Source organism: Mastacembelus armatus, chromosome 19 (genome assembly GCF_900324485.2).
Source record: "Mastacembelus armatus chromosome 19, fMasArm1.2, whole genome shotgun sequence".
NCBI classification, from domain to species: Eukaryota; Metazoa; Chordata; class Actinopteri; order Synbranchiformes; family Mastacembelidae; genus Mastacembelus; species Mastacembelus armatus.
In genome coordinates this window covers 10644936-10882912 of record NC_046651.1, presented here as the reverse complement: position 1 = coordinate 10882912, position 237977 = coordinate 10644936, and the positions used below count along the sequence as shown (strand labels likewise).

Here is a 237977-nt window from a genome sequence, read left to right as displayed (position 1 = left end):
GTGTATTGTATTTATAGGCTACAATGGTGGTTATGGCAGTGCTGCACTGGGTCTGAGACCTTGGTATGGAAATGGAGGAACGAAGGGACTAAAGCAAGGTAGGACAATCCTTACTGGTCAAATGATCTCTCACCTTTGGTTGTTTTCATGTTTCTAGATTACATCTTCCTTTATATAATTTAGCCCAGTTCAGTGAACTCACTTGATGTTCAAATTTCAGGCTATGGAGGTGTGCCCAGTGGAAAAGGTGCAAAACCCACTGATAAACATATTCAGAATACAGTACAACAAATCACATACAGTAAAATATTGGAAATCTATTAAAAATTTTGTAATCCTTGTGTTATGAAATTTAAAGGTTATGCCGGAGCCAAGTCTGCTAATGGGAACGGAGCGTTGCCAAATGGTGGGTCAACATGCAAGGAATTTATTATTCTTATTACATTTACAGTGTAAGATTAATATTATTCTTGCTGTGAATCAATATTAAAGTTTATGCTGATTTTGACAGTCTTCCAAATGGATATGGTGCCATAATCTTAATTAGATTATACATTTTCTTTCACAAATGTGTTGCAGGATATGGAGCTGTCAGAGGAGGTGCAGTGAGACCACAGCCAGGTTCTACCTGCATTTTAAATATGTCCCAAAACATCCGTTGTAGTTCTAAAGGTAACGATAAAGTTCAGATATGGCATGGATGCTTTTATAATGATATGTTTCATCTCAAGGCTATGGAAATGGAGCTGTTCCCAATGGATATGGCATGAAAGGCAATGGTAACTGATTATTGATATTTACTGTTAGAAATGTTCCTCATTTTAAATCTTACAAAATTTTAAATTTACAAAATTGTTTATTTCTTGTTATATTTTCTCTTAAGGTTATGGAGTCAGTAATGGTGCTGCGCTCGGTGGATACGGAGGTAAGTGCCATTTTCACAGTCAAATGTTTTTGAAATGTATTTTATTAAATGTTTATTATTTTATTAAACATTTAATGTTGTAATTTATCTCTACCATGACTATATTGTCATATTTCTAACCCACTGTCTGCAGGATATGGAGCAGGCAAAGTCTCCAAACCTCAAGCTACTAAAGGAGTTGGAGCAGTGTCACCCAGCGAAGGTGCTAAAACACATCTGTTGTTTGGGATGATTGTAAGATGCATAAATGCTTTGGGCATTATTTTGTCAGTTTACTTTTGTCAGTTTTTCTTTCTGCATTGTTCTGCCAAACACGAGTTTACATTATCTGCAGTGATCATAGGATTCAAGGTTTTGTTTATGAATATGTTGTTTATTTATTTTAAATGTTTCACAGCCTATGGTGGTCCCAGTGGTGTGCCTAATGGACACCTGGCTAAAGCAGCCAATTCTGGTAAATGCTCCAATGAATGCATGAGTTTTGTTTCAGGATTTTTTTTTTTCTGTCAAAACAAATCTGCAGTTACATTTTACTGTTAGATACCATTGTTGTGCAAAGTGTACTCTTTTTGGTCCTCAGGTTATGGCGTGGAGCCTAATGCGAAGGCTACAAAGGGTGCAGGACCATCCAGTGCAAAGGGTTTTAAAGGATTTCTCTCTGCCAACCAGCCAAACACAGCAGTGGGGAAGGGTTCTGTGCCACAACAAGCAATAACTCAAGGTGTATCACTTACTGCCCCTGAGCCAACGAGGGGCGTCCCTGTTATGCCGACACATAAGAAATACCATAAGCTGCCGTCACACGTGCTGCAAGGAAAAAGTTTCAAGCATATACCGATAATCCCTCAGGTTACACCACAACCAGCACAAGCGCTTCCCCAAGGCATAGACCTGAAGCCTGTACGTGAACCCACACCTGAATCTGCACTAATGGGTCCACAGGGCAGGGGTCCAAGGCCAGCCACATCTGGACCTGCACCACTGGTTCCCCAGAATAACCCAATACAGGTCGTTCCTCAAGGCAAGTGCCCTAAACCTGAAACTGTACACTCCTTCTGTAGCAGACAACAAACCTAAAAAGACCAGCGGTTCCACAGTTTGTGAAATCACTGGTTCAGCAGTTTTACATTTAAAGCACAGCGGAGTTTCTGTTTGAGCTACTGGAAGTGTTTTCTACAAAAAACTTGTTTTCGATTTATGTCACTTTTTTTCCTGAAGATTCCCAGAACAGAAGCGCATACATTGAAATAGAAAGCATGTCACTGTAGTTATACATGTCTAACTTTGTGCTCCCCCACAAACAAATCATTCTCAGCTGCCATTATATCTAATATATTATGCAAGACAAAAAGAGCCAGTCTAGACACTGTGGACACTGTGGTTTGCCACTCATAAAACTGAATATATCAAAGTAAATCACACCTTTGGAATAGTTATGAAAATACAAAAAGTACATTTTGAGTTTTTTTTCTACAGATGAGCAGGTTCAGTTTGTTGGTGTACAGTATGTACAGTAATGATTTCCAAAGCAAAATAATGCTAAAGGTTGATGAAATGTAGGGCCTCTAGGTTATGTGACTGGAAGTGCTGTGCCTGAGCAGAAAGGTGCAGAGGCAGACGCTCTGTTTGTGGTAGCTCAAACCAGTGAGGGGGACGCTGCCCCTGAAAGAACCAAACCCCTGAAAGGCAAAGCTGTTCCTGGACTAGTGGCCAATAAAAGTACAGGAGGCATCACCCCTGAAGAGACTGTGGGTGTGTCTGAGGTTACACCAGGAGAAGCAAACGTCAAGAGTGAGCCTGAGGCAGAACCCAACAGGCTTGGGGTCAAAGGGGAAATTGGGGCGACTGGTAAATGAAATCTTGTGGGTGTGTGCACTAACTAGTGTTGGATTGCATGTGTGTTAACTTGATTCTGTGTTGATCCCTCTAATCCTTTACAGGATTCATCACTACAGGATTCAGGTAGCGAGGATTCAGTCTGACTTTTTATAATCGTTGAGAGGGTATCTAGGCTCAGGTGAATTTTATGGAAAAAGCAAAATGAGAAGAGCTGAGACTGAGTCCTAGCCAGTGGTCATGGTTGTCATTGTTCATTTGTTTTTTGTACAGTGTTTATAAGTTGTATGCTACATTCATGGAACGATAACTTGTTTATGTCTTTCTGTTTTTCTTGTTGAAAACCCTCACCAAACTTTGTCACACGTTTTATTTTGAAAATAATGGTTTGGAAAATATACTTCTTTCTGGTTAAGAGTTGGATGATTGCACCCATTTTTTTGTCTTTTTTAAAATATTCATCAATTTTCATTTTAATCCTTATAATTGTCAGGTGCATGAGTTGAAGTTTAATTTTAACCCACTGACTCAAGATTGTTGACTACTGATGTAAAAATACTTAAAGGAGAGCTTGTACATGGATCATTTCCCTTATCTGTCCATCTGCCTTTTTTAGAGCACACCGGAGCAGCATCGATATCCAGGGAACAGGGAGCTAAATCTGCCAAACCTGGTAAACATTTGTCTCCTTTCTTGAAATAATGTGCAGCAGAGAACTGAAGTCAGGCCCCACTTCAAGACTAGACTTTGCTGCACAGGATAATACTGTTGTGGTACATGTTGGTGCATGTTGAGACTCTGGTCATTTTAATAAAATAAGACTAAATTTAACAGCTTCCAGGTAGGTGCTGGTGGTTTCACTTTTCCAAACCCAAAATTAGACTAACATTGCCATAACATTGTCTGCTTGTTTTGGTGATTGATTATGACTATGTATGTATTTGTTTTTTTCCTTGAAATCTTTTTGTGTGTTTAATACATATTTTACTTTTTTTTTTATTCTAGACTGTGGACCCTCAGGAATACCAAATGGACAATGGATGAAAATACCTAGACCTGGTAAACTGACTACTTTCATAGCTGGTGATTTTTGTATAGTCTTCAGCAGATTTACCAAATAGATCATCATATTCTAGCACTGTAGTATGTTCACTCTAGAGTAAAATACTTATTTATACATAAGCAATGTACTTTAAAGTAGTTCAGTGAAATACTCTGAGCTAAAACTTAACATTAACCCACTGATTGTTGCTTATTATTTAGAATATAATGGAGGTGCTGAAGCAGCTGCTGGGCCAACAACAAAAGGTACTTGTTCACCAGTGACTGAATCCATGATGCAACGGTATATTTTGTACAATACAATATTTATTGTGTTATTAATAATTGGTTCATTTGTTTTAGGTTATGGAGCAGGTGCTGGTGTTTTGAATGGACATGTTGCTAACCCCAATGGTAAATCTGCTTAATTCTTTATTTTCCGTGTGTATTAAGTGTTTACAGTGGAAAACTAAGACACATCAGCAAAATCCACAAAAGATAATGTCATGCTTTAGGTTATGAGACTGCCCTGATGGGCACCAGCACTGTTAATGGCCCGTGAAGTGAGGGAAGGGTCTAAGGCTTGAAATCTATAGAGATTTTTTTTTATAGAACAGTTTATTATTTTTGCCATGCTACTTAGCTTTTCTCTAGTATAGAGTGTACTGTATGTGATAGTGAAAAACTTTAGTCTTAAGTTTTGTTTATCCAACAGGGGGCTACAGTGTCCCAGGACTTAGCACTGGATATGGACCTGGTAATATTTACTGTTAATCTAAATGTGCATTTTATTAAATCTCACTGTGATTCTCATTGTACCAATTGTTGTCTCTGCTCTCAGGTTTTGGGCAAGGAGCGTACCTTGGAGCCGGATATGGAAATGGAAATTTATATAAAGGTGCCGTTTAAAAGCAGAAGCTTTAACTCAGCTGTTAAACTGATGGTAGTTAGGCCTTTAATTTTGTTCTTGTAGTGTGTTAGTTTTACTGAAATCTTTTCTTTTCTCAGGACATGCTGGTGTGGGTAAATCAGGGAAGTCTAAATCTTTCAATTAAAATTACTAATCCAAAAACTGGACTCCACACTCCACAAGCCTACAAATTGGTGAAGTAGGTAATATTTCCTTTCTGCTGCGGTAGGGTGATGTCTTTTTTTTTTTTTTTTCCTCCAGGATATGAAAATGGCTTTGGGACTGGTGTACAGCCTGACTATGCACGTAAGCAGCACTACATACAGTTTAGTGCAGCACCATTTCATGTGAATGCCAGTGAGAATCAGTATTTCTCAATTTTCAGGTCTTGGCCCAGCTGTACCCACAGCTGATGGCAAATCAGGTAAGGAAGTAAAGATGCAGTTGGATAAAAGTCAAGTAATTCAGATCTGTATTGCCTGTAATGACAATTATGACTCATTGTTGTACAATTTATTACTGATACTACAGGTGGTGCCAGACAGATTCCTTACAGTGGAGCTCCAGTGGTTCCTGCTGGACTAGATGGTAAGACCTTGTTGTCACATAAACCTCTGATTGAAGGGTTTTAACAGTGGGCTGAATATCTCAGATTATGATTATGATTATCTCAGATTGATTTATTAATTGTGTTTGCATGCACTATAGTAATCTGATTATGCAATATTTTCTGCAGTGAGGTGATTTCTTGGTCTGAATTTGCAGCATATTCAGCTCAGTCAACAGATATTATATAGTACATATACATTTCCTGTGTACTTATGCAGGAATGGGTCAGTTTGAGCCTCAGTCAGCTGGTCTTGGTCCAACTGGAAAACTGGGAAACATGCATGGTGGTATGTGCAACTTCAAACCTTTAGTAACAGTAGGTAAAACTCAGTAATAAAGGGATCTTGTTTTCAAAGAAGCCTGAGTACAAAGTCATCAAAAACAGAAATGATGAACATGGCATCATCTGTAGAAATATTTTTTAATGCAACACAGTGGAGTCAAAGGTTTTTCTGTTGTTACAGTAATGGGAGGTCTGCCTTTTGGTGGCCAGACACTGGGTGCAGAGAAACCAAACAGCAAATACGGTGAGTCCTTGTTGAAGGGTCATATTTATGGATTTATAGCTATGAATATTCTGCTTCATTTTGATGCACAGACCTTTTACATGAATTATAAATTGTGAGTTTGTCTTATTTTACATGTCAACAATATCCTCTGCTCATGGTGTGTCAGGCATTGGTGGATTTCAGCTTGGTGGGCAGCCCCTCAGTATGGGAAAGTACGGTATGTCTGTTATTTCATTGTGTGTGTGTGTGTGTGTGTGTGTGTGTGTGTGTGTGTGTGTGTGTGTGTGTGTGTGTGTGTGTGTGTGTGTGTGTGTGTGTGTGTGTGTGTGTGTGTGTGTGTGTGTGTGTTTGTTTGTCCAAAATGGGAACCTGGCATGTTGATAATCTATATATTGATCTATGAAGCTCATGTATAACTCTATAATACTTACAGGTGGTCTTGGTGCTGCCATGGGATGGGACCCTGTTCCTGGAAAATATGGTCAGTGTGTCAGGATCAAAACTTTTTATAGCAACCAAATATATTCCCTTCAATGTAGTAGCCATTTAAGAAATGTAACTGAGAGGCTGATGAAATTAAATATGCAGTCAATTGTGGAAAGGCTCATTATGAGCAGCACTGGGATCATTATATATTAACCTCTCATTTCTTTTGTTCCTCTCTTACTCTACAGGTTATGGAAGAACACCTTATGAAGCTCAGCCAGCTGGACTGAACCCTGAAACTAAATCTACTAGCAAATATGGTAAAAACTTTGAAAGGAACAGTTTGACATTTGGGGCTTCTATAGTAAATACGAAGCAGGCAAGCAGCTGGATTTAGTTGGTTTTTGTTTAGACTAAACAAACTGTGTTAATTAGAAGCTGTTGAGGTACTTGCATGTGGATTCTGTCATGTTTTAACAGCCTTTTATTATATTAAGCTAACAGGGTGTGGGCTGTAGCTCCATTTATACTGGACAGATATGAGATTGGTGTCAATCATCTAATATTTAAATGTAATTCCCGAAATGTTGAAGGCTTCCTTTAATGATTACTTCATGAAGATATAGACACATGCACAAACCAGTGTGTACAACATATGTTATTTCATTTTCTTTTTTAACCCTTCATTTTCCTGCAGCTCTGCCAGGGTCGTCATATCAGTCTGGATATCTTGGACCTGGACATGCCGGAAAATTCACAGGCAAGGATGCTGTGAATCAGAAAACATGTCAGCTGCTTTCTGTTTGTATTTTTAGTTTAACATATCTCTGTGTGCTTGCCAAATGCTAAGGTGGTGTTGAAGTTCCCTATACACCACAGGCTCTTGGTTTTGGGGCTGAAGCAAAATCTTCCTTAAAATATGGTAGAGTAATCTTTGTTTCTGTTGTTTTTCTGTTCTTTTTCTCTACATGGTTAAAGCGTTTTACTAAATTGCTTCACATCAATCTCTCAGGCAACCAGGGAGCGTACCAGTCGCAGCCGCTTGAATCTGCATCTGAAGGGAGATCTGATGGAGAATATGGTATTGTGTCATTATTGCTGCTGATTAATCTGGTTCGATGTCAGATGTACAAACACACTACAGATTTTTTTTTTTTGCCTTGAACAGATACAACTGGTTCACCATATGAGCACGATTCAGCTGGAAAATCCGACGGTGTGTCGGGGAAAGACATGTCTTTCTGTAGATCCTAATCTCCTCTTGTGTTTTTCCTCCTCATCTCTTAGTGAACGGAGAGGTTCCGACTCCTGCAGTTGCAGCTGAAGTCAACGGGATGTCTGCGGATAGATATGGTAATCATAGCGTGTATTTTTGCATCCTTGTCTTTTAAAGGTCAACTGCTGTCAGTTAAATGTTTGTTGCTCACTTTCAGAAAACGTGGGCTACATAAATGGACAAGTTCAGCCAGAAGGTAGAGCTACAGCAACATTAGTTTCATCTGAGAATTCTTATTACTTGCATGGTGCACTGACAATAAAGACATATATATGAAATATTTGACACTGTTCACTTATTGTTTCCCTCTCTTACATCTCTGCTCTCCTCCCTAGTTGTTGCATTATCTGCAGCACCCACTCCCAGCCCTGGAGAGGGTGTTGAAGACCTGCCCAGGCCTGCGGGCACCACCAGGCTCACCCTTGATTCTGCACCTGTTACAGAAATGCAGGGTGTGGCTCAGGTGCCTGAGGAGCCTGATGACCTGCTACAACAGCAGCTGCCACGTCAGATACACATCCAGCAGCATCTGAAACTGCATTTTCACCCACAAGACAAGGCCTCGTCAGGTAAAAACTAAATCTATAATCAAATAAATTAAACAAGTAAACAACATACTGGATAGATGTAAATTAGTGATCTTTAGAGGACACCTGTATATGGCCAATACCCTTTCAGCTGATTTTGCATTAATATGTAATTAATGAAAGTAATCTTTGGTAGAAGTCCTCCAAATCGAACAGGTTTGCATTGTTTTTGTCTTCAGGAGGAAAAAATGGAAAATATGATTTGAATGGATTTTGGGGAAATGGTGGCTATCAAGGTAAGAGACTGATTCAATCTTCAACATTTTTCTCTGTGCTAACAGTTATATTTTCCCCAAGCATCACAATCATCTTTAAATCATGTTCTGTTTTTCCCACACAGGTTGACCGTCTCGACGACGAGCATAAGTCCCTTTGCCACTTCCTGTCACTGTAATTTTATTTTTGTCTTCTTAATGTATATTATTTTTATTTAATCCTCTCTGTCGAATATTCCTGGTAGTCATTTTTGTTTGTTCTGTGAGGTGCGAGACATTTAGGTTTTGTGAATTGTTAGATTTTAGTGTATATTATTTTTTTGTCCTGCACTTACTGTACATGCAAAGAAGTTATTGGAGAAATGTGGTTTGTCTGCTACTTATGGTCAGTGTCATAACTGTGATGGTTTGGCTAAACTCAAGATATTTTTACAAAACCTAATTCTGTTTTTTTTTTTTTACTACTTGTGGCAAGTATATGTTTATGTACAGTATTTGAATAAAACTAAAGAATCCCAACAGTGAAATACATATTCCTTTGTTCATGTTTTATGCATTTATGTTACAAAAACCAAATCTCATTTAATGTGTAAATGCACAGTACATGATAGGAAACTATCAGCATCATTAAAAAAATACCACTTTAAAGGTGTTGCAGCCCCTGATCCTCCAGTCTCAGCACAGGTGTAGAGAAGCATAACAGTTTAAATATGCGCAGTCTGCAGTGATGGAAGTTCAGAGTACATCTGTGCTTGACATGAAGTTGAGGTGTGAGCCTGTTTTGAGCCACGACAAGGAGCAGCTGCATTAGTGCACATGGCTTTTTGTGCGGATTAGCCCAGCTTAAGAATATGAGCCGTGTGCCGATTGGTCCAACTGAAAGCATGCCACTTGGCCAGCTCAACAGGTTGCTTGCTTGGAATTACACCTGCCCAATGATGGCTTTCGAGGACTAGAATTTCTAACTTGGTTGTGATCATGACTGTGCAGCTGAGTTCTGAGCGCGGCCTGTTATTAGCATGTAAATGGTGAGGAACTTGTAATGTCAACTGAATGGAAGGACACTGATTGCAGGAAGTCGTGATGGTGCTTTACAAAGGGCCACGGCTGTTGGACTTTGCAAAGACCCCTCCACACCTTCAGTTCAACAAATATGTCCTGACAGGTTACCGGCCAGTGTCCACGGCTCAGGAGTGCCTCAGAAGCCTCTTCTACATGCACAATGAACTGGGGAACATTTACACCCATGGTAAGTCGAAAAATAAACTTTCCTTTTGTGCCTTTACTTAAAATGGTAATCTTTCTTTTCCTTCTTAAACTTTTGCTGCACCTGAATTGCCACTAAACACACCTGTATAACAGAACACACAGAGCTGGTTTTTCCTCACCTTGCATGTGTTTGACACGTGCAGCGGGTGTACAAACAAAACGGGTCACAGAGGTCCACTACTCTCACTTATGGCCCCTTACACGCATACTTGATAAGGATGTGTAATGAGGATATGGGGTATTAGCTGTAATCTGCTCTGGAAGTCCTCAACCTGGAAATATCCTCCTGTTAACAGGGACTTTAAAAGTGTGTGGCTGGTTGACACTTTTCAGCTACAAATGCCCACAAGTATTTTAAGCAAAGCATCCTGGAAACAGCTTGTGTAGATTAAGGGTTACAGTACATTAGTGTATTTTTTAGTTTTGTACTCGACATGAGCAAGTTGAAATCTGACTTATATTGTGCCAACAAAAGCAAAGCTGAAACATCAACTGTGCATGAGCTAAAATCTGTGCACTCTTGAACTTTTCAAATCCATCTTCTTCCTGCTCCAGTTTCTCCTCGGCTATCCCTTAAGTTCATTAAGACTAAGGAGAAGTGGAGGGTATTAGCATTAGCCATTAGCTAAGGTTTTTATATGCATGTAGCCAACAGCAAAGTCTTTCACCTTGTGCCTGGAAACAAATAGAGGAACCACTTTCAAACCGGTAAATCATCATATTGTTCTGCAAAAGTTACTACTGAAACAGAGCAGTTGTGGTTATAATGTCGGGCTTATAATTTCACTATAAACCAAAAAGCTTTTATCCAAGAAAACGTCAACATCCAACCTATAAACTTACTTTTTTTTTTTTTGTGAAGCCAAGATGCAGAAAATAATTTTGTGCAACTGTCTCTATAATAACATGGCACATTTCAAACTATTTCTTCCTTGACCTTTCTCCTCTATCTGCTTTATCCTCTCACCTTCTCAATCTCCCATTACCTCAGGCATACCTTTTTTCCTTTTCTTGGTGCTGCTGCCGTTTAGTATTCCCTGGATGGAAGTGGACAGCATATGGATCTGTGTGGTCCACTACTTGGCCTGCCTCAGCCCCACCATAGGCTCAGTGGTCTACCATTTGTTCATGAACCATGTGGGAGGACAACATGTGTATGACACCCTGCTCTCTCTGGACATGTTCGGCGTCTGCCTAGTTAACACCCTGGGTAGGTAAATGTGGTTGAAGACTTTGATGCTCATATATTACTTTTTTTTTGTTTCATACTTTCTACGTTAAAACCTAGCAAAATAAATGTGAGGCTTTTGCATTTGAATATTTACTTGTGTCTCATTTCTATACCTCTGCTCACAATAACCAGGTCAGTAATGTTTGGGTCTGTTCATTGGTATACCATGTCTTTTTCTCTAGGGGCACTTCCCATCATCCATATCACTCTTCTCTGCTACCCGACCATGCAACAGGCTGTCTTGCTGGCCTATATTTTTCTGTCAGCCTATGGGATCTACTGTGCCACCACAGCCCGCACTAACATCAAGCGCCTGAGAGCTTTTGTCTGGCAAGCTTTGTTCCGCTTCAGCCTCTTCCTATTCCGTGTTTATGGCAGCGGGGTGGGCAGCCCAAACTCCCTGCGCCTCTTTTTCATCATGGACTCTCTGGCTGTGCTGGGAGGGTTGGTCAACATCATCCAGATCCCAGAGCGCTTCATCCCAGGCCTGTTTGACAACTGGGGCAACAGCCACCAGATAATGCACGTCATGGTTATTTGCTCGATTATCTACCTGCACTGGGGAACACTAGAGGATTTAGCCTGGATTAAGACCTACCAGTGTCCTACCGAGTGATGCCAAGCGTATCAAGTACACATACATTCACACACGCCTACGATAAGAGAAATGAGCTTTAGAAATCAGGAGTGAAGTATGAAGAGAGGAATTGTAAGTTGTTTCAAAATGCACTTTAATCCTAGTTGCTACAATTCTTCACAAAAGAAGTTCATAATTTGACATTTTGCTATAGATGAGGAACTTGCACTGTTGTAACTGTGGAACGTCAATATCAATGTATCAAATCCTGAGTATACTTGACTTTTAGCTTGTTGAAATGCAGTAGAAAACAAAATTATTGAATGTAATAAATTATATTTTATATCTTACTCCAACTTGTAGTTCATTCATGAATTACAGAAATGTGACAAAGTGAAACAACACAAAGTTAAATGCTTCTGTTGTTTAATTGCAAGAAAGATACACTTTATATACACTTAGAGGAAAAAAATAGTTTTTTTGCTAAATGTCAATCAATGTTATAATTGTTTCCATGTGGACTTGGCAAAATGTGGTAGATTCCTTTTCATTGGCATTCTTATGAGCTGAAAGCTTTCGGCTATTAACTTAACCAGCACCTTTTAGACACTGTCACCTTTAAACCAAAAGCTCAGATTATTCAGAAAAAAAAAAACAGGTGCATTGGACTTGAAAGAGGTATAGATGTTGCAGCGTAAGAATCCATGGATCATAACACAGCAGCTTTATTGTTTTATAAGTCCATGTATTCTTGTGTTATCTGCAACAACGGACGAACTTATTCTTTTCTCCCTATAAGATTTTTGCAGATCAGTCTTCCTCTGAGCTGCTGTCCTCCTCAGCCTCTGATAGGTCGGCGATGGGAAACCGCAAGATTGCAGCCACTCCACTCAACTGGGTCAGTTCTGAGGAGACAGTCAAGGAAAAAACAATCAGTAGGTGACAATGCACAGCAGGGGCCACAGGTTAATTTATGTCTTCAATAACACAGTTGTAGGTGAGCAAGTTATTCTGTCCTTTCTTCACTTCCAACGATAACGATAAAGTCAAGGTCTCGCTGAATGCGTGATTGGCCTCATCAATTCAGTGTGTTGAAATGATGCCAGTTGCAATCATCTAACCTTTACAGCACATTTTCAAAGTGTCAAATTAAGAGAAAGAATGGAAAAGAATGAATAAAAATCAGATTGGTTTTATAGCTTACGTTCGCCAGAGACATGGAGGCTTGAAAATATTCTGTAGAAAAAAATAGATACACTCATTGGCTGGATGATTCACAAAGAATATTCTGCCAGTTCTTGAACAGTAACATTGTCAGTCTTTCAAAAGATAATTGGTACCTGACATTGCCGCCATTGTCTCTCACACTGTCCACCAATCGAACGTAACGACTTCTCGTGGGGACATCCTGGTGTCTGGATGTAAACATGGAGAGACACAAACGATGCACTGACAGACAGAGTGGACTTGATTGTTCCTGATTGTGTGTTTACTTCAGTAACATGCCCTTGTCTAATGGCATAAAATGTTTGATTGTATAAAAAAAAAAACCAATGAAAATGTTGGCTGGCAGTTGCTAAACACATTTCAGCAGCAACCAGTTTATCCATAAATTCTGTCTGTGTGTGACATAGATAATTTACAGATTTGGAACGTGCACATATCTCTCAGTACGTACCGGAACAGTTTATCACTTATCAACAAGGTGTCGATGGCCAAGGCATCAGCGGCTTTTTCCACATGAGCCAATCTGTGGGGAAGCAAAGATACAAAGGCTGTTGATTATCAGCGTGAACGAGTGACGCCTCTGTGGTCTGTTGACTTTTCTACTCCACCATCACTGACCCGTAGAAAGCTCTGTCAGGCTCATGCTGGAGCATCTTATAGAAATCTTCCAGGGCTTTCACCTCTCCTGCTGCCTGAGAGGTAAACATTAAAACCATTTAACACAGTGATTTATACTGGTAAGTCACTTTCTCCAAGTTGAGAGCACCTGTTTCCAAGATATGTCTAAAGCGAGCTCACAAATCACACCATGTCATACTCACCTTGGTATCAGAGAGGCGACTTGTCACAGTGGGATCACAGAGGATTTCTGTACAAAAAAAAAAAAAAAAAAAAGAATTTCACTGTGTCTTGATCCTGTGATAAGATTTTAGTTTTACTTTCAGCATTGTCCAGTTCCTACCTTTGAGTGAGTACTTATGACCTGATGATGAGTGGACCAGCATGAATTTGGGACGATTCTCCAGCAGGACCTTGTTGTCCTGTCGCACAGCCTCTTTAAAAAGGTAGGTGATGAACTGGTCCTTCACAAACCCTGGACTGGCAACCAGGATGCACTTCACCACTAGCAGAAGGCAAGAAAGACAAATCAAAATCAGAGCTGTTATTTACTTACTTTACATTGACTGAAACAGAGAACAAGCAAATATTTTGTGGCAATAACAAAAAAAGCAAAGGTGCAGTATAAATGTCATAAAGTACAGCAAAACAACAAATGTTACAGCAACACTCAAATAGTAAATGAGAAGTATGTGACACAAAACAGGAACTAAGCTTGTATGCATTCTGAGTGTCTACACAGCAGACCTACCATCAAAATTGATGTGGCGAAGAATAGCCTGCATCACAGCCTCGTAGAATCTCTCCAGCGCCTGCAGAGATGGAGTGTCATCAAACAGAATACATGACAGGTCCCATTACTGAGGGACTGTGACATCCACTGACTATATTTGCTTGAGTATGACATTTTTTCTTTCCAAAAATCACACTTTCAAAAGTGGAACTGGCTTGCTCTCATGACTACACATAAATGTGATTATGCATCCAACACACTCTCGTCTTTACGCCTCGTCTTAATGCTGATTCTCTCTGTGATGGTAACATGGAATCAAAAATACATGAGCTTTAAATTGATGTCTCTGCTATATATATTTTATAAATGATTATTAAATTTTAAGATGTTACTCTTGTAGATTCATTTGACTTTATATTTAACATATTTAATTAACTTCACATGTAAGAATACATTTAAAAGTGATAATTATTGTATACAGTAAGTATGTATATCTGCCTGTTCTGTTCAGAGTGCAGTTAACTACCTTCTCGTGCTGCGTGCAGCTTCCCTTTCTCTTGCGGGGAATGGTGACCTCCACCTTTGCACGGAGAAGAGTCATGGCCGGGGTCACCAGCACCACGTTGGCCAGACCCTCCTGCATTACCACAGCTGCCACATCTGCCTTCTGTGCTGGATCACAGGCTTGATCTGAACGTAAGACAGCAATAAATGCATCATATGAGTTAGTGGGTACTTCATAAAGTTACCAACAAATGTGTTAAATATAAATAAATATTCATTGTATTTTACTGGTAATTGAATTTAATGTCATTTTCTACAGAAATTTATAGTTTAGTAATGTGGTTAAATAAACAGCAGCAGTGACTCAAGTCCTGCACTTCTTCAAATACATGAACCCCATCTGTCAGCTATGAACTTTCTGCCTGTTTCTTCCCTTTCCGTTACCATGGCAACACTGCCTTTGTTGGTTATTTAAATACATTAACAAGAGGACTGTGTGTTTTCTGTAAAAGAAAACCAGCTAAAATGTCACACTGTCAGTCAGAGAATGAAGTCAGAATAAGCTCTGATATATTTACTCATGATTATTGCTATCTAGACCTGTGGTTAAAATTGAATTTTTAAGGGAATTCTTTAAATAACTGAGTATAAATCATTTACAGAAAAACAAAACTGTAACCTTTTCTTTATGTAGCTGATTCTCGTCATTCAACACCTTCAACATGACCCTTACTCTTCAACATCTGTAAGAATTTGTTGACTCTCTGTGTTGTTTTAATCATATTTGTATACTTCACGACACTGGGAAGCTAGAAGCAAATGTCTGTGTTTTATCAGTGAAACCATGAATATATTTGGCAGAATGCTACAAATAAAACACAAAAATGAGCCTACATGCATTTGGTAAAGCCCATGAAACTGGTAAACAAAACACTTGTGAGTCTGTGCGATTACTGTTTACAGCTCCTGGTTAATGTGGAGATTGTGAGCATAAATGAACCAAACACAAGAATGAGACAAACTGAAACTTTTTTGCTGTGATTGCTCAGATCGAACAAAACAAATTGCATTTATGATGGCAGTCAAAGCTAAACAGCAGCACCTGCTTACCGATTCTATCCAGCACCACACTGTCCCAGCTCTTCTTAGCTAGAGTGAACTTTCTGTTGAGCTCAAGTTCAATAGTGTGGTAAGCCCCCATCTGAAGAGTGAAAAACACAACATGATCACAATGACTTTTTCCTTACAAACAGGATTTAGCCTGGATGATTATTGGAAAAAAAAAACATATCTCAAACACAAGTAGCAAACACATCAGTATGTTAATAATCTTCAGATCATCATAAAGTTTTTCTTACAAGCATGATTTAGGTAAATATACATAAAACATATACTGACAGCCCATAACACCCAGCCCTTAGAAAAAGTCTCATATTTAAAAACACTTCTTATCTGCAAGCAATCAACAAGTGTAATGATCTCTAATGATTCCAAACTCTTATTCTGAATATATTTCAATCACTGCTTTTATAATTTTATTACTCTACTACCTCTGCCCCACTGTAAAGCATCTACAGATGTGATAAGGCTGCTGTTTAAAATTTTCAGACCTTGACATACTGGTTCTCCTCGATGTTAGTGCCCTTTACTCTGAGCTGGCAGGCCTGGGAGTCAAAGTCGATTGTTTCCACACACAAGGTGAGAGTGGTGCGTACTCTGGAGCTGCCCACACTTCCAGTAGGGGACTCTGTTTGCACTTTCCTGAACAGAGCACAAGAACTTTAGTTGAAATTTAGACAAATTGTGTGTTTGTTTTCAAGACCAAAACACTGAGTGATACAAGCGTAAGAGGGAAATGTTGGAAACCTGAAAGAACAATGACAATAATTCACCAACATGTTTGACTAAATAAAGCAATTTAACAAAGTTTTAAGTTACACCGGACAGTTAGTTAGATAGATAGATAGATAGATAGATAGATAGATAGATAGATAGATAGATAGATAGATAGATAGATAGATAGATAGATTATTCATGTCCTGCAGCTCTTATATTAACTTTAACATAGAAATTTCACTATAAAATCTAAAACATGAAATATAATTAACAGATAAAGGCAGTCAGTTAATAACATAAATAGCATAACTAACATATCAACAATTACTATTAAACAGTCTAATGGCTGTGGGGACAAAGGATCTCCTCAACCTCTCAGTTCTGCAGCGCAGTGAAATGAGCCTCCCACTGCAGCTGCTACTCTGTTTAGTCAGTATATCGTAGAGAGGGTGTTTATTATTGTTCAACATAGAAAGCAGCTTCCTCCACATCTGTGGCTCCACCATAGTTCTGAGAGGGTCCAGCCCCCTGCCCTGCCTAGCACAGAACTGGCCTTTTTCACCAGTTCGTCCAGGCGCCTACAGTCTCTGTCCATAATGCCACTCCCCCAACAGACAGCAGCATAGAACAGTGTACATGCCATGACAGTGTGGTAGAACATGCACAGCATGTCACTGCAGACACTGTACGAACTGAGTCTTCTCAAGAAGAAGAGGCAGCTCTGCCCTTTTCTGTACACTGCATCCACATTGGCAGACTACTCCAGTTTTTCGTCCAGTACCACCCCCAGATACTTGAAGGTCTGTACAGTCTGTCTCCTGTCCATCAATGCAGACTGACTGGCATGGTGCTTTTGATCTACTAAAATTCACCACCAGCTCCTTAGTCTTGGTGGTGTTAAGGAGAAGATAGTTCTTTTTGTTCCAGTCAGTGAAGGCCTCCAGTAGGTCCCTGTACTCCCCTTCCCCTCCACCACACACACATGCCACAACAGCTGTATCAGAATACTTCTGAAGGTGGCAAGACACTGAGTTATACCTATAGTCTGATGTGTAGACCATGAACAGAAAAGGAGCAAGAACAATCCCCTGTGGAGCCCCAATGCTGCATTCCAGTGTCCCAGAAACACATCTCCCCAGCCTGACATACTGCGGTCTGGATGTCAAATAGTCCATAATCCATGACGTCAGAGGGGGCCACCCCCATACATAGAAGCTTGTCTCTCAGTATGAGAGGCCGTATAGTATTGAAAGCACTGAAGACGTCAAAGAACATAATCCTCACATATGAACCAGGCACATCCAGATAGGTGCAGCATGTAAAGCTTTATGGGGATTTGAAACATTAAATCTACAGCAAAAATGTCTCAGTGCTAGTTTTAAACAACATGGTGTGTTTGGCTGAACGTTAGATTATGAATGAAATAGTAAATCTATACAGTCATTGCCCCTGTCTGTCCTTGATGTCATGTCTACAGAAATGGCACAAATTACAAAACATGCAATAATGAAGCACTGATAAACGAAAAGGGTGCGGAAAGATGCCACCACTTCTGCATGGCTACAAAAATCACAAAGCCAACGTTATTCCCCACATGACAGTGGGCACTACAACTTTAGGTTAGTAGTTACCTGATAGTGGAGGCTCTAAGGCTGTCCCCCACTTGCAGCAGGTTGTAGGTGTGCCACATATCCTCTGCCTCCTCTGGCACCAGAGTCACCTGACTGAAAGAGTGACAGTCTATAAGCCAGTTTCTAGCTCGGGTGTGAAATGATACAGGAGCATCCATGTTGTTCCAGTAACTATAGACTGTACATCAATTATATCAATCGTAACTTGTTTTGTTTACTCACTAAAGCTAAATCTATATTCAGAGTGGGACAGTCTCAAATGGTACTAGCTATTAAATGCTATTAAATTATACTTAAAGGGACTATTTCTGAACTAATCCAAACTGTCCAAACCTGTTTTTGTACAAATTCGTTTAAACCACATAGACATTTACTAAAGCTGACACATGTACAGACAGCTGCAAAGTAGCATACTACTAGCATACTACATAGGTTAGCCTGCTAACATTAGCCAGTCACTCACCCGGCATTATCTTTTTCAATGTCTTTATGAAGCAGCTTCATGGTCGGATGGATATTTTTCTAAACAAACGTACTATTGGCGTGAAAGAGTCAGGTTATCGTTTATAGGAATTAACGTCATGTTTATCTTACATTAAATTCGCTGACTAGCTAAACCATCTCTCAATGAATCACTCTGTACGTGTCGTCAGACGCTACGATGTTGCGTCATGACAAAATACGTCAGTTCTTCCTATCTCGGTCACTTCCGTGGGTGTCGTGTAAATTTGCACATATGTGGTTTCAATTTTTCATTTGTGACCGGCGAAATATGAGAAATATCAGAAAATCATCGTTCTTTTTGTATTTTGGTGTGACAAAAGTTAACCTTCATAGACACTTAAAACAGCCAATCAGTTACAGCCGTTACCTCCTGAAAGCCCGCCTATTCACAAAAGCGACCAATGGGAGCGCGTAAACTGTCCGACCACTTCCGTTCAGCCTCTCTTTGAGCTAACGATCGTCTCGCCTTTTTTCGTCGGTGGCATGGTGCTGGTGTCGGCGTCGTAAGGAGAAAATCCGAACATTTAAAGATAATTCAGATATCTAATGGGAAATATTTGATCACAGCGAATTTTTGAAGTACATGCCAACCACCACATTTGTAACAATACAACACCCAGCCTCAAATTTTGAGGTTGCCGATTCTGCCCCGGGGTTGGAGAGCTAGCGGGATAACGACAGCCGATTAACGCTAAGCTAAGCTAACAGTAACTCGGTAGCCATTTAACAGCTTCTAGCTACATTTATAATTCGTGGAGTTTATTTGAAGCCGACCGGGATAGAAGACTAGCATGGCAGAAGCCGATAAGTTGAACATCGACTCCATTATACAGCGTCTCCTGGAAGGTAAGACTCGGTATTTCACACAATGTATATTAACCGAGTAATCAATTTGGCCATCAGGCTAACAACGATAGCCACCTATGCTATTTTAGCAGGATAAGTTCATCTATTGCTTCTTGATAAAGGATAACAGGTTTTAATTGTGCAGGCTCCAGTAGTGTTTGGCCAGTAGCATCATTTTGGCAGAAAGTTAAGCTGTGTTGTCCCTACTTGTTTTTGCGGGGTTTTTTTGTAGCCGAATACAATTAAATGCATTCTAAACTTTATATTTGAAGATAGCTTAATGTTAGCTCCACTTAGATGTATTACTGCGATTCATCAGGTGGTATTTTTAGAGTGTAGTATTGTTGCTATATGCGAGAAATAATTTTAAAATGCCCAATACCCCAGTACAACCACCCCGGGTTCAGTCAGTGTTATTTATGTGATATCCTCAGGTCGTGTCTCCTGATTCACTTTTGGGACCTGGTAAAAGAAATTCTCACTATGAAAAACCTAAGCATAGTGAATTTGTCTTTCAGCACATCAGATCAGCAGATCAGCACATAGAAACATATTTTAGATTATCTTGATGGATGTAGTGATGGAGGAGAGTTCATAGCTGAATATTCAACAGCATGCACACCACATTATGTGCCAACTGTTCTGTGGGTTTTTTACTTTAGGATATCTTATATTGTAAAAAATGTAATATTTCACTTGACTAGTCTTTGAACAACATTGTTACATTTGCAAACTATATTTTTGAATTGCATTGTGTTTTGAATAGCCTGATACCTATCTATTCTAAGTATGTATACCAAAGTGTTTATAATATGTTTGTTTTAAGTGCATTATTTGTCATTCTTGTTCTGTTTCGCTCACAGTAAAAGGGTCCAGACCTGGAAAAAACGTTCAGCTGACAGAGAATGAAATCCGTGGTCTCTGCCTCAAATCTCGGGAGATCTTTCTCAGCCAGCCAATCCTGCTTGAACTCGAGGCGCCCCTCAAGATTTGTGGTGAGGCTTAGTTGTGTTCTTTAGAGTCAAGGGAGTTCTTGAGTGTGGTCACTTGGCATTTACACACACTCTTAGCTGTTGTAGTTTAGTGTTGTGTTATGTGAGGGCTTAAATTTACATTACGCTGTACATTCTTCTTACCTTCTTACGATGCTGAAGGTTTTCAAATGCGGTAAATGGTAAAAGAAAACTGAATTGCATAGAAATATACAGTGAATTTCTGTGACCTTGCCACATAATCACAGAACTGAAGGGATAATATTGACTTGCTAGTACAGTGCTGCTTTTGCACTTCAGGCCTCCCTGGAGTTTCCCCCTTGTGTGATACTGCTGATGCCACATAAGAAGGAATGCAACTTTAAAGGAACCGCTTGCAAATTTCAAGAACTGACGAAGTTTGCATTGCTGTGAGAATCACAAGCCATTGTCACACTAAATGCAAGCTTGCACATTTGTCTCATTATCAAGTAGCATTGGAGTAACAGGTTAATTTAAAATAGTGCGTGGATAATCATGGTATCAAGTGTTACTCATTTTGTGCACTGCCAAGTGTTGTTCTACTTCTATCCAAGTCCTGTACCTTCAGTTCTGCAAGTGCACCCTGCATGATATTTACACATTTGACCAGCATCACTGTTTGCATTCCAATACCACTTGTCTCACCAGGTGATGTTCATGGGCAGTACTATGATCTGCTGAGGCTGTTTGAATATGGGGGCTTTCCACCAGAGAGCAACTACCTGTTCTTGGGGGACTACGTAGACAGAGGCAAGCAGTCCCTGGAGACCATCTGCTTGTTGTTGGCTTACAAGATCAAATACCCAGAAAACTTCTTTCTGCTGAGAGGGAACCACGAGTGCGCCTCCATTAACAGAATATATGGCTTCTACGATGAGTGTAAGTCATGTAGCATGCAACCACATACAGACATTAAAATCTTAAATCACCGGCTGTTTGTGTTACTAGTTTGTATTGTATTACCATGACATTATTGCCATTGTATTGCTATTACATAACAAAAAATAAAACTGATGGGGAAAGTGCCACAGCTTCTCAGTACAGCAGGCTTCAGGCTAAGGAGCATGATCAAGCACTATGTGCAGTTAATAATCACAAGCCTCTTTCTGTGAATCACAGTTGTGGCATTATGTAAAACATGTTTCAGATGTGATGTAATCGGTGCAGCTGTTAAGATTTTATAGGTCTCCAGATAAGATTGTCACCAAGTGGTTGCGGTTTCCTCCCACAGGTAAGAGGCGATACAACATAAAGCTGTGGAAGACCTTCACCGACTGCTTCAACTGTTTGCCTGTTGCAGCCATTGTTGATGAGAAGATATTCTGTTGCCATGGAGGTATCCTCATCAAACAGTTCATTTGGCTTCTATCCTGAGCATGCACACACATCACCTCTATGGGATCTTAATTTGTTGTTGTAGCATATTTAAATTTCTTTATATGTTGCTATATCATTAGACTTCGACCATTTTATTTCGTAGTCCTAATACTACCAGCTGTTAACAGGTAGAGCATGAACATGTCGCTCTGTGACAGATTGTGCCTGTGATATTGCAGGACAGTATAAGTGTATATGAGCTTATAGGTAGCATCTTTTATCCAGTACATTTTGTGGTTTCTAATTATGTAGGCTCTAGCACAGTTAATGGCTCACAGATGAATATACTGTGTGTGTGAACTGACAATGGTCTTAAATAAGTCAACAAAGACCAAAATTAAAGGGTCTGTCTGTGTCATGCTCTTGACAAAATGAAGACAGGATTCATTAAAGAATCAGCTGGGGAAAGTAAATAGAATAGAAAATCAATGAAAGACAATAATTGAACATGTATTTATTTTTATTTTCCCTTTTGAATATTTTTGTTGTAATATAGACATGAGTATAATAAAATGGGGTTCAGATAATGTAGCAGCAACAGCCAGTAACAGCTATCACATCTGAGACAGATACAAACACCCCCCTCCCCCCTCAGACATATAGTTACATAAGACAGAACAAATATCTTTGAGTTATTCATTTGTTGAGCATGTTGCCATTGCAGCTCTCCCTCATCCATTTTTTAAAAAATCATAAATATACAATTGAAGGTTTGTTTTATAGATGGAAAACACACATCTCCTCAGATCAAAAGTTACAATCCATGCCTGATTTCCTGTAGAGTTTTAGTGTTTGTCTTGGTTTTATGAGACCAAGTATAAATCATGTGTCAATATCATGTGTCATTTCTGTTGACACATGATACTGGTTTTGATTGTTTGTTCAATCCTTGTTATGCCCAAGAAGAACTTTGGTTGACGTGTGTCTCAATTCTGTAATTACTGATACTCATTTTGTTGCACTTCAGAACCACCCAGGTTTGTTAGTTTCTCCCAAAATAAAAGCAAGAAAGCATCCCAAAACTGGGCATTGAAAAATACTGTATGTGTAGCATCGAATACAGAGTTCCAGTTTTTCATTGAACTGTTTCCTTTTTCAGGCCTTTCCCCAGACCTCCAGTCTATGGAGCAGGTGCGAAGGGTCATGCGTCCCACTGATGTGCCTGATCAGGGCCTCCTCTGTGACCTGCTGTGGGCCGACCCGGACAAGGATGTGCTGGGCTGGGGCGAGAACGACCGTGGCGTCTCCTTCACGTTTGGCGCCGACGTGGTCACAAAGTTTCTCCACAAGCACGACATGGACCTCATTTGTCGGGCCCATCAGGTCAGCACAAGACTTTGATTCTTAAGGTTAAATGTGTTGTGGGAATACAAATTAGTAAAGATAGATGAAACTAGTAAATTAATGAAGAGGCAGAACGCTCCTCTTCTGTAAATCTTGTTAAACTGGCAGGATTTGGATGTGAAGTTCAGTTTATGTACCTTCCCACTTGATTCACACAAGCTTCTTGAAGTTAAAACAAGGTTACCACTTTATTCTAACAACCCATGTCCACATGACATATTCACGAAGAGTGAGATTGACCTGCTAAAGTACTCAGGCTCTTTAGTGCAGTGAGACCAGATAAAAACCTGATATTCATCTCAGTAAGATTCCATCCAGTTTACTGACAACAGGTAGGCAGCGTCAGCAATCGAGACATATTTCATAAGTGCTGTCATGAATTAATTACAAGCATATAGTGTTTTTTAGCCTGTTTATTTTATTTTTTTTTGTAAAGATGGAAAAAAATAATGAAAATTCCCCCAAAACCACATATCATGTATTTTTTTTTCAGGTGGTTGAGGACGGATATGAGTTCTTTGCAAAGAGGCAGCTGGTGACTCTGTTCTCAGCCCCAAACTACTGCGGCGAGTTTGACAATGCAGGCGCCATGATGAGCGTAGATGAGACCCTCATGTGCTCCTTCCAGGTAAGTAACCAGGCCCCTTAGACAACTTGATGAAACAAGCCAAATATGTGCAGACATTAGTGATTGGAATTTCTCCTGGAAATATTTCGTTGTTGCTTTTTCTTCCTCACTTTTTTTTTCCCCGTGTTTTGCATTTACAGATTCTCAAACCTGCGGACAAGAAACTGTTCTATGGTGGTGGAGGGGGCATGGGCACTGGTCGCCCAGTCACTCCCCCAAGGAAAGCTAAGAAATGACACCAGTAGTCTGCCCTTGACCTCCACCCCATCCCTCCTGCCCTCTCTACCTCTCTTCTCCTTTCTTTCACCAAACAGCCAGAAATCAAACCTATACCCAGGGCTTTTTTTTTCCTTTTTTATCTGTACTTCTTAAAACATTTAATGTTACAAATTGTCTGAGTGTGTTTGTGTGCGTGCGCAGACGAAAACCGCGTCCCGTCTGCCGGTGAGCATTAAAATCATGTGTGCGCGTGTACATTTTGTGCGAGAGTATTAGAGATTTATACTTTCCCCTCTCTCTTCCCGCTCTTTCCATGGAAAGGTTGAAACCACAGTGTCTGTCTGTGCAGTAACTTTGACTGAAAAAGCAAGGTCTGGGAGATAGTGGGTGATTGCTGACATGATGAATTTAGCAACAAACCCCTGCCAGCAGGTGGTGTGTATGTGTGTGTGCGCATATATGTATGTGTGTGTGTGTGTATACTTATAGAGGAGGGAAGTATTTTGTTTTCCCTGCCCTCTGTACTGTAAACCCTCACAGGTGTGTGTGTGTGTGTGTGTATGTGTTTGTTTGTGTGCATGCGTGCATTGACTTGCTCTTGTTTTGGTATCTATGAACAAATGTCACCTGGTCTAACAAAAGCAAGCACATGCTAACACACACACACACACACGCATATGACTTCAGATTCATATGAGCCAGAGCTGTAAAAACCCCATACAGTTTAGGTTTGTACAGATTTGATTACTTGAAAGAGATTTTTTGTGAATTCGTTTTGTAGTCTTTCATCAAGTTGACCAATAAAGCAAGAATCTGAGCTACACTGTCTGCATGTCATATTTACAGTAATCATTCACAGTGACTGTAGAGTTGTCATTATTTGATTATGAAAAAGTTAACGGTGAGAAGAAGCAGAATGAAATATTGTATACGATACTGGACACTTTAGATCCCAACACAGGAACAAATACATTTTTATGTTTACAAAGAGAAAACATATTGGCCAGTATAACCAAACACATCAATATTACCCAAAAGGATTTTTTTTTTTTTTTTCCTGTTGCTCCTTGGCCAGATGTTGAAATTGTCATTTGAAAATAGGTTTTAACATGTTGTCTTCTGTTTAAATACTGTTTCTTAAATGGTCTGGAGTTTGTAATTGGTTAGTTCATTTAGAAATTGTCATTTCTTTTAGGTTTTACATATTCAGTACTCACTAAAAACATATGGCCCATTTTTTAACGACTAAATCTCAAGGCCAGTTAATTGAGGCTGCTCTGTTGTACACACCAGAAATGTAAGTTATTTATACTTGATATTCCCCTTCTATACCAACAGAAATAACATGCTTTCAAAACAATGTAAACAGATATTCTGTTACAGTAATCACTATCATTCATTTTAATGTTCAACCTGTCTGGAGATGTTCTGGTGTTATCCACAGGGAGGCGCTGTTGAGCTCTTTAAACTTCTCAGAGCAGTGTGAAAGAAAGTTCCTGTAAGTACTCCATGTAATAATGGTTTCTGTTATAGCTGTAATGTTCTGTGAGATCCAATTTTTATCATTTCTATATAAATTGTAATACTTTTAAATACAAGTGATATTCACCTTCTGTTCCTATGTGAGCTGTGTTGAAAACTCATTCTTTTACATTCCTTATTCTATATTTATCAAAAAAGGATCCCATTTCTTTCTTCTGCATTTCTCAGGCTCTTTTTCATTCATTCATTCATCTTCCTGTCATCAGCACCCGTCTTCAAGGCACTCTATCTTTTTTACTTCCTTTTACAGGACCAATAAGGTGAAAGTTATAGCCACCGTGGCCAGGATTAGACTTAAAAAGAATATTAAAAAAAAATAGACTGATTTCCAGAAAACTAATTTCTTAATTATGATAAAATTATTATAAAATTTGTATTCATTTATTTTATTATATCCTTATTCAGGAATAGTTGTTTTTAGATACCCCTGTGTGCAAAATAATGTGTTTAAGACTAATAGATGTTTATGCGGCAAACCTATGCAGGCAGCTCTAACTACACTTCTGACAGAAACCACATTCTTACTGCAAAACCTCTTTATTACTCGTGTCATTGGATGCCCTAACTTTTCCTGGTCTCCATGTACAGACTGCACATTTTTAGCAGCACAACGGAGACTCGCCCTTTACCGTCACAGTTTGTCACTGGTCATGTGATCTCACATTCTTAATACTGTGTTTCTACAGGAAATTTTGTATTGGTCTGTGATCCTGTGATCTGGTTCCTGATATAATTAGGCTCACTATCTACAATAGTTAGAAAATCTAACTATCTAAATCTAAAAATCTAACTTTGATTAAATGACGGGGTCTGGTCCAATTCTGCGACTGTGACATTTCTACCAGTTGTTGTAATGAAGCAAAAATAGAGTCTTGGTTTAGTGTACTTAAAATAGACAAGACACTGAAGATGCAGCATAGGATGTCTCAGATGATAACAAATACTGAACATACTAGTTCAGACAGCTATGCTGGCCTGAAACACTAAACTGTCACATTTATGACTGCTATTATGAAACTCCAGAAGGATTTTGTTGATGCAGAGGCATCCAAAAAAAAAAACGGTCAACTCTGTCCAAACTGCTCTTGTGTTCATTAGTAGTTTAAAGCCCCGGTAGTAGAATACCAGGAAACAGTTTAGTTTAAAGCAGAAGTTTAGTTTTTGTCATTGATGGTGAATCTTTCTTCATCACCTGAGTCATGTGCATTTAATTTATTTTTTTTTTATGGTTAATGATGTGTCAAACATTTTTATTTAGTGTTTTGACTTTTGTATTTCTTCGGTGAGTACATGTGTGCAAATCCTTGTCCTTTAAGCATGATCACAGACATCTGAGGTTATATTAGTATTGCACCCAGAATATGTCAATAAATTATAAATGAAGAATGGGATGTATATGAAAATGCAACTAACCACAGATTATTTTCCTTCAAATGTACTTGAGTAGGATTAAGACAATTTATTCAAAAAGTACATGTAGTGAACCTCTGTAGTACATCCTATAGTGGATCAATCTGCAGTTTGGACATACAGTTCTCTGTTATGTTAATAATGAATTTTACGCTGATTTTCTAACATTCTACAGCAACATCTGTGCTGTGAATTCCTCTTAACTATTATTATTAGTGATTCAGGACAGCTAGGTGAAGTTTAAATTTTAAGTTGTGCTCAATCTCTAACAGCACCTGTCACTAAAAATACAGAACCAGCCACAAAAATGACACTCCGTCAGTAAAATGAAACCTATTTTTAATCAATAGGCTCAATTTACTGTCGGCTCCCCTGTGGCTTTTATAGTGCAGCCCGAAGTGTGAGGAATGGTGTGAACAACCAGGAACTCTCCAGCCCAATATACTGCATGAAAACCGATGACACTGTGGGGTGAAATGTGTCTTCCAACATCCATCCCATTTGATTTTCTCTCATTGGATGAAAGTTACACTAACGAGCACGGACTAAAGGTCCATCGTTTTGAGATACAAAGCTGCAAAGCTGTGATGGGGCCATACCCAACAGCGCTGTGTCACCTGCACTATTTATATCTCACGAGGAATTCTGGATTCAGAGACTCAGCTGCCACTTCTATTATTACTATTAGCTAATGCTGTAACAGCGATGCTGTGTCTCCTTTATCCATAGCTTTATTGCTTAGTACTAATTATGTCCTCACTGTCGGTATCTCATGTTATTAAGTTGTATGTTGTGGCTCAGAGGATCTTGTTCTGGTTTCATAATTTATTTTGAACATACATGAACATACAAAATAGGAAGATCACAAGCAGCCTAGAGATGCATACTAGGCTGCAGTTGAGATGATGATGCTGCAGCATGTTGGAGAGTGTTGGAAAAAGCAGAGGTTGAGTGTTAGTCATAATTACAAGATGTTACTAAAGCATAAGAATTAACCTAGTAAAGTACAGTTCCTTCCCTTCATTATTTGCCCTCAGATTAATAATGTCGATCAGCTGGACAGCGTACAACGTGCTGCTCGCAGAATGTATCATTGATGACAATAACCTTTTTTTTTAGGAAACGTGTCAGCCTTTCCTGGCTCCACATCCTTTAGTGCTAAATGCCGGCTTGCCCGTCTCACTTTGCATGTACCATGCAGGTCAGTAGAGACAGGCTTGGTTGCATAAGATGACTGTACGTACAGCTGCATCACCACAGTGCTTAACACTTGTGCAGACAGGGAACATTTATAGAGTTCACAAGTGGAGGAGGGAAGGCTTGATCCCTCAGGCTGGCATGAGGGCGTGGCATGATAGTGCCACAGTGGGAGTTGTAGGTGATGGGTGTCCGAACTTGCCTGGGTTTACTCTGTCGTAGTCCCTGCACACGCAGGCTCCTGACACTTCAGTGATAGACAGAGGCGGAGGATGGAAGAGAGCGAGAGAGAAACCTTATCCTTCTGGGATATTGAGTTAAATGTCACTGCTCTGCCCTGAGGGAGACACTGACAGGCCGACCCCTATTACAGCCCCCAAATCTCAGAGGTCAGAACGGCTGTACAACAGCTGAGGCCTGGAGAACGACTGGGTGAAACAGAAACGGGAACAGCGGCGGAACAAAATGTGTACAAGATGTTTTACTTGTAGATGTTTATTAAATTGATTAAGCCCTTGAATTGAACATACTCACAGTTCATCTCACCTACACACGCGGATCTGGTGTTGATATGTTGTTAAATATATCCTGGCACTCATCCTCACACTCATTAATCTCAGACCATTTGAAATACCAGTGAAATTAATTGCAATTAATATTATACATAATAGTTCTTAATGAAATCCAAATGAAAATGTGAATCCTAAATATATTTGCAACATCGCTATTCATTTCTTAATATCAATGCACATCTGTACAACTTTGTACACATTTTTTCTTATAAGACAAAGACTGTTTAGTGCTTCACCTACTGTAATTCTCCCACCACTTAAAATAAACTAAGTGGGTGCTGCTCTTCTGGTTGTCACTCTCTAATTTACTGTACGTTTTGGGACTTCACCAGCAGCGGGTCAGAGGGCAGGGTCAGTGGGTCATCAGCAGCTGCCTGGACACTTGAAAGCTGCTACAAAAAAACTCAAAAAATGTTAGAAATCTTCTGTGGAGAGGAATATTTTGAAAAAGTAAACTTTGGCAGATTAAACTTGTCATGAAGTAATCGCTAGCAAGCCGTGCTGTTGCATTGCACAACAACATCCAGCAGTAATAGCTGGATTGCAACATAGATGGGTCCTGTAGCTGTCAGATGTAGTGAGCAGCGACCACTGCTGTTCTTACACCTGTCAGTTTATTGATTAGCTTCAGCAACTTGAATTCCTGTTTTAAAAATGACTGGGCCCCACTTGACAGTCTGTTTACTGCTGTTTACTTTAGATTATTCATTTTTACACTGAACTGTCAAGGTTCTGTCTACGTTTTAACTAAATGAAAACCTATTCCTGGCAGAGACAAGACACTTTCAACCCTAATATACAGAATGAAACATTATTCCCAATAAAACCATATGCATTCCTAATTTCAATGCTCTAAATCCACCACAAGAGGCCATTGTGCCTCGCTGAATAGAAGTTTGTACCCAGATCATCTGCCATACATCTATTTAAGCCACTCCATATCTCCTCTGCTGCCTTCCCTTTCTCATAAAAAAGAGAAATAAAACTTGATCCTCCTGTATCTGCAGAAGAGGCTTCTCCTCTGTTGTATGATAGTATGACGTGCTGGCTGTCCCCTTGGCATTCCTGTCCCCAAGTAATTACTCCTCTACTACACACTAACTGTCGTCTTCCCTCTATCATTCCTATGTTGCTTAACTAGGTTTGCTAAGTTATTATCAGGTCTGGTGTCTGTTGTGAGTAAAACATAAAAAAAAAAAAAATGTACACAACTTGATGACTGGAGATGATACAGCACAAAGTAGTTATTTCTGCTCTCAGCGCTGTTCCCACTGATGTTAACACGTCCATCTCACGTTCTCCATGTAAAAATATCTAGCTACTTTTTGTACTAAATAACTGGTCTACCAGCACCTTCCTTCGGTGTCTCACTCTGTGTGTAGCTCACTTTTCTCTCTCTGGCTAAGCCACCTTCCTCAGCAGAAACCAGTTGGGCCGTCACTCAATGCACACCCCCCCCTCTCTCTTCTGGATGATCTCCTGTCTCACTCTCTCACCTTCTCCCTTCGTCTTATTCCACTGACCATGCATGTTCCAAAAACAGATCTCATTTTCATTCACGGTGTGACCCCCCCACCCCAGCCCCTGTACCACTGCTCTCCTGCATTACCTCCTTTCCAAATCCAAACCTTTTCTGCAGTTCCTGTCCACCAGTCTCACCTCTCCATCGCTCTACCTCGAGCCCCACCCTCACCCCTTCGCCATGTCTACCGATGCTGGAATTTGGGGGTGTGTGTCTGTGGGGTGTCCACCAATCCCGAGTCCTTTGCAAGTATAAAACCCTGAGCATGTATGTGGTTATTCGCTCTTTCTGTCAGTCCAGCACTCCTGAATTGGAGGGTGCCACACTTTTAGGTTAGGGTGGTGGACCAAGGGTGAAAACTGCAGAGAACAAAAAAGAAGTAAAAGAGCGCGGATAGGCCAGTCCATTGTCTATCCAGAAAGGATGGAGAACGCACACACAAAGACGCCGGCAGAATGCCTGGCTCACTTCGGGGTGAATGAGAACATTGGTCTCACTCCAGACCAGTTCAAGAAGAACCTGGAGAAGTATGGCTACAATGGTGAGAGTGCGGGCATTAGGGATGGGGTGGGAGGCCTAATCAAAGAAGAAAGGCTCACATAGACAATCTTCTCAGTTTAATATTGCACAAAGTAGAATGACTTTTGTTTAATATGAGATTTTTCTGGGAGTGTTTTCTTGAATCACCACCAGTGGCTTCCACTGATACATGTTGAGTTGAGATTTTGCATGCAACGCTTTTTAGAGATGAATCACAACAGCTGGTAGAAATGCAGAGACACTGAGAAGCAGAGACTTTAAGGGCTTTGAAGAGCTATTTAAAGATAGCCAAAGAAGATGGCTGGAGAGCGAGAGAGACAGGTGATGGCTCAAGAAGCTTCCTGGTGAAATATGGGGCGGGCACTAACAGGAGAGGTGGATAATTTTAGACTTGGTTAAAAGGGGAGGTCCTTAGATGGCTTGCAGTTAAATGAGCCATGATATTATTGCTAATCAATAAGCTGTAGAAAGACAAACTAGACTGACGAGACTCTGTAATATGGTTCAGAAGCAGCAGGTTTATGTTTTTCACACTGTGTTTCTGTTGTCTTTTCCATGTGACATTAAAACACAATGTTTTGTTTAGAAATCAAAGAATTTATGAATGCAGCTACTTTGGAAAGTTTCCACTAGGTCTAACGTGGAAATCAAATGAAGCAACTTTAACATTATTATGGAAACATAGAGTGTTTAAAGTCTGAAGCTCTGAAAAGATGAAAGTTGGGGAGAAATCACTGAGCTTATGGTCACTTTCATATTCTTACACCAAGAAGTTAATCATTCTCCCAAAGCTTTACAAAATAAACAAAAATAATTTCGACCAACTATTTGTTTTTCCTCTTTCTGTCTTCATGCCAATGACTCTCTCTTTCTTTTCTGTGTCCCCCTTCCAGAGCTGCCCGCTGAGGAGGGTAAGTTTTCTTCCAGTCACAAAGAAAACAAAAAACACGCAGGCAACATCTTGACTGTGTAATGTCCACGCTCCAATGTCAGCCCAGTGACACTGAACATCACCACTCTGAACAGCATCTTTTGCAACACTAGATAATAGAGCCTTACTCTTGATTCACATTTTTTTATTTTATTTTATTTATTTATTATTTTTTTATTATCTATTTATTTTCATCTGTATTCTTTGTGTCACTCAGGTAAGAGCATCTGGGAGCTGGTCATTGAGCAGTTTGAGGACTTGCTTGTCAGGATCCTGCTGCTGGCTGCCTGCATCTCCTTTGTGAGTGAACCAGAGTCACGTTTTAATAATGACAGCACTTTTCAACACATTTTAAACCCTAATAGTAAGAGGAGGATGATTTGTTGTAGACATAATAGCAGCAACAAATTGAAAAGACCCTGACAGCACACGGGATCACATGCATCACTTTTTCTTTCCAGAAAAAACAGGTTTTACGTACTTTTATTAAATCACATTAACATAAATACAGTCTTTGGTCCCTCTTCTATTTTTTTCCAGCTTGAAAAAGGTAATTAATTGCATTTAACTTTAAAAGTCATCATACAATCCGATATAATAAACAAGCATAGTGTTGTTGATCATTCCTGTCAGGCTACTTTGTCAAGACAACTTCTTATTCCCCCCAAGTCCCTCCACCCCTCCATGTATTTTTGAGGACAACAACTTGAGAGGAGGGAGACAGATTGCGAAGACTTGTAGGAGGTGTATTAATTCCTATGCCCAGCTTTCACCCCTTCAAGCAGCTGTCATGATGGCCTTAGAAGGCGAATATTGAGAAGCCAGTAAGAGACGGGGGTCAGGAAAGTATAGGGGGCCCGAGGGTAAGAGTTTATTTTAAGAAAGCCCCAAGCTGAGGAGAGAAACTGAATCCTTCGGGAAAGGTCAGGCCTGAAGGAAGGAACGAAGGGCCTCCATAGAAAGAGGGCTGAAGTCAGAAGGAACACGGTGTTATGGGATACAGATATCAAATTAGTAATAATTATGTAATCATATTATGACATACAAAAATCAAAATAGCAGGGTTATTGGCCTGTATAATTTATCTTATAAAGTTATAGTTCATTTTTAATTTGATAATCATTCATTTATTATAGTTTTTGCATGTAAAACACTGAATGCACACAAAACCCCAAATCCCTTCTGAATGCTTACATTATATAGGTTAATAAACCTGTGAAAAATCCCTTCATTCAGTGAATGAAAATATTCAAACCAAAATAATCTGTTTAGGACCAAACTACAAAAATTTCTGTTTGTATAGAAGCACATATATATTCTGTAACTGTTGTCTCCACTACACTAACTCACTCTTGGCTGCTTTGACCTCAGGTGCTGGCCTGGTTTGAGGAAGGTGAGGAGACCGTCACTGCCTTTGTGGAACCCTTCGTCATCCTTCTTATCCTCATCGCTAACGCTGTTGTTGGAGTGTGGCAGGTCAGTGACAAGGCCCAGCACATTGAGCAATAAGACATATCTATTGCAGTGATGACGGAAAGTACACGAGTTTCAATTACTGCCAAAGTTTCATACCTAGAAGTGATTGCTCAACTGGGATCCTTTCACTTTTACAGCTTTGACGCTCAGAATAGTGTGTAGCTCTGATAACACTGAGCAAATCTCAAACTTATATGCAAATATATCAGAAGCTTTTGTTCCATTATTATGACCAGAACCTTCAGTTTTTGCAAATAGTACATCCAGGTTATGTTTTAACAGCAGGAAACAAATGATTCACTTTTTGCAAGTCATGCATAAAGTGAATGGCATGCTTGTCTTCTACATGTATGCCATTAAGCAATTAGCCCTGCTGTCAGGCTTCAGTCACTGGGGGGGACATTGCTGTTATTGCAAGTGTCGAAAATCAACTGCTTCATCCTGTTTCTCTCATTAAAAGCGGAGCTGACTTTAGCATCCTGGTATTAGATTTGTGTTGTGTGTGAGTTGGATCAAATTTTATCACTCCAAATATTATCTCTAGAAACAGCATGCATCTTCTTGTTGCAGGTCCCTTGGTCCAATGATGACCATATGGTAGCCTAGATTGAAATAGTACATTTGACCTACTCATGTGTCATCAGTAGGTTTGGATCAGTGTGTAACTGCATGTAATGACCCAGAACCTGCAAGGACAAAATAAACCTAGTTGACATCCAAGTGGAGATAAATGTGTGCACTAACATCCCCATAGAGCTAGGTGATCTCCACATGCCCACTATTTCACAATTAATACTGACACCATATAAGTGTTTTTATTTGTGTTTAGTGGACCCCTGTTACTTATTTTTCTTTTTATATCTTGTGTGTGCCACAGGAGCGTAATGCTGAAAGTGCCATCGAGGCTCTCAAGGAGTATGAGCCTGAGATGGGCAAGGTTTACCGTGCTGACAGAAAGAGTGTGCAGAGGATCAAGGCCAGAGAAATTGTCCCTGGAGATATTGTGGAGGTGTCTGGTACGAAATCTCAAAACTCTTCATTTGTTAAATCTGTTTACTAATTATTTTTAAAGGTAGTACTAAATCTGTGCACCTTAATACCCCAGTTAGTTACAGCGGGTTGTGTCAAATAGTCTTCACTGTCCAATTGCCCCGAAGCTGTGAAAAGCTACAACACACATCCAGTGTCAATAGCTACATCTGACATCCAGTGTCAGTGAATTTCTTGTGTTTTTGCTAAAGGAAATGAAGACAAACACACACACAAAGTCAGGATATATATGTCTGGTAAAGGCCGATGGCAAAGCCCTGTGTCTTTTTAAGGCAATGTGACTGAGGCAGGCTGGAGTAGCGCTGCTGTGAAAACATGCTGACTGAAGGAAAACAAAATCACGAGTATAAATACCCTCACTAGCACCTGCCGCACCTCTTCTCCCCTCCCTGCCATTGCCTACTTCCGTTCATTTGTCAGTGTACACTTGTTGCCCCTATGGTTGGATGTCCCCCCCACCCCTGCAGCTCACTGGGCAATGCATGTGTGCTTTAAGTTCTGCCCCATTATTGAATCCATGGATTAAGTATTGAAATTTTAAAAATATTCAGAGGATTTGGCTCTTATTGTAGTATTAAGGTTTTTCATAGTGTAGAATTATACTTCACATACTGTAAATAGGAGAAATATCCTGTCCACACAGTAGTTCATACTTATTTACCTGGACCATTGCTGGTGATTGTACAGACTGTGGATTGTAGAATTAAATTCTTTCATTCATTTATCCAAGAGGAAAAATGTTTATGCCTTGTGTGATAATTCAATAGAAATACCAAGAATTTATTTTAGTCATGACCTCTCTGTGGTTCCCACAGTTGGTGACAAAGTGCCCGCTGACATCAGGATTGTTTCCATCAAGTCCACCACCCTGCGTGTTGATCAGTCCATCCTTACTGGTAGGGTCTCAAGAAACTTCAAATCTGCCAACATGTGCTTTTCTGTCCTATCTCCACTGGCAGCTTTGAGTTAATATTCTGTTTTCTCTCTCAGGTGAGTCTGTCAGTGTGATCAAGCACACTGAGTCCGTTCCTGACCCCAGAGCTGTCAACCAGGACAAGAAGAACATGCTTTTCTCTGTAAATGTCCTACCTACATCAATAATTTGTCCTCAGTGTTAATGCAGTGTTTCAAGCTTTTTCTTTACCTCTTTACTTCTCTTCCCAACCTGTTTTCTTACTGCCCTCATCTTTTCTCCTACTCAGGGCACCAACATTGCTGCTGGTAAGGCCATTGGTGTGGCTGTGGCCACCGGTGTCTCCACTGAGATTGGCAAGATCCGTGACCAAATGGCTGCCACTGAGCAGGAGAAGACTCCTCTGCAGGCCAAGCTGGACGAATTTGGCGAGCAGCTGTCCAAGGTTATCTCCCTGATCTGCGTTGCTGTCTGGGCCATCAACATTGGCCACTTCAATGACCCCGTCCACGGAGGTTCATGGATCCGCGGTGCTGTCTACTATTTCAAGATCGCTGTCGCTCTAGCTGTGGCTGCCATCCCTGAGGGTGAGAGAGGGAAAGCGGGCTGCTTAGGACAGTGAAGGAACAATGCTCCTCTGAATGGGTTTCTCCAGCACCACTTGTTAATCCTACTCACAGTTTTCACTAATGTCTTTCAGGTCTGCCCGCCGTCATCACCACCTGCCTGGCCCTGGGTACTCGCCGTATGGCTAAGAAGAACGCCATTGTCAGAAGTCTGCCCTCTGTGGAGACCCTGGGCTGCACCTCTGTCATCTGCTCTGACAAGACTGGCACCCTCACTACCAACCAGATGTGTGTGACCAAGGTGGGGAATAAGTATTTATTTTAAAAGAAACTTGTGCTGTAGTCAGCTTACTCACAAAACTGCTTAGGACCCAGTGAAAACTGTCTATTTCCTCTTTCACAGATGTTCGTTGTCAAAGACGTTGACGGTGACCATGTTGAACTTGATGCCTTTGACATCTCTGGCTCCAAGTACACCCCCGAGGGCGAAGTGTAAGTTGGTTTTCAGTGCCATGGATCATCACTGAAGTGCACATGAATCATCTCTAATTTATTTGTAAATCTCTCTTTGTTCATCAGTACCCAGGGAGGTGCCAAGACCAACTGCAGCGCATATGACGGCCTTGTTGAGCTGGCTACAATCTGTGCCCTGTGCAACGACTCCTCTCTTGACTTCAATGAGGTAAAATCATAAAGCTGTGCAGTCTGTTTGCTACACAGACATCTCATGCCTTTCCACAGTTTAACCACTTCTCTCCATCTCTCTCTTTCCTCTAGTCCAAGAAGATCTATGAGAAGGTTGGTGAGGCTACTGAGACTGCCCTGTGCTGCCTTGTTGAGAAGATGAACGTGTTCAACAGCAATGTGAAGAACCTGTCCAGAATTGAGAGAGCCAATGCCTGCTGTTCCGTAAGTTTCCTCTTGCCTTTTGCTACACTGAGGATATACATTGACCCCACATAGGTTAACTGCATTCAGTGTGATTCTCAGATTTCCAGAGAACTGGGTGATTGTGGAGCTACAAAAACAAACTCTCTTGCCTCTTTGTGTTCTCTAACAGGTGATCAAGCAGCTCATGAAGAAGAAATTCACTCTGGAGTTCTCCCGTGACAGGAAGTCCATGTCCGTGTACTGCACCCCTGCTAAAGGTGATGGTGGTGCCAAGATGTTTGTGAAGGTCAGTTGCTTGTCCTTCTCTCACAGCCTTTGCTCAAACGTCTGCAGTGAGTGTGCTGCACACAACGTACAGAAACATCATCAATTTGTTCTCTCCCTAGGGTGCCCCTGAGGGTGTCATTGACAGGTGCTCATATGTGCGTGTTGGCACCACCCGCGTCCCCCTGACCAATGCCATCAAGGATAAGATCATGGCTGTTATCAGAGACTGGGGTACCGGCCGTGACACCCTTCGTTGCCTGGCCCTGGCCACCCGTGACTCCCCAATGAAGCCGGAGGAGATGAACCTCGAGGACTCAACCAAGTTTGTTGATTATGAGGTGAGAACCAAACAACCTGATGGACTTGATATTAGGACTGTATGAATGCAACTGTAATTACATGTAAAAAACTCTTTCCTCAGACTGACCTGACCTTTGTTGGCTGCGTGGGTATGCTGGATCCCCCTCGTAAGGAGGTCACTGGCTCCATTGAGCTGTGCAGAGCTGCTGGAATCCGTGTCATCATGATCACTGGTTAGGATTACCTTAATACGGAAATGTGCAGTGATTTTACACTAATATACTTTAACCAATATTGAGTTATGTTCTCCCATATTATCAATACAACTGCACCAAGTAGCCTATCACAGTTCTATTAGGCTGGTTTGTGTGTTTTACATAGTATTTTGTTATTTTTTGCAATAATTGCAAACATTCATTTCAACCTTTTGCATCTAGACATATAGTATTTGAGACCGCTGTGTTTGTGTCTTTGTTTTTTACCCCCTTGATTGAGTCATTTTGTTTTACCCCCCAGATATTGTCATGTCACCAAACGCTCTTTTTTGTTCTCCATGTCTTCAGGTGACAACAAGGGAACTGCTATCGCCATCTGCCGTCGTATTGGCATCTTCGGTGAGGATGAGGATGTTTCTGGCAGGGCCTACACTGGACGCGAGTTTGACGATCTGCCCATCCATGAACAGTCTGATGCTGTGCGCAGGGCTTGCTGCTTCGCCCGTGTGGAGCCATCCCACAAGTCCAAGATTGTGGAGTACCTGCAGAGTTATGATGACATTACTGCTATGGTAAAAGCAGCAGCATAGGCTATAAACAAAATTTGCCTCAGACTCAGCTGTTGTCTTGTTGAAGGATGTAGCTGTGTTGTACTAGTCATTCAATTTGTGCTTCCTCTCCTCCTGTCCCAGACTGGTGATGGTGTGAACGATGCCCCTGCCCTGAAAAAGGCGGAGATTGGCATCGCCATGGGCTCTGGCACTGCCGTTGCCAAGTCTGCCTCTGAGATGGTCCTGGCTGACGACAACTTCTCTTCCATTGTGGCTGCTGTTGAGGAGGGCAGAGCTATCTACAACAACATGAAGCAGTTTATCCGCTACCTCATCTCCTCCAACGTCGGTGAGGTCGTCTGGTGAGTGGCCTGTGTAACACACAATGATCCTAAACTCCATACAATAGGCATATTTCAGCTATAATTCACTTTGTCTCTAGGATTGTTTTTGCCATTGTTATATTATTTCCTTTGTCACTCTGTCAGTATCTTCCTGACTGCTGCTCTGGGCCTGCCCGAGGCTCTGATCCCTGTCCAGCTGCTGTGGGTCAACCTGGTGACTGACGGTCTGCCCGCCACTGCACTGGGTTTCAACCCCCCCGATCTGGACATCATGGGCAAGCCCCCACGTTCCCCCAAGGAGCCCCTGATCTCTGGCTGGCTGTTCTTCAGATACATGGCCATTGGTGGTAAGTAAGAGGGTGGTCACTGTGTTTGGACTTTGTTTCAATGCAGGAAAAACACTGACCTACACTGACAGCTATCTTTGCCTAACAGGATACGTCGGTGCTGCCACTGTTGGTGGTGCTGCCTGGTGGTTCCTCTATGATTCCACTGGCCCCGGTGTCACCTACCACCAACTGGTTAGTAAATGTCTCTATTTCATGTTGTCCTCTACAAACACGCTGATAAAGAAATGAAATAAACAGATCTCCTCTGTGCGCAGTCCCACTTCATGCAGTGCCATGATGAGAATGAGGACTTCACCGGTGTTGAATGTGAGATCTTTGAGGCTTCTCCTCCTATGACCATGGCCCTGTCTGTGCTGGTCACCATTGAGATGTGCAATGCTCTCAATAGGTAATACTTCAAATGGGTTGGAACTCGGTTTTTACAGCCAGTACATACAAACACATTTTGTTAAAATTTCATTTCATTATGAAATGACAGTACAACACTTGATAATGAATCCATTTGTTTCTTCAGGCAACACAGACATTTTAATCTCATGATTCCTTTTCTTTTCTTTTTCAAGCTTGTCTGAGAACCAGTCTCTGTTGCGCATGCCCCCATGGAGCAACTTCTGGCTGCTTTCTGCTATGACCCTCTCCATGTCCCTGCACTTCATGATCATCTATGTTGATCCCCTGCCTGTAAGTCACACATGGAGTTGAAGAAGTGTGTGTGTGTGTGTGTATGTAAATTAGGAAGTACATTGAACTGTTTTGTATGTAGTTTTTGTTGTATTTGCTTTCCATTGTGGCTTCCCACCAAGTCTGACTCCCGCTACTTTGTCTCTCAGATGATCTTCAAGTTGACCCATTTGAGTTTTGAGCAGTGGATGATGGTCCTGAAACTTTCCTTCCCTGTCATTGCCATTGATGAGGTGCTGAAGTTCGTGGCCCGTAACTACGTTGAGAGTAAGTAGCCTTTCATTTTTGCACATTCAATCTAACATCTATATTTTTTTAAATATATCTTTCAATACCTAAATTAGCAGAAATTACTTTGACTTAATCAATTTTTATTACTTATTAATATTTTAACAATGATTAATCCATCTACATCTCATTCTGTCATTTATTATTTCATTTTCATATCATCTTTCCATCTGTCTATCCAGTCTATCATAATTCTGATTAGGTGCCTGATCTTTCTCATTACTCTCTTCTCTCCATCCATCACTAACTCATTTACCCCTTTTTTGTTGATTTCCAGCATAAGTTCAGTCAACCCATCACCATTAGCCTGTAACTAAAGCAAGGTATTCCACAGTTCACACTACCGGTGTCACTGTTGTGTGTAGTTTTTGTTGCGTCACATATGTTCCTGTAGATTTGTCTTCAGTGGTGTCATGATGATGTGGAAAGCTGGGGTCTCCCTACTACTTAGTGTATTTTAAGTGGTCTGTCACAAACTGCCAGGGTAGCATGATGACATTTGTGTGGGGAGATCCCTGTGTGCTGCTATTTATATCCGACGTCCTCCTCTAAGTCCTCTGTTTATTGTTATTTCTGATGTCATATGGGCTTGTGAGATGGCCTCTGGAGGTGAGTTCATCACTGTTGAGTTGCTGCTGTCAGTGTCAGCATTGCACCATGTTTGTATGGTTGTTTCTGCTTGTAGTAGGCATGTAACCAATGCCAGTTCTGGTGTCCCTAAAATGCTCTGTATTATTCCATTTAGCATTTCTAAGCTGTATAATGTATGTAAAATAATGGCACTGACTTAGTTTGCTAGGAGCTTTTTTTATGTCAAATCCAGTTAATCTTAAGGGAGAAATTATCATAGAGATTATGCTTTTTTTTTTTTTTAGTGAGATTAGCTCCATTTTGCTGGAGATCATATTTTTTTTTGCAAATATAATTCACGTTACTCTATTTAATTGGTCAAAATGCTTGTGTCTGTATCCAGTGTTGAGCAAACCATTTGTCCAAACACCCTTCCACTCTCTAACTTTATCTATTTTCTCTACAGCAGGTACAGAAATTAAATAGAGATGTAGAAGAAGAAGAGGAAGATCTTAACGGTTGGAGAGAAAGAGGCAGAGAAGACAGAGAGGAAGATCACAACCAAAGAGGGGAGCCATAGTGAGCCAACCAATAGAAGAGAGAGGAGAAAACACAGGAAAAGTTAAAAAAAATTTAAATAAAACTTGTCAGAAAACATATAAAAAATAGCATCTATATAAAGAAGGAGATGGAATTCAAATGAAGGGAAGTATCCCTGCAGATAAAGTAAAATATTTAAGATTTTATTCTAAGAAATAAAGTATGTATTAAAAGTGATTTTTTTTGTTAAACTTGGATATTCTCAGCTGTTGTGTTTTTGTGTCCTCTGTCCATTTTCATATGATTGACTTTCCAGCTCATTACTTCTATTCTAGTCTTTGTTGCTCGTGTCTCGTGCAGCCTCCCTGCTTTGGCTGGGCTCTGTACAGTGTGGTGTAGCATTGCAAAATGACTTCATATGGGCAGAAAAACCACGTGCCCCCAGCTGCCAGTGCTCTCTCTAGGCTCCATGCAGTCAGCGGACTCTGTAGAAGGTCTCATGACATAAAATGGGCATGTTCACTCAGCCACAACACTTTTGGTCTTATATATTGTTTACGTGATAAGCTGCAATAAAGTGATGATTATAAATTCATGCATTTTTATTGATCCTTCACATATATATTGGGATTATTTTCTCTGTACAGAAACATAAGGAGCATTGAGTTAAGGCAAAAAAGTATTTAAATTTCTTAATGTCCTTTACTTAATTGTTTATTTTGGTTTTTAGCTTGTGAAAAAAAAATCTGCACTTTCTGCAGAATGTCAGTGCATTGATCTTTGGAGATGAATCAATGTGGGAAAACTCAAATCAATCAATTAGATGAGGGTCCTGAATGGTATGTTGACGTCCTTCATTTGCCTTTCATAATCTTCATCGAACATCTTTGATTGCTCAGGGGTGAAATGATTTGTCCAATCACCTACTTCACCTGCGTATGAAAATGCAGAAGAGAATGCAAATGTGTTAGGTGTATAAATCAATAGCCAAGTAACAGGAAACTTAAATTTTATATTCATTTCAATCAAAGCGTCAACATTAGAGCTGCAAACTATGGTTATTTTCTTTATCAGCTGATGTGACAGTTATTTTCTTGACTAAATGATGAATTGTTTGCTTTCACAAAAAACACACTTCCAAGAGTGATATGTTCAATTTGCTTGTCCTTTAAGACATTTCAGAAGCAGCAACAAGCCAATTTTAAAATGAAGCAATTATAAAAATAATCACTGATCAACTTTCTGGCCAAAAGCAGGTAGTTACTCTAAGTGTTTCAGCATTGAACTTATAGTGTTTGCAGTCAACAAATAAAAAAAGGTAAAGGCAAGAAATCCATAAACCTCTAAGGGGCGCCATGGTACCATGCAGGGCTATAGTCATAGTCTCAGGATATCATCTGAGTCCTGTATTTGTGAAGCTTAACATGTTGGGTTTATGCGTATTTAACTATAAAACATTCATGATATTATGTCTTTCGTCCCTCTATGTTTATAAGAGTGAGCTGAGGTGTTCATCATATTGTACCAACACACTACAAATCACTCATCCTAACTTTGGAATCTGTGGCCCTGGGACTGGGACAAGTCCTGCCCTTCAGACTGATTCACCTTTTCTCATGAAGGCAGAGATGGACTGATCGAACACAACTGGTGGAACACAGGAATAGTTGGCCATCGGGTTCTCCTTCATCTTCTTAAAGGATGTGAGCTCTACAATTCGGTTGATGACCTCGTCAGAGACAGACAAGTCCAGGTACCTCATGATGCGCTCCACTTCACGCCGAGGATTCTGGGAGAATAAATATAATGGTAGGCTTATGTATGTTTTTTTTTTTTTTTATTGAATACAAAAGTTTAGAGAGTCATATGTGTAAAACATAAAACTGCCATAAATATTGATAAAAGCTAAAAAATCATTTTAATTACCACATAATAAAAATATATGGGGGAAGAACTTTTGGTTAAGGAATTCATTATATGGATTTGATCTTAATTTTGACTTGCATCAGTTTAGGAGTATATACAATATGGTCTACTAATGCAGGCTCCACATATAAAAGGCTCCTGGTGTCCTCCTCACCTCTTTCATATCCTCATAGAAGATGTAGAGGATATTCCTCTTCTCTCTCTCCATCCAGTAACCTTTTACATGGTCATACCAGGAGCCCCATGGCACTGCAGAGAGACAACAGAAGCAGTTTTCATTAAAATGTTGCTTCCACTCCTAACAAAATACCACTACTGTATGTAACTCTAAATTCAGTTGTGTTAAGCTTTGTAGGTTGTTTTGAGTATTTTGTTACCACTTATTAATGTTAATGAATCATTCATTTATCTTTATAGATCAGTTGCAAGTCATTAGGGGGCAGTCGCGGCTAGGGAGTCGGACTTGTAACCTGAAAATTGCAGGTTCGAGTCTCAGGTCTGGCAGGAATTGTCAGTGGCACAGAGTGAATAGCCAGTGCCCTGTCCACCCTCAATACCACGACTGAGGTGAGACCCTTGAGCAAGGCACCGGACCCCCAACTGCTCCCCGGGCGCCGCAGCATTGGCTGCCCACTGCCCCGGGTGTGTTTGCACGGTGTGAGTGTGTGTTCACTGCTGTGTGTGTGCACTTGGGTGGGTTAAATGCAGATTCCAAATTCCAAGTATGGGTCACCATACTTGGCCATGTAAAGTCACTTTCACTGTCACTTTTTAACTTCTGCAGTTGCCAGGTAATGAAAAGTCCCTTTGGCTAATGTTTATCCTTTCAGGATCTTTGTTTTTAGGGATTTGTCTGTTTTGATTGTCTGATTTGTCCCTGTGGTAAACTAATGTGTAACAGTGAAGAATGTAATCTAGTCTACTCACACGTCCCTTGCATGAACTTGTGGATGTAACCCTCCCAGGGCCCTGGCTCAGGCTGGGTCAGATTCATACAGTCAAAGTAGAAGTAGCTCACCAGGTTGTCTTTGGCGTTGCGTGCCACGTAGATGGTCTTTACATGTGATCAGGAAGGACAAATAAAAAAGGATTTACAAGACACAGAATTGGAAATTTGATGAGGCAGTTATCGTGGAGCACTGAAGTGTTAACCTCCTATCCCTTTTATATGCATCGTATCATTAACCTTCACATCCCATTAGCGTTTTTTTTGTTCAGACCAAAGCAATAAAACTGAAGGATTTTTACTCTCAGGTGAAAATGATGCATTGAGTCTTACTTTGCATTTGTTTTCCCAAAATCCAGGAGGAACCAATTGAAAAGGAAGATGTGTCTTTATCATTCTGGGAGGATCCATTTTCTTCAGAAGATCAAGCCCTGCAACAGGAATTTGAGGAAACAGATGTGGTCAAACTTTCTAAGATTACATTACATGTGTTTTCATGACCTTAAACTGACCTTAAACCTTTGTTATTTGTGTTGAAGTGCAGTATGGAAAGCAGTCAGTATTTCAAGACATTCATTTACATTTTTATAACTTTAGAATAACTAAGGAATTGAAAACCAAAATAATGCAAATGTTGCTCCATTTTTGTCAGCCACTCCTAAATTTAACTCTTGTTTTTCTGTATGTTGCTGCCTTGTAGCCAAAAGATCTACTGTAAAATTTACTGACACGGTTTAAAATTTTTAAAGACCAGAAGAACAAATAAATAATTCAAAGCAGGTGGCTTTGAGACACAGAAAATAAAATGTGAGGAGTTTTAGTGAAAGCTATTGGACATGAAGTGCGATTGAAGAGAAAATAATACACACCTGAGGGGACGGGTGGTGGGGAGCAGATCTCTAGGAAAGGACTTCGGACAGGTGTGGGTGCCCGTTTGCAGGCCTCAGAGTCTCCATTGTGATGAAGCAAGTCAATTATCTCCTGGGTCCATGTGGTCCCTTATGTCCCAAGGAACACAAATTAACTCCAGAGTGTATAAATTGGATTTCTATCTACTGACTCACCAGTTTGAGGAAAAAGCCCATCTTATTTCCACACCAAACTCCAGTGCTAGAACTATGTCTTTTTCACTTACAGAAATGAGCTAATCCTGTGCAAAACTGACCATTTTGACGGATTATTCCTTTCTGACCTGTGTCACTTTTTATGAGCCAGGTATAACATTATACTTAATCTTTTTACACTAGAAAACAACAAATGGGCTGACTTGAAGGGCATGCTTAGAGAGTTTAGTAAAATTTGGTCCCCCTTTTTTGTCTAATCCTCACTTTTCATTACGTAGCTCACATACAAAATAAATGTCCTGTCTAAAACTGATTACCCACATAGATATGTGTGAGTTCAGCAGCAGCTGTCTGAGTACCTGCTTTGGGGTAGGTGGCGATGAGGATGTCTGAAGGATCAGGGCAGAAAGCCCAGATGGAGTCCCAGTTGTTGGCAATGTGGTTCATAAGAGGAATTCCTTTAACTGGAATGAGAGGGAAGCGTGTGATGGAGGCACCGGCTTTCTCAATCGCCTCCCTGTAAGTCAGCTTTTCTTCTTCCGACATGGCTGACACCGTCAAATGTTTTACAGAAAACAAGATCCAAAAACCAAAATTCTGCAAAATGTAGAACGACTCAAGCAAAGTTAGTGCAGTGGTTCTTCAGGCGGTTCCTCTCTCAGCAGGCTGTTAGTCAAACATTCACAGCTGACCTCCTTTTGTATACCATAAAGACCAACCTTCTGTCCAGACCTCTTCCTGTTTAAGCTATATACTTATCGCTCTTTCATTATTTCTAAAGTATGCTATTATCTGCAAGTCACGAGCTTTTCGTATTCTTTGGATTTCCTCTTTTTTTTCAGTCAAATTCCTCTCCGGTTTCTGAACACACAGCCAAGGCAATCTCAGTAGTCTCTCCCACGTAGTGCCTATCGTGAGTCCCCCCGGCCCTCTAAAATATGTTTCTCTTTGCTCTCTTTGTGTCTCTGTAACCTGACTCTCTGAGCACCTCTACAAGATTTATTATCTGACTGTGATTTTTGGAACCTGCATGGGCAGAACCTGCATGGGCAGAACCTGCACGGGCAGACCTACAATAAAGGGTTATGTAACTTTCCTAATTATGTATGTATTCCACTTTTGCTCAAATATCATCGGAAATGCTTCCTCTGTAATTAGAGAAGGGGAAAAGTAGAGTCTGAAAGAGCTCTACACACCACAGAGAGGCAAACTTTAATACAAAGAGGACAAGAGTTGGATTGAACATTTTAGCTGATGGCCCAAAAAAATGTTATCTTCCCTCTGTGTTATTTCTGTCGCTTGTAATTTCTTGTTCTTTTAGCAAAGAAAACAACATTTATATTTGTTTTATATATATATTTATAACCCCCCCCACATCCCCCACAAAAAAAAAACAAAACAAAATGTGGAGGCATCTGAAACCTTTGGACTCTAACTTTTACAGTAAACAAAATGATTATGCAATTGCAGTAAAGCGTTTGGCTTTACTGCAATTGGAAATGTTTTATATGTAGACATGCAGCTGGATAGTTTGCTGGTTAGAATATTTTTGTATTCTCTCTTTGCTCAGTTCAAAAAGAAGCAGTTGTTCAGATTTTCACATTCCAGGATTTCCTCACTCCACATCCTGCCAAAGGCAGACACAATATTTCTATTGAAAAAAAGCTATGGTCTGGGAGTTGCTTGAAACATGTAACAAAGAATAGAGTCCAGTATATGGAAAATAACACTTTTGATCAGCTCTGCTGATAAAGTGCACAGACTCATTGAAAATGTAAAGTTTAAAGTATCCTGATGTTTGAAATATATTATTATTGCTTATTATTAGAATCCTTCAAAAACCGGTCTTTTTTTAAATGTACAAACTTATTAAGTAATTCGATTAGCGCTCAGTGTCACCTTTTACTTTAAAACATTTGATACAAAATGGGTCCAGTTCAGTACATTTACATGGATTTTGATAGAAGAAAATGAGCACAAAAATGCCAGAGAATGCATCATTCTCTGTTGTGTGCTGCTGAAGGAACATTTGGTTCAGTCCTGATTGGAAATACCTGCAGTGAGCTTCTAATCTCATTATGCCCATCGAGGCATAGGAAGTCTGTCATGAGGAAAAATAAGGGAAAGAAATCCTATTTAACCACAGTGTCATACAGTGGGTACGGAAAGTATTCAGACCCCTTTAAAATTTTTCACTCTTTGTGTCATTGCAGCCATTTGCCAAAATCAAAAAAGTTCATGTTATTTCTCATTAATGTACACTCAGCACCCCATCTTGACAGAAAAAAACAGAAATGTAGACATTTTTGCAAATTTATTAAAAAAGAAAAACTGAAATATCACATGGTCATAAGTATTCAGACCCTTTGCAGTGACACTCATATTTAACTCACATGCTGTCCATTTCTTCTGATCCTCCTTGAGATGGTTCTGCTCCTTCATTGGAGTCCAGCTGTGTTTCATTAAACTGATTGGACTTGATTAGGAAAGGCACACACCTGTCTATATAAGACCTTACAGCTCACAGTGCATGTCAGAGCAAATGAGAATCATGAGGTCAAAGGAACTGCCCAAGGAGCTCAGAGACAGAATTGTGGCAAGGCACAGATCTGGCCAAGGTTGCAAAAGAATTTCTACAGCACTCAAGGTTCCTAAGAGCACAGTGGCCTCCATAATCCTCAAATGGAAAAAGTTTGGGACGACCAGAACTCTTCCTAGACCTGACCGTCCAGCCAAACTGAGCAATCGTGGGAGAAGAGCCTTGGTGAGAGAGGTAAAGAAGAACCCAAAGGTCACTGTGACTGAGCTCCAGAGATGCAGTAGGGAGATGGGAGAAAGTTCCACAAAGTCAACTATCACTGCAGCCCTCCACCAGTCGGGGCTTTATGGCAGAGTGGCCCAACGGAAGCCTCTCCTCAGTGCAAGACACATGAAAGCCTGCACAGAGTTTGCCAAAAAACACATGAAGGACTCCCAGACTATGAGAAATAAGATTCTCTGGTCTGATGAGACCAAGATTGAACTTTTTGGCGTTAATTCTAAGCGGTATGTGTGGAGAAAACCAGGCACTGCTCATCACCTGCCCAATACAATCCCTACAGTGTAACATGGTGGTGGGAGCATCATGTTGTGGGGGTGTTTTTCAGCTGCAGGGACAGGACGACTGGTTGTAATTGAAGGAAAGATGAATGCGGCCAAGTACAGAGATATCCTGGAAGAAAACCTCTTCCAGAGTGCTCAGGACCTCAGACTGGGCTGAAGGTTCACCTTTCAACAGGACAACGACCCTAAGCACACAGCTAAAATAACAAAGGAGTGGCTTCGGAACAACTCTGTGACCGTTCTTGACTGGCCCAGCCAGAGTCCTGACCTAAACCCAATTGAGCATCTCTGGAGAGACCTAAAAATGGCTGTCCACCAACGTTCACCATCCAACCTGACAGAACTGGAGAGGATCTGCAAGGAAGAATGGCAGAGGATCCCCAAATCCAGGTGTGAAAAACTTGTTGCATCATTCCCAAGAAGACTCATGGCTGTACTAGCTCAAAAGGGTGCTTCTACTCAATACTGAGCACAGGGTCTGAATACTTATGACCATGTGATATTTCAGTTTTTCTTTTTTAATAACTTTGCAAAAATTTCTACATTTCTGTGTTTTTCTGTCAAGATGGGGTGCTGAGTGTACATTAATGAGAAATAAAATGAACTTTTTTGGCTGCAATGACACAGAGTGAAAAATTTAAAGGGGTCTGAATACTTTCCGTACCCACTGTATATGTGAAAAGTTATCTACTATTTTTTGTTATTATTAAAATTTCACAATACAGGAGAAGCTCCAGGCTGGTGGAGCAGGTAAAAGAATCTTAGCTTGGTTTGCCTGGTGTTTCTACTACAAATGGTTAAACCTGGTTGATTCAAGGTAAGAGGATATCGAGGAATGTGATTTAATCTGTTTACACTCCTTACATGAACCTACATAGACCGCTCAGGGCAGTATCTCAGGCTTGGTCATAGTCAGACAATTAAAATAGTAGCTCACTAGGCTTTGTTTGGTATTGCGTGCCATGTAATTAACCGTCACACGCGAGAATTACGCAAACAAAACAAAGAACCAGTAATCTGATGAAACATTAAATGTTGGGGAACAGGATTTAGCCTATTCCTTCCGTACTGAAACGGCTGAAACACACCTTTGTCCATGACAAAACAATGAGAACAATGAACTGATAACCACTACGCAGAGTGTAGAAACAATAAACCATATTTTTTATTTGTATATCCAGTAATAAATCTCTTTGAGCTTTTCAGTGCATAAATAAACTCTCTTTAGAATTGTATCAAAAATATCAGGGTGAAAGGTCCAGCCCTATTTCTGGTTGTTTTTCTCTGTTGCATATACATAATGTTTCTCCTAATCCCTTCACCAATTTGAAAAATATTCTATAAATTATTCCCGTTATGATCCCTCTTCAGCTCCTACTTGAAGCTTTAGTCTCCCTCCACTTAAAAGTTGTTCTGCTTGTCATTCGTTTTCATACTTGGTTGTTTTACTTGGATGTGTGACCAACACTGCACAAAATGTTGTGCACAGTTTGACATGATTAGTTTGTCACTTTCCTCACTCACTTTAAAATATAAATCTGAAACTTGACAGGACACACTGGCTTTTCATCGATTATGAAGCCATGATGGCAAATGTTTACAAACTGTTATCAGATTTTCCTTGAACTCTTCGATGGTGGCTCTGGCCATTATGTCTTTCTTGTCTTTCACAAGTTTTACGGTAGTATTGTCGTAGAAACGGAAGTTTCCATGACAACTTCCCTAGTAACAGGAACTTTGGCGTATTAGCTACTTTATTAGCATGAATATTTAAATCTTTCATTGGAAAACATTATTGCTGTATGAGTTGATAAATTAAGCTAAATTTAAAAAGATTTATTTTCCTAGATGCTTCCGTGGGTCTGAAGGTGTGACGAGCGACCTAGAAGATGTTTTTTTCCAGCTAATGTTGTAGTCGACATTAGCTATCCATGGACATGGATTTCCTCCGGTGGTGCCGTCCAGGTCACATAATCATCGTCCTGTGTGCACATTTGGTAAACGCAGCCACAGAATCGCCGTTTACTGCAACGACCAATGCCGGCACAACAAACAGGGAACCCTTAGTCTCAGCGACCCCCGCTCCGGGCACAGTGGACTTCACCAGTGTCGGGACCACTGAGGCGGGCACCGCCATGGACACCACCAGGGTCGGGACCACTGAGGCGGGCACCGTGGATTCCACTCCGGACTCCACTCCAGCTACGGCTGCGTCTGAAGCTCCCACTGCAGTCACCGTCCGACCTGTCGTGGCTCCAGAAGGTAAAGACTGTGTTTTCATTGAACTTTTCCTCCTAAGGCAGCTTAGGTCCTTATACGTCTGCAGGAAGATGCTGCACTTGTTTTACCAAACTATGGACGCAAGTGTGCAGCTTTATGCTGCAGTCTGGGAAGGATGCAAGGCATCTGGACAAACTGGTAGAGACCATCCTGGAATGCACTGATCATCCCCATCACAACATCCTGATAGAGCAAGGAAGCAGCTGCAGTGGACGACTCACCTCACTGAGCTGCAGGACTGGACCATAGAGGAGATCCTTCATCCACACTGCCATGAATAAAGTTTATCCTATCTTATTCTGCAGCACTCTTTTGTTTGTTACACTATCACCTCTTGTTTTGATGGTATGTTAAATGTTTCTGATCTACTCTATGACCTATCAAAACTATTTATGCAAGTCAGACTGCAGGACTTGTCTTCCCAGTTTGTGGATCAATGGCTGATCACATATTTATTGTTGAAAGTGTGGGATGTTTCAATTCAGGCGCACCAAAGACATCAGAAATGAAGTCTTAGCTGAATTAAAAGCAGAAAGTAAACACTCGTATATTAAACGTTATTGTTGTTGTGACTAACACAAGTCTTTTCTGTTGTTATCCAGGTTGTCTCTGTGATTTAACCCCTGATTTCTGTGACATTGGCTGCTGTTGTGACACAGTTGATTGTGGTGTTGCCAACTTGAGTACTGTGTTCACTGGATGTCCACAGAAGTCGGTGTAAGTATTCTGGACAGGCTCTGAAGTTGTAGCGCATAAGGTGACATTTTCTTTAGCATTTAAAACACTGAACTTTTTATTTGCAGGTCGGGAGTTTGCATTGAGAAATGGCTGATGTTCAGAGCCAACGTGAATTCATCTCTCGTCACTGAGACTGACTCTTTGTTTTGCGTCCGTTCTCAAGGTAAATATCTTTAGTAAGGACATTTAAATTCAAAAATATAGTTTAACAATTGCCAATTCTATCACAGGAGAATTTGTGATACAGTTATATGGAAAATGCTGTTAAAAGTCAGTATTTTTTTAATCTCTCCCTGCAGATGATGCACCCCAGCTTCTCTCAGTGGTTTCTCAGTATCCAGCTTTAGGAGACTCTTACCACTTCTCACCACCAACACCTGCAAGCATCGTCCACAGCAGAGCTTTCTACAGGGTAAGATAGATTTTTGCTCACAGTATTGTATCCATAGAAACAAAATGTTAAACTTCTGAGATTTGAATGTGCTAATGTAATTTAATGGTGAATTGGTGTATGCATCTATGCATTTATTTCTTCCAGGCTGATGATGTCATCCAAACCTACCTCTCGAGCTCATCTGTGCGGGGTTTTCTTCGCCAGCCGGGTCCAGGGATAGCTACTGCATTCTGCATGAACCACAACCCTGCAAGTAAGGACTTATCACATAAAAAGTATGTTAAACTCCATCCATAAGAGGCAATCTGCAGGCATATATACGAATGATATTACAATCTGTATAAACAGTCAACACACTGATTCTGTTATGCTTTGCTTGCAGGGTTCTTGCGGTCTGTGTCTCTGTCTTGTACTCGCATGTTGACCCCTCAGTCGTGCACCACAGACCCAAATCTCAGTGCCCGCTCCTACTTCTTTGACCTGAGGCTGATTAAGGTGGAGATCCAGCTGAAATTTCATTGTAAATAAGTACTGGTGAGAATCTCACAGCAGAAAGGATAACAATGCCGCTTTTTTTATTATAGACTCCAAAAGTCGAGACAGAACCTGTGTCAACGTTTCTGGTAAGTCACGTGGAGAGAAACTATGACCTAGCCAACAATGGAATGTAGAGTTTTTGTAATACTTAGCAGAAAAAAATACTTAGGCTGCATTTACAGTATTATTTAATATGTGTTTTTTTTAAAGAGATAGATCCTGACCTATTTTCTCAATGTGTGTCCATGTCTAAACAATACGTAACAAGTATGACCATGTGTTGCTTAATGCTGATTTTGTTTACATTTGAAGGTTATGAGGGTCAACACTAGAGATTAACCATTAACTAGTGTTTAGAGAAGAACAGTATATACATCAAACTATTTTGTATGAAGACTGGAAACAGGAGAAACACCCAACCTTGCTCTGTTAAAATGTATTAAAATTTAAAAATGAATGTTTTGTACTAGTAGGTGATGCAATTTGAGGTACTGTCTTTTGTCTTCTGAATTAAAGAAGCTGTGCTAACTCTGGTTTCAGATCCCAGTTACTCCCCTGTCAGACTGGCCCGCACCAAGTCAACAAAACAACTCCTGTATTAATGTAGTGAAAAAGGTGAGCATATGATATTACTATTGGTTGTTGTTAAAATTCAGATCTAATTTAACAAATATACTCAGTTCTGCTGTTCCTCATTCTGTCACAGGTGGAGTTTGTCATAGGATACACAAGCAGAGGAGAACTCAAGTACGCCACAGTGAATGTAATCTTAGGTGATGTGGATCCAAATCAGTTACTGTCGCAGACACACTCTGTGCTGTTCAAGGTAGCCTGTTTAAACCCAAGATGTTGTCAAACACTGAATGAATAATGGATTCAATCTCTAATGCTAATGCCATTTGTTTATTGCAGTTGGCCACACCCAACCCCACTCCAAGAGAACCAATCCCATCAACCGGACTCAGAGTGGGTTCTCCTGTCATCGGTCGTTTCATTAGAGAAATGACACCTGTATCCTTCACATCATGAATTTATCCTTAGCTTATATTTGCATTTAACCAGCTAGGTTTGGTATGCATCATGATTCCTTGACAGAGTAAGCTGACCACGGTGGGGGTCTCCCCAAGCGGGGAGTGTTCGTCTGACCCCAGCAGACGAGCACCCATCCTCTTCACACACAACACTATAACTGGTTGCGCATTCAGGTGAGACCACACTCTTTTACATCACCACCATTATGGAAAGGAGTGGCGGTGGTGTTGAAAATCATTCGCAGTATTTAAAATACAATGTTAAGTTTTAACCTGTCACGTATGTAACTCTCATCCATTTCTTTCTCCTCATTTGCTGCCTAGTTCCCCATCTAATGACTGTTCAGTGCTGCACTCCCAGATTTATGAGATCTTGCAAGGAACTGCTATTCCTGACGAGATAGCCATGAACTCAGGCTCCCAACTGAACTGGACAAGAGTCATTGCCCAGGAGTGTCCCATCAGCATGAAGGTACAGATGAATGGGTTAACAAAATAAAGTTTAATAACTCAGTATTATGGTTTTGGATTATCTGAAGCATTGTGGGCCCTGACCTTAAAAATCTGCTGCTGTGTGCCCAAGTACAGTGGGACTTGAAGACTGTTAGACTTGACTGCTCTGTGGCTTTAATCTGTACACTTGTGTTTCTTCCATTTACAAAAATGTATTTATTCCCTTACTCAGGAAACATGTGAAACAGGCTGCGTCCTCCCCAAGTCTCTTTCAATTAGAGTGCTGTGGGCTCGCCAGGGTTCTTTAGACCTTTTCCAGAACTATATCCTGGGGGCCAAATACCTTTTCCAATGTCAAAATATCAAGGTAAGCACATGTACACTCTCTCACCACCAAAAATTCTTCTTTTGTGTGCAAGACACATTACACTTCCACAAAAATGTCCATACACTCTCCTCCTGTCTCTTTTGCAGTGTCCTGTGTCATCCCCTCTGTCTCTAACCACTGAAGTAACATTTGTTGACACTACAGTTTACCCAGAACCCCCCAGGGGTTCACCTCAGCCCAACTGGAAGTTTCCATTTGGTTTCTTCACTAGAGGCACTGCGGAGCTGGACGGGCACATTGTTTTGAACAGCAGTGTCACTGTAAAGGTCACATGGAGTTTTATGCTGTTCACAGTCATTTTGATAACAGGATTAGAATTTTTCACTAGGTAGCTGGACACTGAAGGTAACAGTGGAGTCAGAGAACTTTTGACATTTCTAGGTAATGTTAAATTATAGGAAATGAATTTAATGTGTTAGATGTATTTTGCTTTTTTACAATATAAAGGCTTATCCACTTTAAGTGAGACATGAAAAAGGCACATATTCCTAAATACCTTAATTTATTGTTCTGTACATTTTCAGCAATAACAGAGTTTTAAAAGACAGTTAATGAGTCGTCGTGTCACTGGGGTAGAGAGGCGTTTCTTGCACACAGCTCCTCTTCACTATCCTCCTTTTGGTCTGTTTGTTTTCCTTGTGTTCTCTCCATTTGCCCTATGTGGCGCACATAGTTGAGGAGATGGACTATTGCAGCAGGAGTTATGCCTTGCAAACGTGTAGCAGCACCCAGCTGGAGAATATAACAGTACAAAATGTACAGTAATTTAGAATTACTTTTAAAATATAAAAATGAACAAAGGGACAATAAATACTCCACTAATTTAATATGAATGTGCAGACTCACAGTGCTGGGTCGAACTCTGTTCAGAATGTCTCTCACTTCCTGGGACATAGACACTGGCAGGGACAAATAGTCGATGTCCTGAGGGAGAGACATGTTCTCTTCCTTCTGAATTCTCTCAATCTCTTTCTTCTGGAGGTCACAGTGAGGCCTGTACACAGCTACATGACAGACAGTACGGTTTCACAGAATGAATTATGTTTTGGCAGCCTAAAGAGCATAATACTAACATTTAAAGGCAATGTAGAAGAATAACAGTTATTCCGGATGTTGATTCATATGACTTGAGGCAAGATTCTCCTTCCACATTATCCTGACATTGCAAAAATGAGTTTTTACCCTCTATCTTGAGTCTTTGTGAGAATTCTGAATAAGCTGAAAGATACTCCGGGAAGACAGATGCCAACATTTCAAAGGACACGTCGCTGTACTGCAGCAGATTCATACCACTGAAAAAGGAACCACACAGTGACTACATATGTGCTTCAACTGCATCTAAAGCTGATATTTTTAACACTGCATATTCGGTACATTACACTGGTGATTTCACATTATTTGACACTCACGTCAAACTCGTGTTCTTGTTCTCACTTATATGAATGTTTGGCAGCTTTTTTCTCCAGGTGGTGGTGGACAGAGCAAGAGTCTCAAGGGCTTCCATTGCATCCTGGAGATTATCCCTCACTCTTATAGCTTCTGTATAGCGCAGTGAAGACACACATCCCACCTCCTCAAACCCTGACAAAGTTAATGAAAGAGAGAAGAGAAAAACTAATAGAAGGTAACACAAAGAACCTGTGGGACCTTTTACACACCATGTGTTTTAAAAAAAAAAAAAAAAAAAAAAAAAAAAAAAAAAAAAATCGAAGACATATCTGTACACAGCAGCCAAAGGAGAGGTCGAAACCATTTTATATTTCTCTAGGCTAGCACAGTTTGCCTGAAATCCCAGACACTATACCTACCTTTCAGAGTGAGGCGAAGGTCAGCATTGTCTGGTCTTAGAGAGGTTCGAAACTCAGCCCGGCTGGTGAACATGCGGTAGGGCTCTGTAACACCTCGACTCACCAGATCATCAATGAGAACACCGATGTAGCTCTCGGTCCGAGACAGTGCCACTGGAGGCATGGAGAGTGCCCAGCGAGCAGCGTTCACCCCTGCCCACAGGCCCTGCACAGACAGAAAGAAAAAGTTTCCCTCACATTCATATGGTAAGTAATGCTTGTTGATCTTTTGATCCTACTTAGTACAAACAAGATCACCAACATTTGCCTGAACATGAGTAAGAGGTAGTGAGGGGTGGAATACAAACCAGAATTTGCACCCACATTTAAGATAACTGCTGTTATTTTATGCAATTAGGAAAGCAGCTACCTGTGCAGCAGCCTCCTCGTACCCTGTTGTTCCGTTGATCTGCCCAGCTAGAAAAAGACCTTGGGTGCTTTTCACCTGTAGGGCAGGGCTCAGCTGAGTGGGGCATACAAAGTCATACTGGACACCATAACCTAGGAAACCCCACAAACAGTATAATGTCTGACTGTCAGATCGATCAAGTGCAGAAAAGCAGCAAATTATTTAACATATTTCTGTCATTTAAAAACTCTTAAGATCATGAAATGAATAAATGAGCTGTGGCCTGTAATTTCAGGGAAACAGTAGGTGTGCTGTATCATTTTAAATAACTGATACTGAGGCAGGTCAAAGGGGATTCAGCCCATGTACCTGGTGTGTGGATCTCAGCTCTGTGCATGGCAGGGATTTCTCTGATGAGACAGAGCTGCTTGTCAGGGGGCATGGTCATGGACAGACCCTGAGGGTACAAGAGGTCAGAGGTCACACCCTCAGGTTCCAGCCACACCTGGTGCTTCCGGCCTGGAAAGCGTAGCACCCGCGACTCGATGGAAGGACAATATCTGTGAGCAATGAGGACCTGACTTATTCCTTTTAACAATCAGCACCCATGGAGAACAACATCTAACATTTCCATTGTGTATTTGTGTCTTAGTGTATTTACCTGGGACCCTTAGTGTCTTGCTGTATGTGACAGTTGAGATGAAGACTCTCCCTCACCACTCTTTCCACACCAGGGGTAGTATAGGTCAGGTAGCAAGGTAGCTGCTCTTCAGGCTGTAGCATGTTTATTTCAAAATAAAGCATTCATAAATAAGAAAGAGCACTTGGAACAACTAAGGACATATTGTAGATGTCAGTGACGTTTTTGGAAGTGACAAATTTTGATACTTGAATAGTGCTTTATTTTGGTTTCAGCTTCTCAAATGTAAGGATTTCCTTCTTTTATATCACAGCCATTTAAAAACCTCTTGTGACTGTTAAATCACAATGATCTGCACTTAGTTGCATTGAATGAATTTATAAATTTTAAAAAATGACCTGGAAATGGTACTTCATGTGAATTTTACCTTGCAACGTGTGTGTGTATTCAAGAAGCTGAATGGAGTCGGATGCCCGTCAGGAGGATGAAGCTCAGCCAGGGATAGGTCTACTGAGTCCTTCACAATCCTGGGAGGGGTACCTGTCTTCAGTCTGCCTATCCTGAGCCCCAGCCTCTCCTTCAGCGTATGGGACAGTCCAGCACTTGATGGAGCATCACCAATGCGACCCCCAGGAGAAGTGGTTTGGCCCACGAAAAGGGAGCCAGACAAGAAAGTACCGGTAGTAAGGACAACAGAGCTGGCTGAGATCGCATGGGTTTCATTTGCTGAGAAGATGTTGAGAGAAGTGCAAAAGAATCATAAACTGATTAACAGACCACTTTTCTGTGTCACTACCAACTGATCATTTGAAATATATGTGCCAACCATTAAATGGCACATCTTTCCAGAGTACAGATTAACAAAACAAGTAATATTTGTCACAGATTAGAATCCTACTGCAGTGACTAATTAACAAGTAAAGGCAAACTAACCATGATTTAGCAAAATATCATGTAAAGCCTAATTGTAATAGTGGGATAAAAATAGCTAGCGTGACGTTTCAAAGAGAGCTGTCACTGTCTTCCTACCCAGACGTATCCCTGCGACTCTGTGCCGTCCGGTCTTCTCTGGGTTTGGTTCTGTCACCAGTAGCTCCTCCACCGAGCTCTCCAACACAGTCAGCCTCGGAGTGCCCAGCAGCTCAGACTAAATGAGAATATCAGTTTATTCACAGACAAACTTCTCTTATACTAAACATACAAAAACAAAACCTTGTCTTACGTCTGTGTATGTGATACCTGAATGAATTCTCGGTAGCGTTGACGGTCCAGCTGGGCTCTTGGGCCCCACACAGCAGGGCCTTTTCTACGATTCAGGATGGTAAAGTGAATTCCTGCCCAGTCGCCTGCTCGACCACACAGCCCATCCAGAGCATCTACCTCCTTCACAAGCTGACCCTTCCCTACTCCTCCCAGAGACGGGTTACAGGACAGTGCACCTGAGGAACAGAAGGACCGCACTGTTTTTAAACCATGAAGCCAGAAGAGGCAAGAATCTGTATATTTTCATTCTTAACACAGCTCACGCCAAACCTCGATAAATAACCTCAAAAGTATCTTAATGGGGGGATTTCACTGAGAAGTAAAAGAACTGTCTTTTTAATTAACAAAACCCTTTTTCTCTCACCAATGGTTTGTATTTTTTGTGTGACCAGGAGAGTCTCAGCTCCCACTCTGGCTGCTGCTGCCGCCGCCTCCGTGCCTGCATGGCCCCCACCCACAACAATGACATCATACTGCTGTCTGGTAAGGTGACTGGCACGTCTGGAAACCAGTAACAGGAAACTGGGCAGGGAGGGAAGCTTCTTTGTCAACATGTGAGATACACACCTGTCAAAATGAAGGTTAGATTTAAAGAAAGAGAGGAAAAACTAAGTTAGGGCAGAACTGGTTTAATCCTACAGTATGTTATTCAGGATTTACATAATGATCTGTTGCAATAACTTTTATTTAGCATAAAAGTACTTTTGCTAGGATGTACAAAAGTATCAAAGGTTAACATATCAAATCCAGTGCAACTAAAGATCAGTTATAGAAAATTAAAGTTAATCAACTGTACTTAGAAATTAGGTTTCCTCCAATGGCACTATTGAAATCCAGAAATTTAAATCAGCTGCATCCAAGTCCTCAGTGACCAAACTACTAATCTTTCAAACAGGTAGTCTACCAAACAGCTTTAGGCCAAACTATAATATATAAGATCTCTCAGGTGGTTTTCTTTTACATGGGATCAAAAGAATACTGAGATGTAATTTCAGATGTACATTACACCTAACATTTATATGTAATTTGGAGAGGTCCAACGCAACTAACAAATGAACTCAACTTCCATGTACTTACGGTTTCTTCAGCGGGAGGGAGGTCGAAAACTAAGGTTCGTGGGTTTTCGTAGAAAAGTCAAGAAAACCTCAAGATCCCTGTGAAAAATGCAAAGGTCCTGCTAGATAAGACAAGGCTCCTCATGGAGGCTGCCATGCTGTTTGCAGCTTACAGTCGTAATAGCTGGTGTATATGCGCACTGACAACACTGTTCTGCTAGGTCAGATCATTTCCCTTATTTGTCTTACTTATATTCCAAATTATTGATGACTTGAACGAAATGGGGAAAAAGTGAAGCAAGCAACATCAACACGCAAACAAAATAGTGAATCAATAAATATAAAAGTGAGACTTTGTAAACAAAACAATATTGGTATTTTGCGTGATGACTGCCACGTGTACAGCAGAAACCATCCTTTCCTGTTCATATCAGAGATTAATCATGACAGATCAGATGTCGATTCACTGAACACGTTATTCCACGTATGCGCGCTCACTTGTAAGGTCAAAAGCGCGCGCGCGAACGTTAACGCCCCTTCCCCCGTTCACCCGGTTTCCAGTCAGCCGCGCGCGGATTGAGTCAAGTGAACCTACCGAGAGGTGGTGTTGACCGACCGCGGCAGGTTTTCAGTAAGAAACCTGAAAAACTTAAACGTCCCAAGGCAACTGACAGTAACGCTAAGACCTTATTTTTAACGGAAGGGTCAGCGGTGCCGGAGTGAAGGCGACAGGACCGAGAGAAGAAAGTAAAACCCGGAGGGAAGGCGCTAGAAGTGAGCTAATGCTAATGCTAACCTAGCCAGCCCTTGCTAAACAATTACACGGAAACTCGTGTCCTTTTATTATCGCTCGCTTTCACAAAACTACTGTGGTTCTAAAGTATATAACCGGGGAAAATCTGATAACTTGTATGACACATTTACTTTAAATAAAGGGGTGTTTAAGCTTTTGTATTGTAGGCCACAAGCGACTGGTATTGGCTTAGCAAGATTAGCTACAACCGCCGGCTCTATTGAGGTGACACGGGCTCTGAGCTCCTCAGGACAGGTGATATTGCTAAAGATAGTTGGCCTCTAAAGCAGCTTCACTTTGGGAGGTATCGGTGTTTATAAGTTAGCGAACACTTGGTACTGTCTAAGCCTTGTGCTTCGAAATGCTGAAACAACAGCAGCAGCCCGGCTCAGGGGGGAGAAAGGCGTCTAACGGAACCTCGGGCTCCACCGGTATGTCATCCCCAGTCAGCGGCAGCAGGACACCGGCCGGGAGGTAAGCGAGTTAGGGGTATATTCTCAGGATAGTCCGGGGATTGTTCTTTGACTTGGAGGCCTACCGGTTAAAGCGCTGGGCTAAGTGGGCGTGTCTCGAAAGGAAAGCTCTTCTCAAGGCCAATGATATTATACTTTGTTAGATTGTCAGTGCTGCTGAACCAATCAGAATCCTAAATTGAACCGTGACCCAATATGTGAGGTGGGTCCAAGTTCAAGCACTAAGTAGCAAAAAAAAAAAAAAGTCGCATATAACCAATACTAACTTTATTTGGCCTTTCATATTCTAGAAAATGTTATATTTGCCACCATATCTCTGGGTAGCTAAGCAAATCCCGACATAACGCCCCAATAATTAACATTAATATGTAGTCTAAATGTCTAAGATAAGTATTTGTTCACTGAAATGCTGTTAGGTTTCTCTCATTCATGATTTTGTAATCGTGTATGTGATTCAATGTATGCAGTTTCCCTTTTTAAATGCACGTAGCTGAAATTGCTCTTCCTGTAAAGTGCTGCCATTATTTATGATTTTCCTTTTACTTTCTCTAAGAAGTCAGTTTTCATAAAGTTGTGGTCTGTTTTGAAGGGATAGGCTAAGTACATTTTTACCATTGTGTTTAAGATGTTCTGATATAGAAAGTGCCTTTATTGATATATCAGTGTTTTTGCTCTGCCATAAAAGTGGAAGGTGGCAGGTAGCAGGAAGCCTTGCATTAAAACAAGAAAGGTGGACAGCATCTGTAAAGTAATAATTCACCATAGGTGATACTCAAGGACCCACTGTACACTGTATATAGATTTTCATTATAGTAGAAATTTGGATTTTTCTCATGTTGTAAAAGTGGAACATGACACTGCCTTGACATGCTTTGGAAACAAGTTGTTCTCCTTTGGCTTCAAAGCAGACAAACATGTTTGAACTGTGCTTTTTCTCCACAGAAATCGAACTTCTGCAAAGCCTTTCCAGTCGTCTCCGGTAAGTATTGTGGTATAGAAAAGTAGGGCAACAAAACATGTTGTGTGCAGTGCTTATTATGCCTGCCTTTACAAACATCACATTTAAATTGCACTTTACAGGAATAAAAAAATGTGTATATTAAAGTACCGTCACGTCACATCTCTAAATAATAATGATCTTAAATAATCAGTCCATGAAAGTTGCTCTAATGGGAGTTAAACTTCTGTTCATTGTATCATAAGTGGGCTTCTTGTACTACAGGGACGATTGGAAGTAATTCAGCTCATCACCTTAGTGTTTCCTTGCACTTGGAATGAGTTTGTCTATCCTATCTTTTTGTAGTGTTAACACGTGATCACAAAGTTTTTTAGCATTGGATGATGTTCCTTCAAATATTTCAGTGTCGCAATTGTCAATATGTCATCTCCATGTGGAATCATTGTTTTCCCCATCGGCAGGTGTTTGATGGTGTGTACAACAATGCTAGAATGCTTCATTTCCTCACAGCTGTTGTGGTGAGTCATTTAAATTATTGTCAGTGTCCTTCCAGGACAAAATGAAAATATCTAAAAACATGATTGTTGGTTAAAGTCCTTTGACCATTTGACAGGGAAAATCAGCATATGATTTCCTGCACATCATGTGTGACAGGGTTGATGTACAGTTATGAAATATGTCTAGACAATATAGTCTAGACAATATGTACAGTATATCTGCAGCTTTGTCTGTATTACTAATTTAAATTTAAATTTGTTTTTGACTGATTTCATGATTAAAACGATTTTATCAAATTCATTCTCTTTTAGGGTTCCACTTGTGACATTAGAGTGAAGAATGGAAGTGTATTTGAAGGCATATTCAAGACTCTAAGTTCTCGGGTAAGAAGCTCATGATGAGCAAACAGCACACTTGTCCCTCTGCAAATTTAAGGGAGCACAACAAATAATCCTGTCGGTCTAATGGTAAACTCCTGTCAAGGGAAAATATGGCCTTTACTTTTGTTCAAACAGACCTCATTTCTTCTGCTTTTCTAATGTTTGATTTGTAGTGTGAGTTGGCTGTGGATGCTGTACACAAACGCAGCGGGGAGGACAGCTCAACATCATCTCCACCACGGAGGGAGGACATCACTGACACAATGATATTCAGCCCTTCGGACTTGGTTACAATGATCTGCAGAGACGTTGACCTCAACTTTGCCACCAGAGGTACAAACACACATGCTGGAGAGTGCTGGGGCATGAAAATAATGAATACAAACCTACGGTTTATTAGTATTAGATATGTATGGTTTCTTCTTTTAAAAAAAAAAAAAAAGTTAAATACGTTTAGGACTGCATTTGTGCTAAAAGGAACATTGTTTCAATGTAAATGTGTTTTTTAGGTGCTGTAAACGATAACTTTTAAAAGGCATAGATCATTTGACCCTCAACCCTATCAAGCCTGACCATTTGTCAAGATGGACAGGCATAAATTTACCTTTGTGAAGAGGAGAAAAAAATGCTGCAGTATGATTAAAGATAATCAGTGACATACTTTCATACTTTGAATTGAAAGCAAATACTGAGTCTTGCCAAAAGTGTTTCATCTTGTCTAATATTGTCTTTGATATCAGATTCTTTCACAGACACAGCCATCAGCTCCAGTCGCATCAATGGAGAGCACAAGGAGAAAGTATTACAGAGATGGGAGGGAGGAGACAGCAATGGAGAAAATTATGACCTAGACAATGATGCAGTGAGTCACCTGTATCTTTGAAATGTAATACAAACCAGCTATTAAATGGGACAAATTATTCGAACCTCAGTCTTTTGACACAAACTTTCTATTAGATTTTGAATTTATGTCTCTAAAGATTTATATTATTTTACTTCCCCATTAATTTGTGCATTGTTTTCCCCTTTAGTCCAATGGATGGGATGCCAATGAGATGTTCCGTTTCAATGAAGTGAAATATGGAGTCACGTCAACGTATGATTCCAGCCTCTCTATGTATACGTAAGTTTCCATGGGGATAGGGAAACATTTATTTTGATCAGATGTCTGAGTCCAGTGCAATCACCTTAATGAATCAATAATTTTAACAATATGATGCGCTTAACATGATCATTTGGTTCTGTCAAGGTTTTTATGTCATCTTTACAGTCGACTTTTTTTCTTTTTTGTGCTCTGCTGCTAAGTGTACCGTTGGAAAAAGGCAACTCTGAGGTCTATCGGCAGAGGGAGGCACGTGCCGCTCGCCTGGCAAGTGAAATTGAGTCCAGCCCTCAGTATCGCCATCGTGTCAATCTGGAAAATGAAGAGGGTAAAAGTGAGGAGGACAAATATAGCGCTGTGGCACGGGATGGCAGCGATCGAGAGAAAGGCCGTGAGAGCCCTCGTGACAGAGAACGTGAAAGGGGCCGTGACAGCCCTGGAGCCAGCAGCAGGTGAGAGGGTTTGTCAGATAGATGGACGGTATCTTGCTATAGGTATTATTTTACATTCCACTTTCATAAACTACAGCAGCATGAACGATTCAGTTATATTCTCACAGCCATTGTTTTTCATTATTTTCAGAATAATGAAAAGTGCTTGAAGAGAGAGAGCCAGATAGATGGAGAGATAAACAAAAAGCTGTAACCAGTATCCAAATTAAAATTACCCCAATTTACCCGTTAGATAAAACAATACTGCCTCAGTCTACTAAATAGCTCTTCTGGAGCTTTTAATTGAGTCATGTGACCTTCCTCAGCAAATGGAAAAGGCTCAACTCGAAACACCAGTTAACCAAACAATTTTTCTTTAACGGGGCATTTAGTTTTGTAGGTTTTAGTGCTATCCCACAATATTTCAACTGGGTAAACTCAATCTACTGAGGACGATTGTGTGAATGATGAAAAGCCCCAGAACAACTACTGGGTAAACCTTCAGTCTTATTTTTGATCTTGGAAACAGCTGCTAACAAAACAGTCTCACCCAATCTAACTTCATCATGTTCCTATGCAAAAGTTAACTTAGATTTCTTGTCACTAATGTTCATTTTCACTGTGTGGAATGCATTTTCTGGTTCTTTCTTTCAGAGAGGGCAAGTACATTCCATTACCTCAGCGTCAGAGAGAGATGAACCGGGAGCGAGGTGATAGGGGTCCTGGTGGCTCTCAAACTCACAGTCGCCTAAGCGGGGGTTACCGCTCGGTCCCTCCATCTTCCTCTTCCCCCAGACCTGCACTGCCCTCTGCTTCAGGGCCCCAGCCTGGTGTTCCCCCATCAGAGAGAAGCAGCCCCCTGTCAGGCAGAGGCACAGCCTATGCTCCTCAACACCCCCAGGGAAGCCCTAGCCCAGGCCCAGGCTCTGGTCCTGTGAGCCCATACACACCTGCTTCTCCTGGTGGAATATCATGTACACCAACCTCTGGCTCTGCTGCCCCTTCCCCAGCCAGTCCACCTGCCCCACATGGACACACAGTCCCTCATTCCCACTCACTCCCACACTCACTATCTGATACTGGCAGGCCTGTTAATGGAGGTAAGTGTGTGAACAAGTATCATGTGTTGTTTTAAAAGCAACTGGGCATGTTGCTAGGGCAGAATGGGATGTGCAAAACTTCAAGATTTTTCATGTATTTCAGTCTCTGCCAGAACATCTCCTAAAGTCCAAAGACCTCCACAGTCGAGCAGAACAGGTCGCACTCCAAACTCACACTCTCAGTCCACAGGTAAGTTACTGCCCTTTAATTAAACACTGTTGTGCAATCCTCTCCTGTATTATCAAGCTGTCAATAACTTAACCTTATTATTCCTTCTCATGTCCTTCCAGCTACTCGCTCTCCTAAATCAGGCGCTTCCCAGGACACGCCTTATTTGGACACATCGTCCGTCCCCCTGCCTGCCCAGAAGACGTCTGGCCCCACCCCTCTGTTCAATGTAGATGGTACAGTCTCACCTCTATCTCCTGTTGTTGTACTTAGTTTAAAATCAAAGTCAAAACCTTTTCTGTAATGGCATGAGCTTCAATGAGAGAGTCAGTCCATAGCAGTAAGCAACAGATACTGAAAGTCCAATTTAATGAAACACTGTAACTAATTAGCTTGGTGTTTGTCTTGTCTCTACAGTGAATGAGATCCTTGGTGTAGCTGCAAAAGAACGCTCAGCAGAGAGCCCTAGCAGCACAGAGGAAAGCAAGACTAATAAAGGTCTGTGTACGAGACTAGAATATCATATCAGCTAAACAGTGGGAATATATTGTATTGTATATTGTGAATATATTGATCAGGACACACAAACCTTGTTTAAAAGCATAAACAGATTTTGTTGTTTAATGAAATTTCGGCTCCTCTCTCCTCCACCAGCTCCCTCGGTTCAGCAAAGGTCACAGATTGAGGAGCTGCGGAAATTTGGCAAGGAATTCAGGGTAAGATTTCAGCTGCCTTACCATGAAGCTTGAAATGAGGAAAAATGGCAACCACATTAAAAAGTCATGTACTCAGACTGTACTTAACTTAAAAAAAATCACTGATCATATTTGTTTGGTTGTGACCATTAACACAAATCCCATGGAATTTAATAGTAGTTGGTTTACTCAGTCTTTACTTGGTGTTGTGGGGAGCAGAGTGGTAAGATACCCTTATGTTATAACATTTCTTAGTTTCAAACATTTGAATTTGATTTGAATGCAAACTTTTACAGTTGTTTTATCTTGATAGAGAAGATGATATCCAGAACATTATGTAACATTCTGATTCAAGATACTCTTAAGACAAATATTTGTACATACTGTATTTGATGAAATGTTAGTTTCTCTGGCATAATTGCCCTTTTTTTGCAGGACTTACCCTGCATTTTTGTAGGACATTTGCCTAGTTTTATTTGGTAATAAGACATTTAGAGTGAAATTAAGTATTTTCCAAGTCCAAAGATGTTGAATTAATGTGCCAGTACTGAAGTATTTATGGTTCTGTTCTATGATTTAAAGGTTGAAGCAAGTTAATTGACAAGGAAATAGGTCCGGTAATCACTGATGTCATTTTTCAAAGAAAATTGTAAATATTTAAGTTCCAGCTCCTGCTTCCATTTCTTTCCAGCTCCAGCCAAGTGGAGGTAGTTCGAGCTCTGCCAGTTCTCCGGCAGCAGCAACTCCTCCTGCCGTTAGCGAGGTCGTCCAGCCCAGCACAGCTAAACCCTCCCAGTCAGACCCTCACCCAGAGCCCAAACCACAGCCTCCAGCTCCCAGCCCCTGTCAGCTCCAACCTCAGCCATCACCAGGCCCTGCTGAGGACTCCACCAAGGAGAACACAGTCCCACCTGGGGCCTCAACAGCTGCCACTCCAGCACCTGTTTCAGACAGGCAGTCACCAGCCACCCCACAACCAGCCAGGACCCCAGGAAGTGAGGACGTCAGGTCTGAGACTACGGAGCGGACAGAGGGTGTGGCAGAGTGAGTTTTGAAAAGTATTTGATTTCTTATAGTTAACTTAGCAAGTTTGCTTATTTTGGTTTAAACACTTTTCTCTTTTTCTTTTTTTTAAAAAACCTTTAGCCAAGTTAAGAAATCAACTTTAAACCCCAACGCTAAAGAGTTCAACCCTATCAAACCTCAGATGGCTATGGTAAGCCAAATCTTTCTTGTTAAATTGTGATTGTATTGGTTAGAGTATATTATGTTGTTTGGTCCCAGTGACATGTCTTATAGTAAAAGTGTAATATATGTAGAAAATTGCAGTGTTGTGTAGAAAATGTGTTAGCTTAGTGACATGCAGATTTATTTGCCTCCGGTTATTTTGCAGTCAAAGCCCAACACTGCCCCAACACCCCCTCGCCCAACTCCTCCAAGCCCAGTGGTCCTACAGAACCCAGGTGGACAAGGGCCACTCTACAACACACAGTACTTCTCATATGTATCGCAGCTCCACTCTGTGCAGGTATATAAATGAAAAAACAGCTGTGTTTCTTACCAAAGACATTTAAGCTTTTCTACAAAAGGTTTAGAAGTAACAGCCATACAATGCACCTAACCTTTTTTTTTTTAGACTTGACACATTACTGCTGGATACATCATTTTAACAGCAAGTGTATTTTCTACAAAGACATCTGACTAAACACAGGTGTTGTAAAACTGCTGGATTGACTGACCAGTACAAATATTCAGTTCCTGTTGAGAATGCATTCAGTCATTCATTATTATTGTTACTCTAAATTGTGACTATAAGTGACTTGATTTTATACTGAATCTGAAACTTGTATAAAGATGCCTATTTTTTACTCTGAGCCCAAAGTTGTGTCTGCAGTAGCAGTTTAAAATCCAAAGACGATCATTTTACTATCACAGAATACCAAAAGTAAATGTTAATATTTGAGAAACTAATCTGAGATGTTCTTGGCATTTTACTTAACAGAATGACTGAAAAGATTAACTGCTCATCAATAGAATTGCTGTTTAACCTTTTAATTTGATTTCTCTCAATGCAACTTATTGTCTCATAGCCACCAGTGTATCAGTACACCATGTCTGCTGTCAGCCAGGGAAAATACAGTAGGCCCAAAGGTAACATTTAGCACCTTTCTTTCCAGTGCTTTGTCTGTCATTTTGATTTGTTGCTTCTGTTTAAATATAAAGTTTTTAATTTGCTATTGTAATTTAAAGGGTTGGAATTCACTTCCCAAAACATAGTGGTGAGACTGGAGCCTTTTTGTTAAACCTTTAAATTATCAGAGCTCCTCCACCAAAAGGTGTAAAATTATAGAAATGTCATGATTGCTGTAACATCCAGTGGTAAAGTGCAATGACATATATTGTACAGATGTTTTACATTCTTAAGTATGTATGTTTATCTGTTAATTCAAGATGCAGTGTTTCAACCTCTTTCTGTTTTAATAATTCTTTGCTTCCATCAGGTTCAATAGTTGCTCAACGCTCTGACCATGGTACTTCAGCACCCCCCATGCTGCAAGCTGCAGCCTCAGCAGCTGGAGCCCCACTGGTAGCATCCCCCTACCCTCTGTCCTACCCTCCTTACAACCCACAGCAGTATGGCCAGCAGCAGGTCATCCAGGCCATGACACCATACCCTGGACAGGTAGGACAGCTACCCTCTGATCCCTTTTATAATTCAGGATCTAAATGGTTGGCAGAGCACTTGCAGTATGATTCAATTAAACCCATTTATCATTATCATCATTGTTATTTATAAGAGCTGCTTATTTAATTTTCTCCTTTCCTCCTTGTCTACAGCCAATGTACTCCATGCTGCAGGGTGGAGCCAGGATGATAGGTCAAGGTGCAGGTCCACACCCACAAGCCCTGGGACCCCCAGGAGGCCCCCAGTTTGCTGCACAGGGAGATGGGCCTCAGGGACCACAACAGGCCATCTATGGTGAGTCGAACAAATCCTTGTAGCATGATGGATCAGAAACACAAAATAATTGTACACAAGGTTAAAATATTAAATTTTAGATCACATTGCCTGTTCTTGACTATTGGTTAACTCAATCCTTCCATCTTAAAATATCCACAGTAAAATGAGGCCTTTCCATTGAAAGTATTATCCTGACACAAATGATCTCTTTTCTGTGCAGCCGCACAGTCCTTCTCCCACCACTCAGGTGCAGTGCATCAGCCTCAGCCCTCCAGCACCCCAACAGGCAACCAGCCCCCACCCCAGCATGCTGCACCTAGCCCTGGACAGGTAAGATGCTTGCTTCAGGACTGGGTGGATATCCAAACATATTCCTAGACAGATTTGCTGTGTTGTTCAAGGACATGATCTCCCAACGTGGATTAGCTTATTCGTCTGCATAGATCTCATCATGGTTGTTCAAAAATGAAAACACACCAGCTTTAGTCTGTATGGAGACTTGAAAATACTACAACTATACTAAATGACCAGGCTTTTCTTTTAATGTCATGATTTTTCTTTTCAGAATACCCAGTCAGGCCCACAGCCCCAGTCTTTGTACCCCTCAGGACCTTTGTCAGCACCCACCCCACCCAACATGCCGCCAGGCCACACGTCTCCACAGGGCTCTTACCCCATTCAGGGCTACAGTATCCACAGTCATCAGGGTATCCCACCCACATACCCCCTGGGACAAATAGCACAGGTATGGATCCTTGGCTCTCCCTCTTCATAGCATGAAAATGTTTAACTTGTAGCTTGGTCATACTTTGAAGCCTAAGTTTGAAGCCTTTATTCTTACCTAACTACCATCTCCTGGTATTTAAGGCTCATGTACAAGGAGCCATGTCAGGTCCCCACCACTCAGGGAGCCCTGGTCAGCACCAGTTAGTGATGTTACAGCCCCCTCCTCAACAGGGCCCTGGCTCAGTTCCCCAGCATGGACCTCAGCAAGGAGCACACCAACCTTTCTACATAACACATCCACAAGGTACGAGACATAATTCTAAGAAAAGCCCCTCCCTTGACTAGTCAAATAAGTGATTCTACTTCAACTCTCTGTTGAAATGTAAGTTTCACAGTTGTTTCCTCTTTCCCTCCCACAGCAATGCAGGTACAAACGCACCCTGCTCCCTTCCATCCACCTGGAAACTAAACCCCTCTAACTCCCGCACCATCCCAGACTGTTCGAAGGCATGAGCCTCAACATCCTCACTGCTGCTGGAGGTGTGGACCGGACTGAACAGAGAAGACAAAAACTCTCACAGCACCTTATTCTTCTGCTACAAAGTTCTTCATCAGTACGAACCTCAGTGGCAGCCCCAGAAGAGGAGGACCATTTTTAAAATTCTAATGATGAAGGCAGCAGAGGACAGCAGCAGTGTTGTATCCCTGCTGCTACCGGGCTCTTCTCTCCAACCTCTTCCCTTTTCAGACTAAGGAAGCACCTTGCTTGGTGGACAAGTCAGGATAAACAGCAGCAGACACTTAATCTTCCAGAAAAATGTGTTTTTAGCCTTGTGGGATTTTGTAAGTACCATGGCACGAATGGAAATACAGACTGCCATGGGATTCTCATGAATACAGCATGAAAAGGAGGAATTTGAAGAGGAGAGAGGGTTTTTTTAGCAAATCATTTTTCTTTTTTTAACTCAATCTCGTAGTTAAAACCACCCTGTGTCCTTCTTCTCTCCTGTAGGAAAAAATAATTAATAAAAAAATGGACAAGACAAAAAAAATATTAAAACAACAATGACCAAAAAATAAAGTTTTCAACTCAACTAAAAAGCTTTCTTTAATTTCTTAATAACTGTGTATGTCTGGAGTAATGCATTGAGATATAATTTTTCATTAGTCACTAACAAGAGCATATTTAGCATTTACTTTTCTGTCAGCCTAACAAAATGAAGTAATTACCACCTAGGGACTTCATTTATTCTCTTTACATTCTCATTAGCTTGAATTTGTTCTACTCAGTGGTATACCTTCATTTAAAATGAGCACTAGGGGGACCACTGTTTATACAGTCGCCTTGTGGCAGGAATTACTCTTATTTAGGTTAGTGGGACACACTGCTTCCCCTTTAGCCAAGTATGACACTAACCTTTGTGGCACAGTGTCAGCACTCTTAAGTTGACATACTACTGAGTGCATGCAACCAGCTCTGCATCAGTGTATCAAGTGAGCCCCACCAATCTGTTGGGACACACAGCTGGCTGTGGTGGTCTTCTCAGTGTGACAGGGCATAAAGCTGTTCAGCACTTTTCTCCAGACGGTCCCGGTACTCCAGGTTTGAGTAGTTGCCTTCAGGGACACCGTGGATGCCATAGAGGAGACCCCAGCAGCAGCAGGCAATCACTGCTGTGCTGTCACTGTCGCCTAGACAAGAAGAAAAAACAAGTGCCTTAATAAAGTGGTAACTGGTTCTACTTTTAATTAGATTTTTTTTTCCCTTTTGAGCAGTTAAGTAGATCAACAAGTAAAAGCTGTAAATGTTCTCAACACATGGACAGATGAGAACAAATTAGACCATCAGACTACATGGGTTGCCTGAAAGAAGTGCTTGGCACTACATAAGCTATATGTCTGAGAAAATGCAAAAAGATGACAAAATACCACCAGTAATGTTGAAAGAGCTTAGTTCCCCTCAGAGATATTAAATAAATGGTATTACAGTCAGAGCAAGACTATAAAAGCGTATAAAAAAATAGCAGAGGAGCGATATTTGGATCTCTTACCTCCATGGAAGGCCGCTCTGCTCATTAGCTCCTCCCAGTCTGAACCCGCCCCCAGCAGAGCATCGAGGGCTATCATTGGCGCGTCATGGCCACTGCGTCCCGCCCAGCCCGACAGGCTGAAGCTCTTGTAGGTTTCATCTCTCTCAGCTGGACCATAAGAGGAGGGCCAAGTCACAGGACCAACCCCGTTGGAGATGCCCCTTAAATCCAGGTACCTGTAGACACAGATAGGAGATTGTCCTGAAGTTTACCCTGTCCTCAGATATAATGTGAAAGAAGCAGTGAGTTCGTTCTCACATCATACATCAGTTTTACTGAGAGAGAAAAGCTGTTAAGGTGAACAGAAATTATTGCTGGTATTTTGATATCATTTAGGATTTCATAGCTACTTCTGCCCACAATAGTACACCAGCAGAAATACATTGATATTTCTTTATATTGTAGCAGTTCTAACCTTATCTATTGCGTAATGCAGAGCATCCTGTTTTTAACCAAATATACATGTGTCAAATCAAGGAAATAAGAATTAAGTTTTTTCATTAAGGTTAAAGAAGAGACCTTAGTAGAATCAAAAATCAGTTCTTTGTCTTTTTGTGGCATTTAATTATGAATAACATATTAAACATATATTCTTAAACAAGTCATTTGTATTTTTTTTTTTTAATCGAAACAGTCGAAGAAAATAAAGTCACTGCTGTATTGAACCTGAGCAGTGGCATTTTAGTGACCTTTTAGTACAAATCTCATGCCATAATCTCTGAACCTTGAGACTGAAATAGGTTAATGGAAGTAGCTAATGTCAGAGACCTGGATTTGGATTCAACATGATGCCACATACCACTGCCACTTTTCACAGAAGTAGCCCCAGTCTCTCTCCGTCTCCTCCACAGCGAAACCTCGATCCTGAACAAAGCTCTTTGCTATTGGACAGGCCTCGTTGATCAAACCGAGACCCCAAGTCGTGATTGGTCTGCGCTGGATGGCGTACGCAGTGAAAAGGGCAGATGCCACAGCTCCCAGGAAACCAGTGGGGTGAGGATGGGTCATCCTGCCTGTCTCCACAGCAACTGTCACCAACGACAGCAACTGTTCAGGCATAGGATATCTGTCGAGGACAAATTCTCACATTTGTTATGCAGCATATGTAGCTGAAGTTCTTAAAAGAAGGGTTAGACAGGTTATTACGTGTTTGTTCTTAGGACAAGTGCGATACCTCAGGCCAATGCACATGGACCTCATAGCCGCCCCACAGCCCGTACCCTCAGGGTTATAAGCTACTCTATAGCCCCCTTCCTCTCCAGGTTTCAGCTGGGACACTCCTATAAGGGAAATAGAAAATGTAGGATTTCTGCCATTACTATATTTTGTATGCTATGTAACATGATATGGCTGGGAAATAAATGCTTTCTCTCACCCAGTATGCTTGATGGCCCTGGTTTTCTTCCGTCCATGTCCTTCATGCCCTCCACATATCGAGCAGCCACCTCATGCAAAAGTTCCTCTCCTGTCTTTCCTGGAAAGGAGAAAACAGAATTATCTTGTTCCAACTGCACACCCTATCCATATTAACATTTTTAAAGACATAATGGGTCTGTTAACAAGCTTGGCTGTTTGTTTGTCTTATCACAGTAAAGGTCAAATTGAATTTCTACCATCTTCTTTCCACTTGTGCAGGGCTGTAATAGAGCAGCAAATCAAGGCAAGACTGGAAATTAGATTTAACCTTTAGGCGGAGCTTTTGGGGAGGGGTGTGTGGTGTGTGTCCTGATGAAGCCTCATCAGAATGACACTGACTATCAATTCAATCAACTTCTCAACTGTGCACAGGAGGGGCAGAAACTGGACAGAGCAAATAGCTTCAGTGTGATTTTGGCCTCACCGGTTGCCAGTCCTTCAGCTGTAGCCAGGTGCAGAACTGTGTCATCGCTCACTGGCCAGTCAGGAAGTTCAACCTTGATGTTCTTCAGACCACCAAGTTCTTTAAGCTCCTGCCAGGACAGGAAGGGTGAGGATATACATTGTGGGTACACCTTTAGCAGTATTTTTCCAGACTTTGAAATCTGCAGTATGGCTCTTTCTTTTGGGTGGCATTTTCACTTGTGTTACAGTAGGAGTTGCAGTTTGGAGTGAACGTAAGCGTTTCAGTTTTTTGGCACTACATTATCTTCATTTGAGTCAAAGTACATTCTAACGCTAGTGACTGCTTGACAAAATGAACATATATAAGTCGCTTTACAAAATGAGTCGCATAAGAGTGAAAAAAAAAAAAAAAAAAAAAACCCCCCCAAAACTGTGACATAGTCCAGAAAATACAGTAATGAAAAAAAGTACTATAAATTACACCATGAAAATAAAATCACAGTTATAAAACTTTTGAAGCTTGTATTGGCTCAATTTGCTGCAGGGTGACTTCTTTCTCCATGTGTGTCCTGTACCGACCTGGTGAATAACTGGGCCAGACTCATTGTACTCCCACAGCTGGTTCCTGTATCCGAGAGCATCGCCAACACCACTGAGCAACATGGCAGCCTTATAATGCTCCAGTGTAGCAGGTCTGTTGGTACAAAGGACTCAGGAAGATAATTTCTACAAGATACTGCACAAATACATGTTGTATGTACATCTACATAATATAATTTTTATACCATACTATGCACAGACCTATTTTTCACCATGTACTATTATAGGATATAAATCTTGCAGTATTAAATTTTAGCATCATTTTGAATACATACTATAGTAAGACATACTTTAAACACACTCAAATCATTATTTAAAACCTACATTTTATATTTACTCAGGTTATCTTTGTGTCATTTTAAAATTAGCTTGATAAACTGAATAATTTAGGTGAGATAAATAATTATAATCATTATAAACTAATGTTTTTCCAGAAATGTAACCTGAGTATGGATACAAATGGACTTACACTTCCTTGTAAAAATAAAAACTGGACATCTCATATTTGCTGTCTACTCTTAAGGTTATTTTCAACTATTATTAACTAACTCATATATTTAACTTACTGTTAATATTGGTCTTATTTCTGACTTGGTACTATATTTTCCCATGTGCCACCCCATAAACATCATTGGCCACCCCATTCTGAATTTTCTTTTGACGCCCCTGTATATACTCAAACACAGGCCAACTATGTAAGAGAGTCCGCCTAAACAAAAAGTTACTCTGTGGCTTCATTTGAGAATCATTTCTGCAAAAATTTCAGCACTTTCTGCTGAAAAACCTTCCTCCCTGCAGCCGCAGCCTCACCGATCCATCGCGCCGAGTCTCTCCCGAAATCAGACGTCGCGAGACGGTCACACACACACAAATGGACACCGAGGTCGCGAACCGAAGTGCTGCTTGTTCTCGGTTTGTTGGTCTCCAGGTCTCAGCTCACTGCAGCCTTAGATGGGCTCTTAGCAAACACCAGAGTCCATTTACCAGAGTTGCTGCACTCGGTTTACCAAAAGCGAACCACCGAGCTGGAAACGTGCGGACTATAAAAAGCAGCTGCAAGTCAAGTTTCGCGTTGTAGCTGCCAATATGGAGACAAAAGGCAACAAACACACGCTGACACACAGCTGCGCTGTTCGTTCATTCTGTTAAGAGAAAACAACTTGTTTGCTATTTGCTGCATCAGGTTAGACTGCATGAATGTATCTATGCAGTTTTATATCTGCACTACAGCATAAAACTGCAAAACCAAGACAAATTTTGTAGATGCATCTATGAATGTGGCAACCTCCAATACATCAGTATGAATCTAGCACAATATTAAAGACTATTTTGAAGACAGGATTTCTTTCACACTGGTTTTATTTTTCTCTGTTGCAGGATTTTATGTAATTTTTATGACGCTTTACTATGTAGTTTTAGTTTCATTTGGATTAAAGCCCATAGCAACTGTTTTTGAAAAGTCGTTTATAATTAAGTTTAGCTGAATTCCCTGTATAGTACTGTAATACAGTTCTCACCCAAGTTGATCTTACAGGCCAAAATATTCACCTGGGACCACTTCACGATGAAGTCAGAGGATGGAGGATGAGGTCAGGAGAAGAGGAAGAACAAGTCGGATGGAGAGAAGATTCTGACAGTGGCACCGACTGGCAGCTTGACAACACTGACAAGGACACTGGAAAAAGTCCAACCACACATGTTGGTACTGCTGCTGAAACTGATAAAGATGATGCTATACCCGGTCCATCCAGGAAAAGAGTTAGAGAGGATGACAACGCAGAAGATGAAAGAAAGAACAAAAAATCCAGACAGTGCCATGAGTTTTCTGACAACAGCTGTGACAGTGAAAATGAAGGTGCTGCAGAAGAGCCAGATGATGAAAACTCACAGGATCATCCAGGAAAAGATGAAGAGAGGATGATCACGCAGAAGATGACAGGCAGCACAAAAAATCCAGACAATGCTGAGGATGCCAGGACCATCAAGGAAGAGGCCAAGGAGACACAGAGATGGAGGAAGGTTGATATAAAAATTTGTTATCAGGCAACTTCTGGCAGCCATTACCTGATCGTCATGGAGAGGCATCCTCCTTTGAGTGGACCCTCCCAAGGTTTCTTCCCAAGGAGTTTTCCTTGCTCTCATTGAGGGTCCAAGGTCTGGATGGGTGCAAGAATGATTTTTGATTAGTTTTTTTTTTTTTTTTTTTTTTATAACTGTAGAAGTAATAATATAATAATAATAATAATAATATAATAATGATCACCATTATTGATCATGCCACTCTGGCACATTGGCACTACTGTTAGAATCCAAACTGCCACATGAAGCACATATAAAGAGTCATCATAGAGTAACTACACATAGTCAACAAATATTGATATGACACAATCATACTATCTAATAGGAGTCTCACATTGGAACTGCTGTCAGAATTCAAAATGCCAGTATATGCAGTCATTATAAAGTAAATACAAATATATATATGACACAAGTACAATATCTAAGAGTCTTATCAATACTGTAAATACTATTGAATAAAAAACATTATAAACATGGTTTAGAGTCGTTTGTGCATTATTTTCCATATATTTGTCTGAGAATTTACAATCCTGGTATCTATCTTTAGGAATGACATGAGCTGTAGAAGGAATTTGACCTGAACCTCAAACCAGATCAGCGTGCATGCATGTTAAGAAGGATTAAGCCTTATTTGTTTTAAAAGTTTATCTGCATTTGTAAGCTGACATAAAACTTGATGAAAGTTTCCTATTGTACTAACAAAGTGTGTCATGGATTTCCATGACACACTTTGTTAGTAAAATAGAAAACCTGAGACGTCCATCTTGCTAACGTGTCCTTGTTTTGTATCTAACCTGGTAACCTAAAGGTGGAGGCAGAAAAGTGAAAAGCGAATTCTCCTCCAGGGATCAGTAAAACATTACATCACATTAAAAGCTGATATTTGTTCCTAAATCCACCTTCAGGTGTAGACTGGGCTTGCAAAACCTGTGGTTTGCTTATCAGTCTAATGTGCTCTGAAACTCTTCCCTCCACTGGGTGGCATGGTTTCCCTACATCACACAAAAAGACGCTTTGAAACAGTCTTGATGATTGATGCTGGCAGCTGATTGTTCCTGATGCCAGACAGTGATTCCCTACAGCTGATGCACACGGTCAGTCTCCACTAGCAGACGATTATCATCAAAGGAAAGTGTATATTGTGGAGAGAGCTGAGTTATCAGGAGAGAGGGGGCCTGGGGACTATATGTCACATGACTTGTCAGGGGCCACAGAGGCCAATGGTGAGAGAGCCACAGTGGTGAAGTAAGGACAAATGGTGCATGTGCAGATATGCCTGTCTGGACTTTAGTGATGCTCTGAGGTTTTGAGACTGTCACGACTTGACTATTGTTATGGGGGAATGAGCTTTTATAAACATTGGTGACTGAAGGGACAATAAGAAACTGTTTAATGTCAGACAGACCTCACACCAGGACCACTGGCTACTCATGACTTCTATTAGTTAAGTGACAAAATGTATCCGAAAACTCAAACTGATCTCTGAACAAAAAACCTCAAATCCACATCAGTCATCACACCAGTGCCAAATTCACTACATGTATCTCCCTGACCCGATTCAAAGCCTTATTTTATAGTTAACTATTATTAAAAACAATTGTAAATATTAACAATTCGAAAAAAAGGCACCCTTGTTATTAAAATAATTAATAATTATTGTAGTTTGGGCTACTTAACACAACCAACAACAGACAATTATGATGGACTACTTATGTGTCTGATGGCCACAACTTGTGTCACAATTCAGCCAAATGTGAACACAGAGACATGGTCATTTTAGTTTTAGAGAAACACCTCTGATGTCCTCGGCAAATAAATGTCCACAAATCCAACTAGCAATCATAGAAAGACGACCCTCACTCCAGAATTTGTCGGAGGATTATTACATTTGTACCAAATTAATTCGTTGATAGTTCACAGTTTATCCAGTGGTTCCAAACAAAAACTAGCAATACCATTTGTTGTGGAAACATGGAAAACATGGCCGGCCACAGTGTGACTCACCACTATCAGCCTGTTTGATGATGTAAACCTTTATATATCTTATATTCATTATAGCAGTTTTTAAAAAGTAATGCAACAAAAAGTCACTGACATCACTGTACAGTACGACTGACGTATTGAAACGCGACAGCTCCGTAACTCATTTAATTGACAGGTAATTGGCAAATAATAATTTGGTGTCTGAGGGGGGCGGGACATCCGTGTATATAAATGAACTGTAATAGTGGGTTCACTGAGTGAAGTTGTGTTTATTGTTTGTACCACTATACAGTCAGTGTGTGTACTAACTATATATCTGAAGTGAAGAGTAAAATAGGAAAGAGCCCCGTGTACAACCTTAATTTTAGACCTTTATTTATAATTAAATAAGATAACGATCTAATTAGTAACATTAACAGTGCTGTTAGGTGACCCTTCTGGCTGTTCGTCATCCTGTTTCCAGTGTTTTTGCTAAGCTTAAATGAATATATACCCACAGACTGTCAACTGGTTAAAAAAAAAATGTATTTACCACAATATAACTCTTTGCCTTTAATGTTACTATAATGCCTACATGAATTATGAATGTGTACATTTCCTTGCTCCTGAATATGCTGTTGTACTGCAGACAAACTAAACAACATTACATATATCCCACAAGCCTGTGCTAATTATCAAGCCAGAGACATTTCACGTGATTATAATGTTTTTTAAATTGGCCCCTTTGGCACAGTTGAGCTCCAGTAAGCAGAAGCTGCTTCCCCACAGTGGCGGTTAGTTTCGTTCTGCTTGGCGACAGGCAGAAGGTACAGTAAGCTTGACTGAGTCTGACAAACTTGCTCCCAGGTTGCCTGTTAGGAATGAGGGATGGAGTGGTGGAAGTATCACATTGGTGTTGGGGTGATGTGTTGGCAGCCTCAGTTGCCTCAAAGAAGGATGGGCAATGCAGCTTTGCAACCAAATCTCTTCTTCCACTTGTATATGACACTATTCATTATTCTACACCCTACACTAAGACATCGTCATCATTTTATTATTTATCAATTTATCATAAATATTTTGATATTTAACCTTTTAGTAATTGATGCAGCACAGCTAAAGGTAGGATTGCGTGGATTTATTATTTACTAGAGCTAAAAAGATGAATTAATTAATTTCACACTGCTGCACTATTTTAATCAGAAATCTTAAAGATGCTCTTGTTCCAACTAGTCCAAAGTGAGGATTTGATGATTTTCTGATAGTAAGCATAGTATTTTGGGGGTTTGGCCTGTTAAAGATAAAGTGTGGTTACAACATTAAGATTTTTTTAGTTTCAAGTTTTTTTTTCTTCGACCCTTATATATTTCTATCAAAATATACAGAAAGTGGGACTGGAAGAGATGATCCTAAAATCTCTGTCTGCTTGCACACAGCCCGCTCATGTCAGAAATGGCGTTAGTGTTGATGTTTGGGTCCCACTTTAGCTAAAGACATCATTAGATTGGTGCAGGAGGAGCTAATACTCTCCATCAGTCTCCTCCCCAGATGTCCTCATCCAGCACCCTCATCCAGACCCTCACCCCAACCCCGCCCGCGACGGGCCATGATACTCAAGTGCCATTACACGTTCCTGTGTTGCCTAGCAACTGGCTGGCGGATTGCAGTTGGGGCTGTGCATGGTGGAGAGTTAACACTGTTTATGGGGGTGTCAGCATGTGCATATGTGTGTGAGAATCACTGACTGTGTGTGGGTCACCTCGTTTCACCTGCAGCTTTCAGGAAATATACTGTACAGTGGTCTAACAATGGAGTTTAGAACTAAAAGGGTTAACCTGATGTCTGCCTTGTAAATCTTTGGACATATTCAGTTGCAGTTACTACTTTGCAATTGCAGGTGAATTTCATGATTGCATACTTTCTGGGCAATACATTCATTTGATTTTTTTTTTTATTGCTGAGAGTTCCAATGTGAAGATTGAAACCACTGTCATTTCTCTATGCAAAATGTGACACACAGACACTACAACTTAGCATAAAGCCCAGAGTGACACATCGACCACAGCTCTGATCAAAAGTAACAAAATCCATCTAGCAGCCATTCATAGTTTTTATGCTGATTGCTGACTGTAGCCTTAGATTTAATGGGCAGATACTGAAGCTGTGATGTGAGTGTGGCTATGTCTCTGTCTCAATGTCCCAGCCCTGGGACACACTGGTGTCCTGTCCAGGGTGCATCCTGCCTCTTGCCCAGTGTCAGCTGGGACTAGGGTCCAGCCCCCCGTGACCCTCTGAGGGATAAGGCATTTAGATAATGGATGCATGGGTGGATATTAGAGTCTCAGCTAATCTCTTCAGAAGTCAAATAATTGTGACATAAATCTTAATTTTTTGGAGTCCAGCCCTTTATGTCAGCCTGCCTCAGAGACTTGCCCTGTGAGCTTTTCTATGAAAGTGTAAGTGCACTGCCGGATAATGAAAGGTCACGCTTGAAGTTCCAGGAATCATTTTGCTTGCTTGTCATCTGACAGACCTAATTTAGTTGTTTGAACTGATTTCGGTCTGTCCTCGCACTGGACAATTCAGAATTTAAAAATTGGCCTTCACTAGATAATAATTTCCTTCATTCCTCTCTTTTGTGTGTAAAGCCCAATGCTATTATCTTTGGGAAGTAAAGTATCTCACAGCACAGTACACGTCATAGCTCTGGCACGACACTGGCCATTTTTCCCATAAATCATGAATACCTGAGTAATTACAAATTGATGTGAGACGTAGATGTCCCTGCTATATAGAATCAATACCTCAACAGAGTTGGAATAACTCCAGTCTCTTCACTGATGCATTTCCCAGATTTGATTTGATTGTTTTCTGGGGAAGGCCAATTTAAATTTGATTAATGACCACAATAAATTTCACATTTGGAAGCATTTATCTGACAGCTAATCTCTTCTTCTCCTTTCCGTCCCACCATGCTCATCCTTCTTCCATGTCTATGTCTCTTTCACTCTCTTCCCTCTACTGCCTGTTTTATATTGTGCATTTAGTCAAATTTATAATTAATTAACACTGCACTTTCAAAAAGACTTGCTGATTACAGCCCCTAGATTATGTCAGGTAATAAAGCAGATAAATGATTCTGAAAAACACACCCTCTCATGTCACAACACCATTTTGTTAATGTTTATTAATCATGTTTTCTCGTGCGTGTTACACACCCGGTCGCTGCCACAGTCTAATTTTAGTACGTGTCTGACATTTCCATGTGAAACTCATCTCATCAAACGTCACCGTGATTAGAACTTCAAACAGAAATCTGTCCAAATCTTAAATCTCTGCTTATCTCAAATCAAACACATGAACTTAGATGTTTTTTAATCTAGAGATAAAAAAATTAGAAAAAGTTGGGCAGACAACATACAATCTGTATTGCTGTTGGAATTAAACCGCAGCCTTGAAACCTGCCATGTGAATATTTTTTTAAATGAGAACCTACACTGTCATTGGCTTAGTGCATTTGCCTAGTGGTGAACAGTGGAACAGTTTATAAAATCGGGGACAGAGAGTCAGACTTGTAACCCGAAAGTTGCAGGTTTGAGTCTCAGGACCGGCAGGAATTGTCGGTGGGGCGGAGTGAAAAGCCAGTGCCCTCTCCACCTTCAATACCACGACTGAGGTTAGACCCTTGAGCAAGGCACTCCCTGGGCGCTGCAGCACAGTGTGTGTGTTCACTGCTGTGTGTGTGCACTTTGGGTGGGTAATGCAATTTCCCCATATAATAAGGGTAAATAACTTAACATAAAGCCTGTGTTTATCCATGGCCACTTCATTACAAGTTTTGAATCAATTTTCACTTTTCAGTTTCAGGTTGATGTACAGACTGTGTTTGAGAGGCTTATTGGCCAAGGCAGAGGGCAGCTTTTTGTACAAAATATTCAATACAACAGTTAAAAAAAAAAAAAAAAAAAAAGTTTTTTAGCCAAACACTAGACTGCAAACCAACGGAAGATAAAAATCTTCGTTTTTCAAATGCCCTTTCAAGCCCTTTGCATATCAATGTACTTTTAATAGAATTCAGTTTTGAATATGGCTGGCTGCACATCACCTCAGGCTTTACATATGCACTTTTCAGAGCAACAAGAAGGTTGATGTCATGCTCCCAATTTAAGGAAACATTTTCACTTCAGCTCAGATTTAGACATAACATCTTATCAGCTTGTATTTTGTAAGTTAAATGTATGTTGAAAAGTAAGTTTTATTTTTGTGACGTCATCGCAACCTAAAGTCATTACAGATCTGCATGAAATTACTTTTTGCAATATTTTATCTAATAAGTCCATAAATCATGGGGAGGTGTTAAGGTTAGCGCACAAGATATTGCTGCACATGATTAGATCAGCTGTCTGCTCCACTGTCATCACAGAGTTTTTGGGGCACATGATTATACACGCGCGTGCGCCACACACTTCACACACTCACGTCCTTTTATCGTGAGCAAATGTTTGTGTGGATATCAGGCTGGAGGGCTCATAAGCTGCTGCACTCTCATCCGCGCACGTTACAGCCTCTCGCGTAAAGTTGTTCTCTGCTTTCCATGACTGTTTCAGCAGCACGTCTCCATATGGCAACCAACGCCGCTCGCTTAATGACTCTGTCAAACGTCTCTTCAGCGGTCTGTTTATCACCACACAAAAACACTCCTCATGGAAGAGAAAACACCTTCACAAACCACTTTAAATTAAATAGCTTTAAGACATGTTTTATGTTCCTTCCATTTGATTTGTTGAGAGTTAAGGCAGTTCCATACAGTAATGTGATAAAAAACTCATTTAGATGTGCTGTTCAGAGAACCACATGCTTGAGGGTAAAACTTTGTACTGTTTCCATTTATCCTTTCACACTTTCTTGGCTTATCAAGTTTAGTAAAGTGTCTATATCTTATTGCCACAAGCATGTGCTTCCACTGGATCTTCATGGATTATCTAGTCATCAGTAGAAAATAACAAACCCTTCAAAGAAAGCTCCTTAAAGATTCTCCCATCTTTACGTTAAATATTACATGTACATACTACATATGGATTAGATTGTATAAAGGGATAAAAACTGTGAACCGTTTGTATCGGATGAATCTCTTTCCCGCATTCTCTCACTTCATTTTTAACATTTAAGCAAAACGCCTACAGTCCCCTTTTATGAGGCGTATTACTTTACAATTATGGACTCAGTGAAACAGACTGAATAAACACCACAGGGCTAAAGTCAAGATTTTAACCAGTAACCGTGTGTGTTTACATTCTCGCTTCCTTTTTCAAACATCTGTTCTTCCTAAGAGTGCTAGCATTTCCATTACACACATTTATGAACCAGTGAATCCTGAAATGTTTCAAGGCTGTTGTTCTCAATTAGTACTGAAGCAGTACACTACTGTGCACAAAGCGTGAGCCCTTTTCTTTTCTGTCGGTACACAACAACCTTGCAATCATGGCTGAGGGTCAAAGAGAAGAGGACCTTGGAGTTTTCCATGGAGTATGGATGACCAGTAACTTTCTACTTTTAAACTCGGAGAAAACAGAAGTCATTATATTTGGGCCAAAAAATCTCAGAAAAAACTTTTCTCAAATTATAGCTACTCTAGATGGCATAACCCTGGCCTCTAGCACTACTGTAAAAAACCTTGGAGTTATTTTTGACCAGGACATGTCCTTTAACTCACACATAAAACAAATCTCTAGAACTGCATTCTTTCACCTGCGCAACATTTCCAAAATTAGGAACATCCTGTCTCAAAATGATGCAGAAAAACTAGTCCATGCATTTGTTACCTCAAGGCTACATTACTGTAACTCATTACTATCTGGATGTCCCAATATCTCCATAAAAAGCCTCCAATTAATCCAGAATGCCGCAGCCAGAGTCCTGACAGGAACTAGCAAGAGAGATCATATTTCTCCTATATTGGCTTCTCTTCATTGGCTCCCTGTAAAATATAGAATAGAATTTAAAATCCTTCTTCTCACATACAAATCCCTTCATAATCAAGCTCCTTCATACCTTAAAGACCTCATAGTACCATATTATCCCAATAGACCACTTCGCTCTCAGAGTGCAGGTCTACTTGTGGTTCCCAGAGTTTCCAAAAGCAGAATGGGAGGCAGAGCCTTTAGTTATCAAGCTCCTCTCCTATGGAACCAGCTCCCAGTCTGGGTTCAGGAGGCAGACAATCTCTGTACTTTTAAGGCTAGACTTAAAACCTTCCTCTTTGACAAAGCATATAGTTAGGGCTGGCTTCAGGCAACCCTGAACCATCCCTTAGTTATGCTGCTATAGGCCTAGACTGCCCGAGGACCATCGGTGCACTGAGCTCCCCTACCCTAACCCCCCCCCCCCCCCCCCTTCTCTCTTCTCTCCTCCCACCTCATGTATATTCCACCATTGAATGTCACTAACCTTGTGCTCTCTTTCTCCCCTAGTTTGTGCTCTCTCCCTCTCTCTCTGTTCTCTCTGTACCTTCTGCAGGTGTCCCTGGTCCTGCAGCTGTATATCGCTGATGTGCAGTTACTGGTCCCACCAACCTGCAGTGTCTAGTTGTTGTTTATTGTTGCTGTTCTTTTCTCTCTGCTCTATCCACTCACCCCAACGGGTCGAGGCAGATGGCCGCCCAAACTGAGCCCGGTTCTGCTGGAGGTTTTTTCTTCCATTAAAGGGAGTTTTTCCTCTCCACTGTCGCCAAGTGCTTGCTCATAAGGGAATTGTTGGGTTTTAGTTTTAGTTTTTGTAAAGTGCCTTGAGATGATTTGTATTGTGATTTGGCGCTATACAAATAAAATTGAATTGAATTGAATTGAATTATAAAATTATATGTGTGTGTGTGTGTAAGGTCTTCCTAAACCTAATCCATGCTGTAGTCTTCACTATGCATGAAATTGGTTATAATGATGGAATATAACACCATATTGTTATTGTTCATACAGAATCTATTTTTACAGTTAAATTGACTAATTTTAATTTTACAGTAATTATAGAAACTATTCCTGTTGATATTTGTGTGTATCAAGGGCCGAATGGTTTGCTGATGCCATTTCTTCTTCTCAGAGCCCTTGTTGGCTCTGTTGTGGTCAGCTGCTTTCACTGAAGCTCTGGCACCTATCCCCGACATAATTGGTGAGGAGAGAGCACGTAATGACTATGCATTTATAATGAGGGGATTTTCAGTTCTCATAAACAGGACACAGGAGAGCAGAGATATGAGTAGGAGGAAAGATGGAAAAAAGGGATGGAAGTGGAATAAAGCCCAAAAAAGGTGATATACAGCTTGAAGGGTCTTTTGACAGAGTTGGCAAAGTGGTGGCTCTAAATTGTAGTGTGTATGTGTGTATGTGTGTGTGTAAATCTATGAGGCATGACATGTTTTCGTGAAGGAGTGGGAGTCTGGAGGCTTGTGTGAGTTATGTTGTCGTATTAATTCAGTTGTGTATGTATATTTGTGCCATGGCATCAATTTAACAGAACCAGAACATACTGTAGTGTGTGTGTGTGTGTGTGTGTGTGTGTGTGTGTGTGTGTGTGTGTGTGTGTGTGTGTGTGTGTGTGTGTGTGTGTGTGTGTGAGAGAGAGACAGAGAGGGAACTGGAGAAGGGCCATGAGATAAGAAAAGAGAGACATGAAGAACACCATTGAACAAAGACATCAAGCAAGTTTTGAAGATAACACAAAAAAAAAAGCACCAGTGGGTCTATTCAGCAGCCTGTGCTGTGTGACAGCTTCTTGGCTCTGCTTTTTGATAGACAGAGAGTTTCAGTGAGTGGGGACTTGAAACTGAGAAAAAGAAGCAAAAAAAAAAAAAAAAAAAAGTAGAGAGGGACAAGTGAGATAGAAAGAGACAGAGAGAACACCAATTTTGTCCCTTCAATAGACACAAAGGGGAAATAACATGTTTCCCCTTGTCTATCACTGACTCAAGAGCCATTAGCTTAATTATATGGAGGAACTGAGACTGAGGAGACTGTGTGTGTGTGTGTGTGTGTGTTTGAGACAGATTTATACATATTGTATTAGTTTTCAACTAACATGAGCACAAAAATGGAGAAATTTAATTAGATATCGTATTTCCCATCAACATTAGCACAAAGCCTGCAGTTAATAAGACATACTGCTTGTGTGTGCACTTATATCACTAACAATTCATGAAGTAATCACATATATAATTATATTCTGGGGCCTTATATTTTAGCTAGGGTAAACCTTAAAATTTTAGAGCTCAATCTAGTTTGGGGTGAAGATTAAGAGTTATAGTTAGGCATGGGGACTATTTTGTTTTGCTTTCTTTATAAGAGCCATGAGTCAGACTGAAAAAGAGACACTATACCTCAACGGTTTACTCCACACATTAAGATAAATGTAAAAACAACTTTCTGAGGAGCTGCTCTGCTGCTGGAGAAGAATGTCAATATTTGACAGCTCTGCTAAACCCTGCATTATATTCAAGGCCAGAATTATTCACATTCTTGTGTACTACAAATCCTGCACATGGCTTCTAAGGCAATTAAAACACGCTTCATGGTTGGAGGAAGATAGTGGCTATGATTAATAAACAGTTCAACATTATTTGCGGAGCTGGGGTGCTAATTTAAATCTCCTGCACCCAAGTCTAACATCAACTCACACATCCGCGATGGATGGGTGACCTTCACACTTGTTTTCCACCTTGCTATCTACAGGAACAAGGTGCTCCCACCAGCGCTACTACACATTATCACTAGACATACATTGGGTGGTGAGAGCTTGTCAAACAGGGAGCTGTGGACTGGAACTATTTCTTGTGTCTGCCACAGTCTAGGTTTCCATGGAAGTTTGGGTTTTTGGTCCTTCAAGCACAGTATTATCAAACCTGGTGACCTTGCACTGATGACAAAACTTATGAAAGCTCTGGAACTCACAATAGCCCTGCTGCTGTTTGCCAAGTAAAAGCTCAACCTCTTACTGCTGAAAACATGGAGGAAATGGTGCATTCATGTATTTTTTATAGATTTTAGGCAGAAACTGGCGCATTCACACAATATCACTAAAATGGCAGAAAAGCCTCTTTACTGTATTAAAAATATACCAAATATCGCCAGGGTTTTTAGATTAGCTTGTTTGGGGAATAAATGCAAATCAAGGCAATGTGACAAAAACAAATGTGTGTGTATGTGTGTGATGGTAGGGGGACGCTGGAGGGAGGGAGGGAGGCAAAACAGTCACATGCACACGAAACTGTAAAGGAATAACTCCCTGCTTCCTCTCTCTCTATCTCTCTCCCTCTCCTTCTTTCACCTCCTCTTGACTCCCTCCATCCTCCTCCTCCTCTACATCCAGCATGCTTCTCTCTCCCCTTTCTTCTCTGCTTCCCATTTTCATCTTAACTTGAACTATTCGTGCATTTAATTTTTAATGATACACGTAGAGCTCACTCAGTCCCTCTCTCCCTCTCCCTTTCTGTTTTTTCTCCACCCCCCCACCACCTCCCCTCTACACTCTACTCCCTTCTTCTCCACCTGTTAGTCTCCCTCTCCTCTTCGTACTGGAAACCTCTCTTTTTTTATGTGGAGTTTCACCTTTGCTGTATCGCTGAGGTAAGCCAACATTTTTATTCTTTTTATTCTCAATATGTAGGCAGGTTGAATCTGTTATCAAGTTTGGAAACACTCATTTTGTGTTTCGTATGCATCGTTCCTCTTCATATCCCTGAACAAAATATAATTTCTCCTTCAAAAAAAAAAATACTGTTTTGCTCTTTCCACATACTTTCTATTTTTACTATACATTCACTTCACTTGTCCATCTGTCTGGTTCATGTATGTGTGTATTTTTTCTTACGTCCGCATAAGAGAATTAAAAAATGGTTGCAGTACAAGCCAGACATGGATGCATTTATTTAGCATTATTCTCACCTAAGCAGACAGGTGCAACATGTGGCAGCCTGTTTTCGTATCATTTCACCTGCTCCCTCGCTCTTCTTTCACACCTTCCACCACACACAGACTAACTGAAGTTTACTCATCCCTGGCTGCTTGAAAATAACTTGGCTCTAATTGACAAGTGCTCACTGTAACTGTGGTTAGCTATAAATGATATGACGACTATCGAGCTCTAATGAATAGCTACTGGTTTGCGGCACTGTACTATACCATCTGCCTGTCAGCCAGCAGCAGCTTGTTATTTAAAGGTGAACAGAGCCCACCGCAGGGGCCCATTATATGTAGGACACAGTAGAAGAAGAAGAAAACCAGCCAAGACAGCGAGACACTTAGAAAAGAGTGAGAGAGAGGGAGAGAGATCCTCGCATACCTACAGGTGGAAGAGTGGTGTCAGAGACTGACAGAGAGATAATGAGAGAGATAAAAAGAGGAGAAGAAGACAAGGTGGAGATGAGAAGGTAGATGAGGGGGCTTTAGGGAGACAGTGTCCATGCCTGTGATATGACTCTAATTTAAAGTGAAGGAGCTAAAAGAGGAGGAGGGGAGGACGCATGTTGTCCTGACTGTCGGCTACTGGCAGTTTCATTCCTCCCTCTCTTAGCTGGAAACCTATGTAGCCTCACAAATTAATACAAGGGGGGCATTCATACTGCGTTGTATGTGGCTGCATATCTAACGGCCACAAGGCTACTGGATCTACCTGTGTATAGCTTCTAGAAATTATATACAGGAATTTAATTACAGAAATCATGCCAGGTGCTCTATGTTATGTTAGCACATAACCTGTAAAGTATCACTGTCAGATCTATACTGTATTATTTTGAGTGTGCACTGCCACACTTCTCAGCAACAACATGATGATGAAAAGGGAAGAGAGAGAGCTTCCAGCTGGCAGCATGAGAGCGATCAATCATGAGCTCCCCCTGAGCGTCTGCTTCCCCCGCGAGCCACCAGGCCTCCCGGTCTGTACATGTGCTGCTGCTGCTGCTGCTGGTGGTGGTGGTGCTCGGGCTGCTCCAACTTATGGTCACATCTGCCAGGACTGGGAGGCGACTGACTGTGCACATTATATCAACAGACAAGCGCTCACCAGCCTGCAACTGTATATCGGCATGTATGTTTGCTGGCAAGCTTGTGTAAATCACGTATATTTTGTGTGTGTGTGTTTTGTTTTGAGGGATTATGCATTACTCACAAGGACAATTATTTGCTCATCCATGTTAATTGTTCATCATCATCACGAGGAGTTTCATTAACTTGCAATCTTCCAGTTAAAATTACTTCCTCGCTGGGTGGCTTCGCTGTCATTTTATTGTTGGGTCAGACTGAAATGACGTGTGTCAAGCACAGGTTTATCTTCCCCTACATTCATCCATCTCACATTTCACAGTGTCCTGGAGTGAGGGAGTCTGAGGGTACTGTTTGTGCTACTTAATTGAGCAGTGATAAACTCTGACCAGCTGCTTGGTGCTTCAGAAGTTATTAATTGTGTTCCTGTGGTCCTTAGTGGCACCAAAATGGCCGTTGCTGGTTTTCAAAAGGCACTGTCCATCATTTTCCATTCCACAGCCAGTGGTCTGTCAAAATCCTTTCAGTCCAGTGAGCTGATGAAGTTTATCGTCTGGCACGCTGCTGTGTGTTTCAGAAGTTTGTCTCATCTTCAGCCAAGGAAAAGCTGGATGAGCAGCAGTGTGCTTCACCTACTGTTGTGCATCACAGCAGAGGCTGGACCATACACGACAAATGACCGGCACTGCCTGTAATTCTGCTGAAGGTCAACAGTCAGAGGCAAGAATTTCAGAGTCATGCTCTGCCAGGGTGCCACTGGTCTTACTGACTTTATTGTGACGACTGAAACGTCTGAAGATTATTTATCAGTTTTGACCCCTTACTTAAACGTTCATTAGAGGCACTTATCATCTACAACCTGTCGTCATATCATATACTTATTGGCTCTCTGCCCAAGAGTTAGATGTGAAAATCCATACCACTCTCATGTCTGTACCTAAGTATAAAACTATAGCCAGCTGCCAGGAACCTTAGCTTACCATCATGAATGAAAACGGGGAAACAGCTAAGCTAGCTCTGGCCAAAGACAACAAAATATACCTACAGCACCACTAAATCTTAATAATTAACATGCAGCTGTTTCCTAAAATAATTAGCTATTTCTTCAATACTGAAAGATATTTCAGATTACCATTATATGATCATCTGCCTGCCTCTAATGACAGCATAACAATCATCAAACAAAAATCTGTGGGGTAAACTTCAGACCCTTCACTCACCAGAATAAAGTAAATATAAACACTCTTCTTCAACTGTCCGACTCCTGAGAGTCTCCTCCTCAGAATATTTCAAAATGTCACAAATGTCCATCTTTTCAGAAGAAGTGCAAATAGTCACTCCCAGTTTCTATCGATTAATGCAGAGAGAGCAGAAGGTAGTCCAAGGAGGGATGGTTGCTCAGTATTGAGGACAGAACACCCCCTCAAGGCCTGCTGTCTTCTGACAACAAAAGCTCTGAGATATTTGTAATCCAGCCCCCACTTATTTATTTTGGGAAAGCAGCAGCCAACAGCAGTGGTCAACTCCACTCCCTGCTACCACAATTTTATGTAATCATCAGGACTCTTCTCTTGAAGTCTTTACAGCTTTCCACACTGTAAAGACTTCATCTCGTAATTACCTGTCTGTCTGTGGAGGATTGTTAAGCACTTTAGATAACACGTGTGCCTCCGCTGCTCTCACACACTCACACACACACACACTGCAGTTTCTGCAAAGATGATTAGGATTTGGGGGAGACCCTATTGTCCATTATCCTTTATCCTCCCCGATAGGCTTGAGTTTATTCAGATGTATTCAATTGAAATGCAAATTTGTGCACATCCTCTGCTGTATTTTGTCATCTTATGAATAATGTCTTTCGGTTAATTATATTGAAAGGGAATTCAGTATGAGAGCAATTTGAGATAATGGCTTCCTATTGAAGTTCCCCTTTTGACTATAGGTGGGATAATATCTCAGAGATGGCCAGTTGCAGGAAAACATCTCATTTATCACTATCCATCTAACTAATCCCACCTTGTTTCACTTGGCACTGCAGAACCGAATTTGAGAACAGCAGCTCATATTGGTGGATCAATGTCTTTGCTCTTAATTCAGCTGAATGCATGCGTGAACTTGTCTGCCCTGTCTCTTTCCCTCTAGCTCTATGACTGTGCGAAAGGGAAAAAGTTTAGCCATCTCCATCCAGGAGCACATGGCTATTGATGTGTGTCCAGGCCCCATACGCCCCATCCGTCAAATCTCTGCCTACTTCCCTCGCCTTTCTCCCACTTCTTCTTTTGCTGAGCCACTTTCACCCAATCAAGTCGCAAATCCAACCGTGCTCAGCCCTGGCAGCACAGGTCAAGGTGGAGGGGTCGTCGGAGGGGGAGGAGGAAGTGGTGGAGGAGGGAGCAGTGGGTTGTTGTCACCGTTGCTGCCTGGGGCGGCTGGTGGAGGGGGCTCACTGTCAGCCATGAGCAGCATGGACACCTCCATCGAGATCGACAGCTGTGACAGCGACGATAACAGTGAGTCACCTGAAACTGATGGATGCGGTCGTTGCTCAAACCAAAGATTAAAATTCACTCACACACTCAACACTGATGTGAATTTAGAATAAAAAAAGTCTAGAATACTTAGAAGGCATCCAAATTAGCTACTGTTGTGACATCTTTCTGTCCTCACACAGCCCACATGCAACTGACAATAATAACAGTGCTAGACAACACTTGAGATTTTTTTTTAATTTCAGCCAGAAATTAGCAAAACCAGGCTTCTCATGTATAGCCATTAACTTGGTCACCTGGAAGATTTGATCAGATGCAAAAAGCTTGTGTAAGCTACTGTTAACACTTTCAAATACTTTAATCTCAACAGCAGAACAGAGACAGAGCAGTTACTGAAAAGACCAAGCAACCAAAACCAGACAGGGAAGCAAAGTTAGGGAAACATGAGGAACTCCAGAAACTGCACAAGCAGCAGTCCAGGGAAACAAACAAAAGACAATGGCCAATAATTCCAGGCAGAAGCCAACAGGATGAAAACACACAGTCTAAAACAGGTAAATAAATGCTACAGCTGAGTAAACATGGTAGACAATCTGGCAGCTATCTCAGTATAAAACAGCTGATGTATATACTCTGAGGGGAAAGTGAGGGAATGAAGAGCAGGTGTGGAGGGCAGTGTCATGTGATTGGAAGCAGGGGGAACGTCCAGAAACCTTTGGTGGCTGCAGGGAAGAACAGCCAAAACAAAATCTGTCTCCCAGAATCTCCTAACATTTTACATCTTGTTTGTTAAATCTGTAAAGCGTAAAAATGATCTAGTGAAGTCACAACCTGGAGTCTTACAATTCCATTAATAAGCTGTAATGTGTTTAGATAAGCTGTTTTTGCTACCTTCAGATAGAACCAGACTAGCTAATTTCCCCAGTTTCTAGCAAATAGCCGTGACTCAGTTTAGAGGCTGCAGCCTTTGTAGTAAGATGGGTCAGGTTCACGTCAAACTATAGGCTGAACAGAAATGAGACAGACTAGTCTACAGAGGACTACTCGTTTGCATCGCCAACTCTTGCCACCCCCACCACCTTGCAGGTGGACCAGAATTGGACAATGGCATATTCGTTTTCGTCACTGGTGCGCAAAGAATGTTGGGATATGTTGGACCACGAAGAATACAACAGATAAAGCCTTTGTTTCCTAGAAAAAGAAGGCTGCATTTGTCAGTCGCATTTTAAGGAGCCTTTAAAATGGGACCGCTTTGTCGCCTCACTGTGACGCAATCCACCTTCAAATGCAGCCCCTGAATTAGGACACAGCCTTTACAGCTAAGCTAAACAACTGTTGGCTCTAGCAGATAGCTGAACAAGTGGTGTCAATCTTATCTTACTTCTTAATCATAATTCCCATTACAATGAACAACTTCTTCATTGAGACAAGACTAGACAATTTTTGCTGGTCCGTACTTAGTATTTCTCCCTGCCCTCATTTTCCATCTCTTTTCTATGTAATCGGCACAAAAGCTGTTACCCGACTGGCACATATTTGTTGTGCATGACTTTTTATTAACTGCCTTCCAGCCTCCTTGGGGACGTTAGAGTTTGACCTACTGTATGAGAGAGCCACCAGCTCCTTACACTGCACAGTCTTGAGAGCAAAGGTAAATACAATCATGTTACTTGCTCTTAGTGCTGTTTGTTTTTACTTTTTACTTGACAAGAATTAATAGCTGACTGAAAGTTTTGTAACTGGGTACCACTGATTACGACAGACATGCATCAGGAATCAGGATGACAACATCAAAATATATTAATTATCCTTGTCATGCATGTTTTTATATCATAGGTTAACTTTACATAAAAATGCATTCCTGCCTGAAGGTACTTTTTGCTGGATATTAAATCTGCTACTCAACAATTTATCATCAGCGTTCACTGCTCAACTGAAACTATCTGTCAAATTAAAACTCCCCCACCGCCCTCTGCCTCTGTGCTTTAAATTCACTTTGTAAATGAACCCTTAACCTCAGTCTGATGGTTGCTTAATTCTCCACTAGTTATTTTATATCTCTGTATCTTTTCTCTGTCCCTGTAAGGGTCTGAAGCCCATGGATTTCAACGGTTTGGCTGATCCTTACGTAAAGCTTCACCTGTTGCCAGGAGCCTGCAAGGTCTGATTGTATTACCAGAAGTAGAGTTTAGTCACTATTTTTCTACAATTGAAAAAGATTTTAGGTAAATTGTTACCCAAGACCTTTGAGTGCACTTACTTCATACTATAATTTCAAAGCTGCAGATTGAAAATGTGAGTGCACACCAATAAATCAAATGACCTTGTTGCTTGTAAGAACTTGTTTTCCTGTTGACGTGGTTTGCAGTTTGCAGCTCAGAAAACAAAATGTGAATTCTTACTATTTTTTTCTCATCTTTGCTGTACAGGCAAATAAACTGAAAACCAAGACTGTCCGCAACACTCTGAACCCTGTGTGGAACGAGACACTCACTTACTGTGGAATCACAGAGGAAGACATGTACCGCAAAACACTCCGGTGAATGTGCTGGAGGATTTTTTGCTATTTCTGTCCTCTTCTTCCTGCTTCTGTGCTCTTTCTTTCCCATGTGATAGCTGACTCCTGCTTACAAAAGATTTCTTATCACCTATATCAATCGAGTGTTTTCTCGGTTTATAGGCCTTTATCCTTTCTCCGTTTCATTTCTCTACTGATCCTTTGATCCTCCTGTCACCTCACCTTCGTTTCTCCCTGTTCTCACTTTGCTCTTGTCCACTTGAATCAGAAAAGATCTCCCCACACGCCTTCTAACCCATTCATTTCACTTTGTCTTTCTTTCCATCTGTCTCCCTACTGTTTTCTCTTCCCAAGCTGCATTGACAGATTGAGGTCAGACTAAACACCACAGGGTGTTTTAATTTCATTGACCCCCACCAGAGGTGACGAAAGCAGAGAATTGTTTTTGCCCGTGACTAAAACTTTGCCGTGTAACACGTGGAAGTGGGATTTAAATAGGATAGACGGTTGGTCTCTCAGGGGAAATTAGAGAAACTGGCCTTGCTACCGGTACAGGGAGACAAGAACTTTAACCCAACATGTAAGCATGTTGATCTTTACACTGCATTGCAGTGAGGTTTAAAATTGTTTCAAAAGTTATATTTAATCAGGTGCTGACAGTGACTATCTTATAAAATTTTGATGACGCAACAGATGCAATTAAACTACTGGACAGGTGAAATTTTATGTGATATATATGTGATAAGCGCGCACACCCCCCCCCCACTACATTGTATGCATTGTGATTGTGTATTTTATAACTCCTTATAATGACAAAAACAGCGATTGCAAATTAAAATGTTTTTATTGAACTTTTTTAAAGTGTAGGCTTTTGGCTTATAAGCTTGAGCATCATGAGAACCTACAATGGAAATTCATTTACACCAAATAAGAATTAACTAACTCTTAAAAAATAATACAAAAACTTAAAATTATAAGTGAAATGGGTGTCCAAATGATCCACCTCTAAAGGTGCTCTTGCAGCATTTATCTAATATTTTACTAATAGTGGCTGTGGGGCTTTATGTGCCTACCCTGCAGCAGCCTTTGAATGGACTCTTGAGCTACTTACAATAGCAGGAGACATTTTTCTTTACACCTGACACTGACATTTTAGTTGGAGACAGTGTGCGGGGATTAGATTTCCAACTGTTTTACTGACATCATTAAATCTTTTTAATGCAGTTCGGTTTTACTGTCATAGTGACAGTAAAATTTATATAATACTTCATACGGTGCACAATAATAGCCCCCTTACACCTGTGTCATATTATCATGCGTTATTTTCTTTACATTTGATTGACCTGTCGTACTCTCACTCGACACTCCATCTTCAAGCCCTTTTTATCACAGACATCCTTACAGCTAGTACACCATCTATCACCTCTCAGCTCTGGCAGACTTCATCTCTCTCCAGTCTCCTCTAGCTTTGTATCACAGCCTTTCATATCTTATTCTTTCTTGACATTTTCATTCTTATTTATTCTTATTTTTGCTGAATTTCTGAGGGGTTCAGGTCTCTTTTAGGCTAATAAGCTACTACAGTACAAATTACCTCTGGGGATGCCAATACATACCTGGTGTTCCCAGGCAGCTGGCCCTTGACACCTTTCACATTTTTGCAGTATTGTGTTTTATTACCGGAAATGGAAGTCAGCAGGGGTCTGCAATGCTTCATTCCTTTGGTTATCAATTTAGTTAGGAGCATTAAAAAAAAAAAAAAAAAAAGACTCCCCAAGCCAGCACATTCCTCCTCTGTCAGATTGTATTCTTCATTTTCATCTTCTCATTGACATTTAAGTAAAGGACAGATTTCAATTAGCCTGTAGCACTACTTGATATTTAAATCGTATTCTGCATATGTTCCCTTCTGCCTATAGATATGTGATAAGATATATCTCTCTTCACACACACACAGATTTAAATAAATTCTTCCGTTTTTATTTCTCGCTCTCACCCACATTACTCCATTCACATTTCACATACGCAGCCTCCTACGAATTTATGCATTTCAGGTGTCATTATGTCAGTTGTAAAAGTTTGCAACAGCTATAAATATGGACCGACTTTACCTTCACTTTCACACTATCTGAATTCCCACAAGAAGGGAAGTGGCAATTATATGTACAGAGTACATATACAGATGCTGAATTTAGACAGTTAATTTTTCCGACTGTGCTTTTTAATTTAGGTCTGCAATTTCTTTCCCTCATTATAAGTTTTGTTGCCACAAAATTAAGAATAATTAAATGAGTCATAATATGTAATGTTGTTTGACTACCACCCTCTCAGAGGGAGGGTGGTAGTAGCACACTTCATCTGTCTACTTTAAATTTTCTGTCTATCTCATTAATAAGCTCATTTGTATTCATGTTTTCCACTCTAACCATCTTTGTCTCTCACTATCTCCTATTTTTACCCCCCGTCCCCCTCCACCTCCCTTCTGTCTCTCTCACCCAGGGTGTCCGTGTGCGACGAAGACAAGCTGACACATAATGAGTTCATCGGGGAATCACGGGTGGCCCTGCGCCGTGTGAAGCCTGACCAGACCAAACACTTTAACATCTGTCTGGAGCATCCACCTCCGGTGAGAAGAAGTGTGTGGGGGAGAAATGAAAGAAATGATAGGAAAGGAAAATAAAAGTGCATTAGAGATAGAAATGACTTGACGATACAGGAATATTCAATATATTAAGGCTTCTTGCATGATACACAGCCTCATTTTTCAAAATAGAAAAACAATCTGAGGAAAAACACAGAGGGAGGGCAGGAATTTGTTTACATGTCAACAGGGAGGCATTCGACTGTTGATATTTGGTAGGCATACCAACACACTCCGATAATGACAACACACTTGGGTCTCGTAATACATAAAACACCAACATGTCTGTACAGTCTCTGTTGTATCGTTTGCAAAAAAAAAAGAGCTGAGCAAGTGTTTCTGACAAAACTGTTCTGTTACTAACAACTTCTAATCACTTTCTAGAAGAAAGTGGGACTGAAAAATCACAGTCAAACATGCATTAAAATGCAATCTATGCAGCTATATGACAGGGTCAAGAAAAGTACATAGACACCCAAACATTACACCGATATATATGAGTCTAGAATCACGGGCATTATTGTGCTGTTATAACAACCTCCACTTGCTGGATTAGATTTTAGGACCTGGCTGCAGGGATTTGCTGTCACTTAGCCCCAGGAGCATTAGTTACTGTCTATGGGTGATAAAACCTTCCTCACAGCTGCCATTAAAATGAATCCAAAAGGTGTCACTTGCTGAGGCTGGGGTGCTGTGTAAGCCACTATCACACATTAGAAGCACCAGACCAAAAACACACAAAGACTGAAATGTTCACATGCTTTTGGCCATACAGTGTATCATGTATTAACGCAATATCAGCTTAGTGACATAGAGGATTCTTGCCTTCCCAGAATTACAAATATAAACAGGGGGCTGAAAATCATATCTATTCTTACAGCCCACAAATAGCTTTTTGTGCAGGCTAAATGTCAGACAGGTCACGCATGGGAAAAGGCTACACAGAGATGGGAAGAATAAAAGGTGACGGGAAAGAGCGAGAGGAGGGGGGGGCCAGTGGAGCGTCAATAAACAGTAAGAGAGATGAGAAACAAATGGATTAAAAAATAAAAGTGGTGTAGAGCAGGGGGCATGTGTGTGAAAAGAGGGAGGGTAGCGCTGGGTTTTTGTTCTTTATGTGTTGGAAAGGGCTATTGGTATTAGATTGGCCCTCTGAGGCCAGTGGCCACTCTGCGATCAAACACTAAAGCCCTTCTCTCATCTGGCGAGCCAGATGCTATGTCAGGCCTGCAATTTTCAAAGTGGTTTCACCCTTGGCACAACACATCCATCCCTTTCTCTTTATCCTTTGCTCATCTAACCTGCACCTACAGCTATTCTGTCAGCCATATTTCTGATTATTTATCTCTCTTCTTTTTGCTCCCTCCACATCCAGCTGGCTTCGCCCACTGCGATGAGCACAGCCCTGAGAGGAATCTCCTGCTACCTGAGAGAGGTGAACCCATTTCTCCTCGGTTTTGATCTGCATGACCCTCTTTCTGTTTTTCTATTCTATTTTCTATTATTGTTTTCAATCAACAGCCTTTATATTAATCTGAAAACAAAGTCTGTTTTCATCAGTCTTCATTACAAAAAAAAAAAAAAAAAAAAAAAATCACCTGCACAACAGATTTTCCTGTTTACATCTAACTATTAGGAGAATAATGACTAAAGTAATTAATAAAAATTTGATTATTTGGTTTATTACTTAAGTAGTTTGTCAAACAAAAATGAGAAACAGTCACTCACTTGTTACAGGAGGATTTCCTGCTTTGCTTTTTTTTGTTGTGGATGACAACCTGGAAAACAAAAGACAATTTTAGAGCCAATCCTCTCATCACATGTTGCCTTAATTAAGGAAGGGGCCAAAGCGAAGGATCACTGTAGTCCTTTAATTTCATTGATACAACTGGGGTGAAACAGCTTGCTCTATGTCTATCGCTATATTCACAGTTGCTTAATATGCCTGCTGATTTGTACTCGCGCCATTGCTATCCCACCCACACATGTATCTCTTTCCTATTCATTTTTCACTCTGTATGTTTGTGTGTGTGTAGCTGTTATTTCCACCTTCCTAATGAGTTGCTCTCTATCGATCTGTGAAGGTCTGAGCAGTTTTACTCCCAGGTACCTGGTACAAATCATCCTCACTAATTGCACATTTTAAAGTATCCGGCTTATTGACGACAGATGGCGAACTGGCTGTTGGCAGTAATGATAATTCCCAAGGAAAAACAGAGATAAGGCGAAGTGAAGGATAGGAAAAAGAGAATTAGGAAGAAGACAAGACCAAGCTGTTGAGACAATCAGAAAAATAAAAGGAGGAGCATAGAGGACTGTGGGCCATGTGGCATATTGATCATCTTGACTGCGTCCACTTCATGCCTGAAGATAAGACTTAATGAGAGATGGACTGATATAAAAGAGCACAGCCATCAAAAATATGGAAATAGAACCCATTTTAGATTAAAGTTACATAATATGAATAAAACAAAGCCTCTTCCTTTTTTGCCATGAAAGAACAAAGATAACTCAGTTAAAAATCATGCACCTGCAGTGATGAAAATCCTGAAATAGCAAATGTGCGTCTTTCCTATAAATAACATACATGTATTGCTGCTGTTGGCCATGAGGGTGAGTCACAGTCCCGTTAGAACATCAGCTTCCTCTTCTTCACCCTCTGCTGCTTTCTTTCATCTGTCATTTTGAATCTACTCTGTTGTTCCGCTTGTTGTCAAATGCTTTGGTAACAGTTTGATGTTGTCCGTGGAAAATACTCAAGCCAGGAGCAACAACCGGCATTAATATGAACTAAAAGCTGGTGCTGCAGTTTGTTCAAGACAGGTAGTTACCACCGGACCTACACCCCTGTTGTGTTTTAAATGACAGTGATAGTAGGGTGGTTTTTTTTCTGAGCCGTGGCAGATGGGCACAAAATTTAGATGAAAGTCAATGTGCTTGTTAGGTGAGTCTGCTCATGAGAGAAAGATGTGCGTCACATCACGATGCAAAGTACATTTCACAGCAATTTAAAACACATTTGAAAGAAAACGACATATTTTTCTTCTCAGAAACAAATGCTGAATTTCTCAACAATCAAATTCCATCTCGACTTGGTTTAATACACTCAGAGATAATGCAGCTACAGCCCGATTTGGTTTGTTTTGACCAGGACCATATGGTGCCTAATGCACCCTATAAATGATCCGTCTATTGTTCAGTCTGTTTGGGTCCAATAGGTGACATGAGCAGCGCCAGCAAAAAGAACATTAAAGTTAGTAAAGTCTAAAACAGTGAGTTGAATGACACTAAGCCTGAGAGGAACAGTCTGTAAGTTCATCACCATAGACTATAAGTTCATAATTAATATAAAAATAGTGAGAACTAGCTCAAAAAACAACTTCAATATTGTTGCCTATCACACGACTTTCATAATTCACTTTAAATGTAAGAGATTTCTTTTTAACTCTGAACTCAAAGTCACTGATTTACCAGTGAAATGCAGCTCACACATTCCTGTTTTTTTCTGTTCTCTCCCCTTCAGTGGGAGTCAGAGCAGCAGAGAAGCCTAGAAGAGAGGGGACGCTTGCTGCTCTGCCTGCAGTACCTCCCTCCAGCCAGTGATGGCGATGTGAAGGGCGAGGGAAAGGAGAGAGCCCGCGGCGGGCTTTGTGTGGGCGTCAAACGCTGCGCCCACCTGGCAGCCATGGACGTCAATGGCTACTCAGACCCCTACGTTAAAACGTAAAACTGACCTCAAACGTCACACCTGCTACCTGGAAGCTATAAAATGAAATCCCTGTACCTGAATGAGTAACAAATCATTATTTCAGCAGCACACAATTGGATGCATTTAAAATTATCCATGCACCATACACAGTTTAGACTTTTCATAACAATTTCCATGTGACCTATCCAGCCTCACCCTTCCCCTCCACATCAATACCTGGGTTCAGTCTTAACTGGCCCATGAATCTCTTTTTGTTGCTAATCATGAGTGATATATAGCTTTAGTTAACCCTGCAGAAGATAATGGTAACAGATGGGGCTAGTTTTTACACTACAGGAAGCCACTTTGAAATACATCACTCATTCATCAAGATAACAATAACAGTGAGTGTGTACTGACAGCTTTCAAAATAGATTGAACTGATCTAATGTTATGGGCATGCTGTAGGTGAGATTAAGAACGAGTGAGCTGGGTGTTGGAGTTTCATTGCTCAGTGATGGAAGAAAAGCAGTGTTGTATGCGTGACTGTGCATGTGTTTGCATTTGTGCTAAAGGAGACAGGAAGGTCCCTGGGTTGAATTATGCACCCTGACAGAAACTGGACAAATGAGCTTTAAAATCCACCTACTCTTCATTCTGCGTTTGCCTGGTGCTGATTCTGGTTCTGGCGTTGGGGTTGTTTCTGAAATGAATAAACTACTAAACCTCCCATCGCCCACGCACACACACGCACACACACACAGGCATGCTACCATGCTTGCTCCACCAAACACACTCACAATAATCCTTCTCCTTTACCATCATTCCTCAAACTCCAGTTTTCTCCTTCTTTACATCCACCAAACCTACACATACATCCCTCACACATCCACAGTAGCACATCATGCATCTTTCGTTTTGGATGCGTGCTCACATCTTTGCCCTTTGGCTGGAGCTTCTTTCCAGATGCTTTGTTGTGTCTGAGAGTGTGTGGGAACATACGCTCACCAAGCTGTGGGTGGTGGGTGGAAAACAAATGTGAATAGAGATTTTGCCACGCTCCTTCCAGCTGGCTTAAAAATATCCTGAGAATTCAATGACAGCCCGTGAAGAGATGCTGAGCTTTTTCAATCTGTGCTGTGTTGGTGCAGGAATTACTGATCAGTACTCATGCTCACATGGGCTTGGTTTCACAAATAATGCATTAAATCTTTCAGGGAGCAGTCTGACACTATGGGAAATACACTTATTTGCTTTCCTGCTAGGACTTAGATGAGAAGATTGATCCCACTGCTGGTTTAATATGAATCTACAGCTGCAGTGGTGGAAAATCTAGTAATAAAAATTATAAAAATGTGAAATGTGCCATTGTGCATAATGAGTACTTCTTATGCTAATATTTTATACTTAATAAAAATTTAGTAAAATTTTCTATGCCATATTATTTCTACTTAAGCAAAGGATCTGAGTATTTTTCCACCACTGGCTGGCTGTGGCATGATTTTCAGTATACAGAGAAAACTAAACCACTTTTCCATGAAGTAATTACTTTGTCTGAATCACCCATCAGTGAAGGGGTCATTAAGAATGAAGAGTGGCATGACAGGACAAATCACTGACAGTAATTCCTGCATAAGCACAATAATTTTCTACATGCATAAACTTACTCTGACCTTTAAGCAGTAGCTAGTATATGCAGTCCTTACTGCTGTTCCATTACTTTTCATGTGAATGATAATGACCAGACTAAAATATGATGGCGTCACATTCCTCTGTCTCAGGTACCTCAAGCCAGACGTTCACAAGAAATCCAAGCACAAAACAGCGGTCATAAAAAAGACTCTCAACCCGGAGTTCAATGAGGTAGACATCCATGCTGGTGTACTGCCATATGTGTAACTGTGAGCATGAGAAGCACATTTGCAGCGATTCAAGAGAGCTCATTTAGGCTCATACAGTCCTCTGGGACACTATGCTGCATTCAAATTACTGCAAACTTTTTGTAAGACACCTAATTACATTATTATCTGTAGTCCCATTGTGAGCATTTCAGAGATTTATTGAAGTATAAAGTGTGTGTTTGTTGTCATATTCTGACTTTGGCCTCACCCACTGCTCTCACTCTTTTCTTTCTTTGCTTTTAACCAGGAGTTCTTCTATGAAATCTCCTTCTCAGAGTTGGCCACCAAGACGCTGGAGGTCACAGTGTGGGACTATGACCTGGGAAAGTCCAATGACTTCATAGGTGAGTTGACACACAAGCACAGTGGCAACTAATAATTTCCTGCTGGAGATTGTTGGACCATGGCAGTCTAAAAATGTCTGACCCATGGCAGATGTTACCAAAGATATTTTAAGATGTACTCTATTATCTGCTACCGTCCAAATGCAGCACTGCATATAATTTGCAGGGTTTGGTTGCCAAAAGGGTGCCAGTGACATTTTGCCTGGAAATTAGTTTCAGCAATATTTCCTCTATGAGTGGGAATGAGTATCCTTGTTCCTCTGTTTGAAATAATGTTGCAGGACTACTACAGGTTAAGTCTGTTTCTCTATGCTCCCAATTTTCAACAAAAGGATGAAAACAGTGTATCTGTCCCGCAATACTCAGAACTTCGCCTTCCTGTCCTATCAGTAGCTGTTAAGGCCCAAATATAATTTTTAGCTTTTTACTTCTCAGCCCTCAGTTTTTTTTGTAAAAAAGAACATTAACTTCTGTCTGTAATAACACAAATAGGGGAAACAATCAAATTAACAATTACTGCTGATAAACAAAATACAATTACACAGTGTAGATTTCCTATAAACAAAGAAAGTTGAAATGAAAATTACAGCTACTTAAACCTTCTCTCCTTACAACATACAAACTATGTAGCATCAAAAGTTATATTAATGCCATCTGATTATAATGTTTACCATTTGCTCATTTCAAAGTATCTCACACTTTCCACTTTGACTATAATGATGGATATGATTTTCTGTCTCTGCACTGGGAAGGCGGTGTATCCTTAGGGTGTCATTCACAGGGAGAGACTCTGCAGCACTGGATAGACTGTCTGAAGAACAAGGGCAAGAAGGTGGAGCGCTGGCACACACTGACCAACGAGCTGCCTGGATCCACCCTGCAGGAATGAACTGAGCTCCCTCCACTGTACCGACATTGGAGGAACTGTCCGAAGACCCAGGGCGCACTTTAACGCATGCTCTGAGGACTTTCTGCATGACTATGATGGATTCATATCCTACTTACTTTGTGTCATAAATGAGTTCATAATACATAAAGGGGTCACATTCAGAGATCAAAACTTAAATCTTGGATTTAGATAGACCTGATGCAAATATGGAGAACCGTCCCAAGCACAAAGCTATGAGTGATAATTTGCTCATAATATTCATAATCATATTCATAGGTTCCCAATACCTTTTGTAGATTTTATGTCAATTTAACTGGTTAATTCTACAATCGTGAAAAAACTATAATGGAAAGATTAATTCTGGATTTTGACTCTCGCCCCTCATGTCAGGTTTGCTTGCTCTTGTTAATCTGGCCTGTTATTTTCATTAACTGCTGACATTAAAAGCACCATCGGTCTCACAGCGCACATGCCTCTCCCCTGCAATAATGTTTTGCCTAATGCTTCCGAAGATATCCAAGTGGTCTTAATAGATGTCGGATGTTTTGTATCTGTTGATCTGATTGCCACTGGACTGCCTGCAGAGAGCACAACCTAATAATGTAATTGGTTCTTCCATGTTGATCATCTGTGTTTGTTTTTTGCATGTTTGGTGTTGATGGAGCAAACTAAAAGTCAAATGTGCCACACCCTGATGCAAGACAAAATGTTCATCACTGTGTTGTTCCCAGTTCTGCTGGAGTGTGTTGGAAGTTAAATGTTTTTGTTTCCTGCTGACGGCACACTGATGTTAACCTAATTTTGCATCATAAACCCTAATTTGTACAGAAGGGGACAGAGACATAATCAAAAGAAAAGTTTCAGAGCAGAGTTTTGGGGACAGCTGTGCATTAAATAAAATCATTAGCCCTTGTTTAATATCTAAATTACAAATACGAATAGTACACAGTGTTTTCTGATAACTCTCCATGGCTACTGATTTACTATGGACTTTAACCAAGCTACAGGAGGCATGCTCAAAATACCAGTGGCATTTCTATGTAAATATATATGTCATTTCACTTGCTTTAATTGCTTGTCTTTTGGGAAAAGAACTGCATAAGTGTTCATTTTTTTATATTTATATTGATTTATTGTGCGCAGCCCTTGAATTTCTATTCTATTTTCTCCGTAGTTCCTCAGTGGTCTCTTTGTTTACGTACAGCTCAGAGTTAACACAATAAAGCCAACACTGCCACCTGGTCTTCAAGATCAACAACAGCAGCCTTTACTCTGACAGTGACATGAGCAGAAGGGATCAGCAGATGTGCAACAGCAGCATCAACAGTCTAACTCCTGTGCAAAGACACACCACGCCATGATTCTGGTATTACCAATGACTGGTCAGCTTAAAGTAAATGCAGTGAAGACATACATGCAGATATATGGAAGCTGATTATTGTACGGCAAAGTTAAAGGCCACCTCCACACAAAAATCTGTTTTCTTATCTTATTTTTAAACCCCATAAATATCAGTTCTCAACAATACTGGCTGGTATATGGCCATAGATAGTCACTAACAGGTTGTTTTCACATTCTGCTGCTGAAGGGTGTGGACGTCCTGATATCTGAGGTTCAGAAATACAGAAGAAAGTAAAAGTTATGACACCACAAATCTTCATGATTATTCATCTGGTAACATTAATATCTGCTGATAGCAAATTTTCCAAATTTGTGTAGTGTTTGGATATAAATCCCCTGCAAATGTGTGTGTTTTAAAAGCAAACGTCAGAGTGTAATCGTACAAATTATTTAACTTTTTGGCTACGCAATTTATTTACTGCTTAACATTGGATTATATGAGACATGTCCCTCACTAGTAGTAACCTGAGTGCTAATGCTTATTTTGCTGCTAATAACCTCAGCTGGTTCTGTGTTAGTGGATTACAGAGTCATGAATGAGGCTTAAACATTTACAGCTGACCCTTCCCAAGTAAAATCCAAACAGAGTTAAAAACAATCAAGACAGAAGATTACACAGAAAATACAGTGTGATTACTGCTGCCACTGCTACCAGGAGAATTGTGTGCAAATGTGTCCATACCTCACACAATAATGACTTTTAAAGGTACAAAATAATATAAAATAATCAATAACACATTTACCTTCACAATATGTTGAAATGAGGGGCTGTGATTCTGGTGTCATTTGTAAAGTGTAAAATAAGAGAAAGCACTAATTATCACAGTAAAATAAAATAGTATAAGCTTTACTGATAAATGAGATGTTCAACCACTCAGCAATTTGAACTGCCAACAACACAGTGTCCAAGCCCATTAAAACAAATATCGTGCTCTGGGTTGTCACTGAAGCACAAAACAATGACCAACCGCACTGCACTCTGTTAAAATAAGTGAGTACCATGAAATCAGGATTTTCTCTAAAACTACTCAACCGCAATTTCTATAAAAATATGTGCAAAAGTAAACCTGACTAGGCCAGATTTGATTAATGAGCCTTACAACTTTACATTAGCTCACTTTTTTCATCCATGTTGACAGAGAAATTTTCCCTTTCGCTGCACAGGTGAAGTGTCTATACTAGAGGCGTTCAGGGACCACAGGTAGCGTAGTTCACCCATGTTTCTGAAACAAGACCAATACAGGACACCAGGGGACGGGTACTTCATTCCCAATAACGAACAAAGACTAGATGTTTGTTTGTTTTTTTTCATGCCCTTTTTAGGTCTTTGAACCTTTTCTGTGTTTCATAGCAGAGTATTGATATAGGTCTTTGAACGTCTCTCAAAACAGTAACATTTTGAACATTTCGTCTTTAAATTTAATCACCACACTTAATACTGAAACACAGCACGGCACTGAAATATTTTATTTCAAAAAAATCTTCTTTCTCAATTAATGTGGTTTGAATTTACACTCCCTCTTTCCCTTCCTTTTTGACTGATCAGCATGAGTGTCAAGTGAAGGGTGTTTCTGGTAAACATACTCCACTCTTCAGCATTATGCATGAACAGCGTCAGGCTGAAAGGCTCACCATGAGCTGACCAAGTGTCTGAGTCAGACATTTCACCAGAGGCTCAGTTTTGGTTTTTAAATAGAAAAGACGATCCACATTTAAAGCTGATGTGCAATTTTTGGTTATTGTGCATTTTTCATGCACCCAGAGTGGAAAGAATAAGTGCTTTGCAAAATCAGATATGGCCTCTATTGTTTCACCTTAGTCGGGATTTGTTCTTTACTGGGATCAAACGCACCAATACGACTCTGGATGTCTGCCCTATATAGATCCACAAAAACACTGTCTCTTAATGAAAAAACTGCAAAGTGCTCTGCAAAGTAGACTCTATTAAACATGTAGTGTAAATTAAACTACCGTTATTAAATTAAAATAATTGAAAAACAGTTTAAAGGAGTACCCATTTCATCATTGCATAGAAAAATAGTTGTATTTATAATTTCAGAAACATTTTTCTAAAAATTTTCATCCATGAATTATGACGTAACCGCTTAGCGCCATTTTCTGACAGAGCTAAATGTTGGGACAGCTAACGTTAGCCAAACACGATGTTACAGCTAATGTGCTAATAGGACATAAAGTAGGACTAACTAAAGTTATTCCAATCATTGCTCTGACTCATTAGAAAGTTAGCTAATACAAGAACACAGTACTTACCAAGAACAGCAACACTTTCCAACTGCAAGTTACGATCCCATCTCCAACTCCTTTACGTCGCTTGAAACGTCAAGTTAGTTTGTCCTCTTCGCTAATATTCTCCACAAATGACCGAGGTTTTGGTCACAGTTAATGCCGAGAAACAACTATATGTGCAGCCTGCACAGACACAGAAAGTTATCGAAAAAAAACGACCGAGAAACACAAGAAATTTCCATAAAGTAAAAACGCGACCAATTCCAGCAACAATTAGCCAAGTTCAACTTCCCCCTCCGCCTACGTCATATCACGTGGTGCAGATTTGAGAAATACTTTCTTCATCATTTCTGTAAAACTAAGATTTCTCCTTTAGAAGGGTATTTTAAAGGCAGATTAATTATGAATTTAGAAAAATAAAAAGCTGTCATATGCTCTATAATATATTTTTTTGGATGGAGCAATAGCAACAATATCTCAAATACAAGTAAAACACCACTTCACAAAACAGTATATCTCGCTACCAACCATCTGGCAGTCTGATGCATTGAAAGGGTTAGGATTTTAAAAGCAAAGCACATTGCTGTTTGCTTTGTGAGGATAAAAGATCTCTTTGTAGCAGCCTGTGTTGCTGAGCTATTGTTGATACCTCCATTAAAACCATGCAAACATTCATGCAAGCTGAAGACATTTCTGCACGTTTGTCTCAAATCAATACACAGGGGGCAACATAATAGATATTTCACTGTAAGAAAAATCAGGTGCAGTGGTGCTACTGAAAAGTAAACATAAAAAGAGTAATAAAGACACCACAGTATAAAGTCCCTCTTGAATACCGCAGGCAAAATAAGACCCTTGAAAGAAATATTACAGTGATATTTCAGTGAGAAGGTACAGAGCTGCTCTGACTCCACTGAGGTTTTTATTACATAGCCAGTAATGAGCACATTACTGCCACCTAGCAAGTATAGTTATGAAGTATGGTTATTAAGGTTGCAGCTAGAAGAGGATGCTGAAGTGTGGCAGCAGTGCTGTACAGTAATAAGGGGTCATTATTGTGAGTTTATAAGTAGATTTGCATGAATTTTAAAAGCCTCTGCTCCTCTCATCTTATCATGCTCATTACCGCCAGCTGTTCAAATAGTCAATCTATTCTTCATGCCCACTGTGCTGTGTCCATCCATCCATTAACTGTACCACTAATCCTATGTAGGGTCACAGGGCGGGGGGATTGATCCCAGCTGACATTGGATGAAAGGCAGGATGCACCAGGTCACCAGTCTATGACGACTATGTTTTTTAATTTGACTTTAACGCTCACTACTACACACTGCTGCTGTTGCCAGGCATTCATTAAATAACAGATAATGGATCTCAAGAGACTTCCAGGTTTAATAAAGGTTAAATTAATTTTTTTTTAACTGTTTTAAAAAACTAAATGTGCCATTTACCTTTACACAGTCGTCAGTGGGTATACAGACAAACCTAACTATTCCTTAACATTACATAGACATAAGTATGAAAAACATTGGCTCATTAACACCTCACTAACTCACATAATTTTATGCAGCTTTCTACTTGAAGAAAGTCACGCAGAGCAAAATGAGGTTGTGTTGCCTTCTGTTTAATATTCAGGTGCACACTGATATGTTTTTCCTTTTTGAGAGTTTTTAATGGTAGGTTACATCTGCACATAATGAAATAAATATCCATCCATTATCTATACCTGCTTAGTCCTTAACCAGCATCACAGGGATCTGTTGGAGCCTATCCCAGCTCTCTTTGGGTGAAAGGCAGGGGTACACCCTGGACAGGTCACCAGTCCATCACAGGGCCACATAGAGACCAACAACCTCACACACTCACACTCACTCCTATGGGCAATTTAGAGTCACCAATCAACCTGACATACATGTTTTTGGACTGTGGGAGGAAACCAGAGTACCTGGAGAAAACCCACACAAGCACAGGGAGAACATGCAAACTCCACACAGAAAGGTCCCTGCTGGGTTTCAAACCAGGAACCTTCTTGCTGTGAGGCAAACAGTGCTAACCACTAATGCACCGGGCTGCTTATGAAATAAAGTTATATTTTATTTGCAAAAAAATGTAAATTATGTTGAGCCAAACTAGTTTGACAATAACTTACCTTATATTATGCACCTGAGGTAATTTCACTGTGTGCAGAAATGAACAGTCAACAACAAGTGTTTTTGTTTTTCACAGTTTGACTTGTCACAGTAGAAAAACCACAGATGTAAATAATAAAATGAATGGTGGCTAAAATCCATTTAGCTGCTTCAGATTCAGGGTCCTGGTGCAATCTGGCTCACTGTCATCACTTACTGGGACACTTCAATATAACAGAGCTCTTAATGTTATTGCCAAAGTCTGTCCCTTTTTTACTCTGACAAGTGAACGTGTATGGTAGCTCATGGCAGACATGTTGACAGACTATATTAATGAAGGCCTCGTTTCATTTAAATTTATAAGAAATCCATGCCAGGCTAAGCCAAAGTACATAATAAAAGAGGCCTGGAACTGAAATGAGCACAATCACAATGTCTGCCATGTATACACAGCTTTGACAGTTTGGATAACAACCATCGGGAGGTTTCTTCAGTCAATGTTGAATATTTGTTGTGACAGCAAATGAAAAAATGATACAAGAAGAGCATGGGTGAGACATAATGGCTCTTTCCAAAGAGAAAATCAACAACAATCCATTTATACATTAATTCATGCTCAGAATGATAATTTTTTCAGCTGGAGCCCCCTCTATAAACGAAGCAGGCACTAACAGAGCAGCATCGGCACAGGTCAATACTTCTCGTTAGGCTGTTTCTTTCCGTGTAGACTGACGGGATGATCATGATGCATCCAAACGCTGCCAAGTTGACTCACAGCCTCAGTGTTTATGTGACCCAGCTAGATTATCCCTGACCCACTTACTGCATCTGGATGTGACTCTGTCTGGTATACTGATCCCTTTTCGAGCCACACTGTACATCTACTGTTAAATTAGCTGAGTCCAAAGAAAAATACCTTTAGCTGTCTCATTCTTGGTGAGGGGGAATCTGCTGTTGTCAGTGCTGTTATATTTCTGCTAATGTGATTGTTTTGTCTCTGTCTGCTGCCTCGTAAACATTTTTTCAAATTTTGACAGCAATTTATTTTTATACAAGATATAGCCATATTTTATATATACAATGTTATTTCACCAGTGCACTCGCTTAACTAGGAGCTATGCATCTCATTATTTAAGCCAATGGCTTCCATTCATTTGATGTATTTTCATATAACTTATTTAAACATAGCCAATGTCAAAGCAAATATCACTACTGCACCTGTAATAACTGTGAAGTTAAATTAGTTATTATAAGTAAATATCTCCTGCTAATCTGCTTATTTCCTGTACTGATTCAATATATCAGGTACTGTGTTCTGACGGCCATTGCAGTACAGGACGTGCTACACTATTATTGTTCTTTAGTCAGGAACAATTTACTATAAACAACACTTTTCTTTTTCCTTATGATGTTCAAACTCCTTTTGCCCATTCAATGTTTTTGCCGCAGTCATCAGAGGCTCTAGTTCTCATTACAGCCCACCACACACTGTATCTCCCTGGCTCAGGGCCTCTCCCCTCAGCATTTTGTTCTTCCTGCTGTCTCCACTCCAGAGCCTGACAGCAGCAGGCGCTTTCCACCCCTGCAGCTTACACAGTCACAATACAAAGAATTACATTAATTATTTAATGTATGTTTTTTTTCCCCCCTTTTACTCTCATCTGCTAAATTACAAAACACAAGCTCTGCTCAAAAGCTAAGCTCCCTGGATATTGGTCACTTTTGACAGTCACCCTCTCTCACAGAAACAAAATCTCTTTAGTCTCCACTGCTCCCGCTGTCAAAACAACACTGAAAACATGCTACATGCATTGTGTCTTTATTATGAACTTGCTGCAGAAGTATAATATTCTAGGCGCCAGCTTGTCTTTGTTTTCTTTTTCAATTTCCGTCATCATACATTAATAAAAATCCACAACATGCCTATAACCACAAAGATTTTAGAAGCCTGGTGATAATGTAAGGTCAGAAGACAAGCTGACAGTTTCAGTGCCTATGTTAGATCATAACTACTTAATGCTAACTCATGTGAACTAGAGGATTATCACAATATTCAGATTTATATCTGCAGAATACACCAAAATGTTGATTATAATTAAATGCACATATTAAGAACTAACAGAGGAAAAAAAAATACCATATGAATCATTTCAGAAGCTTTTCTGCAGGTGAGACTTTCTGAAAAGTTGTGGCATTTCTGTACATGATTCAAAATCCCGAATACAGTAAATAAGCAGAGTTCTTGATGAATCTGTTGTTTCAGATCACAGTGAGAATCACAGGTAGGCAAAAGTTAGAGGTTAGTTAATGATATACAGGACATAATAGGAATAGTAAAGCAGATTCAAAAAGTAGTTCTCTACAGTACTGCATTCACACTGCTATTAGTATCTCACAGCCACAAACCATGTCTGAACTGGTTCTATACTAATCTATCAAAAGATCAACCCCCTATGTTTGACAACAAAGTGTGCACACATTACGCTGATATATTCGGGTGAAAACGACCTGTTTTTGGATTTTTTTCAAGGGTCAAAAAAAAAAAAGGAACCTGCCACAATCTGTCTGGTTTAAAAGTACAGGTGATCTGTGGATGAAGACCGAGGCTACAGCCACAACTTTGACTGTAATCACAAGCTATTTTGTTTTGTTAACCAAATCACGATGCCCCATACGCATAAAAATACTACCACCATCTGCCAGCTGTAACAGAGCACTTCAAGAGTTCTTACCTTAGGAAATCTTTTTCTTTTCAAAACGACCTTTTACAAACATTATCAAAAGATAGGAGGTTATAGATGACACAGTATAATTAGACTCAGTGTAAAACCAACATTGTAAGTATCTTGCTACAGTGTTTTGTTTTTTTTTTTGCATCCTTTCCCTGGCTCACAGTGGTCAGTGGTGTTGAGCAGATATACAGTAAAGTTGCAGCAGCATGACAGAATTTTCAGTGTTTCTCTCTACAACAACATTTCTATGATCAGAGTTGAAGAAACTTTCCCTCTAAATTCATTTTTTTGGCACATATTTTTCCTTGCAGTAATGACTGTGCCTTCTGTATGAGACTTTCCATAATCCCTTAGCACCCTTGATAAGCCTCTTTTTCAACCACTATTTTGCCACCCACTTCTCAAACACATGATGCACAGTGAGAGAACGTACTGTGATTGAAAGTGTTTATTCTCTGTGAGGGGAAATGGAAGAACTTCCGCTCTGTGATTCCATTGCATCATAAATCCCACAGCCTCTCCGTGTATCCAAGGGGATTTAACGGCAAGCTGAAGCTCTGATGCTTCCTGTCAGCGGTGTAGTGAAGGGTAGACTCGGCGGGACATTTTGTTGGGGCTTGCATGTGGCGCTGAAGCTGGGAGGCGATCGTTCCTGTTTCACATTCTGAAAACCACCCTGCACTGGTCTCCTCAGTTTCCCGTCACACTTGGAGCCAGTTCTGCAGGTGGTGATATGATTCTTGAAGATTTTGTGTCTTTCTCAAGAATCGCTCTGAATGTGTTGACCAGAATACAGAGGGACAGATTAGTCTGTCTACTCCCTTCTCCATCTTACATCAGATGGACAAAACCTCCCTCCCTGAATCAGAGCAGCAGTATTTGCATATTTTAAATTTTTTCCATTAGCAAAAGGGATTTATATAGATTACAGGAATATAAATAAGCACTGTATATCAGGTGCATATTTGTCACACATCCAGGTAATGACTAGGTGGTAAAGACGGTGGTGCAGGTGCGGGCCAGATGGTCAGTTGCCTTTTCCGGTTTCATCCTGGGATGAAACTCAGGTTTTCACATTTACTAAAAAAAGAAAAGGAAGCATATTAGTTGAAGGGCTATATATTCTGCAACTTAATATGGATGTATACACTTTCACAGACCACAGAGGACAGATATATAATAATAAAAAAGAGTTGTTGAGTTCCAGACCCCTTAACCTCATGTTTAGTGTGTTGCATTGCTCCCTTTTGCAGTCATTAGGTTAATTTGGACCTCTCTTGCTTTAGTGAGGCCCAGGCTGCAACTGTGTGCATTCAAGTATAGGACTATAGAACTAATGGGAAAAGGCAAATAATCATTTAACTAACTGACCCTTTGTGATATACAGTACTGCAAAAGACAAATACTAGTTTCTTTCTTAAGAAAGTCACTAATAAGTAATAATCACTGATCTGGTCTCAGAATCCCTTTATTTGCCAGGTACAGTAAACATTTATTTGTCTTGTGAGCTTATCAACAACTCACACACTGACATACAGTTTTTTTTTTACGTATACATGTGGTACAGGGACAAGAAGACTAAACATATAGTACAAGCAAATAGTGCAAGGCGTACAACAGATGGCAGACTACACATGTCACTCTACGGATACACACACAGCAATTCGAGGCGTGCACTCTGTTACAGCTGGAGGCTGGAAGCCACACATGCAAACACAGAAAAGTATGTCATAAAATGTAGATCTGGGACTGGTGCTAATGTGATTAATATGTTCTGATGTTTGTGTAGCGCTGACATAGTTTCTAAAGGCTAAAGTGCCACCGTGTACAAAGGCTCGTGCAGGCATTGTAAGTAGAGCAACGTTGTGCTAACGTCAGTGATTACAGTCAGATTGTGCTAACACAGCTAAATATTATATTGTAATAGGAAAAACAGTGAGAGTTGCAGATTTTTCTTTTTTTTTTGGCTATTGCTACAAATTAGGTGAACTGTCAGTTCGAAACGCACAAGAAGAAATGAGTTCAGGGGAAGGAATCAGCTGTGCAAAACTACACAGAGGGTAAAAGAAGGGAGGTTAAGGTTTAAAGGTCAGATTTGGGACACTCACTGGCCAGGTTGACAATGCAGGCGATGATAATGACCGTCCCTCCCACTAGTGACACCATGGAGAGCATCTTGGCCACACGTCCCAGACGCACAGCACCATCCAGGTTCCCCTGCTCAAGACTGTTCTTGGACTGTAAAAGATGATTTTCTTTAGCTTCATACAGATGTTTTAAAAAGTCATCATCAGTAAGCCCTTTGGCTAAAGCTAGAAAACAGATCTCATTCTTACCATTATGGAATAGACAAATCCCACAATGTTGATGGGCCAAACGGGGCAGAAACAAGCCAGGACGGACAGGAGGAGGTAGTCTTTAACCTTCGTCCGGTCCAAGGGTGGGTTGGTGGCGATGCTGGAGTGGCGAGAAAGCGATGGTCTGGGTGAGAAGGCAGTGTAGCCGATGGAGCCCGCCCTGCTCCCCTTCCTTGTCTTGCCATGATGGGGGTAAGAGATGGAGTGCTGTCTCCTGGGAGGAGAGGAGATGACCGGAGAGGTGCTCTCTGCAGGCGCTGAGTGGATCCCATTACCTACACAGGGGACAACAAGGACAGGCAAATGACTGAAAAACTGGAAGAGGTAAATGTGTGTGTGTTGTCCTTTTCATGTACCGGAATTTGATTTTGCCTGAGACAGCTGAGTGAGCAGCTGTGTGAGCCCCCCGCCCCTCACCTTAACTCAGTCACTTACTGTTCTTTAGCTTCTCGTTGATGACTATGACTAGCTCTCCTTTGGATTTGCTGCGGGATGGCCGCGTGTTGGCCGGGCTGCTGTTGCTGTGGATGAGATGTTCACCTCTGTTCACGGCGAGAGGAGCTTGGCTCGACAGAGAGCCCTCCTCGTCCAGCAGTGACGGCTGTTCCTCCCCGGGCCAACTGCCAGGAACGGGCATCATGTTCACAGCCATGCCAACAGCAAAATGAAGCCTGTGTTTGTGGTCAGTCCTGCGTGCGCTGCCGGTTCGTCACACCTGAAGGCCAGAAAATGGTTTTAACCATATTTACACACAGGTACCTCACATCTGCAGTGACTGGGATGGAGAAGGGAAACAGACAAGGGTGAGGCTGATGCTATTTTCTTAGTTCTTATTATATTTCCCATAATTTGATCAACAGCTAATGGCACTTGGGTGCTATGTCAAAATATTAATTCCAATAAAGGGGAGTATCATAAATTCTACACATCAGTGTCTGTTTGCAGGTCTTGTTGCATTACCTTCAAAAGCTGCAAAAAGCTGTGTGGAATCTGCATTAGCCCATATGAGCATAATAGAGAAGAAAACCAAATAGTCAAACCACATGGGAAAAAAAACAAGAGCATGTATAGCAACACCCACACAAACAGTACCTTACACTATTTGTGAGCAGTCACATGTGTACTTGTCCTCTGTAGTTTTGGAAAAAGAGGCCCCTGTGGCCATAACACTGCAAACATTTGCAGGTTTATCAGAGCTCACTAGGACACACTTAATGTGGACATGCCAATAAATACAAAGTGCTCAAGATGTTCTGTTGATTCATCTCCAAATAATGAATTAAGAAGTTCAACTCTTTGAAACATGGAAAAGACAGAGATGTTAAGCAGCTTAAGATTTTAATAATGATAAAGGCATTAAATGAAGTTGTTTACAAACATTTTGGTCTAATAACTAATGTGGATCACATTTTTTATTTCTCAAATTTCCTGATGAACCTGCAGCCTTTAACATTTGCTGCTTTATATTATTACAGTGTATGAAAATACTGTACAATAAATTGTGTCATCACATTAGATGTCCCCCCCCCCCCCATCTAGGTTGAGGAAAACATTAAGTGTGGGCTGGTTCTTGTTTATTCCAGTGAGGTTCAGCCCCATTTCCTTGCCAGTCATTTTCCTTCCGTCCCCAAATGTATTCAGCTTTAGCCGGTTTAGTTTGGAATCAGGCTCAGTATCACGATAAGCCTCTTTATTATCCACTTTGACTTCAGATAATAGAGCCTCATTTTTTTCAGCCCACGCTGAACGGTAAGTAAATGTGCTCAGATCTCACATGCAAACAGCAGATAACGAAAAAAAAAGCAGGTCACTATGACACGAGGAGTACAAAGGCATGGCAGATGGAGGCAGGGGATGGTAGCAGTCATGGTCTGTGTGCAGGTGTGTGCATATCATTATTTCATCATGTGTGTACACACACACACACACACACACACACACACGTAGTCCGGTTGTTGTGCACAGAACAAAGGCTTAGAGCACAGCAGGGAAACGATGGGGACAAAGGGAAACACTGTCAGTGAAGGAGGGGCTGGGCTGCTCGTTAATTAGCCTGATGCTGCTGTTTTCATGTGCACATTAAAAACACATCTTATGTTGGATTCTTTTAAATCACACTAGATCATTATGAAGCGAATAAACACCAGCTCCTGGGTAACATAAAGACAATCGACCATGAAGATAAATCAAACTGACCTTTTTAATCCAGCGCCTGTCTCAGCACAGCGGGAGCGTCCCTGCCTTTGGCATCGTGGCAACGTAAATCTACATCAGACGCGACTGGATTCCTCCTCCACAGCCGCGGTATGTTCGCAGACGCGTTTTGTCCACAAATCCCCGACAATGTCCTCGTTTATTTTTATTGTATGTGAAAGCTGAACGTGAGCGCAGCGGGGCTGGAGTAGCAGCGCAGTGTGCGGGGGATGGATGGGGAGTCTCCAGGATGCCGGGGTGGATCACAGAGGAGGGGAGGGGGTGAAATGGAAAGTGAAATCCACCAGACTACGTGGTGTAAGAGGAGGAGGAGAGGGGAGGTGGATTATAGCCTGGTCCTGTGCTTCGCCCCCAACAAAACACTGAATATGTATCTACTGCTGCATCCTCCCCTCCTGTCTGCTTAATAGAACTGACCTAGCAGGTCTTCAAAAACCGCACCAGGCCCTAAGTATTTACCGCAGGCTTGAATTGATGACCCGAGACTCAGCTTAGAGCAATGACTTTTGACACTCAGGTGAAGGTGACCATTAGATTTATTTATCAACATGACATAAACGCTCAAACATTCAATATCATGCCAGACGTTTGCAAAAAAGCTCTACTGCGCCATCATTTGGCCCAAAGTGGCTCCTACAAAAATATAATAAATGACAAAAGTTTCCATTCGTCGTCCACCATTTACAAGATAAACAGTGTAGACAACAAACAAAAGTGGTTAAGATTTAAAAAAAAAAAAAAAGAAAAAAAAAAAGTATGTACATTAGGCTTAGCTTTAGTTTAAAAATACAATAAAAATCATTTTCCCATGGCACTCAGGATGTTCGCCTGAAAAACAAGGAGGAAAAGGACATAAGCAAACCGAAAGAGAGACCATATCAGCATATTTAGAAATTGATTATGAGCTTAAATCTACAGGGAAGCTTTAGGCTAACATGCTGTTGTTTAGCCGTTATTACTGTGTTCACCATCTTTACATATTAATATGCTAATCTTTGTAAATTAGCTGTACCAGTGTTTATTCATAAATAAAAATTGGACGTTATGATGGCACTAGATGAAAAGTCAGGGCATCATTAAAGATATTACAATTTATTCTGTGGAGGACACTGACATCTGTACCCCAACCTTCAGTAATTCGACTTGTTTAATAAGTCGCCAGAGAAAGCGATTATTAAAATCAGTGCATTTATGCAATTCTTTCATGGAAATGTATTCAGTGTCTGTCAATATATTTCAGTCTGGACCAAAGTGTTGGAACAGCTAATGGGTTAACATGGAGCTTTAAAGAACCAGGAAAACAAACAAAACAAAATATCATTGGCTTACCTTCATGAAAGAGGAAAATCTCTTTCCTGTCATACCCTCAACCTTTAACAGATCTTCCAACTGGAAAACAACAAATAGTATAGAATCACTACAGGTAAAATCAAACTTTCACTCATCCAAGAGAGAAAAATGCTAAAGACGAGGTACTGCTGTGAGTTGAGTTGGATTAAAAACAAAATCTAAGAAGAGCCAACATTTTCTCCGCCTACCTTTGTGAAATGACCGTGGAGCTCCCTCCAGCCCAGGATGAGCTTTGCCTTCTTGTCACCAATCTGCTGCAGACCTTTTAGTTCTTTGAGGGACCCGGTGTTGAGAACCTGCAGGATTTTCTGCCTGGATTGCTCCAGCACTGATGTGTCGAGTTGGGACTCCCAGCAATTCTCCATTATGTTCTCCTTACCATCTGGAGGCTGATAGAGAAAAGATAAATACAGCACAAAATAAGTGAAACCAGACTACAACTGGCATTTTAAACAGTTATACAAAATGTGCAGTGCAATCAATGTGGTGTGATCTTTTAAATGTTAACACCGGTCTGGAAATTAAGTTGATTTTGAATTGATAGATTTGAGATATTACAGCATCGGTCAGGTCAAAATAAATAAATTCCTAGATTTAAAAAAAAAAAAAAAAAAAAAAAAAAACTGAAGCTAGAGCACTGCGTCAGCTTGTATCTAATGCTTGCAATTCTGCAGAAGTGCCAAGCTAAGCTCAGTGCAGCCAAGGCTCAGATGCTGACCTCAACCTGGTCTGAAAGCTTCTTCTTGACGCAGACGGACTGTTTGACGATCGCAAGCTGCTCAAGAGGCTGTAGCTGGGACACTGAGAGGGAGGAAACCACACACAAGTTCACGTTATACTCAGAATACAATCAAATATGATCAAATATTTGGTTTAGGGGGGGAAAAAAAAAAAAACAAACAAAAAAACAAAAGTTATTTCAAAGCCACAGCAGGTACTAAGGACAACTATCCTGCTCACTCTGAGCTGCTGAGGCGTGTTAAAAATAATTCATCATCATCATCTGATATCCTTTCAGGCTCCTGTATCATACTGCAGCTGATCATTAGCTCTAGTGATTCAATGTGACAGAATTAGTGAGCAACTACTCTTTAGGGAATCATGAACAGAGGAATACATGATTGGAAAGAGATTTCCCAGGGTCATGTTTTCTTACAGCACTTAAATGATTAACTTCCCTGTTAGATCCATCACTACTATACCTTCTAACTGACCTTGTAGGGGTTGGACCACAGCCTGCTGTTTATTGGGTTTAGTGGCATTTAACTGCTTTCTTTGCAGAGGAGCTGCGCTGTTCTTGAAGAGAGGCTCCTGTTTAGACTTTTCTCCAGCCAACTGACTCAAAAGCAGGGCCTTACTCTCAAACTCCCTTTGCTTCTCCTTCAGCTCCTGCAAAAACAAACAGCAACGTTGGCCATTGAAGCTATTTTGATTGATCAGTAAAGATCTGATTATCATGAGTATCAGCATCTGGTAAATTACATACAGGCAGAGATGAAGGCACAGAAAAGTCAAAAGGAAGGACAAGGCGTAGATGTAAATGATTACAACTTATTAGGTATGGTTACATATATAGTACAGTTTTAATGTGTGTTTGTGTTGTTACCTGAATCTCCTTGCGAGACTGAGCCACGTCTTTCAGCATGCCAAGTCTGTCTTTGTCCTGGCAGCTCATCATCAGTTTCTCCAGAGCTATTAGTCTGTCCATCACCGACTGCTCAGACAAACTGAAACGGCCACAAAAACCACAAATGAGAAGGAGCAGGTAGGCGCTGCTGGAATGGGAGCAGTATGATCAGAAACCAAAAGGTTAGCGAGGCTCAGGCCCAGACAGACTTGAAAACCTAATGATGTGGGGAGAAAGCAGTGCTCATCTCTCCCAGATGCTCCAGCATTCAGAGCAGCTGTAGCCTTTGGGAGCACAGCGGCTTGCTATAAAATCTTAGCCCAAAGCTTTGAGGCTGAAGTTTTTTTTGGATTGGACATAGACACGGAAATTGAATTTGAGGTAGGAGCTTTGAACACATGCAAATGCATTTCCTTCACACTCAAACATTACAGTCTGAGCAGCTACACAAATAATCAGTAGGTCACACTGTGCATGTGGTCTTCAACCTGTGAAAATGTGCTGAGGGCGCTGAAGAGTCCTGCTCAGGTTTCTTGTCCTCTTTCTTTTTCTTATGTGGCTCGACGCCAGACCCTCCCGCCCCATGGTCCTCTCTGGCTCGCTTCACTGGAGATGAAAGCACAGGGGAAATTAGCAGTTTAGTATTCAGCACACTCACAAGAGTCTAGGGTGGTAAACCTACCTTAGTTCAACTAATCTATATGTGAACATCATAAGACACAGATGTGGAATTCATTTGCTTAAAAATAAATAAACAGTGAATAGCTTGACACATAACAGCAATTACTAAAAGGTGAAAAAAACCCTGACCTAGCTTGAACAGAGAAAGCTGGCTAATTACTCTTAGTGAGTTCCCTTGGATCAAACTGTGTCAGAGCTTATTCTGGTTGTTCGCCCCTTTAATTTTCTTCTATACATCCAAGCCCCCTAAACAAGAAAAGCATTTCTCACTGTTTCACTCACCTGGCACAACAGGCACAGCCACAGTTTCTCGTGTGAAGGGCTTATTGACAATGAGCTTGGATTTGGCTGCAAAGTTGAGTGCACTAAATGTATCAAAATAGTATATGTACTCTGGCGCAATATTGGTGATCATGACGGAGTGCGCTGAGCCACCCAGAGAGTCTTGTAGCAGCCGTGTTAGTTTACTGTCTCTGTACGGCACACGAATAGCAGTGCCAGAGTTAAGAGAGTCTACGACTTTGCTAAGGGTGAAGAGAGACAGGTTGATGGCACCGCTCTCCTTCAGACGGATCCCCTGATTGCCGGTGCGACGGTTGTCCTCAGACCCAGCCAAGTCCACCAAGTACAGCTTCCCTGTCTGCTGTCGATGGGAGATGGCACGCTGAGTCCGTACAACCTATTTAATCAAAAAGATAAAAATAAAAACTTAGCTACAGTATTGGAAAAAATAATGACAGACTTAGAAAAGACAGCAAACTGTTTGTTTCTCTCCCATATTAATCCCAGAAAGCCCAGAGTTGGCTTGTGGGAATGTTGCAAGAGAGAACTGATCTTAGCACCAGCTACCAAATCCTGGCCTACTGCGCAGAGGCCATGACCTGTTAAGATGCTGTTCAATTGTCCACAAGATATCCATGCACAGACCACTTCAAACAAATAAAACTAGAGGACTCCCAAAGAGGACATTAAATGACCAAATCTTTTCCCCGTGCAGATGACATCACATATCAAACCTTGATGAGGAGAATAGCATGGCTGCGGCTGGAGCGCTGGTTTAGTTTGGTAGAGGCTGTGGTACGATTAAGGCTGGCAGGCACGAAATGTTTGTCAAAATCTGAGAAGGAGGAGATCGTTGTGTGGGTGAGGCCAGGGATTAAAATATTCTTGTCCTTGTCCTCCCGGATTGGCAGATCCTGGGAACTTGGTGATAGAAGATCTAGTACCTGGGAACAGGAGAGAGGGACAGATTGTACCAAGTCTCTCAAACATGATACAGCTTAATACTCAAAAATTATGTGCACAGAAAAGACACTGAAAAAGCACAATAGCTATAATTACAATCTATCACACGCCACCAAATAATTAAATGCGTATGCACAAGACCTTCACCTTCTCATTGTAAATTTCTAAATAAGACATGCCAATGCTGTAGTCCCATCCTTCGCCCTCCTCCTTGGCTTTAACCAGATTGAAGACTTCACGGACAGCACGAGGAATCACACCGGGCTGCTGTGGGTTGCCCAACATGGTGTGGGTCTTACCTGAGGGAGAAGACACAGTTAAATTAAAATGCATTTAGGAAGTCCATTTGTACAGCACATTTCTGTACACAGACAACTCAAAGCCCTTTAGATAATATGAGAGAAAAAAAAAAAAAAAAAAAAAAACACAGCATAGAAGCAAATTCCATTTTAAAACAAATAAAAACAGCACTTAAACAACTTTTACAAGATCCTGACATGACAAGTGTGACAAAATATGCACAATTTTTGAAAATGTATATAATAAGGATTTAAGGACAACAGTCAAACCTGTTTATAAATTTAAAAAAAAGAACTTTGGGGCCATGAAAAATATCTACATTAAACATATGAAACATTTAAATATTTGGATTGCTGCATTCAAAATATTAACTTGTAATCGTTTATACCACCTCTGGCTAAATTTCTTTGTAATACTTTTATATAAATCAGGAGAAAATCAGCAAAACCTGAGCTAAGAGACACAATACTGTGATAACATACCAGCTCCCGTTGGGCCATAGGCGAACACACTAGCATTTTGTCCGTTCAGTATGTGTGGTAGAATTGGCTTCACTGATGACAGAAAAACCTCTTGCTGTGTTGTTTGCTCGCCATGAAAAACGTCAAAACTGAAAACACACACGACGACACTATTAGAAATGATATCATTATTTAGAAATCATCACAGTCGGCTTATGCTGAAGACACGGACTGGTATTTCACTGTCTCCATAGCGTTCCTCCAGTTGATGATTTCCAGGTTCTGGGAGTCGAGGCCTCTTACACACGGTCCCTCATCTTTCTCGTCTTGCTTGCTCATGTAAGGTCGCAGCCGGACCGCAACCCGAACCCTGGACGTCTTCTTGTTTCCCCCATCTGCTGCGGACACACGCTGAGCCATGTTTGAGCTCACAAAAACCAAAGGCCTGGACAATAACAAGCCGAGTTAGCCATAATACAACGTTAGCGTTAAATTAAGACGGTGTAACAATATTAACAGGTGTGTCTGGCTTTAAATGTCATACAAACAAAGAATCACAATGATGAGCTAATTTAGTAATACTGGGAGTAATCAGATAAACAAGTTAACGTTAACTAGAGGCCAGGTTAGCGTTAGCGGCTTCTCAACTCTAACAAATGATATTAAACAAGAAAAATCGCCACTGTACCAAGTGTTTTCCCCTCTGACTTTAAACTTACCGATGTTTGTTGCAGATTCCTAGTACATTCCTCTTGTTATTCACTAAATCTAACTCTTAACAACATTGCAGACGCCGTCTTTTAACAATGGCGACCAGGAGCCTTAACGTTTAACCGAGCAGTTTTCAAATCAGGAGCGCCCACACCGGAAACAGCCACTAACCAATCAGAGGCCGCTTAAAAAACTCGCGCCTATTTGACGTCGAGTACTCTCGTTTGTATGTATAGATTTGGTAGATGCGTCATGCCATGTACACGTACACGCATGACTCTTCAAATATGATATTAACGTAAATAGTAAAGTAAAACATGTTTATTAAAAATTCATCCCGTATTCCTGTAATGCTATATGATTGCGCTCCTCACAGGAAGTCGTTCCAATCGTAGATCTCTAAAACAAACACGTTTCCTGCTGTCGGACACTCACGGCGTTTAAGGACAATCCACATGGTTTTAAATCAGTGGGACTGCGCAGCTTCGCAGAAGCAGCTAGAACGTCACCATTGTTTGCAGTCCAAAATGGCGCTTTGTTTACGTCTCTATATAGTCGTCTGTTATTCCTAGCAAGTCTCATGGAGAGCTTTGGCGATTTTATCCACCGGGCAGGATAATTTAACCTAACATTTCACCACAACAACACTGACCCGGCACAAATCGGACATTCGGTAATGACATACGTTGCCTAATTGTATTTACTAACCGCTATTTAGAAATAGCTAGTTAGCGGTTAGGATTGGCGCTAGCCAAGTTAGCTGGTTAAGTCAAATAACATACGTTTTAATTGTGGCTCTGGTGGTTGTTTATCATTCGGAAAATTTAGCAATTATCGCCAGGCTATATTTTATTGTAAGCCTGTCAACGCTATAGTTACTTCCGGCTGTAACATTGGTGCGTCTTTTTAGCAGATCAGTGGCTGTAAATTTGGGAGGATGCAGGCTGAAGCCACAGAATCGTCGCTGAGTGAGAGGATAGAGGCTCTGGGTGTGAAGGACACAGAAAAACCCGCAGCAGGCAAAGATGAAGACGAGAGCAAGTCAGAGCAACAGGACACGGAGATGACAGCTGCCGCAGAGGAAGACGAGGAGGAGGAGACTACAACCAAGGATGAAAAAGGTAATTCAGTTAGTATCTGCGGCTGCACATCTCAAAAATACACAATGTGTTTTTAACCACTGAGGAAAAACTGTGTACAAAACCTGGGGCACACACTGGCAAAGTACATCGTGTTGATTTTTCACATATACAATACAACACATGCAGCAAAAAAGAGCCTTTCCTCAAATATTACTGCTGTCTCACCAATGTGTGTAAGCCTGTGTCAAAGTGACTTTCTACTCCCTTTTTTTTTTTACTGGTTTCTCAGATGGAGATGCAGATGTAGCAGAAGGGGAGGCTAACAAGGATGAAGCCCAGCCAGACACAGGGGTGGATAGTGAAGAAGGAAAGCCGGCTGCAAAAGTGGATGATGAATGGGAGCTTGCATACAGTGACGAAGAAATTGAGGACCCGAAAAACTGGATGCCCCCTCCTGCTGAGATCAAAAGACTCTATGAGATCCTTGCTAAAGGGGAGATGCTGGAACTGAACTTTGTGCCCCTTTCTAGAAGGCCCCCTACACCTGAACGTACCCCCTCCCCTGAAAGAGATGATGATGAAGAGGCGGCGAAGGATAGAGAGAGGGAAGAAAAAGAACGCAAGTCAGTATCAGTATTATTTTTCCTTACAATCATTTCATCTCTACTTTGGTTTTTGTACTGATGCTGGGTGAGAAAACTCATGACTATATTTTTCCAGGCCACCAACCCCAACTGAGTTTGACTTTGATGAGGAGCAAATGCAAAGCACTCCAAAAAACGCTTTCATTAACAGGCGTAGAACACCAGGTACGACAAACCACTGAAAATCTCTTAAACTTGAAAAGCTGAATTAATGTTCCTCACTGTTGGATTTAACAGCTGTCTGAAAAAGTAAATTTGATTATTTTGTTTGGGCCTTCTTTCTCTCCCAGGGTCTTCAGCCCGCTCCTCTGTGAAAAGGGAAGCCCGGCTGGACAAAGTATTGTTAGACATGAAGCGCCATCGCAAGATCGAGGAGGACATCAGGCGTACAGGGCGAGATCTCTTCAAGATGGACAAGAAGCTAGAGGAGGCCCTGTCTCCAAACAGCCAGAAGGAGCGTGAGAAGGAGAGGGAACGAGACAGCAACCCCAACACGATCTTTTCCCCAAGACAGAGAAGATACTAAACAGATGAGGACTTGGCTAGAAGCAAATAAGCCCAAGAATTTATCAAGACTTTCTTAAAACTTTAATCTTTTTTTTTATGTAACAAGTTTTGTATGTTTTTTATGTGTGTTTTGTATGATAGAAATAAACATTTTAATCCTGGGGAACATTAACTTATCTGCTGTTGCAGGCAGCATGCAGTAAGGGGTGGCTTATTACTCCATTAGAACTAGTTTATAACAATGTGCTTTTACCGTTTGACCACATAAGTGTTTATAGTTACAGCTATATTGGAAGGTGGGGTAAAAAGCTGGACAATAGAGAGTGGGCATGGAAGCATTTCATTCAAAGAAAAAAAAAAAAAGATTTCAAAATTATTAAAAGATCTTTTCATTACAAGACACACTTGTGCTGTAATTGCATGAAAAGATCTTGTAATTACAAGTTAATGTAAATTATGGCAACATGACACCTCCTGCAGTGAAAGTGTTGACACAAATTAAGACTTTTTGAGTCTAGAGCAGGACAGCATGACATTTATGCGAAGATCAGTCCACTTCCTAAAAGGCAAAATGTGATAGATGATAAAATTATTGGGTAAATTCACAGATCCTGATACCCTGTGGTGGTTCACTGTTACCTTATAACAAACCAGGTATATGACTTGAAAAATGGCATTTGATAAAATATTAACACTGACAAAACTAAAACAAAAAAAGACTCAAGGCAGGCTCAGGACAGAGAAGTATATTTTAGCTAGGTTTGAGTAACAATACAGCCTTCACATAAGGCTCAGTAGCATAGAGTATAATACGTATGCATAAATATGCATTCAAATCCACAAACCAAATAAATAAATAAATACTTACAAATAAATAACAAGCATTTTGTGAAATATACAGTACATCAGTTGAAATGTTTTAGTATTGTCAAGAAGCAGTACCTTATGAACTCATGGAACAGGGGAATGGATATTCTGTGTTCAACATGCTCACAGTTGTCCAGATGTTTTGGTGCATGTGGTCCTATCTTGAGGATTTCTGAACTTCAATTTTTTTTTCTTGACCCATATCCAGGGCAGTGTAGCTGCATACGTAAAATAAAATACAAGCCAGTTTGTTCATAGTAGGTTCATGGAACCAGTGGCTCAAATAAACAGCTCAATGGTCGGAGCAATTCATACAATGTTAAAACAATAAGTGGACATCATTGACGTTTAAATCAAATGAGCGACATCAAAATAAGTTGCCATAGACAAATGTGCTGCATGTCAATCACAAGAAAGTGCTTCCCTCCATTAATTTTCACTTTTCTTTCTCTTCACACTGTAGCTTTACAAGTTCCCATATCAAATGTAGTCCACAGTACTTAAATCTCAGTGATCCCTTGGTTTAATATTCAGTCAATCGGATGGAAACTGAGCTTTGCATGAGCAGCAAAATAAAATAGTGTCTAAATTCAGTTTAAAGTGACTGCTACTGTGCATCACTACCTTATATAACTAAAAAACACTGTGATATCAGTAAATGGAATGAAGTAATAACACTGAAACAAGAAGCACTGACAAAACATTTTAGGGGAGCCTGTGTACACTACGCTGGAAAACTGTGAAATGTTTTGTTTTAATGCTGAAATGGTGTTATTAAAAAACATCTGTAGAAACAACAGATGTGGAAATGAGACAAAGGTTAAAAAAAAAAAAAAAAAAAAAGATCAACATTGACCCTAATACGGAAATAAGGACAATTTTACATTGGCTATGTACAGCGGTCACATTTTTCTGAGGAAAACCTCTTCCTTCTCTTAAAAGGATAAAAAATAAATAACATAAATAAATTGCAAAGAATGGGGGAAAAGGGATAAGGCAGCAGAATACAGTCTTATAAGAGTATCTCCCTTCTAAAGATGAGTCAGTCTGTAGGTTGGTTACATTTGTTAGAATGACAGTGACTACATAGAGGATACAGATAATAAACACTAACAAGTCAAAATACTGCTTAGCCGGGAATTTCTTCTTTTTTGAAGGTCCTCTTCGTTACTAAACTGAAACAGGCCTTCGATCTACAGCAAATGTACTAACATACAATATAATACATTCCTATTTTCCTGCTCTTCCTGTGCTGTGAGGCAGAGAGGACTGATTTTGATCTACACGAGGGAAACAGCCACCTATGCTTGCTATACATCCAGGCAAATTCCTCTCAGGTCAGTGCATGTTCCTATCTGTCACAGTGCCTGATGACATCTTTAAAATCTAAGTGCACCAACACTCTGTTTATTTCCTACAAACTGAAGCTGAAGTGCTTAAAGGCCAGCAATCAAATCACTGAGCTGTAGAAGTTTGACTGCTGGCCACAAAGACTTCGGCGCTTTTTGAGGCCGTTGTCTGTAGCTTTCTTCATATTGCTACTTGTTTCAAGTCTCACCTTTTTCCTCACAGCTTTCTTTCCTTTACCTTTATCATTGGTACATTAGCCTTCCTTCCCTCCCCAACCTCCCCTCCACCTTTCTCAGTGAGTGGTTAGCTCAGGCTCTGTGAAACGCGTGCTGTAGCCGTTGGCGGGCTGGGGCAGGGTGTTACCATCCGTCTGGTGCTCCTTTGGTGCGGCTGTGGTCACGCACGGTCGCTGAGAGCGGGAGGAGCCCGTGAATAACCGCAGGGCTCCCCTGCAAATTAGGGAGAACCAATAGAGCTGGGGGGCCATGAGCAGAGCAGCACCGAGGTTACAGTGCCAGGGCACCGAGAAGGGAACCATGTGGAAGGGAATGGACGCGTACCTGGATACATAAAGGATTGTGTGCTTGTAAACACATGTTCGGAATCTTTTTTACATAATCCATAGCACAGAGATTGTATGGCTGTGCAAACATCTGACCCCAGCTCAGCGAGATAGCAGAACATGAGAAAACAGACGGAAAGAAAGACATACCTTCCATAGATGTAGTAGAGGTAAGGGAAGAGGAGGACTCGACAGACGAAAAAAGTGATCAGCATAAGAGCCCCATTCACTTTGTGCAGCAGAGTGTGTTGCTGTTTGTACTGAGTGGAAAAAACAGAGAAAGGTCGAGAGACAGGTAGAAAGAAAAGCAAGCAGTACAGTTTGGTGAAAGTTGACTGTGTTAATCCCATTTGCCATGGTTAACATTAACTCTAATATTGTTATTTGTTATATCTGCACAGAGAGAACAGTATGCCATGCTGCTAGAAGGACGGTGGCAGAGGGACAGTGTGTGTCAGAGAAGCAGTACTTTATTCTCTATTTGTCTACAGCAATGACTAAAATGTTATCTTGAACCGTCAACCTGCTTCAGTGAGATAACACTGCGAACAAGCTTGCTCGCATTTACCTAAAAGTGTTCCTCTTACCCGTTCCTAGAATTACTTGGCAGCTCATCAATAAATAGCCTTTTGTTTTTTGTTATTCATTGTTTTTTTAATGCTATAGGTATAAGAGGGCCACAGCTTTTAGACCGCTGCTGTTTATCAAACAGCCACACGCTTGGTTGTCAGGGATGGGAGCGGCAGGGTGCTGAGTGACAAAGGACGGAAGAACAAGCTGAATATTCAGTTGAAATACTATGGACTATATTCAGAGGCTAACAGCTGTGGGAGCTTTAGGTGAGGGCCTAGCAGAAGGCATTGGAGACACAAACGTCACCCGGCTACTAGAACAATGTACACACACCCACACAAAACAAATACAGACGGGATGCAGCTCCTACAATGTGTATTCAAGCAAACTGTGTACCCAATTAATGACTGATGTTTCTGACAGTTCTGTTCATGTGAGACAGAGCCAACCGGAGCTGGCAGTCATAAACAAGCTGCATGCTGAGACCGGAAACATATTCTTCATTGAATGAAAGGGAGAAAAAGAAGTAGAGAGCGCAGAAAAGCCTTAGTGTGACACATGCAGATGCAACAACATTTAAATCATCTTTAAGGCTGAGCAGGGACACTTACCTGGATGAGTATTTTTCCTAAGCAGACAGATGGAGTACTGAGCTCAGCCATGAACATTACACCTTGGAAATAATCTCCCTTTCCTTGTCGCCAAAACTGCAAACAGAAGAGGAGGGTGATTATTTGTCTAGAACGTAATTACAGCTTTATTGCTTTGTGTACCTTTTGGTTGATTTGCAATAAACACCCCTGTGTAAATTAATACCTAGCTCAAGTCATTTTTAAGACATCATTTCTACTAGAAACTTGTGGATGGCATTTGTGTCCCAGTTATGTTTAATGTAGTTTTTAGACTGCTTTCAGTCTAAATGCACCGTGAGTACTGAGCTTTGCATAACTTTTCTTGTTTTATATCTTTTTAAATTGTAAAGATTCAATAAAGGTTTCATCTTTTCAAAAGAGATTGTTTTTATACTGCTCCTTATCTTAATATTATAGTGAATATCTGAGTTTTCTGATGTTTTGTAAACTACTTATTAAAAATGATTAGTTGGAGCCATAGTAAGAATTATTTTGTACTAGGTAACACCAACTACAATGTACTTTACTTCACATGTACTTACAAAATATATTTACAGCAAACTGTAAGAACTAGTCTAATATGTTTAGTGTTGAAAAGCTAGTACTCAAGTTCATCTCCCTTATTAAAACCTTGTTTTAGTTAGTATAAGGTTAATCACACCCCTCAGCTACTACACACACACATTTAGATTGTCTCACTTTGGCTAAGAATATTAAACACACATCTCTTTAAACATGAGGAAGAACTACCTAGGAGTCGATAGCTGCATATAGATATTGCAGTACTATACTTTCCCCAAAATAACAGCCTGACAGAAAGAGCAATGTGTGACAGTTACCACAGAGACAGGGAAACAGACGGTGACCATGACAACATGGTGCAGCACCATGAGGAACTCGCGACGCAGATAGCTGGTCAGTGCTGAGCTCATGTGCTGGGGTGCAGCTGAGGCTTCCTCGTGCCCTTTGACCCGTAGCTTGTACCAATAGCACATGAACATGGCGTAGATGTCATACACGAAGTACGGAACGGCAAACAGGATGTAAGAGCAAGTCAGCCAGTGCCTGTGTAGAGTGGAAAAGAAGCTGGCTTTTAAAACAGAAAGTTAAGAAGAGATATTAAACACTGAGCAAAGAATTCACTCAAACAGAGCTTGGCTGTAGGCAAGAACACTATTTTTCTAACATATTTCCCTGCTGGTAACAAACACAACTTGAGAGAGCTATTAAAAACACAGTGCAGTCAGAGACGACCTGCAATAAAGAGCAGCTGTCCCCTCTTTAAGCCACTAAATCTCAATGGAACCCATCCCACCTGAATTTACAACCATCTAAAAAAAAGTGATAAAGTGCTCGGGGCAGTTGTGAGAAGAAAAAAAAAATTCAGGTATAGCTGAACTAAAAATGGATTTACACTCTTACACATGACCTGACATTTATGTCTAGAATGCATCAATAAATGATGTAGATTTCGTAACTTACTGGTCCTCGATGATGTCCTCGCAGGAGGAAGCAATGATGTATCCAGCTGAAGAAGCCATGACTGCTTGAATTGATGACACCAACCTAGGAACAGAGGATGGAAGTGAAGAACAATTAGTGTATTTCTCATTAGCAAGATGGTGAAAAAGTAGTTTTATGCAAAAACAACAGTGCTGAAAGCAAATGGTAAAAATGACATACTGCAGCTCTCAGTTGAAGTCATGCAACAAACTGCACAAGTTTACTTTAAAAATATGTTGGACAACACTGCAGTAAAAGCACCACTTAAAGACTTGAATCCTTGTGGGGACAATTTTGTCATAAAAGCATACGTGAGGAAGCATGAGTATTAAGGACCCACCTGACATGATTGCATTCATACAAAAAAAAAAAAAAAAATCAAGTAGAAGGTCTCACCTGGCAGACACAATGACTGCATCTCCTTCGCTCCATCTCAGTGCTGGGATGTTCTTCAAGCATTGTTTGGACAGTAAGAAAAGACCCGGAAAGAACACGGATCCAGCAGCTAGGATGGTCAGCATGGTCATAAACGCAGGCAAAAAGTTCAGCAGGCAATCTGGTCCTTGAGATCCGTCTCTCTTTGCCCTCTCTGAAAAACACAAAACAAACAGTAAAGCATCTGTTCACCTTTATCTCTCTGGAGGCAACTCCCATGCACATGCATTTTGCTGCACTTTCTAAGATAACAGAGCACATTATCAAAGTCCAATATATGAGGCAATATATCGTTTAAGTTTTACTGAAGGCCTAGCCATGTGTACACCAATGATGAAGTGGGATAAAGAGTGTAAACACCACTGGCGCATATTTTCAATACTGATCCCGTGAGATCAATTCCTGTGTAACAACTGGGCTTCTACAAATTCTAGGGATGCTTGTTTCATTTTCCACTCAGACATTTCATCCCAATGTCAGTATCATTATATCATGTTAGACAGGTATAAATCTACCATCCACTTATGTTACACTAGACTGATATGCAAACTTCATGCTGAAGTTAGCAGGCAGACAGTAAACACTTCAGGAGCTGCTTGGTAGTTGAGTTTTTAAAGCAGGTTTAAGCCTAAACTTTACACCATTACAAAAACGATAGTTAAATTCAAAGTAGCATTGCCTCCACAGCATACATCTCTTCCAACCACTGTAATAAAACTCAACTACTGTAATTAATACTTTAAGTCTGTGAAGTAGATGCAGTCAGATTTATTTAAAAACAGGTGTTTAATATATTCAGACTGAATAAAAGAAGAAGAAAAAGAGGACAGGACAGAGAAAACAGAAAACAGTGACAGAAAACACAGAAGGTAATTGGGTAAATGATTCAACAAAAAGCTGAAGGAAGAAAACTGACAGAAGCAGACAGCTGATGGACACAAATATTACAAAGTCTAAAAGGCAGAAAAAAAAAAAAAAAAAAACTGAACATATCCAACAGACTTTTTTTTCAAAGAAATAAAATCCAAAAAACTTCAACATGAAAAATTGGAAACTTCCATAACATCACTGTCAGCACTACTGACACAGGGACTACCACTTCAAAATGACCAAGCCTATATTAGTTTTCATATGCTGTTTGTAAGCTTCGTGGTTTCAGCTATGAGCAAAACTAAATTCTGATTTTATAAGTCAAACTTTATTTCATTCAGTTTTATTATTCAGTCATAGTCCAAACTAAATCCACAATAAAGACGAAAGATGACAAAGTTGTGTTTGACCTGCTGAGCATAGGCCTACTGGTCCAGCACAGAGCAGCTGAAGTCAGGTAGGGCCCATCCCTTATTATAAAACTACACTCCTAAAAACATGGTGGTTAAAAAAATGCCTCAAATAGTAATATATTGAGACACGACCTATTAATAATCATTCCAGCTCAAACATGACATTTATCTTCCTTTATTTATTTCCTTACATGAGAAATTTGGAGGACAAGCATACAGGACCGGGCATGGGACAAAACGCAGGGATACATTACAGCGTTCAGGAGCATAATATCATACATAAAACATTTTTGTGTCTGTGCATCTGATGACTGAAATCGTCATTCGTGTCCCCATTTATTCCTACTGCAACCATGTTGTGCGTCCATGCGGTTTTGCAGTTTGCTTACACTAGACTAGCTGACTCATTAGAAAGTTGAAGTCCATTAGCAAAATACGCAATGCGCTATTTTAAAATCGTGAAATCGAAAATATCGACATAGTCATGGGCTGCAGGTGCTCATAGTTCCTGGCAACATCATCAGCTCATGTCACCTGTCTGGAAAGGGAATCAGTTTCCTGGCCAAGGTTTGGCACAAAGAGGGCTAGCCGAATAAGCGCAATGAGCCTGACTGCAGGTTGACATAACTGACCTACAAAAACTGTTAATGTCACGTTAGCTCAAGCAGCTCTGGCTAATTTGTTCAACACCGAGTCCGAGAGCACACGTGTCCAATTAACGCTAACTTAGCTATTGTGCACGCTTTCCGTCAAACACACCAGCTAGTTAAGCAGCCGATACCAGCAGATAGCTACAGGTAATGCAAATTCACCGGTTTGTCAAGTTGGCAGAAGGAAAAACTGGGTCAAGCAGCATGCGTGTTTGCTGAACATGCACGATATTGCTGACAATAAATAGCACCCCTCGCCTCGGTGAGCATGAATCACCTGCTAACAATGACCGTTAGCATCTCCCCGAAACGTAGCGTTAGCTAGCTAGCTTTAGCTTAGCAACATTTTCGTTTTGACCAAATTCACATAACATTTAACAAGATGGTGGCACACAAAAAACGACACCCAATAACCTTAGGTGTCACTCTCCGGGTTTTGCCACACATGCACGACAACCCCACACCGACGTCAAACTGTTTTGTTAGCTTGTTATTTGTTTGTAGCAGTAGTTAGCCGCTAAGCTAACAGCCCCGTGAATGCCACAGACGGCTCACTGAGTTTGCACATGTTTGAAATAAATGGAAAAACGTTCATTTACACAGAAACTCTGCAGAGTCCAGTCAGCGGCCGGTCGACACTCGTGTCCTGCAGAAAGCGTTTAACATTAGAGATGTCCCGGGGGTCTCCGCCTCGATGATCCGCATGTTTATGTGGCCGCTTCAATGTCTGGAGGGCAGCGAACTAACGCGACTTGGACTGAGACCAGTGAGGGGGCAGCTCACTAAGAGCATCGGCGACTAGCTTTAGCAGGCGGCTAATTAAATCACGAAAAAACGATGACACGATATGATCCAGGTAACGATAGCTGGGCGCTATGTCATCTCCGTCTCGCAGATGCAACGTTGACTCAACACTGTGGACTGACTGCTGCGCCAGCTCGGTCCTACAGGTCCAGGCAGCAGCTCATGTCATGACGAGAAATATGCACGTCACTGCACTGCATTTTGTAAATTGGGTTTTCTTGTTTCCCATGCTGGGAAACGCTGAATGCAGTTTGCACGATCCACTCTGTCACCTTAAAGATCCAGTAGTGCACATGCAAATCAAAGGACTGAGCCTTTAAAAATCCGAAAATCATTGTAAATCTGCCTGAAATCTGCTTAGCCATTAATGCAGTTTGTGCTTGTATTGATCTCTGACAGGTTACTCAGCATGTGCAAATAAAGTAATCATCTGTCATTCCTTAGCAGCACATTGTCAGAGATGATTATTATGTTTTGGTGGCTCATCATGGTTCTGATATTTTGCCCCATTACAAATCCTGGCATGTTTGGAAGCTTGTAGATTAAAATCAGTGCAGCTTCTTAACCTGAACTGGACAAATCTGTAAAAGAAAATAAAAACATGAGGTGGTTAGAATGAACTTGCCTAGTTTACCTAAAATGGTTTTCTTTTTCTTTCCCACAACAATCTATGGATAAATGTGCATGACCATGAGCAAGATAACAACTTTGTGAATAAACAGTGAGAGAATTGAATCCCTTATATTAAGTTTCCTCTATCATACATTTCTTGAATGAGTGTGTGATTAATACATTTACAATATGCATTGACAAGAGCTTTTTTTTATATCTACAAAAAAGCCTGTTCCCTCATAATTTAAGGCTGATATCTATTAAACTTTGCTGAGCTGTGTAGAAATAATCACTAAATCCCCCACGAGTAACACATTAAGACATGATCACATTACTGCGAGTTTATGTGATGTGTTATCATTTAATATGCAATTAATAAACAACTTACAGTCACTCTATACAATCATTTTTAGTTTCATGGCGCCTTAGAGAAAAAATGGTGTTTGAAATCCATGTACGTGATAAACGTCCTTAAAAAGCTGATAGTGATATTTGTTATCTAAAATATTGTTATCTGCTATCAAACTGCAAATATTGACGCAACAGTCTGTGTCCCATTCCCAGATTAGGGTGTGGCTCGAGTTTTATTTTTTAAGTCTTAGTTAAACACACAAAGCCCCAGACCAAATTAATTTTGCAGGTGCGAGCTGACCAATCAGGGTTTAAGGCACACATCAAGAGTTTATCCAGCCATGTAATTGTGGCTTTGCGACCTAACTTGACACTGTAGATATTTCCATCTTAATACTAGTTTCATATGAACTACTTCCTACTTCTATGTGCATCAGCTTTCTCTGTCTGATAAATTGCACAAATGCTCTTTTCTATATAACTTTATTCCAGCTGGTTTGGTGGCACAGGCTATAAATGAATGCATGAAATAACTGAGTTAATCATTAAATATTAATCACATTAACCCCTAGTGACTTGGTAATTTCTTAATAATGAGCTAAAGTAATTCATGATGCATCCTGCATTAATACATGTAACAAATCCTGACTCGCTCAAAAGAATCATAACACGCAGCCTGAGCATGTGACTGGTCAACACTACATACAGCGTGAACTGAGGCCCATACCAGTCACTGGAGTCACAGAAGTGCATTTAAGAAGCTGTATGAAAGTGATGAACAGACCAGCACACAAATAAATGCCTCTTTACTCTTTTTACTTTAAATTGTCCAAATTACAAAATAATAACATGATCTCTACTTCATCTACAAAATAACATAAGATTTATGACTGTAGTAAGCATCATTGATTTTTTTTCTTTTGCTCTAACAACCTTTTAGACATGCATACTGTTGAGAAATATAAAAATATAAATATAAATACATCCCATTAATATTCTTAATGAATCCATGACTAAGATTTGAAATATTTCATCATAAAAGAATTAAAATGCAGTTGAGTACGATAAGGCATTAAGATGTATCACAAGAGCTGTACAGAATTCTAGAGTAGAGGTATTATTTTTTTTTCTTAGTGTAATGGAGAAAACCTAAAATTAAATTTTTTTTGTTGATAAATCACTATTTTTCTCAACAGGAAGAACACGTTGCCAAACAAAGAAAAGAAGAGAAAAAGAATCAGCTACAAATTTCAAGGTAACATATTAACACAAAACTAAAAACATACAAAACCAAGATTTGTTTACAGCATACCAAGTGGTGTTGTCAAACTCCCATTGAACTTCTTTGCTCGACTTATAACTTTATAAGCCTTTTCTCACACATTACTCACAATATAACTCAACCAAAAATTACCAACAGATGAGATACGATTCTTTACATGATTAGTGTAAAAATGATGACAACCGGTGTTCGTTATGTGCTATACAGTTAAATGACTAAATCTAATGCATAAGTTTCACTCATTACATAGAGAAAACATAGGACTATGGCAATGACAGTTACAATCAAATGGATGGCAAACAATGGTAAAAATTTCTGAATGAAATCAACACTTTTATAAATATTGTTTACAGCCAACTAATTTTAGTGGAACTGCTAAAAGTTTCTTTTGTCGTGACAGCTCCCTAATAATAAGCATGACTGAGAAAGTTTGTTTTCATGCAAAAGGTAGTTCTCTGGTGCAAGAATCGCCATGTCAGAAGCGAGTGCTGATTAGCATTTATGGTTGTGTGTGTGTGTGTGTGTGTGTGTTTCATGTCAAAAACCCAGAGGAAAACTCAGAGCAAGAAAATCCAAGAAATCTCAAACCCACATTGATCCTCGCTGAATCAAACAACAATTTAAGGTGCTTGACACTCCTGAACACAACTCTATTCTTACCTGTGTACCTTTAACAAACGAATGAACAAGTACATCCCACAGTTACACATTGGCCACAACAATGTACGGTCTTGTGTCCTGATCTTTAAACGACTCTCTAGAGACTTAACTAACTAGCATTACCAGCATCTTAGTTATGTGAACAAATATGCCGGAAGAGCTCGGACCTGCACACACCCAAACACACAACTTCCCTTCTAATGTGTTTGTTATATTTTCTGCTTTTCTTTTTTTTAATGCAAGCCATTTGGATTCTTAGTGAGCTGCAAAATGGAGGTAAGATCAGAGCTGGTGTGAGATTTACAGTACGTGGTGCACTTGCAGAGAGCAGCCAATGCCAGGGTTGAAGAAGGGGGAGGGAGGGACAGGGAGAGAGAGTAAAAAGAGCGGGGGGGGGGGGGGGGGGGGGGGGTAATACAGTAGATGCTCACAGTACCACATTTTCACTGGAGTCTTAAATGCATGGGAGGATGCATCAGGATTATTTGTACGACATATCCATGTTTGTCGTTAGTGTCAATGTATCCTTCCTGGTGATAATCTCCTCCACCCTTAATCTTAGCTTTGCCTTGGAGACGTGATAAAACCGAAACTGGATCAGCATCTATGAGTAACTCCAGCTTTCTCTAGTGTCCTCTGCCCTCTGCTAAGTTACCGAGGTTACTATTGCTGAGCTCTCGACTGCTAACTGTGGGGCTGCGGTGCTGCAATGCTAGAGCAGTCTGTGACGAGCAGGTCCACCACCGTGTTACCAGTGACATACACAGTGGGCGCTGTCACCATGTTGCTAAGGGAGACAGAGCTGCTGGCAGCCACATTGGAGGTGACGGGGCTTGGGGCACCCTGGTTGTTGCTGTGGGTGCCCATGTGCCCCTGGAGTTGTGTGGGGGTCTTGCAGTGGACGCCACACAAGTGACAGACAAGTACTCCACCAGAGGATGTGCCGCCAAATCCACCTGGACTGTCTTTCCACTCCTGGCCGTGGTGCTTCTGGGCATGAACGCGAAGGTATGTGAGTGTGGTGAAGCCTGATAAAGGACAGGAGAGCCAGGGGTTATTTCAGCGAGAGATATAGATTTCATTGCCAGAGCCTTTTCTCTGAGATCAGGCTGAAAAAAAAAAACCCAAATCATTCAGCTGACAAACACATGCAATGTCTCATAGAGCTAAAGAGAACAGCTCTATGCTTTGCTGTGGGTTTAAAAAATATTGACGATCAAAGCATCATAACTTACTGCGGTTACAGAGATGGCAGGCATGGTGCTGCGACTGGTTGTGTACCCTCATGTGATCTGTGATGTAAGCAGCAGAGAGGAGCTTCCCACAGATATGGCATGGGACCTTCTCCTCATGGCGAATCATATGCGCACGCAAACGATCCTTCGTGGCAAAGCTGGACTCACAGGTCTGAAAAAAAGAATCTATGAGCGACGGAGAAACTGGAAATGTGCTACATAAATAAAGTGAGTTGAGTTGATCCTGTGCACATGTTTGTCCTTTTAACCCTTAACTTTTACAGTTTGGAAAGCCTGCATGTGTTAAAGGGCAAGTCCAACCATTATGTGACAGATTTCCATAATTTTCAGTTTTGCATCATACAGCCATTAAATCTATTAAAACCCAATTCTTTGTGGAAAACAACCTCATATATGTACGTTTGTCATGTAAATATCAGGCTTTGACCTGCTGTAAGGAAACATGACAAACAGTGCAATTACAGTAATATATCTGCTGCATATTCTCTTCCTAAAAAAGACATGCACTTTATCCAAATCTGTTTCCATGGTAATATCCTCAGTGTTCATTTTCCCATGTCAGTGGGTTTTGTATGAAGCAGGTGAAGAGAGACAAGTACTCTAGTGCTTTAATGTACAAGCCATTAACTTTGAGCCGTCTGGTACATTGCATGCACATAAACATAGCTATTGTTACCTTAAATGGACTAAAAAAAAAAAACAGATGTCAACGGCTTCTAGGTGAGCATATAACACAAGGCAAACAAGACATACTGGGCATTTGAAGGGTCGTTCCGAGGAGTGCACCTGTCTGACGTGACTGTTGAGATGGTCAGGCCTTGGGAAAGAAGAAGGAGTTTGTTACCTTTGGACAGAGATGCTCACAAGTCATGTTTTGTAAGTCCAATTCAAGTCTCGAGTCTCTGAGTTACAATACAAGCCAAGTCTCAGGTCTCTTATGGTTTAAATGGGCCCCTTTATCAACTACTATCTGCTGTTCAGACTCCTCAGAAAACTGCTCTGACATATCTATGGAATTTAACGCATGTACTGCATTATCATCACTCCTTTATCTATTAGTATATACTATCAGCAATCACTAGTTGTTTTGTATATGATCACTTTAAACTGACTATTTCCATGCAACATGAAGAAACACACTCCCCCATGATGTAATGTTGTCCTTGTCAGCCATCAGACACAGAGAATACATGCTTGTTTTGCAGAATTGATGCATAACCTCTCCTCGTCCAGCATATAATATTTACACCTATAGTCTCATGCACCATTAGCTTTAGCACCCTAATTGTGCAACATTTCTGTAATTATGCTTTGTATCTTTGAGATGTTTAGGATCTAGAGTTCTCAGACAGTGTTGGAGCACATATTGATACTTGACAAGATATTTTGATAGCTTAAACCTTTCCGTAGTATCACCTGGAGAAAGCTTTGCCACAGTGGGGGCAGACGTAGGGTTTTTCCACACCCCCCTGGTGGGAACGCACGTGGTGGCTCATGCGGTCCTTCCTCTTGAAGCGCTGCTGGCAGATGGGACAGGAGAACGGCTTCTCATCAGAGTGAGACAGGCGGTGGCGGTTGAGATGGTAAACGTCACGGAAAGCCTTGCCGCACGTCTCGCAGGCATGGTTCTTCCTCACCGGGTTTGGGTTGGGATTTGTGGGTCTCTGAGGTGAAACCGACAAGCAGATAAACAGACTACAGAGTTTAGATGGGAAGTATTTTCTGCAGAGAATCACTGTTAAATACACAAAAATATACATTCAGTTTTACATTTTTATATTTTTTGTTAAAGCCATGCAAACATTTCCAATAGCTAATTTCCATTTTGCTGAACTTTTAAGTCTTTGTCTGTTTTCGTACTGTTTGTGTTACAGAGAACATGCAGGGGAGCGTAAGGGGCTTCTAGCACAGTGTTTCTCAAACTGGGGACCAATGCCAAACGCTGGGGTAGAATTTACTGGTCCCAGAGGTGATTACTGTACATGGACATTTAGCAACACACAGGAGAGTTGAATTAAAAATAGTATGCCTAGCAGGTGACACAGACACCGAAACAGTAGAAGAAGATGGCTTAACTATCCATGTGGCCAGGCAGCTTAAGAAACAACATGCTTGAAGGTCTGGGGTCGATGACGGCCATCTCCATAAGGCCCTGACCCACCTGTACTGTCGCCCCTGTGGCCATGACGACAGCAGCAGGAGGCGGAGCATGGGGGTTAACACTGGCCATTACGTTTGGCATGGCAACCCCTTCACCATCCTGACTACCCAGGGGAGGCTGCTGAGCACCCGCTAGCACGCCGGGAGGGGCGAGAGGAGGAGGCGCGGAGAGGTGTAGCAGGGAGAGGGGAACAGTGGGCCTCTCCGCCCTCCCTCCGGCCCCAACCGCCATCACCGACGGGGCCACCACCGCCACCTGGCCGGCTGCTCCCTCCTTTGCCCCCTCCGCCTGCTCTCTGGCCCTGTCCTTCATGCGTACCCCAGTGTGGACCGACTGGTGCCGCCGTAGGTTGTAGTTGTTCTTAAACTGCTTGTTGCAGATGGCACAGATGTGGGGCACACGGGCCGGCCGAGACACTGGCTTCACTGGACCAGAGGGAGGCGGAGAGGAAAGAGAGAAAGACATCTGTTAACATGTAAAGGGCTGATTTTGTATTTTTAAACCAGTTATAAGTCGCAGTGTCCAGGGATTATAATGTGTAAATAAATGTTGACTGACATATGCAACAATTAGGTGAGTGAATGTCTGTAAAACATCTGCTTTTCAGTCCAACTTGTCATAGTAATTTAAAGTTGAAAGCTCCATATACACTGTAGTGAAATAGACAACAACCTTGATTCACTTCAGTTGATGTAAAATCAATCAATCAAAATCAGGATATTCAGATAACACTAAAAATAAAAATAATAATAATAATAATAATAATATTATTAGCATATTCTGTTTACTCTTCATTGGAAGTTGTAAAATAAAGGACTGATAATTTGATGACTTCTTAAACATTTAGAAACACTATGTGTTTGAATAATGTGTCCTGGGTGTTTATTTGCTCATTGATTTTGAACAATACAATCTGAGAAAGCAGATTTTCTCAGATTCAATGAAAGAAATGTGAACATGGTTTTTGAATACTGGCCACCTAAAGGAAACTACTGAACATTACCAAAGAAGGAAATTCACAGCTCAGACAGATGGTTGTCAAAGTAAAATATTTCAGAATTATAAAATCAGTACTGATTATATTTGTATATTAAATATTCAGCAGTGATTAAAAGTCACACTTAGGTATTCATCATCTGCTTATATGATTTAAAGCATTGCTGGCCTCTGCTTTGCCTGAATGTGCCCTTTCATCTGCAAATCACCACAATAAAGTTCACTGGATATTTATCACCTGGATCATGCAGGTTAGACTGAGCTGCTATATTTCTTTACTCATTGCTCCACAGGTGCAGAGTGCAGTGTCCCTCACCAGGCAGGGGCTCCTCACTGAGAGCGGTAGTGTCCACAGTAGAAGGAGGCTGTGCTATTTGCTCTGTGGGTGGGGTTTGGGGAGAACTCGTATGCACTGGCATGAGCTCTGATTGGAGGCTCCCCTCCACTTGGTTTTGGGTGGGAGTATTCTGGAGAAGCAAGTAGAAGGCCATCACCAAATGTAAACACAAGTCACAGCATTATCTTGAGGTGCCACAAGAAGTAACACAAGATGTGTGGGCAGCCGGACACGCATTTTGTGAGGCTGCGTGAGAGAGAGAGAAAAAAAAAATGCGCGCAGTAAAGTAAGAAACAGAAAAGGAGGCCAGTGATGCCTGCTCAACAAGCCTACCTGGAAGAGAAAATTGCTCCAAGAAGCATCCATTTTGCGCCACAGCGATGGAGATAATAAAGTCAGCTCCTGGTTGAGATGGGTGAGAGCAGCCTTTGCATGGCCAAGAGTCGTCTGTGCTGCAGCGGAAGCGACGAGCGTCTGGACTCTGTTGAAAAACGCGAATAAAGCCGCCTGCAAAGATATGCCTTTCTCATTGAGGTAGCCTAATGCTGTAAATGAAAATGCACGCAGCTGTTGACTAACGCAGGCTGCCGTACGCAGGCTGGAGTGGAGCAGGCCTGGACCAACAACGGCCTGTTTCTCTCTGACTTTGGTTTCTAACTTTAATTCACTCAGCACTGATCTCACTAAAACGCAACATCACACAACAAAAGTGCTTTCAAAATAATTTTTTTTTAAAAATCGCATATAGCACTATCACACTTTAGCAACAAACATTAACCACTCTACGGGAAATAAATGCATTTTTACGCAAGAGATCGAATATGGGTTATAACACACGTATCTGGTAGCACAGCAGGTCATGCTTTGTTTTTAATTTATGAATCTATTTTTCCGATTTCCACCGATAGGCCAATCGGGTGTTTGTCGAAGCCTCGCTGTTGGATTCAAGCCCTGACCCCGGCTGGCTGCGCTCTCGCCGGGCCGCAGCCTATCGCTCCACCTCGGCCGCTCAGCTGCGAGGATGTCATCTTTCTTTTTTTATCGCCCGCTCTCCCTCCTCCCTCCCTGTCTCTTTCTTCCTTTTCTTTTTTAATTCCTCTTTCTTCTCCCCCTCCTCTCCTTTTCTCGCACCGCTATGTCCCACTTGCTCTTAAAGGGATAGGGTTTCCTCTTTGGACACCCCCTCGCATTTCCGTCTCCCTCGGCGCAGCCTGTCCTCTCCCCTTCCTTCCTCGGATTTTCGGCCGACACAAAATGTGCTACAGTATTTTTCTCCCCCCCTTCTTCTTCTTCTTCTTCTTCTTCCTCAGGCCTGCTGGAACAGATCTGCGCCGCAGAAAACAGCCCCAATGACTTTCCATTAACGGAGCGATGACAGACGCATCTTAAAGGGCAGTGCGCACAGATCCTCCCAGTCAGCCCATAATAATGATGTCAGAGTCAAATATAGCACACAGGACGAATAGCAGCTCAGGAAACACGCACAATGGATGAGAAACAGACGACATTAACGCAGGAATACAGATGGACTGTAAAAATATAGCATATCATAGTGTGCTTCGTCTTTAAATAACTAGTGGGAATATACAATAAATAAACTAGATCTTAACAGGTAATCTGATGAACTGATTATACAGAGCTATTTTGTTAATTGATTAATATTTTAAGTTAAGCAAAAATCCCTTAAATTCACATTTCCAGACAGAATTATTTTTTATTATTTTGCCTTTTTGCCAAATAAATGACTGAAGTCCAATCAACTAATGATTTGGTAAAATAATGTTCTTTGTTTTCTCATCCAATTATTTGTTCCAGTAAATAGTATAAAAAAGCAACAGTCAAAACCAGAAAATATTACAGTATAAAAGACAAATACCCACAAATATTCACATTTGAGAAACTAGAACAAAGGCTTCTTTGGTATTTTTATTTAAAAGTGACTCAAATGATTAAAATAATTTACCTAAATGGACTAATCGATTTTGTTTTAGCTCTAAAATAATGGTTAGTTAAGTGCAGCCCTGTAACAAACATCAAATATAGTTATGAGAATACAGTACATCAAATACATCAAGGCAAATGAATGTGTTAATATCAATTTATTGTCTTTTTTAAATTACTTTTTAAAGCACCCCATTTCTTTTCCAATACAAGTGTTAAGACCCTTCTTCCTTCTCCTCCCCAAGCTTGGAATGCAAGCTTGATTTGATTATTTAATAAGGATTTCAGCCCCCTGAAAAATTCTGCAAAACACAGAAGAGCCCCGTGTTGTTTTGTTGTCTTCATCCAGGTGTGATGCAGGTTCCCTGCTCTCACCACGACCTCTGACACTGACAGTAACCCGTCTACAAACACTACCACACTGATCTCCCAACAGAAAGGCCGTCCTGAACCAGTCTTAGTTTATATAAGGAGTTTATGCATGCACTGAGATTCCAACCAAGCATAAAGTAGTAGGTTATACAGGGAATTGTCTTGAGCTGGTGTTTCCGAGTCATACAAACAGCAGGGTGATTGTTTTTTTTCCCCTTTTTCTCAATTAAAATAATACAAAACAACACCAACAAAAAAAAGTCCAGTTATTTATGATATCCTTCAAGTAAATGAGAGCCCAGGAGAAGGGAGAGCGAACCTTTGGGCCTCAGAAGCATCATGTGCGTCATAAAACACTGATCGGTCTCTTTAACTGTGACGACGGGCCGCTCTGGTCACTGCTGCTGTGCCGGCACAAGAGGGGGTGCACGCTCACAGCTGCTCAGTCGTCACCCGTCGCTTCTTCTTCTTCTTCTTCTTGTTTTTCACACATTCTCGACTTGCGCACCCCCCAACCCCACCCCCTGTAGTCCTGTGTGGAAACTGAACCGAAAGGAAATAAATAAAAAGGAAAACCAGCGTTTACATTCCAGTGGCCAATTGTACTTTTTTTTTTTTTTGTTTGTTTTTTTTGTTCATGAATCCAGTGGAGGAGGTCCGAGGTCACGTGAACAGTGGGGTGTCACTGTCGTAGGGGTGTCTTTTTTAAAATTGTTGTGTTGTCTCAAAAAAGTGGCAATATAACTAGACTTCACCGCTCAACACACATACATAAACCATTAACAATTATTAATAACCCCTTATTAATAATCATTAATACCTTGAACACACACCATACCTGACAATGCAACAGTTTTTTTTTTTTTTTTTTTTATAATCTATTATTGTACAGTCAAAAGTGGGCCCTTTTCTTCTCGCAAGAAAAAATGTGAACATGATTACAACAACAATTACAGCAGGATTAGTTATGGTAATATCAACACCTATAGAAAATGCAGTTGGAGTTGTTGCTCTAAATCTTGAATTCAATACTCATTTGAATATATCAAAATTACTATCATTATCTTTGTTACTCTATAAAACCAAATGACTTGTTTTTGTTTTTGATATTCCCATAAATATGTACAGTAAAGATCAGTGAAATGCCAGTGAAACTTGGACAGGTACGGTACATTTCAAATGTGTCTGGTCATGTTTACAAATGTTTTTTTTTTTTGTTTGTTTTTTTTTTTTTGTACATTTATCTCATGCATCGGAGTGACTCCCATAGACACCTAGTGTATGTTGTTTAGATACTCAATATGTCATGGATGCCAGAAAGCCTTTTTTTTTTTTTCTTTTGTATTTGTACATGTCCACTCAAATGTTTTTCCTGATCCCAGCTGCATTTTGAGAAGAGAGTCTCTCGCCTTTACAAACATTCTGTGTGTTCGTATTCGGTTTAAAATCATCTTGCAGTCATCAAAAATCAAAATTTTGATGGCACGACTTCCCTTTAAGAACCCCTTAAAGGCATTGGTGACGTTCCAAGCTTGTTTTTGTGTTTGTTTTTTTATACACTTAATACAAAAAAAAACAAAACAAAAAAAAAAAATCAAGAAAACAACAGTTGTAAATCAATAAAAAGTGTTTTCCTCTAAGCCATTTTTTGTGATTCTCCCCCTTTTTCCTTTCTAGAGCCCAAGTTACGAGTGCTTGCTAGATAATATCTGGACACTACAGACTACATACAGGTACATACACAATGCAAGAAAACATCATTTTCCTTTTTTTTTCCTCTCCCTGTCCTCTCTCTTTCTCCATTCCAGCACAGAACATCATAGAAGAAGACATGGCTGCAGCTCGGGAGAAAAAAAGGCTAAATGTCTTTGCCTCTTCTCACACATTCTATCTCACTTTTATACAGGTCGTATGTAACAAAGATAAAAACATTAAACACAAACCTCCTCTTTTTTTTTTTACCTCACTTTTAACCAGTGGTATTACAGGTGGTTAAGTGCCTCCCTTCTTCTTCTCTACCTGTGAGAATGGGAGAAAACCTCTCTACCCACCCTGAGTCTAAAGAAGCAGGGTGCAGCTCAATAATGTCAGTTTGTCCTCTCTTGGCCTCTGATGTTGACTGGTCTCTTTGCCTTTTTGTGTGTTATGAGGAAAGAGTGATGTCCCTACATCCTCTGTATTTCAGCTACTCTGAGAAAAAGTACGCAAGGCAAGGTGGCAAGCTGAGAGTATTGAGATGCATCCCGTGATAGCTACCTTCCTAAGTCACTGCCACCGTTTTTGCTACCACCCCGTCCACTCTCTTCCTCCTGCCGTCTAAGAGTAGGAGAGGTGGGAGCCATTAGAGATGTGCGAAGTGACAGAGGTGCTTCGGCTCAGGACGCCATCGCTGCCCCCGGCACCTCCGGGCCCCCCTCCAGACGCCGTCCTCCTCAAAGGCTGGGGGCTGTTCCTCAGGGCCAACAGGCTGGGGGCACCACGCACACCCAGCCCACCACCTCCGTATATCCCCCCCTGTGAAGAAGAGGAGGAGGAGGAAGAAGAGGATGGGCCAGATATATTGGGAGGGGCAGGTGGCGGGGGAGGTAGCATGGCCAGGGACTGAGAGGAGGAGCGCGAGGGCAGGTGATGGGAGAAGGGCAGGGGGTGTGGGTGGGCCAGATCACCACCGGAGCCTCGCACTCCGGCCCACTCCCGCTCCCTCTCCTTCTCCCGCTCCCTATCTCGATCCCGCTCCCGCTCACGGTACAGCTGGGGCGTGCTCTGGTGGTGGTAGTGCTGGGGCAGGTGGTGGCGCTGGTGGTGGGAGGAAGACGAAGAGGAGGAGGAAGAGGAAGAGGAGGCAGAGGAGCGGGATGAGTGGTGAACCTCCCTTCCATCTCTCCCTAGCCCCAGGGCCATTCCCAGGCCATGGGAGGAAGAGGAGGAATCGCTCCTGCGGTCCCCTACTCCACTGCCAATGCCGCTGCTGCTGTTGTGGCTGCGGCGGGAGTGTTGCTGCGAGGGCGTATTCTGCGGGTGCATGCCATGGCTCCAGTGACCTGCAGAGCGGGAGCTGGAGGGCGGGGCGTTGGAGTAGCCCTGTTTGGGGTAGGCCTCGCTGGGGATGCCGGTCAGCGCCATGTTGCTGAAGCCCAAACGCAGGCTCTCCGAGTCAAAGGCCTCGATCTCGCTGGCCTGTCGCTCCAGGAGGGTGCGGATACGTTCTGAGCGCTCGTTCTGCAGGGACAGCATCTCCTCCTCAATCTAGGAACAGAGCAAGAGTGCACATGAAAACACCGTGCCAGGTCTGGATTCTAGATTTAGCATTTGCCAACTGGAAACTCACCTGTAGCTCATTTTAATTACGAAATCTACTCTGAAAAATGGTAGACTGAAAGTTCTTGATTTGGCTCTAGACTCATCTACACATTGACTGTGACTTTAAATTTTCACTGAATTGCATAGGATTGAACATCCAGTGGCCTAGGATGGCAAAACGTTAAATCCAAAAACCTGTGATAACAGTCCACTGTTACCTCACTTTGTAAATGACTGATACCCAGTTAACCATCTCCTCTGAGCCTGAATTAACTCCCAAAACTCACCTGTTTCTTGCACAACATTTAAAGGAGCTTAGAAGTGATTCTCTAACCCTCTGCTCCAGCAGGGCGCGCCGGATGGACACCCTCTGCTCCAGGTCCTTGACCTCCCTCTCGTGCTGCGTGTCGGTGTGGATCTTGATCTTGCTCTGGTAGGCGTTAAGCAGCTCCAGCTCCTGCTGCAACTGCAGCCGCAACACCTTGTACTCTGCTTCCTGGGTCTCATCCAATCGCAGCTAAGAAGCAGAAAATAGAGGGAGTGTGATGAAAAATGGCTCTGGCGTGATGGTATAGGCAGCGCTTTTTGTTTTAGTGTCGACAAGGACAAGAAGAGCAAAAGTGAGGTAGAAAAGAGAGAGAGGGGACGTGCACGAGAGCAGAGGAGAGGATCAGGACTGAGAGCTGCAGATTGTTTTGTCAGTGTAGTGTTTTCTCTGCCTGCACATAACGTGCTGAACTCAATACAATAACATGCAACATAAATTTCAGTATAAATATGAGAAATCTGTCAAATAAAATTTCAATCTGGCTTCAGTGAATATTCTACTCACAAACTAAAATGTGGATGTTGTTTCAAAATGTATTATAAAAAATTATAAGAAGTTATCTAGATAAAGCAGTTTAACATTAGTTGAACTACTTTACCCACATATGTGTGTGCTGCCTATCTTAAAGCCTGGTTCCAGGAGAGAGATTATTTCGTAAGACATGCTTCATTTCAAATATATATTTTCTGACCTCAGCACTGAGTTTAATCAGTATGTGGGAAACCTTCCCACAGAGAATTTAACCACAGCAGGAGTAGATGTGTGGACAAACAAGGGAAGCAGGGATTTGGCTTACTAGGCTTACGTGGCACGCCGCCATGAGAGGTAATTAAAATGGCACAGGCCGTTATGTCAGTGAGGAGAAGGAGACATTTTGTTACATCCCATCCACTTCCTGCTATGTTTCATTCATTTAAAAGCCTGGGATTTGTGTGTGTATGAATCCCATGCCAAGAGGCCAGTTAAGGGACTGTACAAAAATTATTATTGGTGTGTGTGTGTGTGTGTGTGTGTGTGTGTATATTGGTCGGGCAGGGGTGGGTAATGTAGGCGCCAGGTTTTGGCAAGGAATAACAAAAAGACTGTATCTCTGGTTCTTTTGCATTAATTTGGATCCTTTAAAAAACTGTCCACTTTAAATCAGACATTATACAAATGCAATCCTAAACTGGTGGAGTAATCTCGGCATGTGGTAACATTATACTACTAAGTGTCTAATACACTAAAACACATTTTTAATATTTACACTACTGTAACATCTAAGATCTTACATTTCATCACTGTTTAGTTTTCTTCCATTAAAAAAAAAAAGATTTACTTCTCACCAGAAATTCGTGATGTTTTGGAGGAGAAATTGCAGAGAAATGCTCAATTGATGGGGAAACCAGATGGTGTACATCGTTTGGTATAAAACTAGAGTGTGTGGGTTTAAGTGGAGATTAACACTGGGGGACTGGGAGGAGGCTGGTTGCCGGGCAGAAAGGCAGGTAGGTGGGCAGGTTGTCAGGCAGGCAGGGCGGCCCCCAGGCCGGGCACAGCAGCAGTGGTGATGTGGTGCGAGTGTGAAGTGAACGACGTCTCCTTGCCTTACTCACAGCCTGTGTGGACAGCATGTCATTGATGGAGTGGTCATACTGCTCGGCCAGGATGGCCAGCTTACGAGTCTGCTCATCCTTCAGCCGCTTCAGCACGGCCTTGTGGTCCGACTTGGGCGTGTTCTCCAGCAGGTGGTTGCGCAGGGCCTTGTACTGACGGGTCTGGATCTTGCAGGTGTCCTGGAACTGACGCTTAATCTGAAGCTCTTTGGACTGGAGGAGAGAGAAGAGAGATGGAAGCAGCTGGACTAAAGTGCTCCTGTGGGTTCTTAAATGAACACAGACATTTTGTTATTAATTGTAATCAAAATTCTGACATGAGTGAAGGTAAAAAATAAAAAAATTTAATTAAATGTTGACTGATACTGTCACATCATGGTTAATCTAAGTTTGCACACTCAAGTGACAGGATGACAAAAATAGATTATGTATGGTTTTATGATATAAAGCATTTTGCAGAAAATCCAAGGAAAAGTTTATAACTCAAACATATATTATCAATTAGATTTCACTATGAGTGACTAGATCTTATAAAACTTATTGAGCTGAAACCATTTCAGATTTTTAGAGAAATTTGTCTTTCTGGTTTTTTTCACTGGTTTGGAGTGGGTGGGGTTTAGGTAGGAAAAGGGTATTTTATGGATCACTGTGGATTTTACAACTTTTCAGTTAATGCCTTAATTAAAATTTCTAATTCTGAGCAACAAAACGATTAGAATATAACATACAGACGCAGTTAAAGGCCCTAACCTTTTTAGTAAGGCTGTCAGACAATAATTACTTAGCAGTTCTGTTTGAAACAAATGTTTAGATGTCAAACCTTATACAGCTTCAGAAAGCAATTAACTTCAGAATGACTCAAAAAGTGTGTTACAGTTGGATTGTAAATTGTGCCTATAACTGTGCATCCATCACTTCATATGCTTAAAACACATTAAACACATTTAAACATCTCACATTAGTTAGATGTAGAAATACACTAAGTCACAGAACCTGCTGGTGAATTTTAGACAAAGGGAAGGGCACAACAAATGACAGCAGAGACCAAATGTGTGATGGTACAGGGGGAGTGGTGGTGAAGAAAACGGTAAAAGGGGTTTTTCTGTTGACAGATCAGGAAAAAAAAGTAAACAAATGAAGACATGGTAATAATGTAAACAAAATTCACAAAAACAAATAAGACAATGATTTTAACACAAAAGAAATTTATTAAAGGAAAAATCTGGAAGTATGACAAAATATTTATCTATGCTTGCGAGCACACAGCCGTACAGTACGCCAACACTCATGCAGCTAAATGAGAAAAACAGGACAACAAAATGCCTACCAAACAGAATGCAGTACTAGTCTTATAAATACTGCATAAATTAAATATTAAAAAAAAAAAAAACAAACAAACAAAAGTGATGTAACTCTGTGGAAAACTCAACACTCAGACGGTGTCACAACAAAACATGTAAACATGCACAGAGGAACAGGAAATAACTGATACTGGAACACCAATGTAAATCAATGGCAAATAAGTTACATTCAAATAAAATAATGTTTGTTGTGAAATGATGTTGCAGGTCACTCAAAAAAAGAAGTGCCACACTTTTTTTTTTGTTCTACCAGGGTCAAATACATTTAAGACTGAGTTTCAATGCTCAGTGATACTTCTATGTACTCAGCATTTATAAGCATTGGTGCAGATTACACTGTTCAACTGTCAAAATAAGAGCATATTTTTTACCTACATTTGGTTCATTTGATCTTGTTTCAAGTAAATGTACAGGTGATTGCATTTTGCAACATGAATGGCACTGAATTAGAGCTGAAATGATTCACTACTGAACCAACAGGAAAATTATAAACTACTAGGTCATCGACTAATCGTTTCGTTCCATCTCTTAGCAAAAATAGTGAAAAATGCCAAAGATTCTCTGGTCCCAGCTTCTCACGTCTGAGGATTTGCAGCTTTTCTGTCATAGATCAACATAAACTGAAATTCTTTGCTTTCTGGACTTTTGGTTAAACAAAATAAAATACTGGAAAACAGGCTCATAGTAGGCTCATAGTAGTTGTGATGGGCATTTCTTCACTATTTTGATGTTTGATAGGCTAAACGTTTAATTGAAAAAAAATATGTATCTGTTTTTCCACACTTGCAATTACAATTACAACTACAATTTCTGAACGGTCTTTGGGACAGTGCAAAATTAAACCAATGTCTTTTATTACTGGATATCTTCACATTCAGTAGTTTCATCAATCTTTGGACTTCTCTAATGATTGCAGGTCTCAAAAGATTGTCTATATGGCTTCATATAAAATAAACTACATAATATTAAATAGGTTTTATTATATACCTAAGTATATTCTGCTTATTTATGCTTCTGCGATATTTGTAGGATATGTCACTTCACAACAGACCTAACATTTGTGCAAAGATATAACTAGACGCTCAACTGCTGCAGATCTATTATAACTAGAGGGAAAAATATCTAAATGTTTACATGGTAAATCATAAGATTATTGCTTAAAGTGCAATAAAAAAAAAAAATATCTGAATGAGAATGAATTCACCAGCTGTAAACACCCAATGATGTCTAAAGATGGAACGATGATCTGGATATACTTCGTGTTCCAGCTAAATAATCCCAAACTTTATTTGAAGTCATAAAATGCTAAATATCTCTCTGCTTCGACTTCTAAACATCAATGATATCAGATATCCTACAGTGGTCCCAGATTATTTCTGCTGGTTATTGCACGTTTATATTGACTGCCAGCTAGTGTTCAGGGAGATGTTAGTGAAATATGGATCTTCTTTTTCACAGTATTTAGCTTTTGGGGAGTGAAGCTGTGAAGCTATGCAACACTGTAAGATTTGTTCTAAGCACTGAGAACACAGTGCACTAATGAGAAATAAGATGACTATAAAGAAAAATAAGAGATTGCACAAAAAACGGTCTTAAAAATAACCATAAAAACATTTGTCTTACAAATTAAGAGCAACATAATAAAAACAAAACAAAACAAAAAAAAAAAAAAAAATCAAGGAAACTTTAAGGAACTTTTACAAAAAGCAAAATCTTAAAACTTCACTGGGTTTAGTACAGTAACTGTGGGTTCAACTGCATGTTTACATTTCCAGACATCACTGATTTGACAGCACGGTACTTATTTTGGTGAGCTTTTACAGCCAAAATCACTTTCAGCCAGCATGAAATTGTGTGCTTGGTAAAATATGTCTCATCTTCAGAAAATGTCACCAAAAGCCCATTTGGGAAATGAAAAAGACACACATGCTGTGGTTGAACAATGGAACATAGAGAATGATCACACTCACACACACTAGCCCACTTCTCCCCATGCTTTCCTTCAATTTGTCTCACACTCCCATTATCTCCACGGTCGAATTTTCCCCCTGACAAACCTTCCAGATGGAGTTCGCCTCAACCCACATTCCCACCTCGTCTCCTCACGAAAAATCCGCTCCCTCTCCTCTCTTCTTTGTCTCTCCCTCTCTCTCCTCCTCCTGTCTCTCTGTCTCCTCTCCCTCACCTCCCTGGGCAGCAGTTGGGGCAGCTTGCTTGGAATCTCCTTCTTCAAGATGCCTAAAGTTTGGAGTTTGGTCCGGACTTTGAGCGGCAGCTTCTTAATGACCTGTCTGGCTAGTTTTAGGGCTACAGAGTTAGCCAGGTCTGCCAGGACCCCGAGGGGGCGTCTACTGAAACGCCTCACCCAAAGCAAGCCCTTGGCCAAGGCAGAGGTGTTATTACAGCGGGTCTGATACTCTAAAGGCAAACTCTTTAGCGGGACTGGGATTTTGGACTGGCGAACACCCCAGTTGCGTCCAGCTTTAGGAAACATCTCATAGAGGTTACGCTCAGCCATGCCTCCCAGGACTGACTGACACATGGCAAACAGAGGTCGGGGGAGTCGGAAAAGAACGCGCATGCAGAGGCGGTTGACTTTGCGGGGTGCATGCTGGAGGAAGTCACGGGCCGGCCTGACGATCAGCACCACCACCAAGTAGAGAGACAGGAAGAGGGAGGGAGAGCTGAGGAAGGAGGCTGAGATTAAAATCATGGGGATGTAATAAATCCCCAAACTGAAGGAGAGTCCTAAACTGAAGAGCCCGCTGGCCCAGAGGCTGAGTGACAGGTAGGTGGAGATAGACAGAGAGCAGCAGGAACGAAGGAAGAGGTAAGAGAAGAAGAGTGCCAAGAAGGCAAGCTCAGCGGAGAGAAGAAGAGAGGCTACCGAGGGCAGAGGAGGTGAGCGACGCAGAGAAAGGAGGAAGACGGAGAGCAGCAGCAAGGTGAGGTTGGAGGGCTGGGCAGCAGCAGAGAGTGAGAGGAGGAGGCAGATGGCATGGGAGAAGAGTGAAGGGAAACAAGTTTGGACTGGGGGAGGGGAAGGACGAGGGGAGACGGATATGGCCTCCAGCTCCTCTGGTGTATCGGGGAAGTAAAACTCAGACAGCTCATCAATCTCTCGCCCGCGAAATCGTCTCTTTTCTGGCGATGGGAATGAGATGAGTTCTGATGGACAACCATCCGCCACGCCCCTACCCTCCTCTTCCTCATCATTGTATACGTGTGCAGGTTTGATAGGATCCTCCTCATAGTCCCACTGCACTCCTTCTACTTCCCTTACCTCTTCCCCTTCCTCACCAATTTTCCATTCTTTGTCACTCTCGTTTTCTCCAACATCCTTTCTCTTTGGTTCACCGTTGTCATCGACCTCATCTTTCCTCTCAACCACAGGAACACTCATACCATCCACCTCCTCTACGTCTGTGAAAATATCATCATCTCTGAATTCCACCATTGCTCCATCAAGCTCATCCTCGTCATGCGACATCTCCTTAGCTACCACCTCCCTTTCCTTTTCTAACTCGCCATCCCCTCCATCCTCCACCCCCACCTCGCTGCCCCAGCTGTCTCCTGGCCCCTCTGTAGTCTGGATTTCCCCCTCCTCAGGAGACCCCTGGCCCTGGGTGCTCTCACTCACTTTGAGGCTCTTGGGCTGTTGGCGGACCTCCACGGCGTGTTTCTGACGCAGCTCCTGCTCACGCCTCTTGTTATACTCCATCTGGTTGGTGAGCTCCGTCTGGTGCTGCGTGCGGATCAGCTCAGCCCGAGTACGCTGCACCAGGCCCAGCTGGCGGAACTCCAGCTCCTGGGTGGACTCGTGGTGACGCAGCAGCATGGCACATTCCAAGTCCTTCAAGGTTTGCTTCTTGTTTAGATCCTGGAGAAGAGAACAACATGAAAATAAAGCAGACAGGTTTTTGTAAGTATAAGAAAAGTTTACACTAAGTAAACATAGTCACACTGCACATCAACCCACACCTCTGCTAACATGATGGAATCCTACTAAAGATGATGTTTTTAAAAACTCTTTAAAAGAATTACTTCTTGATCTGATTAAAATAACGATACCTCTCGGAGCAGATCCTGCTCCAGGTTGTGACGTGCCAGCAGCATCTTCCTCTTGTACTGGCGACACTGTAGCTCATAATACTGTCTCTGCCGTCGCAGCAGACCTGCCTCTTCCTCCGCCTGCAGCTGCTGCAGACACTCCTTCTGATGCACCAACCACTCTTGTTTCTCCCGCTTTGGTGTCGACTGGTTCTCGTTCAGTTCCTTGAGTGAAAAAATGACAAACTGTTTATTAGTAGCCTTCTAAGTTGCAGGATAGTAGTGAAAGTGAATGGAAGATGAAGTTGATGCATAGTGGCATAAGAAACACTGAAAGCTGATCGACAGCCCAGCAAATAGTGGTGAGCTGCTGCAGCAGCTGACTGGTGACAGCAGATGACAGACAAACCTCTTTGAGCTGCTCCTTGCGCTGGCGATACTGTCGTTTCTGGGACTCTAACAGACCAGTCAACTCTTTCTTCTGCTGGGCCAGGATGTGCTGCTGGAACTTCTTCTCCTCAGTCAGGACTGCCTTTGTCTGAAACAGAATAAAACACACATCTCATAACATCAGGGCTGGGAGAAGAACACAATAAAATAAGAGGTAAAACATGCAAAATTTTCCAGTAAACCTCATGTATGTCACTTATCAATCATTTTCCTCCTCTGTTTTCTGAGGGAGTTATGGTGTTTCTCCTTTCTCTTTCTGTCTACACCACATTTCTGTCCAAGCTAAATGGTACTTGACCATCACTAATTCCTCCACCACAACCCCACCTCCTTCTCCAGGATAGCCTGGTGCTTCTTGCCAAGCTTTTCTCCCTCCATTGAGAAGTTGTTCCTCTGATTCTCCAGCTCTTTGTCCAGCCTCAGCTGATGCTCGTCCATCTCTGCCTTCAGCTTGTTCTCCAGACCCATCAGCTGCTTCTGGTGCTGCCGTCGCATTCGCTTGTACCTGTGAGGAGACACAGAGCAGGACGTGGGCATCATTTTTACTGACAGTTTTATAAGGTGGCCACTTAAAAGCAATTCAAACTGTAGCTGTGATTAAGGGCTACACAAATAAACTTGACAAGTGCACACTTCCTCTTCCTTTTAAATCAATATATGCATGAATGCTAGCTCGCACAATTGTCCCCTTACCCAGACATCTGCTCTCTCAATGCGGAGCCCTGCTCATGTTCCTGGATCTGACGAGTGACGAGTGAGGCTGTCCGGATGGTGGCAAAGTGGTCTCGTCCTCGGCGACGCCTCCCTCCTCCGCCGCCACCGCCGCCTGCAGACGGAGCTTCTCGCTGCGAGTCAACCTCTGGCTGATAGGGATCATCGTAGATGTTGTCATGGCTCTACACAGTGGAGAGGAGAAAAAAAAGGGGTTTGGCTAACCATTTAAATCAATGTTATACTAGAACTAAAAATCTAAAAGGTCATTTAACATTTGGAGCTTTGTCTCAGTGAGAATCCCACTGAGCGGAAGTCCACCAAAACCTGAAGGCATTTGGTCTAGTGAAGCTGCTACCATGCTGTGTGGTGATTTTCTTCTTTGCTCTGTAGGTGGAAACACTGACATGTCTGCTGTGCATCTGCCAGTCTGTCCTAGTCCTGCTGTCAGTTTCCTTTTTCTGAGGGTGAGGCAAATTTGCATGTGTGAAAGCGGTCTGACAGAACTGACGGTTTAACATTTAGACTGACCAGGGGCTTCTGCAGGACAGAGCTGTTGGAGGTAACGGTGTGCTCCCCCTCCTGCATCATGGCCATCTCCCCGCTGTCGTCTGAGCCGTCTGCCAGGCTGTTGACCGAGCTGCTCTGGGAGCTGGCGCTAATCGACATTGATGGCAGGGAGTGAGAGCTCTCCATGCTGTTAACCGTGCCGGTGCGCAGCATATACTGCTCCACATCCTGGTGGAAAGAATAACAGTAACTTTAAGTTAAAACTGTCTTGATGATGATGACCAGGGTTTCTTCTTAGCAATGGAGTTGGCGTACTGGCCAGTTTAAAGTGTACAACAAGATCATCTTCTAACTGAGCAGACACAGGCCTAGACCTCAGACAGGAGCAGTCCCGCATTCTCTATATTCCTTCCTTCCTTCTTTATTTGTTTGACTGGAGTCTTAACTGTAGAGTTACAGCAGCAGCTCAGTTATTCAAGTGCACCATATGCTTCTGCAGATTTAAACCGGCATTTCCATTTTCATATCACATTTACAAGAAAATAGGAAGAAATAAAAGACTCTACACAGTTTTTGCACAGAATCATTTCAAGTGTTCTTATTTTATGCTAGTGGCATAAATGCAAAACTTATCAACTTATTACCCAACTTCCAAACCAACACAAATAATTTTCAGCCCTATCCAAGTGATATCTATAAGTAAGAGCCGAAGCCCAGTGTTCCATCAATTACTTTGTCTCTAATTTTATGGCAGCCCTGTCTTTTTTTTTTTTACACTATATTTACCTGCTGCTATGTTTGCCTCTTCCTCATCCTGTCTCATTCTTACCTCTTCCTCATCGCCTCCTTCTGGTGCAGGACCGTTGTGTGCCTCATGGAAGAGGATTTTCTTCATCTTCCGGTACTGTAGGTTGTCCAGCTCACGGACAGCATCCTTGGTGCGTGCAATCAGGTCCATCACAACTGTCATGGGACGCTCTCTGCATAGGAAATGGTGCTGTATGGACAGAGAGGATCACAGAAGGGAAGATGAACAGAGTCAGGAGCTCAACAGTCACTGGACTCTGACGTTCTGAAGCCAAAGTCCCTGAACATTATGATGAACAGATGTGAAGCCTATATGGGAGTTGGGGTGCTGCTTTGGAGCAGTGTGACTATTGCTCTGATGTTGATCTTGATTATTTTCCTATACAGAGAGATTATGTTTAACCTGTTGATCAGGGTGGGGCATACTGTCTTATCTCTTTAATCTGATTAGACTGGTGAGGAGGAAACATCATGTTTCATTAGAGCTACTTGTGTGATTCTACAAAAACCCAACAAGGTTATGTTTAAGGGATATTATGGTTAATCTGGTCTGTGCTTCGTACCTTGAGCAGCACATCAGAGGTAGGTCTGTCCTGGGCGATCTTCTGCAAACAGGAGTCCACAAAATTGCGGAAATAATCCGACCTGAAAATATTACAATGCCATTATAAGATGCACTAATTACATTGACATAATCAATTTTGACCAGTGTTACAAGATATTCCTGTTTAAACCTTTAGCTTAAGGCCCCATACAGAATTACCTATTTCACCTAACACAGGAAGGGCTGTGGGTTCGATTTGTTAAATAGACACAATAAAACCTTTGTTGTAACCATGTGAGCAACTAAGTGGAACAGACTAAATCTTTTAATTCTTTCACCTGCATGTTACCAGCCATGGTTCCATAAAATCACCAAAATCATCTCATACACTGCAGACGCCTCCTGATAATACTTCTCTTCATAAACTGAATTTGAAAAGTATTCATTTGAAAAGTCTCCAATAACATTACAGGCTCTTTAATTTAAGCATAATGCGTGAGATTATCTCAACACAAGAAAATGCTAATCTTCACAATAAAAATCTTATTTGCCTGAAAAGACACAGACTTGTTAGGAGGTTTCATCATCTCTCACCAGTGATTAGACTGCAACACAGGGCTCTCATTCTGGGCGATGTGGTATAAGGCACTCATAGCATTCATGTTGAACAGAGGAGGCTTCCTTTCCGCTACACAGTGACAAAGCACGACATCGCGGGACAGAGAGTGGCAGATAAGAGCAAGATCAAAACACAAAAAAAGAGAGAAGCTGCTGCTGCTTTTAGCTTTGTAAATATTAAATATACACACACACACGGACCATGTTACAGTCATCTCTTACCCAGCTCTATGCAGGTAATGCCAAGTGACCACACATCCACCTTGCCATCGTACTGACCCTCGTCCATGGCCAGGATCACCTCAGGGGCCATCCTGCATGGACGAAACAACAAAGCAAATTCAGCCATTTCCTGTTTCCCTTTGATGCTGGACCAACAGAGAGCAGCACCCCAGGGCTCTCTGTTGGTCAAGGATCCACACCACGTCAGTGTTGTGAGGGTTCGGCTGCTTTATGAACAGTAATGTGCAGCTGATGGAATCTGATGTCCTTGCAAGAAATACGCAGGTTATTCAAGTAGTGACTGAAATATGACATAAAAACATTTTCATTTTGATAAATAATATGCAAATAAATATCAGCAAACCAGAGGAAAACATCACTTTGGACTCTTGGGTTCTCAGTTACTTTGCAGATCAAAACTGTTCAAGTTTGAAATTCACTTTGAATTCATTTGCACCATTCAGGCAGATAAACAGCTTATTTCGTTAGGTAACTTTTTATTTAAGTTTGAATGAATTCTACTTTTTAATCATTTATGGTGTGTATTTTTCTAAGACGACCATTTAATGTGTATAGTTTTGACATCAGCCTCATTGTTCGACCCTTTTCACCTGGCAAAGCTGCATTAAATGTTGCTAATGCAAACTGAATATTTTCTCTACTGCTACATTAAAAACACTCAACTGGCGACATATCAGTCGGCTTTTATTGTGAAGCAGCCACAGGAAACAACCTAAACTGATGATTAAAAATGTGTCTGCAAATCACGATGGAGGTCATCTCAAAGTATCTGCTTAGTTTCCGCTTGTTGCCTGTCTTGTTAAACTGCACTTGTTACTACTACTGCCAAATCTCAAGGACGTCTACTTTAAAAATGGCTTGTAAATGTGTTGTGACACATGTCCATGGCCTACAAGTGACAGTGTTTGGTGGAAGCTAAAAAAACTGCAATGACAATTTTTACCAGCAGGGACTTTAGTCTGTTAGGCACAGCAGGAGGATACAGACAGAAGAAAGGTGCAAGCTTTGCCATGTGTGGTGTAAATTCGTATGAATCCGCCAGGAGGAAGTGCTTCCAAATCTAATCCTAATCATCTCATCCAATGACAAAGACAAACATGATGAGTAAAAATGTTTACCAGTAAGGTGTTCCCACGAAGGAGTTGGCTGGGGCAACGATGGAGGCAGAGCCAAAGTCTCCCAGTTTGACCTGACCTGGCTCTGTTAGCAAGATGTTTCCTGCCTTTACATCCCTGACAGACAGAAATGATCAGGTTACAGAAAGTGACAACAAATCAAACAGAAAGACATGAGGGGGGAAATTATACAGTTACAGGCTGGCATGTAGCAAGAAGCACTACAATGTGTAAGCTCAAACACCATTACATAAGCATATCTTAGCTAGCACAGTTTGTGCTTTCTCCCCTGTATTTGTTTTGTCTCTTGTCACAAGTGTGGGGGAGGAGAGCAGAACAGATACAGATAGTGAGAAATGGAACAGGGGGGTTACCTGTGAATCATGTTATGAGAGTGAAGATACACCAAACCCTGCAATGCACCATGGGTTATGGCAGCTATTTCCACTTCCTGGAGAGGTTTTTTGTGGACTGATTGTAGAGAGAAAACAGATGACATCAGGCACTGTTTGCTGTGGACAACTAAAATTTGTAATAACTCATTAGTGTTTTTTGATTTCTCATTTGTGTGTTTTTTCCTACTCACCTTCTAAAAGGTCAGAAGCTGAGCCCAAACAGTACTCCATCACCAGCTGGGAGAGAGACAGAGCTTGTGTTAAAGTGCATGCTATTTTAAGGAGTCTAACCCAGGAGCACTTTTAACTTTAAAGACCTTTTCACACTTTGCTTAAATGGAAGGAGGACTGGAGGGCACTTTTCCCTGAGCCTTCAATATATTTATTAAGGTGTAACTCATCTGCAGCCCAGAAAAGCATTTTTATGTCCACCTATAAATGGACATCTGAGGTTTGCTTCCAGAGAGCTGGAGTCTGCCAGAATCTGTATCAGATTAACTAAATGTGTCAAATTAGCACATTCCTAGTCATGTACAGTAAAAAGTACATTATGCCTCATAACAATATTTATAAAAACACACTTCTACAACACAGCAGGTAATTGCAACCATTTTATCTTTTAGGACATTTTCACATCAATACAAACAACAGTGATGGTGTAAAGAATAGATGTCGCTACGTATTGCACAATTAATCTATGGTTAGCATTACATACATGCACAAGCATGTACGCACGCACGCACACACACTTACCCATGCTGTGTGCTCTCTCAGGTAACAGCCACGATACTCAACAGTGTTGGGGTGGCGCAGTTTCTGGAGGAACTTCACTTCCTTGATGATATCCTGCCATTTCTGGAAGTTGAGCAGAGCCACAGTCACTGAGAAGCAGCCCTCAATAATAAACTAACCCTACACCCTAAAGAATTAAGGGATTGCCAGGTCCTACCTCATTGGACTGTTTGCCGCTATAGGACATCTTCTTGATGGCCACCACCTCATTGGTGCGGATGTCATGGGCCTGATGTGGAAAGATTGAACACAACAGTGATGTGACATACTGTATTTTCACAAAATACTTGAGAATTCTGGTTTTAAATCGCTCATTTTTATATTAGACCCAATAAAGACATCACTGTTACATAAAACAAGGAATTCTGCTGAGCCTCCTCCTCGCTTCTCCTCTGCCTTCTCCTGTCACTCCCTTCATCCATGACCAGCTCCTTTTCACCCTTCATTAAACAAGCCTTTTCATTCACCACTCACAAGTTGTCCTTTGTCCTTGACTATCACTGTTTTTACCTTTTCTGTCTTCTGCTACCATTCATCTACAGCTGACAGGTTAATCCACCTTGTCCTCTAATTGACAGTACCACTATTAGCTTCCTTGCAATCTAACATGCACCATCTCTGACCCACAGCACAGTATCTCCACTGAGTCTATACTGTACTTACCTGCTGCATTCATGACCATGGCCTTAAATTAAAGGATATGTAAGAGAAGTACTTCATTTTATCCATGTTGTGTTATTTTATACATTTAGGGTTGTAGCAAATTACTGCTTCTTTACCAAGCAGTAGATGCTTTAGTTTGTTTTTATTGTTTTATTCTGTATGATGTCAAATTTGCAGAGCCCCAAGTGATATCTTCAAATTATTATTTCAGACCAACACAAAAGAAGAAAATAAAAAAACACATTTTGAATTTAATGATTTTCATTTCAAACAACCTAAAAGTCAGAGAAATGAAAAGCCCCTTCCATGGTCTCAAAACAACAATTTGCTGTGAACAACTAAAATGCATGTGAACTGTGGCACCAATAGCCCATTATGTTTACAGACCTAAACACCAAAGAAAGCAACTCACGAAGTATACTGCTCCAAAGCTCCCATGGCCGATCTCCCTGAGATCTGTGAAGAACTTCTCAGGATCCTCCCTGGAAAACAACTCCGCCACTTCCGGGTCCTTCAGGCTCCCGGCCCGCACACTTGACGGCATGGCCAGCGCCTGATGAGCATGGAACACACACACACACACACACACACACAGGGTGAGCGTTTGTTATTTGGAAAGATTACAAACATTTGTGCTGGACACACGAGCTGCTGAGATAATATGGTCTTGTCTATCACACATTTGACACACTTAGGCATCATGTTTATAGTAAAATGCCAGAGGAGACACCAAATAAATTATTTATTTAAATAAATTACACATATGCATGAAAACCACTTTGGTTGATGTGGAAAAGCACATCCTGCTCTACATCTGCATTTAAAATGCAACACTACAAAATATGTCTGTGAAGATTCTCAGTTGCACTACAAAAATAAATCTGTTTTGGCTCATATAGATGGAAAATATAAGTGCCCATCAACTTCCAGTGTCCTCCACAAACCTACTCATTCGCCCATCTTTCCATCCAACGCTTCATATTGTCATTGCATGCTAAAGAACATCCCTCTCTGACATTGATTTTGTGTGGTCATTCACTGGTCCTTCACCAGCCCTGGACACTTGACAACATGACCATCGGGTTTAGCAGGGTGCATGATAGATAGATTAGACAGATAGAAGCACTTTATTCATCCCAAACTGGCAAATTCCACTGTTGCAGCAGCATCTTACAGGCACTCAACATAAATCTCACAAGGAAAAGAAAACAATATAAGAAAATAGAGGAATGTAGAAATTATATACAAAAAACAATATACAATAAGTGAGCAAACTAACAAACTAAACACTATAAAAACAGTAAAAAAACTACCGTATTTTCCAGACTATAAGTCTCACTTTTTTTTTTACCCCTGTGGCTAGTAGTGCAACTTATATAGCAAAGTGGCTTATACATGTATATTTACAGTCATTTTGTTGAGTAGTCACTAGTGTTAACTAGTGTTAGATGGCACTCTTGACTCAACTGAAGACAACATTAGACCACAGAAAAACTAAAAGTGCTTATGTTCATGCTAAACTATAGCTCGTAGTGCAACACAAGTGAAAATGCTGCCCAAAAGAAAGAGCTATGCTGCAGACTTCAAAGAGCAGGTAATAAAATATGAAGCTGCAACAAAGTTTGGAGTGAGTGTCGGGATTAAGACAACTGTTTGACCTTCTCCCTGACATTGGTAGTGATGTTTAACATTACTTGACACTGAATGGATTTCGTAATACATCGTACAGTGACTATTACGGTTTGTCCAATAATGGTTATGAAAAGCCAACTCTGACTGTTTTAAATTTCCATTAAGCCATAAAAATTTGGTATGCTTTGCTATATCATATTGCATTGCTCTGCAATGTGTCTATTGTAAGAGCAAAAATTGCAGTGTGGATACTAAAACAATAGATTGTTGACGCCAGCAAAAATATCTCAAATAAAGTTGAAACAGTGGCCATGTTAAGAATTCAACACTACAGTACAGTGCAGATTATAGTCTGATCAGTACTGAAATTCTCAATATGATACCAATATTAGGAAATTTTAAACATCTAATTATGGCTGGCAGTATTTTTTAATCACATAAAAAAATCTTGAAATGGATCCTTTAGTTTTGTTTCTGTGACTGAGCAGTGCATTTTACAGGCTTGGTTTGGTGCATTTATTGGTCTAGCTCTAGTACAGAAAGACATCTCTCTGAAAAGCAGCATACAATGGCATGCCAAATTTTCCCAAGATAAAAGTAAACTGCCAACCTGTTTAGCAGGCCCATGATTTGCCAACTGTGTAGGAATGGTGTGACCACAAGTTTTACCTTTATTTTTAAAGCATGACAACCTCTAACAACTTTTTGCTTGATAGGTCTCGGAAATATTAATCTGAGGTATCTTTAGCAATGATGTAAATACAGCACCAAGGGACAACATTTCTGTAACAAACGTGGATGATAGAGATGCAGATCAGACAGAAACATAACCCGAAACCTGTGCTGTAGCAGGCTGCACAATATGACAACACACAATGTGAAACATCTGTCATGCATGATGTTGGTCAACTTCTACAATCAGGAAACATTAGATGTCTTTTAAAAAACGCTGAAACATTTCCTTGTAACTCCAGTGACCTTGTTTACAGAACTGTGTTTTCTAGAGTGTCGTGTGTATTTCTTTTCTTCCGCATTACATGTCAGGGGAATATAGGTTTACAAAATCCCAGCAATTACCATGTTAGATGTTTGCTACTACAGCAACTGCTTATTTATGACAGGAACAGTCTGTGAAGTAAACAGCCTTGCACAGGGTATATTGTTGGTCATTAGGATTTGTCAAAGGGTTAGTGCGAAGACACAAAACATGATCCTCATTTTGAAGTGGTCAGTAAATTTACCAACTGAGGCTACATGTTAGTATTTCCAAACAATTTAAAACGAATATGTATCAGATGAAAAATATCTTTCATGGCTATCCTGTTATTGTCAAAGAGGAAGCATCAAAGAGCTTCCCTTTGAAAATGAGAAGTTCTTTATATCTTACAGGCCTCAACCAAACACCCAGGCATGTCATACACATCTCAGTCGTGCAGAGATAAACGTGACTAATACTTCAATTATGTAGTTTAATGTGACCTAAATGCTGCTTGACAACCTTGGATCACGATGAGGGTATTAAGGATAAAAAGAAATACATACTGCCCTTGGCTGTTGAGGCACAGCAGTAATTTTCTAGGTATGTGCCTGTCATCAGTATCATGTCCAGTGAGCAACCTAGATGGCTTTTGCACTTGGCTGGTCAATTAGAATTTCTTTGGTCTTTCTCCCCAACGACATGCATGAGATGCTTTCACCAGCAGACAACCACCAGCTCCAGCCTGAGCGGGTGTTCAGGGTGCAGGCCAACAACAACCCTGCATGTCAATGTCAACCTCCCCAGGAGCTGGGAATCGGGTAGCGGGTGGTGCCAGCTGCTCATTCCCATGCAGACAGAGGTAGAGTGGTGCATTGGGTTGATTGAGCTCAATGAGTGATTTACAGCATGTCTTACCGTGGCTTTTGGGATCCACTGTAGCTAGCTCTGGAGCTAGCTCACTGGCCTGGCTGGAAAATACTGGTCTCACTCCCCTTTCCTCGGCACTGGGGTCTATTCAACACGAGCAAACCACATTCTGTCTGTCTGCGTTGTTACTCGAACTCCTCTCCATCCCGGTCAATTTGACAGCTGGCACGACTCGACATGAGCCAAGTGCCACCCAAAGAAAGCGACTGACGGCTGCCAGCTGACCCGGCCAGCTAGCGGCAGAGCTGTCTGCCAAAGAAAACCCGAGGCTAGCTCTAGCCGCTGTTAGCAACCCCGCTAACTAAATAACGGAACGCCAGGAGCTGCCTGCGACGTTTTCAATGGGACACCGATTCATTAATTTCCACGGGTCCGCTCCGTGCTCCGCTTTGTGCTGTCATTACGTTAGTGCCGTCCGTGGATTTCATCTCCACTTCGTGTTATCCCCATTTTGCTCGGCTCTCATCCGTTTTTGTTCAGGACTTCATGATGGCGGAGCGGGGCGGGAGCCGAAAGGAAACCGGAAGTGCTCTTCTTCGACGCCCCGAAGCAGGCGTATGGGCTGCAACGGTGCCCCCGTGTGGCCGGAGATTCATTTCTAGATTTAAAAACTACATAACCCAAATAATGACGACATAAAAAGTGAAATAATATAACATATATATATATATCATATATAATAATAATAATAATAATAATAATAATAATAAGGCCTGGGAAGGAAGTAGTTAATGCTATACGCGATACAATGATGTGACTATTAGGTATCCATCCATTTTAACAGTGATCAGTGCATGTGTTGGCAGATACCAGGTAACAATATGTAATCTTTGATGCGAAATAAAGATGCTATAGATATTAATTTAACTAATACATAAAGCACTAGAAATTACAGACAGACGTGGCATTTGTTATATCATAATCTTCCAACACTTTTAGGTTTAATTAGTTTTATTCTGTTTCACCACCGGGAGGCGCTACTGTTAAAAATAATACATGTTTAAAGAGTAAAAATCTGTGGAAAAACTCTTACATACTTACAGCTAGAAACATGATTTCACTTTTAAAATGTTGAGCTTATATAGCACATGACATGGTCATATTGTGTAAAATTAAATCGTTATAAATGTTTTAATGTCTATTATTTTTAAGTGGTGGTCTATGCGAGAGTGCATGTACCATCTCAGCACAGATATCCCATGAGGAAGTGGTGTGGTTCTGCTCTTTACCACCAATTTTAGTTTCTTTATTTTAGTGAATTTGGTCGTTTCCTGTCTGTCAGTTTGTTTGAGGTCAAAGTATCTATGCACAATCAAACAAACACAAGTCATCACACGTCACACATACGGCTTATGTGGCCTAGCCTGTACTCTCATAATCCAGTCAGTATAAACTCTGGATGTGCATTTTTAGGTGACACACCAAACAAACATTTTCATACTTGGTTGCTGTTGAAGTTGCCAGTCATCAGACTACAATATATCAGAAAGTAGATAGATGCTGCTATACAGGACACTCTTCTTATCCACAGCTAATTACAACTGTCCAATGGGGCTTGCTGTTGTAGGCTCAATCCTATGACCAGGCTTTCTGACTACTAATACCTATGCACTGTCAAAGCATCCTAATCTTTTCACTAATCCATGAATATAACATATTTCTCATTAACCTTCTAACTCTTCCATCCTAAACCTTTTACTGCCCAGTCCGTCCTTCCCCTGTTTTCAGTTTTCATTCATACTCTCCTCACCCATATTCCTCCTGCCCTCTGCCCCACAGACATCTTATCAATGCAGTAGGCAAGGCCTTGAATAACCCCTAAACTGGCCCGCTGCAACAACAGAGAGAAAAAAAGATAATAAAATCATTACTAGTTCCTGGTGTATAAGCCCAGTGGATTATGCTTCTTATGCAAACAGATTTTTGATGAATTTACATAACAGGGAAAGAGGCAGAGGGGAAAAGGTCACAGCATGGGACACACACACTATCAAAACAAGTGAGGTGAAGGGTTTCAGCTCAGACACAAATTTCAGACTTGACATTTACATCCTTGCTGAAGGAAGTGAAAACTACCGCCAGGGCATTAAACACAAACATTGCCATAAGGGTATCTCACGCACAAATAATCCTTTTTATCATACAAATGCAACTAATACTCATGCAGATTAACACACACTGGAATATTAGCTGTAATCGGCCTGTGGTGGTTTAATATACCCAGAGTCTGTTTTGTTGAAACCAATATGGATTAAAACAACGGACAGAGACTGTAAAAGAGCCTCTGTTCTTGTATAGTGTCATAGTTAGAGGGTTTTAAATGGAAAAATGCAACATGTCAAAAAGTGATCAGTTTTATTTGTTGATATTAATTTAACTGTATAATTTTTACATGCTCTTAGCGAAAAAAAAAGTCTTTTCCATGAAGGAGGAAAGGATTCAATAGGAAATTATTAAAAACACACCAAAATATTCAATTTTTATCTGGCCATATTTGTATTTCTTACATTTGTAACCACAATAATGCACCCAATGTCACATGATAAATAACATAAATAAAATGCCATATAAACTGTACTAGGAACTTTTCAACAATAAAAAACTAAAAAAAAAATCTATTCATAGTAAACAAACGAACAGAAGCTGCAAACAAGGAACTTATAATGTCCAGTTATCTGTCAGCCATGGGTTCAGATACCACTCTAATTTACAGTATGACATCAACACTTAGGGCTGCACCTCTCTCATTAACATGAAGTTTCTGCCCATCTGTCACAATGTTAGTCCCTCCTCCTGCCCCCAGATGAAGCCACACCGCCGCCCCTACAACTTCCCAGCATCCTGTGTCAGGCTGGGCAGACAGAGTGACCACACGCTGAGAGGCAGGGCTGTCCTGGCTAATAAGGACCAAGACAAATACTGAGAAGAAGCTTAATCAACAGAAGCAAGGCTGGGATTTTGGTACTGCACTGTTCAGCCGCTGAGTCTTGGCTTCAGAGGTCGTGGATGATGCGCCTTGAAGAAAAAAAGACCTCACCAGAAGAAGGTTAGTGTAAATACACACATGGTTAATGCTTCATTATGAATTTTATTATTTATTTCATGACAAAATGATTTGTAACTTATAAAGTAAATGACATAAAAAACAAAAAAAATGCTATAAATCAATAATAATGCATACTTCTACTATGTTAACAAATGTTTTTTATAATGTCATAAAATGCAGACATATGCAAACATTCAGAGTCCACACATAGTGTATTACATATTGTTCAATCCTTCAGCGATAACACACACAATTCAGTCTATTTTGATCCTGACTTTTCTGGTTCCGGCAAACACCATCCAGTTCTGCACCATTTGTCAGAAATTAATTTATTCCTAACCTTTCTCTATTACACACATCACCATCTCTGTTTTTGCTTACAGAAATGAATTATGGACAGGCATGCATTTTTTTGCGAGGAGGGAAAAACATAGTAAGTAACAGCATTTTTTTAATCGTTTGATTAAAGATTGAGTTGATTTTAAGCCACGGGGTCACAAGATAAAATGCTTTGTAAATGCAACATATTTTCAGAATCACACTAAAAGAGAATATGTACCCGCTCTTTACTAATGAAGCCTAAATCATACCATCAGAAAATCCTATAGTTTCATGTCTTTGTTAAATTGCCATTTGAGTCTATAGGAATATACATACACAAGTATGAAAATAACTCATATTTGTTAGTTGTGGGGTAGATGAGTTGGTAGCTAATGTTTTTCATAACTGTATTTAATTGTGGCATTGTATTAAAGCTGTGCAGTTAGTATTATAATTGTTTTTACCACTACCTAACCAACTATTTTTCTCTTGGTGCAGTCAAGGGAACTAGCTGATGATGAGATTGAAGGTAAGTTAAACTTTTATTATTTACACCAAAGTATGTTTTCATCATGAAATGCAGATTCAATGAATCACTTTGCCAACCCTTACAATTTCTTTTTATGCACTTACTGTTGTCAATTTACTTTTGGAACCTTTACTGGCTACATGACTGTGTGATTTGCTGTGCACTCCTGCAGAGCTGCGTGATGCATTCAATGAGTTTGATAAAGACAAGGATGGGCTGATCAGCTGTAAGGACCTGGGGAACCTGATGAGGACAATGGGTTACATGCCCACTGAGATGGAGCTGATTGAGCTGAGCCAAAACATCAACATGAACCGTAAGTCACTTCTGAATGAGTATGCTGATACTGTTGTGTATACTATATATACTTTATACTATATTAAGTATGCTTACATAAAAATTCTACAGTTAATGCCTGATTTAAGCCAAAGCTCATACACTACTAAATACAAAACTAAAACATGGAAAACTAGTTGTCAGAATCATCATCATGCAAATGATACAGTGTCAGCACAAAATGAAAAGTGATGAATCTTCCTAAATTCCTGCTTTAAATTTTTTTTTCTGCTAGTTGGTGGCAGAGTCGACTTTGAGGACTTTGTGGAACTGATGACCCCAAAGCTTCTGGCAGAAACTGCTGGGATGATTGGCATGAAAGAGCTCAAAGACGCCTTTAGAGAGGTGAGAGGGAACTTTCTGGGATTTATGATCTCTTTGAAGGAAATGAAGCAATTATGCTGATGCTCCAGTGTCGAGCTAACCCCTAACCTGGTTACTGTGTTGTCATCAGGATAAATAACACACTGACTTTTCTTTTAATTGGTTAGTTCGACATGGACGGAGATGGGGAAATCACAACAGAGGAGCTGAGGTTAGCCCTGATCAAGCTGATGGGAGAGCACATGAGCCGAACAGAGATCGATGCCATTGTAAAAGAAGCAGACGACAACGGAGATGGAACAGTAGACTTTGAAGGTCATTAACAACACTTTGTGATGTTAAAGAATAAAGATGACTTTGTTCATGCGTTTCTCACTACACAATAGACTGATTTAATTTTTTGTCATCCATGCAGAGTTCGTCAGAATGATGTCCCATCAATGACAGTCCTCAAGAATGCCAAGCAAGAAAACCTCTTCACATCCCAGCATTAATGATTACGCTTTGCTTTCTTTGAAGTTCTTTGACAGATTAGTTTGTACATATTCAGATTAAATAATGTTAAAATTTAAATTAAGGGCTGCAAGAGAATAATCAAGCAACATCAGGGGATTTTTTGAAATGTGTGTATTGCCAATGGAATATATCTATTCTTATTGAGTTATTCAGAAAATACTGCATTATTGTTACCACTGAACCAATGTTGTATTGCTAAATTAGATATAAAGTTATAAAGCATTAACAGGTACAGCTGTGTAGATGTAGCCTATATATATAGTGTTTAACCTGGATCTGTTATAGTTTAGTTCTGGGATTACATCATCCATTTATGGATGGATTCCAACAAACTAGATCCTGGTAACAGGTACTTCCATATTTCTGCCTTCATGTGGCAAAGAACTAAATAAAATATCCAAATACATGTGAACGTACATTTTTGGCTTGCATGACTCTTGTGTACCATCTGGAAGGACACCAAGGACACTGGCTGTATATTACTCAGCAATTAGTCTTCAAGAATTTGACTCTGACCGCTGACATTACCACAAATAGACAAACAACTAAAGTACTGCCTCATAATTTGGCAAATTAATAATAAAATAAAGACACTTAACAATTGACTTGTGAGAGAAAATCTGTCTTGGCACACAGTAATTTAATCCAAAGGTTTATCTGACTGGATGTAAATTTATCAGTCTAACTAATTGGCCTTTCTCACAGATGGAAAAAACACAAATGATGATAATAAAATGAATTCCATTTAGCTGCTTCACAATAACGAACAAAGCAAATGTGGAACATATTCTCAGCATGACTTCCATAACAAATCAACTTGCATTATAATACACAACTGGCTTGTTGCGTAATACACTGACGTAATGATCTATGGATTTCATGCAGCAAAGAAGGGATTTGGAAACCAGAAACCTGAGTGATGCTGCTGTGCTGTGGGTAGAACTGGTGAAGGATTGGGTGAATGTTTGCCCTGGCTTTGGAAGGACATCAGGATAAAGAGATTGTCTGATGAAAAATGGACAGACCACTGATTTGATAAGAATGCATAAAACATCATCTCAAAATACAGACATCATGACTCATAAATTTCTAGGTATTAGGAGCAAAAATGGGAAAGAGGATGTGTCTACCTGAGTATAGTCTGAGCCACTCTATAGATCTGGCAAGTTGTTACCCAAAATGGTAAAATGTGGTTTAAGTATTAGCTGTTTATAAAAAAAAAAAAAAAACTATAGCAAACCAGTTTGTTTTCCTCTCATACAGTTTGTCTGATCTGGAAAAGCAGCTTGTGAAAAATGTATCAGACAAAACAATTTAGACAGCCTTCACTTCCCACCCTGTTACAAATACTTGTGAACAGAAGCTGTGTCAGACTGATCTAATGCCAGCGCAGTGGAGATTAAATACTTGTGTTCAGGGAATTTAGGCATGGGGACAGGGACACACTGCACCTTCACAGTCGGAGCACATCAGCCAGACAGATGTGATCGCATGACAAACTGGGCAGAACTTCATACGGACGGACAGATGGGGCACAGTGGCTTATAGTACCAATTAACAAAAGTGACGCTGTTCCCTCTCTGAACACATAGACCTAATAACTAAACGCACATCTGTCACATCTGTCATCTGGATACACTGGCTGATAGCTGTGTCAATGTGGTTAATGGATATATTACAGTTTTTCTGTGTGTGTGTTGTAAATCAAGTCAAGTGATCATTACAGCTACATAGACTTGGTACAGTACACAGCAAAACAAAGACACCAGCTACATAAAACAACACAAACTACCACTGGAAAGTATAAAGCCCCAACACAGTAAGTAGAAAACAACTTAAAGAACAACAGAAAACAGTTGCTGTAGTGCAAACTGGGAGTCAGCACCAGAGACAGTGTGGCCAGTGTGAAGAGGTGGGTTTCATTAAAACAGAGGGGGTGCAGTGCACAAAGAGACTGATGAGGAATAAGCAGATGATGTAACGCTGTCCAGCCATTGCCCTCAGACTTTCCTGATCCCTCTAACATCCAGCGTTGACCTTTGGTTCGTTAATCCACAATAATCTCTCTCTCTCCGACTCAGTTCCGAGGTAGCAACTCTATCCAGCGGCTTGTTGTCATGCACATAATGAAAACTGCTCCTTTAATTCTGTGCAATCATCTCCTACCGTCCACTCTGTCTTCATTGTGTTGGTTTGTTTTGCTCAGATTTCATTTGTTTATTCCAAAAGTCCCTGTAATCCTTCTGAGAAGTGGTAGATTCTCAGTGGGTTTCTCTGCTTTACCACCGGCCTTGCAAGAGTTAATACAGCTTATCAAAGTCATCTGGTCTGTGAATTTGCTTTTATAACATTACTATGAATGGTCTTGTGTAATTCCAGCAACTAAATGATGTTTGCTAACATGTTTTTCACCAATTGAATTGAATCCAAATGTACTTGGCTTGTATAATGTGATTTTTAACTGGATCTGTTGGATGCTCATTTATTTTTTATTTTTTAAGATGTTTATCAGTAACACTTGATTAGGAGGATTCAAGAAAGGCCTGAATCTGTTGTAAGGGTAAAGAAAGGTGTGTTACTGGCAGCCTGATTACATTAAAATGATCAGTAGGACCAGAGGTAGGCTATTGATAATGGGTGGATGTGTATAAGTTGCACTCAAAAGTCCATTTTATGTCTAATATTGATACTTCAGGTTAAACATGCAACAGATCCAATGCATGGATTTTCGAAGGTCTAAACCCTCTCCTTATCCCGTCAACATCTGTGGTGTGGACATTAAAGCGGTGCCAGGCGTGCACATGGACAATAGGTCAGATTGGTCACTGAACACAGATGTTTCATATAAAAAAGGGCAGAGGTGAATTTTCCTCCTTATACGTCTGCAGGAAGATGCTGCATTTGTTTTACCAAACTATGGACGCAAGTGTGCAGCTTTATGCTGCAGTCTGGGACGGATGCAAGGCAGCTGGACAAACTGGTAGAGACCATCCTGGAATACACTGATCATCCCCTTCACAACATCCTGATAGAGCAAGGAAGCAGCTGCAGTGGACGACTCACCTCACTGAGCTGCAGGACTGGACCATAGAGGAGATCCTTCATCCACACTGATATCAGGCTCTACAGCAGCTTAGACAATGGAACAGGACTACTCTCACTACTGACTTACTACAAGACCACCGGAACTGCCATTTCGGGATGAATAAAGTTTTTCCCATTTTAATAATAGACTATAGTGTGATTTTGCAGATTACAGTAATTGTAAAAAATGTACCAAACAACACAACTTCTAAAGGTCACGTCTTGTTTCACACAACAGAAGCTGTTTCTGTCATGTCATTACATCCATACTAAATACTAAACCATCGCTACTGCCAATGCGACTTATTTCTATTAGATGTTTATTGACATTTCAAGCCACCAATCAAATGCGCTGGGAAACGGAAGCCGGAAGAGGACATCCGTGTAGTCGTCACGTCCTCAGTTACTCGTGGAGAAATGTGTTCAGCTGTTTAGTGCAAGGCAAGCGAAAGTAAGATAAGAGACGTTTAATAATGTTTATCGCAGGTAGCCTGGTGTGCGCTTTAGCTAACTAGCTCTGCTGTTTCCCGCAGGGGTCAGCGCTAATCCTGCAGCGTTTCATTTAATACAAAAGCGAACTAATCTTTAAAAATAGAAGCTGTTTTCTACATATACATCAAATGAATCATTAGTTAACTAAAATCCTCAGATTAATTGATAAACGTTTTATTCAATTAATTATCAGAATTGTGAGCAATAAATGTGTGGACTAGTTGATTGATCTGCAAAATATTTCATTGTGAACAGTGAACCAGTGATTAATGTTTAGTCAGTGGCCTTTTAATGTTGAATTATACAGTATATCAGGGGTAACCAACCCCGGTCCTGGAGGGCACCTGTCCTGCTGGTTCAGACTTTTTATAGTATCCCTGTCCTTCCAGTTTCTGATTGGCTGAACATACCTGATCCAGGTAAGCAATAGTGTGCAGGGCAGGGTTAGTTGGAAAATAAGCAGGACAGGTGCCCTCGAGGACCGGGGGGGGGGGGGGGGGGGGGGGGGTTGGAGACCCCTGCAGTACATAATGCTCTGGTTTGTATTCTTTTCCTTTGGCCTACACAGGTCTCCACTGATGCTGACTGGATGTAGAAATCTCTCTTGGACATTTTTCTCACTCACATATCGAAGGCCGTGTGCCAGGAGGAGCTTCATCTCACCCACTGTTCTCTGCTCTTCGAACACCCCTCCATCTCTACCTTCACCTACTTACAGTCACAGCTTCCTGACGAGCCGAGAAAACCCGTCACACTCATCTGTTTTCACCCGCTCCCTCTCCCGTTCTGCTCACACTTCAGGCCTCATGGAGCTGAAGGAGGTTCTGCAGGTGCTGGAGCAGCTTGCTCCTCTGTCTCTGGCTGAGTCGTGGGACAACGTTGGGCTGCTGGTTGAACCAAGCAAATCTCGTCCTATTAAAACCATCCTGCTAACCAACGACCTTACAGATGCTGTCATGGAGGAAGCAGAGACAATGGACTGCGACCTCATTATCTCATATCACCCGCCATTGTTTCGGCCAATCAAACGCCTGGTTCAGAAAGACTGGAAGCAGCGATTGGCTATTCGGGCTGTAGAGGCTGGGATAGCGTTATTCTCCCCTCACACTTCATGGGACAGTGTTAAAGGAGGAGTAAATGACTGGCTGATTGGGGGACTTGGTAAGAGGTTGCTTTGACTGATTGGAAACTTGACTATTTAACAAGACATCACTCAGAACAACTGGCCACCATCCTGTCCCCATGTTGTGTTTTTATTACTACCTGTCTTTGCCTCTCAGGTCGTGGCCAGGTGTCGATACTGAGTCAGGCCCTTGGTGCTGCCTTTCACAGTCACAAACTGGAATTCATGGTCGGGAGCACGGAGGAACTAAATGCTGTTATGGAAGAGCTGAAGGCTTGTGATAGTGGAACAACACTACAGTATTCAGCCAGCAGGTTGTGTACACGTTTAAACACGCTGATATGTGTATTCCAAACTATTTCCTTTAATTTGATATCATTTTATCTACATGTTTAATATACTTTACATTACTGTAGACAATTTCCAAAACATACAGTAAGTTTTTCATTCAAACACCCTTAACTGTAATTTCCTCCAATCCAGTATGACATGGACAGTAAGCTGAAGCTTCCAATGAGTCCAACACAGTTTTCTTTTAGTTTGCTTTTATTCTGAAATTTGCCAAAAACAGCTGATCCTACTGTATTTGTAACATACAGTATTTATGGTTCTGGGTTTGATTTCTAAGCCTGTGAACACAGTACATTTTAGGAGTCAACAGCTTCCAGCATCTTCATTACTACAAGTTTGTGAACTGACAACAAAGTAAATGCTAAAAAGCCTGCACTCTACCTGTTTTCACCAAGTCTCAAGTGTGATTGGTGATTTACTGCAAGATCCTAAAAGAACTGAAACTAACTTTTATGTTAATGACATGGTCATCTGAATTATACAAAATTATAAAGAATTTATTGGTAGTTTAAATCATGATCAGTTTAAACAAGCTAAAAACTCCCACAGTGATCCACTGCACTGGGGAGTAATAGCTGCTTTACCTTCCTAACAGACCAGGCAGCAGTGGCATCCATGCCAGGGTAATCTGTAGTGACTCAGCACTGACCCCCAGTGTCCAGACTCTGTTACGACGAACTGCTCCCAGCCAGTCCCTCAGCATCTTGAAGTTAGAGAAGGTACAGCAGAAACTAATCAACTGAAAAACAAGAAAATATTGGCATATGTAGTTTTCACATACAGTTTCACTCACTGAAAACCAATTGCTGTTTTTTTTAAAAGGAACCTGTTTCTCCTGTCACTCCCTGCAGCCCCCTCTGCCAGGCCACGGCCAAGGGAGACTCAGTGTCTTGGACCAGCGAGTAACTGTGGCAGAAGCTGTCCAGAAGATGAAAGTCCACTTGGGTTTGACTCACATTCGTTTGGCTCTAGGATCAGGACAAACTCTAGGTACTGGACTGTTATACAAACAACCAAATATTGGACATTAACACTTACTAATTATGCACGTGTTGGGTGCATCAAAATATCAGAAATATCAGCTGGTTTCACAAATGAGCAACAATTACATCACGGAGGAAATGATCAATTCTACTGTTGTAAGGTTTGGTTAGATTAAGAAACGCAAGATGATGCTTAAGGAACCAGAAATGACTGAATTATGCTGTATTTGTCATTAGTTTGTCATTAAGTCATTATATTCTGGTGTTTTTCAGAGTCATCTGTTTGTTCTGTGGCTGTGTGTGCTGGATCTGGGGCCTCGATACTAAATGGAGTCAAGGCAGACCTTTATGTCACAGGTAACTTTTAAGTGAAAATCTAGATTTTCTTTTGTGCTTGACATTGTTACTAATGTGGATGTAATACCAGATGTTACAGTATCTCCATTTTTCAGGTGAGATGTCCCACCATGAAGTTCTGGACGCTGTGGCGAAGGGAACCAATGTCATCCTCACTGATCATAGTAACAGTGAGCGCGGTTTTCTGTCTGTGTTCAGGGAGAGGCTGTCTGTGCGTCTTCCTGAAAGTGTCACCTTGGTGGTGTCAAAGGCTGACAGAGACCCTCTGGAGGTGGTCTGACCCCTTCCAGCTACAGTTGGACAAGAGATAGCTTAGACCTAAGTCTTTAACCCTTCTTGGCTAAATTAAAAATGTTCTGATTAGAGCAATTGTCTTTCTCCAAAAGCTTTTTGCAATAGAAAGACATGATGTGTGAAGTGATTGCGTTAAATTTCTCAGGCATGCTGTTTAGGTACAGCTATCTAAAATAGTGGCATGCTATTTCTGAAAACATCAAACTGTGCTTCATTTAAAAATGTAAAGTGCTTTCTTGGTACATGTTGTACGATTTATGTCCTTCTGCTATGGTCTTAATAAAAATGATTCTGGTTGATCAAAAAAAAAAAAAGGATTACAGAAATGTTGGATAAGACAAAATATCTGCCCACAGATGCACAGTGAGATCCAAAAATTATGCATATAATCTGTAATCTGAATGCATGTAGTTTCTGTACACGGTGGATTTATTTAAAGACAACCCATAGTAGGTTTTAATCCTGATAATCAGTGACATCGAGTGGACCATTGAGTGTTTCAGCAGCCACAAAATTTCCCTAAAAGGAAATTGTGCACAGGAACAAACAGTAATCCTCGTCGTATTAAAAGCCTTGTTCTATCAAAATCACGCCTGAGGAAACTGAACAACCTCCTGCTATGTTCTCATTTAAACATTTGCACCAATCAGAGCCTGTGATGAGAATTTATCTTTGATGAGAAATTAATTTACTCATCAAAGAATAAATTCATAACGTGACCTTTAGACCTCAGTGAGCAAACATAGGTGAACATCAAAACACTTAGCACATACATGTAAAAGTGCAGGGCCATGGTAATACGTAATGCACTGTAAACAGCACACACCACCTGCCCCCACTCCAGTAATGGTTAGAAAAACAAAACAAGTAACAATCCTCATCATTGGCCGTTACAAATTCTGGTGGTCACAGTGCTGGGGACACACCTGTCAGTTCGTAAAAACATTAAGAGATGTCACACACACTTCGTTGCCCCCATCAAGGTAATGACTTTACTCTCAGTGTGGTGTTCACACCTTCACTTCCCCTCGGTCCGCACTAGCTTTTATCTCTCCTCAGCACATACACTCGTACACAAATGGAGAAGCAAAACAACAACTAGAACAACATTTCCACTTCACACCTGCGAGCTGAATTCAGCTGTCACTTTATATTTGCAGGAATGTCTACGAGCAGGTAGATTTGGGGCCTGCCAGTTCTCTGTCAGTTTGAGTTTCGGTATTCCTCTTTTAAAAATTGGACCTCAGGCAGACTGTTTACAGGAAATCATCCAGATAACAGAGGGCAAGACCCCTCTGGTCTGTCGACAAAAAGCACTCTTAGATATTACACTGAAATACAATTTTAAGGTAACTTTATTCTTCTACTCATTTCATTTCAGAGTCTTTTACAGCTCTAGTTACTACATATTAGTCTAGGATTTTTACACTAACACATAAATGTTGGTTAAATGGTCAAAAATGTATATTGGTATATTGGTTAAATGGTCAATAATGTATCAAATCATTAGAATGCTTCTAAATGTTAATGCATCAATAATAATCACTAATTTAACTTTGCATATAAAACCTCTGCACTGTCTGCTTTTGAGGCTTTTACTCAGAAATTCCCTCAGGACACGTGTGACAAAAATACTCTGATTCGATCGGTATGTGTCTGACAAATAAGTTAAAAAATTCCTAAAAGGACAATCTACTCCTCTCTCATTGAAAACCCCAGAATCCCTGATTACTCATGTTTGGGTAGTGGCCAAATTGCAGCCACTGGCCAAACTGTCTTCCACCTTCATTCAAGGTCTGACTCCCTGCTGAGAACACCTAGAAGGCAGACTGCTGAGAGGAAGAAACATGTCATCGCGTCATCAAAACAGCCACAGGGGATCTGCCAGTAAACTACTAGATTTATATGTGCCAATAAGACAGTGTCTGTTGTTACTCAGAGATCTATGGTCAGGGGACATACTACTTAGACATTTGAGTAGTATGTACCAAAATTTAAGTAATGAATTGCAGAGAATCTAGAAATTTAGATGACAAATAGTAGTTGTCTCTTTTACTTCCTACACACACACACACACACAAAGACTGTACTGCTGACTTAGTACTGTACTAATGACTAAAATTGATTTTAGTTTTTAATTTCATTAGAACAATTGCGTAAAAGTATTCAGAGTTTTACTAAGTTAATGTAAAAATACTCTATTATAAATCACAATATAAGCAACATAGTGTACCAATTGCAGTATAGGTACAAAGTACTACCTGTATACAGTAGATTAATGTAGTTGGTGCATTCATTTGTAAGCAACATTTTAATTTTGGGGTCGAGCAAACTTTAACTACATTATGTGGTTTGGGCAGTTTAGCTTAGACCCAGTGAGCCCAGAATTTTCCAGTCACATCCCGACTAGGCCGGTGTTGTTTGTATCTGTTGAGCAGGGACATAAGGGAAGATGAGGGGACAGGGTGGAGCGACAGGGAGGCAAATGAATAGCTATGTGAAAATGGAGCCATTTGGCCGAACGTGTGAAGCCCCACACACCTATTTAACCGAGCAACTCTCTTCTGTGGGCATTTGTTGCGAATGCCAGCAGAGGAATAGGAACAGAAAAAGAGGCAAGACACAATCAACTGAATTCTTTTTGCATAGACGTCTCCAGTAAAGGAGAAGACATAATTAGCTACAGACGGATGAAGTAAATCTGTACAAGGAAGCAAAGAAAAAGTTTAAGAAAAGAAATGTACAGTAACTTCTTCAGCAGGTGAAGAGGACAAACAGTCAAGGACAATGTTGACCATGGAGATGTACCCCAGTTTGGCTCTGGGACCACAAAGGATCGGAGACTGCTTTTACAGAGGTAAGAGAGAATATGTCAGACGCAAGAAAGACAAATTATTGATATAGCTAAATCATTATTGCCCCTCAAACTCTCTCTACAACTGCATCTGTAATAGAAAGTGTAATAGTAACTGTTATTTAGCAAACTCAGGGGGTTGGTGGGTTGTGGCTGGGTGACTTTATACCTTAAAAATGTCAAATATTTCACTTTTACAATACAAGTGTTACATTAAGGAAATTAAAATTATGTTTTTAATCAGCTAATGAAAGTGAAGTCAGGTATACACTGATTTATTGTTAACTTAATTACAGGATTTCAGTCCTGTCTGATTTTGCAACACGTGGTTTAATACTACAGCAAACACACCGAATGACAAATAATACCAAACATACACAGCATGAACATTTCATAGATTCTAACTGTCTAATTTATAAGTGTTTTTATGTTGAGTTAAGTTTTTCTATTTCACTGTTTTCTCAGACCGGGAGCCTCCTGCCCACATGCCACTGTTTCCTCCTGCCTGTGACGTTGCGCCCACCGGCCTGCCCTCGAGGATGCTGGGCCCTCCCCCTGTCCCCAACAATCCGGCCAACAAAACCCAAAAAGATGAGGTCAACATGGAGCTGGAGAATGCATCTTTATGGAAACAGTTTAGCTCAGTGGGCACAGAGATGATTATCACAAAGAAGGGCAGGTGAGAGAAAACTACAATGTGTGACCTCTGACTCCCCACTGCTCCTGCAATTATCTACCTTTGTAAATATCTCTTTATCTTTAATTCACTAACAACACAGTAGACAAACAAGTGTGCTGAGTTATTTCTAACTTTCTCCACAATCCATACTTTCCTAGACGGATGTTTCCTGGCTTGAAGTTAAAGCTGTCAGGTTTGAATCCATCTCTCCGGTACATCCTCCTCCTGGATATCATCCCAGCAGACAACTCTCGCTATCGTTTCCAAGGTGGAAGCTGGCAGCCTGTTGGTAAGGCAGAGGCAAGACTACCAGACCGGGTTTTTATCCACCCAGACTCCCCCGCCACAGGTGCTCACTGGCAGAGCCGCACTATCTCTTTTCACTACGCCAAGCTCACCAACAACACACTGGACTCACAGGGACACGTGAGTACAGCAGAGTGACTGTCACAGCATAGATATGCTACATAACCATTACTGGTTTCATGGTGCAGTCTGACTGAAATCTTTTCCTTTTCTAGATCATCCTACACTCACTGCATCGCTACCAGCCCAGAGTTCATGTCATTGAAGCCAGAGACGTGCTGAGGTGGGGTGGTGGGCAACACTCCTTCGTTTTCCCTGAGACTCAGTTTATCACGGTCACTGCTTACCAGAACAACAAGGTACCATAATATCATTATAATATATTAAGAGGATGTTTACTGATGTTTTCAGGCAAAATAACTTGTATGGGAGTGCAGTTCAAGATTTTTATGCACCGGTGTCTTGAGAAGCACAGTTACAGTTCCCTGACCATAGATCTCTGAGTAACAACAGACAGTGTAATGTGGAAAAGTAAAACAATAAAAGCCAGGACCAGAAGAGAGAAAACTAACTGTAAAATGTTTTTTTTTCCCAGATCACTGAGCTGAAGATCAACTCCAACCCTTTTGCTAAAGGTTTCAGAGAGGACGGCATGAACAGCAAAAAGTAATCCACGACAAATCCCCACACAGAAACACAAAGATACATACATTTCGTATTTTTGCAGACATTTTGTGAATGAGCTAAACAAATTAACTTTCCTACAGACAAAGAGATGCAAGACAGAAGCGCAAAATGGATGTCTTGACAGAAACCTTAGATATTGGTAAGTGGCATAACCAGACTCAGGCCACTTCAAACAATTAATTTAAAAGTTATCATTGATATAACTGTTACTCTGATGCACCTTTAACTTCTCTGTCTCTACCAGTGAGCAGTGATCCATGTGACTCTACAGAGGTTCTACCGCAGCACACCACCAGCACAGACATGCAGGCCCTGGCTCTGGCCTCTCTGCCGCCACTGCCTGACCCTTCCTGTGAATTCAGACCAGAGGAGGCCTCATATCAGGAGACACTGGTTCCACAGCAGCCACTTGACCTCGGCCAGGGGTTCATGGCCTCCCAGATGTCTGATATCAGCATCTCTATGACCAACGTCATGCGAGACACTCCTGGAAGTGAAGGTGCAAATGGTATGATTGAAAGGTAGGTGTGCAGAAAGAAAGATGACTTTTTTTATTTTTATTAAAAATAATTAAATTAATCTTTCCAGTGCTAAATCAATCTGTTATTTTTCCCCACAGATCAGACAACATTGCTGAATCAGCTTACACCTCCACCTTCCCTACAGCTCAGGCCACCTCCACCTCTTTCCCCTCAGTTCCTCTTCCTCAGTCATCCTCCTCCTTCTCCTCCCTCCCTGTGCCAGACTCTTCAGATACATCTGATCCTCAGCCCTCCATCCCTCCTATCAACTATCCCTCCATTCTCACATCCTCCCCCACACTCTCCTCCTCTACCACTCCCTCTCTGCAGCAGACCTCCTTCACCTTCCCTACTCCACCTCCTTCTAACCCCTCGCCAGAGTTGCTTATGTCCTCCTGCTCCCCCACCACCAACACCTATCACACCATCCCAGAGACAATCAGCCCGCACACTCCAGGTGATGGCTCTTTTCCTGCTGCACCTTCCACATGTCAGTCAGGTCTGCAGGACCACATATCTGCTCATTCACTGCTCCCTCAACCTAACCAGTCACTGCAGGATGAACCTATTACCAACGAAAACAATTCACCCTGCGATCAGAGCTCAGCAGTCTTTATCTATCCAAACACCCTGCATACAAATCCAGATCCTGCTTCAGTTACTGCTCAGCCTCTCCCCAACCCAGCACCACCTCCCACTTTGCAATGCGGCCTTACTACTCAAGGTGCTTCCACATCTTTTGCCTTTCCCTCAATCCCCCCACACATGCAGAATCTTTCATTTGCAAATGTGTCTCCTGGCCCTGCCCACCCAGCCCTGCACCTCCCAAATCTGAGTCATCAAGCTCAAGCTCCCCCCCTTTCTGCTGCCTTCCCTTCCTCCTCCTTCACTCATCCATCATCCTCTCTCCCTCACCCTTCTTTCCAACCCTCTTCTTGCTTGGCTGTCTCCTCCACTCCATCGCTCCCACCAACAGCCCATCCTCAGAGTATTCCCAACCCCTCTACTTCTGCCCCCACCACCGCATACCCTCCTGTTGAAATAGGTGCCATTCCTCAGTTCAATCCTCCTGCCCCCTATCGCCCAGACATGGTACTGCACCACCCATCACTTCTCCCTCAACTGGACCCCTCCTGTCTTCCTTCCTCTACCCCTCCCACAGCCCTCTATCCTGCCTTTCCATCCTACCCTCTCCGGCTATGTCAGGACCCTCACCCATCCCTCTCCATCCCTTTCAGGCATCTGTACAGACAACACCAGCATGGCCATGCCCACCCCCAGGGGTCCTACCTGGATATGAGCTCAAGAGCTGTGTTTTAACATATAGCAATGTTTGTTTTAGGTCTATGTTTTAGGCTGATAGCGCTTCTAAGGGTTGTAGCAATGTGTAGCATTAGTGTGTGTGTTTATGATTCTTCTGAAGAATTCAGCTGATAGACTGATGATCCAAAGTTGTAAATAATTGTCAGAGATTTTCTTTTCAAATATCCATTCCAGTGTGAAAAATAAAGATGTGTCTCTTTCAGGCTGTCACATTCGATTCTTTTCAATCCAAACATTAAACCTGCAAAAATGTGTATATTAGACAAGAAACCGGGAATCTGATTTTACTAGCATGTCCTAAAGAATACTGACTACTTGAAAAATACATAAGCGTCAGCTAGATACTGACAAGTAAAATGTAGTGTAATTCAGTTGCCAGGACCAAAAAGACAGCAGAAAGAAAGCCATGTGTTGCACGTCGAACTCCTAGCACCAGTCTGAAACTGTAAAAGCATCTGACCATAACTTGGTGTTCAAGGTACTTATGGGCAAGAGATCCTCCCTCCACTAAGGTGAAAGGTCAGATGTTTTCCCATTTGCCAACTTGCTCAAACAAAAACCTGTGCGAGACTTCACTTTCTCCACTCCAGAGCCAAGCTCTCCAGCAGCACTGCAGATTGAATAAGCGCAGTACTTCCAACCAGGCTGTCGCACTCCACGGACATACAAGTAGGCTAAACCTTTCCTTCACTGCTGTTTGATCCTTTCATTTCTGCATGAACAGGGCTCCAGACTAACTTTCTGCATTGGTTGAACTGGTGTGCCTAACTTTTTTTATTTAGGTGCACCAACACAAAATTTATGTGCATCTAATTTTTTTTTCCAGCTTCACAATTTTACATTTAACGGTTTATTTGTTGTCATTTTCCACACTTATGCAAATCATTGTAAGCAGGAGTAAAGGTGTACATAAATGCTTGTCTTCATTTGAACAACAGCATTATAAACATGAAAATGAAAATCCTAAATTATTTTAAAACCTAACCAAAAATGTGCCAAGCTTAAGAAGTGCTTGACAAATAATAATATAAAAAAGGGGGCACCCTCCACTGTTTGTGTCCCTATCTATCATAAATGACGTTAAGAATTACTGGGATCTCCTTAGTGAGTCGGCACATCGACTTTCCGCTTCTTCCTGTACTAAGTTACCACTGTTTTTGATTCTGATGGTTTCGATTTCAAACTCACGCTGGTGTATTGGAACATTAACCTGACAAGTCACATGGTTTATTTATTTTTATTCAACTCACACATATCACGAAAATCCAGCCTCTGTGCAAGGTAATTGGAATGTGCCAACCAGAGCAAATCAGAGTCAAAGACCGTATTGAGCCCCTACTGACTTTTTCAATTAGTAATGTTACAGTCAGACACACAGACATGCAAAATGTTAGGCGTACCAGTGCAACCAGGAAAAAAATGTAGTGGAGCCCTGATGAATACTCAGATATCTACCCCAACCCTTTACTGGCTGAGAGTGACGGCATCAGTCATTTTGCAAACAACTATTATTACTTTCATGTCTGGGTTTATGTCAGCAGCCACTTCGAAAAAATTTGAGTGGCCTATGAGAGAAGTTAGGAATTTCAGTTTTTCAGGGATGGTGAAACACAGCAGTTAATCATTTCCGCCCCCTCTGCCCCCTTTATACGTACCCGCTCACCTGTTATATGTCCAGTTTTCTCTCAGGCCACAGGAGAATGTCATATGTACATTCACAAAAGCTAGTACAAAGACTGTAATATTCCCAAATGCAACATACCTAAAACAATTCAATCTTTAGCTCTGTTTTGCATTTATAAACGATAACTGTCAACTGTCATTAAATGCAATGATCATTTTATTTGACCAATTTTGATCAATCTATAACCTCAATATCTGGCCACAGGCTAAATATCCCAAATGATCCAACATGAGTTGTTAATGACCATTTGTTTGATGTCAAACTGAGACAACACTTGTGACTTGATGCTAAGGGTCATGTTTGTGTTTACTCAAATATCCAAGTTGTCAGTCATTAACCAGTGATCAAGTTAAAAGGTGAATAATTCTGTTGCTCTACCTGAAAAACCTCAAACTGCATCTGTTTTGGTCTGTTATCCTCAGAAAGAAGGAATACCAGGGGGTTTTTAATAACTTAATTGTTTTGCTGTTTTATTGTTAGTTTTGTACGTTTGTTAATTTTGGAATCATTTCAAAGGCGCCTGTCCTGTCCTGACATTCTCCTTAAAGCTGTTTTGCTTTTGAAGGGAAAAAGGGAAAATTCTTTTCTTTATATGATCTATCGATCTTTGTCTCTGTTCAAATTCAGTAAGGTTGGTAACTGCTTAAACTGCTGCTTTTCTTCTTCCAACAGGATCTGACTTAGGGGGGGTCACCTCATTTTCTGCACTGGTCACTCTAAAAATGTCTCTTTGACAGACTGGATTACTGTATTTCTATTTAACTCATGTCAGATAGAAGGGACACAAGCATTATACAAACACTTCAAATCATTAAAACCTGACACACAAGTTGAGTAAAAACCCACATACACACTTTTTCAGGCATGATGTACTTTCGCTTGCGTCCTAAACTCACTCACTTCTCGTTGCTGAGGATGCTGGGTACTGAGGCCCCCAAGATGGGGGCTGCCAGGCAGCCCAATCTTCTCTCAGCCACTCTGGCCTTTGAGGATCCCAGTGCCTTCAGGGTAAAGAGCTGGGGCGAGCTGCTTCGTGCTCTAGGCATCTTCCGCCTCTGTTCCATCCCTGTGCTGGTGAACCACTGTGGGAAGGTAAGACTTCAGGTTGTCACTCACAATTGTGATTTGGAGAAAAATGAGATAAATAAGAATGAAGTATGATTAATAAAGCATGAACATGGAGAGTTTATTCTTTTGTTGGTCAGTCTTTGACACTCCTTTAAGAGGATTGTTTTCAAGGCACTGACTGTGTTGCCTGTTATGGCTCATTCCTTCTTTTGATTGTTCACACTAGTGAATTATTAAACGCTGTGCATGTCTGTCTGAGTACATGACAAAATGTTGTGTCCCACCTCAAAAATCTCCCTACACCTTTCCATAACTCTTCTTCACCTCTTCTGTCTGCCTCAACTCCTTCCTTCAGCTGATGTCTGTAGCGCGTAAGCTCCTTGGTAGGAGGGTGTTTTCCTTGCTGCTGCGGCCGACTGTGTACGCTCAGTTTGTGGCTGGAGAGAATGACAGGGAGATCTCTCAGTCCATGGAGAAGATGAGCTTGCTGGGACTGAGGCCCATGCTTGCGGTACCTATTGAGGAGGATCTGGGAGAAAGCACTGGGTATTACTCATTCTTGTAACTCATGATTTGCCCAAACTTGGATGAAAAACTGATTAATTGACAGTAACTATCCATGAAACAAATCAAGATTTCAGAAATCTTGACATAAATAATAACCATATAAACCTGAACATTCAGGACCTAATAGACCTAATGCATGCTCACTCCCGTGTTACAATTTCATATCCACTGGAAAAACATCTTTATGTTTTAAAATAAGATACTTTGCAGAAATCTATTGCTATCTCCTGTTGCCATTTTTCAACTCCAGAGAAAAGAGGTATGATGACAACATGGAGGCCATGTTGGAGTGTGTGCGGATGTCCCACAGCAACGCCTGGAGCAAAGACCCAATGATGCAACTGAAGATCACGGCCCTCATCAGCCCAGAGCTATGTGTAAGGCAACACAAAGTCATTCAGGATCTCAGTCATTCATTGTTTTCCAGCCCACTTTCAATCGAACTATTACTGATATATGTAATGTCCATAACATTTCATTATGTAAAAATATGAAGATACACATTTCTATTAACGTTTCTTTTCATTTTTGATGGAGGGGGAATTTAACATTTACCAGGATATTTTGAGCACTTTAGTTATTAGGAAAAACAGCTGTCAAACCTCTAGGTTTTTGAGGCCATAGTTTTGGGCTTGTGAGAAGCCTGACACACTGTGCAGTGGATCTGAGCCAAACAGTAGCTGAAATGTAGTTCAAACACTTGGGAAAAGAAGATAAGAAAACAGAAGTTAGCATTTGATGTGTGTTGGTTTCAAGCATTACGCTCAAAAAACTGGACAGGCCGATTCATGTAAACTATTTCCACCATGGCTTTTATTGTTTTACTCTGTCTACACTTTATTTGTTCTCGTGAATGAATGTGTCTTGTCTGTATCAAGGTGAAACTCACAACTCTCATTGCACAACAACCACATGACCTCGATCTCCTAGTCAGAGCAATGGATGGAGAGGTATATCCACAAACCACCAAAACAACCCAGTTTATTAGATGTCTTCAGTCAATATTGATGATGGTGATGCCGATGTTAAATAACCTTTGACCTTTGCCTAAAACCACCTCTTTCAGCCAATAAGATTCCCTGATTTAGATGAAAATGAAGCTGCTCACTTCCTCTGTGGCCTGCAGAGACTCAACAAGATAGCAGAGGTAGCGATGTGGACAACTATGGCAGATTTATATTATTGCTATGATTTTGGATCTCTAAATTACTACTTTGCATCACTTCTATTGTAACTATTTATTTTTAAGCTCAAATAAGTGTGTTTAGCTTTAATGCACACATTTATTGCAGTTCAAAAAATATTATAGATATTGTGGGTTTTTTTTGTAGGCAAGTGTAAACAAAGTCCGAGTCCTAGTTGATGCAGAGTACACCTACATGAACCCTGCTCTCACGCTTGTCACCATGGCAATGATGAGGAAATTTAACAAAGATGGTGCCTGGATTTGGAACACATATCAATGTTACCTGAAGGCAAATATCTTTATCTGTGTTTTTATGTTACAAAAATCCAAACATTTCTTATAGGTGCACTGTATACCTTGAGATGACATACTCCCCTCTCCACCTGTGTCTTTCAGGAATCCAGGTCCCTCCTGTTAGAGGCTCTGCGTCTGTCCAAAAATGAGGGTTTTTGTCTTGGAGTCAAGCTGGTTCGAGGAGCCTATATGGACAAAGAGAGAAAGCTGGCGGAGAAGGAAGGTCGTCTGGATCCCATCCACCAGAGCTGGGAGGACACCAATGACAGGTGGGTAGGAGGCAGCGTCCATTAATCCTCACCAGGCAATTCTCTGCGAAAAGAGAACAAACTATGTAAAATTAGAAAAGCATGCGTCTAGATTAGGTTAGCTGTATCAATGACTCCAGGTAAAAACTTCTTATTTTGGTTATTATCATCTCAAATCCATTCATTTTGTGATACCATGAGAAATCATTTCTGACGTTGACCTTGACACTAGCACGTTTCATCTTTATCAATCTTCACTTGTGCAGTTATAACAGCTCACTGGATATGTTGCTGGAAGTCATATCCCAGAAACCTGAGCGCTACAGGATCATAGTCGCCACCCACAATGAGGAGTCAGTGAAACGAGCCTCCAAAAGGTCAGACCACATGAAGTGAATTTTCTAAGGAAACTGCTGTTTCCAACATTTCTGGCTTCTGTTCCCTTAAAACAAAGTGCTGTGCCTAAGAAAACAAATCAGTGTCCCCCTCTTGTCCCTCCTTTTACTCCTAAAGCCTAAAATTCAGATACCTGGTCACATGAATTTTAAACATCTATCCCATTTAAAGAGCCATCTTAAAAATCACGATTTAAATCATCATCACTTCATACATTTATGTGAACTGTAAACTGCATTACAACACAAGCGTGTGAACCAATACAATACACACAAATACAATTATTTTAGCCAGGTTTTTCAAAGGTTAAAAAAGACTGTGACTGATTTGTATGAAAGAGCCAAACTAGTTAAAATCCAGATGTACACGGACAATAAAGTTACACAGGCTAATAAAGGCTTTTATAAATATATATATGGATAATAAACAAACACTATTATTCGCCAAATGTCTTTTGGTTTGAGGAGCTTTCAGGAGAGTTTCGGTACAGAGACCGAGTGCTAACATTAGCCTGCTAGCTCTGCTAACGACACTTAGCTTTCCTTACCTTCATGAAAATGTGCCGTCCTAACGTTTTTCATATTTTACAGAAAAACGACCACGGAGTATTTGGGTTATATCTCTAACTAACGCTAATGTTATTGGGACTCACTAATAGTTAGTTATTGTTGACCTTTAGGGGGACAGAGAGCCAGAAGGTCCAAAATAGAGAAAATTGATTAAACTGTGTAGCTTTAGCATTTTTATTTAAAATCCTCTGTCCGATAAAAAATACACCTGTTTCTGTACAGACAGTTAGGAGTCAATGGTATAAATATGTGTTTTAAATAAACTGACCTTATTTTTTTCATGTTGCAATGTGGGTAATGTAGGCACCGGGCTTTGACAGAGCAGATAAATGCAGATTACAATATAGATGAATTAAATAATTAATTCTCATTCATTTATTATAGGAGCGCAGTGCTGTAGGCCTTTAATTGATCTTATGACCCACATTACTAAAACCCCAGGCTGGGTCTTTCTCCTGTAAATGATGTTGCTATTGTGTGAATCATTTTCAGGATGGAGGAGTTGGGGATAGACAGAAATGGAGGCTCGGTGTGCTTTGGCCAGCTGCTGGGCATGTGTGATCACGTCTCCCTCACACTGGGTGAGCTGTGGTAAAGGACGTGGGGATTGAACCTGCACAGCAGCTCTGACCACCTACCCCAGGGGTCTCCAACTCCAGTCCTCCAGGTCCACTGTCCTGCTTCTTTGTCAACTATCCCTGCCCTTGCAGTTTCTGATTGGCTGAACACGCCTGATCCAGGTAATCAGCAAAAGGTAGGGCAGGGATTGCTGGAAAACAAGTAGGACGCTGGAGGACTGGAGTTGGAGACCTCTGACCTACCTTCTCATTCTCTAAACTACCAAAGGCAGGGTTTTGTTAAAATACACCAAATGATAGAGAGGCACAGTGGGTAGTGACAATCAGACATTAAAATATATGCTTTTTCTTATTAAACAGTGGTGAGTATGCATTATGAACTTGGTGATTGGTAGTTCCTGCACTGACCCACTGTGATACACATAAAAGAAAAAGTGCATTAAATCCCAAATTTTAATCATCCATATTTGATGTTGACATGTACCTATCTTTTAACATTTTCTTTCATTAGGCCTAAAAATGTCTACTCTCCATGTCTTTCTCCTCTTCCCTCCAGCTAAGGAGGGTTATGCTGTATACAAATCAGTGCCATACGGGTCAGTGGAAGACACACTCCCCTACCTGGTGCGTCGGGCTCAGGAGAATCGCACCGTGTTGCAGGGAATCCGCAAAGAGAGGGACCTACTGAGGCAGGAGCTCCGCCGGAGACTCCGCCTGAGCCTGAGCCTGAGAGGAGGCAGCTAAGAGGAGATCAGCACAGATGGAAAACAGTGAAGAGGCACTGATGTGTGAAGATAAGCTGCTGAACCACTGAATACATTTCTCACTAAGGAAATGTATAGAATAAGGACGCCACATAAGAACACCGTTAGCTAGAAGTACCAAAGAAAAGGTCACATCCTTGTACACAGACATTTTTCTTGTGAAATAGTTTCCAACACATTTAAATTTATGGTTTTAGCTTTTCCTGAAAGTGTATAATTTATTTTACAAATAAAACAATTACTTGAAAGTTATTTTAATTTCTTTTGTAATTACTTCTCAGACCTACATGTCTGCAAATCAAGCTGCATGTACAAGGATCAGTTTCAAGGCACAGCTTCCAAATACTAATACATGAATAAATTGATCATGTACATTGAGAGAAGCCATTGTTCTTCACATTATCAACTGTCATAGGAAAGTGTGAATTTTTGTTTTAAAATTCTGAACATTTAGCTTTGACTTTATCAGTTTTCTGAATATCAGTATATACACCACTAAGTAAAAATCAATATAGTTTTTATTTTCACTAATGCTCAAGTGATCCAATACCATCCCCTACATGAAGAACTGTGATATGATCCCAGAAAAGTACCACCCAAGTTTGCTTAATTACAAAAGCAACAGCATTAATGTCATGAAAGACCAATTTTCAGGACATTTTTTCCCCCAACAATCGGATTTATCATAGGAACCTGTCTAATACTTGCATTAGTTATTTAATGCACAAACATTTAAAACCATCAGATCTGAGAATTAACGATTTTCCCTGACAGTCTCTGGTGTAGGAGGGGTGGTCTAAGTTATACATTTTGGTTTTGTTTCATTTATATGTAACTGCATAAAAAAATAAAACGGCCAAAATGTCAACTCAAAAAACATAGTTTTATTATTGTTTATAAATCAACCATACTTGACATCTGTTGCCTGACATTGTGACAAACCAGCAACACTGCAATGCCTTTACTATACAACTTCCCATTAATAATAATAATCCTGAAATGCACTTCATGTTTCTCCAAAAAAGCTAACAGTTTTGGAATTTCACACTATGCAGTTGCAGTGAAATGGGCTTGTGGTGCAATGACTTCCAGCTGTTTCAGGATCAGTTTTCAGTCAAATGTAAGAGAACATCACACAGCCATTAAATGCCAAGCACAGAAACCCAGGTTGTTGTTGTTATGGAATGAAGACTAATTGAGGTGGCAAGACTAAAATCTAAGTTCCAAGCTCAGTAGTTTCCTTGGTTTTGATTTCTGTAGCCGCCCCGCTGGTAGCCCCCTTGTTTCTGCTGGTAGACACCTTTCTGATCTGTCAGCATGGAAAGAGAACACAATTATCACAAACACAGGTTAATTATAAGGCAGCTTCAGCTAACACCATACTTCAGTTAGTTGCTCATTAAAAATGTAAAACTCAGCAACATCATTTAAATCAGCATTGAATAAAGATTAAACAGCCTCGGTAGAGGTCAGGGATATTGTCATGTAGTCAGTAATTTTGTTTTTTTCCGTGTGCAGTGCAACTGTAGTGTGGTTTAACATACCTCTCTGATAGGTCTGTTTCTGTTGGTAACCACCTTTCTGATCTGTAATGCAAAAAAAAAAAAAAAAGTTACTGCTTTCAACACAGTATGTAATAGCAAAGGCAGACTAAGAATTGCTATTATATTGTCATTTGCAGTATTGGGGAAACATTTTACAAATATATATTTTACATGTCCAAACTGACCTCTGTTGAAGTAGCCTCCATATACGCCCTGCTTAAGGTCAAAGACACGCTCATTATTCTCCACCAAGCTGCCCAGTTTCTCAGCCAGCTGCAGGGCCATGTTCTGCAGGGAGGTGGGCTCTGTGCGATGCATCACCACAGTCTGTGTGGGCTGGTCAAGTGATGCCTTTTAGGAAGAAAATAAAAACATTTGGAGTTCAAAATTTAAACATGGAAAAAAGATTCACCAGAACTCCCAAAAGGAAAATCATGTTACTGATTAAAAGCCTTTTCCTCCAGAACAGAGAAGCCATGACACTTACCATCAGCTCCTCGTTAATGATCATCTTACTGATGATGCTGTGAACTGTGGGTATCTCCAACTCGAACATCTCAGAGAGTGTTTCCATGCTATAGAACACACACATACACAATATGTAACTTAACTTTGGGGTTAAGCGTTGGTTATTTTTTGGGGGTTTGCATTAACACTAGTCGAGCAACAGTTTAGGTCCTGATGTAAATCGATATGACGTTAAACTAGAATTAAAAGCTCAAAAAGCCCAGTGCCAGCACCATTAAAATACTGTACGTGGTGCTTACCTGATGGAGTCGTACACACTGCTGTATGTAAACAGATAAGTCCTCAGTGACTCCTCTTGGATTTTCCTAAAAAAATAAATAAAATAAAATTTAAGTTAACAGTCCACAAGAAACGTATTTGTAACTAATCTATTAAATTTTAATTTCTTTGGTCGTTAAGACATAACTTGCAACATAATTTAGATCACCACTACCGGAAGTTACTGATTATCATACAAGACACAAGCATGCCACTTGATAAGAAGAAATGACAAACGCTTGAAAATAAATTAACTGTTGGATGACAAAGATGCATGCTAACCTGACGAGCATCTTGCGTACTCGTTGTGTCTCAGGAAACAGGTCCCAGACCTTACTGTTCATCTTCTCATTGATGATGAATGAGTGGCAGGTTCGCCAGTCTCCCATCTTCATGGCCTTGCTGGCAGCCACCACGTGCTCCCTCATGCTCTCTGGGGGTCCTGGAGGACAAACAGGGAGCTACAGTTATCCTCCCGGGTTTCTCTGTGCATTCAGCATCCTATTGAGTATTATATGGTATTTTGCATACCCAGCAGAGGCTGTCTCTCTCCCACCCTTAGCTGGTGATGGAACTGCTTGCTAATCATCCTGCGACGGGCATCGAACTCATGGGCGGCCATGTATGGGATTTCCAGCAGCATGGCTGAAACCAGGTACACACACTCCAGCAGCTCCAGGTTGATGTGCATGTGGAATGGCACCTGTGAGGGAGGTGAAAATGTACCTATCAAGGTATGTACAGTCAGTCTCACATCAGGCCTTTCCGTATTCGGGGAGACACTAGTTAGAAACACATTAGATCACTGCATGTTGTAGTTCTACTGAGCTGTCCATGGACACAGAATTCATATATCAGAGTTGATCTGTTCTACAGCTGTTTATGAATAGTTACATCACATACAATACTGAAAATTTCAGTAATTCTTCATAAAACTACTAAGTGGTTTTGAAAGTAACAGTTAGTGAAAATTCAGAGGTAGTAGTTTTAACAAAGGTACTCCAGAAGTTGTTAATTTACCTGGTAAGAGTACATGAAACTGAACTAGCTACTACAAAGGAAAACAAGCCTAACATGATCTAAGACAAGTTATTGCTTATGCAGAACATACTTGTCTCCTCTTTTCAATCTTCTCCTGCTCAGCGTTCCTCTCCTGCATGTTCCTCATGAGCAAACCCTGACCCAGGAGCTCCTTGGCACGGCCAGAGGACTGAATGTCCAGCAGGGCATTGTGGGCATCCTTTATCATGCCCTGTCTAAAAGCACAGATGCCCAGTTGGACCATGGTCCTGTTGTACAGGATCTAATTAAAAAAAAGCAGATAGTTAATATTCTCAGTTAGGGTTTCTTTTTGAAAAGTTCCATTGTGTAGCTTTGTGCATGTCTGCCTACCTGTACAGGTGGGTCAGCGTGCTGGATGTTGTCCTGCAGGTGGCTCATCAGCATCAGGTCGCGGGCCTGGTACCAGCGGGAATGCAGAGCGTGGTGATAGATGTGGCAGAGAATAGCGCAGGTACGGATACGGTCGGTGCGATCCTTGGCGTAGATGAACTTGCACAGACGGTCCATGATCACAGCGCTGTCCTCCCCCTCGCTCTCCTCCTGGTCTTGCTCGGACTAATCAAAAGACAGAGACACAACTCAGCTCCCTACAATCACTAATAAACTCAGAAACGACACTCAGCACCACAGGACACAAACACACAAATACACTTACACTATATATCCTAATCAGACTTTTCCTCATTTGAGTTTCCTTTTTATAAAGATTTTTGCCTTTGTGAAACTGAAGGTGTGCTGATGTCTGATAAAGTGTCTTCTCCCTCCACAGGCTGTAGCATTTTTCTCACCTTAGACTCTCCCTGAAGACCCAGGCTGCGGCGGTGGGCCTTGTAGTCAAACTTGTAGTAGGTGTGCATGATCCTGCGAAGGTAGATGCGACAAATCTCCTCTGTGCTGCCCTTGTTTTCCAAGTAGCCGAGCAGCCGGTCAACAAGGCCACAAACCCGTCCTTCATCTTTCAGATTGTCAACGTATTCTGTAGGAAGAGTGGCAAAGACAGCAATGAGCAAGTAGACAAAACAATCGGAAAAGCAAATATGAAGCAACCACACACCAACATTTTCCAATATTCAGTTATTCACTTTAACATCTAAATTATTTAAAACCAGTAAAAAAAGAATTCTTCAGTCCGTTTTCTAGTACAGTTCACCTTGTGAGTGGGGATCAGTGTTCTGCATGATCTTAGTGAACTCTTCATCCATCCTTTCCACCAACGTTAAGACGCATCCACGCACCCTGAATGGCTGAGACATAATGGAATAATTTTTTTGCAGCGTCATCCTATCTCAGCTTAAAACAGTCTCAAATGATGTCAGTGCAGAAAGTCAAACCATTTGCAAGTAAAGACATAAAAGGGATGATGCTTCCATAAATGTAAATAAATAAAAACCTTATAATATACAACACAAGTGACACACATGCAGAAACTGATACGGAAACAGGTACCCTGTTTTAGGCCTATCAACCAAGAAAAGGTGCCACCAAAAACATAAATAAATATAAAACAACCACAGAAAACAGAGGGTGGGGTACCTGGTCTGAGACGGCCAGGTTTTCACTGTCCTCTGCAATGTTCTCCCCGATAAAGATATTGTTGTTGTTATCGAAGAGAATGTCCAGCAGTTCATCTATACAGTCCAGGCACTTTTTCCACATGTCAGGCTAAAGTGAGACAAAGTCAATAATTCAATTAGGAACACGGGCATTAGAGTCCTGGCTTTTCAACCCAACATCTTTAACAGGCAGTTCTACATAGTTAATTGCGTCTCCACTACATCCGAATCTGATCATTTCTACCATCACAATATAATAAGGAATTCTAAATAAGAGTTTAGGAAAACTGTGGCTCCTACCTTCATGAATGCTGCCAAGTTGGGGTTGTAGTCATAGAGGGAGGCAATAATGTTGAACTTAATCTTGACCAGAATACCTTGGCCTAAGTTATTCTCAGCAGCAATGGCTGCCAGAGCATGGAGCAGTTCAATCTGGGCAGCTCTGTCAGAGAGAGAGAGACAAAGGGGGCATTAGATCAGGAAAACTGCCTTAAAACACAGTGACTGTATCTTTTAATACAATATACACAATAAGAACTACAATTTCACTGAAGTAGTTCTTTAGCTGGTGAAGCAGTGTTACCTGTCTGTGCCCTTTTTGCCTCTTGCTTGCAGGATCTCATTCAGTTTCTTCACTACCACTGCTGTGTTGATCTCTGTGCCTTTGGCAAACATCTTGGGCTTTTCCTGGTAGATTAAAAACATCATTTAGCATATGTATTTACCCATCTGCGGATTTGAGGGATGTTGTAGTTTCCTTTAAGCTGTTCAAATCTCATCTTTGATGGTTTGTCATATCGCTCTTTATGTTGTACATTATTACCCTGAATTGAACATCTCTGCCTTGAGATAAAACAAAAATAAATACAATTGTTTTGTGGCTTGTACTGATACTGTATTAAAATCCAACATGCGCCACTGTGACAAAAACAAATGTGCATCAGTGTAGTTCTTTTTTCAAACAACATAATTTTGAGAGCTGTTAATTCTAACAAGGCTTTATCGCCGCCACCTCTTTACCTTGACCAGAGGGACGCCTCCTTTCACCTTCTCCCATCCTCCCTCTATCTCCTCTCCTTTATCCTCCTCAGCCTCCTCTTCTAGCCGTTCGTTCTTCTTGAGTTTCTTCTTCTTCCCAATTTTCCTAATTGCGGTCTTGTCAGTCTCCTGGGTCCTGCGTACAGATGCATAGTAAAGTTTCATGATAATCTATGAGGGAAAACAGTTACTTGACTTCTCTGACAATCTAATTCTCATTAAATAAAGTTGTTGCCTATGTAAAATGGCAAAAAACACATGAAAAATGTAAAAAATATTGTCAAAAGTAATTATTTTTTTTCCCATGATTTAAAACCAACTAAAATGATATGGACACTCACTTCTTGAGGAAGACCACAGCCAAGGAGGCGCTTTTTCCCTCCCCTTCATCTGAGCTCTCACTGCCACTGTCCACGGTGTCGGAGCCCCAGTCTTCATCATCGTCATCTTCTTCACTAGAAGAGGACTCATCCTGTCAGAGAAACACAGAATATTAGTTTAGCACTCCCCAAACACAGCAATTCATTAGCACAAACATTAAGATCCTTGCTGTTCTTTCTGCACATTTCTGTATGGCATGACGGCATTTTACCCCAGATCCCTTGGCAGACTTGAGGAACTTGCTGGCCTCTGGGGCAGCCTCAGGCTTTTTCTTTAAGAAGGACTTTGCTGACACTCCTTCATCTCCTGCCTCTGCCTCGCTCTCAGAGGAGGAGCCTGGAGGAACACACATCAAGACGATGTATTTATTTTCTCATATCCTTTTAAAATGTTCTTGTGATTTAACATAGAACAATGTACAGCAGGTTTACCAGAATCCTCTGGCTCCTTCTCCTCCTCTTCATCCGCAGACTCCTGTGGGTTCTAACAAAGGCAGAGAAAACACGGGTCTTTTTAAACCATTGCTTGTGCTCTTTCAGAATTTCAAGGTTTACTTTCACATTTGCATACTGCATATAGAAGTTTAATTATCCAAAACAAATACAAATAATAAAATGCATTTCACGTCTCAACTATTAACCAGCAGAATTGTATATATTTCTATATGAAGTTTTCTGATCTACCTCTTTGTACGCAGCTATTTCTGCTTCAAAATCCCTGTTGTACTTGCGGATCTTCTGACGTAGCGTACTTAGGGCTTTGGCGTTGTTCTTGTTCATCTTCTTCTTGCCCTCTTTGTCCTCCCAAAGCTGGGAAGAAAATAATGTTAATGTTACTATACTGCAAAAGGGAGGACATGTCAGACTGTATTAACAAAGGTCAATATACTTCATTTTCTCCAAGCCAAGCAAAAAACATGTTAAATTACAAAGACGGTATTTACAGTTTTGATTTAACTCTAGTCTACTCACCTGGTTCAGATAGTCCTCCAGGTCGGCCAGAAGTCGGATATAAAAAGGAGGAACCCCCTCTTTGTCCACTATATTCTTGCTTTTCAGGAAGGCTCTACATAACTGCTCAAATTCCTCCAGACATTTGGCCATGTCACGGATCTTCATAGCATTGCGGATAGTCTTGATAAGGTTGGTCAACTCCTCAAATCTAAAATTTAGAAAGAATGTATTGAAAGCAAAAAGGGATAAGGCACCTTGTGCAGTGTAAGATATGCTGCTTAAAACACATCACACTAACCTTTTGTCTTTGGCACTGCGTACCACTCTCTTAGTGTCTTCCTCATCGTCACTGAGAAGCAACGACCTGTGAAAACAATAGTTGTGTGAGATAAAAACAAAAATAAAGTAGAATTTGAGTCCTGGTGATTTGATTTTTTGCAAACTGTACTGACTGCTTGAACGTTGTCCCGGATGCTTTGGGGGTGATCTCCTCGGTGGATGAGGACTCCTCTGACTCACTGTCAGATCCAGTGGCAAAGAAACGAGACATTGCTGAAGGAAGCTGTCACTCTGTGAAGACATGATGGTGTTAATGACAGTAGGTTTATCGACAAGGAGATATACAAACTTTAAACATATGATACTGTAGAAAAGAATTGTCTCCCAGCTTGTTATGTAACTCTATAAACTATGTTGGCAGAGATAAACATCAGTTTCTCTAATTACTCATTAGCCATCAGTGTTACAACAGGATTCTGTAAATACTGTTGGAATTGTGATTTTGTGTTTCAAACACTGACCAAAGCTAGGGCAGTTTGACAAGCTAGCCATTGTTTGACATCGACGTGTTATACAGGCAACCAGGTGTGTGCAGTATTTACACTAAGTGTCTATGGGCTAACTACCGTTAGTTTGCACTAACTTGCCCTTTAAAAGGTTTTTACAGCTCACATGGATGTTGGAAAAAGGTTAATTTAGTATAACGTTAGTTGCACACGCTTTGCATGAGTGATGATGCAGTTTTCCAGGCAAAAGTCTTCGAGGCTAACGTTTAGCTGCCTGCGTCTGTAACCGTCACCTGGCTGGTTTGGACATATGAATTACTAAATAACAGTCAAAACAAATACAAAGCTATAGCCGCAGCTACACGTCGTACACACTGTGTTCTATAAAATCCACATAATGTAAACACGCTGAAATGCTGATATCCGGTAATCTAACTCTTACACTAACGTGGCGCGGGGTTGCCGCTAAGCTAACGCTAGCACCGACAGATAAGCTAACGTAACGTACAGATCACCGGGCCTTCCCGCATGTGGAGCCGGTAAACGCACTTTCCCTCAAGCGATGAATAATCCCACACGGTTCAATTAACTATTAACACAGACTCACCTACGTCCTTGTGAAATGTATCCTGTGATGTGTTCGTTTAGTTTGAATAGTTAGAAAAGCCAGGTTTGCTGATCTCAGGCCACAAATGAAGGCGTGCGACAGCCTGGGTGAGCACTTCCGTCAAGAAAGGAAGTGAAGTGTAGATCGATAAATCATAGAGATGGTCTACAGCAGCTCTATACACTCAGCACAACCACAGGCCTCTGGACTATGTCGCCACCTAGCGCCTAAAAACGGCGCCTCAGCAGATAAAAAACCATCGTGTTATGGGACACATTATGAAGACTTATCACATAAGATAAGATACAAAGCACAATTATTTCGTCATATAACAAGATATTTATTAAGAATTTATTAATACATACATTTTAACATCAAGCATTTTAAAATTAAGAATTTATTTTCACTGACCAGCTTTCGAAAATTACACAATATATAATAAATCATTAATCATCAATGAATAAAGCAATGTCATATGTTAGAAATGTTAAAATAATTTTATTAAATAAAATTCAAAGTGAATTTTAGTTACATTTAATAATATATGTGTATCACAGTCGGAGTCAACATCGGATTTTACTGGACCATTTAACGTTCTTCCTGACGTTTACGTAGCTTTATCAGCTCTAGAAAACAGAAAAAAGAAAAAGAAAAACCACATTAATAAATAAGGAACTGTAAAATGTACCAATATTTCCTTCTCTACAAAACACTGCAACATGTTTAAGAAATCATTTGAAATAACATCATTCAGTCATACCTTCTTTCAGTCTCTTGTTTTCTTCTACTTTCATTTTGAGTTCCTCTTCAAGAATGGCACATTTGGCACACCCTACAACACAGTGAGGATAACCGCATCTGTTATAACTTCCTTATATTACTCCTGCTTCTACGAGCCAATTCTCATGGTGGTTCATAACTAGAGAAGCAGCTACTATCCACACAGACACCAATTTGAGCTTAAGTTCTCAAACTCATGTAGTTGTTTTCCAATGTTAGCAGTTCTATTATAAGAACCCCAACCAACCGAAAACAGATGTGTCCCATTAGAGAATACAATAAAATAGTAGGCAGCTCACATCAGAGGTTTGATTAAATGAGTCTTATAAGACCTTCAGTGACCCCAGCTGTCCATTTTCTTAATGCTTACCTTGGCCTTGGGGCTTAACTAGCAGAGCTTTATGGCTGATTGCAGGATGCTTCGTGGCTCTGGTGGCAGCATTACAAGCTGTTGAGGTTTCAGCAGTACTTGCTGGCACTGCACCATCTGAAAGCATGTGAAAAAGAGCAGACACCAGAGCAGGTGAGTAACTCACAAAAAGTTACGAAGTCCAGGGTATTGACCTCCTTAGACCATAACTCTACAAGACACACAAACGACATGCACAGCTGTCATTTTAAACATTGTTAGTTCACTTTTGTGTAAATATTAACCATGCAAGCCCTAAATATCCTTAAAAATAGCACTGTGATTACAACGTAACTTCAGAGAAGTATTTACCAAGTTTCTTCTTCTTTGCTGTTGGCAAAGTTTCTCCTCTGGTTAAAGGGTGCTTCTTTGCCTGTGAATTCTTCATCGGAGGGTTAGCAGCTGTTTGTAAAGACAGAGTTAAAAGAAGATAGGTACCATAGGTAAAAGAAGGTATACCATAGTTAAACTGCCACAAACAGGCATTCAGTCTTCAATTTCAACGTTAAAAACAAACTTTTATTAAAAGTCTAAAAACATTTGAAAAAGATGGGCAGGTAAATACATAACCTCATCAAAAGAGGTCACCTTGCCACAGTAACACACAAATATATTAATAAAGGCTATTTCATTATAGCTTATCTTTGCGAGCCTTATGTTCAATAGTTTATTATTAGACCTCAGAAATACAACTGTAAAGTAATGTATGTATGAACCAACCCTACTAAAACTTAATACTATTTAACTTATATACAGTTTTCATAACAGTAACTCAATATCAGAATACACAGCCAAGTTACAGTCTAGCCACTGTATCCAGTACCTGTAGGGCCATGGGGTTTATCAGTACCCGAAGAAGTGGATGCGTTGTATCTCACCGACGGCAGCTTGAGACCTGCAGCAGTTTTCTGGATGGCCGAGCGTGTGCTACTCAGCTGCACTCTCGGTAAGCCAGAACTGGGCTGCTTGCATCCTAAAGGGGGCAGAGAGCATAGTTACTGGATACCACATCTCTCAGTCAGACGGCTTTATATTATACATAGCTAAAGTAAGACTAAAGTTAAATAAAATGAAACAAAAAAATACAACTACAATATACATTCAATAATATACCTTCAATATTTATGAAAAGTTAAAATGCAAAACTACTAAGATAATTGTTAAAACAAGTCTCTCCAGCACATACCTGTTGTGGTAGGACGCAAGTTGTAGGAGCTTGATACCCCTGTGGTCTTAAAACACGAGAACAGTAGTCACTGCTTGTGTTCAGTTGTCATGTCTCATTAATAAAAAGTAGGTTTAACATCAAAATGCTATGAAAATGACAAGGGGTGCTCATTTTTGTTCATTTGGTTTATTAAAATTATATACTGTATACCTTTCCAAAAAGACATTCAAAACTTACCTTCTGGGTTGCATCTAAAGCAGAATGGCTTCTCAATGCGTCTGCTTGGCTTCTCTTTCTTGGCATGGGCAGGCTGGACATCAATGGGTCAAAACCTGCTGGAAACGCGGAAGCTGGCTTGCATTTCAATAGCTGGGATGCAACTTTCGAAGGAGGCAACAGGGATTTAGTAGCAGGTTGTGTTTTTCTGTCACAGGCAACATTCGATGGCAGATCTGATGGCACTTGACCAACTGGATTATCGGGACCAACCAGGTGCAGCTTTTTCTGTGCCCCTATGATTTTGTCCTCCTGTCGTTCATTGCTGAAGTTTAACACTTTACAGTTAATCATCGGTGTTGAAGTAACTAAAGAGTCGCCTTTTAAGTCTATAGTGTCATCCAGATTGAATGTGTTTGCCTTATTGATCCCTGTATCTGTGCTTTGACAGCTGAAAGTGTCAGAAAGAACATCTATCACAGGCAGACCTGACAGTGAATTTTCCTTAGTCTCACTCGATTCAGAAGAAGTTTCCTCCGCACCCAATTCAATTTCAAGTATGTGTTTGTGGGCGTCTGCGCGATCTGTGGTGCTGTTATGTTTCGACAGTTCAGGAGAATGGACCTCAGAGTGGTTGTCTTTTGTTACATTACAGACTTTAGAAGAAGAGGTCTTTTGTAAAGTGTTCTGGTGAGTCTCGCTTTCTGACAAAGTTATAGTGTCACTCGGTTTAGATGGACATTCTTTGTCAAAGGTGTTGTTCTGGGGGCAGACATTTGTAGCACTGGCCTTCTCTATACTGGCACTGACATTGGATATTTGAATAGAAAGCCTATCAAAAGTGGTGTTTCGTACACCTGTAAGACAAGTTTCAGTGGTTAGCTTAGAGAAAGAATCAGCCTGCTCTTTAGTGTCACACTCTACTTTGGGATTGCTGTTATTATGGGGGGAAGAATCCAGTGTTTTACTCTGAGGGCCGAGCGTTTGAGGTCTAGTGTTAGAGGCAGTCAGATTGGAAACTTGGACAATAGTGGCAGACCCAGATGCTTTTGGGCTTTGTTGTGGCACCTCACTGGTAAAAGTGTCATGGCTCTTACGTGTCTCAGTTTTTGCATCTACAGTATTAGAGGTCTCCATAGGTTCACCATGGTCAAAGGTGACCTGTGACTCTCTACATTGAGCAGACGAGTCAGCAGAGGTGCTTATGTCATGTGTAAGATTAGCACGATGAGTCTGAACTGTGTCCTCAGCCGATGTTCGAATCTTCACTATGTTTTGCTCACTAGGCTCTGAAGACGTCCTGCTGCTTTCTACAGCACTGCTCTCAGAAATATCTACAGTGCCTTCTAAAGATGTTTTCAATACACCCTTCTCAGATGGTTCACTAAAGGAGGTTAAGGTGTGGGTGGTATTGCCAGTAAGAGCGCCAGACATTTCTTCAGTGTTTGATTTACAGGGCTCTGCTGCAATTTGTTCACTGAGCTCTACAGCATGGATGCTGTTTTTCACAGAGCTATTTGGTGGAAAATCCTGTGTGACCTCCATACAGAAGGTTCCTCCTTTTGGTGAAATTACAGAATCACATGAAACATCCAGGAGTGTAATATCTGGAAAGTATACGTTACTCAACAAACATGCAGCACCCTTAGTGATGTCAGCCACCTTGGTACCAGGGTTTGTCTTAGTTGTTATACTGTTATTTTTTGACGGTTCAGGAAGGGGCATGCCCATGATATCCCGGAGTCTCTGACTTGATCCCCCTTCTGACAAAATTCCTGAGCCATTCTTTTGAGAAGGGGGTTTCGTATCCACAGTGCTGCTGTTGTGACAAATGTCTGTAGCATGAGCTTCTCCTATAACATTGCCACTGGATTTTTCAAGAGAATCCTTGTCAAACAGGATCTCCTGCACATCACTTGAACTACTTGTCTTACCAGCTGAGCTATTCTGCCCCATTACAAGGGAAGTTTTAGTCGCATTCTTAGAGACTGGACTAGCCTGATCTGTAGACTCACTCTCTGCTTCATGACAACTATCATTAGTTTGCAGAGGATCCTGTGTTGTATTCTGAGGGACAGGTTTTTGAACATCACTGTTTAAATCGGTGGATGAACTGGACTGGGAGGGCTGGAGAGTAGTAAACATGCCGTTCCCAGACCTCGATGTAACAGTGAGGTTGTCAGGTAAAGCTGAATTATTTCTAGTCAGTTCCATCACAGCATCAACCGTATCATCAAGGAGAGTAATTTCTGGCATGCACTCATCAATCAACCAGCACATCGAAGCATCCTTTTGTCCGAAACGACTCTTGAAGACATCTGAGTTGTGATGTTGACCAGGACCTCCAGTTGTTTTCAACTGATTTTGTGGGGTAAAATTCAAATGAAAGCGGGAACCACTGGGATGAGGACTCTTTCCATGTTCATCTGGAGATCGACATTTATTACCAATATTTAAGTATTTCAAAATTGGTGTTAGAGCAGACTGGAGTCCAGACAGCCGTGACTTTGCCTTGACTTCATTGTTGTTTGTTGGCAGCGGAGTGTCACAGAGATGCCTGTCGTCTCCACCTGGCTGTGCAGAAGGATATCCTATCACATCTCCTACTTGGACACTGAGTCCTGAGGTCCCACATGAAGCAGCATCTCCTGGTGGAATATTTTCACGGCATTCATCAGCATCTGGTTTTTCCTGAATATTTGAGGTCTGCACTGTTGTCTCATCAGCCATGTTGGGCTTTTTTCCCCCTTTATTAAACACAAAGAAAACACTCCTTGATTTTTGAGAGAGGGCTACACCTCAGATCTCCTGACACATTTTCAGGCGTCTTCTCTCTGTGCCTGTAGCGTGTGGAGTGAGTGAAGCAAAACATAACTAGGTCATTAAAATTGAGTTAACATGCCACACAGACTAGTTAGTTGGTTAGTTAGTGGCTACAAAAAGATAAACGTCACTTCCAGCCTTTTAATTTGGCGATGACCATATATTAACTTAGTAAAACACAGGGTTAACAAACAGACGTTTATGAACATGAAGCAAATGGAAAACATAAATAGTTAAGGTTAGCTAGACACAATAACATCAGATCATTACGCTAACAATCCCAGCTCAGGCGTTACGTTACGTTGAGTAACGTTAAATGTTAAATATGATGTTTAGCTCGACCTAGCTCACTAACATTAACGGGAACACAGTAGACTTACCAATGTCAACAAGTTTGTCCTGGTGGCCACAAAAATATTTACCAATGTTTACACAAGAAACGAGTCGTTTTACTGGAACAATAAAGCCTAAACTCTGAAAACCTCAACAGCTCACAACTGGACTACCGCTATTGTTTAAACGAGAGCTGTATTCACGTTCGTTGGATGATTCTAACCAATCACAGCGTGAGGTTTCTTCTTCTTCGCGCAGTTAAATGAGAGTGATGTTAGCATTGTTTGGCAACACTGCCATCTACTGTGTTGATTGGACTCAGGAAAAACATCTGCCCGCCGGCCTCATTTTTCTTTTGCATATTTGTCACACCTAAATGATCATCAGTGCTGCTTTTAAATGATGATTCATGCTAAATCATGAATGAACTGTGATTAACCACATTTTTTAAAAAGCTGAGTTAAATTTCACTTGTCACACTGAGGCCTGAATATTACAGACCTGTTTAAAGCAGTCAGACAGGTTCGATTTAAGTGATTACTTCTTCACATAGGGCCAGGTAGGTTTGGACAGCTTTTTCCCCTTAATAAATAAAATCATCATTTAAAAACTGCATTTTGTATTTATCTTTATTATTAAAATTTGTTTGATGATCTGAATCATTTATGCAAAAAATAAAAACATCATAAGGGGGGTGAAATTTCTCATGGCGCTTAAGTTAAATATGTTCCTTTAATTTCTGTCCTCTGTAAGGTTAAAAACACTTTTTATTATAATGACTATCTCTTTGATTCCACTTTTGTTCTTTTCTCAGTTTTTGTTTTTGCACGTTTTGTTCTATTTCATTAAATCGCGTGTTAAGCCGGTAGACACAAATAACTTTGAGCAGCAATGACACATTTAGATAGCTTATTTTAAAGTGCTGAGGCAAGCCAAACACTGTTTCAGTCATCAACACAAGCACTTGAATAATTTATGTCTCTTTGCACCTGCTTTGGAAAATGAGGGGTGACAAGTGAACTTAGATATACTCACTGATAAACTTTGCCATTTACCCAGTGGAATAAACTGTAGCAGGCTGTGCTCATGCTGTGCAGAAAGCACTTTGAATACTACACTCAAGAATAGCCAGTATCGATTTATCATAATTGTATAGGTGGCAAATTAAAGGAAAACTCCATATAAGTCAATGGAAAAGTTTAAAAAAATGCAGTGAACAATGGCTCACTGAATGATTAAAAAGCATAACAATAACATCAGTCATATGCTATAGTTTTCACAGTCACCAGATCTTAAGCTGCCTGGGCATATATGGGAGATTCTAGACATATTTAACATTTAGCTTTCCACAATCATCAATTAAACACAAATTAATGGAATCTCTTCCTGCATTGGGAGGTTCAGTTTCACCCAACAATTTATTAAGACACTTCATGTTGGCGTTTGCTTTATTTTACCAAATATATGATAAATATGCATCCAGCCGTCATCTACCATCTATCGTTTCAAGGTCACAGGGCAGCTGGAGCCAATCCCACACTGTAAACCCAGATAAGTTGATTGTACTTAAACCATTTGAGGCAAGTGATTGCCTCAAATGGTTTAAGTAATCGGCAGTCAAAAAAGTTAATTTGTTTAAGTATACTCAACATAAATGCAAAACAGAACGTAATATTTTTAAGTCATATACACTTCAATGGTTTAAGTAATCGACAGTCAAAAATTAATTTGTTTAAGTAGAGTGAAATTTAATGCAAAATAGTGAAAACTTAATATTTTAAGTCAAATACACTTAAAACTATATTTGCATTAAAATAAATGGGATAGGAAACTTCCAATTCAATGACCACACAACACAGTACATTTTTTTTTTCAATTTTATTGAAACACAACAAAGCAACAAATATCACTGATAATGATGCTCTTCATAAACTCTGAGATCTAAACCAGTTTTCAAACACAAGCTTTAAACCAAAAACAGTAAGAACTGGTTATCAAATTATCAAAATGTTTTGTGTGTTTTTTTCCACCAGTTACTACAGTATATTCTTCCTTTTTGCTGCAGACATTTTCTCTCACAATCACTTTGAAATACCCAACTAGTAGTAGGTCCTATCTGACATGTCTTCATCTTGAAAATTTCCATCAAGCTTGGACACAAGCCATCAAGCACACCAAAGAATTCCTCTTTAAGGTTTCTTCCAACAACCCTGTTAAACTCCAAGTAAACCTGAAATATGCAAAACAAGCCAGATTTTGTCATACAGGCAAAGTTACTTATAACACAAATGAACCTCTCTGAACATGTTGTCCAAGTATGTATTGTATGTAAGACAAGTAAGAAAAACACATATTCAAAGGAAACTTCCACAAACCTGGCTTTCTGTGAAAGGGCTGGCCAGCGTCGGACCATCTGGCTAATGTCAGGCTCATCCTTTACATCCTCATCTCTTCTAAGGGCAAATGTGATGTCCATGTTCTTTCTAAAAAAAGAATCATTTGGTTTATTTTTTAAATATTGTTGCTAAATCTTATGTGGAACAACATAAGTTGAGAGCTACTGTTTGTATGCTTTGGAGTCAACCTCAAATTTACATATTAAAATGCACACGTCTAACTAGAAACATTTCAGTGGTTTCTAATTTGTAATACTTGAACATAGAAAACAACTCACCAAGTTCACCAAGAAAATGGCGTCTTCTTAAGTGCAGTCAACTGCTGATTACAATAGTCCAAACTCATGAAAAACTGAAAAATGCAAATTACATTTTTTTCAACAGCATGTTACTGCAGATAACTCCCAGGCAGAAAACATGTTCATCAAAGGAGAAGGTAAATTGCAGAAAAGACCCAATTTACTTCTTGAAAATAAGAAAAAGGCACAATTTTCTCAGAATCCACCAAGAAGCAAGCCCAGACTAGTCTTGAACCAATCGCAACCTAGAAAAGTGCTGCAGTGCTGAAAACAGGGGTGTGGCTGTAGGTAAAACTTGATAGTTTAAGTTTGTTAAACTTACAAAAATGAGTACACCTAGTGATTGTCTCATATACTTATATTGTTTAAGTCATGCAATAAAAACTACTTTTTTTAAGTGACATTTACTCAAACTGTTTGCATAGAAATAACTTTTGGGTTAACAGTGCAGCCAACACTGGGTGGGAGGTAGGGTGCACCCTGGACACATCAACCAGTCCATCTCATCACAGCTCCTGCTGCCCCCAGGATAAATATTAAACAGAGACTTTTCTTGTTAAGGAAGAGTTTACTTTTCATCAGTCCACTACATTATCATTGACATACAATCACACTTCACACAATCAGATGAGAAACCATTCATTATCATTGTGTATAAAAAAAATACCATGCCCTTTTCACTTAGGCTTTAATGCACAAATTTAAAATAAGACAAGTTATTGGCATGATAAACATCTCTCTAGTTAGAAAAATACGCTAAAAATAAAACAGTTTCCTTGTGATATTCAGATATTCCCAAGAAACATTGCAGTTCATCTTCTCACTCACTCACTGGTTTCTTCAGTTTGGTCTTCAGCTCAGACATAAGTGGATTTCCAAATCTAGGGAGAGAAGAATGAAAAAAAAAAAAAAGAATCAGAAAATGTCTGAATCCAAAATGTCTTTCTTGTGCTGTATATAAAAAAACCCTCTGAGACGTTACCCTGGATGTCTTGGTGGCATCCATTTAGGTTTGTGTTGTGCCTCATCTTGTTTGAGTGGGTCACTTTTGTCCTCTGCCTTAGCCTCATGTTCCTGTTAAAGTGTAATTAAACACTTACACACAATAACTAATGATCTTAACATATAAGAAGAACAGTATTTAAAGATGATTAATAGTACCTGCGAGAGGGTTTCTGGATTATTTTCTTTTTTCACTGCAGGTCCTGTCTTTTTTAAAACAGGAAAACCTGATCCAAGCCCTTAAAAACAAAAATATTTAAAGATTATAAATAAGAAACTTACGTGGAGGGCAGTGGCTTTTCAGGTGTTGTACAGTGAGTGACCTACCAGGCAGTTTTATTCCAATGCCCAAGCCTCCCAAAGGTAAACCTGCAGGGACTTTGACCGGCACATGTGAAGAAAGTATGGGTTCCACCGAGGGCATATGTATCAGGGAGCGGGGATCTTTCGGGGGCCTTACACGAGGGTTTTTAAGAGCAATTCTTGACCTTTGTGCAGTAAAGTCCAGTCCTGAGGCGTCCACCTGCAACGACAGCAGTATTCACATCATCTGTGTTTAAATATACTGGCTGAAGACGTTTTCATAGTTAAATGTGTTACTTTAGAAACAATACCTCATCCTCAGACTGCGTTAACTGTTCTATCCCATCGACTTTGTTCAGCTCAGGTGATGATTCAGACACTTCTGAACATGTGGGCTGTGGTTTGTCCAGTAACGGCAACTTCAGTAACTTGTCGGACCTGGCCCAGGTGGCGTCCTGTGGACCAGATTCTGTAGAAACAGTTCTCTCTTCTAACGAAGCCTCTGAGCTGCTTCTTGATCTTCCAGATTCTGTGCGTTTGGTTTCACCTGGAGAGCTGGTTGCATTTATCTCAAAAGGCTCATCTTCAACTTCAGTTTTCTCAACTTTGAAAAGTGCACTCATTTTTGTTGGTGATTTAACGTCTCTTTCTTCAGCGTCTTTCCACTCAGCACCGATGCCTGTGTGAGATCCATTTTCAGCCTCCGTTGAGTCATCATGTTCTTCACCTGTTTTTTCTTGTGATTTATCTGATTCTTGCTTTTGATGTCTAGCCTCTGATGATGCAGCTCCTGAATCAGGGTGAAAACCTGTCTCACTGATTGATTCCTCCTCTTTCAGATCAGATAATTCTGCCTCCGCTGCTTGCTCCATCAGTACATCCTGAGATTTAGACTCTGATTGTAGTGTAGACAATTCAGAGACGCCTGCTAATTCTGGCACGTCAGCCAATATGTCGTATAAGCCTTGAAATGAGTCTATACTAGATGATTTCAGTAGCTGAGTTTCACAGTTTTCACTTACAGACTGATCCATAAATCCAGACTCTGCTGTTGATGAAGAGATGTCGGTGTCACTCAGTAATCCGGATTCTCCTGAGTTTGACTCCACCTGCAGTTCTTTCTCCATCTCAATCTCCACTGATAATTCAACTTCTTCCTTATTTGATGCATCTGTTTTGGTGTCAATTTGTTGTCCAGACTCAGGGGCTGCTTGTTTCACGTCCTCAGCGTCCTCTGCCTGCATTGTCTGTATCCACAGATCAAGGATTTCTTCATCAGTCACATCTTGATCTCCACTGCTGGAGCAGCTCGTCACAGGTTTCACCACGTCTTGTGTTGACGTCAGAGTCAAATCTTTTACCTCGGACTCGGTTGTCATCAACTCATCAGCTGCTTCAATGTCTATCAACATCTCCTCGTTGCTGATTTCTAAAGCTTCATCTGATAGTTGATTTCTTGCCTCCAGTGACTCAACTGGTGTAGACAATTCAGATTTGGTAATCAGCACACTTTCACTTTTTTTGTCTGCGTCTTTTATTGGCTCAGCTGCATTTTCCTCCAGCTGCAGATTTAAAATTTCCAGCTCGTATTTGCTCTGTGTTTCATTTGCTGCTGCCTCCTCCTCAACTCCGCGGCCTGTTCTCTCCACACCTGTCACTGCATCCTGCGTTTCTGCTGCACAAGCTTCAATTAATTGAGGCTCAGTCTCAACTGACAGCTTCAGAAATTCAGATTCAATATCGTCCCCTAGCAAAGTAGGTGTCATGTTGCTGTTCTGGTCCCAGTCTATGGCGTCTACTGATTCCTTGAAGAAGATCGTGTCTGTCATTTCCTGTGCTTCAGAATCAAAAAATGTTAAAAGTACATCAGTGAATCCATCCGTCTTCCCTGCTGCTACAGCTCCTGCGGTCTGATTCCCATCTCCAGCAGCACCTTTAGAGTCACTTAATCTTTCATCTATCTCAAATTCAACCAAGCACACTTCAGTAGCATCTTCCACTTCTTTTATTGTCTTGTCAGACTCACCTTCTATGTATGTGTGAGCTTCCTTTTCTGAGCGTTCGATCCCTGTCTTCATTGAGTGACCCAATGACTTTCCTTCTTCTTCATCAAGGAAAAGTCCTGGTTCTTGAACCGGGGATTCAGCAAGTGCTGTCTCTGATTCTTGAAGCGATCCGATATCTGTAATATTCATTATTCCCACATGTTCTTTGTTAATATCCTCTGTGCTTTCGAGTTCCTCTCCCTCCTGTTCCCTCACCAGTAAATAGTCAGGTCCAGCGCTACAGCCGCTGTTTTCACGACTCTCTGGCCCTAGCCTCTCCACCTCTTCTTGTAATTGGGTGGTCTGGATTTCCTCGCAATCCCCTACTTCCGGGAACCTTTGTGTTATATTTTCATCTGACCCGAGCTCATTGTTGTATTCAGGAACTCCCTCTTGGGTTTCCTCACATATTGGAGAATTTAGCTCCTGCGACACAACAGTCTGGGTTTCACATATCCCCAGAGAAATATTTTCCAGTGTAGTCTCGCCTTCGAGTTTTACTGTAAACAAAGGGGCTGCACATGCTATTCCCATGTGACTTTCTGTGTTTTCTTCTTCACTGCAGATCTCCTCTTGACTTTCATTTAAAAATCTCTCATTTAATGAAATGTCTGTTGTCACATCATGTGTCTCTCTGGGTCTGCTTTGCACTTTGGTGTCTTCAGCTCCATCCACTTGTTCATCATCTGTAAATGCAGCTGTGAAACCGTCTGTTATAACATTCTGCACAGCTTCTTTGGTGCATATAATAAGCTCTGTTAAAATGTCTTCATCATGACTGCCTTCTATAACTCTCTCGATGTCTTCCTCCTGCTCTGGCTCCACATGCTGTTGTTCAACATCCTCTGACACAATGACACTTTTGTCGAACGCCATATTTAATTGCAGTGTAGCAAAGCCCGGGTCTCCCCTGACATCTTGATCATTATCTGACAGCTCTTTGCAGCCTGACACCTGGTTTTCAACTTGTTTAGTCCCCTTGTCACACTTGTTTTGCAACACACCATCGCTATTTTCTACTTCTTCAAGCATCACCACTGAATGCCCCTTATTCCTGTGCACAGCTGCCTCTGGTACGTGCATGTTATCCTCCTCTTCTAGAGTCAAGTCTGTGATCGAGCACACTTTCACCTCAGTGTCTTCTGCCTCCAGAGCCCATTTGTTTTCATTGTGCATTTTATAATCTTCTTTCTTTAAGTGGATGATTGTCACGGTGTCATCTGATTTTTTATTTTCATCTGGAGTCATTGTCCTCTCAGTCTCTTCCTCGTCTCCAGCCTCTTCTCTGCTTCCCTCCATCTCTTCAATTGCATCATCTCTAAGATTAAGTGACCCCATCATTGTCTGGTCTCCATCATCATCACACTGTAGTGTCTCACTTTGATGAGTGTACAGGTTCCAAACTCTATTTTTGTCTTCTTCTTCTTCTTCTTCTGCTTCTTCAGCGATGACGAGCCCTGCGTCATCATTTCCTGTTCTCCATCTCTCACTGCCTACACTCAGCTGGGTTTCGAACTGCCTGCTTTCTTCATCAGACTCTAAGTCGATGTCTGTTGTGCAAAGCTCCCAGGAAGCGATTGGCTTGGATGAACTAAGTGGAGAGTCTGCTGCGTGAGGCCGCTCCTCTGTGACTTCCCCTCTGCCATCGTCTCCCTCTGTGTGACCACTGTCAGCAGGCTCACTGTTAACTGCAGATTCCTGGAACGAGTTCGGGTCATTGGTGACGATGTTACTGGGCTCGGTCCTGAAGAATCGGTTCACAGCTCCAGTTATGTAGTACTGAGAAAGAGATGCAGAGAAAAAGCAGATGTATTTTTGTTACTGACTGACATATGTCTTTGTTTTAAACAGGTTCTAAATTATTATACTTAAAATATGGCCAAAAGTATATAGACCCATTGTTCCTGTGTATTCTTACAGTTTCTGTGTGTGCATGTGGTTTGGGACGATGCCTTAATTTCTATTAAGGAAAAACATACTGCTGCAGCATACATTACAAGGCTCTTTACACAATAGTATTCTTCCAACTTTGCAACAACAGCCTGGGGAAGACCCTTTCCTGTTTCAACATGCCACACAAAGCAAGGTCTGTAAATGTTTTGTTGAGTTCAAACTAGTCCTGCATTGACTGGCTGTAAACATTACACTGATGCCCAGTGAAGATAGTGTGTGATCCAAAAGTTGTCTATTTACAATGTGGTAAACACAGAACAACATTCTCATTCATTAGGAGTCTTGTTTCAGGCGACTTGATGGATCTGTTCTGTGATCCTGCAATTCCTTTATCTGAAAAATGGTAGTTGCAAACTTCACTATTTGGTGCTCGACATTTCATATCAGTTACAGGAAGTGAAACAAAATGGTAATTTAGTCCGATTACACAATATCAGAGTTTGTTTGTTTTTTTTATAACAGCTGCCTGCTATAGCTGCAAAAAGGGTGATGAGACAAAAACAGTAAAGGGTGCAGCCCCTAAACCCAAAACAGTCTAGCTAAAAACTTCTCAGATGGGTAATAATTATTCATCACTACAAGCAACTCCTTTCACTTTACACATATGTGTTACAAATATAAACATACTGATGAGCAGCTGCAATTATCCAAGTAATCCTCCCAAGAGCTCCTGAAACATGGACCTCTAAATGCAGCAAAGCCATCATTCATTGTATTAGTTAACACTGAGCGAGTGATGCCTAATCAGGTCATCAGGTCTGAGAAATGATCAGCACTTCATGATAAAATATGGATGTGAAATCTCTTTTCATCCAACATGTCACAGCACACAGGGTGTAATGGAAACATTTGTTTACATAGTGTGTTTAATTGTGGTCATGCAAATTGAGACAAATATCAACATATTACAATATATTAAAGAAATATGTATATATATATATAGGAGAGTGAGCACGTGCACGCGCGGTAAGGAGATAGACACACCCACAGTGAGTGAGATGACTTTAAGCTGCAAAGTTTATCGTTTCAAGCAGATATTTGCTTCAAACTACCGCTGCTCACCCAAACTGTCCAGAAAGTCCTCTCCACCCTGATGAAGCTACTTTCAGGGTCCATCTTCAAACTTCCTCCTCGCTGACTCTCTGAGCTTCCGAGTGAATTTACTGTGAATGTGACAAACCAAAACCAGCCTGCAGGTTGACGTTTCCCTGCACAGAGCTGATCAGAGAGTCGACAGAGAGCTGCATCCAAAACGCGAGCAGGTCTGAGAACACCTCAGCTGGAAGTCTCGGCTCAGTTCCTTTTACTGACCCATATCCGGTGCATCATTATGAGGAAGAGGATGATTAACGCAGCTGAGCCGCTGGTGGGTGCATGAGCACCGACGTGTTGCAGAGATGGGGAGGGGGGGGCGGTTAAATGGCCTGACAAGTCACACCACAAAAATGTGTGTGGCAGATTGTTGTTTGGAACCAAATAACACAAACAGATTTTATTTTTTAATATAAAGACCAATGAAACTAAAGTTTATGATCTTAGTCTATTCAGTGACTGATCATGCAGGCAACAGGTTTATATAATAAAAAAATGCAAATATTCAAAATGATTCTGCTGAATCTTTATTGATCTCATCAGTGTCTGAGTGTCATAGAGTTCAATGCAAATTTGCTGTCATGGTTCAAGAAAAGTTCACTTCATATTGAAGAGTCTGTATCAGTATGATGTATTCATATATTTTTAAATATTAGTATCTATTTCTCTCACATATAAATAAAAAAAATGAATTAAGTTTTCATTGGATGATAATTTTGTTTAAAATATTATGGGTCACTTATTGTGGCCAACATTATACTGCACAGTACTTGCAGATAGTGCACAGTTAACAATGCCAGTGTTATCATCATAGTGTTGATTTAAGTGTTTATATATGTCACTGTTCACATATAAACAGTGTTAGTTTTGATTTAACACTTGATTTAACACAGTTGCTCGAATTGTGTAAAACAAAAACTACACAAACCTAATTTCATGCATAAAGACTACAATATTTTACAACACCTATGTTTCAAAGGGGCCTATAGTTCACAGCTATGGTAAATGTACTGTCTGTGCAATCAGCGAGCAGGAAGTTCCAAACTAAACAAAATCTTAATTACTCAGTTCAACCACACGGCAACTCCTCTGCTCAGCACAGTGACATGATGTTCCTGTGGTCAAAAAACAAAAAAAAACAAAAAAAAAAAACAGAACTATATTTGGAAATGAGAACTCGTGAAGTGGTTGACAAATGATAGGTGTGTACACGAAACACTGAACGGCGACAAGTTTTTCTGTTCTCTCAGATAAACACCTCTTCAAAATATTGATCTAGGTTTTCATTTCCATTGAAGAATAAAAAAACGAAAACTATTTGGATAATAAAATCTAACAGGTGGCTGTGGGTCAGATGGTAGCAGAGGTTGCACACACTCATCACGGAGGTGATGAGCCAAACGTTGAACACCAAGTTGCTCCCAGTGGGCAGGCCAGCAACTGGAGACACTACACACTTTAGATTAGACTGACGTGTTGTCAGGGCCAGACAGGTCTGAAGAATACCACACTTCTCAAGTATAGCTCCGCTTTGGATCTCAGCATATCTTTTAGTTTGACCTTGATAGCTCAAAAGGGTAATTCAGGAGAAACACTGGGCACTGCATATTCTAACTAAGAACTTCCTCAGCTGCAGGGGTAATTCCAGTGAGTCACAGTGAAGGACAGTGCATGGCCACGCAAATGGTGATGTAGCCTACACTCACTTTCCAGTGGTTTTATATACTGCTTGTAAGCTACTTCAACGTTTTGAGAGAAGACAAGTCTATGGTTATTTTGAGTATGTAGTAAATAGTGACACTGTGCTGAAAAACATCTCTAAATATGATACAAATACATCTTGACATCGATTATACATCTTGTGTTTTCTTTTACACACAATAGAACAAATACAGGCTTCATATGAGCAGCTTCATTGCATGGCTACTGTGTTGTACAGAGATTTTACAATTGTGCTAATCATCTTCATAAACTGTAAAACTCATTGCCAAGTGGGTTTGTTTCATGAATATCAGCTGTTGTAAAGAGGTTTTTGATGCTTGTTTATGTGACTTACCAACACATGTATGTAATATTTTAAAATGCAAGTTGGTTTTATTGCTGCAGTAAAGAACACAGCAATTATAACACGTCAGTCATGTCAATAATGATTTTAGCTCTGTCAACAGGCCACAGACTGGAATTATAAATTTGACAACATAGTTAAAAAGGCAGGCGACATGTAACAAGAATAAAAACAGTAAAATTAACCACAGGACTGATGAATACAGAAATGAATTTAACATAAAACTGTGCAGTGACCAAAACATTCAGACACAAATTTCAGGAAATGGTTTGTGTTCTCTAAATCTACATCTTAAATTTCTAAAAAACGGGAAGTTTGTATGGTTTGACTATAAATTTATTAAACCCAAACTCATTTTTCTACTGTGAATTAATGTACCAAACCAAAATGCTGCAGTGATGTGTCGAACTTTTATAAAAGTATTGGGTCATTCTGAAAACGTCTCAACCATTGTTGTGCCTAAACAAATATAACAAGATAAAGTATTGAGAAAAACTGACAGGTACCAGCTCATATCAGCTGGAACTCTAGTGCCATCTTGTGGCTGAATAGAAACACAACAGCTGCAAACAACAAACATCTAGTGTGAATGTTGTCTGCTCCCTGTCAGACTGAGGAGTGGCATCTCTGAACACAAGGATTGTGGGTGGTGGTTAATGCCACAGCTGGGTCATACAATGCTACCAGCTATTTGATGAAACAGTTGAAAATGGCAAAGTCAAAGTCCAAACCAGCAAAATTAGAGAAAGAATTTATTTGGATTATTATTGTAAAACTCTTTGTACAAAAATATGAACGTTTGCAAACACCTTGGAGACAGAAAAAATGAAATGCATGACAGATAAAGAATATAAGGTAATAAATAAAAACTAAAAATGATGGGATCAATACCATGCTTGTTGGTGACATCAGACACAAATCCTAAAAACATGACCACTGTTTTATATTTACTATCCACGTATACATGTTAGATATATTATATGGAATATAGGAAACACTAACTCTTGCAGACATCATGCAGAAGAAGAAATTCCCTCACTGGGCTCTGGAACAGAGGACACAGGATCAAGTTGACGAATGAAAGATGAACAAACTAAAGTAAACTAAGTTCTCTAACTACGTGAGAGAATTGTTTGCCGTGTCTTACCTGTCCAGATTCGATAAACAGGAAGCTTAAGTGCAGGGTGTGTGATCTCCACGCAGACTCTCAAACATACTCTCTCATTTTCTTTGAGACTCCTGCCCAAGTTTACCCTGTTGATGTGCAGCGCACTCGGGTCTTCTTTTTTTTCTGCGTCACTGTCCTCGTCCATCTCTGACACTGTTTCCTCGTCCCTGTCAATGCTGTTATTCTCTTCATCCACTTTTTCATCAATGTATTCTATTCCTTCAGTGTCAGGGTCTGTGACAGCAGAATTTGTTTCTGTAAAAACAAGACAGCATTAGTACTCATTTCACTTTGCTTACATTATCTCAGAGAAAATAGGAATACTGTATTAAGGAATTCAATGCATCCCACATATATATCAAGTTATAGAAATGACAAATACTTATGTCTCCATTCTTTTGTCTCTCCAGCTGTTTGTTGGTCTGAGTCGGCAGGCTTGCGGTCCTCTCCAGGGCACACACACTTTTCAGTTCCCTCTGTCCGTCATCTCCTATCTCCTCAGTCTCATTGGACACCAATGGTGACAGGGTGGGTCCTCCTGCTGCCCAGAATAATTTGACCTTGGGGTAACCTCCTTTCAACAGGAGAGAGAATACACCAACCCCTTCATTGGTCCAACAGACAGAGATTGATGGAGGAATAAATGGAGCCACTAAGGGAATAAAAGCAGAAAGTCTAAGTAAATAAAAAAGTATAAAATCAGGTGAATTTATGTTTTTATAGATTGAGATATTGCGGAAATAACCTCCATATTATGAGGATATAAGGATAACATCTAACAGAGCAAGAGGTTGACAGTAAAAGTGCCTGTAGTGACTCTACCAATGTTATTATTTCTCCAGTGTCTCTCAATAGGCTCCTGTAGGGAACAGTGATCTACTCTACAGATAATCCCTCCTCCCCTCTCCTTCTCCTGATTTGTGGCCTTTCTCTTCAGAGTGGCTGTGGCCCTGTAGAGTCTGGGGCAAGTCTCCATGGGGCCCCACATCTCTCCTCCCTCTACGGGCTCCTCCTCTCTGTCATCCTGCTCTCCCTCTCTGAGCTTCCGCCAAGTGACTGATATGTTCGGAGGGTAGAAATCTGTTATTTCACATCCCAGAGTCAGTGTCTGATCAAGTGAAGAAGTGGAGCTGACGACCTCAGACACACATGGACTTTTGAGGAAACCTATTTGGGATTAAATAGAAAATGGAGCTTTCATTTTTTTTAATGTGTAACATAAATTCAACACCTTATCTTCCCCTCTTTCTTACCTCTGGTTTCACGGGTGACTGGCTGCTTCAGGGCGATGTGGTGGACACTGACCCACACTTTGGTGCCTCCCTTTTCCACTTCACTCCGTGGCAACTTACACTGACTGTAGGCTGAAAAGAAGCCCTCAGAATTGGGTCGAGGGGAGGACGAGGCCTGGGAGGCCACAGGGCTCAGCTCACTTCCCTGGCAGAACCAGCGGAAGGTAATGACGTCTGGGTGGAACTTGAACGCTTGTACTGTTAAGCTGATGACATCTGGAAAACAGAAAATTCAGGGATGTAGCCTCTAACCACCAAAATAAATAAATAAATAAATAAATAAATAAATTGAGATGTTTTGAACCACAAGCTGTTACCCGAGTCATTTGGTGCCTCTGCCAGCTGGATTTCTGATACCTCTGGAGCAGCTTAAAGAGAAAATACAGTAATATAAAGTATATATAAAATATACGTATATATAAACATATGCAAAATGTTTTCAGAAAGTGAGAGGCAAAAGCGAATAAAAGAAAAAAAATTTCCTCACACAAAATAGTTAACTTCTGTGACACCCTCTCCGCCACGACTTTGTCCTTGCCTGCGTAGTACACCTGACATTTAAACACTGCCCCCTTGTGGACTGAAACCTGGGGGATGAAGGTGAGCGCAGAGATCAGCTGCTGAGTGTCACATCCAGGTGACTCCAGCGGCCCCTGAGTGTGCAGCTTGTAGTAACCCATCTCATCTCTAGAGGGCAGGAGAGGACCTTCCTCATATTCTGGAGTGGTAAGAGTTAGACCGTAGGGCAGGTGGATGGTGGTTAGGGGGGTATAGAGGCAGTTAAAGTTAGATTTGGAAGTTCCTACATGTGTACGGTTGCACATTGTTAGCAGAATTAAAGTGTAAGAGAAAAAACATGTTTGTTTTAGGAGAAATATAATATATATATAATTGACTTCATTGATTGATTTCATTGACCTCAGTGTATTTTTACTATATGTACTATACTATATGTAAACACATTTTATTTATTCCTTCATTTCATTCAACTTTGAACTGTTTGCTTGTCACAAGTCACTGTGTCCAGACAGGAAACCACAGAGCTTCCACATGAAACCACAGCAGGTTGTATTTATGTTTTGGGTTTGTGCTGATTAAAAAGAGAGATAACAGGTCACAGTGTGATACTGAGTCAACATTCAGTCACTGTGATAAATGTTCTCATCTAACTCTTTGTAATGCAGCCAGTAAGTGTATTTCTAATAACTTTATCATCTCCAGGTTTAAGAAGTGCTCGGCGTGACTGAGGATTATCTCCATTATCTCGATGTGTGTCCTCTTACCTTTGAGAGAGGTGTCAGAGATTGGGGTGTCATTGAGGAACCATGCAGTCTGGACTCGGTCCACCCTCCTGCCCTCAATGCTGACTGACACCCTTCCCTTTTGACCTACAGTTATGTGTGGAGGGAGGATGATCCCCGACACACTGAGAAACTTCTGCTTCTCTGAGTGATGGAGATAAAAGAAGGGAAGGAGAGGAGTTTTGGGGTGAGGGGGCAGCTTTTGTGCAATAATTACTGAGCAAGTCTTCCTGAAAGTCTCTGTATATAACTCTGTGTGCTTACAATTTCATGACTTTAAAACCTTTGTGAAAATGTGATAACACAGCTATGGGTGCAGTTAAGTTAACAAAAGAACAGAACATTGTTTCAATTTCAAACAGGTTTCAGGTTTGACTTTGATTGCAAAAAGAAAACCATGGCTGTGAAAATGCAACAGTTGTTTTTTAGTTACACATCTCCTGGTTTAGCATGGGGGTCAACCTGAGGTGACATAAAATGTTCCTGTTGTACAAAACAAAGCTGACCTTTCTCAAATTTTTGCTTACTGGAAACATGAAAAGGACAAAAAAAAAAAAAAAATCTACACACACTAAAGTCACAACCTGTGAAGGATCACAAGTAGACTTTGGTTCCTTCGAAGGGGTCACCAGCTAAGTGTACAATGTACAGGTTCTGACTCACCGTCCCTCCTCCGCCAAGAAAAGCCGAAGCAGAGAAGGAAGACCAGCACTATAGAAATACACATCATAGCCACAGATGCTTTGGCTGATTTAGTCAATACTGGAGGCCCGTCTGACAGAAAACAGCAGGAGAAAAGACATGTCAGAAGAAAACCTAGATTTTCACACTTTACCAAATAACTTTGAGAGGGGAAAAACATTGAAAAGTGACTGTGTGTATTGACTCCTCTCTCAGTCCAAAAACATGTAGGTTAGGTTATTTGGAGACTCTAAATTGCCATGTCAATGAAATGTCTCACCTTGGAGATCCAGTTTCTCCAGGTACACTGAGCCACTGACTGGGTGATCTACCCCAGGTTGGTTCACGACACACTCCAACATCCCGCCCTGCTCCCTCTGCTCATGGCTCAAAGTATAATAGCGTCTAGTTCTGAAGGTCCCATCTGGGTTCTGCTCAGTGGCAGGGGGCTCAGGGAGGGCTGTGCCATTTTGGAGCCAGAACACAGATATTTCTTCTGGGTAGAAACTCTCCACGTCACAGTAATAAGTGCAAAGGATGTTGTTGGAACATGAGGGCACATTTACAAGTCTGACAGACGGGAGATCTGAGGATATACAAAGAAAATATTCAAAACTGATAAAACAAGTATGAAGCAAGTGCACAAACTGACAGAATGTTTTTCTGTCACTCACAGGTCATATTGAGTTTGAAATGCAGCTCTTGATAGTTGCCACTGTGTGATACTTTACAGCCAAAAGTCACATTCTGGTCTTCACGGGAAGGATAGAAGGTGAGGTTGCCCACAGCTGTGTAGTACCCATCTGGAGTCTGTTCACCCATGACCTGGTAGGGAGGATGAATCACTTCCTCACCTCTGGTCCAGGAGAAAGAGACAAGAGGTGGGTAGAAGGCGTCTGCATGGCAGCTAAGCTGGCTTGGTTCCTCTAACACGACCCACTGCTGTGGGATTGAAAGAATGGGCGAAGCTACAAAGGGTGGAAGAAGAAGAAATGGAGGAAAAGGGAAAATAAAGAAGACTGAATTCAGACCTGTAGATATTTTAGGTTCAAATGAGTATTTAAAGCCCAAATCTAATCTCAGCATTTGAACAGAGACGTACCAAGGATACCAAAAGTAATGGTACTGGAGTGCAGCATTGTGGAGTTGAAGCTGACTGTGCATTCATACACCCCCTGCAGGTTGAGACTGGATCTGAGGATGGTCAGAGAGAAGCCCCCATTGACGAAATCACTGGTGTCCCAGCTGAAGCCCTCCTTTATTTGAGAAACCGTATTCTCAAATATAGAGATGACTGAGCCATTACTTATCCAGCTGGCTTTAATGAGAGACTGGTCTATTTGGTCTCCATTTACCGAGAGAGGAAACACCACATTGCAGGGCAGGGTTGCATTTGTATTTGGACTGGCTTGTATTTCACTTGTTGATGCTGTGAGGAGAGAAAGAAAGTTACTACTTACTGAAAACACAGCAGCAGCAGAGTCAGACATTGATTGAATTTTCCCTCTTACATTCTTTTTCATTCTTAGTCATAAATGAGTAAAAAAAATGAAAGTGACTTGTGTAGCCAAGTATGGTGACTCATAGTTGGAATTTGTGCTCTGCATTTAACCCATCCATCCACACGCACAGCAGTGAACACACACCCAGAGCAGTGGGCCGCCATTGCTGCGGTGGCCAGGGAGCAACTGGGGGTCCGGTGCCTTGCTCGGGGGTCTCACCTCAGTCGTGGTATTGAGGTGGAGGGGGTGCTGGCCATTCACTCCACCACACCGACAATTCCTGCAATTCCTGAGACTCCATCTCTATCCATTAGGCCCACGACTGCCCCCTTAAATATCAGTCATTTACTGACACTCTGACCATGTAGAGGTCTGGTTACACTGGTAATTTGGTAATTAGTCAATAGAGAGAGAGACAATAGAGACTGGTCTATTTGGTCCCCATTCACTGAGAGAGGAAACACCACATTGCAGGGCAGGGTTGCATTTGTATTTGGACTGGCCTGTATTTCATAATAAGAAGAATTAATAATAAGAATTACTCTAATGTTGATCTGACTGGACTACAGTATGACCCCGTGCTTGTGTTAAGAGACCAGTCTGATGTTTGCCGTTAACTAGTTGTACTATTGTAGCATATGTATCACACTTAACAAAATATGCAACATAACCACTTAAACACTTCTCACATATTTGTGGTTATATGGTTATGTTACATGTCTTATTAAGTATGATACATGAGCTACAATGGTACAACTAGTTAACACAGACAAAAGGCACCTCCTGTGGTGATTTAATTATTCGTTTGTTGAAGTTCAGTCCTCAGCACATGACTAATATTAGACTGTGGGGATGGACAACATAGCTTGTTCTAATACTGGGTGTTTTTTCCACATTACAGTATCAAGTATCAGGAGTTTAAATTGATCCATTTTGTATAATAACCAGATCAAGGGGTTCACCTGACATATCACAGCGCTTGCATCAAAATGATGCATAAATCCTGTAAATCCAATGTTGCATCATAAAGCAGTCGTATTCATTGATTACAGCATCACTCACATCGGTGTTAATACAACAAAAGATAAAGTGAGATGGTGCAAATTTAAAAAAAAAAAAAAAGTCTCACTTGATTTTTATAACCATAGATACTTGTACTGGACCTGCCACAAACCCGTAGGTTTACCATGAATCAACACAAAATAAGGGTCAGGTACATGTTGACATTGACCAGATCTGTCTCCTAGAAATGAAGTTTACATACAACTAAACTGCAACAGCAGACAGGTTTGGTAGGAAAGGTAGTTACAGATTATTTATTCGGACAATAACCCTGTTTTACTGAACGAATGAAGCGATTGCGCTGCCAGAGACCATGACTCCCATTGTCCAGAGTCCTGCCTGGGGTTTGGGAAACAAATTCACTTTGGTAAAGGTCAGACAAAGATATAGCTTTGGTTTAAATGTAAAGAAACACATTGCGTCTGTGGTTTGTTTGAAGTCAGGCTGCAAACAAAATAAAAAGTGTGATAATGCTGTAGTTAAAGTGGAAAACAACTGTTTTCTATGATCAGTTTTGCTGATAATGTACAGAAAACTTGTGTGTGGCCACAGTTACATGTCACACAAGATATAACCTCCATGCAGTTGCAGTCAAGTTGTAGATAACTAAAATCGTAGGATATGATTAACGTGCACTTTCCGCACTTTTACAAACTCCAAGCCATTAAACCATTAGAAAATCTACACAAAACACAAACCTGTAGATTAATGTCAAACATTATTACTGTTCAGTCTGACACAGCTCAGTATGAAAATTTCCAGGCTGACCAGGCCATTTGAAACCTGGTCGTTAGGTGAAGAAACAACAATGCAGCTATTGTGAGCGTAATCACACCATACTCACCGTGCTTTATGAGAAGGACAACGCAGATGAGGACTTTACACCGCATGACCAGGCTTCTGTTGAGGCCAGTGTCTTATCACCGGGCTGCTTTGCTGTCTTATATAAAGCTATGAGGTGACAGTAGGCGGGGTTGTCCTGCCCGATGAGAAATAAATATTGTTGCTGGCCCTCACAGGAGGAAAAGAAGGCCCTTGATATGAGTCTGTCTCCTAAACAAACGAGCGAGAAGGAGAGGAGGAAAAGGAGGGAGATGTGCGGGGACACACAGATGGGGAACGGTCACTTAACATTCAGACGGGCCTCTGGCCAAGGTTTTGGGGCTACTTTACATTGGTGCTGTGTTGCCATGAACAAATGGAGAGGGTAATCCTGCTGAGTTTATGTGGGCAAACAGTCAGTGGAGACTACAACTCCTTTCTATATCAGGAAAAGAGAGAGAGAATGGCTCTTTCTTAGCCCTGTGTACAGGACCTCTGTCCTTACAGTCAGTGCATGCTATCATTCTTTCTTCTGACTGAGGTTAATTTTTAGCCAGATCATGTCTTTGAAGGAAAAGGTATTGTCTGTTTCTTCCCCAAGTGTTTGATGCTGTGCTTTAATTGATCTTAACACACATCAGTCAGTGAACATGGATTTATTTCATGTTTGGAGAGCACACAGGATCTGTCTGTGTGTTGGTAGTTTTCCTTCTTCTAGTTCCCTTCCCTGCTCTACTTTGTCTTAGGTAGAAATAAGAGACTTAAACGTTATTAAATGAGGTGAATAATGTGTTTCACGTTCATTGTTTGTTCTGTTTGGTGCTCGTGTTCACACGCCTCCTGCGGATTCAATGTTAGGTTTTCTCATCTTACTCCTTCTGACAGGTTGAAGGACTGAGATTTAGAGAAGAGGGGGGACCATGAGGGTTTGGTAGAGCTGAGGATGTTTTTTCAAGATCACAATGAATTAAATTAGTGTTACAATGAATTTCTACATATTTATATGTATGTGTATTTAAACAGCTGTATTCATCAGTCAGAAATTTGACCCATGTGCTGTGCATGATTTGGTATACATTATATATTTGATCAGATTTTCAGTGTAATTGTGTAAACTCAGAGCAGCAGAGATACATTGCACCAAACCAAGACTAAGGGATTAAAGCTGGGATTTTCCACTTATCAGGTTAAATTAAACTAAATTGCTATGTAAGTGTGTTCTTTTCAGCTAGCCTGCTCCAGAGCAGGTTAATCATCAGGCTATAATTATGCTGAGTGAATTATCTCTTAGTTGAGCTGTCAGTCCTATGAAATGAATTTTAATTCCTTAATTCCAGTGACTTCTGTGAATATGTTGGTTCATTTTAATTGTCCTGTATTACAATACTCCAGATCAGACTGTTGTCATTTTCCATCCATCCATCCGTTTTCTATACCCGCTTTTTCCTGAACCAGGGTCACAGGGATCTGCTGGAGCCTATCCCAGCTCTCTTTGGGTGGAAGGCAGGGGTCCACCCTGGACAGGTCCCCAGTCCATCACAGGGCCACATAGAGACAAACAACCTCACACACTCACACTCACTCCTGTGGGCAATTTAGAGTCACCAATCAACCTGACATACATGTTTTTGGACTGTGGGAGGAAACCTGGAGAAAACTGTTGTCATTTTAATTGTAGTAATTATTTTTATATTCATAGTCATTATTACTGTCAGGCCTAGTGTTTTATAACTAATGTTAATGAAGATTGCAGTTCATAATGCTGTCAGAGGATTGTTGAATACATAACCTATATTATGGTATTTGTTGGGATTATGACACATGCAAAGTCGGTTTAGGTTAAATCCATGACAAGGGCAAAATGTAGTATATACAGACTAAAGTCTCATTCATGAGTTTCCACACAGAAGTGTGTCCTTTGTTGGACAAGGTAGTGTTAATACATAGCATTCAGGCACGAAGGAGTCTTTAGGGACAGGTACAGGGGCAGGGACAGACTCATCGGTCTTTGCAGACAAATATCTGTCTGAGTGGTAGGACCTATAGATTCCCAGGTGATGACATTCAATATTTTTGTACCTTGCATTATGGGGTGAGGACACTTTCACTTATCTTCAGGAGGCAGTTTGAGGCTATAAAGTTGATTTTTTTGGTTAAGGTAAAAATGAGGTTTTGGTTTGGAGACAGCTTTTAGATCACAGGTTGATTCTGTATCGAACTTCAGGAGTTAGGTGTTATGCTTGCACAGAATATTTTACGGACATGGGTGTGAAACTTGGCTCCCTGCAGAATGTAAAAGCAACAATGTTTGGCTTGTTTCTCTTCTATGTCAGGTTTAATGACAGTGGAAATAAAAGAACATTCCCGTCCAGCTTCAGAAGAACAGTATGAAATGTGGTCAGGGTTAATTATTGCAGAAGGTATGAGGAGTCAAGAAAAACAGGTTTGAGTTGGAACAGGTTGTTGTAAATGTACCGATGACTGGTTGAGATATAATAAAACATAAATCACAAAGACGTTCTGCACCTACATCAAACAAGCAGTGACAGTGCAGAATGGCAGCCTGGACTACATTGATACTCTTAATGTGTGCAGTCCTCACTGAGCAAGGTGAGTTACCAATTTATTAGAGACACCTCTACAGCCTACTTTAAACCATCAAGTCTTTCTTTTTTAAAACATAGGTTTAGCGTTTGTTATTTTGGAGGTTTTGATTCAAAATGATGGTTATTTTTTGAGTCTGGAAACAGCTGGGACTCTAGTGCCATCTTGTGGCTGTAGCTACACATTTGTACTATACTAACAATTCTGTTCATGATGAAATTTTAATGTTAAAGTAACATTGTATTTGTCTTCTCTACAGGGGCAAAGGCTCAGGGTAAGTGCAGTCACTTTTCATATATTCCATACAGCCATCATGATGTAAATGCTCAGGAGATGCACTGGAACTACTGTATGAAAGCAACAATAAAAATAACAGCAACATTAAAAATAACAGCTACAAAGAAGAAACATCTAGTGTGACACATGATTCAACCTACTTTTCCTCTATATGCACTGACACTTTGTTGTCTACACTCTGTCAGACTGTGGCGTGGCACCTCTTAAGACCAGGATTGTGGGTGGTGCAAATGCCACAGCTGGGTCATGGCCCTGGCAGGTCAGCATACACTTTACTGGCACCCACATTTGTGGAGGAACCCTTATCAACAACCAGTGGGTCCTCACAGCCGCCCACTGCATCGACTCGTAAGACACACTCATCAGGCTCTATATGGGCTTACGTTTCTCTTTCAAATCATTAGGAGCCTTTTGCACTTATATACCTTAAACTTACATAGTGTAGTTGTTGATCTGTTTCATTGTTTTCCAAATGAATTATAAATACAGTCAACATATTGCTAAACTTATTATTGGGTTAGTCTGTAAAAAGAGACTGAATTCTGACTTCATCGATTTATTTAATGAGTCTTATTTTAAATGTACTGTAGAACAACACTGACAAATTGGACCCTCTACTTTGGAAGAGTGATTCAGAATGGCACTAATCTTCATGAGGTGAACCATAATTTGTCTAAAATTGTCGTCCATCCAAATTATAACAATTCGCTGTACAACAATGACATTGCCCTGATGAAGCTCAGCAGCCCCATCACTTTCACTGACTACATCCGGCCTGTCTGCCTGGCAAGTAACTCCAGCCAGCTCTACAACTCCACCCCCTGCTGGGCCACTGGCTGGGGTCAACTTACAGCAAAACGTGAGTATCCTTTGATTTAGAATAGTTGGGGGCTTTGTATCAATTCTCAGGGTATTCTGAGCCACTCATATTTTCATTTCTCCTTCTGTCTTTGTTTGAGGAATTAGTAAATAAAGTAACTCCACATTCAGAAATGATTCATGCCATGGACCAAAGTGATGGACCAAATATAAGATAAACTGACTTTGCCATCCAGAGCCATGTACTAGTGTGGCTAAAAATCCACATCGCGTGTGCTTCATCGCGTGTGCTTCTAGGACACAATTGTATTGATAAATTACACATTGTTGAAATTGGATGGTGACAGAGCAATGTCATACTCTCTCCAACAGAAACACTTCCACCTACTCAGCCACTGCAGGAAGTTCAGATTCCTGTTATTGGAAATAAGCAATGCAGCTGTGATTACCTCTCTGTAGAAGTTGCAAACATCACTTCTAATATGATGTGCGCTGGGCAAGCAGGCAAAGGAGTATGCATGGTAAAAAATAGATCTCTTTTCTACAATATCACTTGTGGGACTGACTAGTTTTGAAGTTTCATCCTTACTTGCCAGTCCCAAAACACAAGAATAAATTCCTATAAACTTGGACATACAGTTAAAATACTGTTGTTAATGATACTTACTATCCCTCAGTAATTTAAACTGAAGAGAATAAATTGAATGTGTCTCCACTTTTTCAGGGGGACTCTGGTGGACCTTTGCAATGCAAACAAGGCTCCGTGTGGATCCAGGCTGGTGTTGTAAGTTTTGGAGTACCTTGTGCCACGGGTAGTTTTCCTGAAGTCTACACCCGAATATCTGAGTACCAGACCTGGATCACAGGCCAAGTGGCTGAGTCAAATGTCAGCTTTGTGACATTCACCTCCAACGGCACCAACCAAGACAGCAGCTTTGTGTGCCGCAGCACAACCACAGCAGCTCCATCTTCTGCAGTACGATCCACTGTAAATGAGCTTGCATTAATTGTTATCTATGTGACAGTGTTTCTGCACCATGCTGTAGCTCCGTAGTGCATTTTTGCCCTAACAATTTGTCAACTTCTTCTATTGTTTTTCTCTTTGAAATCATTTTACAAAATTTTATGTTCTACTTAAGGGCAGCTAATTCTTTCCTATTGGCTTATTTTAATGTAACACAAACATTTAACACTCACACTTTCTCTAATGGTATGAAATCATTCACGCTATTAGTTATTGCGTCATGCTGCACAAACTATTGTTGTATATGATTGTTGTAAATTGTACTCGTTTAAAAAGCATTTAGTACAGTGCTCTTTTATGTTGGCTGTAGTTTGGTGTAATAAGTCAATATGTAATTCATTTTTAATGTCTGGTCCTAATGGAGCACAGATTAGGACACATGCTGTTTTAAAACATATATAAAATTGAATAAAACCCAAAGTGGCTACATCATTGAAGTAACTCAAGTGAGAAGAGCAACAGAAATAATATCACCACAATTGTATTAACTATAATTTTGTATAATAACCAGATCAGGGGGTTCACCTGACAAATCACAGCGCTGGATTACGATGAAAATAAATCCTGTAAATTCAACATTGCATAATAAATCAGTCTTATTCATTGATTTGCAGCATCACTTACATCGGTGTTAACAAAACTATAAAGCAACATCAACAAAAGTGTCAGAGCAAAATTTAAAAGTGAAGTTACTGTTAAGTTGTTTGGAATCAGTCGGCAAACCCTCTTAGGTTTTCTTCAAATGTGAGGCAAAGGCAAAAGCACCAACCTCCTGAACAACAGTTTAAGGGATTGACCATGGTCCGGGCACATTGTTTAAGGTGTTCAGAATCCAGTACAACAGGTCTGGTTTGGAACAGGTTGTTGTACATGTGCAGTACTGTCAGTGCACAGGAATGTGTTTGAGAAATAATAAAAGATAAATCACAAAGACTTTCTGGACTGAGCAAGGTGAATTACCAATTTATTAGGGACACCTCTGCAGCCTACTTTAAATCACTAAATCATACTTTTTAGAGCACATATGCAGTGTTTGGGAGGTTTTGATTCAAAATGATGGTTATTTTTTGAGTATGTAGTTATTGGTGAATTATGTTATTTTACACAACAGAGAATATTAAACACATCTGAATAAAATACAGGTTTTATATAAACAGGCTTTGTGGCAGGGCTGCTGTATTGTTTAGAGCTATCAGATCATGATTTCACAGTGGTGGTAACTATTTTAATTATGATTAAACTACTGAGAGATTTGTTAAGTGTCTACACAGTAAGTGTTTAATAGACTTCAGCTTTTACCTGTTTATTTGATTTTGATATTGATGTTGATATATCATATATATATATACTTGGATACTTTACTTACCATTACATGACTTTCAGAGGCTCTAGTTTATTCTAGCTAAGTTTCAGTCTACATTGAACAGTCGACAGTTTTGTGTGGTGTAAATCACTGTGCATATCTCAGTCAGGTTTCTGTTGCAAAAGACAGTTTTAATCCCAGTCTGACTTACTTTTTTAATAATTACATTCTGTTCATAGTTTGAAAACTAAATATAAGTTATTTAACATTAATCCAATAGTAACCTTAAACTGTACTGTGGGAAATAAGAGAGTGATGATTCTTTTTTTCTGGGGTGAAGATTGAAAAAACTCCCAGCTGTAACAGTTCGGGTCAAGGAAAAACATCTTTATGTTCTGGATTTGAGCATTAAAGGGTGTAACATAAAATCTACGGAACTGGAGTTTCTAACGAAATATTTATTTTTCACTTCTTCTCGGTGACCATATTTAGCCTGGTCGACACGGCTAAACATAACAATCTCACCAAAACAAAAGTAAACCCGACAGGGAGAAAACATGAAATCAACACTGAGTGTAAGGGACACAGTAGACATCCTGTTGAATACACTCTTCTTCAGGCTTATAAAAAAAAAATATATAGAGCCACCTTGTGGTGTCGCCACACAACTGCATGCTCTGTGAGTGTTACAAGGGGCAGAGTGATACATGACAACTGAAAAGAAAACAAAAAAGATTTAATTAAACACATAAAATAACGAGATAATGACAGACTAATGCAACAAAAATAAATCCAAAAAACTGTGACCAAACACCAAATCAAAACATTACAGTGATGATGTGCAGTATTTTGAAAATGCCTGAAGCTTTTCTTGCCAACATAAATGTGAACAAAAAAGAATTTATTACCAGCTCAGCCTCATAAAGAGGAAACAGCTGGAACAGCAGGGTTTGTTTCATGAATATCAGCTGTTGTAAAGAGGTTTTTGATGCTTGTTTGTGTGACTTACCAACACACGCATGTAATATTTTAAAATGCAGGTTGGTTTTATTGCTGCAGTAAAGAACGCAGCAATTATAACACGTCAGTCATGTCAATAATGATTTTTGCTCTGTCAACAGGCCACAGACTGGAATTATAAATTTGACAACATAGTTAAAAAGACAGGAGACATGTAACAAGAATAAAAACAGTAAAATTAACCACAGGACTGATGAATACAGAAATTAATTAACATAAAACTGTGCAGTGACCAAAACATTCAGCCACAAATTTCAGGAAATGGTTTGTGTTCTCTAAATCTACATCTTAAATTTCTAAAAAACAGGAAGTTTGTATGGTTTGACTATAAATTTATTAAACCCAAACTCATTTTTCCACTGTGAATTAATGTACCAAACCAAAATGCTGCAGTGATGTGTCAAACTTTTATAAAAGTATTGGGTCATTCTGAAAACGTCTCAACCATTGTTGTGCCTAAACAAATATAACAAGATAAAGTATTGAGAAAAACTGACAGGTACCAGCTCATCTCAGCTGGAACTCTAGTGCCACCTTGTGACTGCAGCTACACATTTCTACAATACTAATAATTGTGCTGCTCATGACAAGATACTTTGGGTCTAACAATTAAATACACACGCTGAGCAATACACAAGTAAGGTCTCATCTGTGTTCTCTACAGGGGCAAAGGCTCAGGGTAAGTGCAGTCACTTTTCATATATTCCATACAACCATCATGATGTAAATGCTCAGGAGATGCACTGGAATTACTGTATGAAAGCAACAATAAAAATAACAGCTACAAACAAGAAACATCTAGTGTGACACATGATTCAACCTACTTTTCCTCTATATGCACTGACACTTTGTTGTCTACACTCTGTCAGACTGTGGCGTGGCACCTCTTAAGACCAGGATTGTGGGTGGTGCAAATGCCACAGCTGGGTCATGGCCCTGGCAGGTCAGCATACACTTTACTGGCACCCACATTTGTGGAGGAACCCTTATCAACAACCAGTGGGTCCAGATTTCTCTTTCGGATCATTAGGAGCCTTCACAGAGTCAAAACATGTGATCAAATTGTTGTTGATAAAAACTGATACGAACTCTTGTACCAGAAGACCAAGAGCAACATTTGGCAGCATTGCACATAAAGAACACACAAATATGCAAATATCAACAATAAAATCCACACATTCTGTCCTACCAGAGGAAAATCTGCAGCCAGCATTAGTGTCTCAGTGATAAGTTTGCATGGCACATGTCACAGGTCTGACACACAGACACTTATGTTTACCCCAAGTGCCAGAAAGAACATGCAAACTCCACACAGAGAGGCCCCAGGATGTGCAGGATTTGAACCCTAGAACCTTCTTTCTGTGAGGAAACAGTGCTAACCACTGCACAACCTGCAGAAAAAAATCCACTAAACCACATTTAAGTTGATAACAACAGAAAGCACAGAGACAATGTCTTATTAAAAGCATCTGGGTAGCAACTGTGAAAGAAGGACACTGAACTGATTTGCTATTTAGACAGCCTGACCAAATAAGCAGCACATGTTGCTGGGACTTTTTCTCAGGTCCCTCAAGTCCAGCTGGGATTGCTCTGAGCTTTGGATAAACCCAGGACTCAAAGCAATTTCAGTCTGAACAAACCTGGAACAGATGTGGACTAGAGAAAAGTGCAACTGGACTTGAGTGTAGTTGTTTTTTTCTCTCTTTTCAAAAAGAGAAGTGTTTGTTCAAAGTACTGTGGGTCACACTCTTAGATTCTGCTATTACATAGTAGAGGAAATGAAAACCACCAATGTAAGTTGCAATTTCTGAACTGCCATAAGTTTAACATACAGCACAGTTGCTCTTTCTTTAGCCTTAAAAGACTCAGCCACAGCCATAGTTGTTGATCTAACTCATAGAAATTGAGTTCACTGAATTGTCTGTCTAAACACACACTTTAGTCGTCTGGACCTCAGTGTGTTCTCCATCAAAAAGTACTTTTGGTTTGTGTTTTCCAAATGAACTATAAATACAGTAAACATATTGCTAAACTTATTCAAAGTCAATAGATAATAGCAGGATGGGTTAGTCTGTAAAAAGACAATGAATTCTGACTTCATCGATTTATTTAATGAGTCTTATTTTAAATGTAGAAAAACACTGGGCCCTCTACTTGGGAAGAGTGACACAAGGTGAGATGTGGCTAAAATCACTGCCAATCCAAACCATAACAACTCACTGCAAGACAACGACATTGCCCTGATGAAGCTCAGCAGCCCCATCCCTTTCACTGACTACATCCGGCCTGTCTGCCTGGCAAGTAACTCCAGCCAGCTCTACAATTCCACCCCCTGCTGGGCCACTGGCTGGGGGAGATATTTTATTGCATCATGCTCAATCACAAGTTAAAGCCGTATACTCTAAATATTAGAGTACCAGTCAAGCAGAAACAATGTCAACTCAGCATCTCTCGACTCGTTATGCTCATAGAGGTGCGGAGACAAATCATTTTTAAAGTTTAGATCATTTAAAGAGATGATTTTTATTTGTTGATGAAAGACACAGGAAACATGTAAAAACACATTTTGGAAAACTGCAGTTTGTATGTGTCCCTTGATATAATTTTGACTCAAAAAGAAAGAAGAAATAAGGCAAAATATTAGGGTACAATACTTTATTCCATGGTTTCAGTACAAATTCTATACTGCATTTGGTGTAATCAGACCAAGGAAACATAGCACAGGTTCTGTAAAAACATGGTGGGAATCTTCACCTGAAAAAAGGTGTTTAAAAATAAAAGGTAAGGGAATGGAGGCAGAACATCTCACTCTCCAGATTTTTTTTTAACCAAGATCTTGTAAAAATGCTGCTGTTCAGTAGCAGAGAGACAGTCATCGGCTGTGTCTATGAGGACATGCCCTTTTCAGTGGTGACGTAATAATACTGGGAAGAAGGTGCAAAGGGGATGGTGTCCATGCTTAGTAAGCGTGGTTGGCCACAAACAGTGACTCTCCACCAGCAGCACTGGTTCCAGAGGAAGCGTATTTGCCCTGGCAGGCCTGGCTGTTAGCCTGTAAGGGGTAAAAAGGTAACGGTTATTGAAGGCACAATTCACCACTTAAGTTTAATGCTAACGGTCCATACATTTCTCTGAACAAGACTTTACCACAGCATCTGTATAACACATTGCTAGATATGGATAGACCTTTAATGACATTTAATTATATCGACACGTACCAGAGCTCTCTTGACAAATTCCTCCTGGCATGCCTTTCCATTCTCCTTCTTGCCACCCCAGGCTTTGAGGGCAGAGGCCTGCAGGGCACGGCCATATGAGAAGGTCAGAGCCCAAGGCCTGTGCAGAGGGCACTGATTCATGGCATTCAAATTGACAGAGGCTTCTTCCTCACTCTGGCCACCAGACAAGAAGGTAATGCCTGTATAGGAAGAGCGTGAGAGTGAAGCACCATACTACTCCGAACATCTTCGTGAATTTCATGCAGACTATTTAACTACATATTTAGTGTTTAAGCAACAAAAACCAAATTGTCTGCAATGTTTGCACATCAACAAGAGAATATTTTGTGCATCGAGCTGACCAGGGACTGCAGGGGGGACAGTGCGGCGCAGGGCAGTAACAGTTGCCATGGCAATTTCCTGGTTGCTGTACTTGTGTGAGCAGGAGTGTCCAGGGGTGACCATGTTGGGCTTGAGCAGGGTGCCCTCCAGGTAGACGTGGTGGTCGGACAGGGCCTTATAGACAGCAGCCAGGACCTTCTCAGTTACGTACTGGCAGCGCTTCAGGTCGTGGTCCCCATCAGGGAGAATCTCAGGCTCGACGATGGGGACGATGCCATGCTGAGGAAGAAAGGGACGAAAATACTCAAAAAGACTATTTTAGCAATACAGTTATCTATCAAAGGCCAGTTGTTAACGAGCTGGAAAGAAACCGAAATGCTGAAACATTTGCACTGGCTTGGCTCTGAAGTTTCAGGTGACTCCTGATACATATACTTCAGCAAGGAAGTGACACACAAAGCAAAAACCACCACTGAGCCTTGTATTACAATAGACTAAGTGCATGTAATAGAAGTTGATATAATGTAGCTAACAGACATTGACAAGTCATTTAATGTGATTTAGTTAATATTTCAACAAGCATTTCTGTGTTCTTCTATGATAAAACTTATAGAGCCACGGAGCTTGAAAAATTATGTACAAAACTTGACAAGACTTCAAACTGATTTCAGGAACCATGTGTTGTGTCTAACCATTTGGCAGATGCTGGCATAGCGGGCCAAGACATTTGCATTCTCTATGATGGCCAGTCTTGAGGGAGTGGTGGGGGTGATCTTCAGCACACAGCGCCACTTGGCAAAGTCCGCACCGTCCTTCTTGTACTGGGCACAGCGCTCATACAGTCCATCAAGACCTGTGAAGGAGGTAGACAACTTAGACAAAGGTATTAGAAGACGGTGATGCATTTTCCTCTTGTGTCTAAATCTGGTCTTCGCTCACCCTGGGTGGTTGTCTCGCCGTTGGTTCCGGCCAGGGGGACAACACCTTTGTCAACCTTGATGCCCACAACCATGCCCCTTTCTTTGAGGTACTGGGGGAAGGGCTTGCCATCATCGGTCTTCTGGTACATGGTCTCATGGAAGAGGATAACGCCACCAATGCAGGGTGCGACGCGGTCATCAGCGGTGAAGAGGAGCTGGCGGTACAGCCTCCTGTTCTCCTCAGTGTTCTCAGCGTTGATGCTCTGGAAGCGCTTAGCCACGCTCCCTGCAAGGTTGCAGACACAGATAAGAAAGAAGATTGTGATTGTGTATATATTTGCAGACGCTTGCAGACAATTTCCTGTTTGGTTCGTAGATATACATAATTATGCCAGTTACAGTCAGAGCTATGTGCCTTAATATTGTACATTCTTTTAATATTACATAAATAAAATACAGTATAAGTACCAGCTCTGTTACTGCTTTACTGTTCCTTTTCAGGTGAATGCTGGATATCCTAAGTCATTCGCTGACATTTTTCAACAATTAACTTATATTTGATTTAATCTATAATGCTAAATTTCTTTAAATTATTTACCGGTGGACTCATCTGCAGCAAGGATTCCCTTGCCGGGAGCGACAATCCTGTGAGCAATATCGCTGAGCTCCTTCTTCTGCTCAGGAGTGAGGAAGGGGTATGCGTGAGGCATCCTGACTCTGGGTAGAACCAAGGATAAGGTAATAGAGAAATACAGTATTTAGTTAGCTAATGGGGAAGACACAGGGCTAAAACTCTATGAAGACAAAGGGTAAAAGTTCAGTGAAATCGAATCTGCAACGCTTGACATTTGAGGTTGTGGTCTCTTGAGAATGTATGAGAAAACTGCTAGATGAAAGAAGACGGGGTCACGTTCATTGTGAATCAACCCTTGTAAACCATACGTGTTCTGACATTTTCCTGTCTGGTTTCTATAGATGAAAGATTCCAAGCAGTTGTCTTGACTGTGTGATCACAGTAACTACTACACTAAATAAGGCACTTCATATAGTAGAATTACACACTATTCCCCAGGCTTAATATGCCACAGCACAAGGGATCCAATGTCAGAGACAAGCATGTGGGTGACCTATTCCTCTTTCCACTTTAGCCTCTTAGCCATGACATTTCTGTTTCTCTTCACTGCTCTCTTCACTCCCCATTCCTTATCACACACCCCCTTCACACACCCCCACAACCGCACCCCATCTGTGCTTCAACTATCAATAGGCTGGACTAAATATATATATGCTGTGCAGCTGCAAGCCTGTGAAAATGCAATGGCTCTGCAAGACAGCATGTTTAGAAGTTACATGCTGTACCGGAAGATTACTATAGACTGGACACATTTAGACAGTTTTAAATAGGGGTATAGACACACTAGTGACTGTGACTCAGACTGTGTCTGACTGACCCCCCTCACGAACAAAGCAATGGAAACTTTGCAGCAATGTGTATTACAAAGAAAACAAACTGCGCTATGTAAAAATGCAAAATACATTCCCTTGCAAAACAAATTAATTAAATTGCAGAGTGAAGTAATTCTTCAGTGACTAGTCAATGTTTTGTGTTAAAGATTAAGATGTTTCCATTTTAGTGTACCAGAGGTAATATGTCTGTAGTGTAAAGGTGGCTTCTATACTCTAGGTTTCACATAAACCACAAACTTGTTGGGACCAAGGTATTAGTGCAGTATGATCTGAATTAAACAACTGTGTGAAGGATTGTGAGCTTTGCAACTCATAAGAACAAAAATATTAAACAGGTAACACAAAAAGTGAATTAAATCAATGGAATTATCTCAGTCAATAAAATTTCTGTTCTTTTACCTTTGAGTTTAGGAGGAGAGCTGAGAGAAGAGAGAGGGAGGGAGAAGATCCGGCCTTCGTCTGCGACACCCCTCCAGTCTGCTGGCCCTTGTATTTATCCTCCCATTGTGACCCCTCACATTTCAGCTGTGCAGCTATAAAAAGAACAGGATGCAACCAGAGATGGCTCATGACATTCAGAGAGACTGGAGCTGAGTAACATGGCGGTGCGCTGCCAGTTAAAGGGCAAAGACTGTTTCAGTGTATGGCGGAGAGAGAGCAACAGGCTTACTGGAGTATGGGAAGTGTAGGGAGAAAACAAGTCGAAATTTTGCTTAATAGTATATAAAATGTTACCCAGAAATATTTGATAAAACAAGACACAGTTGAATTAGTCAGACTTTGACGTCACTGTTTCCTATATGATCTTTAAACAACATCATGGATTTGCAGGCACATCCCTGCATCCTGTACATCTAGTTTAAGGCATTTTCATGGCTGCATGTTGAAATGAGGAAATTCATTTTTCACACACTTTTCTCATTAGTTTTAAATTTGCTGTCTCAACCGAACTCCTGGAGGTCATTTGAAAGGGTATTTGGAAGAAGATAACTTTGGGGTATATGCATTATATACAAATAGCACAAACACACACACACACACACACACACAGACTTGGAGAGCATGTGACAGCATTGCTAACCTGCCCTTAGAAATCCTATCCAGATAGAGCAACACAGTGCTGTGATCCATGACCTTTTCATGACCTTTGCCTTGATCGCCTTTGCCTGGCAGAAAAGGGTCAAATGGCGAACTTGGCAAAAGTCACACATGCATGTAGTCAAGTTGCACAACACTTTATATCTGTTTCATTTTGTCACTCAAATAGGTCACCTGAAGTCATTCATTTGAAAGGATGTGAAGTTTAGCAGCTGCACCACAGAGACGGTCCGAGCTTTGGGTTATTCTCACCAGAGCAGGAACAAGAAGAGTTTCACAAGAGTATGCTTTATCATGGGTGAGCAGGAACATGAAAAGAGTTTCATCACAATAGTACGCTTTATAACTGGTGAGCAGTAATGAGACAAGGGGTTAACTCCCTGAACAATGGCTGCATGAGTCAGTGTGCAGATCTGAGACACTACAAAGACTTCAGAGACTAAAGCAAGCCAGGCTGAGAAATGCACTGCACACGCACTGAGAGAAGAGTGAGGATTGATGGAGCCTGTCCAGTTAGCTGAAGTTTTATCCTCTATTTGCCAGAGAGTGAAACACCCATGGCACCAGAGCCTATTATACATAAATAGATTTTTTTATTTTTTATTTGAAGGTCTGTTATCAGTGTTGTCATGCCAAACAACAGTGCCTGTCTCTCTCAAAACTGGTACACTTC

General features: G+C 40.8%; 26 protein-coding genes and 2 long non-coding RNA genes across 45 annotated transcripts; 12 read left to right on the top strand and 16 right to left on the bottom strand.

Moving 5' to 3' along the window:
• Positions 1–9417: 9417 nt before the first annotated feature.
• Positions 9418–11450, top strand: LOC113135756 (progestin and adipoQ receptor family member 4-like). The gene is made up of 3 exons (XM_026316004.1): positions 9418–9583; positions 10595–10813; positions 11017–11450. Exons 1-3 carry the CDS (start codon positions 9418–9420, stop codon positions 11448–11450), a joined length of 819 nt encoding a protein of 272 aa, XP_026171789.1.
• Positions 11451–11698: 248 nt separating this feature from the next.
• Positions 11699–18663, bottom strand: pelo (pelota mRNA surveillance and ribosome rescue factor). The gene is made up of 13 exons (XM_026315996.1): positions 18424–18663; positions 17961–18053; positions 16104–16254; positions 15604–15694; positions 14516–14679; positions 14008–14068; positions 13600–13761; positions 13460–13506; positions 13257–13330; positions 13090–13161; positions 12752–12826; positions 12616–12647; positions 11699–12316 (listed from the first exon to the last, which is right to left on the bottom strand). The coding sequence occupies exons 1-13, from the start codon at positions 18462–18464 to the stop codon at positions 12222–12224; spliced, it is 1158 nt and encodes a 385-aa protein (XP_026171781.1). The 5' UTR covers positions 18465–18663; the 3' UTR covers positions 11699–12221.
• Positions 18664–18908: 245 nt separating this feature from the next.
• Positions 18909–24712, top strand: LOC113135751 (serine/threonine-protein phosphatase alpha-2 isoform-like). The gene is made up of 7 exons (XM_026315999.1): positions 18909–19310; positions 20174–20305; positions 20972–21202; positions 21555–21659; positions 22800–23023; positions 23538–23672; positions 23813–24712. Exons 1-7 carry the CDS (start codon positions 19256–19258, stop codon positions 23906–23908), a joined length of 978 nt encoding a protein of 325 aa, XP_026171784.1. The 5' UTR covers positions 18909–19255; the 3' UTR covers positions 23909–24712.
• A 5684-nt stretch (positions 24713–30396) lies between these two features.
• Positions 30397–40872, top strand: atp2a1l (ATPase sarcoplasmic/endoplasmic reticulum Ca2+ transporting 1, like). Of its 3 annotated transcripts, XM_026315982.2 has the most exons (24): positions 30397–30675; positions 31568–31585; positions 31823–31905; positions 32977–33081; positions 33959–34097; positions 34947–35027; positions 35122–35207; positions 35334–35631; positions 35745–35911; positions 36014–36102; positions 36190–36292; positions 36388–36519; positions 36671–36787; positions 36888–37106; positions 37190–37301; positions 37632–37855; positions 37976–38196; positions 38323–38525; positions 38614–38699; positions 38783–38916; positions 39092–39209; positions 39359–39476; positions 39775–39820; positions 40534–40872. In XM_026315982.2, the coding sequence occupies exons 1-23, from the start codon at positions 30558–30560 to the stop codon at positions 39777–39779; spliced, it is 2976 nt and encodes a 991-aa protein (XP_026171767.1). In that variant the 5' UTR covers positions 30397–30557; the 3' UTR covers positions 39780–39820; positions 40534–40872. The 3 variants fall into 3 exon arrangements, with proteins under 3 accessions (XP_026171767.1, XP_026171765.1, XP_026171766.1); XM_026315980.2 differs by lacking the exon at positions 39775–39820; XM_026315981.2 differs by lacking the exons at positions 39775–39820; positions 40534–40872 and having other exon boundaries at positions 39359–39484.
• Positions 40873–41198: 326 nt separating this feature from the next.
• Positions 41199–45531, bottom strand: sult1st6 (sulfotransferase family 1, cytosolic sulfotransferase 6). Its single transcript, XM_026316000.2, has 7 exons — positions 44903–45531; positions 44349–44477; positions 43813–43910; positions 43461–43587; positions 42688–42782; positions 42216–42396; positions 41199–41539 (listed from the first exon to the last, which is right to left on the bottom strand). Exons 1-7 carry the CDS (start codon positions 45087–45089, stop codon positions 41427–41429), a joined length of 930 nt encoding a protein of 309 aa, XP_026171785.1. The 5' UTR covers positions 45090–45531; the 3' UTR covers positions 41199–41426.
• A 2910-nt stretch (positions 45532–48441) lies between these two features.
• On the top strand, positions 48442–54013 carry LOC113135741 (tectonic-3-like). 3 transcript variants are annotated; one of them, XM_026315987.1, is made up of 15 exons: positions 48442–48462; positions 49494–49907; positions 50528–50642; positions 50729–50826; positions 50963–51075; positions 51202–51310; positions 51440–51552; positions 51642–51680; positions 52135–52209; positions 52301–52420; positions 52507–52605; positions 52696–52799; positions 52950–53097; positions 53311–53445; positions 53553–54013. In XM_026315987.1, the coding sequence occupies exons 2-15, from the start codon at positions 49577–49579 to the stop codon at positions 53796–53798; spliced, it is 1845 nt and encodes a 614-aa protein (XP_026171772.1). In that variant the 5' UTR covers positions 48442–48462; positions 49494–49576; the 3' UTR covers positions 53799–54013. The 3 variants fall into 3 exon arrangements, with proteins under 3 accessions (XP_026171772.1, XP_026171773.1, XP_026171771.1); XM_026315988.1 differs by lacking the exon at positions 48442–48462 and having other exon boundaries at positions 49338–49842; positions 50523–50642; XM_026315986.1 differs by lacking the exon at positions 48442–48462 and having other exon boundaries at positions 49338–49907.
• mto1 (mitochondrial tRNA translation optimization 1) lies at positions 53854–59075 on the bottom strand. The gene is made up of 13 exons (XM_026315983.2): positions 58643–59075; positions 57930–58132; positions 57542–57741; positions 57332–57449; positions 56730–57028; positions 56324–56436; positions 56032–56222; positions 55684–55814; positions 55275–55479; positions 54876–55047; positions 54649–54758; positions 54313–54470; positions 53854–54198 (listed from the first exon to the last, which is right to left on the bottom strand). The coding sequence occupies exons 2-13, from the start codon at positions 58117–58119 to the stop codon at positions 54031–54033; spliced, it is 2055 nt and encodes a 684-aa protein (XP_026171768.1). The 5' UTR covers positions 58120–58132; positions 58643–59075; the 3' UTR covers positions 53854–54030.
• On the top strand, positions 58029–69967 carry LOC113135737 (ataxin-2-like protein). Of its 3 annotated transcripts, none has more exons than XM_026315979.2 (23): positions 58029–58048; positions 60829–60865; positions 61306–61362; positions 61654–61725; positions 61896–62055; positions 62463–62584; positions 62754–62845; positions 63028–63276; positions 63910–64355; positions 64459–64545; positions 64647–64760; positions 64942–65022; positions 65179–65240; positions 65911–66263; positions 66366–66435; positions 66613–66747; positions 67310–67370; positions 67721–67902; positions 68058–68199; positions 68402–68511; positions 68747–68926; positions 69049–69211; positions 69327–69966. In XM_026315979.2, exons 3-23 carry the CDS (start codon positions 61336–61338, stop codon positions 69374–69376), a joined length of 2958 nt encoding a protein of 985 aa, XP_026171764.1. In that variant the 5' UTR covers positions 58029–58048; positions 60829–60865; positions 61306–61335; the 3' UTR covers positions 69377–69966. The 3 variants fall into 3 exon arrangements, with proteins under 3 accessions (XP_026171764.1, XP_026171762.1, XP_026171763.1); XM_026315977.2 differs by lacking the exon at positions 58029–58048 and adding an exon at positions 59183–59887 and having other exon boundaries at positions 69327–69967; XM_026315978.2 differs by lacking the exon at positions 58029–58048 and adding an exon at positions 59183–59394.
• An 18-nt stretch (positions 69968–69985) lies between these two features.
• On the bottom strand, positions 69986–74478 carry adprh (ADP-ribosylarginine hydrolase). Its single transcript, XM_026315998.2, has 8 exons — positions 74229–74478; positions 73398–73512; positions 72838–72946; positions 72373–72471; positions 72172–72277; positions 71797–72063; positions 70959–71173; positions 69986–70599 (listed from the first exon to the last, which is right to left on the bottom strand). The coding sequence occupies exons 1-8, from the start codon at positions 74234–74236 to the stop codon at positions 70451–70453; spliced, it is 1068 nt and encodes a 355-aa protein (XP_026171783.1). The 5' UTR covers positions 74237–74478; the 3' UTR covers positions 69986–70450.
• Positions 74479–86964: 12486 nt separating this feature from the next.
• On the top strand, positions 86965–102956 carry LOC113135746 (double C2-like domain-containing protein alpha). Its single transcript, XM_026315995.1, has 11 exons — positions 86965–87070; positions 90629–90996; positions 92547–92626; positions 93062–93136; positions 93405–93514; positions 95993–96119; positions 97510–97569; positions 99658–99857; positions 101604–101685; positions 101971–102067; positions 102820–102956. Exons 1-11 carry the CDS (start codon positions 87039–87041, stop codon positions 102954–102956), a joined length of 1368 nt encoding a protein of 455 aa, XP_026171780.1. The 5' UTR covers positions 86965–87038.
• A 9534-nt stretch (positions 102957–112490) lies between these two features.
• prrt2 (proline-rich transmembrane protein 2) lies at positions 112491–116258 on the bottom strand. The gene is made up of 5 exons (XM_026316005.1): positions 116019–116258; positions 114258–114537; positions 113802–114097; positions 113574–113703; positions 112491–112545 (listed from the first exon to the last, which is right to left on the bottom strand). Exons 2-5 carry the CDS (start codon positions 114472–114474, stop codon positions 112529–112531), a joined length of 660 nt encoding a protein of 219 aa, XP_026171790.1. The 5' UTR covers positions 114475–114537; positions 116019–116258; the 3' UTR covers positions 112491–112528.
• A 310-nt stretch (positions 116259–116568) lies between these two features.
• On the bottom strand, positions 116569–122869 carry kif22 (kinesin family member 22). 2 transcript variants are annotated; one of them, XM_026315984.2, is made up of 13 exons: positions 122420–122869; positions 121933–122145; positions 121722–121849; positions 121087–121238; positions 120711–120920; positions 119977–120373; positions 119502–119619; positions 118993–119113; positions 118589–118775; positions 118105–118187; positions 117575–117775; positions 117366–117425; positions 116569–116864 (listed from the first exon to the last, which is right to left on the bottom strand). In XM_026315984.2, exons 2-13 carry the CDS (start codon positions 122118–122120, stop codon positions 116835–116837), a joined length of 1875 nt encoding a protein of 624 aa, XP_026171769.1. In that variant the 5' UTR covers positions 122121–122145; positions 122420–122869; the 3' UTR covers positions 116569–116834. The 2 variants fall into 2 exon arrangements, with proteins under 2 accessions (XP_026171769.1, XP_026171770.1); XM_026315985.2 differs by having other exon boundaries at positions 116571–116864; positions 118601–118775.
• A 57-nt stretch (positions 122870–122926) lies between these two features.
• On the top strand, positions 122927–124816 carry pagr1 (PAXIP1 associated glutamate-rich protein 1). 2 transcript variants are annotated; one of them, XM_026316003.1, is made up of 5 exons: positions 122927–123084; positions 123325–123532; positions 123783–124116; positions 124214–124302; positions 124428–124816. In XM_026316003.1, the coding sequence occupies exons 2-5, from the start codon at positions 123349–123351 to the stop codon at positions 124661–124663; spliced, it is 843 nt and encodes a 280-aa protein (XP_026171788.1). In that variant the 5' UTR covers positions 122927–123084; positions 123325–123348; the 3' UTR covers positions 124664–124816. The 2 variants fall into 2 exon arrangements, with proteins under 2 accessions (XP_026171788.1, XP_026171787.1); XM_026316002.1 differs by having other exon boundaries at positions 122928–123084; positions 123322–123532.
• Positions 124817–125375: 559 nt separating this feature from the next.
• tlcd3bb (TLC domain containing 3Bb) lies at positions 125376–133443 on the bottom strand. The gene is made up of 7 exons (XM_026316001.1): positions 133099–133443; positions 130528–130720; positions 130111–130194; positions 129468–129693; positions 128608–128703; positions 127574–127683; positions 125376–127421 (listed from the first exon to the last, which is right to left on the bottom strand). The coding sequence occupies exons 2-7, from the start codon at positions 130656–130658 to the stop codon at positions 127154–127156; spliced, it is 915 nt and encodes a 304-aa protein (XP_026171786.1). The 5' UTR covers positions 130659–130720; positions 133099–133443; the 3' UTR covers positions 125376–127153.
• A 1622-nt stretch (positions 133444–135065) lies between these two features.
• mazb (MYC-associated zinc finger protein b (purine-binding transcription factor)) lies at positions 135066–142366 on the bottom strand. The gene is made up of 7 exons (XM_026315992.2): positions 141292–142366; positions 140938–141088; positions 139626–140050; positions 138881–139128; positions 138218–138281; positions 137444–137615; positions 135066–137236 (listed from the first exon to the last, which is right to left on the bottom strand). The coding sequence occupies exons 1-7, from the start codon at positions 141322–141324 to the stop codon at positions 136893–136895; spliced, it is 1437 nt and encodes a 478-aa protein (XP_026171777.1). The 5' UTR covers positions 141325–142366; the 3' UTR covers positions 135066–136892.
• A 674-nt stretch (positions 142367–143040) lies between these two features.
• taok2b (TAO kinase 2b) lies at positions 143041–164800 on the bottom strand. Of its 2 annotated transcripts, XM_026315976.1 has the most exons (20): positions 164280–164800; positions 161166–161306; positions 160248–160319; positions 160052–160153; positions 159490–159535; positions 159278–159374; positions 158907–159020; positions 157768–157859; positions 157522–157615; positions 156947–157028; positions 156406–156573; positions 155598–155804; positions 155049–155251; positions 154683–154860; positions 154315–154443; positions 153927–154130; positions 153496–153735; positions 148495–148707; positions 146906–147088; positions 143041–146517 (listed from the first exon to the last, which is right to left on the bottom strand). In XM_026315976.1, exons 2-20 carry the CDS (start codon positions 161295–161297, stop codon positions 145588–145590), a joined length of 3486 nt encoding a protein of 1161 aa, XP_026171761.1. In that variant the 5' UTR covers positions 161298–161306; positions 164280–164800; the 3' UTR covers positions 143041–145587. The 2 variants fall into 2 exon arrangements, with proteins under 2 accessions (XP_026171761.1, XP_026171760.1); XM_026315975.1 differs by lacking the exons at positions 143041–146517; positions 146906–147088; positions 148495–148707 and having other exon boundaries at positions 150294–153735.
• Positions 164801–167030: 2230 nt separating this feature from the next.
• cabp5a (calcium binding protein 5a) lies at positions 167031–171238 on the top strand. Its single transcript, XM_026316487.1, has 7 exons — positions 167031–167337; positions 167721–167770; positions 168157–168187; positions 168360–168503; positions 168759–168868; positions 169015–169162; positions 169263–171238. Exons 1-7 carry the CDS (start codon positions 167298–167300, stop codon positions 169289–169291), a joined length of 552 nt encoding a protein of 183 aa, XP_026172272.1. The 5' UTR covers positions 167031–167297; the 3' UTR covers positions 169292–171238.
• A 1556-nt stretch (positions 171239–172794) lies between these two features.
• On the top strand, positions 172795–176797 carry nif3l1 (NIF3 NGG1 interacting factor 3-like 1 (S. cerevisiae)). Its single transcript, XM_026314845.1, has 7 exons — positions 172795–172898; positions 173508–174100; positions 174220–174376; positions 175009–175132; positions 175265–175403; positions 175670–175753; positions 175849–176797. Exons 1-7 carry the CDS (start codon positions 172795–172797, stop codon positions 176031–176033), a joined length of 1386 nt encoding a protein of 461 aa, XP_026170630.1. The 3' UTR covers positions 176034–176797.
• LOC113135154 (uncharacterized) lies at positions 173704–185593 on the bottom strand. Of its 2 annotated transcripts, none has more exons than XR_003296137.1 (5): positions 185454–185593; positions 185002–185183; positions 175207–175381; positions 174998–175116; positions 173704–173826 (listed from the first exon to the last, which is right to left on the bottom strand). It is a non-coding gene; the product is annotated as an uncharacterized LOC113135154 (long non-coding RNA). The 2 variants fall into 2 exon arrangements; XR_003296136.1 differs by having other exon boundaries at positions 174998–175152; positions 175240–175381.
• On the top strand, positions 178377–182838 carry tbx6 (T-box transcription factor 6). The gene is made up of 8 exons (XM_026314844.1): positions 178377–178904; positions 179367–179580; positions 179739–180006; positions 180102–180245; positions 180482–180552; positions 180654–180712; positions 180818–181094; positions 181193–182838. The coding sequence occupies exons 1-8, from the start codon at positions 178835–178837 to the stop codon at positions 182412–182414; spliced, it is 2325 nt and encodes a 774-aa protein (XP_026170629.1). The 5' UTR covers positions 178377–178834; the 3' UTR covers positions 182415–182838.
• On the top strand, positions 182974–190146 carry prodh2 (proline dehydrogenase 2). 5 transcript variants are annotated; one of them, XM_026314848.1, is made up of 11 exons: positions 182974–183086; positions 184964–185193; positions 185525–185715; positions 185987–186113; positions 186615–186686; positions 186803–186883; positions 187068–187211; positions 187319–187485; positions 187731–187841; positions 188922–189010; positions 189564–190146. In XM_026314848.1, exons 2-11 carry the CDS (start codon positions 184966–184968, stop codon positions 189749–189751), a joined length of 1398 nt encoding a protein of 465 aa, XP_026170633.1. In that variant the 5' UTR covers positions 182974–183086; positions 184964–184965; the 3' UTR covers positions 189752–190146. The 5 variants fall into 5 exon arrangements, with proteins under 5 accessions (XP_026170633.1, XP_026170631.1, XP_026170634.1 ...); XM_026314846.1 differs by having other exon boundaries at positions 184774–185193; XM_026314849.1 differs by having other exon boundaries at positions 182979–183086; positions 185016–185193.
• A 489-nt stretch (positions 190147–190635) lies between these two features.
• On the bottom strand, positions 190636–198618 carry eif3c (eukaryotic translation initiation factor 3, subunit C). 2 transcript variants are annotated; one of them, XM_026314842.1, is made up of 23 exons: positions 198481–198618; positions 197541–197658; positions 197387–197452; positions 197107–197296; positions 196819–196944; positions 196567–196618; positions 196347–196471; positions 196096–196226; positions 195737–195890; positions 195300–195403; positions 195017–195158; positions 194697–194825; positions 194314–194407; positions 193952–194139; positions 193494–193718; positions 193213–193404; positions 192633–192804; positions 192384–192543; positions 192083–192148; positions 191803–191890; positions 191501–191666; positions 191316–191357; positions 190636–191080 (listed from the first exon to the last, which is right to left on the bottom strand). In XM_026314842.1, the coding sequence occupies exons 2-23, from the start codon at positions 197636–197638 to the stop codon at positions 191001–191003; spliced, it is 2790 nt and encodes a 929-aa protein (XP_026170627.1). In that variant the 5' UTR covers positions 197639–197658; positions 198481–198618; the 3' UTR covers positions 190636–191000. The 2 variants fall into 2 exon arrangements, with proteins under 2 accessions (XP_026170627.1, XP_026170628.1); XM_026314843.1 differs by having other exon boundaries at positions 198485–198616.
• A 181-nt stretch (positions 198619–198799) lies between these two features.
• On the bottom strand, positions 198800–204389 carry LOC113136045 (uncharacterized). 2 transcript variants are annotated; one of them, XM_026316502.1, is made up of 8 exons: positions 204257–204389; positions 201075–203893; positions 200856–200901; positions 200493–200642; positions 199982–200071; positions 199631–199747; positions 199241–199312; positions 198800–199106 (listed from the first exon to the last, which is right to left on the bottom strand). In XM_026316502.1, the coding sequence occupies exons 2-8, from the start codon at positions 203781–203783 to the stop codon at positions 199069–199071; spliced, it is 3222 nt and encodes a 1073-aa protein (XP_026172287.1). In that variant the 5' UTR covers positions 203784–203893; positions 204257–204389; the 3' UTR covers positions 198800–199068. The 2 variants fall into 2 exon arrangements, with proteins under 2 accessions (XP_026172287.1, XP_026172288.1); XM_026316503.1 differs by having other exon boundaries at positions 201075–203800; positions 204257–204378.
• Positions 204390–206231: 1842 nt separating this feature from the next.
• On the bottom strand, positions 206232–207082 carry LOC113135284 (uncharacterized). The gene is made up of 3 exons (XR_003296154.1): positions 206884–207082; positions 206585–206692; positions 206232–206439 (listed from the first exon to the last, which is right to left on the bottom strand). It is a non-coding gene; the product is annotated as an uncharacterized LOC113135284 (long non-coding RNA).
• Positions 207083–207452: 370 nt separating this feature from the next.
• On the bottom strand, positions 207453–213550 carry LOC113135281 (uncharacterized). The gene is made up of 6 exons (XM_026315172.1): positions 213270–213550; positions 208521–212033; positions 208234–208429; positions 208066–208145; positions 207887–207978; positions 207453–207785 (listed from the first exon to the last, which is right to left on the bottom strand). Exons 1-6 carry the CDS (start codon positions 213321–213323, stop codon positions 207725–207727), a joined length of 3996 nt encoding a protein of 1331 aa, XP_026170957.1. The 5' UTR covers positions 213324–213550; the 3' UTR covers positions 207453–207724.
• Positions 213551–215978: 2428 nt separating this feature from the next.
• Positions 215979–223677, bottom strand: LOC113135282 (uncharacterized). Of its 2 annotated transcripts, XM_026315174.1 has the most exons (13): positions 223215–223677; positions 220909–221235; positions 220481–220774; positions 220087–220392; positions 219789–219899; positions 219108–219269; positions 218312–218542; positions 218142–218192; positions 217786–218040; positions 217355–217699; positions 216915–217184; positions 216512–216787; positions 215979–216409 (listed from the first exon to the last, which is right to left on the bottom strand). In XM_026315174.1, the coding sequence occupies exons 1-13, from the start codon at positions 223258–223260 to the stop codon at positions 216378–216380; spliced, it is 2706 nt and encodes a 901-aa protein (XP_026170959.1). In that variant the 5' UTR covers positions 223261–223677; the 3' UTR covers positions 215979–216377. The 2 variants fall into 2 exon arrangements, with proteins under 2 accessions (XP_026170959.1, XP_026170958.1); XM_026315173.1 differs by lacking the exon at positions 223215–223677 and having other exon boundaries at positions 220909–221425.
• A 2026-nt stretch (positions 223678–225703) lies between these two features.
• Positions 225704–228465, top strand: LOC113135283 (tryptase). Its single transcript, XM_026315176.2, has 6 exons — positions 225704–225802; positions 226056–226070; positions 226279–226441; positions 226684–226952; positions 227285–227433; positions 227637–228465. The coding sequence occupies exons 1-6, from the start codon at positions 225748–225750 to the stop codon at positions 227964–227966; spliced, it is 981 nt and encodes a 326-aa protein (XP_026170961.1). The 5' UTR covers positions 225704–225747; the 3' UTR covers positions 227967–228465.
• Positions 228466–232899: 4434 nt separating this feature from the next.
• Positions 232900–236739, bottom strand: aldoab (aldolase a, fructose-bisphosphate, b). The gene is made up of 7 exons (XM_026314977.1): positions 236606–236739; positions 235338–235456; positions 234759–235025; positions 234512–234672; positions 233840–234098; positions 233478–233677; positions 232900–233311 (listed from the first exon to the last, which is right to left on the bottom strand). The coding sequence occupies exons 2-7, from the start codon at positions 235447–235449 to the stop codon at positions 233219–233221; spliced, it is 1092 nt and encodes a 363-aa protein (XP_026170762.1). The 5' UTR covers positions 235450–235456; positions 236606–236739; the 3' UTR covers positions 232900–233218.
• Positions 236740–237977: the final 1238 nt, after the last annotated feature.

Bases quoted from the DNA above. Each gene is read 5' to 3' on its own strand.
- LOC113135756 (XM_026316004.1), top strand. From the start codon at position 9,418: ATGGTGCTTTACAAAGGGCCACGGCTGTTGGACTTTGCAAAGACCCCT. The intron at 9,584-10,594 runs GTAAGTCGAAAA...CCATTACCTCAG, and splicing joins GGGGAACATTTACACCCATG to GCATACCTTTTTTCCTTTTC. The intron at 10,814-11,016 runs GTAGGTAAATGT...CTTTTTCTCTAG, and splicing joins CTGCCTAGTTAACACCCTGG to GGGCACTTCCCATCATCCAT.
- pelo (XM_026315996.1), bottom strand. From the start codon at position 18,464: ATGAAGCTGCTTCATAAAGACATTGAAAAAGATAATGCCGG. The intron at 14,680-15,603 runs GTAAGCAGGTGC...TCTTACGTTCAG, and splicing joins TGTGGTGCTGGATAGAATCG to ATCAAGCCTGTGATCCAGCA. The intron at 12,827-13,089 runs GTACGTACTGAG...GTTTACATCCAG, and splicing joins ATAAGTGATAAACTGTTCCG to ACACCAGGATGTCCCCACGA.
- LOC113135751 (XM_026315999.1), top strand. From the start codon at position 19,256: ATGGCAGAAGCCGATAAGTTGAACATCGACTCCATTATACAGCGTCTC. The intron at 23,024-23,537 runs GTCAGCACAAGA...TTTTTTTTTCAG, and splicing joins TCATTTGTCGGGCCCATCAG to GTGGTTGAGGACGGATATGA. The intron at 23,673-23,812 runs GTAAGTAACCAG...TTGCATTTACAG, and splicing joins CCCTCATGTGCTCCTTCCAG to ATTCTCAAACCTGCGGACAA.
- atp2a1l (XM_026315980.2), top strand. From the start codon at position 30,558: ATGGAGAACGCACACACAAAGACGCCGGCAGAATGCCTGGCTCACTTC. The intron at 35,028-35,121 runs GTAGGGTCTCAA...TTTCTCTCTCAG, and splicing joins TGATCAGTCCATCCTTACTG to GTGAGTCTGTCAGTGTGATC. The intron at 36,788-36,887 runs GTCAGTTGCTTG...TTCTCTCCCTAG, and splicing joins GTGCCAAGATGTTTGTGAAG to GGTGCCCCTGAGGGTGTCAT.
- sult1st6 (XM_026316000.2), bottom strand. From the start codon at position 45,089: ATGTCGGAAGAAGAAAAGCTGACTTACAGGGAGGCGATTGAGAAAGCC. The intron at 43,911-44,348 runs GTGTGTATTATT...TTCCTGTTGCAG, and splicing joins CCCACCACCCGTCCCCTCAG to GGCTTGATCTTCTGAAGAAA. The intron at 42,397-42,687 runs GTGAGGAGGACA...TTATTCTCCCAG, and splicing joins TCTATGAGGATATGAAAGAG to AATCCTCGGCGTGAAGTGGA.
- LOC113135741 (XM_026315987.1), top strand. From the start codon at position 49,577: ATGGACATGGATTTCCTCCGGTGGTGCCGTCCAGGTCACATAATCATC. The intron at 51,553-51,641 runs GTGGAGATCCAG...TTTTTATTATAG, and splicing joins TTGACCTGAGGCTGATTAAG to ACTCCAAAAGTCGAGACAGA. The intron at 53,446-53,552 runs GTAAGCACATGT...TCTCTTTTGCAG, and splicing joins TCCAATGTCAAAATATCAAG to TGTCCTGTGTCATCCCCTCT.
- mto1 (XM_026315983.2), bottom strand. From the start codon at position 58,119: ATGTTGACAAAGAAGCTTCCCTCCCTGCCCAGTTTCCTGTTACTGGTT. The intron at 57,742-57,929 runs GTGAGAGAAAAA...TCTGTTCCTCAG, and splicing joins ACAAAAAATACAAACCATTG to GTGCACTGTCCTGTAACCCG. The intron at 56,437-56,729 runs GTAAAATTCACA...AACATGCTACAG, and splicing joins ATACACACACACGTTGCAAG to CCTGAAGAGCAGCTACCTTG.
- LOC113135737 (XM_026315977.2), top strand. From the start codon at position 59,775: ATGCTGAAACAACAGCAGCAGCCCGGCTCAGGGGGGAGAAAGGCGTCT. The intron at 61,363-61,653 runs GTGAGTCATTTA...ATTCTCTTTTAG, and splicing joins ATTTCCTCACAGCTGTTGTG to GGTTCCACTTGTGACATTAG. The intron at 66,748-67,309 runs GTATATAAATGA...ATTGTCTCATAG, and splicing joins CGCAGCTCCACTCTGTGCAG to CCACCAGTGTATCAGTACAC.
- adprh (XM_026315998.2), bottom strand. The intron at 72,947-73,397 runs GTCGGTACAGGA...CTGTCCTGGCAG, and splicing joins CTGGCCCAGTTATTCACCAG to GAGCTTAAAGAACTTGGTGG. The intron at 72,472-72,837 runs GTGAGGCCAAAA...TCTCCTTTCCAG, and splicing joins AGCTGAAGGACTGGCAACCG to GAAAGACAGGAGAGGAACTT.
- LOC113135746 (XM_026315995.1), top strand. From the start codon at position 87,039: ATGTGGAGTTTCACCTTTGCTGTATCGCTGAG. The intron at 96,120-97,509 runs GTGAGAAGAAGT...CTCCACATCCAG, and splicing joins GTCTGGAGCATCCACCTCCG to CTGGCTTCGCCCACTGCGAT. The intron at 97,570-99,657 runs GTGAACCCATTT...TCTCCCCTTCAG, and splicing joins TCTCCTGCTACCTGAGAGAG to TGGGAGTCAGAGCAGCAGAG.
- prrt2 (XM_026316005.1), bottom strand. From the start codon at position 114,474: ATGGCTGTGAACATGATGCCCGTTCCTGGCAGTTGGCCCGGGGAGGAA. The intron at 114,098-114,257 runs GTAAGTGACTGA...TCCCCTGTGTAG, and splicing joins CAACGAGAAGCTAAAGAACA to GTAATGGGATCCACTCAGCG. The intron at 113,704-113,801 runs GTAAGAATGAGA...CATCTTTTACAG, and splicing joins GATTTGTCTATTCCATAATG to TCCAAGAACAGTCTTGAGCA.
- kif22 (XM_026315984.2), bottom strand. From the start codon at position 122,120: ATGGCTCAGCGTGTGTCCGCAGCAGATGGGGGAAACAAGAAGACGTCC. The intron at 121,850-121,932 runs GTCCGTGTCTTC...GTGTGTTTTCAG, and splicing joins ATGGAGACAGTGAAATACCA to TTTTGACGTTTTTCATGGCG. The intron at 116,865-117,365 runs GTAAGCCAATGA...CTTGTTTTTCAG, and splicing joins GATTTTCCTCTTTCATGAAG to GCGAACATCCTGAGTGCCAT.
- pagr1 (XM_026316003.1), top strand. From the start codon at position 123,349: ATGCAGGCTGAAGCCACAGAATCGTCGCTGAGTGAGAGGATAGAGGCT. The intron at 123,533-123,782 runs GTAATTCAGTTA...CTGGTTTCTCAG, and splicing joins TACAACCAAGGATGAAAAAG to ATGGAGATGCAGATGTAGCA. The intron at 124,117-124,213 runs GTCAGTATCAGT...ATATTTTTCCAG, and splicing joins AGGGAAGAAAAAGAACGCAA to GCCACCAACCCCAACTGAGT.
- tlcd3bb (XM_026316001.1), bottom strand. From the start codon at position 130,658: ATGACCATGCTGACCATCCTAGCTGCTGGATCCGTGTTCTTTCCGGGT. The intron at 127,684-128,607 runs GTAAGTGTCCCT...TTTTCCACTCAG, and splicing joins TAGGAAAAATACTCATCCAG to TACAAACAGCAACACACTCT. The intron at 127,422-127,573 runs GTATGTCTTTCT...TTATGTATCCAG, and splicing joins CTCTACTACATCTATGGAAG to GTACGCGTCCATTCCCTTCC.
- mazb (XM_026315992.2), bottom strand. From the start codon at position 141,324: ATGGATGCTTCTTGGAGCAATTTTCTCTTCCAG. The intron at 139,129-139,625 runs GTGGGTCAGGGC...GTTTCACCTCAG, and splicing joins CCACAGGGGCGACAGTACAG to AGACCCACAAATCCCAACCC. The intron at 137,237-137,443 runs GTAAGTTATGAT...GTCCTTTATCAG, and splicing joins CTGCCATCTCTGTAACCGCA to GCTTCACCACACTCACATAC.
- taok2b (XM_026315975.1), bottom strand. From the start codon at position 161,297: ATGCCGTCAAGTGTGCGGGCCGGGAGCCTGAAGGACCCGGAAGTGGCG. The intron at 159,536-160,051 runs GTAAGTGTGTGT...TCTCTCTCCCAG, and splicing joins TGAGAGAGCACACAGCATGG to CTGGTGATGGAGTACTGTTT. The intron at 157,860-158,906 runs GTAAACATTTTT...TCGTCCATGCAG, and splicing joins TTCGTGGGAACACCTTACTG to GATGGCCCCTGAGGTGATCC.
- cabp5a (XM_026316487.1), top strand. From the start codon at position 167,298: ATGATGCGCCTTGAAGAAAAAAAGACCTCACCAGAAGAAG. The intron at 168,188-168,359 runs GTAAGTTAAACT...GCACTCCTGCAG, and splicing joins AGCTGATGATGAGATTGAAG to AGCTGCGTGATGCATTCAAT. The intron at 168,869-169,014 runs GTGAGAGGGAAC...TTAATTGGTTAG, and splicing joins TCAAAGACGCCTTTAGAGAG to TTCGACATGGACGGAGATGG.
- nif3l1 (XM_026314845.1), top strand. From the start codon at position 172,795: ATGCGCTGGGAAACGGAAGCCGGAAGAGGACATCCGTGTAGTCGTCAC. The intron at 172,899-173,507 runs GTAAGATAAGAG...TGGCCTACACAG, and splicing joins TTAGTGCAAGGCAAGCGAAA to GTCTCCACTGATGCTGACTG. The intron at 175,754-175,848 runs GTAACTTTTAAG...TCCATTTTTCAG, and splicing joins GGCAGACCTTTATGTCACAG to GTGAGATGTCCCACCATGAA.
- tbx6 (XM_026314844.1), top strand. From the start codon at position 178,835: ATGTTGACCATGGAGATGTACCCCAGTTTGGCTCTGGGACCACAAAGG. The intron at 179,581-179,738 runs GTGAGAGAAAAC...ATACTTTCCTAG, and splicing joins ATTATCACAAAGAAGGGCAG to ACGGATGTTTCCTGGCTTGA. The intron at 180,553-180,653 runs GTAATCCACGAC...ACTTTCCTACAG, and splicing joins GACGGCATGAACAGCAAAAA to ACAAAGAGATGCAAGACAGA.
- prodh2 (XM_026314848.1), top strand. From the start codon at position 184,966: ATGATGTACTTTCGCTTGCGTCCTAAACTCACTCACTTCTCGTTGCTG. The intron at 186,114-186,614 runs GTAAGGCAACAC...GTCTGTATCAAG, and splicing joins TCATCAGCCCAGAGCTATGT to GTGAAACTCACAACTCTCAT. The intron at 187,842-188,921 runs GTCAGACCACAT...AATCATTTTCAG, and splicing joins GTGAAACGAGCCTCCAAAAG to GATGGAGGAGTTGGGGATAG.
- eif3c (XM_026314842.1), bottom strand. From the start codon at position 197,638: ATGTCTCGTTTCTTTGCCACTGGATCTGACAGTGAGTCAGAGGAGTCC. The intron at 195,891-196,095 runs GTGAGTGTCCAT...ATCTGTACGCAG, and splicing joins GCTGTGGTCTTCCTCAAGAA to GACCCAGGAGACTGACAAGA. The intron at 193,719-193,951 runs GTGAGAAAAATG...TCTTTTGATTAG, and splicing joins GTCTTCAGGGAGAGTCTAAG to TCCGAGCAAGACCAGGAGGA.
- LOC113136045 (XM_026316502.1), bottom strand. From the start codon at position 203,783: ATGGCTGATGAGACAACAGTGCAGACCTCAAATATTCAGGAAAAACCA. The intron at 200,902-201,074 runs GTAAGTTTTGAA...TCGTGTTTTAAG, and splicing joins CTTTAGATGCAACCCAGAAG to ACCACAGGGGTATCAAGCTC. The intron at 200,643-200,855 runs GTATGTGCTGGA...TGCCCCCTTTAG, and splicing joins CTTGCGTCCTACCACAACAG to GATGCAAGCAGCCCAGTTCT.
- LOC113135281 (XM_026315172.1), bottom strand. From the start codon at position 213,323: ATGGACCCTGAAAGTAGCTTCATCAGGGTGGAGAGGACTTTCTGGACA. The intron at 207,979-208,065 runs GTACTATTAATC...ACACTTTAACAG, and splicing joins ATCCAGAAACCCTCTCGCAG to GAACATGAGGCTAAGGCAGA. The intron at 207,786-207,886 runs GTAACGTCTCAG...TTCTCTCCCTAG, and splicing joins ATGCCACCAAGACATCCAGG to ATTTGGAAATCCACTTATGT.
- LOC113135282 (XM_026315173.1), bottom strand. From the start codon at position 221,329: ATGAAAAAGAATGTAAGAGGGAAAATTCAATCAATGTCTGACTCTGCT. The intron at 218,543-219,107 runs GTAAGAGGACAC...TTACCACTCCAG, and splicing joins CTCTGACACCTCTCTCAAAG to AATATGAGGAAGGTCCTCTC. The intron at 218,041-218,141 runs GTAACAGCTTGT...TCTGTTTTCCAG, and splicing joins AGAGGCACCAAATGACTCGG to ATGTCATCAGCTTAACAGTA.
- LOC113135283 (XM_026315176.2), top strand. From the start codon at position 225,748: ATGGCAGCCTGGACTACATTGATACTCTTAATGTGTGCAGTCCTCACT. The intron at 226,442-226,683 runs GTAAGACACACT...AATGTACTGTAG, and splicing joins GCCGCCCACTGCATCGACTC to AACAACACTGACAAATTGGA. The intron at 226,953-227,284 runs GTGAGTATCCTT...TCTCTCCAACAG, and splicing joins GGGTCAACTTACAGCAAAAC to AAACACTTCCACCTACTCAG.
- aldoab (XM_026314977.1), bottom strand. From the start codon at position 235,449: ATGCCTCACGCATACCCCTTCCTCACTCCTGAGCAGAAGAAGGAGCTC. The intron at 235,026-235,337 runs GTAAATAATTTA...GCAACCTTGCAG, and splicing joins TGCTGCAGATGAGTCCACCG to GGAGCGTGGCTAAGCGCTTC. The intron at 234,673-234,758 runs GTGAGCGAAGAC...CCTCCTTCACAG, and splicing joins CGGCGAGACAACCACCCAGG to GTCTTGATGGACTGTATGAG.